Raw genomic sequence first — 288,358 nt, 5'->3', positions numbered from 1 at the left:
TTGGCAGAAAAAAACCATCAGAGTTTCATTGGTGATTTTCATGTATGATAACAATAAATAAATTACAGAATTTCTCTATCCATTCAAATCATAATCAAGGACAGCACACGGATTGCACGCAGATGGCAATGTGTGCTATCCATGATTTTCCTAGACCCATAGATTTCGGAATTTTTTTTTACAAACACACAGGCCACCAAAAAAAAAACCCCACGAAAATGTGAACAGCCGCATAGACTATAATGGGTACATCTTATCTGTGAAAACCACGGCGACAACATATATGTACATTAAAAATGATCATCTGATGAGACCATAGAGACTGTTATAGGAGTATCTCTAGATACCACATTGTTGGGTGGGCATCTGTGGATACCACATTTATGGGTTCATCAATTGTTGACACATTGTCATGGGGGGTACATGTGAAGGACACACTGTTGTTTTGACATCTGTAAATGTCACTAATGTTATGGGAGCAGAGCATTTGCGGAGGAACACTGTTTTGAGGCTTGTAACCTTTTGCAGGTCACCAATGGCTAGCACATTGCTATGAAGGTATTTGTGGCTTGTAAACTGTTACAGAGCAAGAGATGAGCACCTCTGTCTGGCACATTGTTATGGGCTATCCATACCTCCCAACCATTCCAAATCCAGAGACACAATCTGAACTTTGGGGAGCGGTGCCCCAAAGTTAAAATGAACCGCCGTCAAGCGCATCTGTCCTCAGAATAAAATTAATAACATGGTGGAGAGCGGAGCTGACAGATTGCTGCTTCACCACCCTATAGGCTATGTGCACATGCTGTGTTTTTTTGATGCTGCGTTTTTGGTGGCTAAAAACGCACAAAAACGCACCCGCGGGAAAAAAACAAGGCAAAAACGCATGCGTTTTTACCGCGTTTTAGTGCATTTTTGGCTGCGTTTTGCGGCGTTTTTGATCTTTGCATTTTTCTGCGTTTTTCCAATGCACTGTGTGATGCCCTGGACTAGCCAGGGGGTCACAGATAGGCCCCTGCACAACACCTAACCCCCCAAAAAGGTTACACCAGTCACTAAAAATCCTGAGTCACCCTTATCTGTTCCAGATGTCCACACCCGGGGGCGGGGTCAGGCGGTTGGCCACGCCCACCAAGGAGGATTGATGGGCAGGGGCGGAGAAAAACAAACAGATTGTGTTAGGGAAAGGAGAGGAGGTGAAAGTGTGAGTTGTGGAGTAAATCTGTCAGGGCCTAGGTGGGAGCCTAGGGACCTTTCGGCCAGGAGACAGACAGTGGTGGCCGTCCGCAGGAGGCCGGGAGTAGAACCGGCGGAACTGTCAAGGCTCCGGGACAGGGTAGTGGCCCGCCGGTACCGAATCGGGGAGTCAAACCGAAACCGGAGCACCAGGGTAGGGTACTCAGACCCCGTACGAGGCCCAGAAGCAACTGGACCCAGTCAAATAAACTGATTGCAGCTTGGACTTTAGGTCCACTCCCACCCAAAGTCCCAAAGAAGGCAACAGCTTTAGGATTTCACCAACCAGACCAGTGCACAGTCTAATAACCCCCCTCCCACCCACATACATACACACATCCTCTCATTACATACATGTTATCAGGCCCACATACTGCACAGTAATGAATACTGCCACCTGTCACCACAGTAACCCTTCCTCACTGTACACAATCTTAGTTGCTAAGTATTTGCATACTACCAGCAGCCCGGAGTTCCTCGTGCAGCAGAGGAAGAGGAAGGCGGAGTCAGCACTGAGGAAGACGGAGCCAGCACTGTGCACTGCAGGTCCTGGAGGAACAGATGGGAATCCACTGCAAATAGCTGCACTTTGTGATAGGACCTGACCACGCACAATGTGATGCGGCCCATTTAAAGGTGCAGTGTCACTGATATAGTTTGTACAATATTGTAGCTCCGGGTGGGCCCCCTCTAAGCACCAAGAGACCAAGGGGGAATGAGAGTATTTAAGACACAAAGGGAAGTGCTGATTAATAACAGCTGAAAAAGTGAGGAAATTTGCAGGATCCTGAAGAGAAAGGGTTTAAGCCCCAAGCAGGGAAAAAGGGATGTCAGAGAACAGCTTGTGTAACCAAATGCTGCGACCTTTTACAGCCGGACACTATAGGACTGTCTTGGGGACACGGGAAACCATGGGTGTATGCTGCTGCCACTAAAAGGCTGCCAATTAGAGGCCTGATAATATAGGTCTCGCTTGCCCTAGGCAGATATGAAGAGACCTGAATTATACTGTGTGTGGGGAATGACCTGTGGTGAATTATATTGTGTGTGGGGGTAATGTACTGTGGGGAAATCATACTGTGTGTGGGAAGTGTACTGTGGTGATGTCACCCTGTGTGTGGGGGATTAACTGTATGAGAATCATACTGTGCATGGGGAATGTACTTTGGGGACATCACACTGTAGGTGGTTGGGGGGCTTGTTGTGGCATCATACTTTTTTTGGGTGCTTTGTGAGGACCTTGAAAGTAATATGTCACTGTGAGTGGAACACTAATGGGCTTCAATAGGAGCAGTATTTCGGTGTAAAATACAAATTGCCATGGTGCACTCCGCAGTATGTGTCCCTCTTTACTCTCTTTCAGAGTTGGGAGATATGTGAAATCTGTTGTGTGAAACCATGGCTTCACACTGGATCAATGATTAGTGCTGGAGTCCTGCTCCTGTGCGCATATAAAGGTGTTGATGGGAATAGGGAAGTGCTTAAGCGTTAAAAAGAAATTGCCTGGAGGGAAAAAGGGAGCAGAAGAAAATAGAGGTTTATGTGACATCCCTATAGCTAAACATACAATAAGATACCTGGGAGTACAGATGGGGAGGGATCCAAAGTCGGTGTATTCGTTGAACTACTCTCCTCTGATTGAGAAAATTGAACGAGAACTAAAGGGCTGGGCTGACCTACCATTGAATCTTCTGGGAAGAAATCATCTAATAAAAATGATGAGTTTCTCCAAACTCCTCTATCCTATGCAGACAATCCCACTACTTCTCAAACACACAGATGTGAACAGATTGACTAAGGCATTCTCTAAATTTCTGTGGAGAGGACACAGACCAAGGATTAGAGCCAAAAAATGAATGCTGGCAGTGGAGCGCGGGGATATAAGACTTCCAAACATTAGAGGATATAATTTGGCATGTCTCATGAGGCATGTGATCGACTGTATTAGAAAATCTGGTAGATATTCTGATTGGACCTTAGAGGCCGAATTTTTCAAGCCATGGGCTTTGAGTTCAATTTTACACACTTCCATACCAAATTTACCGCCACACATCAGGCAGTCACTGATTTGTAGAGATACAGTGATGGCGTGGAAAGCGGTAAGGAAAAAGTTTAGACTGGCTTGGAATGTCTCGAAGTATCTGGATATTTGGGCCTTCCCAGACTTTCCACAGGGGAGGGAAAATAAACTATTTAAAGAGTGGAGGGAGAAAGGAATTTGTTCCATAAAAAACATGATGCATGATTCTGAACCGATATGGATGAGATGTGAAGAACTGAGAGCAAGGTATGGTCTACGCTCTTTTCAGACCATACAGTATGAGCAGATGAAACAAGGAATAATGAGGAAATTGCTGAACGTAAGGAAGGAGTATGTGAGAAATCAGATGGACGTGGTCATACTGAGTGATATTAACAACATAAATGTCTCAAATTTATATGGGAACTTGAGAGAGGTTTTAGTACCGATTATACCAGGAAAAATCTTGAAAGGGTGGACAAAGCAGTTGGGGGATCAGGAAGGGGAGGATAAGATCTTAAAAGGTTGGATGGTGATGAGAAAATAGGTGGTGAATGAGAATTTGAGAGACACAATTTAGACTAAGGCCTAAAACACACTTACGCAAAAAAAAACGTCCGTATGACACGGTCCGTTTTTCGGGTCCGTGTTCCATATTTTTGGGGCGTTTCTCCGGTACGTATGGCATCCGTGTGATGGCGTATGCGAGCCGTGTGTACGTGTGGAATGTCCATATTGACATAAAATACGTACGTGTGCCGTCCGTTTTTTCAGATACGTATTTTCACACAAATAACTTTGTTAGCCCATCCAAATGTGCTCCTGGTGTGTTAAATTGGTCAATTAACTACCCAATTTGTTTAGTTTGCTTAAAAAAAACAAAAAACTTAAAACACATGGCTTCAGAGCTCATTCTCACATTAGACACACTCCAAAATGTCTCTCTCCAATGAAGCAACCATGTATTTGCTCTGGTTGATATCTAGGAGATTTTGGGTTAGGCGACATATGATTGAAGAAGAGCCACCACTGGAGAAAAGGATGTGGATTCACCCCTTGTGAAGCTCAGGAAAACACATGGGCATTTTAATATTTTATATGGCGAAATGCGGAAATTTCCACCAAAATTCCAAGCCTACTGCCATCTCACCATGAATTCTTTTGACAACATCCTTGACCTTGTGTACCATCGTTTGAAGCATCAGGACACCTCTATGCGCCTCAGCATCTCCCCTGAGGAACGACTGTTCGTGACTTTACGGTAGGTGTTGTCATGTATACTCATGCTTTATCGGTTATATTAAAATACATGTTAAGTCGCTAAGGCAACATTTTTTAGACATTATGTCATTTAAAATTATGGTCTTTGTAGAAAACATATATTGATCACTTAACCACAGTGCAATTTAAAATTAAGATCAGAGAAGTCACATCTACCATTCTATCTCTACCAAAATTTAAGACACAAGAGGCTTAACTCAAACAAACTTGTTTATTAAACACAAAATTAAATATTTTTCCAATATGGAAAGTAAAGATCACATATGCTTTTCCCAACCAAAGATATTATAAAAAAAACATACACAGTATCTCGCCAGTCATTGGATGATACAAATATTTGGTGTGAAATATAAATTACATGAATAGTCAAAGTAATGTCATGTTTTTATTCTATTTCAGTTACCTAGCAACTGGGCAATCCATCAGCAGTCTACATTTCGAATTCTTATTGGGAAGGTCAACAATTGGCAAGATTATCCTGCATACCTGCACTGTGCTTTGAGAGACCCTAAAGCCCGCTACACACACTTCAATATATCTCACAATCCGTCGTTGGGGTCAAGTTGTAAGTGACGCACATCCGTCATAGTTTGTGAGGTATCTGCGTGTGACATCTACGTGCGATCAGGATTGAACGCCAAACCATTGATCGCAAACACATCGTATCTTTGTCTAGAATTGAGCGTTTTGTTGCACGAACCTAGTCAGTTATAACGTGTGACATCCCTCATACGATTTTGGTGTCTGATGCTATGTGCGCAGGTGTGCGCTCTGCACCGCAGCTTAAAAAAGGTCCGCTTCAGAGCGCAGCTGAAAAGCTGCGTTCTGAAGCGCCTCACAATGTCTGTCATTCACTAATCTCTGTCAGTCGGTCACTATCTCTGTCCCTCACTCTCTGTCCATGTCAGTCTATCCCCCTCTCTCATATACTCACCGATCCCCGGCGCTGCACGGCGTTCACACTGCTCCGGCGGCTTTTACTGTTTTGAAAAAGCCGGCTGCCAATTAAACAAACAATCTCGTATTCCCTGCTATCCCTGCCCACCGGCGCCTATGATTGGTTACAGTGAGACACGCCCCCACGCTAAGTGACAGGTGTCACACTGCACCCAATCACAGTAGCCGGTGGGCGTGTTTATACTGTGTAGTGAAATAAATAATTAAATAATTAAAAAAAACAGCGTGCGGTCCCCCCCAATTTTAAAACCAGCCAGATAAAGCCATACGGCTGAAGGCTGGTATTCTCAGGATGGGGAGCTCCACGTTATGGGGAGCCCCCCAGCCTAACAATATCAGCCAACAGCCGCCCAGAATTGCCGCATACATTAGATGCAACAGTTCTGGGACTGTACCCGGCTCTTCCCGTTTTGCCCTGGTGCGTTGGCAAATCGGGGTAATAAGGAGTTATTGGCAGCCCATAGCTGGGAGATAATCGCTGAGCATCGCAGGACCTGGAAACGAACTGCGGAATCCTGTAACATACCATGGAAGCCATCAGGCAAATGTCATTTGCGCTCCTCTGAAACAAATATGGATGAGAACCGTGAGAAGAGGTGACCACTTCTCCTGTGGAAGATCGTTCACAGGTTAGGAAGTCGGTGATTCTTATCTTGCTTCAAGGATATAAATTGCTGAAAATAACAGAAAACATTGTTCAGTCCCTGAGTCGATGCCTCAGCTGTGACCAAACTGAACAGGGTTCCACCTTGGTGAATGATAAGTGTTGCATCAATGTTGATTAGATGCAGAGAGCGGCTTGACAGAAGATCCAACCACAGGAGGAGAGGCAATGAATAGGCTCTGAGTTACAGATGAAGAAGGGAGAAAAGGATTACTGATCCAATCAGTGATCCTGAATAGTGGAAACTTCAATAATTTTCTCAAACTGAAGAGACTAGAATTCGTCATCACGATCTTCCAAGAATTTGGAAGGTTTCTTAGAGGAATGAGGGAAGAACACCGAGAGAAGACTCTTGCAAGTGTGGATCGAAACAGCATGCTCCATACAATTATACAATGGGTAAAAAATAGGGGATGACTTGGACCTGCTGAGATTGATCCTGGACAAGAAGTGTGCCCTAAGGGACTTGAAGACTGTCGCAGCACACTCAAAAAGAGACCCTTGAAACAAATTTGATCCGGGTAAGGAAATATTGAAATCCTTCCGTTGCATAGGATGACTATGCCGTTGACTTCAACCTCTTAAGGAGACTGGAGAGGTGTCTAAGCCGAAGGGTAATGGAGTGAGCTGACAGTAAGACTCTTGATGGTTCTGAAAAAGTAGGAGAGCAGAGGTAAGTTCAAGTGCACATATTGAAAGCATTCGCAGGTTCCCTGGAGGTTCTCGATAGCGGAGGCTCCATCCTAGAAGGCGACTAAGGACACACCAGTCTATGAGCTTGAGAACCAGAGTGGGACAGACGTCCTGAAACAGAGAAAGCAATAGATCTTCTGAATGTAGAGCTGGATACATGATCCTCAGCACGACAGATTACCGAGATGATGTAAAGGACTGTCATCAGCTGTAAGAAGAGAACAGACCTACTTCCTTATTTAGAAAATTAGCTCCTTGAGGTTCGACAACACGGGGAATGGACCCCAGAGGATGCCTGGCCCAGGAAACTGGACAAGCACAGACAGCTCCATCGACATGATCAGCAGAGAAAACGGGGGACGAGTTCTGAACCACAGAGGCAGACTTAGGTCAGAGGCGTATCTAGAGAGAGGCTGGCGGGGCATCTGCCTCAGGCGCAGTGTCAGGGGGGGCGCTGTCGGGCCGACTGATGCAGCACTCTGAGTCTCCCAGGCGGCCAGGGACGGCGTCAGCACCTTTCAGCAAGGGCGGTGATGTATGCTGCGGCCCCCGGGCTGAGTTCCGGAGTTCGTAGCGCTCATGCCGGCAGGCCGCACTTCCCTGGCTGATGGCTCTTATCCACACCTGAACACAGCCTTCTCTGCGATGTGCAGAGCCTAAGTTTATCTATGGGCGGAGCTAACACGCAGTGTGAACTACGTCCAATAGAAAAGGTAGATGCTAGAATGTACAGGTTCCTTCCAGGTATGACTTGTCATGAACCTGGTCACGCCCACTAACCTGGAAGGAGCCCATACATTCTGGGCTCAACCCACAGATGATGCTTCAGCTCCTGTCTGACAGTGTCTTCAACTTCACGCTGAGCTGTATGCCCTGTCCCCCCACCCAGTGCTATATACCCCAGAACTGTATTCACCCCACCCAGTGCTATATACCCCCATAACTGTCTGTTCACCCCACCCCAGTACTGTATACCCTCAGAACTGTCTATTATCCCTACCCAAGTGCTATATACCCCAGAACTCTATTCACCCCACCCCAGTGCTATATACCTCCCAGAGCTGTATCTCCCTCCACCCCAGTGCTGTATACTCCTCAGAACTGTCTGTCCCCTGATCCCAGTGCTGTATACCCACCAGAACTGTCTGCTCCCCCCCCTCCAGTGCAGTATACCACCCCAGAGCTGTATGTCCCCCACCCCAGTGCTATATACCCCCCAGAGCTGTATGTCCCCCACCCCAGTGCTATATACCCCCCCAGATCTGTACTTCCCCCACCCCAGTGCTATATACCCCCCAGATCTGTACTTCCCCCCACCCCAGTGCTATATACCACCTGAGATCTGAATGCCCCCCTCTAGAGCTGTATGTCCCCCCCCCATTGTTGTACGTCCCCAGCCTCTCCTGTGATATATATACAGCAGTGTCAGTCTGCTCTGTGTGTGGCCATGTCTGTTAGTCATGGCCACCAATCAGCACGGCACAGCCACATGCTGAGGAGGAGCTCGCAGAGACAAGCGGGGGGAGGTGAACATGCCGAGGAGGAACTGGACGGAGACAAGCGGGGGAGGTGAGTGAGGCTGCTGCTGACTTCCCCATATTAATAAAATCTGTAATGTGTCTGTGTGTGCATGTATCACAAGATCGGGTCACAGTCGCATGACACTCGGCTCACGCTCGCAGTAGAGCCTGAGCCGAGGGTCATTAGCATATCGCATCCGTTGCACTCGCATTGGATGCCATACGCTAATGTAACTCCAGCCTTTATTTGTGATACTGACTAATTCTCATCATTAGGCCTCAGTCCCACTTGCGCATTGCTTCCCATGTAAGAGCATCAGATGCGATATGCTAATGACCCTCGACTCAGGCTCTGCTGCGAGCATGAGCCGAGTGCAATGCGACTGTGATCCAATCTTGCGATCAGATCACAGCTTTGGACAAGAGGAACAGAGGGAGTAATTCTCCCCCCTCTCCACGGCCTGTCTCTGCGTACATCGTACTGCACTCTGATGACATCCAAGTGCAGTGCGATGTTTCACACGCTTCTGTAGACCTGTATGGTGTGTGAGCTGAGACTTTCAGACACTCACAGCATGCTGCAATTATTTTTTCATACCATTATATCATGAAAAATCAATTGCAGATGGACACTGCCCCATCATTTTACACTGGTGCAAGTGCAATTCGATGTTTTATTGGATTGCACTCGTCCGTGCAAAACGCAAGTGGAACCGAGGCCTTACTGTAGTTCCTGTATAGTCCTCAGTCTGATGATGACTGTTAACTCCCAAGTATCTCCTTACCATTGTTAAAAGGAATCTGTCACCAGGCTTTCGCTCCCCCATCTAAGAGCAGCATATTGTAGAGACAGACCCTGATTCCAGAGATGTGTCACTTACTGAGCTCTTTGCTATCATTTTGATAAAATCAAAGTTTTCTCTGCTGCAGATGTAGCAGTTATACAAAGCTCATGAATATGCTGGACTACGTGGCAGCATGCCAAGCAGTCCTGTAATGATAACCTCCTGCTGATTAAACAGTGATTTTATCAAAACTACATTAAGCAGCACAGTAAGTGACACACCGCTAGAATCAGGATCTCTGCCCCTACGTTATGCTGCTCTCAGATTAGGTGTTAAAATCCTGGTGACAAATTCCCTTTAAGGATGTACTGGAAGTTGTAGATTCCTGCAATACAAATGTCTATGTGTCTGACCTGACATTACAATTGATGTACCATTCTTGTGGTTTTGATGATGTATTTCTGTACCGATGAGGGTTTTGATGCTGTTTTTCTAAACTTATGGGGTTATATGATGTATTTCTGTACTGCTGGTGGTTCGCATGATTTTCTGTACTGCTGGTGGTTGTAATGCTGTGTTTCTGTATTGATGGGGGTTCTAATTATGTATTTCTGTACCTGGTGGTTCTGGTGCTGTTACTAGTTCTGATCCTGTACACAAGTAACAATACATAAATTGTAAGATTGGACAACCGCTTTACTTAGAATTGGGCTACACTGCTTAACTGTATTAGTAAAGTCTTGTCCAGGTTTGTGATGAAAGTTTCCAGTCATTCTAGGTGACTGCAGGCTTCTAAATTCTCACAGCGCTTGCACACTTTTAGGATTCTCCGATGCCAGTGGCGAGAGTGGACGGTCATATGAGCGCAAGTATGAGATTTTTATATTTCTGGCCACATTCTGACTAGCTGTATCTGACCTTACTCAATTCATTTTTATTGAGCGAGGCCATACATGTCTCGTCAGCACGTGACCACATGTATGTAAATCACATACTTGCAGTTTCGTGACCTCCCACTCACCGCCGGCACCACAGAATCCTGACAGTGTGCAGTGTGAGAATTCAGTAGTCAGTCACAGAGTGACACGTAGTGATTGCAGATTTTTTATCTCAAACCTGGAGAAGCCCTTTACTTGTAAAATTAAACAGTGTAGCCCAATCCTAACAGCATGTAATATACTCCCTGTCAGGATTCAGCTCTGCTTCTGATTCCAGCAGTCACCACCATATGTGATTTTCATACCTGCATGAGACAATTAGCTTTTCTTCCTATATTTCTCTTTGAACATTGAGAAAATTATTAAGAGCAGCTCGTCATCACGTGACTAAAGGGCCCGTTACACGCTATGATATATCAAACGATATGTCGTTGGGGGTCACGTCGTTAGTGACGCACATCCGGCATCGTTTGACATATTGTAGCGCGTGACAGCTACGAGCGACTGAACGAGCAAAAATACTCACCTTATCGTTGCTTGTTGACACGTCGCTCATTTTCAAAAAAAATCAAACGTTCTGCGCGCTGGTTGTTCATTGTTCCCAAGGCAGCACACATCGCTCTGTGTGACACCCCGGGAACGATGAAAACAGCTTACCTACGGCCGCCGGCAATGCGGAAGGAAGGAAGGAGGTGTGCGGGATGTTACGTCCCACTCATCTAAGCCCCTCCGCTTCTATTGGGCGGCCGCTGTGTGACGTCGCTGTGACGCCGAATGTCCCTCCCCTTTCAGGAAGAGTATGTTCGCCGCCCACAGCGAGGTCGTTTGGAAGGTAAGTACGTGTGATGGCGGTTACCGACTTTGTGCGACACGGGCAACAAATTGCCCGTGTCGCACAAACGATGGGGCGGATGTGATCGCACGATAAATCGCCGCGTGTAAAGCGGCCTTTAGTGTGCAAATCACATATAAATAATTGATCACATGAGGGGGGCGCCAAATTGAATTCTTGCCCCAAGTGCCGGAAAGCCTAAATACACCTCTGCTTAGGTAGTGATTTTGTATGCTGGTATGACTCGGTGAGACCAGCTATAAATATTGAAAGAGGATACAGTTCTTGCAGAAGAAGAGGGTCCGCTTTCCTGTTGCATCGAACCGGTTCCTGTGCTGAAGAAGCAGTCAATATCTTGTCTGTAGCCAGGGAAGGACATCATGTGATTCAATCTCTGTAAGAAGGAAGAGGTAAGTCCTGACTAACAGACAAGAGGGCTGAGACAATGACATTGCTCGAGACAACTTGGACAGTGCTGCTTTCAGCCATGTGTTTCATTGTAGATGATGGATTTAAGACACTGGGTAGTGAACAGAGCACTTGTACCGCTGGTGTGATCAACCATGTGGTTTGTTGTAGATTGTGAAACTGACTCACAGAATAGTTAACTGAACGATTTTACCCCTGCTGCGATTGGCCATGTGGTTCATGGTAGATGGAAGGTCTAACTCACTGGATAGTGGAGAGAGCACTTGGACCCCTGCTGCAATCGACCACGTGGTTCATGGAAGATGGTGGATCTGACTTAGCAAAGATTAACTATTACCCATCAGTTAAGCGCAGCAGAACAAAAATGGTATCAGACTTGGGGTACGTTGCACGCTGCGACATCGCAGGCCGATGCCGACCACGATAGTCCCCGCCCCCGTCGCAGCGGCGATATCCTTGCGATAACTGCCGTAGTGAAAATCGCTATGGCATCTTCACATGGACTCACCTGTCCTGCGACCGTCGCTCTGGCCGGCGACCTGCCTCCTTGTTAAGGGGGCGGGTCGTGCGGCGTCACACGGCAGCCGGCCAATAGGAGCGGAGGGGCGGAGATGAGCAGGATGTAAACATCCCACCCACCTCCTTCCGCATATCCTACGATGTGTGCTGCCACAGGAGCGTGGAACATCGGACTGTCGCGTCAGCGTAATTATGCCGACGCTGCAGCGATGATACGATTACGACGCTTTTGCGCTCGTTAAATCGTATCATCGTGCCTTTACACACTACGATGTCGCATGCGATGCCGGAAGTGCGTCACTTTTAATTTGACCCCACTGACATCGCAGCTGCGATGTCGTAGTGTGCAAAGTAACCCTTAGGCCTCATTCAGACATTAGTGCTTCAACACATACATGATAAATGTTACATATGTTATTGCCCATCTTTCAGCTCAAAAAACAGCCTTTGAATGGTTTTATATCAAACCATGTTTGTCATACCACTCCAGCTAAGAGTATAGCCTGGGATATTGAAGTTCAACCTAATGCAGCCACATCCATCTTGTACCTCCAGATTAGGTGGGAAGACTGGGGTTTAGCATACCACTATAGACGAATCAACCTGACTTGTAAGTGTTGAGTTCACACCCAACACTGGGTGCCCTATGTATGTTGGCCACTTGAATGACCATTTGAGTGTTTGGCCCAGTTAGCTGCTCAGTCTGAATGGTTCTCACTGGGGTTTAAAACATTTTTTTTTTCTTTGGCAGGAAAAGGATAAGGAAATTATTGACTTCATCTTATCCATCATAGAGGCCCACCCATGGAATGTGGCTTGCAACTGAGCCTACCAGGAGTAGGGCTAGGGCAGCCTTGAAAACCCAGTGCATCACAAGTAATGAGCAAGGTGGAACTGATAAGCTGCTGCACAAGACATGTGGGCTACCCAATTAGGTTAAGAACTGTAATACCTACTGAATAAACCTGGTGGCTTTAAAGTCATGGAAAAACACAAACAAATGCTGAGAACATATTTTTATAGATTTTGGCACAATAGTACAAGAGAAGGCAAAAAATTAAGCAGGTTACCAAGTACAAATTGTTATGCTGTGAACTATACCAAATCACAAAAGAATATGGCACATAATATCACCTTCAAGGTTAAAGTGCAGATATTGGGGGGCTGAAGGATCGCTTATTCAATCTTTTCAGGCATTTCTGGACGTTCAACCAGCTGAGGTGCAAAAGGGCCCACCAGCCATGTTAATGGAGTGTTTGCGACTACATAGCTTAAGAGCTCATTCACATGGTCTTGGACTTTTGAGGCTTGTTCACGGCTTTGAGTCAGAATTCCTGCTGAAATATCTTGGAGGGAATGAGCAGAGGAAAAGGAAGAGTGCAGGCCTTGAGCCGTTTGCCGGAGTTGCTGCATTCGGTCCTGTATGTTAGCTGGCAGGCCTTGTGCCCCGGATACCAGAGTAAAACAGGTAGTTTGGAGTTGCTTGGTCAGGGTACGGGTCATGGTTAGCACACGAGACTCCAGTGGCTGCAAGAGAAGTTGATTTATTAGCACTTATGCTCAGAATAAGTACATTTAATATAGGGTGCCAACACGAGCAAACATTGAATAGTTTAAATTCACATCAGCATCTTTGGCAAGTGATCACACCTACACAGACATGGGGAGAACATGTCTTGTTGGGATTGAACCCAAGGCTGCAAAGCAACCACACTTATACAGCAAGCCATTTCCTGCTCCATATAGGGGCAGTTTCAAACCAGAATAGGCTACCAAGTCTTCATAATCCAATGATCACTTTTAACCATTTACATAATTTCTGAAAGCATTTTATAACACACATAGTCACTTGAATGAGCAAACTAAGGAAAGTTCAATGTTGCAAGTCCTAGGGAGCCATAATGTAGCGAGGAGGTGTTATACATGCATGGTCATATTCATTTTTTTGTTAATCCTGATTTTAGACAGTCTCCCTCTCTCAACTGGGGTCATAACTAACGTAGGATAACCTAGAAGCTTGATTAATTGGAAGACTACTTACCTATATACAAGGGTGGAAGATTAAGCTATAGAGTAAGGCAGCTGGTTAGTTAGTCCAACATTTTAAGTCATGACCATTCAAGAGTATGTGGGATTACTTGCAGATCAGTGGAGAGAGAAGAATAATGACAATAGATCACCCCTTGTCCATGTCATTTATAGTTTTGTCAAATTATTTATATGTTCCTCATAAGGCAGTCACAAGGGACAGAAAATAATGTTCAGACAGTTTATATTTTATGGGAATACCACTTAATCTTTAAAAATGTTAGACTTCATTTTTTTATTTTATACAACCAAATTTAAAGTTATTTCCAGCTTTTGAACACTAGGGGGGCAGCTGCTGAGATGTGCCATGAAAAAAAAAAAATAAAGAGAATTTTGTTTATTTATCGTAAATTCTCTTATAGTTCCGTATTGGGAGACCCAGACATTGTGTGTCCTCTGGAGGACACACAAGCTATACACCCAAAGTACTACACTAAAAGTGTAGCTCCTCCCTCTGAGCTTATACACCCCCCTGGAGAACCAGATCTAGCCAGTTTAGTGCAAAAGCTGAAGGAGAATAGCCACCCACAAGTAAAAACAGAGCAAGAACCGGAACAACCGGAGCCTCTGTCTACGACAACAGCCAGTGATAACACACGGAACAAGAAACTGCCAACAGGCAACAGGGAGGGTGCTGGGTCTCCCAATACGGAACTATAAGAAAAAGAATTTACGGTAAGTAAACAAAATTCTCTTTTATCGTTCCTATGGGAGACCCAGACATTGGGACGTCTCAAAGCAGTCCATGGGTGGGAATAAACAGAAAAACTGAGAAGTAGGCGGAGCCTAACTTCACAAATGGGCGACAGCCGCCTGAAGGATGCGTCTGCCCAAGCTCGCATCTGCCGAAGCATGAGCATGCACTTGGTAGTGCTTTGAAAAGGTATGCAGGCTAGTCCAAGTGGCAGCCTGACAGACTTGCTGAGCCGTAGCCTGGTGCCTGAAAGCCCAAGAGGCACCGACAGCTCTAGTCGAGTGTGCCTTGATCCCTGGCGGGAGAGGCACCTGAGAACACTTGTAGGCATCCGAAATGGTCGACCTAATCCAACGGTCTAAGGTCGGCTTAGAAGCAGAGAGGCCCTTACGCCGACCTGTGGTTAGCACAAAAAGAGAGGTGCACCGCCTAAGAGCAGCGGTGCGAGACACAGATCCGGAGCGCCCGCACCAGATCCAGAGTATGCAACGCTTTTTCAAAGCAATGAACAGGAGCCGGACAAAAGGAAGGTAGGGTAATGTCCTGGTTAAGGTGGAAAGGAGAAAACACCTTAGGGAGAAAGTCCGGAAAACCACCTTGTCTTTATAAAAAAAACCAAAAAAGGTGACTCCGAAGAGAGCGCAGCTAAATCAGAGACTCTCCTGAGGGAAGTTATGGCCACTAGAAAGACCACCTTCTGTGAAAGACGAAACAAAGAAACCTCCCTAAGAGGCTCAAAGGGGGGGGTTTCTGCAAAACTGAGAACCAAATTGAGGTCCCAGGGATCCAAGGGCCGCCGATAAGGCAGGATGATGTGAGACGCACCTTGCATGAAGGTGCGGACCTGAGCCAGCCGGGCGATACGCCGCTGGAACAGTACTGACAGAGCTGAGACTTGTCCCTTGAGAGAGTTGAGGGACAGTCCTAGCTGCAGACCGAACTGTAGAAAAGACAGAAGGGTCGGCAAGGAAAAAAGGCCAAGGAGAATGGCCGGAAGAGTGACACCACGCCACGTAAACCGGAACCTCGTTGTTGTGACGGGATGCCATTAGGTCCACTTCCGGAGTGCCGCACTTGCAGCAGATTGACTGAAACACTGCCGGGTGCAGGGACCACTCGCCACTGTCCACGGTTTGACGGCTGAGATTATCTGCTTCCCAGTTCTCCACGCCTGGGATGTGGACTGCGGATATGGTGGACCCAGAGTCCTCCGTCCATTGAAGGATGCGTTGTACCTCCAACATTGCCAGGCGGCTGCGTGTCCCGCCTTGGTGATTGATGTAGGCAACCGCTGTCGCGTTGTCTGACTGGACTCGAATGTGCTTGCCTGCCAACAGGTGGTGAAAGGCTAGGAGAGCTAGAAGCACAGCTCTGGTTTCCAGCACATTGATTGAAAGGGCTGACTCGGACAGAGTCCAAGTGCCCTGCGCTCGGTGGTGGAGACATACCGCTCCCCAGCCGGATAGACTGGCATCTGTGGTGAGGATCACCCAGGACGGGGCCAGGAAGGAGCGCCCCTGAGACAGAGGGGCCGAAGCCACCACTGAAGAGAGCTCCTGGTTTGTGGCGACAGAGCCACTAGCCTGTGCAAGGAGGAAGGCCGCTTGTCCCAACAGCGGAGAATGTCCAGCTGCAGAGGACGCAGATGGAACTGAGCAAAGGGAACAGCCTCCATTGACGCCACCATCTGACCCAGCACCTGCATCAGGTGCCTGATGGAATAACGGCGGGGCCTCAGAGCACACCGCCAGTTGGAGGGACTGCTGTTTGACTAAGGGCAGCTTCACAAGTGCCGGCAGAGTCTCAAACTGCATCCCTAGGTACGTGAGCCTCTGGGTCGGAGTCAGAGTGGATTTCGGCAGATTGACCAGCCACCTGAATTGGGCTAGAGTGGCGAGAGTGAGCGAGACACTCCGCTGACAGTCTGCGCTGGATGAAGCCTTGACTAGAAGGTCGTCCAGGTAAGGAATCACTGCCAACCCCTGGAGGTGCAGAACTGCAACCACTGCTGCCATGACCTTGGTGAATACCCGAGGGGCTGTGGCTAACCCGAAGGGGAGAGCCACGAATTGGAAATGTTCCTCTCAGATTGCAAAATGTAGCCAACGCTGGTGTGAAACTGCAATTGGCACATGCAGATAGGCATCTCTGATGTCGATGGATGCCAGGAAATCCCCTTGGGTCATTGAGGCAATGACTGATCGCAGAGACTCCATGCGAAAATGCCGCACCTGAACATGCTTGTTGATAAGCTTGAGATCCAGGATGGGCCAGAAGGAACCGTCCTTTTTGGGGACTAAGAAGAGATTTGAGTAGAAACCTCTGAACCGTTCCCTGGCGGGAACCGGTACAATTACTCCGTTGGCCTGCAAGGATGCCACGGCCTGAGAGAAGGCGGCAGCCTTGGAGCAGGGGGGAGTTGACAGAAAAAAAATCTGTTTGGCGGGCTGGAAGAGAACTCTATCCTGTAGCCGTGGGAGATGATATCCCGCACCCACTGATCGGAGACGTGTTGAAACTACACGTCTCCAAAGTGGGAGAGCCTGCCACCGACTAAGGACGTTGCTGGAGCGGGCAGATAGTCACGAGGAGGCTGCCTTAGTGGCAGCAGCTCCTGCGGTCTTCTGTGGACGCGCTTGTGCACCAGCTGGATTTTTGGTCCTTGGCTGAGTTAGTGGACGAGGCCGAGGGCTTAGAGGACGACCAGTTGGAGGAACGAAAGCTCGACTGATTCCTACCCTGGACAGGTTTCCTGGTTTTGGTTTGTGGCATGGAAGTACTCTTCCTGCCAGTAGCCTCAACAATTTCATCCAGCTGTTCACTGAACAGCCTGGACCCAGCAAAAGGAAGTCCAGCAAGGTACTACTTTGAGGAAGCATCTGCCTTCCACTCTCGAAGCCACAGGATCCTGCGGCTAGCGAGGGAATTAGCCGAAGCCACCGCAGTGCGGTGAGAAGCCTCCAGCATGGCAGACATGGCATAGGATGAAAAAGCTGAAGCTTGGGAAGTTAAAGCAACCATTTCGGGCATAGATTCCCTGGTGAGGGAATGCATCTCCTCTAGAGAAGCAGAGATGGCTTTGAGAGCCCACATTGCTGCAAAAGTTGGGGAGAACGAGGCCCCTGCCGCCTCATACAGATTTGGCCAGAAGGTCGACCTGGCGGTCAGTGGAATCCTTAAGTGAGGTGCCATCAGCCACTGATGCAACGGTCCGGGCTGAGAGTCTAGACACCGGAGGGTCTACCTTTGGTGAATGAGCCCACTCCTTGACCACCTCAGGTGGAAATGGAAACCGGTCATCAGAACCACGCTTTGGAAAGCGTTTGTCAGGACAGGCCCTGGGCTTTGTCACAGCGGCCTGAAAACTGGAGTGGTTAAAGAACACTTTGTCCTCTTAGGCGAGGTAAACTGGTGCTTTTCTGCCAGAGATGGTTGCTCCTCTGATACTGGCGGATTGAGATCCAGTACAGAATTAATGGACGCAATCAAATCACTAACATCTGAGTCACTTTCGGACAGATCAATGGGGCACATGGAGTTAGCCTCCGAGCCCCCTGTAAAGGCATCCTCCTCAACCCGTGAGTCAGTGTCTGAAACAGAGCCGCGGGACGAGGAAGGAGAGGGAGCCCTGTGTCTCCTTTTAGGAGGACGGTGTCTGGGACCAGATGATGAATCCTCTGAGCTCTGCTGAGAGAGCCCTAGCAGCAGAGGCACCCTGTGAAGGGGGCTGATGCATGTTCAGCAAAGTCCTGGACAGCTGTCCCATGGAGTTAGCAAAAGACTGGGAGATAGACCTAGATAAGAATTCTACCCAAGCCGGGGCTTCAGCCACAGGGACCGGAGCAGCCTGAGAGACCACTGGGGGGGGGGGGGGGCCATTCCAGGCTGAGGCATCGTCAGGTTAGAGCAGGCATCACAATGTGGATAGGTGCTCGGTTCAGGCAGTAGGAGCTTACATGCAGTGCATACTGAATACAGCTTTGGAGCCTTGCTCCTCGTGTGAGACATGCTGCTGAAGTGGGGGCTCTGCCAGAATGACCCCCAGAGTATATACAGAAGGTCCACAACTGGAGGTTGTGGCTTACTAGACCGCCGGTTTGTGTGCCCTCCAGATCCCAAAGCCCGGACCCCCCCAAGCACCTCAGCAGGGATGCTGCAGCCAGTGCTGATCGCAGGGAAGAACGCTGAGAAAATGGCGCCGGAGCGAAGAGAGGGGGCGGGACTCACTCTGAGAGCAGGATCTGGAGGGCCATAGAGACCTACAGGGGAGGAGACAAACTCAGTGAGGAGTGTCTCCCCCCTGTGTAGAACGGCCGCTGGGCGGAGCCGCACTGTCCCTCTGCATGAATGACATGCGAGGGCAGTGAAACCGAAAGTAGGCCTCCGGCGAAACCGGGGCCTAAATTTGAGCGGTGTGGCCGGCGCGCAGGCACCATCGGCGCGGTTCTCAGGCGACAGCCAGAGAACCAGCCGGAAATGTCACAAAAGTCACTCAGCACACTCTCCCACAACAATAAAGTACAAGGGACCCCCATATATACACGTCTCAGGTACTTAGCTTGCTGAGACGCAGGGTTCCAAGTCCCTGGGGGCGAGTGCTCCGGTCCAGCAGGATCCTGAAGGGCTGCGGATGGAGACCGGTCTCTTGCCAAGCATGGAGAACCATGCTGGCTCCCACTTCAAGCCAGAGCCCAGGAGGGATGGTGAAGGAGCACGGCATGTAAGGCTCCAGCCTTGGAATCAACCTTAACAGCACCGCCGACAAAGTGGGGTGAGAAGGGACATGCCGGGGGTCCAGGCTTGGACCCGCTTTTCTTCAAACTTTCCAAAAATGAAAAATCTGATGAGAATGCATGTGTGGATGTATGCCTCCTGAACACAAAGCGATAAACGGCTAGATCTGGTTCTCCAGGGGGTGTATAAGCTCAGAGGGAGGAGCTACACTTTTGAGTGTAGTACTTTGTGTCCTCCGGAGGCAGAAGCTATACACCCAATGTCTGAGTCTCCCATAGGAACGATAAAGAAAGCTTCATTTACTGCTACGTTATGTCTGTAGTAAGAGGGGGCAGAATCTGCTGTGTCCAATGTCACTCCTTGGCCTCAGCACTGATCACTACATAGTTCAGAAGTCTGCATCTTACATATTAAGGTTCAGTGTAAGGAGAAAAAGGGGTTAAACCCGCATAATCCACCAAATAAGATGTAGAGATGTTGATAGATTAATCACTTTTATTCCATAAGTCTACGCGTTTGAAGGTACAGAGACCTTCCTCAGAACCAGAAAAATCAACATGTATGTTGATTTTCTGGTTCTGAGGAAGAGGTCTCCACCTTGAAACGTGTAGACTTATGGAATAAAAGTGATTAATCTATCAACATCTCTACAACTTATTTGGCGGATTGCGCGGGTTTAACCCCTTTTTCTCCTCTTACACTGAAGACTTCTGCACGTGTGGCCACGGAAGCCGCCATTATCCTATGCTATGGCTATGGTGGTTGTTACCCTTCACAACCATTTTGGGTGAGTATTAATTTATGTTACTAACCTGTAATTTATCGGGTAAAACCCCATTAGCGCTTCTTTCTTCTACCATGATTGTAAGGTTGGGCAAACATCTGGACACCATTATAGGGTTAAGAGGGGCAGCAAAACCTGCACTTTTGGCATACATTTGTTCTTTTCCACATCAAGAGGCAATAAGGAAGCTATGAACGTTAACTAACTGAACGAGACCATTTCATTCATAGTGATAGTAGTTCTTGACTCATTTTGATTTAATTTGTAGGCATTGTGCGTTGTTCATGCTTTCATTCTATAGGCCATCAATATTCACATTACCTGTTCAGCCTCGCCATCTACACCTTCAGATCCTGGCTGCTTGCGACTCCAGTCCAGCCACAGCTGGTGTAGTTTGTCTTGGCCACCATTTACACTCTGCTTGAACATCTCCATCTTAAATACAAGTGAAAGCACAAGAAACCCATTGTTATGTCAACTAAGAGTGTAGTAGAATCTTTTAATGGTTTACAAAGGCATACCAGGTCAATAGTTTGATGCAGCTGTGCCAGGGTCTCCACTGTGCTGATATGGGCACTCCTCACTTTGCCCAAAGAATGCTGGTATGCCCGCTGCCGGAGGCGAGAGGACAGAGAACCCAGGCGGACATAGTAACTTTGCTGTTCTCTTTGCTGCTGAAGTGAAGCAACTTCAAATCCCTCGACAGTTGAGGCCAGCTGAGCTATAGATGGAGAGAACCGTGAGGAAGAGTGACCATACAGTTCCATAGGAAGGTATGGCTAGCTGCATTTTAGAGTGCTTCTTCAATCTGATCAGATTCTTACTTACACAGCTCCTCATCTGTCATAGGAAGGTGGTGATCGACCCACTCCTCAGATTTTCCCAATACTGTATCTAGGCTGCTGGTCACAAACTGGCCCACTTGTGTGTCCATCACTGATGAGACTACGGACCGAGTGGCATCCACACTTCCCTGTACTGCACCAACTGCTAGGCCCATTATGCCGGACACAGCACTTGTGACAGTATCACATGCTCCAGTCACAGTGCCAGTCACAGCGCCAACCACTGCATCACGTGCTCCAGTCACCAGCCCTTTAGTGTCCGATACAACCTGTACAAAGACAGAATGCCAATACATAGAGCACAGCAATATTCAGAAGAGATTAGAGGAAAGTGTTAGTGCTAAAAGTAAATCACATAAGGTATTCTGCCATACATATCTTAATTGTGTTAAAGTACTGAACAATTCCCTACTTTTGATGTAAATTTCTATATTATACATGATTAAAGCCCTCAGATCACACAAGCCATTGCCAGAATTCCCATTCATTTGTATGAAAATTTAACCATCACTCCCTGAGAAGCAGCATGCAACAGTGCCCTTGTCTTGAGAATTCCGCCAGTGGGACCCCAAACTAATGGCAATATAGCTATGGCATAACCTTTGAATATAGCAAAATGTACAGAATGGAAGAATCTCCATTCAAGTATCTAAACTTGTCACCATCAGTCTGGGCAATAGCTTGGGGGTTTACAAATAATCCTTGAACGGTCAGATCTTACCTTCTCTGTTGGCTGCTGAAGAATAGGCAAAGTAGATTCCAGTTTGTCTAAACCTTTGCAGGCAAGTTCATTAGCGGTGGCAACTAAAAGGAATGGACAGTATATATCATTAAAGCTCTGAATTTTACCTACACTGGGAGGAATGGTAAGGGATTTAAGAGGATGTGAATGCCTACTGGGGAAGGGTGTTAATTAAAATTGCAGTGCAGGTATTTTGCTTCCTTAAAGGCATTAGGCCCCTTTACACACAGACTTTCTAGCGATCATGCTGCACAGCGAGAAACAAAGGACCAAAGAATGGTCCTGAACGATTTGTAGCGATCAGCAACTGCACAGCAGGGGCCAGGTCGCTGATGTGTTTCACATACTGCAATGTTGCTGGGGAGGTCGCTATTACGTCACAAAACCGGTGACGTTACAGCGATGTCGTTTGCGATGTTGCAGTGTGTAAAGCCACCTATTGTCTAGTCTAAAATGATAGATCTGCAGTGACTTACAGACATACCAGTGCGCCATGAGGATTTGCTGGTTTCTGAGCCAGAATGGCAGTCATGTACCCAGCCAGAAGCCGACTAGCGACTGGCCTCACTCCATACAAATGTAATAAGCAAGGCCATGCCCATTAGACAGCTGCACCGAGTCCATACACTTATGGAGTGAGGCCTCACATCTGGTTCTGGCCAGGTATATGCCTATTACTGTCATGAGCGTTCTGCTCATAAGCCAGCAAATCCTCAGCTCAGTGTGCACTAGGAGGATTCAGAAGTCAGAGTGCCTTCAAACTTCTTAAGCTGGACAACCCCTTTAAAGTGCAAGTGTCATTTTACTTCATTTTGCAACTCAATATTACAGAAAAATAAGCAAAATGTAGTGTCCTATTGATTTTATAAATTAAAATTTTAAATCTTAGTGTTGAGCGAGTAGCAAACTATTCACACTCGCCATACTGATAATGAGTACTGTCTAATACTGGCGGATGTTCCAGATAGCATGTGCAATGCAAGTCAATGGGGAAAACTCAAAGTAAGGAGTAACCCGAATTCCACACCATTTGCTATGACATTCAGGTTACTCATTACTTTGCGAGCTTTCACCATTGACTTGCATTGCACACGCTATTTGGAGTGAAAATACGTGTATTAGACAGTACTCGTTATGAGTATAGAGAGTGCGAGTAGTTAGGCCCTCGCTCAACTCTAGTTAAGCTTTAAACTTTTCTTTAGGTTGTCCTTTGACAGTTTTCCTGCACATAACTGGCTGCAGTTTTCAGAGCCCATCAGTGATCCCCATTCTTCTGGAGAAGCTACTAGCTGTTCTGTTTTAGACCCTCAGCTGATCCTTCATGTGGGCAGAAATCAGCAGTTAATCGTGGCACAAAATGGGCTGATGACATGGTCTCAATCCATTCTTACAGTATCAGTGTGCACAATGGGTACGAATTCATAAGACTGCTTGGCCCAGACCAGCTGACATGTCAGCCAAAGTGTTAGTCAGAGCTCTTTGATTTACCGATCTGCAGTATAACTATCCAAACGTTGTTCTGAGTTTGTAACAGCCACATTGCATGTTTCATGGCTAGCTCAGACTGACTTAAGAAACCAGTCATTAGATTACTACTGCCTACACCAAGGGCAGCATGAAGGAGAACCTGGGTGCACAGATGCTGCCTAAGGGTAGTCACTTTAGCGATGCTCCAGCGATCTGACCTGGTCAGGATCGCTGGTGCGTCACTACATGATCGCTGGTGAGCTCTCAATCCAAAAAAAAAAAAAATAAAAATGAACCAGAGCAGTGTGTAACTAGCAGCGACTTCACAGCAGGGGCCAGATCGCTGCTGAGTGTCACACACAGATCGCTGGTTAAGGTCACAAAAACAGTGACTCAGCAGCGATCTCGCTATGTGAGAAGTACCCCTAAGGGTGCGTGCCCACGATCAGTGTTTTGGATGCAGCATGCTTCAGCTGTGTCAAAGACACTGAATTGTACAGTACAAGCACAGTGGATGGGATTTGTAGACATGCCAGGCCCACTGTGCTTGATTCTTCCTCAGCAAACCCTGACCTGCGGTGCAGCTCTCCAGACGACAACATGTCAATTGTTTGCTGTAGATTTGCATGCGCCCTCCATAGGGAGACCACAGCAAGAAGACCAGAGCGCACTGAACCCTGATCGTGGGTACAAGCAGCAGTGGTCTCCTGCAGAGGCTACTCACAGCTTCGCAGGTCAGGACCCCATGAGTGAGTCCTGATCGTGGGCACATACCCTTAGGGTTTACTTTTGAAATGCTTCAAAGTTTAAAAAAAAAAAAAAAAAAAAGCCAGGAACTATAGGGAGGGGTGTGGCTAGCACCAGTTGATTGACAGGCATTTACACACATGGAAGAGACCCATCAGCTGAAGCTGGGCTAGTCAGGGCTCTCCCTATGATCCCAGCTGAATATTTCAGAGAACACACACCTGATTACAATAGCAGTGTGATTCCAGCCACCCACAGTCAGGCATCAGATTGCAGCCCTCTCCCTCACGGATCAGTGCAGGTACACATTACACTTACTCTGTGGCTCCAGTCTGCTTATAAGAGGCTTTGATCCAGTTACAGCCACATCCGTTAAGGTCTTGGCTCCTTTCTCAGCCACATCGCACACTTTACTGATGTATGGGTGGCTATCCTTGGTAGTGTTGTACACCGAGCTCACCACACTGCACGCAGAGCTGACCAGAGGCAGTTGTGTGACACGTTCCACCACATTCTGTGGGAGAGAGAATACACAATTCATCAGATGTACTTATCAAGGAACCAAAGATGTGCATTTTAGCAGAAGATGGCCTTCTACTTAGCAATGCAGTAATTGCACATGTTCCTGGGAAGACCCTGTAGCCCACAATGCTTCTTGTATTTCATTTTCACCAACACTAAAAATGTTTTCATTTTCCTTTGGAGCCTTTAGTGTTGGCTTTACCCCCCCCCCCCCCCCCCCCCACCCCTATAGATTGCATCCTTTGCATAAGTTTTTTTACATGCAGCCCGTCCGGTTTTTGCTGCTTGCGGCATGCTACTGAGCATGCGAGTGGCAAAAACCGCATGCAGCGGCCAGATGCGGTTTTTGCCGCATCCGGCATCCATAGGGATGCATGGAGAAAAGCGCCGCATCGCCCGGATGCGGCGCAATGCGGGTTTTTTTGCCGCACAAAACACACTGGAGCGGTGCTTTAAGTCTGAAGCAGGTCTACCAATTCTCTAGAGGCTGTGCCCTGGCAAGTCCCACTGGTTGATTGCTTTCTGTGCACACTGCATAGGCAAAAAGCACCAGTGGTAGGTCAAGTTATACAAAGCTCATGAATATGTAGAACATGGCAGTAGGTTTACTTGATATGCATGTTAATCACTGGGAATCAAAACTACAGCAAGCAACTCATCCACTGGAATCAAGATCTCTATTGTATTGCTCAGAATAGGTGGCATTCAGTGAGTACACGTCCAGTCAGTGTTGGCCACAGCATGTTTTGTGGTGTTGTCCAGTACAAGCACAATGGATGGGATTTATAGGAATCCCATATCCACTGGGGAGAGATCTATTTTATCTCCATAAACTGACATAGGGAACAGCTTCCAAGCAACAGCATATCAATGTATTCTTGTGGACACTAGTGTTTGCAGGACAATACAGCAAGAATAGGCCCATCCATAACCCTGATTGTGGGTATAGAAGGCACGTTCTCCCACACAGGACACTAGCATCTCTGCAAGGAAGCCTGATCGTGGGCACGTACCCCATATATCACTACCAGTGCTGTGATGGCTGGAAACCTCTTATGCCATACCCACATGCCCAGTGATCGCTCATCAGAAAGCAGGATAACGCCAATGTGTGCCGGTCCAGCAGGCACAGCCCGATCACTATGCAGGGTCCTCAGCCGATCAGAGCTTCAGGTCCTGGCTACTGTTTCCCACTGACACTCGTGCCCAGAAGCCCACAGCCCAGGTGTCACGTGTAATGTGGCCATGATAGACAGGGCATCTGGTGCCAGACATTCCTACTTTGTGACCGGGCACTTTAGCCGGAGCGTGGTTAGAAGGTGGCCTTGGATGAAGGGTACAAAGGGCAGCGGAGATCGCCACGTCTGAGCGCCCTGATGGCACCGATAGCGGGCGCCACTCACCTGCTGCTCCGGAGGCGCGCACACCTGGGCATCGGGATCCGCTCCGTTACTTGCCATGATGCCAAAGATTGGTAGCCGAGATTTCACCTGAGGGGAAAGTCACAAAGGGGAAGTGTCAGCCAAAGAAAGGCGTCCACAACACTGCACCACCATGCCGGCCACGCGTGTCCAGCCCACTCAGCACCGGCTCCAGTACTCGGGCCCGGGACCCTGCACTCACCGCTGGGCCGCTCCGACTCAGTGATCTGCTTTGCACACTTGGCCGCTATATAAAGGGGCGGTGACGTCCAGGGCGGGGCTTAGCTGACGGACGGGGAGGAGTCGGCAACTTTCACTAACAACTGTGAGGAGGAGCTGTAAAGTGCGGCGCTGGCGAGAGGTGGTCTGCCTGCCCCTCTGCTGCTGAGAGGTGGTCTGCCTGCCCCTCTGCTGCTGAGAGGTGGTCTGCCTGCCCCTCTGCTGCTGAGAGGTGGTCTGCCTGCCCCTCTGCTGGGGAGAGGTGGTCAGCCTGCCCCTCTGCTGCTGAGAGGTGGTCTGCCTGCCCCTCTGCTGCTGAGAGGTGGTCTGCCTGCCCCTCTGCTGGTGAGAGGTGGTCTGCCTGCCCCTCTGCTGGTGAGAGGTGGTCAGCCTGCCCCTCTGCTGCTGAGAGGTGGTCAGCCCGCCCCTCTGCTGCTGAGAGGTGGTCTGCCCGCCCCTCTGCTGCTGAGAGGTGGTCTGCCCGCCCCTCTGCTGCTGAGAGGTGGTCTGCCCGCCCCTCTGCTGCTGAGAGGTGGTCTGCCCGCCCCTCTGCTGCTGAGAGGTGGTCTGCCCGCCCCTCTGCTGCTGAGAGGTGGTCTGCCCGCCCCTCTGCTGCTGAGAGGTGGTCTGCCCGCCCCTCGGCTGGTGAGAGGTGGTCTGCCCGCCCCTCTGCTGGTGAGAGGTGGTCTGCCTGCCCCTCTGCTGCTGAGAGGTGGTCTGCCTGCCCCTCGGCTGGTGAGAGGTGGTCTGCCCGCCCCTCTGCTGGTGAGAGGTGGTCTACCCGCCCCTCTGCTGCTGAGAGGTGGTCTGCCCGCCCCTCTGCTGCTGAGAGGTGGTCTGCCCGCCCCTCTGCCGCTGAGAGGTGGTCTGCCTGCCCCTCTGCTGGTGAGAGGTGGTCAGCCTGCCCCTCTGCTGGTGAGAGGTGGTCAGCCTGCCCCTCTGCTGGTGAGAGGTGGTCTGCCTGCCCCTCTGCTGCTGAGAGGTGGTCTGCCTGCCCCTGTGCTGCTGAGAGGTGGTCTGCCTGCCCCTCTGCTGGTGAGAGGTGGTCTGCCTGCCCCTCTGCTGGTGACAGGTGGTCTGCCTGCCCCTCTGCTGAGAGCTGGTAGCCACTAGCAACAGCTGCACTGTACACACATTGTATACAACCGCCTGTCCTCTGGCTCTGTTCACATTGCTCTGAGAAATAGATAACGTGTGCTATCCGTTTTCAGACTACTGGCCTATAGCACTGACGCGCCCACGGGGTTTCTGGAGTGACTCGTCACCAGGCCGGTGTCGGTTCGGGATGTCACAGCGGCTAGGTCCAGTTCCGTGACTCCAGTGGTGTCAATAAAGATGGGGATGATGGAAGTAGTTATTCGTGACGCCACCTGCGGTACGCGGCCAGTATTAGCCGCTGCTGCGGAAAGTCTCTGCTGGGGCAGATGGTGACGCAGCTCCCCACAGGTAGAGTTAAGGGTGCTTTACACACTGCGACATTGCTAGTGATGTCGAGCGCGATAGCTCCCGCCTCCGTCGTATGTGCGACATTTGGTGCTCACTGCCATAGTGAACATTATCGCTACAGCAGCGTCACACGCACATTCCTTGTCAGCGACGTCGCTGTGACCGCCGAACAATCCCTCCCTCAAGGGGGAGGTGCGTTCGGCGTCATAGCGACGTCACTAAGCGGTCGGCCAGTAGAAGCGGAGGGGCGGAGATGAGCGGGACGTAACATCCCACCCACCTCCTTCCTTCCGCATTGCCGGTGGAGGTAGGTAAGGAGATGTTCGTCGTTCCTGCGGTGTCACACATAGCGATGTATGCTGCCGCAGGAACGACAAACAACATCGTATCTGCAGCAGTAATGATATTAAGGAAAGGAGCGACGTGTCAACGATCACTGTTTTTGGACGATTTTGCAATCGTTGATCATCGCTCCTTGGTGTCACACGCTGCGATGTCGCTACCGGCACCGGATGTGCGTCGCTAACGACGTGACCCCGACGACATATCGGTAGCGATGTCGCAGCGTGTAAAGCACCCTTTAGGCCCCAGAGAGGATGTTGGGAGCAGTAGTCGCTGATGGCGCAGGGGCGCGATGTTGGGAGCGCCAGCAATGATGGGACGACACAGAGGCTGCAATTCAAGTTCTTTATTTTCTTTTGTTATTTTCTACTTATACAAGCCTATGAGGAAATAAGGATGAATCACAGATAATCCCTTTAAAGGGAACCTGTCAGGTGTAATATGCCCCCGGAACATGAGCAGTTCTGGGTGCATATTGCTAATCCCTGCCTGACCATCCCTGTATACACTAGCATAGATAAAGAGATCTTTAGAAAGAGTATTTCTAAAGATTTTTTACCTTATGCTAATGAGCATGGTCTAGTCCCCTGGGCGTTAGTTCCCCTGGCTAGTCGGCTCCATTAGCATGTTAGTACGCTCCTGTGGGTGTGCTATCATGCTAACGCTAATGAATGCGCAGCATCAGAGGATGATCTCACTCACCTCTCCACTGCCATCGCGTCTAATGGGGGATTTCAGCTGAACCCGAACTTTCAGTCACGCGCACTACTTCAGTTTGAAGCCAGGACGTGTACACCCGGCTTCATAGTGCGCATGACAAAAACTCCGGGGTCATGCACACTGAGCCCCGAAATCCAGCGTCAGATGCTATGGCAGCGGAGAGGTGAGTGAGATCATCCTCTGACGCTGCACATTCATTAGCATGTTAGCACACCCACAGGATTGTACTAACATGCTGATGAGGTCGACTAGCCAGGGGAACTAACACCCAGGGGAACCAACGCCCAGTGGGCTACTACCCTCACTCATTAGCATACGGTAAAAGATCTTTGGAAATACTTTTTCTAAAGATCTCTTTATCTATGCTACTAGATACAGGGACAGTTAGGCTGGGATTAGCAATATGTACCCAGAACTGCTCGTGGTCCTTTGTGCGTATTACACCTGACAGGTTCCCATTAACAGGATAAAATGGGGTTACAGGCCAGATTCACACAAGCGTATTCCTCATATGTGTCTGTAAGATGGGGTGGAGGAGCTGTAAAGTGCCAGGGAGCGGCAGTCATGGGCGATGGTTGTTGTGGTCCTCAACCCACCCCGGCACAGTACAGACACGTGGTGGGGAAGTGGTGTGTGGAGGTTGTACCTGCTGACTGCTGCGCTTCTGAATCTTCAGCCGGTTTCTATGGCTCCCGTGCTCTTTCATGGGCCTTGTGCCCTGTGCGCTCTGAAAGGAGACGACTTGCAATGTGGTGCTTTGGTCAAAAGAAGCCTATGTCAAAGAGGCCAATAAACAGCTTAGGAATAAGGATTCATACACCACTCTCCCCTCCAACCCCACAAGTAAGTTTTTGACTGAGCTGCGGCTGATCCTGGAGAGGGCATTTGACTTAGGCATAATCCCGAGAAAGGTACTGGATGGCCTCCTACCAAAGTCGCCGGTGATACCCACCTTCTACCTACTTCCTAAAATTCACAAACATCCGACCAGTCCACCAGGACATCCGATTGTCTCTGGCATTGGAGGGCTAAGTGATTGCCATGCAAATTCATTGATTTCTATTTACATCCACTTGTGGAGACGCTGCCCTCCTATGTCAGAGACACTTCTGACGTCCTGAGAAGACTGGATGGATTATATGTAGAGGGTGGGATTTCGCAGGTGACTTTGGATGTTGAGGCCCTATATACCAGTATTTACCATCAACACGGCCTGCGGGCCGTTGAATACTTTCTCGGGATGAGCTGTTGGGATCCTTCCTTGCGCTCTCTGGTCTTTGAGCTGTTGGAGTTTGTGCTCACGCACAACTTCTTCGTTTTCGATGACCGGTACTTCCTCCAGCGACACGACACTGCGATGAGGGCGGCATGTGCCCCCTCCTACGCCCACCTCTTCCTTGGTTATTGGGAGAGGGAGGTGTTTGGGGGGGATTGTTGCTAGCTCCCATGCACAGTGCTGGCTTCGCTATATTGACGACGTGTTTGTCGTCTGGGGAGGTACTGGTCCCGAACTTGAGGATTTTGTGCGTCAGCTAAACTCCAACAGCTACAATATCCACCTCACTTGCCAGCACCATACTCGAACCATCGAGTTCCTGGACCTGAGAATATCGGTGATGGAAGATGGTGCTGTGGCAACGGATATTTTTAGGAAATCCATATCCGTGAATTCTCTCCTACATGCTACATCTAGTCATCCACCGTCAACCATACGATCAATTCCAGTCGGGTAGTTCCTACGTCTCAGACGGATCTGCTCGACTGATGAATGTGTTGACCAACAGGCAGTGGACATGCGGGAGAGATTTACGGAACGTGGGTACAGTCAGAGGTGGATTAAGAAAGGATACCAGAGGGCAAAGGCACTAATAGAAACAGTCTCCTGTCCCGTGCATATATCAGTCGCAGCTCGTCATCCTCCGGTGCCACTCGATTCATTTCCCCTTACAACAGCCAGTGGCAGGATATACAACAGATTTTTGTGAAGCATTGGGGGGTACTTAAGACAGATCCTGTCTTGAGGATGGTAGTCTCTGATTGCCCACTTATGACAGCTAGACGGGGCAGAAGCCTGAACGATTTATTAGCTCACAGCCACTACATTCCAAAATTGGGCCTGCCCTTTCATACAGGTCGTCCCAAATAGGGTTGTTTCCCCTGTGGCTCTTGCCTCGCCTGCCGCAATATCAGACGGACCACCACTTTTGAGGCAGCCAACTCCAGCAGACTATATGAGATTCGTCACTACATTACGTGTAGCACTGCTGGAGTTGTCTATCATGCCACATGTGGGTGTAGATTGATATACATCGGGTTAACCTCACGTGAACTCCGTAGGAGGACACGTGAACATATAAGCGATATTGTGGTGGCAGCTGAGGTTGAGTCTACTGAGTCCCTCAAGACATTACCACGCCACTTTAAGCTGAAGCATAATTGCGATCCATCTAGCTTAGTGGTTTGGGGTATCGATAAGATACATATGGGCATACGCGGGGGCGTCCTCATGAAGCGACTGTCACAACGAGAAGCCCAATGGATTTTTCGGCTTGGGACAGTTGCTCCTGAAGGGCTAAATGAGAGGCTCTCATTTTCACCCTTCCTATAATATATACTCCTCAGCTGGTTCTTAGCACCAACTCATACATTCTTCTGTTGTAGCTGAGTGATGGCTGTTTTAGACTCCCTTCTCCCCCTGGTTAGCTTGCAAATGGCCATCCCCCAACTGGGGTAGACGAGGGATCCCCCAGCATTAACATTATTTCCATTCTTTTGGATACATGGAGTTGTTTCCCTCTTCACCTATCTCATTATTATTAATTTATCAGTGTTATTTTTAATTTAGTATAAGTACCTCGTGCTTTAAGTCTTGGCATCGGCTTTTCCATATGCCTTAATTGTATATATTATTTTTAGCAGTGATCCATATTGACTCCTATTCTTTTATCTCTCTTATTTCTAGTTTATTTTTCATGCCTGTGGTGTATAATATACCATCTGTATAGGAAACGGACAATGTGAACTGAATATCCAGAAGTCCTGGAGGAGCGGCCATGAACATCTGCGTTCACTGTGAACTTTACTATCGAACCGTAACCATTGGGTGTGGTTCTCTGACTAAGATTGTCATGGTAACATGACTCATGCGCTGTGCCCTTATTTTTGCCAGGACTTAAGATGAGCGCTGTTGTGCAGCGCTTGTCTGGATTGCCCATGGTATAACTGACCTAATATAAGGAATTTCACATCCAAACAACATTTTGTGCCTGTTTACCAAGCACCAGACATTATTAACACTAATTATTGGCAACTTTTGCATGAAACTATCATAGTTATATCAATTGTGTTCCTTGCCCATACTGCTGCCAGGACTTAAGATGGATATCGCTGTTCAGCGCTGTCACAGACTCCTGAGCGTGCACTCCAACCCGGCCTTGGCGCTATGGCTTCTGGGTATGACGTCACTGGATTTCCTGGAACCCGGAAGTCATATCGAGTGCTGGCTCTCGGTGTGTTACGCGCGCTCAGCTGAGTCTGGATACAGCGGTGATTATCACAGCTAATCCCCACCCCTTATCCCTATTTATACACGCTGGTACACTGCTGGTCACGGTCTCCCGTTGAAGCACCTGCGAAAAACGTGTCGGGACCGAGTCCACATGTGAGGCTGACAGACTCCCCTCCTCGGGTGCTATACATACCACAGGTAGGTCCTTCAGGTGCCAATCTCCACCATTGTATGGTATGACTCTTTCCTTGTTCATGAACATGTTATGTACTTGCTGGTGGTGTTACATCTTGCTGTTTTCGGGCCCTGATTTGGACCTTGTCCTGTTGGTTACTGCTTAATGTATTAGCATCCTATTATTTCATCACCTTAGGGGATATACCTATGCTTTTCTGGTTATTTATATAGCCACTTGGGACATTATTAAACTATCCAGTTCCCCGTTTTGGTATTAAGGGGTAACCTGTCTCCCTCCCTGGGACCCCCCTTTTTCTCTGTCTCATCTAATTGGTTTTTAACTATGTATGTCTAACTACTAACTAACATCACATGTGAGTCCTAATATTTTGTATTTTTTGTAATAATAAAAACTGTTTACTTTTTTCACAACTGTGGTGTAGTAGCTTTACTTCAAACAAAACATGGTAAATACCCCTCCTTGTTCATTTGTTTTTGTATGTATCCTATGGGGTTCATGTATACTACCATCAACATGAGGTTCGCTGTACTTGGTCTCTGCTTTTCTAGTTTGAAGGTCTGCGACTAGTCAAAAGGTCAGCGGTTGGTCAGGAGATCCGTGGCCGGGAAGGAGGTCCACAGCTGATCAACAACTGGTCATTTGGTACCCGGCTAGTTGGGAGGTCTGCAGCTGGTCCATGCACTCTCCATACTCAGAACACCACACACATGAAACTGCAATGAAAAACGCAATTTGTTATTGTCCATGCATTTTGGTGCATTTTTTTTTACTAGACTCCGGGTCGGCGAGGATTGATCGCTGGTATTTGGCCAGATACTGCTCCCCATATAAAGTCTACGGGGACCAGAATCGGGTGCAAAGGGGTAGGAGCAAGCTCTCCATTCTCACCGATCACCGGGTGGCTGTCACACTGCAGCCGCGGCAACTCTTTCATCTTCCAGAGCTGGCCGCTCATTAGGCTCATTACATATTCACTCCTTCCCTGCTCACCAGTGGCTGGGATTGGTTGCAGGCAGACGCGCCCCCAAACTGAGTGACAGCTGTCTCACTGTAACCAATCACAGTCGCCGGTGGGTGGGTCTATATCGTGCTGTAAAATAAATAAATAATTTAAAAAAAAACGTGCCGTCCCCCCCAATTTTGATACCAGCCAAGGTAAAGCCACATGGCTGAGTGCTGGTATTCTTAGGATGAGGAGCCCCACGTTATTGGGAGCCCCCCAGCCTAAAAATATCAGCCAGCAGCCGCCCGGAATTGCCGCATCCATTAGATGCGACAGTCCAGAGACTCTACCCAGCTCATTCCGATTACCCTGGTGCGGTGGCAATCAGGGTAATAAGGAGTTAATGGCAGCAGCCCATAGCTGCCACTATGTCCTATCTTAGTAATGGCAGGCATCCATAAGACACCCCCTCATCACTAAGCTGTAAGTGAAAGTAAATAAACACAATCACCCAAAAAATCCTTTATTTGAAATAAAACACAAAAGAGCCCCCACTTTCACCACTTTATTAACCCACCAAACACCCCTCCAGGTCCGACGTAATCCACACGAGGTCCGACGACGCATTCAACTCTGCTACATATGACAATCACAGCGAGCAACCATAGAACATGACTGCTCGCTGTGAGGGTCATGCCGCAAGTAAAGTGAGCTGTCAGCGCACATCACCTGACTGAAGTCACCGCTGACCTCACGCTCACTTCAGTTGCGTCCGGATTTGCGGTAACAGATGGAGGACTCCAGCTATCATCGCACATCACCTGACTGAAGCCTTCACCTGTTACCGCAAATCCGGCCATGGCTGAAGTGAGCCGCGCGAGATCAGTGGTGACATCGGTCAGGTGATATGCGGTGACAGCTGGAGTCCTCCCCTGGTGACCGCACATCAGGCCACGGCTGAAGTGAGCCGCGAGATCAGCAGTGACTTCAGTCAGGTGATGTGCGGTGACAGCTGGAGTCCTTCACTTGTGACCGCATATCAGGGCGCAGCAGAAGTGAGCCGCGAGATCAGCGCTGACTTCATTCAGGTGATGTGCGGTGACACCACAAATCACATGAGTGACATCACCGCAGTTCTCGCAGCTCAGTTCAGCCGCGCCATGATATGCGGTTACAAGTGGAGGACTCCAACTATTTATCTAACTGAAATCTGTCACATCCACCAGAAAACTGATCTGCATAAGGCTGGGTTCACATCACGTTTTACCCTATCTTCATTGGTCTCGTCGAGGCTCAGGTTCAGTCTCTCGCAAAAATAGGATTCAGACATATGAGCTAACGGGGCCATTATTTTCTGTTGTATACGCCTAGTGGAGGTTGGCAGAAAAATACCATCAGTGTTTCATTGGTTATTTTCATGTATGACAACAATAAATAAATTACAGAATTTCTCTATCCATTCAAATCATAATCAAGGACAGCACACGGATTGCACGCAGATGGCAATGTGTGCTATCCATGATTTTCCTAGAGCCATTTTTTTTTACAAACACACAGGCCACCAAAAAAACCCCACGAAAATGTGAACAGCCGCATAGACTATAATGGGTACATCTTATCTGTGAAAACCACGGCGACAACATATATGTACATTAAAAATGATCATCTGATGAGACCATAGAGACTGTTATAGGAGTATCTCTAGATACCACATTGTTGGGTGGGCATCTGTGGATACCACATTTATGGGTTCATCAATTGTTGACACATTGTCATGGGGGGTACATGTGAAGGACACACTGTTGTTTTGACATCTGTAAATGTCACTAATGTTATGGCAGCAGAGCATTTGCGGAGGAACACTGTTTTGAGGCTTGTAACCTTTTGCAGGTCACCAATGGCTAGCACATTGTTATGAAGGTATTTGTGGCTTGTAAACTGTTACAGAGCAAGAGATGAGCACCTCTGTCTGGCACATTGTTATGGGCTATCCATACCTCCCAACCATTCCAAATCCAGAGACACAATCTGAACTTTGGGGAGTGGTGCCCCAAAGTTAAAATGAACCGCCGTCAAGCGCATCTCTGTCCTCAGAACAAAATAAATAACATGGTGGAGAGCGGAGCTGACAGATTGCTGCTTCACCATTCCCTATAGGCTATGTGCACATGCTGCGTTTTTTTGACGCTGCGTTTTTGTGCGTTTTTGGCAGCTAAAAACGCACAACGCACCCGCGGGAAAAAAACGAGGCAAAAACGCATGCGTTTTTACCGCGTTTTGGTGCATTTTTGGATGCGTTTTTCTGCGTTTTTCCAATGCATTGTGTGACACCCTGGACTAGCCAGGGGGTCACAGATAGGCCCCTGCACAACACCTACCCCCCCAAAAAGGTTACACCAGTCACTAAAAATCCTGAGTCACCCCTATCTGTTCCAGATGTCCACACCCGGGGGCGGGGTCAGGCGGTTGGCCACGCCCGCCGAGGAGGATTTATGGACAGGGGCGTGGAAAAACAAACAGATTGTGTTAGGGAGAGGAAAGGAGAGGAGGTGAAAGTGTGAGCTGTGGAGTAAATCTGTCAGGGCCTAGGTGGGAGCCTAGGGACCCTTCGGCCAGGAGACAGACGGTGGTGGCCGTCCGCAGGAGGCCAGGAGTAGAATCGGCGGAAGCATCAAGGCACCGGGACAGGGTAGTGGCCCGCCGGTACCGAATCGGGGAGTCAAACCGAAACTGGAGCACCAGGGAAGGGTACTCAGACCCCGTACGAGGCCCAGAAGCAACTGGACCCAGTCAAATCAACTGATTGCGGCTTGGACTTTAGGTCCACTCCCACCCAAAGTCCCGAAAGAAGGCAACAGCCCACCGAGGGGGATAGGAAGCCACTGCCCAGGCACCAAGATCCCACGGGCCAGCGTCTGCGGGCAAGAGGGCTCCTCCGGCATCTGCAAGTCGGGGAGCGGACTACCGGTGTTCAGGCATAAGTAGTCATACAGTCTAAGGAGGTGCAGGGAAAGACGACACCATCAACCCGAGTAGGGGGAACCACGCAGCCGGCTGCGGGCACCGACCACCATCCCGTTTTTAGTTTACCAGTGACTCAAGTGTGTTTCCTCTGAGTGAGTACACCAGTGCCCTCAGGCACAGCGCCGTGCTACGCCGCCCTGCCCTGCACCCCTATGGCAGCCTCAGCACCCGCACCCCACCAGCGGGCCCCAGGTTCCACATCCCCTACCCACGGAGGGGTCAACACCTAGCTGCGCCACTACACTGCACCCGGGAGCCACCACCATCACCAGCAGCGGTGGTGCCAACAATCACCACGACCCGTGGGTGGCGTCACAAACAATCTCCATAGCGGCTCCGGCCGCACACCCACCCGATCACCAAAACAAACCCCCTTTTCAGAGCGACGTGACCCCCATGTCCGGGGACGCTCGAGTTACCGACACACACCCGAGCCCGGACCCGAGCGGCTCGGCGGCAGCAGCCGAGCGCGGGGCGGTACAATTGCATGTGAGGAAAACGCAGAAAAACGCAGGAAAGAATTGACCATTTTTTTTAAGCTAAAAAACGCAGCTTAAAAAAAAGTTGTGTGCGGACAACAAAAATGAAAACTCGAAGACTTTGCTGGGGAAGCAAAGTCATGCAGTTTTGAGGCCAAAAACACACCCAAAAAACGCGCAAAAACGCCGAGAAAAACGCACTGTGTGCACATAGCCTTAAGGCCGCTTTACACACTACAATATATCTTACTATGTGTCGGCAGGGTCACGTCGTAAGTGATGCACATCCGGCATCGTAAGGTACATTGTAGTGTGTGACAGGTACGTGCGATTGCGATTGAACGTTAAAACGTTCATCACATGCACGTCGTTCATTTCTCATGAATTGAACGTCAGATTGTTCATCGTACCCGGGGTAGCACACACGGAGTGTGTGACACCCCGGGAATGATGAACAGATCTTACCTGCGTCCAGCGGCTCGCGGCCTGCAATGCGGAAGGAAGGAGGTGGGCAGGATGTTTAAGTCCCGCTCATCTCCGCCCCTCCGCTTCTATTGGCCGGCTGCCGCGTGACGTCGATGTGATGCCGAACGTCCCTCCCACTCCAGGAAGTGGACATTCGCCGCCCACATCGAGGTCGTATAGCAGGGTAAGTACGTGTGACGGGGGTTAATCGTTTGTGCAGCACATTCAACAAATTGAACGTGCCACACATACGATGGGGGCGGTTACGATCGCATACGATATCGTATGCTAAATGCAGGCTTTAGACTGGCAGCAGAGACCCATAAAACAGGATTAGTGAGCAAGGATGTGACAGGCAACAAGTGTGATGATTGTGTGAGAGCTTCATACTGTGGGGGAGACTGTAGGGCCATCATATTTTGTGAGAGTGACTGTGCAGGGGAACTGTTGGGGGCATAATATTTTCAGTGTGTGATTTTGGGAGCAGCACACTATGTTGTAGGCTATGTAGGTATAATACTGTGTGTGAGGACAGAGTCAGGGCATCTTACCGTGTGTGTGTGTGTGTGAGTGGGGACTTTTGGGGGAATCAAACTGTGTTGGGGAACTGTGGAATATCATACAGTGTGAGGGCTACTATGCGGCATCACACTTTCTGTGCGGGAGGAATGTACTATGGGGGAATCATACTATGTGTGGAGGAATGTACTGTGGGGACATCACACTGTGTGCAGTAATGTATAAACACACATAGCGAATAGTGGTGAGTTTACATGGTCGCACAGGCATCCTGGGATTGAATTTTAGCAGTTCGGGATGCTAAGGGTTAATGTTTTTAAATGTGGTGGCTAAACAGCTGGTAACGCGGACAGCTGGATTTATCCGGTTTTATCCAGCTGTTGCTCGCTCTTTTTATGGAAATTTGATTGGCTGAGGAGAAAAAGTGCGGGAACAGTTGTGTATTTAAGTAGGTGTTCGTGGTCAGCTGTGCAGTTCCAGCTGACTGAAGAAAGAAGCATGGATGAGCTGGTGCAGGAGCTGGTGCGGAGAGCGGGACAAGAAGGCGGCGAGGATTGGCTGCGGGCTTGCCTCTCTGTAGCGGCGCAAATAACCGAGCCAGAAAAGGATACGGCGGCGAGGAAGGAAGATGGGAGCGGTGAAGAAGACGTCGCGCTAATCGGAGAGGTCGCTTCAATCAAAAGCCTGCCGAGGAAGAGGAGTTAGCGGGAGGTTTACTCACCTCTGCTGCTGTCATCGCGGAAGAAGTCAAGCAGGAAGACGCCGCTGAGCCGGAAGGAGGAGGAGAAGTTATCGCGAGATCAGTGTCGTCAGCAGAAGGGGACAGACATCGCGTCAACAAGAGGAAGCGGCGCGTCATCAGTCCGCGCCGACCGGAAGATGATGGCGGTGACTGGTGAGCGCGGCCGTTGTAGAGATCGGAGTGGCCCGCCGCTGCCCATGCAAAAGAGTGGTAATGGGGCAGCGGCGGCGCTCAGGGTCTGGGCAGGCAATGTGCCTGCGGCAGCAGGATGCAGCGGCCCGCCAGAGATGGGGCATCGGAGGGATGAAAGTGAGGACGGCATCGCGATCCAGGAGGCGGCCCCCAACGCGGATCTGATTGGAGAAGACCAGGCTCGGCAGCAAGGCAGCAAGGGTGAGAGGACTAATTCATTGAGTAATTTATTTGATTATGGTAATTGTGAGTTTAGGGATTTACTTAGTGATACTGTAATGGCAGTGTTGCAGAGTAGGGATAAAGGAGTGGGTAAGGCACCCGGGGGGTCTGATTTGTGCAAAGACAGACCTTCAGGGGTGCCTGATAGTTGTTTTAAGGAGGCACTCACGTGTGAAATTTCTCCTCTAGGTTTTCATTTGAGTGCTTCCTTAAAAGAAAAAATTTGGAACAGGGAGTTCATTGATCTGTTCTCCTTGTTGCCCTTTAATAAAGAACAGCAGCATAGATTGGAAAAAAGGGATGAGAGGCAAGATTTGGAGGGTAGGAAGGTGTATAAATCATTCAACAATTGAGTTCAAGCATTTGCAATATATGCTGCGGTTCTTGGGGAAAAACTTCCAGAGCTATGTAGTGGGCCCTTTCAGCATTTAGACATAATATTGGAGGCATACCACAATTTTGGCGGTATGGCATGGTTAAGTTATGATGAATCGTTTCGCCAGAAGATGGCGGTTCATCATAATATGGTATGAGGTTTAAAAGATGTCGGTTTATGGCTCAATCTAATGCTTCCACAGAGGAATGCGGGACAGAGACAAACACCGAATCAAACAGTTAAGAAGGGAGTGTGCTTCGCTTTCAATGAGTCGGCGTGTCGATGGTTAAACAATTGTCGTTTTCGGCACGAGTGCTCATTTTGTGGCGGAGCGCACTCTATGGCGAAATGTTTTAAAAAGCAGAATCAAGCTAGCCAACAGTTACACAACACAAAGGAACATATTTCAAAAAGCGCAGACACCAGTGAAGTTGGTAAAAATGCAGCCATGGTTAGAAATATTTCCAGACAGGGAGAAGCGTAGTGTTGTTTGGAATGGGTTTAGGTTTGGTTTTCCGGTTCCAGAATGTAGAGGTTTGGGTTGTGTTATGTTTGATAATTTGTGTTCTGTTAATGAAAATAGGGAGATAGTGAGAGGAAAGATATTTAAGGAAGTTGAAGCAGGTAGGGTAGCGGGGCCGTTTGATACGGCGCCGTTTGTTAATTTTAGGGTATCGCCTTTGGGTTTGGTTCCAAAGAAAGAGTCTGGGAATTATAGGTTGATTCATCACCTGTCGTATCCTAAAGGTTTGTCCTTGAATGACGAGATAGAGGCAGACAGGGATTCAGTGAAGTACGCATCATTTGACATGGCGGTAGATTTACTGAGGCGTTTTGGTAAGGACGCTTTGTTTGCGAAATCGGACATTAAATCGGCATTTCGGTTGTTGCCAGTTGCCCCTTGCAGTTTTAATTCGCTTGGTTTTGCGTTTGAAGAAAAATTTTATTTTGACCGCTGTCTGCCCATGGGGTTTTCAATGTCTTGTTATTATTTTGAGGCATTCTCGTCATTTTTGCAATGGGTTGTGGAGTTTGAGTTACCAGCAGGTGGTATAGTTCATTATTTAGACGATTTCTTGTTTGTAGGTGAATGTGGTTCAGATGTTTGTCATGATCTGCTTTCTAAGTTCATTGAGGTGAGTGGACTGTTTGGTATCCCCTTAGCGGAGGAAAAAACAGTTTTCCCTTGTTGTAGTTTGGAGTTCCTTGGCATTTTGATTGATTCTAATAGAATGGAATGCAGGCTGCCAGTTGAAAAAATCTTGAAACTTAAAGAATTGTTAACGGAATTGCTTGGAAAGGAAAAAACTACGTTACGTAGATTACAGACATTGTTGGGGTTGTTAAATTTTAGTCTTAGAATCATCCCTATGGGACGAGTTTTTTCCAGAAGTCTGTATGAAGCAACAAAAGGGGTTAAGTCTCCCAGGTGTCATATCAGGGTAACAAAGTATATGAAAGATGATTTGGGTGTATGGTTAGAATTCTTGGATAAGTTCAACGGGATCACTTGTTGGCAGGAGGAGTTTTGTTCTTCTGATGCTTTGTCTCTTTTTTCGGATGCAGATGACAATGTTGGGTATGGGGTGATGTTAGGACAGTATTGGTCAGCAGAGTCATGGCATGAGTCTTGGGTTAGAAATGGGGTGACTAAGAATGGCGTAGTTTTAGAGTTGTTTCCGGTATTAGTGGCTCTGGTTCTTTGGGGTAGGCATTTAGCTAACAGAAGGATAAGGCTGTTTTCCGATAATCAAGGAGTGGTATTCTGCATTAACACACTCGGGTCTAAATGTAGGTGGACAGTCAGGATTTTGAGGCAGATTGTCTTATGTTGTCTCAATCTTAATATTTGGCTAAAAGCTACACATGTTATTTGTAAGTCTAACGTTACGGCTGACTCTCTTTCTCGTCAGCAGTGGGACAAGTTTCATCGGCTATGCCCAGAGGCGGAATTAGACAACACACTTTGCCCAGCACATTTGTGGGACATTTTATGGGCTTAATTCCTAGGCTTATTAAAGGGTCGTTGGCAAACAGCACATGGGCTGGCTATTCAAGGGCATGGGATAAGTGGTTAAAATTTTGTAATTATAACGGCTTTAATCCTTACACAACAAATGCTGTTGCAGCATTACAGTTTGTGAATGAACTGCTCGAGGACGGGGTCTCCTATTCTGCATTAGCCAGGTTGATCGCTGGCATTTCATTTTTCTTGAAACTTGGTGGTAGTCCGCCTCTCAGCAGTTTATTTCCAATTGCACAGGTTCTAAAAGGGTTAAAAAAAGCGAATTTCCAGCCGGACACAAGGAGACCCGTGTCTATCGAATTATTATATAAACTGTGGGAAGTGTTAAAGTCGGTATGCAGTAATGAGTTTGAAACCTGTTTGTTTCAAACTGCATTCACAGTAATGTTTTTTGCCGCACTACGGGTTGGTGAATTATTGAGCGTGAGTAAAGGCCCTGTCACACACAGAGATAAATCTGCGGCAGATCTGTGGTTGCAGTGAAATTGTGGACAATCAGTGCCAGGTTTGTGGCTGTGTACAAATGGAACAATATGTCCATGATTTCACTGCAACCACAGATCTGCCAAAGATTTATCTCTGTGTGTGACAGGGCCTTAAGAGTCAGCCGGCTGGTTTAAATGTAGAGGATGTGTTAATATCAGACAATAAACTGTTAATTAATATTAGAAGATCCAAGACTGATCAGTTAGGTAAAGGGTCATTAGTTCAATTGAATCCTTTGGGTAATGCAGCTATTTGTCCCGTCAACAATGTGCAAAATTGGCTTCAGGTACGGCCTATAGGTAAGGGGCCTTTGTTGGTACATGTGACAGGCGATCCTGCAACGAAGTTCCAGTTCTAACAGTATGCTGAAGAAATGCTTGTTCAAATTGAATATGGGTAAGTGTAACATTTCGTCGCATTCATTCAGACTAGGGGCAGCTACAGTAGCTGCAGGTTTAGATTTAAGCGAGGATAACATTAAAGCGTTAGGCCGTTGGGACTCTGGGAGATTTAAATCGTATATCAGACCTGATTTATTATGTTAATGGTTGTTCATTGTTTCAGGCCCAATAATCATCTGGATTTTGGGACATTCTTATATCCATTGAGCTCACAAGAGGGCAAGTCAGAGAACATATACGGAAAATCTGTCTTTTGATATGGACTTTATTCAACTTTTATGGTTTGGTTATAGGGGGATATCTTGGTCTCAGCTAGCTGGGAGGGTAAGAAAGTTATTGTTGTATTATCCTTCCCCTGAGTTGATGATTATTCATCTCGGCGGGAACGATATTGGCAAGCATAATATAGTTAAGTTGTTATGGGAAATGCATAGGGATCTCTTAGCTATTAAAAGTTATTTCCCTAATACATGTTTAGTGGTCTCGGAAATAATTCCACGGTTAATTTGGAATGCGGATGGATTACAATTCTTGTCTAAAATCCGGAAAAGGGTTAACAGGGACCTCGAAAAATTTGTAAAATTATTAGGTGGGTTCACATATAGGCATAGGGACCTTGAAGGATTTACTCCTGGTTTATTTAGGCAAGATTGGGTCCATTTGTCAGAGATAGGTACGGATATTTTTAATCTTGGTTTGCAATCAATAATTGAAAAATGGCTGTGTGGTTTTGTGGAGGGGGGGGGGGCATGCCTTGCTGGGCGTGTCCGGGTGGGGAAAATCACCCAGCTTGCTGGGTGGATTGGCTTAATTTGAGTAAAATGGACTTGTAGAATAGTTATAATTGGTTTAACGGAGTATAAGAGTTGATTATTTATATCTAAAGTTGAATATTTGGTTTGTTAATTTATGAAACTCTTAATAAACCATCACGGCTATTTTTCACCAGATTCATTCTCTTGTCGTTATTTATTTTGAATTGTTTAAGGTATGACTTGTGCTACCATGTACTGCCATCATAATATACAGTCATGGCCAAAACTGTTGGCAACCTTGACATTGTTCCAGAAAATTAAATATTTATCCCACAAAATTATTGCAATTACACATTTTGTCATACACATGTTTATTTCCTTTGTGTATTGGAACAACACACAAAAACAGGGGAAAAACAAATTGGACATAATTTCACACAAAACTCTAAAAATGGGCCGGACAAAATTATTGGCACCCTCAACTTAATATTTAGTTGCACACGCTTTGGAATAAATAACTGCAATCAATTGCTTCCTATAACCATCAACAAGCTTCTTGCATCTCTCATCTGGAATTTTGGACCACTCTTCTTTTGCAAACTGCTCCAGGTCTCTCATATTAGAATGGTGCCTTCTCCTAACAGACATTTTAAGATCTCTCCACAGGTGCTCAATTGGATTTAGATCCAGACACATTGCTGCCACTTCAGAACTCTCCAGCGCTTTGTTTCCATCCATTGCTTCTGGAAGTATGTTTGGGGTCATTGTCCTGGTGGAAGTGTGACACCCTTGCAAAACCAGGTAGTCACACAGTTAGGTCCCGGCACAACACCTTCCCACACAGGGTTAAACCTGCCGACCTGAAACCCTAGTCACCCCCCTTAGGGTAGGACAGACACACCAGTGGGCGGGACCAGGCGGATGGAGAACGCCCACCTAGGGGTCTGGAGAACCCGGGGCGGGAAAAGAGTTAGTTAAGTTTGGGAGTTGAAGTGTGAAGTTGACAGGTGCTGGGGTTGGAACCCTGGTGCCTTGGCTAGGTGGCAGACAGTAGTCAGAGTCAGCAGGAGACGGGAAGACGGCTGCCGGAGATCCGAGGTGGACCGGGACAGGGTTGTAGTAGCCCGCCGGTACCGGCACCGGAGTACCGACCCGGAAACCGTGCACAAGGGGGTACTTGAACTCTGAAGCCAGGACCGGCACCAATGGCCTAGCTAATTAACTAATTGAGGGCAGGATTTTAGGTCCTGTCCCAACCTAAGTCCCGAAAAGTGACAACCACCCACCGAGAGGGATAGGGCATCCGCCAGGGCCCGGTAGATCCCACGGGTCAGCGTCGACGGGCACGGCTCCCCACAAAAGGACCGGGAGCGGACTCCCGCGTTACACACCGGGAAGTCTATTGGAGAGAAACACACAGTGCAGAGGAGAGGGACACTGACTACTAGCCCGGGTGTGGGACCAGATATACCCGTCAGCGGAGGCCGGCCACCGTCACCTTGGTTTAACAAAGAACGTTGTGTTTATTGACTCCATACCTCAGTGCAACCTCATCCAGCACCAGGACAACTGAACTGTAAGTGTGTTGAAACCTGCAACCCTGCACAACACTGGGTCCCGGGGCATCCATCCCTACCCACTGAGGGGTTAACATCCAGCTCCCATCACATCTTCTCCGGGCATCCCATAACAGCAGCGGTGGTGCTCAAGCTCACCACACAGACATTTACAACCAATCCCGTACAATTACGTCCCCCTTTTTATTCGAAGTGTCCACGCGACCCCCGGGTCCGGAGCATCCCTCGAGCCGCACCGTAGGTCCGGATCCGAGCAGCACTGGCTGCTGGCGTGGGGGCGGCACAGAAGACCTATGATTAAGGAAGCAAACCCAGATTTCTGACACTTTACACTACATTGCGAAACAAAAAATCCTTTGGTAATCTTCAGATTTCATGATGACTTGCACACAGTCAATTCACCTAGTGCCAGATTGTCACGATAGTTTCGGCAAAAGGGAAGGGAAACCCTGTGTCTAGGGTAGAGGGAGTCACCACTTGACCAAACCTACCGCTGGCCCCTGGTTCCCTCACCACCCTAGATAGGTTTCGCATCTATGCGTCGAGCCTTGCTGACCCTGCAATAGGCCCTATGTAGGGAATGGATGGCTTGAGCGCTTAGTCAACCCCACTAAGCTCTAAAGAACTCAAAGGAAAAACACACAGGTGAAAAAAACAAATAACTTATCTCCAGATCACTCAGGGAGAGGAACTGCAATAACAAAGTTTCTCCAGATGAATACAAGCCGATGGCTTGGACTCAACACCTGTAAAAGGGTTTTTAAACCTTTCAGTAGCAGCAGAGGCATAGCTAAGGGTTCAGCTCAGGGAGGTGAAACAGCTGAATGGGCCCCTAACCAGGTAACCATGGTAACAACTATAGTCGTGCGCCTTAATAGTTGGTATACAGGAATCTCAGCAGATGACCGAACTGTTACTGAAAATAAATCTACACAAAGGCTAAAACCGATATTACTGCCATATGGTGACTATACAGTGGCAAATGCCAGTCTTGCAGTACATGTAAGAGATTACAGTGCAGTTATAGTGACTTACAGCTGACGTTCTTTCTGATGAAGTTGGTCACTTTTCTTGTCTTTTCCATGTGTCCCAGACCGACATGACAACTTCTCCAGCCACAAATCATCTGCAGAGATTACAGAAGATCCATCTGACTTCTCCCATCTCCAGCCCCGTCTTCATCTATCCTCGACCGACACAACCGCCTCATCCTGTTGATACCCCAATGCTAAGCCGCTACTGCCGTATGTGCCCCTATTACTGCACCTGCTTTGTGGCACAAAAACAGACTCCTCTCACTGCCCCACATAATAATAATGCCACCACTATGCCCCCCACATAATAATGCCACCACTGTGCCCCTTACATGGTAAAATGCCTCCTTTGGTAAAATTTCCCCCTGGAAAATATTATTGCCCTTGGCAAGTGCCCTAGAAGAATGCCCACATTTTGCCCCTAGAAAGTAATAATATCCCCAATGTGTCTGTGATGGTCACAATATCTTGAGTACCCCTATAACAATAATGCTTCTTGAGTGTCCACTTAACATTTAACAATGTCTCCTGAGTCTCCCAAGTACAGCTCCTCTGTACACAGTATTATGCCCCTACATCTTCCCTATACATAGAATGATGGGCCCACAGCTCCCCTATACATGGTATTATGCCCCTCCACAGCTCCCTATACACAGTATGATGTCCTCACAGCTCCCTATACACAGTATGATGCCCCCACAGCTCCCCTATACACAGTATAATACCCCCACAGCTCCCTATAGTATGATAGGCCCACAGTTCCCCTGTACACAGTATCATGCACCCACAGTTCCCCTATAAATAGTATGATGTCCCCACAGATCCCCTATACACATTATAATGCCGCCACAGCTCCCTATACACAATATGATAGGCCCACACCTTCCCTATACACACTATAATGGGCCCACATCTCCCCTATACATAGTATAATGCACCCACAGTTCCCCTATACATCTATACAGAGCAGGACAGTATGATGGGCCCACAGATCCCCTATACACAGGATCACTGTATGATGGGCCCACAGCTGTATTATACATAATATGATGTCCCCACTGCTCCCCTATACACAGTATAATGCATGTACAGCTACCCTATACATAGTATGATGTCTCCACAGCTCCTTATAGACAGTATGATGCCCCCCACAGCTCCACTATACACAGTATAATGCCCCCCACAGCTCCCCTATACACAGTATAATGCCCCCCAACAACTCCCCTATACATCTATACAGAGTATGACAGTATTATGGCCCACAGGAAACTGATGCTGGACCTCTGATTACAGGGGTGGACCAAAACCACATTTGTATTTCATATGTAATGTAGATTTATTTAATTGAATATTTAAATAACTTTTCTAAAAGTACTTTCATTAAAAATTCCCTCCCTAACAGTATAATACCCACCAGCACCACAGAGTAAAGGCCCTGTCACACACACAGATAAATATATGGCAGATCTGTGGTTGCAGTGAAATCATGGACATATTGTTCCATTTGTACACAGCCACAAACCTGGCACTGATTGTCCACAATTTCACTGCAACCACAGATCTACCACAGATCTACCACAGATCTACCACAGATCTACCACAGATCTACCACAGATCTACCACAGATCTACCACAGATCTACCACAGATCTACCACAGATCTGCCACAGATCTGCCACAGATCTAACACAGATCTGCCACAGATCTAACACAGATTTATCTGTGTGTGTGTGACAGGGCCTTAAGTATTCAGTGCAACACAGTGACAGAGTTCAGATAAGGCTACTTTCACACATCAGTTTTTTTGCCATCAGGCACAATCCGGTTTGTGCCTGATGCAACGGATCTGTCGCACATTGTGCTAAAACTGATGTGACAGATCCAGTAGAAAAATGGATTTCTTGTAGCAGTTTGTACCGAGAATCCAGCTGTGGCTGCGGGTAACCTGAGTGATGTCACCGCTAACAGCGCGACTCAGTTCAGTTGCTCCATGGAGCCTACAGCGAGCGGCGGTGCTCTACGGCCACTCCTGTCAGCTTCCTATGTAGCAGAGCTGAAAGCATCGTGTGGATTACGTCGGACCTGGAGGAGTATTTGGGGATTAATAAAGTGGAGAAAGAGGGTGTTTTTTGTCTTTTATTTCAAATAAAGGATTTTTCGGTGTTTGTGTTTATTTACTTTCACTACAGTTTAGTGATGGGGGTGTCTCATAGACACCTGCTATCACTAAGCTAAGACTTAGTGGCAGCTATGGGTTGCCATTAACTCCTTATTACCCTGAATGCCACTGCACCAGGGCAATCGGGATGAGCCGGGTGGAGTCCCGGAACTGTCGCATCTAATGGATGCGGCATTTCCAGGCGGCTGCTGGCTGATATTTTTAGGCTGGGAGGCTCCCCATAACGTGAGGCTACCCATCCTGAGACTACCAGCCCTCAGCCCAGTTGCTTTACCTTGGCTGGTATCAACATTGGGGGGAGGGGAACCACATACTGTTTTTTTTAAATTATTTATTTATTTATTTTACTGCAAGATTTAGACCCGCCCACCATAGGCGTCGGTGGGCGGGGGAAGCAGTGAATACGAGATGGAATAATGAGTGGCCGGCATTTTCAAAGCAGGAGAAGCCGCGGGAGCTTTGTGACAGCAGTGCAGTGCTGCGTCGGTGATCGGTGAGTATGAGAGAGGGGGTGAGAGGGAGAGACCGACCGACAGAGAGAGATAGAGACTGTCATCGACAGAGAGAGAGAAAGACCGACAGACAGAGAGACCGACCGATAGACAGAGAGAAAGAGACCGACCGACAGACAGAAACCGACAGACAGAAAGAGAGAGAGAGAGATTTTCGAACCAGAAAGGAATTTACACATCTGAGCATGTTCAGTTGAAAAAAAAAACGGATCCGTCAGTGGAATGTGTTTTTTGCCGCATTACGACAGATCCGGCACCCATAGGCTTTCATTTTACAACACGCCGCGCGGCGCCGGATCTGGCGCAGTGTGTTTTTTTGCCGGTGACAAAAAACGTTCCCTTGTGCGTCCTTTCCAGCAGCCGGACATAGAAATTTCGAAAGATCGGCGCACGCCGGATGAAACGTGATGCCATGCGGCACAATCCAATATATATAATAATATACTGCACTCTCTTCGACCCGCAACACACATCCATTTTTTTTGTACATGTGCGGTACGTATTTGCACGTACCGGAGACACGGAGACACGGAGACCCATGTTATTCAATGGTAAATGGCACACACACGTAAAATCACACGGAACATGTGTCCGTGTGGTAAGTACGTGTGTGCGCTTTTCTACACGGACGACATGTCCGTTTTTGACCGGCAGCACGCAGGCACGGACCCGCTTTAGTCTATGGGTCCGTGCCTGCACGGACCGCACACGGAGTATGTCCGTGTTCAGCACGTATCATCCGTGTCCGTTTTTAATCACAAAATCTGAAACACTTGTTACCAATCTATCAGGTCAATTGATTGCAAACAACAACACCAGGATCTCATGATGAATGATTAACAACGTTAATTGGGTAAGAATGCGGGCCTTTAAAAACGGACGGCACACAGACAGCACACGTACATATTTTATGTCAATACGGACATTCCATATGCACACACGGCTCGCATACGCCATCACACGGATGCCATACGTACCGGAGAAACGCCCCCTACAAAACGGAACACGGACCCGAAAAACGGACCGTGAGACACGTACGTTTTTTTTGCGGAAGTGTGTTTTAGGCCTAAGTTAGGAACCAAACAGACTAGTTTATTAAGTGGATGCTAATGTTTTTATTTTTTTATTGCTTGTTTAAGACAAAAAATACAGATTATTCCAACAAGAATCCGTGATTTGAAAACCAACTAGGTAACTACCTACAATTAGGAGAACCGATACAGCAGATCCCATGATATTTTAGATCAGTGCTACTGTCGCGGGCGGAGGGCGCGCTGCGCTCACCACGCTCGGGTCCGGCGCTGCTGATGCTGCTCGGTGGCTCGAGCTGTGGGCCGGATCCGGGGACTCGAGCGCCGCTCCTCGCCTGTGAGTGAAAGGGGAGGGTCGTTTGGGTTTGGGGAGTTGGTCTGTGACGCCACCCACGGTTTGTGGTGAGGTTGGGGCACCACCGCTGCTCTGGACGGGGATCCCGGGAGCGATGACAGGGAGCAGCCGAGATGGTTCTCTCCCCTCCGTGGGTAGGGGGTTGGTGGTCCCGGGGCCCCGTGAGGTGACAGGGAGGCAGGGTTGGCGAGGTGCAGGGTCGCGGGGGCATATACCCCCATAACTGTCTATTAACCCCACCCCAGTGCTATATACCCCCAGAACTGTCTATTCACCTCACCCCAGTACTGTATACCCTCAGAACTGTCTATTAACCCTACCCAAGTGCTATATACCCCAGAACTCTCTATTCACCACACGCCAGTGCTATATACTCCCAGAACTGTCTGTTCACCCCACCCCAGTGCTATATACCCCCAGAACTGTCTATTAACCCCACCCCAGTGCTATATAACTCCAGAACTGTCTATTCACCCCACCCAAGTGCTATATAACCCCAAAACTGTCTATTCACCTCACCCCAGTACTGTATACCCCCATAACTGTCTATTCACCCCACCCAGTGCTATATACCCCCAGAACTGTCTGTTCCCCCCACTCCAGTGCTATATACCTCCCAGAGCTGTATCTCCCTCCACCCCAGTGCTGTGTACCCCCAGAACTGTCTATCCCCTGACCCCAGTGTTGTATACTCCTCAGAACTGTCTGTCCCCTGATCCCAGTGCTGTATACCCACCAGAACTGTCTGTTCCCCCCACTCCAGTGCTATATACCTCCCAGAGCTGTATCTCCCCCCAGAGCTGTTTGTCCCCCACTCCAGTGCTGTATAACCTCAGAGCTGTTTGTCCACCATTCCAGTGCTGTATATCCCCATGAGCTGTTTGTCCTCCACTCCAGTGCTGTATAACCCCAGAGCTGTATGGCCCCCCCACTCCAGTGCAGTATACCACCCCAGAGCTGTATACCCCCACTCCAGTGCAGTATACCACCCTAGAGCTGTATACTCACTAGAGCTGTATGTCCCCCACGCCAAGGCTGTATACCCCCCAGAGCTGTATGTCCCCCACCCCAGTGCTATATACCCCCCAGAGCTGTACATCCCCCACCGCAGTGCTGTATACCACCTCAGATCTGAATGCCCCCCTCTAGAGCTGTATGTCCCCCCATTGCTGTACGTCCCCAGCCTCTCCTGTGATATATATACAGCAGTGTCAGTCTGCTCTGTGTGTGGCCATGTCTGTTAGTCATGGCCACCAATCAGCACGGCACAGCCACATGCTGAGGAGGAGCTCGCGGAGACAAGCGGGGGAGGTGAACATGCCGAGGAGGAGCTGGACAGAGACAAGCGGGGGAGGTGAGTGAGGCTGCTGCCGACTTCCCCATATTAATAAAATCTGTAATGTGTCTGTGTGTGCATGTATCACAAGATCGGGTCACAGTCGCATGACACTCGGCTCACGCTCGCAGTAGAGCCTGAGCCGAGGGTCATTAGCATATTGCATCCGTTGCACTCGCATTGGATGCCATACGCTAATGTGACTCCAGCCTTTATTTGTGATACTGACTAATTCTCATCATTAGGCCTCAGTCCCACTTGCACATTGCTTCCCATGCAAGAGTATCAGATGCGATATGCTAATGACCCTCGGCTCACGCTCTGCTGCGAGCATGAGCCGAGTGCAATGCGACTGTGATCCAATCTTGCAATCAGATCACAGCTTTGGACAAGAGGAACAGAGGGAGTAATTCTCCCCCCTCTCCACGGCCTGTCTCTGCGTACATCGTACTGCACTCTGATGACATCCAAGTGCAGTGCGATGTTTCACATGCTTCCGTAGACCTGTATGGGTGTGTGAGCTGAGACTTTCAGACACTCGCAGCATGCTGCAATTATTTTTTCATGCCATTATATCATGAAAAATCAATTGCAGATGGGCACTGCCCCATCATTTTACACTGGTGCAAGTGCAATTCGATGTTTTATTGGATTGCACTCGTCCGTGCAAAACGCAAGTGGAACCGAGGCCTTACTGTAGTTCCTGTATAGTCCTCAGTCTGATGATGACTGATAACTCCCAAGTATCTCCTTACCATTGTTAAAAGGAATCTGTCACCAGGCTTTCGCTCCCCCATCTAAGAGCAGCATATTGTAGAGACAGACCCTGATTCCAGCGATGTGTCACTTACTGAGCTCTTTGCTATCATTTTGATAAAATCAAAGTTTTCTCTGCTGCAGATCTAGCAGTTATACAAAGCTCATGAATATCCTGGACTACGTGGCAGCATGCCAAGCAGTCCTGTAATGATAACCTTCTGCTGATTAAACAGTGATTTTATCAAAACTACACTAAGCAGCACAGTAAGTGACACACCGCTAGAATCAGGATCTCTGTCCCTACGTTAGGCTGCTCTCAGATTAGGTGTTAAAATCCTGGTGACAAATTCCCTTTAAGGATGTACTGGAAGTTGTAGATTCCTGCAATACAACGGTCTATGGGTCTGACCTGACATTACAATTGATGTACCATGTACTGCTTGTGGTTTTGATGATGTATTTCTGTACCGATGAGGGTTTTGATGCTGTTTTTCTAAACTTATGGGGTTATATGTATTTCTGTACTGCTGGTGGTTCGGATGATGAATTTCTGTACTGCTGGTGGTTGTAATGCTGTGTTTCTGTATTGATGGGGGTTCTAATTATGTATTTCTGTACCTGGTGGTCCTGGTGCTGTTGCTAGTTCTGATCCTGTACACAAGTAACAATACATAAATTGTAAGATTGGACAACCGCTTTACTTAGAATTGGGCTACACTGCTTAACTGTATTAGTAAAGTCTTGTCCAGGTTTGTGATGAAAGTTTCCAGTCATTCTAGGTGACTGCAGGCTTCTAAATTCTCACAGCGCTTGCACACTTTTAGGATTCTCCAGTGCAAGTGGCGAGAGTGGACTCGCAAGTATGAGATTTTTATATTTCTGGCCACATTCTGACTAGCTGTATCTGACCTTACTCTTACTCAATTCATTTTTATTGAGCGAGGCCATACATGTCTAGTCAGCACGTGACCACATGTATGTAAATCACATACTTGCAGTTTCGTGACCTCCCACTCACTGCCGGCACCAGAGAATCCTGACAGTGTGCAGTGGGAGAATTCAGTAGTCAACAGTCACATAGAGTGACACGTAGTGATTGCAGATTTTTATCTCAAACCTGGAGAAGCCCTTTACTTGTAAAATTAAACAGTGTAGCCCAATCCTAACAGCATGTAATATACTCCCTGTCAGGATTCAGCTCTGCTTCTGATTCCAGCAGTCACCACCATATGTGATTTTCATACTTGCATGAGACAATTAGCTTTTCTTTCTATGTTTCTCTTTGAACGTTGAGAAAATTATTAAGAGCAGCTCGTCATCACGTGACTAAAGGGCCCGTTACACACTATGATATATCAAACGATATGTCGTTGGGGTCACGTCGTTAGTGACGCACATCCGGCATCGTTTGACATATTGTAGCGCGTGACAGCTACGAGCGACTGTGAACGAGCAAAAATACTCACCTTATCGTTGCTTGTTTACACGTCGCTCATTTTCAAAAAATCGAACGTCCTTCTGCGCGCCGGTTGTTCATTGTTCCCGAGGCAGCACACATCGCTCCGTGTGACACCCCGGGAAGGAAAGATGAACACAGCTTACCTGTGGCCGCCGGCAATGCGGAAGTGTCGCGGGCGGAGGAGGAGACGCTGCGCTCTCCCACTGCTCGGGTCCGGCTGCTGCTGCCGCTGCTCTGTGGTGGCTCGAGTGGTGGGCCGGATCCCGGGGACTCGAGCGGCGTTCCTCGCCCGTGAGTGAAAAGGGGTAGGGGCTTGGATGGTGGGGGTTTGATATTGTCCGTGACACCACCCACGGTTGTGGTGATTTTTGGGGACACCACCGCTGCTCTAGACGGGGATCCCGGGAGCGATGACAGGGAGCAGCTTTGTTGTTAGTTCTCCCCTCCGTGGGTAGGGGGTTGGTTGTCCCGGGGCCCGGTGATGGGGGTAGGGGTGGATGACAGGCGGGTTGCGGGACCTGCTGTGGTGCAGGGTCGCAGGGGCAGCGCTGTGCCGCACGGCACGGTGGTACTCACTCAGCCAATCATGAAGACACAGTTCTCGGTAAAATACACGGCTGGATGGACGGGTCCCACTGACGGCTGCGGTGGTTTCTGCTCCCGGCAGGTTGATGGTGACTGCCTTTCCCTGCACCCGTGTAGTGTTTAGTTCCGATGGGTCCCCACCGGTAACCCGCTCCCCAGCTTGGATATGGGCTGGAGGAGCCCCTTTTTGGAGCCCCAAAGGAGCCCCAAGGAGCCCCTAATTGCCCGTGTCGCACAAACGATGGGGGCGGATGTGATCGCACATGCGATCGCACGATAAATCGCCGCGTGTAAAGCGGCCTTTAGTGTGCAAATCACATATAAATAATTGATCACATGAGGGGGGCGCCAAATTGAATTCTTGCCCCGGGTGCCGGAAAGCCCAGATACACCTCTGCTTAGGTAGTGATTTTGTATGCTGGTATGACTCGGTGAGACCAGCTATAAATATTGAAAGAGGATACAGTTCTTGCAGAAGAAGAGGGTCCGCTTTCCTGTTGCATCGAACCGGTTCCTGTGCTGAAGAAGCTGTCAATATCTTGTCTGTAGCCAGGGAAGGACATCATGTGATTCAATCTCTGTCAGAAGGAAGAGGTAAGTACTGACTAACAGACAAGAGGGCTGAGACAATGACATTGCTCGAGACAACTTGGACAGTGCTGCTTTCAGCCATGTGTTTCATTGAAGAGATGATGGATTTAAGACACTGGGTAGTGAACAGAGCACTTGTACCGCTGGTGTGATCAACCATGTGGTTTGTTGTAGATTGTGAAACTGACTCACAGAATAGTTAACTGAACGATTTTACCCCTGCTGCGATTGGCCATGTGGTTCATGGTAGATGGAAGGTCTAACTCACTGGATAGTGGAGAGAGCACTTGGACCCCTGCTGCAATCGACCAGGTGGTTCATGGAAGATGGTGGATCTGACTTACTTGATAATGGGTAGAGCTCTTGGACCACTGCTGCGATCAACTATGTGGTTCAAGGTAAGTAATGGAACTGACTCACTAGATAGTGGACAAAGCACAAAAAACTTTTCTACAACTGACCATGTGGTTTGGTGGAGGGTGAAACTAACGCACTAGATGGAGGGCAAGGCCCTTGGACCTCTGCTATGAAAAACCATGTGGTTTGTGGAAGATGGTGGGACTAACTCACTGTAAGATGGACAGAGCACTTGGACCGCTACTGTGGTCAGTGAAGTGATTTGTGGTAGTAGGTGGTTCTGACTAAGTGTATTGAGGCCAGAGCACTTAGTCCACTGCTGTGATCAGACATGTGGTATGTGATAGATGGCGGGTTTGAATCACTCTATAGTGGGCAAAGCACTTGGACCGCTGCCGCGATCAATTATGTGGCACGAGGTAGATGGTGGGTCTGAATCACTGTATAGTGGACAGAGCACTTGGACCACTGCCGTGATCAGTCATGTGGTACGAGGTAGATGGTGGGTCTGAATCACTGTATGGTAGACAGAGCACTTGGACCGCTGCTGTGATTAGACATGTGGTTCATAGTAGATGGTAGGTCTGACTCACTGGATTGTGGACAGAACACTTGGACCACTACTGTGATCAGTCATGTTTCGTGGTAAATAGTGGATCTGACTCACTGGATAGTGACAGAGCACTAGAACTGCTGCTGCTAACATCCTTATTGCAAGTGGTAGATGGTGGATATGACTCACTGGATAGAGGATCTGGCGGTTATCGTCAAGAAAACGCTCCATGCGGAGGTCGGGGTCTGGATGCCATGGTTGGATCAGACCATGGCCGGCTTTAGGCATGTGCGACTTGTGCAGTCGCACAGGGCGCCGACGGCCATGCTTCAGGGGGGGGGCGGAGCAGAGAGGTAAGAAGTCGTAAATCTCCTGGCTCCTCTGGTCCCAGCACTGCGTTTTTACTGTAACCGCTGCTGGTTAATTACTTAGCTTTATGTAGCCCCTGGCCAGACAGGCCCACCATGTTCACCGAGCCCCAGTCACAGCTGCAGCAGAGGGGCCCGGCGGTGTCGCTCCAGCCACAACTGTAGTCTGCACATGACTAAGGTGTGTGCAAAGTCCTTCCAGGGCATCACATGCAAATTAGCCATGTGGTGGGGGAGGCACTGTGAATGGAGCAGAGCAGAAAGGTGGCGCGTCATCCTGCTGCCCAATGTGATGAGGTCATCACTCTTCAGCTCATAACAGTGCTGCGGGCAACGCGGGGCTGGCGAGCGCGCGGCATCCGGCAGGGAGAGGTAGGCGCTCTATGAGCTGAAGATTCCTGGGGGTGACCCGCTGACTCCAGCCACGGGGGGCCGCTGACTCCAGGGGCCGCTGACTCCAGGGGCGGGAGGGAGGGCGCTGACTCCAGCCGCGGGTGGTAGTGGGGACACTGACTCAAAGGGCTGGGGGTGCTGACTCAAGCCGCGGGGGGCGGGGGGCACTGACTCCAGCTGCGGGTGGTGGGGGGGCACTAACTGCAGCCCCTGCCTTGCTTTAGCTGGATGTGTGGAGGGCACACATCCAGCTGAAATGCATCACTGCTCAGAGAGGACGCTGCAGGACGTGGGAGCCAGGGAGGGTGAGTAAAATGTTTTTGTTTTTTTTTCTTTTTGCAGTAGACAAATATACAAGGAGAGACCCAGGAAAGACACATATACATAAGAAGTAGGAGATATATACCAGGAAGGGGACAAAAACCAGGATGGGGACATATATACCAGAATGTGCCCAGTAGGGGAATATATATACATCAGGAGGAGCCTAGGATTGGGATATATATGCTGGGAAAGGGACAAATAAACCATGATGGGAACATATATATCAGGAGGAGGACACATATACCAAGAAGGGGACAGAAACCAGGATGGGGACATATATACCAGAATGTGCCCAGGAGTGGGATATACATATCAGGTGCCCAGGATTGGACATATATACCAGGATAGGGACAAATAAACTGGGATGGGGACATGCATACCAGGAGGGTCCCTGGTTGGGGACATATATACCTGGAAGAGGACATTTATGCTAGGAAGGGAACAATAAACCAGGATGGGGACATGCATACCAGGTAGGGCCCAGGATGCAGACATATATACCAGGATTTGGACATATATACTAGGAGGATAGTATACAGGGAGACAATGTGTGTGGGGGATAGTATACAGAGGGGTAGTGTGTGTGGGGTGATATACAGAGGAGCATTTTGTGTGTGAGGATATATATAAAGAGGGGCAGCTGTGTGGGGGATAGTGTACAAAGCGACAGCGTACATGAGGGATATTACACAGAGGGTCATTGTGTGTGTGTATATTATACAGAGTTGCAGTGTGTGGGGGATATATAGAGGGGCAGTGTGTGGGATATTATACAAATGGGAAGTGTGTGTTGGTATTTACAAAGGAGCAGTGTACATGTGGGGACATTATACAGAGGAGCAGTCTGTGGGAGGATATTATACAGAGGAACAGTGTGTGTGGGGGATATTATACTGATAAATAGTGTGTGTGAGGGATACTAAACAGAGGAGCACAGTGTGGGGGGATATTATACAGAGGAGCAGTACTGTATGTATGTGGGGATATTATACAGAAGACCAGTGTTTGGGTGGGTATTATGCAGACGGGCATTGTGTGTGGGGGATATTATACAGAGAAGCAGTGTGTGAGGGGATATTATACTGAGGAGCAGTGTGTGGGGGATATACTGAGGAGCAGTGTATGTGAAGGGATAGTATACTAAGGTGCAGAGTGTGTGTGTGGGGGGGATAGTGTACTGAGGTGCAGTGTGTGGGGGGATATTATACAGAGGAGCAGTGTGGGGGGATATTATACAGAGGCGCAATGTGTGGGGGATATTACACTGAGGAGCAGTGTGTTTGGGGGGATATTATAAAGAGGAGCAGTGTGTGTGTGAATATTATACATAGGGGCATTGTGTTGGTATATTCTACTGAGGGGCAGTGTTTGTGTGGGATATTATACATGGGGCAGCGTGTGTGTGTATGTGGGATATCTTACAAAGGGGCAGTGTGTGGGGATATTATACACAGAGATATCGTGTGGGGGTACACTGAGGGGCAGTGTGTGGGGGAATATTATAAATAGGGGCAGTGCGGGAGAGAGATTATGGAAAGGGTCGGTGTAGAGAGTATATTATGAAGAGGGGAAGTGTAGGGGGTGTATTATTAATTTTCTAAGGGAAATGCTTTATTTTCTGGAACAACTTCAAAGGTGCTAACACTTTTGGCTATGACTGTGTGTGTGTATATATATATGCGGTATATATATATATATATATATATATATATATATATATATACACACATACGTTTTTCCAAGAATGGTGGTGAGTGTGGAGGGCTTGAGTGGTGGAGTTGGAGCTGGGGTGGGGTGCAATATCCATGGATACGTCATAAATGGTTGAAATTGGAAGACCTCTAAAAAAACGAGATCAGACGTGATGGATTTGAGGTGCAGATTCTCCAGCATAAATTTGTAATTTATTGTACATTTGAAAAGATCAATTTTCTTAGGATATAAAAAAATGGCCTCCTGTCCTCGTTTGTTTCCTGAGAAACTGGGTAAAAAATCAGTAGGGGGGGCACCAAAGGGCAGTTATGCACAGGGCACCATTCAAGCTAAGGCCGGCCCTGGATCAGACAGAACTGATCTGTATAGTGACCCATGAGGGAAAGTACGAACTGTAATGACTGGCTGCAATAGCTTCTGAGCTAGGAGGGAAGCAGTGTAGGAGCGCGGGACAATAGTAAGGCTCATGGGATATCCTATGTAAAGACACCATCTAGGAAACTGCCCTGGACAAACTAGCATGCAGTTATCCACCTAGGGAGGGAAAAATAGGGCGCACTCTTACTGCAGGCAGAGGGGCGCTCCTGGGGAGATTTTGTGATGGGTAACTGTACAAAGCTGATAGAGGGGCGAGGCAGGCTGTGGGGAAATGTCATATACAGAAAACATTAGCAGGTAAAAATGAAGTAGAGGGAAAGAGTGCGGCTGAGGGCGAATAACTAGTTACCCAGGTTGTTGAGGCTCTGAGGTCCTGCTGGAGGCTGCGCATGGACCCAGGGTGGTGAACCCGGAGACTGGGCTGTGCAGTGGAGCCGCCATCTATAGTAATGGCACCGAGAAGAGGGGCGAAGGTAGGGAGCGCACGCAAGTTCCTGCACGGCTGGAGGGAGAGTGATGCTACAGGCTGCTTTACATGTGTCGATTTCTCGTGCGATCGCACCCGCCCCCATCGTTTGTGCTGCACGGGCAATTTCTTGCCCGTGTCACACAATGCTGTAACCCCCCGTCACACGCACTTACCTTCCAAACGACCTCGCTGTGGGCGGCGAACATCCACTTCCTGAAGGGGGAGGGACGTTCGGCGTCACAGCGACATCACACAGCGGCCGGCCAATAGAAGGGGAGGGGCGGAGATGAACGGGACATAACATCCCGCCCACCTCCTTCCTTCTGCATTGCCGGCGGGACGCAGGTAAGCTGCAGTTAATTCTTCCCGGGTGTCACACGGAGCGACGTGTGCTGCCTCGAGAACATTGAACAACCAGACGCTCGATTTTTTGAAAATGAGCGACGTGTCAGCGATGATCGAGAAGGTGAGTATTTCTGCTCGTTCATAGCTGTCACACGCTACGATATCACTAACGATGCTGGATGTGCGTCACTAACGACGTGACCCCGCCGACATCTCGGTAGATATATCGTAGCGTGTAACGCCCGCTTAAGAGCGGTGGGCAACTCTCCCCCAGAAGAAGGGAAAGGCCCGTGTCTGCCTCCTACGGACACTAAGCTAAAGCTGACCAGCTCCGGTGAGTGCACCCTACTGAGGAGGAGTAGCGTCTTTTCTAGCATAGTGTCCGCCTTCTAGTAGCAGCAGCATACACCCATGGTCTTTTGTGCCCTCCAATGTGACGCCATAGAGAAATAAAAAGGGCGCAGTGATGATAATGTCTATAAAGCGATGCATACCATGGAGTTATGGAAGTAAACACATCGGGTGCTCACTCTATAATGGGCATGTGAGAGACAACCTGCAGAAGGAGGTGAGGGGCTGTATAACACGTTGTCATGACTACCGGAGGGGAATCAGGGAAGACACTCAATTTACGAAAGTTCAATCTCAATCCACAGGTAAGTACCGGCTCTGACCACCAGGGCGCGCTACAGCTCCTGCAGACTGCAGACATCGAGGCGGACGGTGTTGTCGTTCATTACTGACCTGGAAGCGGAAGTGCGTCATCTCCGCTGCTGTCCCCGGTGTTGGCGGCTGCGCTGGAAGCCTCGAGCGCTGGCTTTGGATTTCTCTTCAGGTTGTTCAGGTCCCCGGTGAGCAGCCATCATGTACGACGGCGATGAGGGTAAGACGCTGCTAGGGGAGAAGTATGGGCCGCCATGGGGGACATTGGGGCTGACTGCGGGATGCTCTCCATTACAGATATGCAGTATGATGAGGATGATGATGAGATCACGCCGGATTTATGGCAGGAGGCTTGTTGGATCGTTATAAGGTAAGCCAGGTGTGCAGTGCTGCCCCGGAGGGAGATCACCAGGACAGCGAGCATGGAATATTGTGCTGGTGTCAAGATCTCTGCTGCCAGTAAATGGAGACCTGGCCTAGACCAGAGGCTCATCATAGATCCACAGGCCGTGCAGAATCTGCGGCCATTCACTGACCACAGCAGAGATCCTGGAAATGGTCACACACTGACATCTTCTATAATCATAGATGGGGGTCTCCACAGGCTGTGCAGAATCTGCGGCCATTCACTGACCACAGCAGAGATCCTGGAAATGGTCGCACACTGACACTGACATCTTCTATAATCATAGATGGGGGTCTCCACAGGCTGTGCAGAATCTGCGGCCATTCACTGACCACAGCAGAGATCCTGGAAATGGTCGCACACTGACACTGCCATCTTCTATAATCATAGATGGGGGTCTCCACAGGCCGTGCAGAATCTGCGGCCATTCACTGACCACAGCAGAGATCCTGGAAATGGTCGCACACTGACACTGCCATCTTCTATAATCATAGATGGGGGTCTCCACAGGCTGTGCAGAATCTGCGGCCATTCACTGACCACAGCAGAGATCCTGGAAATGGTCGCACACTGACACTGCCATCTTCTATAATCATAGATGGGGGTCTCCACAGGCCGTGCAGAATCTGCGGCCATTCACTGACCACAGCAGAGATCCTGGAAATGGTCGCACACTGACACTGCCATCTTCTATAATCATAGATGGGGGTCTCCACAGGCCGTGCAGAATCTGCGGCCATTCACTGACCACAGCAGAGATCCTGGAAATGGTCGCACACTGACACTGCCATCTTCTATAATCATAGATGGGGGTCTCCACAGGCTGTGCAGAATCTGCGGCCATTCACTGACCACAGCAGAGATCCTGGAAATGGTCGCACACTGACACTGCCATCTTCTATAATCATAGATGGGGGTCTCCACAGGCCGTGCAGAATCTGCGGCCATTCACTGACCACAGCAGAGATCCTGGAAATGGTCACACACTGACACTGCCATCTTCTATAATCATAGATGGGGGTCTCCACAGGCTGTGCAGAATCTGCGGCCATTCACTGACCACAGCAGAGATCTGGAAATGGTCGCACACTTGCACTGCCATCTTCTCATATGTTTTGTGTATTTTTCTCTTGGTGAAGCCTTAAGCCCACTTTACACGTTGCAATTAGTTGTACAATCGCATTTGCGATGTGACACGCCCAGGTTGCATACGGGATCTTATGAGATTTCACGGTGGTCGTTCATTTGCTGTCACACGAGCGTTAGTAGTCTATGTTAAATTGATCAATTTTGTGTGCGATCCTTTAGATCATGTGTTCTGTGACGTATGCATTGAGCACCTTTTTTTTTTTTTTTTTTTATTTATTGACTTGCCAAGCGTGTGTAATGTGTAGGGATGCGTTTTTACTATGTCATCTGCCATTCAGCTCTGCTACATGGCCGCTGACAGCAGCCACAGACAGCCATGTAGCAGAGCTGAATGGCAGATGACAGCAGACACAGACAGAGCCGCACTGTCAGAATGAACTCGGGTGAACTTCACCCGACTTCATTGTCATGCTGCGGCTCTGTCTGTGTCGCGTCCTGATTGGCGGTCACCAGTGAAGACTCACCGGTGACCGCTAATCTCCTGAGTAACTGAAGTTAGCAGCCCTCTCTCATACTCACCAATCCCCGATCCCCGGCGCTGCACGGCTTTCTCACTGCTCCGGCGGCTTTTACTGTTTTGAAAAAGCCGGCCGCCCATTAAACAATTTCGTATTCCCTGCTTTCCCCGCCCACCAGCGCCTATGATTGGTTACAGTGAGACACGCCCCCACTCTGAGTGACAGGTGTCACACTGCACCCAATCACAGCAGCCGGTGGGCGTGTCTATACTGTGTAGTGAAATAAATAATTAATTAAAAAAAACGGCGTGCGGTTCCCCCCATTTTTAAAACCAGCCAGATAAAGCCATACGGCTGAAGGCTGGTATTCTCAGGATGGGGAGCTCCACGTTATGGGGAGCCCCCCACCCTAACAATATCAGCCAACAGCCGCCCAGAATTGCCGCATACATTATATGCGACAGTTCTGGGACTGTACCCGGCTCTTCCCGATTTACCCTGGTGCGTTGGCAAATCGGGGTAATAAGGAGTTATTGGCAGCCCATAGCTGCCAATAAGTCCTAGATTAATCATGTCAGGCGTCTATGAGACACCCTCCATGATTAATCTGTAAGTTACAGTAAATAAACACACACACCAGAAAAAATCCTTTATTAGAAATAAAAACACACACATATACCCTGGTTCACCACTTTAATCAGCCCCAAAAAGCCCTCCTTGTCCGGCGTAATCCAGGATGATCCAGCGTCGCTTCCACCGCAGCTGCATGGAGGTGACCAGAGCTGCAGCAGACACAGCCGCTCCGGTCACCTCCACACAGCAAATGAAGACAGCCGTGCGATCAGCTGCTGTCACTGAGGTTACCCGCGGCCACCGCTGGATCCAGCGGTGGCCGCGGGTAACCTCAGTGACAGCAGCTGATCGCACGGCTGTCTTCATTTGCTGTGTGGAGGTGACCGGAGCGGCTGTGTCTGCTGCAGCTCTGGTCACCTCCATGCAGCTGCGGTGGAAGCGACGCTGGATCATCCTGGATTACGCCGGACAAGGAGGGCTTTTTGGGGCTGATTAAAGTGGTGAACCAGGGTATATGTGTGTGTTTTTATTTCTAATAAAGGATTTTTTCTGGTGTGTGTGTTTATTTACTGTAACTTACAGATTAATCATGGAGGGTGTCTCATAGACGCCTGACATGATTAATCTAGGACTTATTGGCAGCTATGGGCTGCCAATAACTCCTTATTACCCCGATTTGCCAACGCACCAGGGTAAATCGGGAAGAGCCGGGTACAGTCCCAGAACTGTCGCATATAATGTATGCGGCAATTCTGGGCGGCTGTTGGCTGATATTGTTAGGGTGGGGGGCTCCCCATAACGTGGAGCTCCCCATCCTGAGAATACCAGCCTTCAGCCGTATGGCTTTATCTGGCTGGTTTTAAAAATGGGGGGAACCGCACGCCGTTTTTTTTAATTAATTATTTATTTCACTACACAGTATAGACACGCCCACCGGCTGCTGTGATTGGGTGCAGTGTGACACCTGTCACTCAGAGTGGGGGCGTGTCTCACTGTAACCAATCATAGGCGCTGGTGGGCGGGGAAAGCAGGGAATACGAAATTGTTTAATGGGCGGCCGGCTTTTTCAAAACAGTAAAAGCCGCCGGAGCAGCGTGAATGCCGTGCAGCGCCGGGGATCGGTGAGTATATGAGAGAGGGGGATAGACTGACATGGACTGAGAGTGAGGGACAGAGATAGTGACGGACTGACAGAGATTAGTGCATGACAGACATTGTGAGGCGCTTCAGAACGCAGCTTTTCAGCTGCGCTCTGAAGCAGACCTTTTTTAAGCTGCGGTGCAGAGCGCACACCTGCGCACATAGCATCAGACACCAAAATCGTATGAGGGATGTCACACGTTACAATTGACTAGGTTCGTGCAACAAAACGCTTAATTCTAGAGAATGATACGATGTGTTTGCGATCAACGGTTTTGCGTTCAATCCTGATCGCATGTAGCTGTCACACGCAGATACCTCACAAACGATGCCGGATGTGCGTCACTTACAACTTGACCCCAACGACGGATTGTGAGATATATTGAAGCGTGTGTAGCGGGCTTTAGTTAGTAAAGTTGTTGTCTCACAGATGCATATAGCAGGGTCTAGCACTAATGCCCAGCTGGCGAGGGCAATACAGATGAAATGAGCATTGTCTGGTTAGCCTTCCGGAGCCTGCATTGTGGGGGCTCCACCGATCTGAAGCCTAGCATATTTGGATGAATGGGTTCCTGCTCACTCCTTTTGAGTTTTTTTTTTTTTGTTTTTTTTTTTTTTACCAGGCTGTCCTGCAATAATATCCTATAAGCCACACCTTTTTGGTTAAAAAAAAAAATTGAATTTAAGTCAGATCTAAGGGGATAAACAGAAAAGCCTGAATACTTAGGAGAGCAGCAGGAAGAAAATAAGAGCTAAACCTGGTCACTTTAGATCTGTTTTCAGGTCCTTAATTCCTTTCCTGCCAAAAAAGTTAGAGACTGGACCAACCTGCACGTGATGCCGTAACGCATGGTCCTGGTCAGTGATGACTGAGCCCTCGTGGGCAGGGTCCTCTCCTCCTGTACCTGTCTGTGCCTTGTATTGTTCATGATTATTGTACTTGTCTCTATTGTGTATACCCCTTTTCATATATAAAGTGTCATGGAATAAATGGTGCTATAATAATTGATGCTTCTCTTCAGCTCCTATTTTGATGAGAAGGGTTTGGTGCGTCAACAACTTGATTCGTTTGATGAGTTCATTCAGATGTCTGTGCAGAGAATTGTGGAGGACGCCCCACCGATAGATCTACAAGCTGAAGCTCAGCACACCTCCGGAGAAGTAGAAGAACCGGTAGGTATCAGGCATGTAAAGCTGACCAGTACTGAAAATGAACTACTGTACTATTAACCAGGTGATTGTACACTAGACCCCCACAGTAGCAGCATATATAGACCAGGGGGATTGTACACTAGACCCCCACAGTGGCAGCATATATAGACCAGGTGATTGTACACTAGACCCCCACAGTAGCACCATATATAGACCAGGGGATTGTACACTAGACCCTCACAGTGGCAGCATGTATAGGACCAGGTGATTGTACACTAGACCCCCACAGTAGCAGCATGTATAGGACCAGGTGATTGTACACTAGACCCCCACAGTGGCAGCATGTATAGGACCAGGTGATTGTACACTAGACCCCCACAGTAGCACCATATATAGACCAGGTGATTGTACACTAGACCCCCACAGTAGCACCATATATAGACCAGGGGGATTGTACACTAGACCCCCATAGTGGCAGCATATATAGACCAGGTGATTGTACACTAGACCCCCACAGTAGCACCATATATAGACCAGGTGATTGTACACTAGACCCCCACAGTAGCACCATATATAGACCAGGGGATTGTACACTAGACCCTCACAGTGGCAGCATGTATAGGACCAGGTGATTGTACACTAGACCCCCACAGTAGCAGCATGTATAGGACCAGGTGATTGTACACTAGACCCCCACAGTAGCAGCATGTATAGGACCAGGTGATTGTACACTAGACCCCCACAGTGGCAGCATGTATAGGACCAGGTGATTGTACACTAGACCCCCACAGTGGCAGCATGTATAGGACCAGGTGATTGTACACTAGACCCCCACAGTGGCAGCATGTATAGGACCAGGTGATTGTACACTAGACCCCCACAGTGGCAGCATGTATAGGACCAGGTGATTGTACACTAGACCCCCACAGTGGCAGCATGTATAGGACCAGGTGATTGTACACTAGACCCCCACAGTGGCAGCATGTATAGGACCAGGTGATTGTACACTAGACCCCCACAGTGGCAGCATGTATAGGACCAGGTGATTGTACACTAGACCCCCCATAGTGGCAGCATGTATAGGACCAGGTGATTGTACACTAGACCCCCACAGTGGCAGCATGTATAGGACCAGGTGATTGTACACTAGACCCCCCATAGTGGCAGCATGTATAGGACCAGGTGATTGTACACTAGACCCCCCATAGTGGCAGCATGTATAGACCAGGTGATTTGTGTTTCACAGATAATATTCAGGACATATGTTTTGTTTGTGTAATTCTACGATGTAGTACTGCAGTAAGCATGATTTAAACGGTTTCTTTCTTGTCCGTTTCTTCTACCCCATTTATGTCTCGCATTTTGTAATTATTTTACAGCCAAGATTCCTACTAAAGTTTGAGCAAATCTACCTGTCTAAACCTACACACTGGGAAAGGGATGGCGCTCCGTCACCAATGATGCCAAATGAAGCAAGACTCCGAAATCTAACGTAAGAATGTTATTTTCATGGGTGATGGAAAGCTTCTTGTGGTCCCGTCGGGGCATCCGTTCGAACCTCGCGCCCACCCCCCCCACTCAAAACGTGTTATGGACGTATGTGCTGACGGGGCCCATTGACTATAATGGAGCAGACTCCGTTAGTGTGTGCTCTGTCTTGCACAATTTTCGGGCAAATACGTTTTCTGCAGGCGGACACCTGAATGTAGTAGACTGTTTTGGTGCCCACCTGTAGAAAAGGTATATGCCTGAAAATAGTGCAAGACAGAGTGCACGCTAACGGAGTCTGCTCCATTATAGTCAATGGGCCCCGTCAGCGCATGTGTCTGAAACACGTTTTTCAGGGGGGGGGGGGGTGGACAGGTGGAGAGAGGTTTGGACGGATGCCCAGATGGGACCACTGAACGTAGGTAAAAACGCAATGTAAAAGTAGTCTATGGGATTTCTCATATAGTGATTGAATGATGATCTCTGTACAGCCCTGCTGTAATGTTGTGTAGCCAACACAAAACAAAACTTACCATGTTTTACTGACTACTATAAAATCACATATGACGCTAATAAGTAAATGTTCACTCAGCATGAGATTCAGTCTGAGACAGAAGCCGATCGCTTGCTATTCCAAGTGCTGTATTCTCTCTGTGCACTATATAGGACACACATATGTACTTGTTTGGCCGGATGTTTACAAGGGCATAAATATAAGATGCCAAGCACATGGTTGATACCACAAAATATGTACTTGTGCTGTTTATGACCTTTGGTACAAACCTGCTAATGTAATCTGTATTGGGCATTCTTGTCACTGTTGGGGACAGTATGATGCACTTTATACTGTACACTTAACCACAGGTATGAATCCCTACGTCTATTAAAACATCACCCACCTGTTCTACTTTAGAGCCCCAAGGAACCGGGCATAACCTCACACCACCATCGTTCTGGACAGTGACTCCTCTAACCTGTACATTGACTCACTACTTTTCATTATGAAAAATGTATTTTCCACTGTCTAAATCTGGATACATCTTATTGCTGAAACACTGTTGTTACCTCTTGAGATTTTTATATATATATATATATATATATATATATATATATATATATATATATATATATATAATATATTATAGAGAGAGATATCTCTCTCTATATTATCTATCTCTATAATTAGTGTGTGTATGTATGTGTATGTGTGTGTGTGTGTAATAAATAAATATAGATATAGATATATATAGAGAGAGATAGTGAGATATCTTATGTTTTTTTCCATATTAGTCATGATTTTACCACCATAGCGATTCCGTTATATGTAAAAGATTTTGGAGAATCAAGCTTTTCAGATTGCATTAGCTTTGTATATTACACCATGTTTCTACTGCAGACTTGGCTATTCTTTTGGTGTCTTATTGCTGCTAACAAAATTCTTTTGTCCAGTATTGACCTTCTGAATGCTCAGATGTTTTCTGTAGTTAATGGGTTATGTGCAGAGACCAGGGAGCACACAACCCATTTTGAGGAGTGCTCCTAACTCTGTGCAGAGGGAAATCGGACCTTGGACCCTTTATATAAAGGAGACATACGGCAATGTAGGTGTTTGCCTGTACTATGACTGAGAGCGGATAGTGCATGCATCTTTTGTGACTCCTGGCTTGTAATATACTTGCCCCAGTTGGGCAGCTTTCTCTTATATGTTCGTCTGGTCGTACGGTACAAGCCGGGAGTCTGAGTCTCGGAAGAAGCCCTCACTATCTAACATTAAAATGCAAAAGAGGAATGTGCACCGCACTGCTTACCAATACTGGAGGTGGTGTAGTAATTCCATACCAAACACAGTTCAATGTGATGTTTCCTCGGTAATTTCCTTTGCTTATCCGATGTCACTTTAAGCCTTTTCCTCTGATCTTGATGGAACCGCAGATCCCTTATCGAGGTGCTATGGCCCAATTTTTACAAATATATCCATAGAACAAAAGGAGACAGGGCAGCACTCACCGATATTCTGGGACTATTTAATTTCATCATTGATGGACTCGTGAAAGCACCCCTAGAGGTGCGAAACGGTACCGTCGTCCTCGTGCTCCCCTCCCTGCATTCCCTCATGTCTGTTTCACCTGTCAGCATTGAAAATTAAATAGTCCCAGAATATCGGTTAGTGCTGCCCTGTCTCCTTTTGTTCTAAGCCCTCACTATCTGTTCTCGGCCATAGTGCTGGCGGACAGCTGTATAGTACCGCGGTCTGTCTCACTCATGTGAATATGCCAATATGCCCGCTATGTAGTTATAGGCACTACTCATAGTCGGTTGTGTGCTCCCTGGTCTCTGTGCACGTAACCCATTTACTAAACATGACTATATAGGTAAATCTGCCATAGAAAAATGGGTTTTTGAAAAGTTTGTTTCTTTGTCGCTCCATTGGGAGACCCAGACAATTGCGTGTATAGCTTCTGCCTCCGGAGGCCACACAAAGTATTACACTTTAAAAGTGTAACCCCTCCCCTCTGCCTATACACCCTCCCGTGCATCACGGGCTCCTCAGTTTTATGCTTTGTGTGGAAGGAGGCACACATCCACTCATGCATTCTCAGACTAGTTATATCGGTTGGAAGAAAAGAGGACCCCCACGGGGCCCCCGGCATGTTCCCTTCTCACCCCACTATGTCGGCGGTGCTGTTAAGGTTGAAGTACCCATTGCGGGTACAAAGGCCGGAGCCTCATGCCGTTTTCCTTCACCATCCCTTAGCGGCTCTGGGAGAAGTGGGATCCTGACCGGTCATCCATTCACTGGGACCGGGCTCCCTCCGCAGCCCCTGTGGGAATCTGCCGGACAGGAGTCTATTCATCCTCAGGGACCGGGCCCTGCATCTATAAGGTACACTGTGTCCCCATGGGGACTGTGCATGGAGCGCCTTCTTCCCGGACGCTGCAGCAGCTGCTGATTTGTGAAGACCGGCGGACTTCCGCGCCGACCGTGCCTGCTTGTCGGCCGCGGTCTTAAATTTAGTCCCCGGCTTCATCGCGGCCTAGTAGCAAAAATCCCGCCCCCGGGCCTGCCTGTCAGGGGTAAGGGCGGGACTGCCGACCTGACGTCGGATGTGAGGGCCGGAGCATCCTGTATGTTTCCTCCCCCCTCACTGATCACTGTGGGGACCCCAGATTCCGCACTTTTTCTAGCACCGCCGACGGCTCCACTCCTCCCCTGAGAGCTCCGGCAGCCATGTTTTTGGCATTCTGCCGGTGGAGGATTATCAGGAAAGAGCTCTGCAGCTCTGGGAGACCTAAGGCAGGGAATCTGGAGGACACACACTCCGCTTTTTAGCGGTCGGTAAGCCACACCGGTCACCCGGTGCTGGTCCCCCCTAGGGTGCCGGAATAGATACGTATTATATACATATTTCTGTTCAGTCGGGCTGTATACCCCTTCCCATATACCCTCAGTGATCACTCTCCTAGGAGACAACAGCATGTCGTCCACAAGGAGCAAAGGTGCTAAGGCACAGGGTTTTTTTTGCGACCTGTACCTCTTGTGGGGCTATGTTACTTGCGGGTTCCACCTACCCTCACTGTGAGCAATGCTCGACCCCTGTTTCGCTTGCTCAGCCGGAGCCTCGGTCACTAGTGGGCCCCTCGGCTCAGGTAGACCCCCCTGGTCCCCCTGTCCAGGCGGCAGGGACAGAGTTTGCTGCTTTTGCTGAGAAACTCTCTGAGTCACTTTCACAATCCATGGCTCAGTCTATGGACAAATGGTCTGCCAAGCTGCTAGAAGCTTTGCAGTCCAGACCGGTCCTTACACAGGCCCCGGTCCCTGTTGGATCGTCGCCTCCAGGCCCCTCTCGGTCCGCGCCGCAGCGCGCTCCCAGGTTGGGCCCTAGGTCCCACGCGGAGGACTCCTGCCCGGACCACAGTCCCAGACCGGCTAAGCGGGCTCGCTGGGAATCTTCCCCGACTTCTTCACGCTGCTCGGGTTCCCAGCTTGAGGACTCTCTGGAGGACGAGGCGGACGTCGCAGCTCAGGGCTCTGAGCCTGACGTTGCCCTCAATCTTGATACACCTGAAGGGGACGCCTTAGTAAATGATCTTATCTCGTCCATCAACCAGGTGTTAGATCTGTCTCCCCTACCTCCACCTGTAGAGGAGTCGACTTCTCAGCAGGAGAAACACCAGTTTCGGTTCCCCAAACGTACACGGAGTGCGTTTTTCGATCAATCTAACTTCAGAGATGCTGTCCAGAAGCCCAGAGCGGTTCCGGACAAGCGCTTTACTAAGCGCCTTACTGACACACGTTACCCCTTCCCCTCTGACGTAGTTAAGGGTTGGGCTCAGTGTCCCAAGGTGGATCCTCCAGTCTCTAGATTGGCGGCTAGATCTGTGGTATCGGTTGCAGATGGTTCATCGCTAAAAGATGCCACTGACAGGCAGATAGAGCTCTTGGTGAAATCCATCTATGAAGCCACGGGCGCGTCTTTTGCCCCGGCCTTTGCAGCCGTGTGGGCACTCCAAGCGATCTCAGCTTGTCTGGCTGAGATTAATGCAGTCACACGTAATTCTGCTCCGCAGGTTGCGTCTCTGATTTCTCAAGCGTCAGCTTTTTCTTCCTACGCCATGAACGCAGTCCTAGACTCTGCTAGCCGTACAGCGGTGGCATCCGCTAATTCTGTGGCAGTCCGCAGGGCCATGTGGCTGCGCGAATGGAAGGCAGACTCGGCCTCCAACAGGTTCTTAACCGGTTTGCCGTTTTCTGGCGACCGATTGTTTGGCGAACGATTGGATGAGATTATTAAGGAATCCAAGGGAAAGGACTCCTCCTTACCCCAGTCCAAACCTAAGAGACCTCAGCAACGGAAAATTCAATCGAGGTTTCGGTCCTTTTGTCCCTCCGCCAAGTCCCAATCCGCTTCGTCCAGCAGGCCAGAGAAAGGCCAGAGGAACTCCTATGCGTGGCGGTCTAAGTCACGCCCCCAAAAGGCCGCCGGAGGCACTGCCTCCAAGGCGGCCTCCTCATGACTCTCGGCATCCCCGAACCGCATCCTCGGTCGGTGGCAGGCTCTCCCGCTTTTGCGACGCCTGGTGGCCACATGTTCAAGACCGATGGGTGAGAGACATTCTGTCTCACGGTTACAGGATAGAGTTCAGCTCTCGTCCTCCGACTCGTTTCTTCAGGACCTCTCCGCCCCCCGCTCGGGCCGACGCACTTTTTCAGGCAGTGGACGCTCTGAAGACAGAAGGAGTTGTGATCCCTGTTCCCCCTCAGGAACATGGTCGCGGCTTTTACTCCAACTTGTTCGTGGTGCCAAAGAAGGACGGATCATTCCGTCCCGTTCTGGACCTCAAACTGCTCAACAGACATGTGAGCACCAGACGGTTTCGGATGGAATCTCTCCGCTCGGTCATCGCCTCAATGTCACAAGGAGACTTCCTAGCATCGATCGACATCAAAGATGCTTATCTCCATGTGCCGATCGCACCCGAACATCAACGCTTCTTGCGTTTCGCCATCGGGGACGAACACCTTCAGTTCGTGGCATTGCCTTTCGGCCTGGCGACAGCCCCAAGGGTGTTCACCAAAGTCATGGCATCCGTTGTGGCGGTCCTACACTCTCAGGGCCACTCGGTGATTCCCTACTTAGACGATCTCCTAGTCAGGGCACCTTCTCGGGTGGCGTGTCAACACAGCCTTACCGTCGCTCTGGCGACTCTCCAGCAGTTCGGGTGGATAATCAACTTCCCAAAATCCCAGTTGACACCGACCCAATCACTGACTTCCCTCGGGATGGAGTTTCATACACAGTCAGCGGTAGTCAAGCTGCCGCTGGACAAACAGCTCTCTCTGCAGGCAGGGGTGCAATCTCTTCTTCGGGGTCAGTCACACCCCTTGAGGCGCCTCATGCACTTCCTGGGGAAGATGGTGGCAGCGATGGAGGCAGTGCCGTTCGCGCAATTCCATCTGCGGCCACTCCAATGGGACATTCTCCGCAAATGGGACAGGAGGTCGACTTCCCTCGACAGGAATGTCTCTCTGTCCCTTGCAACCAAGACGTCTCTTCAGTGGTGGCTCCTTCCCAATTCTCTATCGCAAGGAAAATCCTTCCTACCCCCAACCTGGGCTGTGGTCACCACGGACGCGAGCCTGTCAGGGTGGGGAGCGGTTTTCCTCCACCACAGGGCTCAGGGAACCTGGACTCCGGTAGAGTCTTCCCTTCAGATCAATGTTCTGGAGATAAGGGCAGTGTATCTAGCCCTATTGGCTTTCCATCGGTGGCTGGAGGGCAGACAGATCCGTATACAGTCGGACAACGCCACTGCCGTCGCATACATCAACCACCAGGGCGGCACGCGCAGTCGTCAGGCCTTCCAGGAAGTCAGGCGGATTCTGCAGTGGGTGGAAGCCACAGCCTCCACGATCTCCGCAGTTCACATCCCGGGCGTAGAAAACTGGGAAGCAGATTTTCTCAGTCGTCAGGGCATGGACGCGGGGGAATGGTCTCTTCACCCAGACGTGTTTCGAGAGATCTGTCGCCGCTGGGGAACGCCGGACGTCGATCTCATGGCGTCACGACACAACAACAAAGTCCCGGCATTCATGGCCCGGTCCCAAGATCACAGAGCTCTGGCGGCGGACGCATTAGTTCAGGATTGGTCGCAGTTTCGACTGCCTTATGTATTTCCTCCTCTGGCGATGCTGCCCAGAGTGTTACGCAAGATCAGGTCCGACTGTCGCGCCATTCTCGTCGCTCCAGACTGTCCGAGGCGGGCGTGGTACCCGGATCTGTGGCATCTCACGGTGGGTCAACCGTGGGCGCTTCCAGACCGCCCAGACTTGCTGTCACAAGGGCCGTTTTTCCATCTGAAGTCTGTGGCCCTCAACCTGACTGTGTGGCCATTGAGTCCTGGCTCCTAGCGTCTTCAGGATTATCTCAGGATGTCATTGCCACTATGAGACAGGCCAGGAAACCAACGTCCGCCAAGATCTATTACAGATCTTGGCGGATCTTCTTATCCTGGTGCTCTGATAATGGTTTTTCTCCCTGGCCGTTTGCCTTACCCACTTTTCTTTCATTCCTTCAATCCGGAATGGACAAGGGTTTGTCACTCGGCTCTCTCAAGGGACAAGTATCGGCGCTCTCCTTTTTTTTTCAAAAGCACCTGGCCACGCTTCCGCAGGTCCGCACGTTCCTGCAGGGAGTTTGCCACATAGTCCCACCTTACAAGCATCCGCTGGAACCCTGGGACCTTAACAGGGTGCTAACGGCTCTTCAGAAACCACCTTTCGAGCCGCTGCGGGATGTCTCTTTATCACGTCTTTCGCAGAAGGTAGCATTTCTAGTGGCAGTTACATCACTCCGAAGAGTGTCGGAGCTTGCAGCGCTGTCATGCAAAGCCCCTTTCCTGGTTTTTCACCAGGATAAGGTGGTTCTGCGTCCTGTCCCGGAATTTCTCCCTAAGGTGGTATCCCCTTTTCATCTCAATCAGAATATCTCCTTGCCTTCATTTTGCCCTAATCCAATTCACCAATGCGAAAAGGATTTGCACTCATTAGATCTACTGAGGGCACTCCGGTTCTACGTGTCTCGCACGGCGCCCCTGCGCCGTTCAGATGCGCTCTTTTTCCTTGTCGCTGGCCAGCGTAAGGGTTCGCAGGCTTCCAAGTCAACCTTGGCTCGGTGGATCAAGGAACCGATTCTTGAAGCCTACCGTTCTTCTGGGCTTCCGCTTCCTTCAGGGCTGAAAGCCCATTCTACAGAGCCGTGGGTGCGTCCTGGGCATTGCGGCACCGGGCTACGGCTCAGCAGGTGTGTCAGGCAGCTACCTGGTCTAGTCTGCACACTTTCACGAAACACTATCAGGTGCATACCTATGCTTCGGCAGACGCCAGTCTAGGTAGGCGAGTCCTTCAGGCGGCGGTTGCCCACCTGTAAGAGGGGGCCGTTTCGGCTCTTTTTATCGAGGTATTATTTTACCCACCCAGGGACTGCTTTTGGACGTCCCAATTGTCTGGGTCTCCCAATGGAGCGACAAAGAAGAAGGGAATTTTGTTTACTTACCGTAAATTCCTTTTCTTCTAGCTCCTATTGGGAGACCCAGCACCCGCCCCTGTGCCCTTCGGGCTGGTTGTTCTTTTGTGTACACATGTTGTTCATGTTGAATTGTTCTTTTGGTTCATGGTTTTCAGTTCTCCGAACATCCTTCGGATTGAATTTACCTTAGACCAATTTATAAGTTTTCCACCTTCCTGCTTTTGCACCAAAACTGAGGAGCCCGTGATGCACGGGAGGGTGTATAGGCAGAGGGGAGGGGTTACACTTTTAAAGTGTAATACTTTGTGTGGCCTCCGGAGGCAGAAGCTATACACCCAATTGTCTGGGTCTCCCAATAGGAGCTAGAAGAAAAGGAATTTACGGTAAGTAAACAAAATTCCCTTCTTTTCCAAAATCTTTTACGGACTGTAATTTATTGAGGTAAAACCCCCTATAAGATCACTAACATGACCTTGCTTTGGGACTAGCCCTAGACCTTTCTCCCTGTGTTTGTGTGGGTTTTCTCCAGGATCTCCGGTTTCCTCCCACACTCCATACTGATAGGGACTCTAGATTTTGAGCCCCGATGGGGACAGTGTTGCCAATGTGTGTAAAGCGCTGTGGAATTAACAGCACAATATAAATGAATAAATATATTATTACCTGTAGTTTCTATTTACATCATAATTACTGTTTCTTGCTCTGTTTAAGGTATTCAGCCCCACTTTATGTTGACATTACAAAAACCGTTGTGAAAGAAGGGGAGGAACAGATCCAAACCCAACATCAAAAGACCTTTATTGGAAAGATCCCAATCATGTTGCGCTCCACCTACTGTCTTTTAAATGGCCTCACTGATCGTGATCTTTGTGAGTTAAATGAATGCCCACTGGATCCCGGAGGTTACTTTATTATTAATGGATCCGAAAAGGTAATTTTGGCATTGGTCTTGGCTGTGGTCATTCTTATTGTACACTGCGACTATATATGTAGGTGTGTGTGTGTGTGTGTGTATATGTGTGTATATATATATATATATATATATCAGTGGAACCTTTGATTAAGAGTAACTTGGTTTGAGAGCACAGTATACCTTTGTACAATACAGTATATACTATATAGCATGTCTATCAATTTTCATTTGTGGGTACAGTATTGTACTTTCTTTCTGCTATCCAGTACAGCACATTGCTTATACTGTACCTTATTGTAAGCTAAAGGGCAGTTTAATTTTTTTTCTGTATTGTATTTTGTATTCGTGTACGGTAAAAATGTTATACAAATACAGTAAATTAGTTTGTACTACTATAATAAGTTTGTATAAATCGCTTTGATATAAGAGTAACTTGGCTTAAGAGCTCACTCCCGGAACCAATTATGCTCGTAATCCAAGGTTTCACTGTATGTGTGTATATATATATATATATATATATATATATATATATATATATATATATATATATTTGTACCACTGAATACAGAGTTGGAACAGTGTCTATACTGACCTTTGTCTGCATGGGCTGCCTCTCGTTATTGTGTTTTGTATATCTTGTAAGCGTATTAATCAGGTTAAATATTTAATGCCTTGGACTAATACACTGAGGACCTGCCACTGATATATTGACATACTATTTAAAGGGAAAGGGGTTCTCCACTACTAGGGCACCTCCTTGTGATTCCATATTTCCCCAAGGTGAAAGAGTATACTCAACCCCCGTACCGGCAGTGCCCAGGATCACTGTGCCGGGGGCTCACATGGGACTGTGATGTCACGCGAGCCCTGCGTCCAGTCAATGCCGGCTTCCTTCTCCCTTCTGGGGTTAAATGAACAATCAACAGAAGGGGAGTGCAGCGGCTGCCCTCTCCTCCTGTTGATTAACTCGTTTGGTCCGAAGGTAGTGAGAAGGAAGCCAGCGCTGACTGGACGGATGGCTCGTGTGACGTCACAGCCCCATGTGAGCCCCCGGCACAGTGATCCTGGACTCTGCTAGTACGAAAGGGGAGTGTAGTTTTTTACCTGCTGGAAACGTGAATTCAAAAGGGGTTATCCTAGTAGTTGGTGGTCTTTACACAGTGGAAGGAGGTGGTTGCAGGGGGAAATGGAGTGAAGGGGTAATTCAAGGCTCAAGGGACTATCTGTGAGCAGCACTATATTTCAAGCTTGATCACTTCTTGGGCACTAAATGAAATCGGAGTGTGCAACCGCCTTTTCGGGTGAGATTTCACTATATAGAACTGATTAGTCAGTACAGAAGAGACAACCATTTCCATCATTGACAATTCCTTTCATTGGTCCATTGTCTGGTACTTGTGAGTATTGACTATCAGGAGGCAGCAGATCTCTGGAAGCCCCAACACTTGGCTCTGCCAGCCCCCTTTGACTGGAGCAGAGCACGTGAGGTGTGTTGTGCAAAGGTTCCCCCCTGCTACGTACATCTATGTCAAAGGTCTGGAAGGTGTCACGGCATAGTAACAAAATTGTGTCCATCAGCAATCGGTATAAGAAAGGCAAATTATCAAACACTGATGTGTTGGGCTGAATGCATAAGTTTTGAGAAGCACATTTGAACTTGTCAACCATTATAACTGCAGATCCTGGGCACTTGGCATTAATTCTACTGGATATTATTTCTTTACTATGTTAACTCAACTCATTCTTTCTTCCTAGGTCTTAATTGCACAAGAAAAAATGGCAACGAACACAGTATATGTGTTTGCAAAGAAAGATTCAAAGTATGCCTACACTGCAGAATGTAGGTCTTGCCTGGAAAACTCATCAAGGCCTACAAGCTCGATATGGGTCAGCATGCTGGCCAGAGGAGGCCAGGTATGGAAGACCTTTGCTTCTTTCTGTATTTGTCCAGCTTTATAGGGTTATTAAATACATTGTAGTCGTTTCTCATGGTGGCATTATTGCAATAGTGGGGTGTATGTCCTGTGTTTCTGCCCTTGAGAACACAACGTTACAAGGTAGACCTTCATTCCACCTGTTTGAGTTACAGGAATGGCAAATTGGTTATCCACATCCGCTGTGGAGCGTAACTTGTTCCTTTTCTATAAGCAAGTCACCTACCTGAATAGCTGCCCTGCAATGGCCATTGCACAAAAAAGAGCAGTTGGCCACATTATCACCACTGAGAATGATTTATTTATTTTTTCATTTGATCAGCTATGAAATTTATTTTTTAAACTCGTTTCAGAAATAAAAATCAAAAGCTAAATTAATTTTTCTATGACTTTCATCAGGGGGCAAAGAAAAGTGCCATTGGTCAACGTATTGTTGCAACATTGCCCTACATTAAACAAGAAGTGCCCATCATCATCGTCTTTCGAGCTTTGGGGTTTGTGTCTGATAGAGACATTCTGGAACATATCATATATGATTTTGAAGATCCTGAAATGATGGAAATGGTAAGAGATGTATATTTTACGATTTTTGTCTTTTCTTTGTCATTTCTCTGTTTTACGCTGATAGCTGTCCTATTGTACTGAAAGCTGCAATACATGCATGGTTCAAAATTTCCAGCTTTGAATTTTGGGTGTAATGCAAGAAATTGCAAAATCCCATTATATTCAATGAGTCTGTGCACATGTTCGTGTTTTGACATGGACCATGTGGAGCACATGGGTGTCCGCCACACAGCGACATGTTTTCTGCCAGCAGCATGGACCGCACACTGATGTGATCCATGTGACATCAGTGTGACACGTACATGAGAAAACACAGGTGACTTAAAAATAAAGAAATGTTATACTTGCCTGTCTCCGGTGCTGGTGTCTGTTGTTGCATCTGGGCCCGCTCATAGCATATTCACTGCACTGACTGCAGACCCGGAAGTAACAGCAGCGCTGGAGATGGCAGAGAGAAGTATGTATACCAGCTCATGTTGTTCGTGTGCTATCCGGATGTTACAGAACAGGGACAGACCACATAGATCACACACATGGACACACATACCGTATTTTTTGGACTATAAGACACATCGGATGCCATCAATGTATAAGGGAACTCTGGTACTGCATGACTGCTATATGAAAAAATGAGATTTATAGTTTATGAATTGGCCAATGCATGTAAGCCCGGAAACCAAACGGCAAGGTAAATCTCAATTTCTTTATCGTTCCTATGGGAGACCCAGACCATGGGTGTTTAGCTTCTACCTCTGGAGGACACACAAAGTACTACACTTAAAAGTGTAGCTCCTCCCTCTGAGTTTATACACCCCCTGGTGAGCAGACCCAGCCAGTTTATCGCTTTGTGCTCAGGAGGCATACATCCACACATGCATTCTCATGATTTTTTCCCTTTTGGAACGAGATGAAGAAGTGCGGGTCCACGTCTGGACCCCCGGCATGTCCCTTCTCACCCCACTGTGTCGGCGGTGTTGTAAGGTTGATTCTTAGGCTGGAGCCTTACATGCCGTGCTCCTTCACCATCCCTCCTGGGCTCTGGCTTGAAGTGGGAGCCAGCACGGTCTCCATGCTTGGCAGGAGACCGATCTCCATCCGCAGCCCTTCAGGACCCTGCTGGAACGGAGCGCTCATCCCCAGGGACCTGGCCCTCCGTCTCAGAAGCTAAGTACCTGAGACGTTTATATTTCGGGGTCCCTGTACTTTATTGTTGGGGGGGGAGAGTGTGCTTATTATGTTTACTGACATTTCCGGCGGGTTCTCTAGCTGTCGCCTGAGAACCGCGCCGATGGTGCCTGCGCGTCGGCCGCGCTGCTCAAATTTAGGCCCCGGCTTCGCCGGAGGCCTAGTTTCTGTTTCACTGCCCTCGCATGTCACTCATGCAGAGGGACAGGCTCGGCTCCTCCCGGCGGCCGTTCTGTACAGGGGAGGGACACTCCCCACTGCAGTGTGTGTCCCCTCCCCTGTAGGTCTCAATGGCCCTCCAGATCCCGCTCTCAAGCAAGTCCCGCCCCCTCTCTTCGCTCCGGCGGCCATTTTTTTCAGCGTTCTCTCTGTGGTCAGTCATTGCAGCGCTGGTCTGCAGCATCCCTGCTGAGGTGCTGTGCTTGGGGGTCCGGGCTTCGGGATCTGGAGGGCACACAACACCGCTCCAGCGGTCTGGTAAGCCACAACCGGTCTCCGGTTGTGGACCTCTGTATATACTCTCTGGGGGTCATTCTCTGGCAGAGCCCCCACTCCAGCAGCATGTCTCACACGAGGAGCAAGGCCCCAAAGCTTTATGCTGTATGCGCTGCATGTAAGCTCCTGCTGCCTGAACCGAGCACCTATCCACATTGTGATGCCTGCTCTGACTTGGTGGTGCCATGGCCTGGAGTCTCACCCCCAGTGGTCTCTCAGGCTGCTCCTGCTCCTGTGGCTGAACCCCCGGCTTGGTTAGAATCCTTTTCTAGGTCTATCTCCCAGTCCTTTGCTGAGTCCATGGGACTTCTGTCCAGGACTCTGAATATGCATCATCCCCCTTCACAGGGTGCCTCTGCTGCTAGGGGTCTCTCAGGACCGGAGCTCACAGAGGGCCCAGACCCCGTCCTCCTGAGAAGAGACGCAGGGTTCCCTCTCCCTCCTCCTCCCATGGCTCTGATTCCAGAGCTGACTCGCATGATGAGGAGGATGCCTTTACAGGGGGCTCGGAGGCTAACTCCATGTACCCCATTGATCTGTCCGAAAGTGACTCAGATCTTAGTGACTTGATTGCTTCTATTAATTCTGTGCTGGATCTCAATCCGCCAGTATCAGAGGAGCAACCCTCTCTGGCAGAAAAGCACCAGTTTACCTTGCCTAAGAAAGCAAAGAGTGTGTTCTTTAACCACTCCAGTTTTCAGGCAGCTGTGACCAAACCCAGGGCCTGTCCTGACAAACGCTTCCCAAAGCATGGTTCTGATGACCGTTTTCCCTTTCCACCTGAGGTGGTCAAGGAGTGGGCTCACTCCCCAAAGGTAGACCCTCCGGTGTCTAGGCTCGCAGCCCGGACCGTTGTCGGTGGCTGATGGCACCTCCCTTAAGGATTCCACTGACCGTCAGATTGACCTTCTGGCCAAATCCGTGTATGAAGCAGCGGGGGCCTCGTTTTCCCCGACGTTTGCAGCAGTGTGGGCTCTCAAAGCCATCTCTGCTTCTCTAGAGGAGATGCATTCACTCACCAGGGAATCTATGCCCGAAATGGATGCCTTAACTTCCCAAGCTTTGGCTTTTTCATCCTATGCCATGTCAGCCATGCTGGAGGCTTCTCACCGAACTGCGGTGGCTTCGGCTAATTCCCTCGCTATCCGCAGAATCTTGTGGCTTCGAGAGTGGAAGGCAGATGCTTCTTCAAAGAAGTAGCTTGCTGGGCTCCCTTTTGCTGGGTCCCGGCTGTTCGGAGAACAGCTGGATGAAATTATTAAGGAAGCAACTGGCGGGAAGAGTACTTCCATGCCACAAACCAAAGCCAGGAAACCTGCCCAGGGTAGGAATCAGTCGAGGTTTCGCTCCTTTCGTTCCTCCAACTGGTCGTCCTCTAAGCCCTCGGCCTCGTCCGCCAACTCAGCCAAGGACCAGAAATCCAACTGGCGCCCAAAAGCGCGTCCACAGAAGACCGCAGGAGCTGCTGCCACTAAGGCACTGTGACTGTCTGCCCGCTCCAGCAACGTCCTTAGTCGGTGGCAGGCTCTCCCACTTTGGCGACGCTTGGTTTCAACACGTCTCTGATCAGTGGGTGAGAGATATCATCTCCCACGGCTACAGGATAGAATTCTCTTCCAGTCCGCCAAACAGATTTTTTCTCTCAACTCCTCCCTGCTCCAAGGCCGCCGCCTTCTCACAGGCCGTGGCAGCCTTGCAGGCCAATGGAGTAATTGTACCGGTTCCCGCTCGGGAACGGTTCAGAGGTTTCTATTCAAATCTCTTCCTAGTTCCCAAAAAGGACGGTACCTTCCGGCCCATCCTGGATCTCAAGCTTCTCAACAAGCATGTTCAGGTGCGGCACTTTCGCATGGAGTCTCTGCGATCAGTCATTGCCTCAATGACCCAAGGGGATTTCCTGGCGTCCATCGACATCAGAGATGCCTATCTGCATGTGCCAATTGCAGTTTCACACCAGCGTTGGCTACGTTGTGCAATAGGAGAAGATCATTTCCAATTTGTGGCTTTCCCCTTCGGGTTGGCCACAGCCCCTCGGGTATTCACCAAGGTCATGGCAGCAGTGATTGCGGTTCTGCACCTACAGGGGTTGGCAGTGATTCCTTACCTGGACAACCTTCTAGTCAAGGCTTCATCCAGCGCAGACTGTCAGCGGAGTGTCTCGCTCACTCTCGCCACTCTAGCCCAATTCGGGTGGCTGGTCAATCTGCCCAAATCCACTCTGACTCCCACCCAGAGTCTCACGTACCTAGGGATGCAGTTCGAGACTTTGCCGGCACTTGTGAAGTTGCCCTTAATCAAACAGCAGTCCCTCCAACTGGCGGTGCGCTCTCTGCTGAGGCCCCGCCGTTATACCCTCAGGCGTCTGATGCAGGTGCTGGATCAAATGGTGGCGTCAATGGAGGCTGTTCCCTTTGCCCAGTTCCATCTGCGCTCCCTGCAGCTGGACATTCTCCGCTGTTGGGACAAGCGGCTTTCCTCCTTACACAGGTTAGTGGCTCTGTCGCCACAAACCAGGAGCTCTCTTCAATGGTGGCTTCGGCCTCTCTCCCTGTCCCAGGGACGCTCCTTCCTGGCCCCGTCCTGGGTGATTCTCACCACGGATGCCAGTCTATCCGGCTGGGGAGCGGTATATCTCCACCACAGAGCGCAGGGCACTTGGACTCCGTCCGAGTCAGCCCTTCCAATCAATGTGCTGGAAACCAGAGCTGTGCTTCTAGCTCTCCTAGCTTTTCACCACCTGTTGGCGGGCAGGCACATTCGAGTTCAGTCAGACAACGCGACAGCGGTTGCCTACATCAATCACCAAGGAGAGACACGCAGCCGCCTAGCAATGTTGGAGGTACAACGCATCCTTCAATGGGCGGAGGACTACAAGTCCACCATATCCGCAGTCCACATCCCAGGCGTGGAAAACTGGGAGGCAGATTATCTCAGCCGTCAAACCGTGGACGGTGGCGAGTGGTCCCTGCATCCGGCAGTGTTCCAGTCAATCTGCTGCAAGTGGGGCACCCCGGACGTGGACCTAATGGCATCCCGTCACAACAACAAGGTTCCCGTTTACGTGGCTCGCTCCCACGATCCTCAGGCATTCGCCGCGGACGCACTGGTTCAAGACTGGTCCCAGTTTCGTCTGTCCTACGTGTTTCCCCCTCTAGCTCTCTTGCCCAGAGTTCTGCGCAAGATCAGAATGGAGGGCTGTCGAGTCATCCTCATTGCACCGGACTGGCCCAGGCGAGCTTGGTATCCAGACCTGCTCCATCTGTCCGTAGAGATGCCGTGGCATCTCCCGGACCGTCCAGACATTCTCTCACAAGGTCCGTTTTTCCGCCTGAATTCTGCGGCTCTCAAATTGACGGCGTGGCTCTTGAGTCCTGGCTCTTGACGGCTTCTGGTATTCCTCCTGAAGTCATCTCCACTATGACTCGGGCCCGTAAGTCTTCCTCCGCTAAGATCTATCACTGGACTTGGAAAATTTTTCTGTCATGGTGTCGCTCTACCGACCATCCTCCTTGGCCGTTCTCCTTGCCGACCCTTCTGTCTTTTCTACAGTCCGGTCTGCAGCTAGGACTGTCCCTCAACTCTCTCAAGGGACAAGTCTCAGCTCTGTCAGTACTGTTCCAGCGGCGTCTCGCTCGGCTGGCTCAGGTCCGCACCTTCATGCAAGGCGCGTCTCGCATCATTCCGCCTTACCGGCGGCCCTTGGATCCCTGGGACCTTAAAGGGAACCAAACATCAGGATTTTCGTGTATAAGCTGCAGCCAGTGCAGTACTGGCACTATCATGCACAGTGTGTACATACCATTAGGGTGCAGCTCGGGTGTTTAGGCTGTGAAATACAACTTTATAAAGTTTGAAATTTCGTGCACTTTTTGATTGACGTGTGCACCTCTGCAGATAATGTCCGGGCGGGTTATGCAGGAGTTCCCCGCCCCCCCACCAGCCTGTTCCTCCCTCTCTCCTGATGTCCGCGCGGGTTATGCACGTGTTCCCCGCCCCCCCGCGCCGTCTGTTCCTCCCTCCCTCCCTCTGGCTGTATGTAAATATCTAATCTTCAGAAACATGGCGCCGGAGTGGGCCTCTGCGCATAGCGCTTACCTCCGGCGCCATGTTTCTGAAGCCCCCGCATTACACAACTTGGTGTCTGAGAGGGCGGCGCCACAGCGATGTCACACCGGCTGGTGTGTTGGCCCGGTGTCCTGGGGCGGCACGATACAGGAGCAGCAGGTAATCGCGTCCTCCGGTCAGCTGTTCTGTCCTGTTCTAATCGTGCGCGCTCCCGCGGTCACAACGGGCTGGGAAGAAACGAGGGCGCATGCGCCGCCCTCTCAGACACAAGTTGTGTACTGCGGGGGCTTCAGAAACATGGCGCAGGAGATAAGCGCTATGCGCAGAGGCCCACTCCGGCGCCATGTTTCTGAAGTTTAGATATTTACATACAGCCAGAGGGAGGGAGGGAGGAACAGGCGGCGCGGGGGGGCGGGGAACACGTGCATAACCCGCCCGGACATCAGGAGAGAGGGAGGAACAGGCTGGTGGGGGGGCGGGGAACTCCTGCATAACCCGCCCGGACATTATCTGCAGAGGTGCACACGTCAATCAAAAAGTGCACGAAATTTCAAACTTTATAAAGTTGTATTTCACTGCCTAAACACCCGAGCTTGCCCCCTGATGGTATGTACACACTGTGCATGATAGTGCCAGTACTGCACTGGCTGCAGCTTATACACGAAAATCCTGATGTTTGGTTCCCTTTAATTTGGTTCTCACGGTTTTGCAGAAACCCCCCTTTGAGCCTCTTAGGGAGGTCTCTTTGCATCGTCTTTCTCAGAAAGTGGCTTTTCTGGTGGCCATAACTTCCCTCAGGAGAGTCTCTGATTTGGCCGCGCTCTCTTCGGAGGCACCTTTTTTAGTGTTTCATCAAGACAAGCTGGTTCTCCGTCCGACTCCAGACTTTCTTCCTAAGGGGGTCTCTCCTTTCCACCTTAACCAGGACATTACCCTACCTTCCTTTTGTCCGGCTCCTGTTCATCGCTTTGAAAAAGCGCTGCATACTCTGGATCTGGTGCGGGCGCTCCGGATCTATGTGTCTCGCACCGCTTCTATTAGGCGGTGCACTTCTCTTTTTGTGCTAACCACAGGGCGGCGCAAGGGTCTCTCTGCTTCTAAGCCGACATTAGCCCGTTGGATCAGATCGACCATTTCGGACTCCTACCAGAGTTCTCAGGTGCCTCCCCCGCCGGGGATCAAGGCACATTCGACCAGAGCTGTTGGTGCCTCTTGGGCTTTCAGGCACCAGGCTACGGCTCAACAAGTCTGTCAGGCTGCCACTTGGACTAGCCTGCATACCTTTTCGAAGCACTACCAAGTGCATGCTCATGCTTCGGCAGATGCGAGCTTGGGCAGACGCATCCTTCAGGCGGCTGTCGCCCATTTGTGAAGTTAGGTTTTGCCTACTTCTTACTTTGTTCGGTTTATTTCCCACCCAGGGACTGCTTTGGAACGTCCCATGGTCTGGGTCTCCCATAGGAACGATAAAGAAAAAGAGAATTTTGTTTACTTACCGTAAATTCTTTTTCTTATAGTTCCGTAATGGGAGACCCAGCACTCTGCCTGTTGGCACTTTCTTGTTCCGTGTGTTATCACCGGCTGTTGTCGTGGACAGAGTTTCCGGTTGTTCCGGCTATTGCTCTGTTCTTCTTGTGGGTGGCTATTCTCCTTCAGCTTTTGCACTAAACTGGCTGGGTCTGCTCACCAGGGGGTGTATAAGCTCAGGGGGAGGAGCTACACTTAAGTGTAGTACTTTGTGTGTCCTCCAGAGGTAGAAGCTAAACACGCACCCATGGTCTGGGTCTCCCAATACGGAACTATAAGAAAAAGAATTTACGGTAAGTAAACAAAATTCTCTTTATTCCGGGTCCCTAACTAAAATGCCACTATCTAGGTTAAAAACATCCATGCCTGGGCAGCTAGACTAAAAATCTAACTTGAAATGCCACTATCTGGACTAACCTCCATGTCTGGGCAGCTAGGACTCCTGGTATAAGGGCCTTATACTGCCCCCCGCGCTGCTGCTGCTGATGATAATGCGTGGGGGGCAGTGAATACAGCCGCACATGATCACTCCATGCTGTAGTTGCCAGGGGTGATCACGAACGGCTGTTAATTATGCGTGCATCCCCAGCCCATCACCCCGCCCACCTGTCAGCGCCGGGTTCAGCGCTGAGAGATGGGCGGGAGGATGGGCGTGCATATTAAATGAGCTGGTCCACGTGGTCACCGCAGGCTGCTATAGCCTGCTCATGCCCCCGATGACCCGCTCCACCGCAGCACCCTCATTCCCCACATCACAAAAAACTGCCAAAACCCCATTGTTCATTAAGTCCAAAAGGTGAAATCGTTCTTAGGACCGTGATCCACTGACATTCTTTTTGTAATAATCGGGTCTTAATGTCCCCTCCTCTTGAACCCAAATGTATACGATCGATCCCTTGAACCTTTAGACCCTTCCATGTACCAGGATGTTTGTTCCGAAAATGTCTAGCTTCTTTATTGCCTCAAAATCATCAGATTTAATCTCATATGCAGACTTGATGTCCCTTATATGTTCTTGGGTCCGAATCCTCAATTCTCTCGAGGTCATCCCCATATAGGAGAGTCCACACGGGCACGTCGCAAGGTATATTGCTGCCTCCTTCCTAAAATTTATGTGATGGACGATTTTATACTCTCGTGTTCTTGTGGAGTTCCAAAAGGTCTTCTTCCTCAAAATCACGGGACACACAGAACAGCTGCCACACTTCCATGATCCCCATTTTGGACCTGAAGACTGAAAGAGTCTTTTGGAGTACTCGGCAGTTTGCTTGTAAGCAATCTGGTGATGTGGATATGTGTGGTTTAATTGAGATTGTGTTATGTTTGTGTGAATGTTAACCCGAGCGTAAAGCTATGTTGGTTCCATTACATTCTCCTGTCCCTATGTTTCAACACCCGTGCGATCATGTTATTTACCCCCATACTATGCGCCGCCTGTCTGCGTCATGTGGGTTGCTTGTAGACGTGGCTCCCTCCTCGCGTCACCACATGCCTGGTGCGCATGTGCAGTGACGCGCCTCTGGGCTTCCGGTCGAGGCGTTTTCAAGGCGTGCGATTATGTGACCCGTGCGATCATGTGACCTGCCTCGTACTGTGCGCCGCCTGTCTGCGTCCTGGGGGTTGCTAGATGTGTCTCCCTCGCTCGCGTTATCACATGCCTGATGTGCATGAGTGGTAACGTGACTGATGGTGACGCGTCTCTGGGCTTCCGGTCGGGGTGTGTTCATAGCGGCGCCTTGTAAAAAGGTACGAGGACTTTAATTAAGCAACACATGTACCGGGTGTATGTGTATATATGTGTGCGTGTGTGTATGTATGTATATGTGTATATATATATATATATATATATATATATATATATATATATATATATATATATATATATATATATATATATATATATTTGTACATATATATATATAATTTGTATATATATAATTTGTATATATATATAATTTGTATATATATATAATTTGTATATATATAATTTGTATATATATATATATAATTTGTATATATATAATTTGTATATATATATATATATAATTTGTATATATATAATTTGTATATATATATAATTTGTATATATATATAATTTGTATATATATAATTTGTATATATATATATACTAGAAGGTGGCCCGATTCTACGCATCGGGTATCCTAGAATTTACGTATTGTGTAGTTAATGTATGATTTTTGTTTTATAGATGTTGTTGTGTGTAGTTGCCAAGTGTTTGTGTAGGGCGCTGTAAATGTTCTGGGTGTTGTCTGGGTGGCGGTGTGTGAGAGAGCATTGTTGTTTGTGTGTTGCGTTGTTTGTGGAGCGCTGTGTGTCTGTAGCGTTTGTGTGTGGTGGTGTGTGTGTGTGTTGCACGGTTTGTGTGGGTGTGGCTGTGGGGCGAGTGTATGTTTTGTGCAATGTGTGTGTTGTGCGGTATGTGCATATATTTGTGTGTGCCGCGGTGTTTGGGTGTTGTGTGTGTGCGGCGTTGTCTGTGTGTGTGTGGGTGTCTGTGTAGGGCAGTGTTTGTCGTTCCCAGTGTGTGGAGGGTGTGTTGCGCGGTGCGTGTGTGGCGGTGTGTGTGTGTGTGTGTGTTTTGGGGGGAGGTGTGCACCCCCCATCGTGCTCCATCCCCCATGCTGTGCACCCCCATCGTGCTCCATCCCCCATGCTGCGCACCCCATCGTGCTCCATCCCCCATGCTGCGCACCCCCCATCGTGCTCCATCCCCTATGCTGCGCACCCCCCATCGTGCTCCATCCCCCATGCTGCGCACCCCCCATCCCCCTCCATCCCCCATGCTGCGCACCCCCCATCCCCCTCCATCCCCCATGCTGCGCGCACCCCCCATCCCGCTCCATCCCCCATGCTGCGCACCCCCCATCCCGCTCCATCCCCCATGCTGCGCACCCCCCATCCCGCTCCATCCCCCATGCTGCGCGCACCCCCCATCCCGCTCCATCCCCCATGCTGCGCGCACCCCCCATTGTGTTTCATCCCCCCCCATGCTGCACCGCCCATTGTGCTCCTTCCCCCATGCTGCACACCCCCATCGTGTTTCATCCTCCCATTCTGAATGGGCATCGTGTGAAGGGGGCGTGGCCTAGCGGGCATCGTGTGAGGGGGCGTGGCCTAGCGGGCATCGCGTGCGGGGGTCGGGCCTGGCCAAACTGTTAATACATGTGGGGGGCGCGGCCAATCCGTGGGGGGGTGACGGTTGTCACTGTAAGGACACAATTTTGGAGCAAGACACACAGACAGAATAAGGCAAATATATACATACTAGAAGGTGGCCCGATTCTACGCATCGGGTATTCTAGAATTTACATATTGTGTAGTTCATGTATGATTTTTGTTATATATATGTGTGTATATGTATATGTTGTTGTGTGTAGTTACCAAGTGTTTGTGTAGGGCGCTGTACATGTTCTGGGTGTTGTCTGGGTGTGATGGGGGGTGAGAGCGGTGTTTGTGTGTTGCGTTGTTTGTGGAGCGCTGTGTGTCTGTAGCGTTGTGTGTGTGTTGCGCGGTTTGTGTGTGTGTGGTGTGTTTTGGGGGGAGGTATGTTTTGTGCAATGTGTGTGTTGTGCGGTATGTGCGTATATTTGTGTGTGCAGCGTTGTCTGTGTGTGTGGGTGTCTGTGTAGGGCAGTTGTTTGTGGTTCCCAGTGTGTGTGTGTGGTGTGTTGTGCAGTGCGCGCGCGCGTGTGTGTGTGTTGGGGGGAGGTGTGCACTTCCCATCGTGCTCCATCCCCCATGCAGCGCACTCCCCATTGTGCTCCATCCCCCATGCAGCGCACTCCCCATTGTGCTCCATCCCCCATGCAGCGCACTCCCCATCGTGCTCCATCTCCCATCCTGCGCACTCCCAAACGTGCTCCATCCGCCATGCTGCGCACTCCCAAACGTGCTCCATCCCCTATGCTGCGCACCCCCCATCGTGGTCCATCTCCCATGCTGCGCACTCCCAAACGTGCTCCATCCGCCATGCTGCGCACTCCCAAACGTGCTCCATCCGCCATGCTGCGCACTCTTAAATGTGCTCCATCCGCCATACTCCGCACTCCCCATCGTGCTGCATCCCCCATGCTGCGCACTCCCAAACGTGCTCCATTCGCCATGCTGCGCACTCCCAAACGTGCTCCATCCCCTATGCTGCGCACTCCCAAACGTGCTCCATCCCCTATGCTGCGCACTCCCAAACGTGATCCATCCGCCATGCTGCGCACTCCCCATCGTGCTCCATCTCCCATGCTGCGCACTCCCAAACGTACTCCATCCGCCATGCTGCGCACTCCCCATCGTGGTCCATCCGCCATGCTGCGCACTCCCCATCGTGCTGCATACCCCATGCTGCGCACTCCCAAACGTGCTCCATCCGCCATGCTGCGCACTCCCAAACGTGCTCCATCCGCCATGCTGCGCACTCCCAAACGTGCTCCATCCGCCATGCTGCGCACTCCCAAACATGCTCCATCCGCCATGCTGCACACTCCCAAACGTGCTCCATCCGCCATGCTGCGCACTCCCCATCGTGGTCCATCCGCCATGCTGCGCACTCCCCATCGTGCTGCATACCCCATGCTGCGCACTCCCAAACGTGCTCCATCCGCCATGCTGCGCACTCCCAAACGTGCTCCATCCGCCATGCTGCGCACTCCCAAACGTGCTCCATCCGCCATGCTGCGCACTCCCAAACGTGCTCCATCCGCCATGCTGCGCACTCCCAAACATGCTCCATCCGCCATGCTGCACACTCCCAAACGTGCTCCATCCGCCATGCTGCGCCAGCATCAGCCTCTCTGTCCCCAGCATCAGCCTCTCTGTCCCCAGCATCAGCCTCTCTGTCCCCAGCATCAGCCTCTCTGTCCCCAGCATCAGCCTCTCTGTCCCCAGCATCAGCCTCTCTGTCCCCAGCATCAGCCTCTCTGTCCCCAGCATCAGCCTCTCTGTCCCCAGCATCAGCCTCTCTGTCCCCAGCATCAGCCTCTCTGTCCCCAGCATCAGCCTCTCTGTCCCCAGCATCAGCCTCTCTGTCCCCAGCATCAGCCTCTCTGTCCCCAGCATCAGCCTCTCTGTCCCCAGCATCAGCCTCTCTGTCCCCAGCATCAGCCTCTCTGTCCCCAGCATCAGCCTCTCTGTCCCCAGCATCAGCCTCTCTGTCCCCAGCATCAGCCTCTCTGTCCCCAGCATCAGCCTCTCTGTCCCCAGCATCAGCCTCTCTGTCCCCAGCATCAGCCTCTCTGTCCCCAGCATCAGCCTCTCTGTCCCCAGCATCAGCCTCTCTGTCCCCAGCATCAGCCTCTCTGTCCCCAGCATCAGCCTCTCTGTCCCCAGCATCAGCCTCTCTGTCCCCAGCATCAGCCTCTCTGTCCCCAGCATCAGCCTCTCTGTCCCCAGCATCAGCCTCTCTGTCCCCAGCATCAGCCTCTCTGTCCCCAGCATCAGCCTCTCTGTCCCCAGCATCAGCCTCTCTGTCCCCAGCATCAGCCTCTCTGTCCCCAGCATCAGCCTCTCTGTCCCCAGCATCAGCCTCTCTGTCCCCAGCATCAGCCTCTCTGTCCCCAGCATCAGCCTCTCTGTCCCCAGCATCAGCCTCTCTGTCCCCAGCATCAGCCTCTCTGTCCCCAGCATCAGCCTCTCTGTCCCCAGCATCAGCCTCTCTGTCCCCAGCATCAGCCTCTCTGTCCCCAGCATCAGCCTCTCTGTCCCCAGCATCAGCCTCTCTGTCCCCAGCATCAGCCTCTCTGTCCCCAGCATCAGCCTCTCTGTCCCCAGCATCAGCCTCTCTGTCCCCAGCATCAGCCTCTCTGTCCCCAGCATCAGCCTCTCTGTCCCCAGCATCAGCCTCTCTGTCCCCAGCATCAGCCTCTCTGTCCCCAGCATCAGCCTCTCTGTCCCCAGCATCAGCCTCTCTGTCCCCAGCATCTGCCTCTCTGTCCCCAGCATCTGCCTCTCTGTCCCCAGCATCTGCCTCCCCATCCCAGCCTTCCCCAGGGTCAGCCTCTCTCCTGCCAGCCTCCTCCAGCACGCCGTGCTCCTCTGCCGACACTCACAGATCCGATCGCATACACTCACACACACACACCCGATCGCATACACTCACACACACACACCCGATCGCATACACTCACACACACACACCCGATCGCATACACACACACACCCGATCGCATACACACACACACCCGATCGCATACACTCACGCACACACCCACTGACGATATCGCACATCCACGCTCATACTCACAACATCCGGAGATATCACATGCTTCTGGCCATGTGATCCTCCGGCAGGTCCTGGAAGCTCACAACAGCACAGTATCGAGGCCGAGAAGCAAGCGATATCGCCGGATGCTGTGAGTATGTGGATGCGATGTGATGTATGTGTGATGTGTGTGAGAGTGAGTGTGAGCCGGTGTACACTGGTAACTATGATACAGATCGGGTAACTAAGGGACCTTAGTTACCCGATGTGTATAATGGTTACCAGCGTTCACGGGCTCCGTCAAGATCCCAGCATCGCAAGGTTATGTCTGGCGCTGCTGGGATCCTGACGGAGCCGGTGTAGAAGCAAGCGATATCCCAGGATGTTGTGAGTGTGTGGATGTGATGTGTGAGGTGTGTGTGAGAGTGAGTGTGATATGATGTGTGTGTGTGTGTGCACTCACCTGGGAATCGGAGCTCCGTGTCAGTTAAGCCAGAGCGAACGTGCATTGCGTGAGGGGGGCGGGGCCTGCAGAGAGCCGGGGCGAGAGGCCAATCCGTGTGGGGGGGCGGGGCCATGGCGAGCCCAGCAGCCAATCAGCTTTGTGTCACCGTAAGGACACAATGTCACCGGAAGGACACAATTTTGAAGCATGACAGACAGACAGAATAAGGCAATTATATATATAGATATCAATCTATGGAGAAAAAGACATGGATCGCACATCCCAAAAATACATTGATCTAAAAGCCGCTAGGCAAAAATTTAAATAGAACATGAGGTTCTTAGTTACCATTCTGATCAGACTGTATTAAGCCCACTGCCACGTCACGGCGAACCTCTTGAGTGGGTCCCTAATCTAAAGCCTTTGTGGTGCGGCACTGTGCACCAACCACTGCTGCAGCGACAAAGCACCAGCAGGGCAGGCGACCCGGTGCCTCACAGCACCCATGCTGCAAGGCAAAGCCCCCAAGGCTCCAGGCCGCACCGCCCCACTGTCACGACACCACCACAACAGCGGCCACTGCACAGCACCAACACACAGTGAGAGAAGCTGCGCACTCACCTCCCACCGGCTCCCATGTGTGAACTGGGAGCAAAAAAGGCTGACCCCTCTTGCAGTCTCATGCTGATTAAAAACACCTGTGCCAAATGGGGGGAGTGCAGATCCAAGCAAAAAACAGAGGGGGATAGAATGTTATATAACAATCTATGGAGAAAAAGACATGGATCGCACATCCCAAAAATACATTGATCTAAAAGCCGCTAGGCAAAAATTTAAATAGAACATGAGGTTCTTAGTTACCATTCTGATCAGACTGTATTAAGCCCACTGCCACGTCACGGCAAACCTCTTGTATTTTTGGGATGTGCGATCCATGTCTTTTTCTTCATAGTGTGTTATACAACATTCTATCCCCCTCTTTTTTTTGCTTGGATCTGCACTCTCCCCATTTGGCACAGGTGATTTTAATCAGCAGGAAACTGCAAGAGGGGTCAGCCTTCTTTTTGCTCCCAGTTCACATATGGGAGCCAGTGGGAGGTGAGTGCACAGCTCCTCTCACTGTGTGCTGGTGCTGTGTGGTGGCTGCTGTTGTGGTGGTGTGGTGTCGGTGGGGCGGCGCGGCCTGGAGCCTTGGGGGCTTTGCCTTGCAGCATGGGTGCTGTGAGGCGCCAGGTCGCCCGCCCTGCTGGCGCTTTGTCGCTACGGCGGTGGTCGGTGCACGGTGCCACACAAAAAGGTCAGGTTAGGGACCCACTCAAGAGGTTTGCCGTGACGTGGCAGTGGGCTTAATACAATCTGATCAGAATGGTAACAAAAGAACCTCATGTTCTATTTAATACTTTGCCTAGCGGCTTTTAGATCAATGTATTTTTGGGATGTGCGATCCATGTCTTTTTCTTCATAGTGTGATATATATAGATATATATATATTATATATATATATAATTTATATATATATATATATATATATATATATATATATATATATATATATATATATATATATATATATATATATATATATATATATATATATATATATATATATATATTTTATATATATTTTATATATATTTTATATATATTTTATATATATTTTATATATATTTTATATATATATATTTTATATATATATATATTTTATATATATATATATTTTATATATATATATATTTTATATATATTTTATATATATATATATATATATATATTTTTTAGGTGCTCACTACTCACCTCCACGTCACTCCCTGAGGAGGCGGTGTGAAACGCGTTAAAGTGGTTGGCGGGGGAGCGGTGCCACACCATTATTATGGCAGCAGGTCTGGTATAGTTATGTGAGCAGATTAATAAAGTGGGGCATCCCTTGATGCGGTTATATTAGGTATTTCACCACTATGAAGATATTGTAACCTGCATCATTGTTGTAATGTCCGTATTTGTTAGAATATACAACATTGTTATCTGCAGCTACTGTGTATAAGTGCCAGAATATAATAATCTAACGTGTAGTAATTTTTTATGGCATATGTTTTATCATCCATGGTGCATGACCTGCTTTCCTTGCCTTCAGGTTCTATAGTTTAATTTTTATCATTCTGTGTCCTATTTGTCTTTTCTGTATTTTAAATTGCCATCAATAAACTTTTTTAATTCTTTTATAGTTGTTATTGGGATAACTTGGTAATAATTGTATTGGTATATCCCGATAGGATATGGTTTGCTAATTTAAGGTCAATCTTCTAATTTTGGGTTCATAGCTTCCAATGGCCCTGAGTCACTAGTGTTTATCCTCTTCACAACACATGACTTACTGGGTACATCATGGATTGTGTCAGGTTAATCCCTGCCTGTCGCCGCGGGCAGCTGGCAGCAATCACTGCACATGTCAGCTGAATTGAACTGCTATGTGCAGCTATTAGGCATGAGTGGGTCTAGGACTTACTTGTGCCTGTTAACCCCTTGCATCTCGCTGTCAAAATGTGACAGATGAAACAGCACACCACGGTAAGCATTCACTTACCCGGTGCCATCGTAAATCACGTGATGTGATCACGTGGATCCGATGGTTGCCATGGTAGCATAGGGTCATATGATGACTCCTGTAGCTACCATGAGTCACTTCTTTCACTCGTCCGGCTGCTGCAACTGACAAGAGGTGAGCTTTTCTGCTGGTCTCAGCTGTGTAGCTGTGATCAATAGAAAATAATGAATGACCAGACTGCTGATAGTTATAGTCCCCTAGGGAGCCTAGTAAAATAAAGTTTTTTAAAAAATAATGTCAAATCACCTTCCATTCGCACCATTGAAAATTAAAGGGTTAAAAAATAAAATAAAAAATGTACACATTTGGTATCCCTGCGTTCAGAAATGCCTGATTTATCAAAATATAAAATCAATTAATATGATCGGTAAACGGCGTAGCGGCAAAAAAATCCAAATGCCAAAATTTTGTTTTTGGTCGCCACATATTCTAAAAATGTAGCATCTGCCCAAAAATTGTGCCATTAAAAATGGCAGCTCGAGACGCATTAAATAAGCCATCACTCAGCGATAGATCCCGAAAAATGAGAACGCTACGAATCGTGGGAAAATGGCACAAAAAGTGTGCCATTTTTTCTTTTTGGACCAACTTGTATTTTTTTTAACCCCCTTAGATAAAAGTAAACCTATTCATGTTTGGTATCTACAAACTCGCACCGACCTCAGGCATCACAATGACACATCAGTTTTACCATATAGTGAACACCGTGAATAAAATATCCCCAAAACAATCGAGCAGTCATACTTTTTTTGCAATTTTTTTGCACTTAGAATTTTTTTTTGCTGTTTTCCAGTACATTATATGGTAAAACTAATGGTTTGATTCAAAAGTACATTGGCAGCGGGGAGAAGGAGCCGCCACCTATCCGACTATTCTCCCCCGCGACTCGGTCCCTGGCGGCTCTTTGAATTGCCGCAGCGTTTCACAGTATATTGCTGAAATCGTACAGCCAACGTCTGATGCATACTGTCCGTAGGCATTGTACAGTAGGTATACTCTGTCAGGTTCCCTTTAGATAGTTTTTACAAATTTAGTTAATTAAAAGCAGGATAACTGGGAAGAATCTCTTTCCATCATGTGATAGATGAGTGTTTTCAATCCTGGTTTCTTGCTGTTCTACCATGGTATGTGTGCGCCTTCATGGACATCATGAGGTATATTTGTGAATGCCCAAACTTTTCTGTGCCTAGGATAAGTTTCCATTCCTTCACACTTCCCATAATTGAAGAAGCCTAAATAATGTCCGGCAAATACTTGTACAATTCTAATACAACAATCAGTAATGCGCTAATGTAGTACTTGGGTCTAGAACAGTTTGGGGGTTTTTTTGAGATTTTTTTTTGTCAATTTATACGACCTACTGTTTTGCTTTTAACAGGTGAAGCCTTCCCTCGATGAAGCGTTCGTCATCCAAGAACAGAATGTTGCTCTGAATTTCATTGGTTCCAGAGGCGCTAAGCCTGGTGTCACCAAGGAGAAAAGAATCAAATACGCCAAGGAGGTTCTTCAGAAAGAGATGCTTCCACATGTTGGTGTCAGCGACTTCTGCGAGACTAAGAAAGCTTACTTTTTAGGGTGAGATTTGCCTGAGATTTTTTTTTTATATATATATATCATTATTACATACCACCTTATATTTGAGTTTTTAGTTTTTTAAGCTTGTTTTAATTTGCGCCTCTCTGTATGTTCTCCAGGTTCTTCTGTGTTCACTGTTGGGGCTGTGTTTATTTTCCAGGTGTTTATGACCGATTTCAATTTTTAAAAACACTTTTTTTCTTTAAATTTTACACAAGTACTCTAATACCGGCGTCACACGGGACGATATATCGTGCGATCGTGTGAGTGATAGCACCTGCCCCGTCGTTTGTGCGTCACGTGCAATTCATTGCCCATGGCGCACAAAGTCGGTAACTGCCGTCACACGTACTTTCCTCCCGCACGACCTCTCTGTGGGCGGCGAACATCCTCTTCCTCGTCACAGCAACGTCACACAGCGGCCGGCCAATAGAAGCAGAGGGGCGGAGATGAGCGGGACGCAGGTAAGCTGTGTTCGTCATTCCCATGGTGTCACACGGATCGATGTGTGCTGTCTCGGGAACGATGAACAACCGGAGCACAGAAGTAGGACCGCCATTTTGAAAATGAACGACGTGTCAACGAGCAACGATAAGGTGAGTATTTTTGCTCGTTCAGTCGGTCGGAGGTGTCACACTGTACGATATGTCACACGATGCCGGATGTGCGTCACGAACGACGTGACCCCCGATGACTTATCGCCTGATATATCGTACCGTGTGACGCCGGCATAAGTAAGTAGGCTGATTTGATATTTTCTTCGGCGCTCTATTGGGAGACCCAGACGATTGGGTGTATAGCACTGCCTCCGGAGGCCACACAAAGCAATTACACTAAAAAGTGTAAGGCCCCTCCCCTTCTGGCTATACACCCCCAGTGGGATCACTGGCTCACCAGTTTTCGGCTTTGTGCGAAGGAGGTCAGACATCCACGCATAGCTCCACTGTTTGTAGTCAGCAGTAGCTGCTGGCTATATCGGATGGAAGAAAAGAGGGCCCATATGGGGCCCCCAGCATGCTCCCTTCTCACCCGCGGTTGGTGCTTGTAAGGTTGAGGTACCTATTGCTGGTACAGAGGCTGGAGCCCACATGCTGTTTTCCTTCCACATCCCCTGGAGGGCTCTGTGGAAGTGGGATCTTGCCGGCCCCCAAGCCCTGGGGCCGGGCTCCATCCACAGACCCATAGAACCTGCTGGATTGGGAGCGGGAGTGCCGTTCAGGGACAAGGCCCTGCAACTTTCAGGTACTCTGTGTCCCCGGCAGGCACGGACACTCTCAGGGCTTGCTGAGCGTTGTAGTGCGCCGGGGACAGTGGCGCTGTACGCTGGGGGTTAGGTCACTGCAGCTTTGCTGAGTGACGTTGTGCGTTGGGAACTACTGCGCCGACCGCTCCTGGAGCGGCGGCGCAGCTGCGACTTGTGGTGCGCCGGGGGCTTTGCGCCGACCGCGCTTTTACGGCGGCGCTTTTAACTTTAGCCCCCGGCTTCTGCGGCCTAGCGCCGCTTCGTTCCCGCCCCCACCCTGTCAATCAGGGTAGGGGAGAGACGCTGCTCAATGGCAGCGCCGAGGGCTGGAGCCTTATTTACATGCTCCAGCCCTCTCACTAGGCACAAGGGGAAGCAGACTTCCCGCTCTTCGTCGGTGTACGCCCAGGGCCCGCCCCCCCTCTCCACAAGGACGCCGGCAGCCATTACACATGCGGTCTGGCTGGGGAGAGGCAGCAGGCTCTGGGAGACCCAGACTAAAGGGATTTCGGCGACCACACACCCGCTCCTAAGCGGGCGGTAAGCTGCACAGTAGTGCTGGCCCCACTAGTGCCTCAGTGATATATTAGTGTACTTTTTTCTTGGTACCATATATATATATATAGTTGCACTGTAAGGTCGCTTCTTGGCTGGACACCCTGTACTGCTCTGAGGAGGCAGCAACATGTCATCCGCAAAACGCAAGGCTGCCAAGGCACGGGCTGTGTGCACTGTTTGTACTGCATGTGGGGCTGATCTACCGGCAGGCTCCAATGATCCACATTGTGTGCAATGTTCAGTCCCAGTGGCACTTCGTCAGCCAGAGCCTATGGTGGTGGTAGCCCAGGCAGAGACGCCTGTGAACCCTGCCCCGGTGACGGGGACAGACTTTGCAGTGTTTGCTGATAAAATGCCTGAGGCTATGACAAAAATCCTGGAGACCTTGCAGGCCAGGCCAGTTCCTCAGACCATGGACACTGCTGTGGCTATGCTCTCTGGTCCCCCTCAGTTGGAACTAGTCCGTACTTCAAGGGGGTCTCAAGCATCACAAGCTGAAGTCTCTGACTCAGATGACAGTCCCAGGCAGCCTAAGCGAGCTCGCTGGGAAAGACCCTCGACGTCATCACACTGCTCAGGGTCTCAGCGAGAAGAATCTCTCTGTGATGAGACTGAGGACGGTGATCAGGATTCTAATCCTGAGGCCCCTCTCAATCTGGATGCCCCTGATGGTGACGCCATGGTTAATGACCTTATATCGGCGATTAATAGGCTGTTGGATATTTCTTCAGCGCTCTATTGGGAGACCCAGACGATTGGGGTATAGCTACTGCCCTCCGGAGGCCACACAAAGCACTACACTAAAAAGTGCAAGGCCCCTCCCCTTCTGGCTATACCCCCCCGTGGTATCACGGGTACTCCAGTTTTCAAGCTTTGTGCGAAGGAGGTCAGACATTCCATGCATAGCTCCACAGATTTTAGTCAGCAGTAGCTGCTGACTATTTCGGATGGAAGAAAAGAGGGCCCATATAGGGCCCCCAGCATGCTCCCTTCTCACCCGTTGATGGTGTTGTAAGGTTGAGGTACCTTTCTTCAGCGCTCTATTGGGAGACCCAGACGATTGGGGTATAGCTACTGCCCTCTGGAGGCCACACAAAGCACTACATTAAAAGTGCAAGGCCCCTCCCCCTCTGGCTATACCCCCCCGTGGTATCACGGGTTCTCCAGTTTTAGCTTTGTGTGCGAAGGAGGTCAGACATTCCATGCATAGCTCCACAGATTTTAGTCAGCAGTAGCTGCTGACTGTTTCGGATGGAAGAAAAGAGGACACATATAGTGTCCCCAGCATGCTCCCTTCTCACCCCTGGATGGTGTTGTAAGGTTGAGGTACCTATTGCTGGTACAGGGCTGGAGCCTGACATGCTGTTTTCCTTCCACATCCCCTGGAGGGCTCTGTGGAAGTGGGATCCTGCCGGCCTCTCAGCTCTGATGCCGGGCTCCATCCACAGACCCATTAGAACCTGATGGAGACGGAGCAGGAGTACGATCAGGGACAGGCCCTGCATCATACAGGTACTCTGTGTCCCCGGCAGGCACAGACACACTCCGGGCTGGCTGGGTGTTGTAGTGCGCCGGGGACCGCAACGTGGAGTTGGTGTCCCTACAGATTACTGGGGGATTGTTTGTGTTTGGGAACGCAGCGCCGACCCCCTCTGGACCGGGCGGCGCTGCTGTGACTTGTGGTGCACCGGAGATCCGCCGTCCGCGCTTTTACGGCGGCGGCGGTTATAAATTGAGTCCCCGGCTTTTTGGGCCTAGGACGCCGGCAGCTCCGTTTCGTTCCCGCCCCCACCCTGTCATTCAGGGTAGGGGAGAGACGCTGTTCGCTAGCAGCGACGAGGGCTGGAGCCTGTTTTACATGCTCCAGCCCTCTCACTTGGCACAGAGGGAAGCAGGCTTCCCGCTCTTGGCCAGGAACGCCCAGGGCCCGCCCCCCTTCCTCTCTCGAGACGCCGGCAGCCATTACATGCATGCCTGGCTGGAGGAAGGACGCAAGGCTCTGGGAGACCTGGACTAGGGGCTATCTGGCGACCACACACCCGCTTTTTAAGCGGGCGGTAAGCGATTTTTCTGTGCTGGTCCCTCTAGTGCCTCACTGTGTATCAGTGTACTGGGTACAGATATATAGATATTGTATTTCTTGCACTGTGAGGTGCGCTTCTGGCTGCATATCCCAGATCGCTCTGTGGAAGCAGCAACATGTCATCCTCAAAACGCAAGGCGGCCAAGGCAAAAAGGGCTGTGTATACTGCGTGTGCTGCATGTGGGGCTAATCTACCAGCAGGCTCCGATGACCCCCATTGTGTGCAATGCTCCGACCCGGTGCTGCTTCGCCAGCCGGAGTCGGGAGAGGTAGCGACCCAGGCTGAGACGCTTGTAAGTTCTGCCCCGGTGACAGGGACGGACTTTGCAGTATTTGCAGATAACATGTCTGTATCTATGGCAAAAATCCTTGAAACCTTGCAATCTATGCATGGGGCTCAGTCCCTGGGCACGGCGAGGCCTCTGTCCTCAGGTCCCCCTTACTTGGAATGTATCCAGCCCACAGGGGGGTCCCCGGCTTCACAGGCCGAGGATTATGACTCAGATGATGGCCCCAGCCACCCTAAGCGAGCTCGCTGGGAAAGACCCTCGACGTCTTCACACTGCTCAGGGTCTCAGCGCAATCAGTCTCCCTGTGATGTGTCTGATGAGAGTGATCAGGAATCCACTCCTGGAACCCCTCTCAACCTGGATACCCCGGATGGGGATGCCATGGTAAACGACCTTATCTCAGCCATCAATAGGCTGTTGGATATTTCTCCCCCAGCCCCTTCAGCAGAAGAGGCGGCTGCGGAGCAGGAAAAGTTTCGTTTCCTTTATCCCAAGCGTAAATTGAGTGCTTTGTTAGATCACTCTGACTTCAGAGAATCAATCCAGAAGCACGACGCTCACCCAGAAAGGCGTTTCTCTAAACGATCTAAAGATACGCGTTTCCCTTTCCCCCCTGAGGTGGTCAAGCGCTGGACACAGTGTCCAAAGGTAGACCCCCCGATTTCCAAACTTGCAGCTAGATCCATAGTTGCAGTGGAGGATGGCGCTTCACTTAAAGATGCCAATGACAGACAGATGGACCTTTGGTTAAAATCTGTCTATGAAGCTATCGGCGCGTCGTTTGCTCCGGCATTCGCAGCCGTATGGGCACTCCAGGCTATTTCAGCTGGCTTAGCAAAAGTGGATGCTATCATGCATCCAGCAGTGCCGCAAGTGGCGCACCTTACCACGCAGATGTCGGCGTTTGCGTCTTACGCTATCAATGCGGTCCTAGAATCTACCAGTCGCACCTCAATGGCGTCCGCCAATTCGGTAGTTTTGCGCAGAGCCTTGTGGTTAAAGGACTGGAAAGCAGATGCTGGTTCCAAAAAATGTTTAACCAGTTTGCCTTTGTCTAGAGATAGACTGTTTGGCGAGCCATTGGCTGACATCATTAAGCAGTCCAAGGGTAAAGACTCCTCTTTACCACAACCCAGAACATCCAAACCTCAGCAGAAAAAGTGGCAGCAGAGGTTTCAGTCCTTTCGAGGTTCGGGCAAGACACCATTTACCTCGTCCAAAGGGACTCAGAGGACGCAAAGAAACTCAGATTCGTGGCGGACTCACACACGCCCCAAGAAAGCAAATGGAGGTACCACTTCCAAAGCGGCTACCTCATGACTTCCAGCCCCCCCCCTCCGCATCGCCGGTCGGGGGCAGGCTCTCCCGCTTTTCCGGCATTTGGATGTCACAGGTCAAAGACCGGTGGGTGACGGACATTTTGTCTCGCGGGTACAGAATCGAGTTCAATTCTCGTCCTCCAGCTCGGTTCTTCAGAACCTCCCCACGTCCAGACCGAGCAGATGCTCTGCTGCAGGCGGTGGATTCCCTAAAAGCGGAAGGAGTGGTTATCCCAGTCCCTCCTCAGGAACAAGGGCAAGGGTTTTACTCCAATCTCTTTGTGGTTCCAAAAAAGGACGGCTCGTTCCGTCCTGTTCTGGACCTAAAACGGCTCAACAAACATGTGCACGCCAGGAGGTTCCGGATGGAAACCCTCCGCTCTGTCATTGCCTCAATGTCCAGAGGAGACTTCCTTGCCTCAATAGACATCAAAGATGCTTATCTCCACGTGCCAATTGCTACAGAACATCAACGTTTTCTACGTTTTGTGATAGGAGACGACCATTTTCAGTTCGTAGCTCTTCCATTTGGTCTGGCGACAGCCCCACGGGTCTTCACCAAGGTCATGGCGGCGGTGGTAGCAGTCTTGCACTCTCAGGGACACTCGGTGATCCCTTACCTAGACGACTTATTGGTCAAAGCTCCCTCTCAGGAGGCATGTCAGCACAGCCTGAATGCTACGCTGGAGACTCTACAGTCTTTCGGATGGATCATCAACTTTCCAAAGTCGATCCTATCACCGACTCAGTCACTAACGTATCTTGGCATGGAGTTTCATACTCTAGCAGCGATAGTGAAGCTTCCGCTGGACAAGCAGCGGTCACTACAGACAGGGGTGCAATCTCTTCTGCAGGGCCAGTTGCATCCCTTGCGGCGCCTCATGCATTTCCTAGGGAAGATGGTGGCAGCCATGGAAGCAGTTCCCTTTGCGCAGTTTCATCTGCGTCCACTTCAATGGGACATTCTCCGCCAATGGGACGGGAAGTCAACGTCCCTGGACAGGAAAGTCTCGCTTTCCCAGACGGCCAAAGACTCTCTACAATGGTGGCTCCTTCCCACCTCATTGTCTCAGGGAAGATCCTTCCTGCCCCCATCCTGGGCAGTAGTCACGACAGATGCGAGTCTGTCAGGGTGGGGAGCAGTATTTCTCCACCACAGGGCTCAGGGGACGTGGACTCCGCAGGAGTCCACCCTTCAGATCAATGTTCTGGAGATCAGAGCAGTGTATCTTGCTCTACTGGCCTTCCAACAGTGGCTGGAAGGAAAGCAGATCCGAATCCAATCGGACAACTCCACAGCGGTGGCATACATCAACCACCAAGGAGGGACGCGCAGTCGGCAAGCCTTCCAAGAAGTCCGGCGCATTCTAATGTGGGTGGAGGACAGAGCATCCACCATATCCGCGGTTCACATCCCAGGCGTAGAAAACTGGGAAGCAGACTTCCTCAGTCGCCAGGGCATGGACGCAGGGGAATGGTCCCTTCACCCGGACGTGTTTCAGGAAATCTGTCGCCGCTGGGGAGTGCCGGACGTCGACCTAATGGCATCCCGGCACAACAACAAGGTCCCGGCATTCATGGCGAGGTCGCGCGATCAAAGAGCTCTGGCGGCAGACGCCTTGGTTCAAGATTGGTCGCAGTTTCAGCTCCCATACGTGTTTCCGCCTCTGGCGCTCTTGCCCAGAGTGCTACGCAAGATCAGATCCGAGTGCAGCCGCGTCATACTCGTCGCTCCAGACTGGCCGAGGAGGTCGTGGTATCCGGATCTGTGGCATCTCACGATCGGTCGACCGTGGTCACTGCCAGACCGACCAGACTTACTGTCCCAAGGGCCGTTTTTCCATCAGAATTCTGCGGCCCTGAACCTGACTGTGTGGCCATTGAGTCCTGGATCCTAGCATCTGCTGGATTATCTCAGGGAGTCGTTGCCACAATGAGACAAGCTAGAAAGTCGAATTCGGCTAAGATCTACCACAGAACGTGGAAGATTTTCTTGTCCTGGTGCTCTGCTCAGGGAGTGTCTCCCTGGCCATTTGCATTGCCCAAGTTTCTTTCCTTCCTGCAATCGGGGTTAGAAAAGGGCTTGTCGCTCAGCTCCCTTAAAGGGCAAGTTTCGGCACTATCCGTGTTTTTTCAGAAGCGTCTAGCACGTCTTCCTAAGGTGCGCACGTTCCTGCAGGGGGTCTGTCATATTGTGCCCCCGTACAAGCGACCGTTAGATCCATGGGATCTGAACAGGGTACTAGTTGCTCTCCAGAAGCCGCCCTTCGAGCCTCTGAAGGAAGTTTCCTTTTCTCGGCTGTCGCAGAAAGTGGCGTTTCTTGTTGCGATCACATCGCTTCGGCGAGTGTCTGAGCTGGCAGCTCTGTCATCTAAGGCTCCCTTCCTGGTGTTCCACCAGGACAAGGTTGTGCTGCGCCCCATTCCGGAGTTTCTTCCTAAGGTCGTATCCTCTTTTCATCTTAATCAGGATATTTCCTTGCCTTCTTTTTGCCCTCATCCGGTTCACCGGTATGAAAAGGCCTTACGTTTGCTAGATCTGGTGAGAGCACTCAGAATCTACATTTCCCGCACGGCGCCCATACGCCGTGCCGATGCACTTTTCGTCCTTGTCGCTGGTCCGCGCAAGGGGTTGCAGGCTTCTAAAGCCACCCTGGCTCGATGGATCAAAGAACCAATTCTAGAGGCCTACCGTTCTGCGGGGCTTCCGGTTCCTTCAGGGCTAAAAGCCCACTCAACCAGAGCCGTGGGTGCGTCCTGGGCATTACGTCACCAGGCTTCGGCTCAACAGGTGTGCCAGGCGGCTACCTGGTCCAGTCTGCACACTTTCACCAAGCATTATCAGGTGCATACCTATGCTTCGGCGGATGCCAGCTTAGGTAGAAGAGTCCTGCAGGCGGCAGTGACACCCCCGTAGGGGAGGGCTGTTTTGCAGCTCTAACATGAGGTATTTATTTACCCACCCAGGGACAGCTTTTGGACGTCCCAATCGTCTGGGTCTCCCAATAGAGCGCTGAAGAAGAAGGGAATTTTGTTACTTACCGTAAATTCCTTTTCTTCTAGCTCTTATTGGGAGACCCAGCACCCGCCCTGTTGTCCTTCGGGATGTTTTTTTGTTGTTTGCGGGTACACATGTTGTTCATGTTGAACGGTTTTTCAGTTCTCCGATGTTATTCGGAGTTAATTTGTTTAAACCAGTTATTGGCTTCCTCCTTCTTGCTCTGGCACTAAAACTGGAGAACCCGTGATACCACGGGGGGGTATAGCCAGAGGGGGAGGGGCCTTGCACTTTTAATGTAGTGCTTTGTGTGGCCTCCAGAGGGCAGTAGCTATACCCCAATCGTCTGGGTCTCCCAATAAGAGCTAGAAGAAAAGGAATTTACGGTAAGTAACAAAATTCCCTTCATTGCTGGTACAGAGGCTGGAGCCCCACATGCTGTTTTCCTTCCACATCCCCTTGTAGGGCTCTGTGGAAGTGGGATCCTGCCGGCCTCAAAGCTCTGACGCCGGGCTCCATCCACAGACCCATAGAACCTGGTGGATGCCGAGCAGGAGTACCATCAGGGACAAGGCCCTGCATCATACAGGTACTCTGTGTCCCCGGCAGGCACAGACACACTCCGGGCTGGCTGGGTGTTGTAGTGCGCCGGGGACCGTAACGCTAGAGCTAGTGTTCCTACAGTTTAACTGGGGGACTTTTTTCTGTGTTGTGGGAACGCAGCGCCGACCCCCGCTGGACCGGCGGCGCTGCTGTGACTTTTAGTTCGCCGGGGACACGCCGACCGCGCTTTTACGGCGGTGGCGTTTATAAATCTAGTCCCCGGCTTTTGCGGCCTAGGACGCCGGCAGCTCCGATTCGTTCCCGCCCCCACCCTGTCAATCAGGGTAGGGGAGAGACGCTGTTTCGCAGCAGCGACGAGGGCTGGAGCCTGATTTACATGCTCCAGCCCTCTCACTAGACACAGAGGGAAGCAGGCTTCCCGCTCTTAGTCAGGAACGCCCAGGGCCCGCCCCCCCTCCTCTCTCAGGACGCCGGCAGCCATTACATGCATGTCTGGCTGGAGGAAGGACGCAAGGCTCTGGGAGACCTGGACTAGGGGGCTTTGGGAGATCACACACCCGCTCTTAAGCGGGCGGTAAGCGGCTTTTCAGCTGGCCCCTCTAGTGCCTCAGTGTGTATTAGTGTACTGTGTCACTGGACATATATATATTTCCTTATTACTTGCACTGTGAGGTCGCTTCCTGGCTGTATACCCAGATCGCTCTGAGGAGGCAGCAACATGTCATCCACAAAACGCAAGGCTGCCAAGGCTAGGGCTGTGTACACTGCGTGTGCTGCATGTGGGGCTGCTCTACCAGCAGGCTCCAAGGACCCCCATTGTGTGCAATGCTCAGATCCGGTGCTGCTTCGCCAGCCGGAGTCAGGAGAGATAGTGACCCAGGCTGAGACGCCTGTAAGTCCTGCCCCGGTGTCAGGGACAGACTTTGCAGTTTTTGCTGATAATATGTCTGTGACTATGGCAAAAATCCTTGAAACTTTGCAATCCATGCCTGGGGCTCAGTCTATGGACACGGCGAGGTCTCTGTCCTCTAATCCCCCTCAGTTGGATTTAATCCAGACTGCAAGGGGGTCCCCGGCTTCACAGGCTGAGTATTATGACTCAGATGATAGCCCCAGCCACCCTAAGCGAGCTCGCTGGGAAAGACCCTCAACGTCATCACACTGCTCAGGGTCTCAGCGCAATCAGTCTCCCTGTGATGCGTCTGATGAGAGTGATCAGGAGTCTTATCCTGGAACCCCTCTCAATCTGGATACCCCGGATGGGGACGCCATGGTAAACGATCTTATCTCAGCCATCAATAGACTGTTAGATATTTCTCCCCCAGCCCCTTCAGCAGAGGAGGCAGCTGCAGAGCAGGAGAAGTTTCGTTTCCTCTATCCCAAGCGTAAATTAAGTGCTTTCTTGGATCACTCTGACTTCAGAGAGTCAATCCAGAAACACGACGCTCATCCAGAAAGGCGTTTCTCTAAACGTTCTAAGGATACACGTTTTCCTTTCCCCCCTGATGTGGTCAAGCGCTGGACCCAGTGTCCAAAAGTTGACCCCCCGATTTCCAAACTTGCAGCTAGATGCATAGTTGCAGTGGAGGATGGCGCTTCACTTAAGGATGCCAATGACAGACAGATGGACCTCTGGTTAAAATCTGTCTATGAAGCTATCGGCGCGTCGTTTGCTCCAGCATTCGCAGCCGTATGGGCACTCCAAGCTATTTCAGCTGGTTTAGCAAAAGTGGATGCTATCTTACATCCAGCGGTGCCGCAAGTGGCGTCCCTTACCTCGCAGATGTCCGCGTTTGCGTCTTACGCTATCAATGCGGTCCTAGAATCTACCAGCCGCACCTCAATGGCGTCCGCCAATTCGGTAGTTTTGCGCAGAGCCTTGTGGTTAAAGGACTGGAAAGCAGATGCTGGTTCCAAAAAATGTTTAACCAGCTTGCCTTTGTCTAGAGATAGACTGTTTGGCGAACCATTGGCTGACATCATTAAACAGTCCAAGGGTAAAGACTCTTCTTTACCCCAGCCCAGAACAAGCAAACCTCAGCAGAAAAAGTGGCAGCAGAGGTTTCAGTCCTTTCGAGGTTCGGGCAAGACACAATTCTCCTCGTCCAAAGGGACTCAGAGGACGCAAAGAAGCTCAGATTCCTGGCGGGCTCACGCGCGCCCCAAGAAAGCAAATGGAGGAACCGCTTCCAAAGCGGCTACCTCATGACTTCCAGCTCCCCCCCTCCGCATCTCCGGTCGGGGGCAGGCTCTCCCGCTTTTCCGTCATTTGGATGTCACAGGTCAAAGACCGGTGGGTGACAGACCTTTTGTCTCGCGGGTACAGAATCGAGTTCAGTTCTCGTCCTCCAGCTCGGTTCTTCAGAACCTCCCCACATCCAGACCGAGCAGATGCCCTGCTGCAGGCGGTGGACTCCCTAAGAGCGGAAGGAGTAGTGGTTCCTGTACCGCCTCAGGAACAAGGGCGAGGGTTTTACTCCAATCTCTTTGTGGTTCCAAAAAAGGACGGCTCGTTCCGTCCTGTTCTGGATCTAAAGCTGCTCAACAAACATGTGCACGCCAGGCGGTTCCGGATGGAAACCCTCCGCTCTGTCGTGGCCTCAATGTCTCAAGGAGACTTCCTTGCCTCAATAGACATCAAAGATGCTTATCTCCACGTGCCAATTGCTACAGAACATCAACGTTTTCTACGTTTTGTGATAGGAAACGAACATCTTCAGTTCGTAGCTCTGCCATTCGGTCTGGCGACAGCCCCACGGGTTTTCACCAAGGTCATGGCGGCAGTGGTAGCAGTCTTGCACTCTCAGGGACACTCGGTGATCCCTTACCTAGACGATCTACTTGTCAAGGCACCCTCTCAAGAGGCATGCCAACTCAGTCTACATGCTACACTGGAGACTCTACAGACGTTCGGATGGATCATCAACTTTCCAAAGTCGAATCTGTCTCCGACACAGTCACTAATGTATCTTGGCATGGAGTTCCATACTCGAGCAGCGAGAGTGAAGCTTCCGCTGAACAAGCAGCGGTCACTACAGACAGGGGTGCAATCCCTCCTTCAGGGCCAGTCGCACCCCTTACGGCGCCTCATGCACTTCCTCGGGAAGATGGTGGCAGCCATGGAAGCAGTTCCCTTTGCGCAGTTTCATCTGCGCCCACTTCAATGGGACATTCTCCGCCAATGGGACGGGAAGTCAACGTCCCTGGACAGGAAAGTCTCTCTTTCCCAGACGGCCAAGGACTCTCTACAATGGTGGCTCCTTCCCACCTCATTGTCTCAGGGAAGATCCTTCCTGCCCCCATCCTGGGCAGTGGTCACGACAGATGCGAGTCTGTCAGGGTGGGGAGCAGTGTTTCTCCACCACAGGGCTCAGGGGACGTGGACTCCGCAGGAGTCCACCCTTCAGATCAATGTTCTGGAAATCAGAGCAGTGTATCTTGCCCTACTAGCCTTCCAGCAGTGGCTGGAAGGAAGGCAGATCCGAATTCAGTCGGACAACTCCACAGCGGTGGCATACATCAACCACCAAGGGGGGACACGCAGTCGGCAAGCCTTCCAGGAAGTCCGGCGGATTCTGATGTGGGTGGAAGCCACGGCCTCCACCATATCCGCAGTTCACATCCCCGGCGTAGAAAACTGGGAAGCAGACTTCCTCAGTCGCCAGGGCATGGACGCAGGGGAATGGTCCCTTCACCCGGACGTGTTTCAGGAAATCTGTCGCCGATGGGGAGTGCCGGACGTCGACCTAATGGCGTCCCGGCACAACAACAAGGTCCCGGCATTCATGGCAAGGTCGCGCGATCAAAGAGCTCTGGCGGCAGACGCATTGGTTCAAGATTGGTCGCAGTTCCGGCTCCCATACGTCTTTCCACCTCTGGCACTCTTGCCCAGAGTGTTACGCAAGATCAGATCCGATTGCAGCCGCGTCATACTCGTCGCCCCAGACTGGCCGAGGAGATCGTGGTATCCGGATCTGTGGCATCTCACGGTCGGTCGACCGTGGTCACTGCCAGACCGACCAGACTTACTGTCCCAAGGGCCGTTTTTCCATCAGAATTCTGCGGCCCTGAACCTGACTGTGTGGCCATTGAGTCCTGGATCCTAGCGTCTGCAGGATTATCTCAAGGAGTCGTAGCCACAATGAGACAAGCTAGGAAGTCAACGTCTGCTAAGATCTACCACAGGACGTGGAAGATTTTCTTATCTTGGTGCTCTGCACAGAGAGTATCCCCTTGGCCATTTGCATTGCCCACCTTTCTTTCCTTCCTGCAATCGGGGTTGGAAAAGGGCTTGTCGCTCAGTTCCCTTAAAGGGCAAGTCTCGGCACTGTCTGTGTTTTTTCAGAAGCGTCTAGCACGTCTTCCTAAGGTGCGCACGTTCCTACAGGGGGTCTGTCATATTGTGCCCCCGTACAAGCGGCCGTTAGATCCATGGGATCTGAACAGAGTACTTGTTGCTCTGCAAAAGCCGCCCTTCGAGCCTCTAAAGGACGTTTCCTTTTCTCGCCTGTCACAGAAAGTGGCGTTTCTTGTCGCGATCACATCGCTTCGGCGAGTGTCTGAGCTGGCAGCTTTGTCATCCAAGGCTCCTTTCCTGGTGTTCCACCAGGACAAGGTAGTGCTGCGCCCCATTCCGGAGTTTCTCCCTAAGGTCGTATCCTCGTTTCATCTTAATCAGGATATATCCTTGCCTTCCTTTTACCCTCATCCGGTTCACCGGTATGAAAAGGACTTACGTTTGCTAGATCTGGTGAGAGCACTCAGAATCTACATTTCCCGAACGGCGCCCATACGCCGTTCCGATGCACTTTTTGTCCTTGTCGCTGGTCCGCGCAAGGGATTGCAGGCTTCTAAAGCCACCCTGGCTCGATGGATCAAAGAACCAATTCTAGAGGCCTACCGCTCTGCGGGGCTTCCGGTTCCTTCAGGGCTAAAAGCCCACTCAACCAGAGCCGTGGGTGCGTCCTGGGCATTACGACACCAGGCTTCGGCTCAACAGGTGTGCCAGGCAGCAACCTGGTCCAGTCTGCACACTTTCACCAAGCATTATCAGGTGCATACCTATGCTTCGGCGGATGCCAGCTTAGGTAGAAGAGTCCTGCAGGCGGCAGTGACATCCCCGTAGGGGAGGGCTGTTTTTGCAGCTCTAACATGAGGTATTTCTTTACCCACCCAGGGACAGCTTTTGGACGTCCCAATCGTCTGGGTCTCCCAATAGAGCGCTGAAGAAGAAGGGAATTTTGTTACTTACCGTAAATTCCTTTTCTTCTAGCTCTTATTGGGAGACCCAGCACCCGCCCTGTTGTCCTTCGGGATTTTTTTGTTGTTTGCGGGTACACATGTTGTTCATGTTGAACGGTTTTTCAGTTCTCCGATGTTTCTCGGAGTTAATTTGTTTAAACCAGTTATTGGCTTCCTCCTTCTTGCTTTGGCACTAAAACTGGAGTACCCGTGATACCACGGGGGGGTATAGCCAGAAGGGGAGGGGCCTTGCACTTTTTAGTGTAGTGCTTTGTGTGGCCTCCGGAGGGCAGTAGCTATACCCCAATCGTCTGGGTCTCCCAATAAGAGCTAGAAGAAAAGGAATTTACGGTAAGTAACAAAATTCCCTTCTTCTCCCCCAGCCCCTTCTGCAGAGGAGGCAGCTGCACAGCAGGAGAAGTTCCATTTCCTGTATCCCAAGCGTAAATTAAGTGCTTTTTTGGACCACTCTGACTTCAGAGAATCAATCCAGAAGCACGACGCTCATCCAGACAAGCGTTTCTCTAAGCGTTCTAAGGATACCCGTTATCCTTTTCCCGCTGAAGTGGCCAAACGCTGGACCCAGTGCCCAAAGGTGGATCCCCCAATTTCCAAGCTTGCGGCTAGATCCATAGTCGCAGTAGAGGATGGCGCTTCACTTAAAGATGCCAACGACAGACAGATGGACCTTTGGTTGAAATCTGTCTACGAAGCAATCGGCGCGTCGTTTGCTCCAGCATTCGCGGCCGTGTGGGCACTACAAGCTATTTCAGCTGGTTTAGCACAGGTGGATGCTATCATGCATCCAGCAGTGCCGCAGGTGGCGTCCCTAACCTCGCAAATGTCTGCGTTTGCGACCTATGCTATCAATGCTGTCCTAGAATCTACGAGCCGTACCTCTATGGCGGCCGCCAATTCTGTGGTTTTGCGCAGAGCCTTATGGTTAAAGGACTGGAAAGCAGATGCTGGTTCCAAAAAATGCTTAACCAGCTTGCCGTTATCTAGGGACAGACTGTTTGGTGAGCCATTGGCTGAAATCATAAAACAGTCCAAGGGTAAGGACTCTTCCTTGCCACAGCCCAGAGCAAGTAAACCTCAACAGAAAAAGTGGCAGTCGAGGTTTCGGTCCTTTCGAGGCTCGGGCAAGCCCCAATTCTCCTCGTCCAAAGGGACTCAGAAAGGACAAGGGAGCTCAGATTCCTGGCGGGCTCACTCACGCCCCAGGAAAGCAAATGGAGGAACCGCTTCCAAGGCGGCTACCTCATGACTTTCGGCCTCCTCCCTCCGCATCCTCGGTCGGTGGCAGGCTCTCCTGCTTTTGCGACATTTGGCTGTCACAGGTCAAAGACCGGTGGGTAACAGACATTTTGTCTCGCGGGTACAGAATCGAGTTCAGTTCTCGGCCTCCACTTCGGTTCTTCAGAACCTCCCCACACCCCAACCGAGCAGATGCCCTGCTGCAGGCGGTGGACTCTCTAAGAGCAGAAGGAGTCGTGATCCCTGTTCCCCCTCTGGAACGGGGGCGAGGATTTTACTCCAATCTCTTTGTGGTTCCAAAAAAGGACGGCTCCTTCCGTCCTGTTCTGGACCTAAAACTGCTCAACAAGCATGTGAACGCCAGGCGGTTGCGGATGGAATCCCTCCGCTCAGTCATTGCCTCAATGTCCCAAGGAGATTTCCTAGCATCAATAGACATCAAAGATGCTTATCTCCACGTGCCGATTGCTACGGAGCACCAACGCTTTCTGCGCTTCGTGATAGGAGACGAACATCTTCAGTTCGTGGCTCTGCCATTTGGTCTGGCGACAGCCCCCCGGGTGTTCACCAAGATCATGGCAGCAGTGGTAGCAGTCTTGCACTCTCACGGACACTCTGTGATCCCTTACTTGGACGATCTACTGGTCAAGGCACCCTCTCAGGAGGCATGCCAACTCAGCCTGAATTTTGCACTGGAGACTCTCCAGGCGTTCGGGTGGATCATCAACTTCCCAAAGTCAAATCTGTCACCGACCCAATCACTAACGTATCTTGGCATGGAGTTTCATACTCTCTCAGCGATAGTGAAGCTTCCGCTGAGCAAGCAGCGGTCACTACAGACAGGGGTGCAGGCTCTCCTTCAAGGTCAGTCGCACTCCTTAAGACGCCTCATGCACTTCCTCGGGAAGATGGTGGCGGCAATAGAGGCGGTTCCGTTTGCGCAGTTTCATCTGCGTCCACTTCAATGGGACATTCTCCGCCAATGGGACGGGAAGTCGACATCCCTGGACAGGAAAGTCTCCCTTTCCCAGACGGCCAAGGACTCTCTGCAGTGGTGGCTCCTTTCCACCTCATTATCACAGGGAAGATCCTTCCTACCACCGTCCTGGGCGGTGGTCACGACAGACGCGAGTCTGTCAGGGTGGGGAGCAGTGTTTCTCCACCACAGGGCTCAGGGTACGTGGACTCAGCAGGAGTCCAGCCTTCAGATCAATGTTCTGGAAATCAGAGCAGTGTTTCTTGCCCTACTAGCCTTCCAGCAGTGGCTGGAAGGGAAGCAGATCCGAATTCAATCGGACAACTCCACAGCGGTGGCATACATCAATCACCAAGGAGGGACTCGCAGTCGGCAAGCCTTCCAGGAAGTCCGGCGCATTATGATGTGGGTGGAAGCCACGGCCTCCACCATATCCGCAGTTCACATCCCCGGCGTAGAAAACTGGGAAGCAGACTTCCTCAGTCGCCAGGGCATGGACGCAGGGGAATGGTCCCTTCACCCGGACGTGTTTCAGGAAATCTGTCGCCGATGGGGAAGGCCGGACGTCGATCTAATGGCGTCCCGGCACAACAACAAGGTCCCAACATTCATGGCACGGTCTCGCGATCAAAGAGCGCTGGCGGCAGACGCCCTAGTGCAAGATTGGTCGCAGTTCCGGCTCCCTTATGTGTTTCCACCTCTGGCACTCTTGCCCAGAGTGCTACGCAAGATCAGATCCGACTGCAGCCGCGTCATACTCGTCGCTCCAGACTGGCCGAGGAGGGCGTGGTATCCGGATCTGTGGCATCTCACGGTCGGCCAACCGTGGGCACTACCAGACCGACCAGACTTACTGTCCCAAGGGCCGTTTTTCCATCGGAATTCTGCGGCCCTCAACCTGACTGCGTGGCCATTGAGTCCTGGATCCTAGCGTCTTCAGGCTTATCCCAAGGGGTCGTTGCCACCATGAGACAGGCTAGGAAGCCCACGTCTGCTAAGATCTACCACAGAACGTGGAGGATATTCTTATCCTGGTGCTCTGCTCAGAGAGTGTCTCCCTGGCCATTTGCATTACCTACCCTTCTTTCTTTCCTCCAATCTGGGTTAGAAAAAGGTTTGTCGCTCGGCTCCCTTAAAGGGCAAGTCTCGGCGCTATCCGTCTTTTTTCAGAAGCGTCTAGCACGACTTTCTAAGGTGCGCACGTTCCTACAGGGGGTTTGCCATATAGTTCCCCCGTACAAGCGGCCGTTAGATCCATGGGATCTGAACAGGGTACTAGTTGCCCTCCAGAAGCCGCCCTTCGAGCCTCTGAAGGAGGTTTCACTTTCTAGACTATCACAGAAAGTGGCTTTTCTGGTAGCGATCACATCTCTTCGGAGAGTGTCTGAGCTAGCAGCGTTGTCTTCCAAGGCTCCCTTCCTGGTCTTCCACCAGGACAAGGTAGTGCTGCGCCCCATTCAGGAGTTTCTCCCGAAGGTGGTATCCTCTTTTCAAGTCCTCATGCAGTTCATCGGTATGAGAAGGATTTACATTTGTTAGATCTGGTGAGAGCACTCAGAATCTACATTTCCCGCACAGCGCCCCTGCGCCGTTCGGATGCACTCTTTGTCCTTGTCGCTGGTAAGCGCAAGGGGTCGCAGGCTTCTAAGGCCACCCTGGCTCGATGGATCAAAGAACCAATTCTTGAAGCCTACCGTTCTGCGGGGCTTCAGGTTCCATCAGGGCTAAAGGCCCATTCTACCAGAGCCGTGGGTGCGTCCTGGGCATTGCGACACCAGGCTACGGCTCAACAGGTGTGCCAGGCAGCTACCTGGTCGAGTCTGCACACTTTCACCAAACATTATCAGGTGCATACCTATGCTTCGGCGGACGCCAGCCTAGGTAGAAGAGTCCTGCAGGCGGCAGTTGCCTCCCCGTAGGGGAGGGCTGTCTTGCAGCTCTAACATGAGGTATTTCTTTACCCACCCTGGGACAGCTTTTGGACGTCCCAATCGTCTGGGTCTCCCAATAGAGCGCCGAAGAAGAAGGGAATTTTGTTACTTACCGTAAATTCCTTTTCTTCTAGCTCTTATTGGGAGACCCAGCACCCGCCCTGTTGTCCTTCGGGATTTTTGGTTTGTTTGCGGGTACACATGTTGTTCATGTTGAACGGTTTTCAGTTCTCCGATGTTACTCGGAGTGAATTTGTTTAAACCAGTTATTGGCTTTCCTCCTTCTTGCTTTTGCACTAAAACTGGTGAGCCAGTGATCCCACTGGGGGTGTATAGCCAGAAGGGGAGGGGCCTTACACTTTTTAGTGTAATTGCTTTGTGTGGCCTCCGGAGGCAGTGCTATACACCCAATCGTCTGGGTCTCCCAATAAGAGCTAGAAGAAAAGGAATTTACGGTAAGTAACAAAATTCCCTTCTTTTTTAAGACATGTGAACGTTTTTTGGGGTTTTTTTTTGCAAATTTTTCAACATTTTAATGGATCATATGCAACTTTTTGCACTAAAAAGGTAAAAAATAAAAAATGGTGACTTGGCACCAATGGATCTCTTTAGCAGGCATCCGGCTGCGATGGAAACCCACCAGGGGGCCCGGTGGGAGCTGGTGCAGGTGATCACTGGTGGGCATGTATTTAAATACCGCTGTCTAAATTTGACAGCATTATTTGAATGTCTAACAGCAGGGATCGGTGTTCAGATCTGGCTTCTGCTATTAGGTACATATGCCAGCTATGTGGTATAGCCAGCATCTACTGTGTGTGGAGAGAGTTCAGCTCCTGAGTCCTCTCCACAAGTGATCACACTCACAATGCCAAATCTATACAAAGGGCTACATGAGAGCCTGTGACTGAGAGCCACACCAACCGGCTGAACTTACTTCTACTCATTATTCTTGTTTTATATACATTTTTCTCACTTAATATTGAACAGAATGAAGTCTGTTAACTCGCTGCTACTGTTAATACATGTTATGATGGGGCTTAAGTACTTACCTGAAGCAGCTGAATCATACTATTCAGTCGTTGTACCTTGTGTGAGGCAAATCCCGGGATATGAAGATGAATTATGACTTCCAGTCATAATCGCTCATCACTCCCTGGCAGTGCCCCCCTCCCTTCTTGTCCTCAATGTCCAGCATCTGTGAAGGTGTCACATCCCATGGCCATCTCCTATGATATGGAAATTAGGTGATGTGGGAACAATGGACACAGGATGACTCCCTGCCGTGACCCTGTGGTAGGAGCTGCTATCTAATTAGCAAGCTTGGAAGTATCCAGACAGAACGACTCCAGTAAAAAATGGTTCATATCTCGCAAGCCATATTTCCGATAAATATGGCAACCATAAAAATGGTGTCTCCGCATGCGGACGATGCTGGCACACCCTTTTTATGGGAGCGGGAGCTTGGGAAATACCCCAGGCGTGATATCAGCCAATGTGGAACTAGTAGACGAGTCATGAGTCCTCTCATTCTGTAGCTAAATTCATAACTGTCACAATGAGAGCATTGGCGTCCGCCTACGACGCTCCCAGGCCAAGTTATGGCCATATCCATGTTGTGGATTTTGTCCATAACTCCAGCCAGGGGTGGAGCAGTGCTCCCTCTGAGGTCACTAAGGTAGGAGGGGACCTGGATTTGCCCAGGTTGATAACCCTACTTCGGCCATTTTCCAGGGTTCTTTCGCTGGGGGTCACGTGTAGGAAACATCTGTGGGAAGGATCCTAGAAACCTGGCCTACAGCGCCCCCCTGTGGCCAGACGCACAAGGTAACTGCTGGAACTGTGTATGCCTGTTTGTAACCCATGCTTTGCTTGTAACTGTACTCTGACATATGTATATTCTGTAGATTCCCTATTGTATATATTGTAGTTTCTAGTGTGCTTTAGGCTGATTAAATTATATAATTAATCTTGGGCTGTTCTGTTATCTCGATCTTGAATCCCACGTCTGTGTGTTCGGCTAATAGTTACCGTGAAGCGGTTGGTGGCAGCGAGTTGTGCCAAGGATTATTGTGGGGAGGCCAGTGAGATTCGGGGAGGTTTTATATATTCCGCCCGCGGAGGTCGGGGGAATATATACCCTACTCTCACCGGGGACCCTTCAATAATCGGCATAAGTAGTATAGCGGCCTCCTTGCTTATTGTCGGGCAATTCCATAATTAGCCTGACTATAAGAGGGGCGCTAGAGAGCGCGTCACGTGCTCTGTCTGTCGGTCGGGAGGTATAAAGGAGGGGTGACACCCACTTGTTACCCCCCGATTGTGACGTACTGGTAGCCAGCGCGGGGGATTTCCGAGTGACCCCCCCCGGTGGTTTGTGACATATTGGTGGCATAGCGGTGGGATCGAGATAATAGTGTGTGTGAGTGTGAGACCCATACTCCCAGACACTAAAGACTGCCTGCAGCAGCTGTGGCTGCTGGGGTCTTCAGACTAGCTCAACACTAGAGTGTCAGAGTGCAGATACTGTAAGGTGTGTGGAGGCATCAGGTGTCAGTTCTGTGTCAGTGACCAAAAGTCTGCAAGAATGGCTGATGGCACCAGGAGCAGAGCTATGCAACTGGCCAATGCTAAAGCAGGAGCCGAAGAGAGGGAGGACGGTGCTGTGGACAGTAATGAGGAGGTTGCCCACGAGTCCTCCAGGAGCTCGACGCCAGAAAACAGCTCTGCAGAGGACATTGCACAACCTGGCACTGCTGGACAAGATGAGGAGCAGCTCACCCAAGGGTCCTCAACGAGCCAGATGCCAGCCCTCCGCTCTGCAATGGACAGTGAATCACCAGGCTCTGCAGCGTGCCGCAGATCACCACTTGCCAATCCCTCCGGCCTGAGAGGTGCAGAGGCCCTCCTTCAAGCTGCCTTGGCCAGGCTTATGGCTGGAGACCGGGATACCTACGAGATACTCATGGCCGAGCGTGGGCGACAGGCAGCGCGTGACGCTGAGGCTGCGGAGCGGCAAGCAGCGCGTGACGCTGAGGCTGCGGAACGGCAAGCAGCGCGTGAGGCTGCGGAGCGGCAGGCAGCGCGTGAAGAGCGAGAGCGACAGGCAGACCGTGACTACCAGCTGCAGCTAGCTCAGCTCCGGCCCTCATCAGCCACATGTGACCTTCAAAACACCAAACTTCCAAAGGTCCGTGTTGAGGACTTCCCAGTGCTGGAGAAGGATGGAGACTTGGACTCTTTCCTGACTGCTTTTGAACGGACTTGCTTGCAGCACCATCTGGACAAGGATCAGTGGGCCAAATACCTGACCCCCCGTCTAAGGGGTAAGGCCCTGGATATCCTTGGGGACTTGCCTGCTGAGGCAGATCAGGGCTACGACACCATCAAGCGGGCCCTGATCCAACAGTACAACCTCACTCCAGAGTCCTACCGCAAGAAGTTCCGGAGCCTACAGAAGGGACCAAAGGACTCCTGGGCTGACCACAGGCGGGCACTTGCCCGAGCTGCCGACCACTGGACCCAAGGCCTGCAGCTTTCCACCGGACCGGAGATCCTGGACTTGTTCATCACGGAGCAACTCTTGTGGAACTGCCCTGAGGATCTCCGCCAGTTCATCCGAGACCAGAAGCCAAAGGGGTCCACGGCTACAGCTGCCCTGGCCGATGACTACACCAACAATCGGGCTCCTGAGGCCAGGAGAGCAGCCACCAGCAGCACCTGGAGAGGGGGTAAGATGAACTCTGCGACTGCCCCACCTGCCCCTAGACTGCAGGGGGTGTCCCCCTCAACTCCCCTCTCCAGGCCCGTGGCAGAACCAAGACGGTGCCACCAGTGCAACCTACCTGGACACTTCAAGGCCATGTGCCCTCAGCGTCCCAAGGCCCCGGCTCCGTCCCCGTCCCAAGGGCCGCCCAAGGTGTATTGTGTGGGTGGGGGTGGTGGTAGGTCCCTGGACAGCTTCCAACCTGTCACCGTCGGCCGGTCTGTGACCATAGGACTGCGAGACAGCGCCTCGGAGGTGACTCTGGTGCGGCCTGAGATGGTGTCCCCCCAAGACTTGATCCCTGGAAAAACCCTCGCTGTCTCCGGGATTGGAGGCATTGACCCGGCGCTGCCTGTTGCTGACATTTATGTGGACTGGGGCGCAGGGCGAGGGGTGAGGGAGGTGGGGGTAACTGATCGGATCCCTGCAAACGTGCTACTTGGGACAGATTTGGGGCAGATAACCTCCCAGTTTGGGCCCCCCCCAAGGGCTTAACCTTCAGCCCGTACTGACATGACTCCTAACAATGTTAATGTGTTATCTATGAATGATGTAAGGGAGGAGGGAGTGAACTCTGATATTTCTGCTTGCATAGACACCATAGGCACACACTCAGCTGCAGCTGTGACAGGAGGGGAGGGGGTCAGAGAAAGGTGTGACAATGCCTCTACAAGTAACCAGCCAGTGAGCTGGGATCTGTTGCCCTCTGCAGGGATAAGCAGAGAGCAGGGTGCTGCAGGGGGAGGACCAGTGTGTGGGGTGGGGGCTACCACAGCAAATGTGGGGTCCCCAGAGATTTCACAGCGGGGTTCTGTTGCTGCAGGAGGGGAACAGGCAGGTGAGATTGGGGCCGGTCCAGGAGCGGAAGTGCTCCCAGGTAAGATCTCGGTGCATGGTTCCCCCACAACCGGGGTGTCAGGAAGCCAGGTAGGTCTGCCTGAACCGGCGACTTGGTCAGGAACGGAGGAGGAGCAGGCACGACCCACGGTCGCAGCGGCTGTGGCCGCTGTCACCCGCAGTGGGAGTGCTGGAAGCCAAGGGGCCTCCCGGAGGTCCGATAGCTCTTCCCCTTCTGACCAAGTGGCAGCCGAGTCAGGTGGAGGCCAGGACACAGGTCCCGGGGTACTGACTGAAGATGTGACAGTCTCGTCGATTCTGGCCACATCTAGTCAGGGGTTTCAGGCAGCGTTAGAAGCTGACGACAGCCTGAAAGCTCTTAAGGAGCAGGCGGCACAGCCTCCCTCGGACTCGGACCCGGAGCGAGTGGTCTGGGACCAAGGACGGCTGTACCGGGCCACGGTCCAGCAGGGTTCACCGGAGGCGTGGCCCAGGGACCGACAGTTGGTGGTACCCTATCCGTTCCGGACGGAGTTGTTGCGGATCGCACATGAGATTCCGATGGCCGGACACCTAGGGATCGCTAAGACCAAGGCCAGGTTAAACCAGCATTTCTACTGGCCAAAAATGGGGGCCGATGTGGCTGCCTACTGCCGTTCGTGTGAAACCTGTCAGAGAGTGGGGAAGGCGGGGCCACACCCCAAAGCCCCACTAGTATCTCTGCCAATCATCGATGAGCCTTTCAGGAGGGTGGCTGTGGATCTGGTCGGCCCGCTGGCCATCCCCAGCAGCTCCGGGAAACGCTTCATACTGACGGTAGTGGACTATGCCACCCGGTACCCAGAAGCAGTGGCCTTGTCGTCCATTCGGGCTGACAAGGTGGCCACCGCATTGCTGGAGATTTTCTCCCGAGTGGGTTTTCCCCAGGAAATGCTCACTGACCGGGGGACCCAATTCATGTCCCAGCTGATGGAGGCCCTCTGTAAGCAAGTCCAGGTGCGACATCTGGTGGCCAGCCCGTACCATCCACAGACTAATGGCCTGTGCGAGCGGTTCAATGGCACCTTAAAGCAGATGCTTAAGATGTTGGTCGACTCCCATGGGCGTGACTGGGAGCGGTATCTCCCACACCTGTTATTTGCTTACCGGGAGGTTCCACAGGCCTCAACAGGATTCTCACCGTTTGAGCTCCTGTACGGGCGACGTGTGCGGGGCCCCCTGGCTCTGGTGAAAGAGGCTTGGGAAGGGGATTTGGCCACCCCTGGAGTGTCGGTTATCGAGTATGTCGTGCGCTTCCGGGACAAAATGCAGGCCTTGACGCAACTGGTACACGACAATATGGCTCAAGCCCAGGCCGATCAGAAGCGTTGGTACGACCAGAACGCTTGTGAGAGGACCTACCAAGTGGGTCAAAAGGTGTGGGTACTGGTCCCCGTACCACAGGACAAGCTTCAGGCAGCCTGGGAGGGCCCATACCTCGTGTACCAGCAGCTCAACCCTGTGACGTACCTGGTCACCCTGGACCCTGCCCGTGGAAGGCGGAAGCCCTTCCATGTGAACATGATGAAGGCACATCATGAGCGGGAGGCATGTGCGCTCCCCGTGTGCAACCTGCCCGAGGAGGGAGAAGCGGAAACCCTCTTGGATATGCTAGCCCAGGTTAGGGCAGGCGGATCCATTGAGGATGTGGAGGTTGGCCACCAGCTCTTGGAGGACCAACGGTCCCAGCTGTGGGCCACCCTACACCCCTTCCGGGGGTTGTTTACCAACCAGCCCGGAAGGACTGACTTGGCTGTCCATCACGTGGACACTGGGGATCATCCCCCGATCCGGCGTTCAGCATATCGGGTCTCCCTGGAGGTGCAGCAACACATGCGCCAGGAGATTGACGAGATGCTGAAGCTGGGGGTGATCCAGGCATCCAACAGCGCTTGGGCCTCGCCTGTAGTCCTCGTCCCTAAGAAGGACCGAACCACTCGGTTCTGCGTGGACTACAGGGGGCTCAATGCTGTCACGGTCGCCGATGCGTACCCAATGCCACGCATCGATGACCTGCTCGATCAGTTGGCCGGGGCTCAGTACCTGACCATCATGGATCTGAGCCGGGGATATTGGCAGATCCCCCTGACTCGCAAGGCCAGGGAACGCTCTGCCTTTATCACCCCATTTGGACTGTACGGGTCCACGGTGATGCCATTCGGGATGAGGAATGCCCCTGCCACCTTCCAGCGGATGGTCAACACCCTGCTCAAGGGACTTGAAGGGTACGCGGCCGCGTACCTGGATGACATTGCCGTCTTCAGTCCCACCTGGGAGGACCACCTAGAGCATCTAGCACAGGTGCTCAGGCGGATCCACCGGGCAGGTTTGACCATCAAGCCGGGAAAGTGTCAGCTGGCCATGAGCGAGGTCCAGTACCTCGGTCACCGGGTAGGTGGGAGAACACTGAAGCCCGAGCCTGAGAAAGTGGAGGCCATCGCATCCTGGCCCACCCCCAGGACCAAGAAGCAGGTGATGTCCTTCTTAGGGACCGCCGGGTACTATAGGAGGTTTGTTCCACGCTATAGTAGCCTGGCAAAGCCCTTGACGGACCTCACCAAGAAGAAGCTGCCCTCTGCAGTCGATTGGACAATGGACTGCGAGACAGCCTTCCAGGCCCTAAAGGACGCCCTGTCCAGCCCGCCCGTGCTACAGGCAGCCGACTTCACGCGGCCGTTTGTAGTACAGACCGACGCCAGTGACTTCGGCCTCGGTGCGGTGCTCAGCCAGGTGGACTCTGCGAGCCAAGAGCACCCAGTCTTGTACCTGAGCAGGAAGCTGTTACCAAGGGAAGTGGCCTATTCCACGATGGAGAAGGAGTGCCTGGCCATAGTGTGGGCCCTGCAGCGTCTGCAACCCTATCTATACGGGCGCCACTTCATCGTGGAGACGGACCACAATCCCCTCAGCTGGTTGCACACCGTCTCTGGGACGAATGGGCGATTGTTGCGATGGAGCCTTGCGCTCCAGCAATACAACTTCACCATTCGCCACAAAAGGGGCCGTGACCACGGTAACGCAGACGGGCTGTCCCGACAAGGAGAGGTCGCGGACGGGCGCACGGGGGAACACCGGAGTGTGCTGCCCCCTAGCGCCCTCAAAAGGGGGGAGGTGTGAGGCAAATCCCGGGATATGAAGATGAATTATGACTTCCAGTCATAATCGCTCATCACTCCCTGGCAGTGCCCCCCTCCCTTCTTGTCCTCAATGTCCAGCATCTGTGAAGGTGTCACATCCCATGGCCATCTCCTATGATATGGAAATTAGGTGATGTGGGAACAATGGACACAGGATGACTCCCTGCCGTGACCCTGTGGTAGGAGCTGCTATCTAATTAGCAAGCTTGGAAGTATCCAGACAGAACGACTCCAGTAAAAAATGGTTCATATCTCGCAAGCCATATTTCCGATAAATATGGCAACCATAAAAATGGTGTCTCCGCATGCGGACGATGCTGGCACACCCTTTTTATGGGAGCGGGAGCTTGGGAAATACCCCAGGCGTGATATCAGCCAATGTGGAACTAGTAGACGAGTCATGAGTCCTCTCATTCTGTAGCTAAATTCATAACTGTCACAATGAGAGCATTGGCGTCCGCCTACGACGCTCCCAGGCCAAGTTATGGCCATATCCATGTTGTGGATTTTGTCCATAACTCCAGCCAGGGGTGGAGCAGTGCTCCCTCTGAGGTCACTAAGGTAGGAGGGGACCTGGATTTGCCCAGGTTGATAACCCTACTTCGGCCATTTTCCAGGGTTCTTTCGCTGGGGGTCACGTGTAGGAAACATCTGTGGGAAGGATCCTAGAAACCTGGCCTACAGCGCCCCCCTGTGGCCAGACGCACAAGGTAACTGCTGGAACTGTGTATGCCTGTTTGTAACCCATGCTTTGCTTGTAACTGTACTCTGACATATGTATATTCTGTAGATTCCCTATTGTATATATTGTAGTTTCTAGTGTGCTTTAGGCTGATTAAATTATATAATTAATCTTGGGCTGTTCTGTTATCTCGATCTTGAATCCCACGTCTGTGTGTTCGGCTAATAGTTACCGTGAAGCGGTTGGTGGCAGCGAGTTGTGCCAAGGATTATTGTGGGGAGGCCAGTGAGATTCGGGGAGGTTTTATATATTCCGCCCGCGGAGGTCGGGGGAATATATACCCTACTCTCACCGGGGACCCTTCAATAATCGGCATAAGTAGTATAGCGGCCTCCTTGCTTATTGTCGGGCAATTCCATAATTGGCCTGACTATAAGAGGGGCGCTAGAGAGCGCGTCACGTGCTCTGTCTGTCGGTCGGGAGGTATAAAGGAGGGGTGACCCCCACTTGTTACCCCCCGATTGTGACGTACTGGTAGCCAGCGCGGGGGATTTCCGAGTGACCCCCCCGGTGGTTTGTGACACCTTGATTAACCGCCCCAAACCCAATATGGTGCCCCCTCAGTCCCCACACACAGTATGATGTCCCCACATAGTATGATGATACCACACAGCCCTTCAAACAGTAAGATGTCCCATCAAACAGTATGATCTCCGCACCAAGCTCCATACACAGTATGATGTTCCCACACAGCAAATATGCATCCGCAGGATGGTAACCCCCCACTCAGAATAAAGTCATCACTCAGAATGATATCTCCACAATCCCGTCCCCCCCCACCCCCCCCTTCCACCACTCAATGTCACTACACAGCCACCATGCACAGTATGATGTGTACAAAAAACTACTCGCCTCACCCAGTTTCTCCATTGTTCCAGCCTGGGCTGTGTACTGAGGCGCGATGTAGTGACGTCACCACTCTCAGACTCTCAGATGCACAATCTACATCATTGTTTTCATATGTATCCACATCCCAAGGATTCAAATACCAGTGAAAGTAAGATGTCAGGCTGCGGGATGGCTGCGTGTTGTGAAATGCCACTGCATAAAGTCCTTTTGCTGTCCCAGTCACCAGTTTACACCAAAACAGCCAAAGGGCAGCATATGCGGCCCACGGGCCACATTTTGCCCATGTTTGCTATACGTCATTATTAGTGATGGGTGGACCGAGACTGGAAAACTCTGGATCCGCGCAGTTTCAAACGTACCACAGTGCCGGGCCTGGAATTCTCAGTGAATTCCAGGTACTGATCTGGATCCGGCAACTCTGTAAACAAACAAAAAAAAAGAATTAATCAAGCACTTTATATTTACCGAGGCTCCAGTGTGGCAGTACACTGCTCCTGTGGCCGTTCATTCACTTCCAGGGTCGCTCATTATCCTTCATTGCATACATGCTGCTTTCCCCGCCTACCGGCGTCTGTGATTTGTTGTTGTCCGATGCGCCCTGGGCCTGTGACAGCGTCTGATGCTTCCAATCACTATATCGTACGGTAAAAATAAAATTGGCGTACGGTTCCCCCCCATATTATACCCAGCACAGATAAAGCCTACAGCTACAGACTGCAGCCCTCAGCTGTGCTCTTATCTTGGCTGTGTATCAAAATAAGAGGAACTGCATGCAGCTTTTTTTTCTTTTTTTTTTTTTTTTTTTTTTAAATTATTAAACTAATTTATAAAACTGGCGCACAATTTCCCCCCCTCCCTTCCCCCTCCCAATTTTGATACCCAGCCATGATAAAGCCAAACAGCTTGGCAGCTGGTATTCTCAAGCTAGGGAGATGTGGTTATTGGCCCCCGTCCCCCAGCCTAAAAATAGCAGCCTGCAGCCGCTCGGAATTACCGCGTCCATTAGATGCGACAATCCCAGCATTTCACCTGACTCTGCCCGATTTTCCCAAGTGCGGTGGCTATTGGGGTAATAAGAGGTTAATGTCAGCTCACAGCTGCCACTAAGCCCTAGATTAATTACTAATCTGTAAGTGAAAGTAAATAAACACCAAAAAAATCCCTTATTAGAAATAAAATACAAAAAAACACCCTCTTTCACCCCTTTATTAACCCCCCAAACACCCCTGCCGGTCCAACGTAATCCACACAAGTTCCCACAACGATACGAGCTCTGCAATATCTGAAGCTCCCAGCGAGTGCCATAGAACCTGACCGCCCACTGTGAGCTTCAGGCAGAGACTGAGTGCGCAGCTCAATCAGCGTTGACGTCACTTGGGTGATTGGCGGTCACAGCTGGAGGTTCCCACGGCTCTCCACCTGTTTTTGCAGGTAACCTGACCTCGTAACCTGAAAGTTTGATTCCATGTAAAGCTGAGCCCACTTGAGCTGTTCTTGCTTTTTCTTTTTGTCTGTGGTTTATGCTTTATTTTTATCTCTTTAGTCTAATTTGCTTTTTTTTTGTGTTTTAGGTACATGGTTCATAGGCTGCTTCTTGCTGCTCTTGGAAGGAGAGAGTTAGATGACAGAGATCATTATGGAAATAAAAGGCTGGATCTTGCAGGCCCGCTACTTGCATTTCTCTTCAGGGGGTAATAATTTAGTAGTTGTTTGTGGGGTTTTGTGTGTGCTTTCAGGATTGTCCATAAAAACACCTTTTTTCATTTCATTTTTTTCCTTGTAGAATGTTTAAGAACTTATTGAAAGAAGTAAGGATATATGCCCAGAAATTCATTGACCGAGGAAAAGATTTCAACTTGGAGCTGGCGATTAAGACTCGTATAATTTCAGATGGTTTAAAATACTCTCTAGCTACGGGTAATTGGGGTGACCAGAAGAAAGCTCATCAGGCTAGAGCTGGCGTGTCTCAGGTACGTCGGCGTGGGATTGCTTTAGTGTTAATAAGGCCTTAACTAAATCAAAATAAACCACACTTTTACATTAAATGTAACAGATTAAACAAGGAAGAGGCACAGACCAAAAATGTGTTATCTTGTGCTTCTTATTCTGCATACATCACATTGTAGGAATACCTCGACATACATCTCAGATAAGCCACCCAAAAATATAACTACTACACATGAATGAAAGTGAGGTCTTAATACAGCAATGGTGTCCTTGTGCTTTTTAAATTCTATGGCTTTTATTAAATTCTAATTTATGCTTCCATTTTAAAGGTGTTGAATCGGCTGACTTTTGCATCAACGCTTTCTCATTTGCGGAGATTGAATTCGCCTATTGGCAGAGATGGTAAACTTGCCAAACCCAGGCAACTGCATAATACTCTATGGGGTATGGTGTGTCCTGCAGAGACCCCCGAGGTAAGTTAAAGGCATTATCCTCTGTCAGAAAACATTGTCATAGGCTGTGGTGGCTATATAAGACTTCAAATCTCCAGGCTCAGCGGCTCTGGTCATGTAGCATTTCATATTTTGGTAGACTAGGCTTTTTTTGTATGTGACAATACTAAGATTTTTTATTTTTTTTTACAAATAGTATTTTAAGGCGTTGAATTTTTTTTACCCACTTTTATTTTATATTCTTTGTAAACCCATAGGTTTTTTGAACTTCTTTCATCTGATACCTTGATACAGCTAGGTGTGTGTGTGTGTGTGTGTGTGTGTGTGTGTGTGTGTGTGTGTGTGTGTGTGTGTGTGTGTGTGTGTGTGTGTGTGTACGTCCTCGATACACACTTTGTAATTTGTGCCCACAAAGGTTTAAGATGGGAGCAGATCCATGGTAGAGGTCAGTCGCAGCTATTTTACACTTAGGATTACCTACTGTCCGATCTGGTTTCATTGGCATTTTAGGGAGGTGAAATGTATATATTGCTGCTTGCATTATTTTGAACTGGGATTCCCGCCATTGCTCATTTAATGTTGCTTTGCGAAGAGCAGCCCACCGATCTCTAATCTTTGTTCCCATGATTGGATACTCCAGCTGTTTATCCCATGATTTAAAAAAAAACAAAAAAAAAAACGCTCCGTCTGGTATCCCGTACGTAGATCTCGCATTGCACCATACAGGAAGGAAATAGATGACAATTTGCTTGAGTTTTTGACCAAGCAGACAAATGTATTACGAGTCACCTCTTGAGATACGTCGTTGGAGGATCGGTGATGATCTCGGGATGCTTCAACAAGGCTGGAATTGGGCAGAATATATATATTCCTCAAGCTGGCTTCCACAATAGACCCCGGCTATCATGTTTATCCATTGAACTCCCTCCTTCATGATCACATTATAAAGGAACAATGGCAGCTGCTGCCCATGCCAGAGATCGTGCTGTTTCTCTGCCGCTGTCGGGATTGACAGCTGCATTTAAATGGTTAAACAGCAGTGATCAGAGCAAGCTCCAGTGTCAGCTGAGTTTGACAGTCCACATCTTATTTATTTGATGCCGGCTCAGCTCCTGATCCCAGTCCATACACGGGAAACTGACTTACAAGACGTGATACCACTACATCACATGCTGGGAAGGGTTTAAAAGGTATTTGCATTTGTACATATAATAATCGTCCTATTTGTGATTTGACAGGGCCATGCTGTAGGACTTGTGAAGAATTTGGCTTTAATGGCCTACATTTCTGTTGGATCCCAACCTTCTCCAATTTTGGAGTTCTTGGAAGAATGGAGTATGGAAAATCTTGAAGAAATCTCCCCAGCAGCAATTGCAGAGTAAGCCGCCTAACCCCCCCTCCCCCTCCAAACTTGCATCAGATGCCTGCAGTTCCTCTTCTGTATGTTCGCTGTAATGTGCTGCATGTGACCCAAGGGGCTGTAAAATCACTAATTGAACTGTCAATTACAACATAATACACAGTCACTGTTTCGCTGTCTTAAAGAACCCGCTTTTAGTGCAATATTTCTTTCTGGGATATAGAGTTGCAGAGATCTATCTTAGAAATATTTTACAGGAATTAACAGTTTATATCACATTTTTTAATCAAATGTAGTGCAACGAAAATATTTGTGAATGGGTGCTGGGTTGGCATACATAAGGATCCAGAACAGTTGATGAATACTCTTCGAAAACTGCGTCGTCAAATGGACATCATTGTCTCTGAGGTATGTAACTGTTTTGTGCTCTTAAAAGGGTTATCTTGGACTTTAACATTGATGTCCTATTTTTGGGATAGGTTATCAGTGTCTCATCGGTGGGGGTGCAACGTTCGACACCCCTGCTGTTCACCGGTAGTGACAGTAGCCGGACTACTCAATTGTGGAGCTGCACACAGCACCGTCAACAGACTGGTGGCCTCTGCCAGATACTGCACATCCACCATTTAGTGATTCTAATAGGGGGTGGATATTCGGTACACAGCTCCGGCCACTATGTGTCTGAGAGATGGAACCTTATAATCTTCAGGTGTCTATGATCAGAGATATAAGGGAGCGAGAGATCAGAATCTACACGGATGCTGGCAGGATCTGCAGGCCATTGCTGATAGTGGAAAAGCAGAAGCTGCTGCTGAAGAGGAGACACATTGACCAGCTAAAGGAGAGGGAATACAATAATTACAGGTAAGAATGCATTCCTCCTCCATAGTTGATAATAAATCTCTCTGGTATAACTTTTTTGATTTTTTTTTTGCTATTTATTTTATATATTGTTTTATGATATAATATGTTTATTATTTCTTCATTGTTCCTTATGGGAGACCCAGACCATGGGTGTATAGCTTCTGCCTCCGGAGGACACACAAAGTACTACACTAAAAGTGTAGCTCCTCCCTCCGAGCATATACACTCCCCGGATGACAAATCCAACCAGTTCAATGCTTTGTGTTCAGGAGGTCACACACACACATGCATCCTCTGATTTTTGATTTCAAAGATTTGGAAGAAAAGCGGGTCCAATCTGGACTCCCGGCATGTCCCTTCTCACCCCACTGTGTCGGCGGTGCTGTTAAGGTTGATTTTACAAGGCTGGAGCCTTCACATGCCGCGCTCCTTCACCATCCCCTCGGGCTCTGGCTTGAAGTGGGAGCCATCACGGTTCTCACTGCTTTGCAGGAGACCAGTCTCCATCCGCAGCCCTTTTCAGTATCCTGCCGGACGGAGCGCTCACCTCCCAGGGACCTGGCCCTGCGTCTCACAAGCTAAGTACTGAGACGTTATTACCACAGACAGTGGTCTTTCCAGGGGTCCCTTGTACTTTATATGTTGGGGAGAGTGTGTTATATGACTGTTAACATTTCCGGCCGGTTCTCCAGTTTTCACTGGAGAACTGCGCCGATGGTGCCTGCACGCTGGCCGCATGTTTAAATCTAGGCCCCGGCTTCGCCTGAGGCCTAGTTTCGATTCTCTACCCCTGCATGTCAGTCAGTGCAGAGGGACAGTGTGGCTCCGCCCACCGGCTGTTCAGCACAGGGAACGGACACTCCTCACTGAGGAAGGATTCCCTCCCCTGTATACCTCATTTGCCCTCCAGATCCTGCTCTGAGTAGGCCCCGCCCCCTCTCCTCGCTCCGGCGCCATTTTCTCAGCGTTCTCAATGTCTGCATAACCACATTGTGACAAATGGAGGCCTGGGCTGGGGGATCTGGAGGGCACAGAGGTGTCCCTATGTTAAACGGTCTGGCAAGCCACAACCTCCGGTTGTGCAGCTGCTTATATACTCTGTTTATATACTCTGCTGGGGGGGTCATTCTGGACAGAGCCCCCACTTCTGCAGCATGTCTCACATCAGAGCAAGGCTGCAAGGCTGTTCTTATTATACACTGCATGTAGACTCGTACTGCCTGTACCGAGCACATAACCACATTGTGATGCTTGCTCTAACATAGTGGTCCCTCAGCCTGGAAGCTCATCAGTGGTCCCTCCAGCTGCTCCGGCGGCTGATCCCCCGGTTTGGGCAGAATCCCTCTCTCCAGGGGACAGCTGTCCCGGACACTGCTGAGCATGCATCAGCCCCCTTCTCAGGGCGCTTCTGCTGCTACGGCTCGCTCAGCAAAGCTCACAGAGGATTCCTCATCTGGTCTCAGTCCCCGTCCTCCTAAAATGGAGTCGCAGGGTCCCCTTTCCTTCCTCGTCCCGCAGCTCTGATTCACGAGCCGACTCGCAGGACGAGGAGGATGCTTTTACTAGGGGCTCGGACGCTACGTCATGTACATTGATCTGTCCGAAGGTGACGCAGATGCTAATGATTTGATTGCGTCCATTATATTTGTACTGGACCTCAATCAGCCTGTATCAGGGGTGCATTCCACTCTGGCAGGAAGGCATTAGTATACCTTAAGAGAACAAGGAGTGTGTTCCTTAACCACTCCAGTTTGTAAGCCCACTGTGTCCAAGCCCAGAGCCTGTCCTGACAGACGCTTCCCAAAGCGTGGTTCTGATGACTGTTTCCCCTTCCCACCAGTGGTGATCAAGGAGTGGGCTCATTCACCAAGGATGGACCCTCCGGTGTCTAGGCTTTCAGCCCGGACAGTTGTATTAGTGGCTGACGGCTCCTCTCTAAGGATCCCACTGTCTGCCAGGTTGTCCTTCTGGCCAAATCTATATATGAGGCGGCAGGGGCCTCGTTCTCCCCATCTTTGGCAGCAGTGCGGGCTCTCAAAGCCATCTCTGCTTCTCTGGAGGAGATGCATCCCCTCACCTAGGGACTTTATACCCGAAGTGGTTGCCTTAACTTCCAGGCTTCAGTCTTTTCATCCTAGGCCATGTCTGCCATGCTGGAGACTGTCACCGCACTGCGGTGGCCTCGGCTACTTCCCTCGCTATCCGCAGGCTCCTGTGGCTTCGAGAGTGGAAGGCAGATACTTTTTATGAAGTTCCTTGCTGGGTTCCCTTTGCTGGGACCAGTCTATTCGGTGAACAACTGGATGAAATTATTACGGTAGTTTTTTGGCAGGAAGAGTACTTCCATGCCACAAACCCAGGAAACCTGTCCAGGGCAGGAACCAGTCGAGGTTTCGTTCCTTTCGTTCCTCTAACTGGTCGTCCTCTAAGCCCTCGGCCTCGTCCACTAACTCAGCCAAGGTCCGTAAACCAACTGGCGCTTGAAGCCGCGTCCTCAGAAGTCCGCAGGAGCTGCGGTCACCAGGCAGCCTCCTCTTGATTATCTGGCCGCGCCAGCAACGTCCTTGGTCGGTGGCAGGCTCTCCCTCTTGGGCGACGTGTGGTTTCAACACGTCTTCGATCAGTGGGTGTGGGTTACCATCTCCCATGGCTACAGAATAGAATTCTATTCAGCCCGCCAAACAGATTTTTTCTGTCAACTCCCCACTGCTCCAAGGCCGCCGCCTTCTCACAGGCCGTGGCATTCTTGCAGGCCAATGGAGTAATTGTACCAGTTCCCGACTGGGAACGGTTCTGAGATTTCTACTCAAATCTCTTCCTAGTCCCCGAAAAGGACGGTGCTTTCCGACCTGGATCTCAAGCTTCTCAACAAGCATGTCAGGTGCGGCTTTTTTGCATGGAATCTCTGCGATCAGTCAATGACCCAAGGAGATTTCTTAGCATCCATCGACATCAGAGATGTCTTTCTGCTTGTGCCAACCGCAGTTTCTGAGAGGAACACACCAGCATTGGCTACGTTTTTTAATCGGAGAGGAACATTTCCAATTCGTGGCTCTTCCCTTCGGGTTCGCCACGGCCCCTCGTGTATTCACAAGGTCATGGCAGCAGTGGTTGCGGTTCTGCACCTCCAGGGGTTGGTAGTGATTCCTCTCCTGGACGACCTTCTAGCAAGGCTTCATCCAGTGCAGACTGTCAGTGGAGTGTCTCGCTCACTCTCGCCACGCTTGCAAGTCCACTCTGACTCTGACCCAGGACCTTGCGTCCCTAGGGATGCAATTCGAGACTCTGCTGGCACTTGTGAAGCTGCCCTTAGTCAAACAGCAGTCCCTTCATCTGGCGGTTCGCTCTCTGCTGAGGCTCCGCCGTCATTCCATCAGGTGCTGGGTCAGATGGTGGCGTCAATGGACTCCGCTGTTGGGACAAGCGGACCTCTTCCTTGCACAGGCTGGTGGCTCTGTCGCCACAGACCAGGAGCTCTCTTTAGTGGTGGCTTCGGCCCCTCTCTCTGTCCCAGGGACGCTCCTTTCTGGCCCCGTCCTGGGTGATTCTCACCACGGATGCCAGTCTATCCGGCTGGGGAGCAGTGTTTCTCCACCACCGAGCACAGGGCACTTGGACTCTGTCCGAATCAGCCCTCTCAATCAATGTGCTGGAAATCAGGGCTGTACTCCTAGCTCTCGTAGTTTTTCACCACCTATCGGTGGGCAAGCACATTCGAGTCCAGTCAGACAACGCGATAGCAGTTGCCTACTTCAATCACCAAGGCGGGACTCGCAGCCGCCTAGCAATGTTGGAAGTTCAACGTATTCCTTCAGTGGACGGAGGACTCCAAGTCCACCATATCCGCAGTCCACATCCCAGGCGTTGAAAACTGGGAGGCAGATTATCTCAGCCGTCAAACCGTGGACAGCGGCGAGTGGGCCCTGCATCCGGCACTGTTCCAGTCAATCTGTCGCAAGTGGGGCACTCCGGAAGTGGATCTAATGGCATCCCGGCACGACAACAAGGTCCCGGTTTACGTGGCTCGCTCCCACTATACTCAGGCCTTGGCGGCGGACGTGCTGGTTCAGGATTGGTCCCAGTTCCGTCCGGCCTACGTGTTTCCCCCTCTAGCTCTCTTGCCCAGAGTCCTGCGCAAGATCAGAATGGAGGGCCGTCGGGTCGTACTCATCGTCCCAGACTGGCCCAGGCGAGCTTGGTTCCCAGACCTGCTCCGTCTGTCCGTAGAGGTGCCGTGGAATCTCCCGGACCGCCCATACCTTCTCTCACAGGGTCCGTTTTCCGCCAGAATTCTGCGGCTCAGATTGACGGCGTGGCTCTTGAGCCCTGAATCCTTACGGCTTCAGGCTTTCCTTCCGAGGTCATCTTCACTATGACTCAGGCTCGGAAGTCTTCCTCGGCCAGGATTTACCACAGGATTTGGAGACTTTTCCTGTCCTGGTGTCGTTCTTCCGGCCATGCCCCTTGGCCGTTTTTCCTTGCCGACCATCCTGTCCTTTCTACAGTCCGGTCTGCAGCTAGGACTGTCCTTCAATTCCCTCAAGGGACAGGTCTCGGCTCTGTCAGCGTTGCTCCAGCGGCGTATCGCCCGGCTGGCCCAGGTGCGCACCTTCATGCAGGGCACATCTCACATCATTCCGCCTTACCGGCGGCCTCTGGATCCCTGAGACCTTAATCTGGTCCTCACGGCCTTACAGAAACCCCCCTTTGAGCCTCTTAGGGAGGTTTCGTTGTTTCGTCTTTCACAGAAAAGTGGTTTTTCTGGTGGCCATAATTTCTCTCAGGAGAGTCTCTGATTTGACTGTGCTCTCTTCGGAGTCACCCTTTGTTTTTTTTTCACCAAGATAAGGTGGTTCTCCGTCCGACTCCGGGCCTTCTCCCTAAGGTGGTGTCTCCTTTCCACCTTAACCAGGACATTTCATTGTCTTCCCTTTGTTCGGCCCCTGTGCATCGCTTTGAGAAAGCGTTGCATGCTTTAGATTTGGTGCGGACGCTCCGGATCTATGTGTCACGCACCGCTGTTCTTAGGCGGTGCACCTCTCTTTTGTGCTGACCACAGGTCAGCGCAAGGGTCTCTCGGCTTCTAAACCGACCCTAGCTCGTTGGATTAGGTCGGCCATATCCGATGCCTACCAATGTTCTCAGGGGCCTCCCCCGCCGGGGATTAAGGCGCACTCGACCAGAGCTGTCGGTGCCTCTTGGGCTACGGCTCAGCAGGTCTGTCAGGCTGCCACTTGGTCTAGTCTGCACACCCTTTCGAAGCACTACCAAGTGCATGCTCATGCTTCGGCAAATGCGAGCTTGGGCAGACTCATCCTTCGGACGGCTGTCGCCCATTTGTGAAGTTAGGTTTGCCTACTTCTCAGTTTCTGTTTATTCCCACCCATGGACTGCTTTGAGACGTCCCATGGTCTGGGTCTCCCATAAGGAACGATGAAGAAAAAGAGAATTTTGTTTACTTACCGTAAATTCTTTTTCTTATAGTTCCGACATGGGAGACCCAGCACCCTCCCTGTTGCCTGTTGGCAGCTTTCTTGTTCCTTGTGGTTTCACCGGCTGTTGTTGTAGACAGAGGTTCCGGTTGTTCCGGGTTTTACTCTCTCTACTTATGGGTGGATGTCCTCCTTCAGCTTTTGCACTAAACTGGTTGGATTTGTCATCCGGGGAGTGTGTATGCTCGGAGGGAGGAGCTACACTTTTAGTGTAGTACTTTGTGCGTCCTCCGGAGGCAGAAGCTATACACCCATGGTCTGGGTCTCCCATGTCGGAACTATAAGAAAAAGAATTTACGGTAAGTAAACAAAATTCTCTTTTTTATTCTATTATTTCTATAGCTGTATTGAAATGGGTTCTCCACCCATTAGGAAATATTCTAGAAGCTCTGCAGCTTGCCAAACCTGAGTGGCGTGTAATGTACACACGATTAGGATTCAGCTACCCTTGCCTAATCCAGCCGACAGCATATAACCGCAATTGTGTAATGTGCATGGTTATGGTTAAGGCACCTTTCACACATCAGGGGTTTTTTTGCATCAGTCGCAATCTGTCAAAAATGTGAAAAAAAAAAACGGATTTAGCACTGGATCCTTCTTTTTTTTTTTTTTTCTCTCATTGACTTGTATTAGTGACGGATGACCTCACGTTTCATCCGTCAAAAATTGTCTGTGCGGCCGACGGAAGCAACGTTCAAAGCAACTGTTTTTGTGAACACCGAAAAAACGGACATCGACGGAGTTGTCGCCATCCGTCTTTTTTTTTTTTTTTTTATAGAATGAAAGCCTATGTGCGCAGGATCCGTCGCAATCCATCAAATGACGGACTCCGTTTTTTGTAACTGAGCATGCCCAGAACGGGTAAAAAACACTATTAGGCTGGTACAACGGATCTGTTTTGTTTTTTTTTTTTATTTATACAGGATCCGTCGCATCAGTTTTACCACAATTTGCGATGGATCCGTCGCATCAGTCACAAAACGGATTGTGACTGATGGAAAAGACTGATGTGTGAAAGAGGCCTAAGTGCCAACTAGAGTTCCAGCCACTTTCTTAAAGGGAACCTGTCACCGGATGCTCATAATACTTACCTAATGGTCAGTGCGGAGCACACTGGTCGAATGGGCGTCTCTGTTCTCCGGGTCCTGCGCCTCCTCTTTCGTCCATCTTTGTCCTCCTTCTGAAGCTAGTGTGGATGACGCGTTCTGCGATCTAGCTTCAGAAGGAGGACAAATATGGCCGACAGAGGATATATGGGACCCGAAGAATGGAGACGCCCATCTGACCAGTGTGCTCCGCACTAACCGTTAAGTATTATAGACCTCCGGTGACAGGTTCCCTTTAAGGTTTTATTGAGGATTCTATTGAGAGTGGTGGCTGAGACTTAAGTTGGCACTTAACGGAATCTATTTCAAGCTTGCGGTCACGCAAGCAGAGTTGCATCCTTACAGTGTCTACATTACACGCGGTTATGAGTTAGTAGGCTGCAGGGCCTGCTGAAACGTCCACAGGGGTGAACAACCCTTTTAACCATTTTATTTCCCTCCTCTGTGTAGTTGGCAGGACCTTGTAGCAAGTGGTGTCGTGGAATATATCGATACCCTCGAAGAGGAGACAGTTATGCTTGCAATGACACCAGATGACTTGCAAGAAAAGGGTGTGGCCTATTGTTCGACTTACACACACTGTGAAATTCACCCTTCTATGATCCTGGGTGTCTGCGCATCTATTATACCATTCCCTGATCATAACCAGGTATGTGATTGCTTTAAATCTATGTTTGTGTAGTGAGGTTCTTGCTGTATCAGGCTCCCCGACACCTCCTCACCAGTCAAGTGACCTCCAGTAGCCAAATCTGTGCATGCAGACCTACAAACCATCCTTCTTTTCAGCAGTGCTGTCGTAGCAGCAGGGATCTGCAGAGAATCCAACTATAAGGAACAGCCGAGAAGTCTGTTAGCAACATTTATTTACTTATTTATTTTACCTGCTTAATTCCAAAGGAAACGTAATTTAAATTCTATATTGATATATCTTTGGAGTGTGGGAGGAAACCTGAATTACCCCGAGGAAACCCACACGAGAAGAATATACAAGTTCCTTGGTGGGATTTGAACCCAGGGCCCCTGTTACAGGGCAAAACCCCTGAGCCACTGTGCTACCCAACATAGTTGATTGTGCTCATTTCCTCAACAAATGCCGACACCTGTCAGATCTTCTGTGTAGCCTTAAGTTTGTATTTTCTATTTGGGTAGATGGCAAACCTTTACACAATGTATTGTCTGTATTTGCAGTCTCCCAGGAACACGTATCAATCTGCTATGGGTAAACAAGCCATGGGAGTCTACATTACAAATTTCCATGTTAGAATGGATACATTGGCTCATGTACTGTATTATCCTCAAAAACCACTAGTAACTACCCGATCAATGGAGTACTTGCGATTCAGAGAATTACCTGCTGGTAAGTTTTTAGATGCTACTTAAATGGGTGTTCCATCACTCCTTCATTACTTGCTTACGGCTTGGGTGCTTCATGATATAAAGAAGTGTTACTTACCAATTGATTCCCACCATGGCCTGTGACTCAGTGATGAGGTTAAAGGGAACTCAACAGCAAATTTGGAGCCTATAAGCTGCGGCCACCACCAGTGGGCTCTTATATACAGCATTCTAACATGCTGTATATAAGAGCCCAGGCCGCTGTGTAGAACGTAAAAATCACTTTGTAATACTTACCTAATGGTCGCTGCGGTGGAGTTAGTCATATGGTGTCTCCGGTGCTGGTGCCTCCTCTTTCGGCCATCTTCATCCTCCTTGTGAAGCCTGTGTGCATGACGCGTCATACACACTCGTCGGTCCTGCACAGGCACACTACAATGCTTTGATCTGCCCTGCTCAGGGCAGATCAAAGTGCGCCTGCGCAGGACCTCAATCTGTGGATGACGTAGGACGTGTCATGCACCCCGGCTTCAGAAGAAGGACGACATAGATGGCCGAAAGAGGAAGCGCCATCACCGGAGAACCGAGACGCCCATATGACCCAACTCCACCGCAGCGACTATTAGGTGAGTATTATAAAGTAATTTTTACGTTCTACACAGCGGCCTGGGGTCTTATAGACAGCATTTTAGAATGCTTGTATGGGTCACTCCATGTCAAGTGGACCAGTGGTCCCCACTCGACCTTCTCCGATTTTGCTGAGTATTTATAAGGATGTACATGTATGTTTGAAAAGAGGTTCTGTATATTTCTTTGTCGCTCCATTGGGAGACCCAGACAATTGGGTGTATAGCTTCTGCCTCCGGAGGCCACACAAAGTATTACACTTAAAGTGTAAAGCCCCTCCCCTACTGCCTATACACCCCCCGTGCATCACGGGCTCCTCAGTTTTTATGCTTTGTGCGAAGGAGGCACACATCCACGCATAGCTCCACAAATTAGTCAGCAGCAGCTGCTGACTATATCGGATGGAAGAAAAGAGGGCCCATAACAGGGCCCCCAGCATGCTCCCTTCTCACCCCACTCTGGTCGGCGGTGCTGTTAAGGTTGAGGTACCCATTGCGGGTACATAGGCAGGAGCCACATGCTGTTTTCCTTCCCCATCCCTTAAGGGCTCTGGGTGAAGTGGGATCCTAATCGGTCTCCAGGCACTGGGACCGTGCTCCCTCCGCAGCCCCTGGGGAATCTGCTGGACAGGAGCCAGGTATCGTCAGGGACAAGGCCCTGCTACTGTGAGGTACTCTGTGTCCCCTTGGGGACCGCGCATAGAGCGCTTGTGTCATACACGCTGCAGCAGCTGCTGGGTGTGTTAGTGCGCCGGGGACTACCGCGCTGGCCGCGCTTATTTGCCGGCCGCGCTTATAACTTTAGTCCCCGGCTTTTGCGGCCTAGTACCGCATATTCCCGCCCCCGGACCTGCCAGTCAGGGTAAGGGCGGGACGCTGCACAGGACGTCAGCGCTGAGGGCTGGAGCATACTTTGAATCCTCCTCCCCCCTCACTGAGCACCGTGGGGCACCAGATTCCCGCACTTTCTAGGGCACGCCCACGGCCCCCTCCTCACAGAACGCCGGCAGCCATTCCTGTCAGCACATCTGAAGCTGGAGAGGAGAGACAACACGGCTCTGGGAGGCCCAGGCAGGGAATCTGGTGATCACACAACCGCTTTTGGCGGTCGGTAAGCAGCACCTGTTTCTAGGTGCTGGCCCCACTGAGTGCCGAAGTGTATATATATATTTATGCTTATATGCTATACATTTACACTGTAGATCGCACTGTTGATTTTTGGCTATATACCCTCCTGGATTGTACTCAGAGGAGACAACAGCATGTCGTCCGCAAAAAGCAAGGGTGCCAAAGCACAGGCTTACTTTGCAACCTGTACCTCATGTGTTGCTATACTACCGGCAGGTTCCACCGACCCTCATTGTGTGCAATGCTCGGCCCCTGTGGCACTTACTCAGCCGGAGCCTCTGCTACTGGTGGCCCAAGTGGAACTACCTGCTTCCACTGTCCAGGTGACAGGGACGGAGTTTGCAGTATTTGCTGACAAACTTTCTGAGAGTATGGATAAATGGTCTGCTAAGATACTAGAAGCCTTGCAGTCCAGACCGGTAACACAGGCCCCGGGCACTGTTGAATCATTGACCCCAGGCCCCCCTCGGTTGGAGCAGCAAAGTGCTCCTGGGGTGACTCATATGTCCCAGGGTGAGGTCTCTGACACGGACCACAGTCCCAGACCGCCTAAGCGGGCTCGCTGGGAAATTCCCTCGACTTCATCACACTGCTCAGGGTCTCAGCAGGAGGACTCTTTGGAGGATGAAGCGGAGGTGGCAGATCAGGATTCTGATCCTGAGGCCGCTCTCAACCTAGATACACCTGAAGGAGACGCCATAGTGAATGACCTTATAGCGACCATCAATCAGGTGTTGGATCTTTCTCCCCCAGCTCCTCCAATTGAGGAGTCAGCTTCTCAGCAGGAGAAATTCCGTTTCAGATTTCCCAAGCGTACAATGAGTACGTTTCTGGATCACTCTGACTTCAGAGAGGCAGTCCAGAAACACCGAGCTTGTCCAGATAAGCGCTTTTCTAAGCGCCTTAAGGACACACGTTATCCCTTTCCCCCTGATGTTGTCAAGGGTTGGGCTCAGTGTCCCAAGGTGGATCCTCCAGTCTCCAGGCTGGCGGCTAGATCCATAGTTGCCGTGGAAGATGGGGCTTCACTCAAAGATGCCACTGACAGACAGATGGAGCTCTGGTTGAAATCCATCTATGAAGCTATCGGCGCGTCCTTTGCTCCGGCATTCGCAGCCGTATGGGCACTCCAAGCTATCTCAGCGTGTCACTCGCAGATTAATGCAGTCACACGTGCCTCTGCTCCGCAGGTGGTGTCCTTAACCTCTCAGGCGTCGGCGTTTGCGTCCTACGCCATTAATGCTGTCCTGGACTCTGCGAGCCGTACGGCGGTAGCGTCCGCCAATTCGGTAGCAGTCCGCAGGGCCATGTGGCTACGAGAATGGAAGGCAGACTCTGCTTCCAAAAAGTTCTTAACCGGTCTGCCATTTTCTGGCGACCGCCTGTTTGGTGAGCGATTGGATGAAATCATTAAACAATCCAAGGGAAAGGACTCTTCCTTACCCCAGTCCAAACCAAACAGACCTCAACAACGAAAGGTACAATCGAGGTTTCGGTCCTTTCGGCCCGCGGGCAGGTCTCAATTCGCCTCGATCAACAGGCCACAGAAGGGTCAGAAGGTCTCCGATTCATGGCGGTCTAAGTCACGTCCTAAAAAGACCGCCGGAGGAACCGCTCCCAAAGCGGCCTCCTCATGACTTTCGGCCTCTCCACACCGCATCCTCGGTCGGTGGCAGGCTCTCCCGCTTTTGCGACGCCTGGCTACCACAGGTACAGGACCGTTGGGTGAGAGACATTCTGTCTCACGGTTACAGGATAGAGTTCAGCTCTCGTCCTCCGACTCGATTCTTCAGAACATCTCCGCCCCCCGAGCGAGCCGATGCTCTTCTTCAGGCGGTGAGCACTCTGAAGGCAGAAGGAGTGGTGATCCCTGTTCCTCTTCAGCAGCAGGGTCACGGTTTTTACTCCAACTTGTTCGTGGTGCCAAAAAAGGACGGATGTTTCCGTCCTGTTCTGGACCTAAAACTGCTCAACAAACACTTAAAAACCAGGCGGTTCCGGATGGAATCGCTCCGCTCCGTCATCGCCTCAATGTCCCAAGGAGATTTCCTAGCATCAATCGACATCAAAGATGCTTATCTCCACGTACCGATTGCTCCAGAGCATCAGTGCTTCCTGCGTTTCGCCATAGGGGACGAACACCTTCAGTTCGTGGCACTGCCTTTCGGCCTGGCAACAGCCCCACGGGTCTTCACCAAGGTCATGGCAACAGTAGTAGCAATCCTACACTCTCAGGGACACTCGGTGATCCCTTACTTAGACGATCTGCTTGTCAAGGCACCCTCTCGGGGGGCATGCCAACACAGCCTGAACATTGCTCTGGAGACTCTCCAGAGATTCGGGTGGATCATCAATTTCCCAAAGTCAAATTTGACACCGGCCCAATCACTGACATATCTTGGCATGGAGTTTCATACTCTCTCAGCGATAGTGAAGCTTCCGCTGGACAAACAGCGTTCACTACAGACAGGGGTGCAATCTCTCCTTCAAGGTCAGTCACACCCCTTGAGGCGCCTCATGCACTTCCTAGGGAAGATGGTAGCAGCAATGGAGGCAGTTCCTTTTGCGCAGTTTCATCTGCGTCCACTTCAATGGGACATTCTCCGCAAATGGGACAGGAAGTCGGCGTCCCTCGACAGGAACGTCTCCCTTTCTCAGGCAGCCAAAACCTCCCTTCGGTGGTGGCTTCTTCCCACTTCATTGTCGAAGGGGAAATCCTTCCTACCCCCATCCTGGGCGGTGGTCACGACGGACGCGAGTCTTTCAGGGTGGGGAGCGGTCTTTCTCCACCACAGGGCTCAGGGTACCTGGACTCAGCCAGAGTCCTCCCTTCAGATCAATGTTCTGGAGATAAGGGCAGTGTATCTTGCCCTAAAGGCGTTTCAGACGTGGCTGGAAGGCAAGCAGATCCGAATTCAGTCGGACAACTCCACAGCGGTGGCATACATCAACCACCAAGGCGGAACACGCAGTCGGCAAGCCTTCCAGGAAGTCCGGCGGATTCTGCTATGGGTGGAAGCCACAGCCTCCACCATATCCGCAGTTCACATCCCGGGCGTAGAAAACTGGGAAGCAGACTTTCTCAGTCGCCAGGGCATAAACGCAGGGGAATGGTCCCTTCACCCGGACGTGTTTCAAGAGATCTGTTGCCGCTGGGGGAGGCCGGATGTCGACCTAATGGCGTCCCGGCACAACAACAAGGTCCCGGCATTCATGGCACGGTCTCAAGATCACAGAGCTCTGGCGGCAGACGCCTTAGTTCAGGATTGGTCGCAGTTTCAACTCCCTTATGTGTTTCCACCTCTGGCACTGTTGCCCAGAGTGTTACGCAAGATCAGGTCCGACTGCCGCCGCGCCATCCTCGTCGCTCCAGACTGGCCGAGGAGGTCGTGGTACCCGGATCTGTGGCATCTCATGGTGGGCCAACCGTGGGCACTACCAGATCGACCAGACTTGCTGTCTCAAGGGCCGTTTTTCCATCTGAATTCTGCGGCCCTCAACCTGACTGTGTGGCCATTGAGTCCTGGATCCTAGCGTCTTCAGGGTTATCTCAAGAGGTCATTGCCACTATGAGACAGGCTAGGAAACCAACGTCCGCCAAGATCTACCACAGGACGTGGAGGATATTCTTATCCTGGTGCTCTGATCAGGGTTTTACTCCCTGGCCATTTGCCTTGCCCACTTTCCTTTCCTTCCTTCAATCCGGATTGGAAAAGGGTTTGTCGCTCGGCTCCCTTAAGGGACAAGTCTCAGCGCTCTCTGTGTTTTTTCAGAGGCGCCTAGCCAGACTTCCACAGGTACGCACGTTCCTGCAGGGGGTTTGTCACATAGTCCCTCCTTACAAGCGTCCGTTAGAACCCTGGGATCTGAACAGGGTGCTGATGGCTCTTCAGAAACCACCTTTCGAGCCAATGAAGGATATTTCTCTTTCACGCCTTTCGCAGAAAGTGGTCTTCCTAGTAGCAGTCACATCACTTCGAAGAGTGTCTGAGCTAGCAGCGCTGTCATGCAAAGCCCCTTTCCTGGTGTTTCACCAGGACAAGGTGGTTCTGCGTCTGGTTCCGGAATTTCTCCCTAAGGTGGTATCCCCCTTTCATCTCAATCAGGATATCTCCTTACCCTCTTTTTGTCCTCATCCAGTTCACCAATGTGAAAAGGATTTGCACTTGTTAGATCTGGTGAGAGCACTCAGACTCTACATTTCTCGTACGGCGCCCCTGCGCCGCTCGGATGCACTCTTTGTCCTTGTCGCTGGCCAGCGTAAAGGGTCACAGGCTTCCAAATCAACCCTGGCTCGGTGGATCAAGGAACCAATTCTCGAAGCTTACCGATCTTCTGGGCTTCCGGTTCCCTCAGGGCTGAAGGCCCATTCTACCAGAGCTGTGGGTGCGTCCTGGGCTTTGCGGCACCAGGCTACGGCTCAGCAGGTGTGTCAGGCGGCTACCTGGTCGAGCCTGCACACTTTCACGAAACACTATCAGGTGCATACCTATGCTTCGGCAGATGCCAGCCTAGGTAGGCGAGTCCTTCAGGCGGCGGTTGCCCACCTGTAGGTAGGGGCCGTTTTATGGCTCTATTACGAGGTATTTTTTTACCCACCCAGGGACTGCTTTTGGACGTCCCAATTGTCTGGGTCTCCCAATGGAGCGACAAAGAAGAAGGGAATTTTGTTTACTTACTGTAAATTCCTTTTCTTCTAGCTCCAATTGGGAGACCCAGCACCCGCCCCTGTTCCCTTCGGGCTGTTGTTATTTGTGTACACATGTTGTTCATGTTGAATGGTTTTAAGTTTTCCGAACTTCCTTCGGATTGAATTTACTTTAGACCAATTTATAAGTTTGCTCCTTCTTGCTTTTGCACCAAAACTGAGGAGCCCGTGATGCACGGGGGGTGTATAGGCAGTAGGGGAGGGGCTTTACACTTTTAAGTGTAATACTTTGTGTGGCCTCCGGAGGCAGAAGCTATACACCCAATTGTCTGGGTCTCCCAATTGGAGCTAGAAGAAAAGGAATTTACGGTAAGTAAACAAAATTCCCTTCTTTTAGGACCAGATCTCAAATACATTGGGCACTGTTGACCTTTCACTGGAGGCCCCCCCAAGCCTGCGGCTTCAGCTAAGAGGATTTTGCAAACTTTGGCACATAGCCATTAGAGTTCTAGACTGGCTATGATGCTGAAATTTGGCATACTAGCTCAAAGTTTGCTGCTAAACACGATAAAATGATTACCGACTATGACAAAACAATATTTCGGCCGCAATTTTGTGTCAAAGTAGATTGTAAAACACCTCGCATAAAATTTATGCCTAACTTTGCCCATATATAACTCAAGACCAAAAACCAATAGTAACTGGTGCTTTGCCCTGTACACCAAACATATACATGACTTTGCATTGCTGCAATATCACGGTCAAAGCATAAGTATTTGTGGAAATATTCACACACACATATGATGAAAAACTTAAAAAAAACGAATTTTACCTATTTTTAGGTCAAATTTCTCAGAGGGTACCCCTAAAATATATTAATGCTGATATCATTAGAAAGAGCACATTTTTCTCTACAAGGATCATTGTTTTGGTTTTTTTTTGTTTGTTTTTTTTTGGAGTCTCTCAGTTTAAGAAAAGAAAAATGCCACTGAACATGGTGTTATTTATGCGCGCAATGCATTGGTTTTGTGTTTGATTTTCAGATTCTTATTACATGTTACAGAGTTGTATTGTTGCTAGCAATGTCTATTATAATCAAAAACCTATAAACCTTTTTAGTTATGAAAAGTTATTGACTAATAATAATAACTAATAATAACTAATCAGTGATTGCTCACGACATGACACAGTTGCAGTCCACACTTTCTTAACAGTAATTGTGGAGTATCTCAAGACTCTCATCTATGGGATTCGTCATATCCACCAGTTCAGCGATGGATCTGCAGCCCAGTACAAAACTTTCAAAAATTTTCTCAACTTGTGCCACCACAATGCTGATTTCAATATCAGCGCTGAATGGAATTTTTCTTTATCGTTCCTTTGGGAGACCCAGACCATGGTGTTTAGCTTCTGCCTCCGGAGGACACACAAAGTACTACACTTAAAAGTGTAGCTCCTCCCTCTGAGCTTATACACCCCCTGGTGAGCAGACCCAGCCAGTTTATCGCTTTGTGTTCAGGAGGCATACATCCACACATGCATTCTCATATGATTTTTTTCCTTTTGGAATGAGTTTGAAGAATTGAGGGTCCACGTCTGGACCCCCGGCATGTCCCTTCTCACCCCACTGTGTCGGCGGTGTTGTAAGGTTGATTTCCTAGGCTGGAGCCTTACATGCCGTGCTCCTTCACCATCCCTCCTGGGCTCTGGCTTGAAGTGGGAGCCAGCACGGTCTCCATGCCTGGCAGGAGACCGGTCTCCATCCGCAGCCCTTCAGGACCCTGCTGGACCGGAGCACTCATCCCCAGGGACCTGGCCCTGCGTCTCAGCAGCTAAGTACCTGAGGCATTTATATATGGGGGTCCCTGTGCTGTATTGTTTGGGGAGAGTGTGCTTGTTGTATTTACTGACATTTCCGGCGGGTTCTCTAGTTATCGACCGAGAACCGCGCCGATGGTGCCTGCTCGTCTGCCTCGCCGCTCAAATCTAGGCCCCGGCTTCGCCGGAGGCCTAGTTTTGTTTTTCACTGCCCTCACATGTCAGGTGGCCGTTCTGCACAAGGGAGGGACACTCCCCACTGCTGTGCATGTCTCCTCCCCTGTAGGTCTCTATGGCCCTCCAGATCCCGCTCTTCATGCAAGTCCCGCCCCCTCTCTTCGCTCCGGCGGCCATTTTCTCAGCGTTCACTCAGCGCTGGTCTCTGCATCCCTTCTGAGGTGCTGTGTTTGGGGTCCGGGTTTCGGGATCTGGAGGGCACACAACACCGCTCTGCACAGCACAGCGGTCTGGTAAGCCACAACCGATTTTGGTTGTGGACCTCTGATATACTCTCTGGGGTTCATTCTCTGGCAGAGCCCCCACTTCAGCAGCATGTCTCACACGAGGAGCAAGGCTCCAAAGCTTTACTCTGTATGCGCTGCATGTAAGCTCCTGCTGCCTGAACAGAGCACCTATCCACATTGTGATGCCTGCTCTACCTTGGCGGTGCCACAGCCTGGAGTCTCACCCCCAGTGGTCTCTCAGGCTGCTCCTGCTCCTGTGGCTGAACCCCCGGCTTGGGTAGAATCCTTTTCTAGGTCTATCTCCCAGTCTTTTGCTGAGTCCATGGGGCTTCTGTCCAGGACTTTGCTGAATCTGCATCAGCCCCCTTCACAGGGTGCCTCTGCTGCTAGGTCTCTCTCAGGACCGGAGCTCACAGAGGATTCATCATCAGGTCCCAGACCCCGTCCTCCTAAGAAGAGATGTAGGGCTCCCTCTCCCTCCTCCTCCCGCGGCTCTGAGTCAAGAGCGGACTCGCAGGATGAGGAGGATGCCTTTACAGGGGGTTCGGAGGGTAACTCCATGTACCCCATTGATCTGTCTGAAAGTGACTCAGATCTTAGTGACTTGATTGCTTCCATTAACTCTGTACTGGATCTCAATCCGCCAGTATCAGAGGAGCAACCCTCTCTGGCAGAAAAGCACCAGTTTACCTCGCCTAAGAGAGTAAAGAGTGTGTTCTTTAACCACTCCAGTTTTCAGGCCGCTGTGTCCAAACCCAGGGCCTGTCCTGACAAACGCTTCCCAAAGCGTGGTTCTGATGACCGTTTTCCCTTTCCACCTGAGGTGGTCAAGGAGTGGGCTCAGTCCCCAAAGGTAGACCCCCCCGGTGTCTAGGCTCTCAGCCCGGACCGTTGTGTCGGTGGCTGATGGCACCTCCCTTAAGGATTCCACTGACCGCCAGATTGACCTTCTGGCCAAATCCGTATATGAAGCGGCGGGGGCCTCCTTTTCCCCGACTTTTGCAGCAGTGTGGGCTCTCAAAGCCATCTCTGCTTCTCTGGAGGAGATGCATTCCCTCACCAGGGAATCTATGCCCGAAATGGTTGCCTTGACTTCCCAAGCTTCAGCTTTTTCATCCTATGCCATGTCTGCCATGCTGGAGGCTTCTCACCGCACTGCGGTGGCTTCGGCTAATTCCCTCGCTATCCGCAGGATCTTGTGGCTTCGAGAGTGGAAGGCAGATGCTTCTTCAAAGAAGTACCTTGCTGGGCTCCCTTTTGCTGGGTCCCGGCTGTTCGGAGAACAGCTGGATGAAATTATTAAGGAAGCTACTGGCGGGAAGAGTACTTCCATGCCACAAACCAAAGCCAGGAAACCTGCCCAGGGTAGGAATCAGTCGAGGTTTCGCTCCTCTCGTTCCTCCAACTGGTCGTCCTCTAAGCCCTCGGCCTAGTCCACTAACTCAACCAAGGACCAGAAATCCAACTGGCGCCCAAAAGCGCGTCCACAGAAGACCGCAGGAGGTGCTGCCACTAAGGCAGCCTCCTCGTGACTATCTGCCCGCCCCAGCAACGTCCTTAGTCGGTGGCAGGCTCTCCCACTTTGGCGACGCTTGGTTTCAACACGTTTCCGATCAGTGGGTGAGAGATATCATCTCCCACGGCTACAGGATAGAATTCTCTTCCAGACCGCCAAACAGATTCTTTTCTCTCAACCCCCCCCTGCTCCAAGGCCGCCGCCTTCTCACAGGCCGTGGCATCCTTGCAGGCCAACGGAGTAATTGTACCAGTTCCCGCCCGGGAACGGTTCAGAGGTTTCAACTCAAATCTCTTCCTAGTCCCCAAAAAGGACGGTACATTCCGACCTATCCTGGATCTCAAGCTTCTCAACAAGCATGTTCAGGTGCGGCACTTTCGCATGGAGTCTCTGCGATCAGTCATTGCCTCAATGACCCAAGGGGATTTCCTAGCGTCCATCGACATCAGAGATGCCTATCTGCATGTGCCAATTGAAGTTTCACACCAGCGTTGGCTACGTTTTGCAATCGGAGAAGATCATTTCCAGTTTGTGGCTCTCCCCTTCGGGTTGGCCACAGCCCCTCGGGTATTCACCAAGGTCATGGCAGCAGTGATTGCGGTTCTGCACCTACAGGGGTTGGCAGTGATTCCTTACCTGGACGACTTTCTAGTCAAGGCTTCATCCAGCGCAGACTGTCAGTGGAGTGTCTCGCTCACTCTCGCCACTCTAGCCCAATTCGGGTGGCTGGTCAATCTGCCCAAATCCACTCTGACTCCGACCCAGAGTCTCACGTACCTAGGGATGCAGTTCGAGACTTTGCCGCCACTTGTGAAGTTGCCCTTAGTCAAACAGCATTCCCTCCAACTGGCAGTGCGCTCTCTGCTGAGGCCCCGCCGTTCTTCCCTCAGGCGTCTGATGCAGGTGCTGGGTCAAATGGTGGCGTCAATGGAAGCTGTCCCTTTTGCCCAGTTCCATTTGCGCCCCCTGCAGCTGGACATTCTCCGCTGTTGGGACAAGCGGCCTTCCTTCTTACACAGGTTAGTGGCTCTGTCGCCACAGACCAGGAGCTCTTCAGTGGTGGCTTCGGCCCCTCTCTCTGTCCCAGGGGCGCTCCTTCCTGGCCCCGTCCTGGGTGATCCTCACCACGGATGCCGGTCTATCCGGCTGGGGAGCGGTATGTCTCCACCACAGAGCGCAGGGCACTTGGACTCCGTCCGAGTCAGCCCTTTCAATCAATGTGCTGGAAACCCGAGCTGTGCTTCTAGCTCTCCTAGCTTTTCACCACCTGTTGGCGGGCAGGCACATTCGAGTCCAGTCAGACAACGCGACAGCGGTTGCCTACATCAATCACCAAGGCGGGACACGCAGCCGCCTGGCAATGTTGGAGGTACAACGCATCCTTCAATGGGTGGAGGACTCTGGGTCCACCATATCCGCAGTCCACATCCCAGGCGTGGAAAACTGGGAAGCAGATTATCTCAGCCGTCAAACCGTGGACGGTGGCGAGTGGTCCCTGCACCCGGCAGTGTTCCAGTCAATCTGCCACAAATGGGGCACTCCGGACGTGGACCTAATGGCATCCCGTCACAACAATAAGGTTCCTGTTTACGTGGCTCCCTCCCACGATCCTCAGGCATTCGCCGCGGACGCTCTGGTTCAAGACTGGTCCCAGTTTCGTCTGTCCTACATGTTTCCCCCTCTAGCGCTCTTGCCCAGAGTCCTGCGCAAGATCAGAATGGAGGGCCGTCGAGTCATCCTCATTGCACCAGACTGGCCCAGGCGAGCTTGGTATCCAGACCTGCTCCATCTGTCCGTAGAGATGCCGTGGCGTCTCCCGGACCGTCCAGACCTTCTCTCGCAAGGTCCGTTTTTCCGTCTGAATTCTGCGGCTCTCAAATTGACGGCGTGGCTCTTGAGTCCTGGATTTTGACGGCTTCTGGTATTCCTCCTGAAGTCATCTCCACTATGACTCGGGCCCGTAAGTCTTCCTCCGCTAAGATCTATCACAGGACTTGGAGAATTTTCCTGTCCTGGTGTCGCTCTACCGACCATCCTCCTTGGCCTTTCTCCTTGCCGACCCTTCTGTCTTTTCTACAGTCCGGTCTGCAACTAGGACTGTCCCTCAACTCTCTCAAGGGACAAGTCTCAGCTCTGTCAGTCCTGTTCCAGCGACGTCTCGCTCGGCTGCCTCAGGTGCGCACCTTCATGCAGGGCGCGTCTCTCATCATTCCGCCTTACCGGCGGCCCTTGTATCCCTGGGACTTTAATTTGGTTCTCACGGTTTTGCAGAAACCCCCCTTTGAGCCTCTTAGGGAGGTTTCCTTGTATCGTCTTTCACAGAAAGTGGCCTTTCTGGTGGCCATAACTTCCCTCAGAAGAGTCTCTGATTTGGCTGCGCTCTCTTCGGAGTCACCTTTTTTGGTTTTTCATCAAGACAAGGTGGTTCTCCGTCCGACTCCGGACTTTCTTCCTAAGGTGGTCTCTCCTTTCCACCTTAACCAGGACATTACCCTACCTTCCTTTTGTCCGGCTCCTGTTCATCGCTTTGAAAAAGCGCTGCATACTCTGGATTTGGTGCGTTCTCTCCGGATCTATGTGTCTCGCACCGCTGCACTTAGGCGGTGCGCTTCTCTTTTTGTGCTCACCACAGGTCGGCGCAAGGGCCTCTCTGCTTCTAAGCCGACCTTAGCCCGTTGGATTAGATCGACCATTTCGGACGCCTACCAGAGTACTCAGGTGCCTCCCCCGCCGGGGATCAAGGCACATTCGACCAGAGCTGTCGGTGCCTCTTGGGCTTTTAGGCACCAGGCTACGGCTCAGCAAGTCTGTCAGGCTGCCACTTGGACTAGCCTGCATACCTTTTCAAAGCACTACCAAGTGCATGCTCATGCTTCGGCAGATGCGAGCTTGGGCAGACGCATCCTTCAGGCGGCTGTCGCCCATTTGTGAAGTTAGGTTCTGCCTACTTCTTAGTTTATACTGTTTCTTTCCCACCCAGGGACTGCTTTGGAACGTCCCATGGTCTGGGTCTCCTAAAGGAACGATAAAGAAAAAGAGAATTTTGTTTACTTACCGTAAATTCTTTTTCTTATAGTTCCGTATTGGGAGACCCAGCACCCTCCCTGTTGCCTGTTGGCAATTTTCTTGTTCCGCGTGTTCTCACCGGCTGTTGTCATGGACAGAGTCTCCGGTTGTTCCGGCTCTTGCTCTGTTCTACTTGTGGGTGGCTATTCTCCTTCAGCTTTTGCACTAAACTGGCTGGGTCTGCTCACCAGGGGGTGTATAAGCTCAGAGGGAGGAGCTACACTTTTAAGTGTAGTACTTTGTGTGTCCTCCGGAGGCAGAAGCTAAACACCATGGTCTGGGTCTCCCAATACGGAACTATAAGAAAAAGAATTTACGGTAAGTAAACAAAATTCTCTTTTTTTTGGTACCAGTCATGGAAATTCGCCCTGTGATGGGATTGGAGGGACAGCAAAGAGGTTGGCAGCTCGTGCCAGTCTTCAACGCCCAACTGAAAACCAAATACTGCCCCCAGTGGATTTATTCAACTTTTGCAACGAGCAACTGCATGGAATCAAGGTGTTTTTTTTGTTCCAAAAGAAAAAATTGACGAAATAGGGGTAGTTCAAGAGGAAAGGTTCAAAGATGAACATACAATTGCTGGAACAAGAGAAAATCACCAGTCTGTGCCAATTGATGACAAAAAGATTCGCATTTCAAGGGTGTCATTGACCCATCATCTTTCATTGTCCATGTAGATAGATCTGTCAGATCAGAAATGCCTTTTGTGCCAATTGCAAACCTCCAGCCAGGGCAATACATTGCCTGCATTTACGATAGGAACTGGTGGATTGGAAATATTTCTGAAATTTCAGTCGATGACCATGATGCATTAATAAATTTTATGCATCCTCATGGACCAGCTAGCTTCTTTCACTGGCCTGTGAGAAATGATACATGCTGGATTCCCGAGCAGTCAATCATTGCAATAATTCCAGCAACAGCAGTGGGCCGACAATACAGCTTCTCTGAACCGATTATGTTGCAAATTCAGCAACAATTCCAGACCACTTACTTAGACTGAACATTATGGCTTGGGAACCAACAAAAGATACCCAATATTAGGCTTGGGATCCTAGGCAAAGACACCCACCCTCAGGCTTTGGAACCTGCGATAAAGAGACCGCCCGCGGCTGGCCTTGCACGGCTGTCGGCCATGGCTCCTAGGCGATAGGGCTGCCAATTCTCGAAAGACAGCATTATTACAATTCTTAATAAGATTATAAGACCAATTCTTAGGGAATTGGTTGTGGTATAACCACCATGGACCAACGCAAGGGTTTGAATAGTGCAGTTACCATTCATTGCGTATTAATAAATAACACCAAGTTCAGTGGCATTTTTCTTTTCTTAAACTGAGACTCCAAAAAAACCCAATGATCCTTGTAGAGAAAAATGTGCTCTTTCTAATGATATCAGAATTAATATATTTTAGGGGTACCCTTTTTGAGAAATTTGACCTAAAAATAGGTAAAATTCGTTTTTTTTTAAGTTTGTCATCATATGTGGGTGTGAATATTTCCACAAATACATATGCTTTGACCGTGATATTGCAGCAATGCTAAGTCATGTAGATGTTTGGTGTACAGGGCAAAGCACCAGCTACTATTGGTTTTTGGTCTTGAGTTATATATGGGCAAAGTTTGGCATAAATTTTATGCGAGGCGTTTTACAAGCTACTTTGACACAAAATTGCGGCCAATATATTGTTTCTTCATCGTTCCTTATGGGAGACCCAGACCATGGGTGTATAGCTTCTGCCTCCGGAGGACACACAAAGTACTACACTAAAAAGTGTAGCTCCTCCCTCCTAGCATATACACCCCCTGGATAACCAAATATAGCCAGTTCAATGCTTTGTGTTCAGGAGGCACACATCCACATTCATGCATTCTCATCTGATTTTCATTTTAAAGAGTGGAAGAAAAGCGGGTCCAAGCTGGACTCCCGGCATGTCCCTTCTCACCCCACTGTGTCGGCGGTGTTGTTAAGGTTGATTTCAAGGCTGGAGCCTTACATGCCGCGCTCCTTCACCATCCCTCGGGCTCTGGCTTGAAGTGGGAGCCAGCACGGTTCTCACTGCTTTGCAGGAGACCGGTCTCCATCCGCAGCCCTTTCAGGACCCTGCCGGACGGAGCACTCATCCCTCAGGGACCTGGCCCTGCGTCTCACAAGCTAAGTATTGAGACGTTATTGTCAGGGGGGTCCCTTGTACTTTAATGTTGGGGAGAGTGTGTTTTGTACTATTTGTGACATTTCCGGCCGGTTCTCCGGTTTTCACCAGAGAACCGCGCCGAGGGTGCCTGAGCGCCGGCCGCATTCTAAAATTTAGGCCCCGGCTTCGGCTGCGGCCTAGTTTCGTTTTCACTGCCCCTGCATGTCAGTCATGCAGAGGGACAGTGCGGCGCCGCCCACCGGCCGTTCAGCTCAGGGGAGGACACTCCTCTCTGAGGAGATGTTTCCCTCCCCTGTATATCCCCTTGGCCCTCCGGTTCCCGCTCTTGGGCTAGGTCCCGCCCCCCCTCCTCACTCCGGCGCCATTTTATCAGCGTTCTCACACTGATCGGCGCTGGCTGCTGCATCTCTGCAATCTGTCTGGGGGTCCGAGCTGTGGAATCCGGAGGGCACACAAAACGGTCTGGTAAGCCACAACCTCTGGTTGTGGACTTTCTTATACACTCTCTGGGGGTCATTCTGAAGGAGTGTATTCTTTACTGCAGAGCCTCCACCTCAGCAGCATGTCTCACACTAGGAGCAAGGCTGCAAGGCTGTACTCAATATGCACTGCATGTAAGCTCGTACTGCCTGAACCGAGCACATATCCTCATTGTGATGCCTGCTCTAACATGGTGGTGCCTCAGCCTGGAGTCTCCCCAGTGGTCCCTCCGGCTGCTCCGGCCCAGGTGGCTGAACCCCCGGCTTGGGTAGAAGTGTTTTCTAAATCTATCTCCCAGTCCTTTGCTGACTCCATGGGACAGCTGTCCCGGACTCTGCTGAGCATGCATCAGCCCCCTTCTCAGGGTGCCTCTGCTGCTTCGGCTCGCTCTGCAGAGCTCACAGAGGATTCTTCATCTGCTCCCAGACCCCGTCGTCCTAAGAGGAGACGCAGGGACCCCTCTCCTTCCTCGTCCCGCGACTCCGATTCACGAGTCGACCCGCAGGACGAGGAGGATATCTTTACTGGGGGCTCGGACGCTACCTCCATGTGCCCCATTGATCTGACCGAGGGTGACGCAGATGTGAGTGACTTGATTGCGTCCATTAATTCTCTACTGGACCTCAATCCGCCAGCATCAGAGGAGCAACCCTCTCTGGCAGAAAAGCACCAGTTTACCTTGCCTAAGAGAACAAGGAGTGTGTTCTTTAACCACTCCAGTTTTCAAGCCACTGTGTCCAAGCCCAGAGCCTGTCCTGACAAACGCTTTCCAAAGCGTGGTTCTGACGACCGTTATCCTTTTCCACCAGAGGTGGTCAAGGAGTGGGCTCACTCACCAAAGGTAGACCCTCCGGTGTCTAGACTCTCAGCCCGGACAGTTGTATCTGTGGCTGATGGCACCTCACTTAAGGATCCCACTGACCGCCAGGTTGACCTCCTGGCCAAGTCTGTCTATGAGGCAGCAGGGGCCTCGTTCTCCCCATCCTTTGCAGCAGTGTGGGCTCTCAAAGCCATCTCTGCTTCCCTAGAGGAGATGCATTCCCTCACTAGGGACTCTATGCCTGAATTGGTTGCCTTAACTTCCCAGGCGTCAGCCTTTTCAGCCTACGCCATGTCTGCCATGCTGGAGGCCTCTCACCGCACTGCGGTGGCGTCCGCTAATTCCCTCGTGTCACGAACCACCGGGGGGGTCACTCAGAAATCCCCCGCGCTGGCTACCAGTACGTCACAATCGGGGGGTAACAAGTGGGGGTCACCCCTCCTTTATACCTCCCGACCGACAGACAGAGCACGTGACGCGCTCTCTAGCGCCCCTCTTATAGTCAGGCCAATTATGGAATTGCCCGACAATAAGCAAGGAGGCCGCTATACTACTTATGCCGATTATTGAAGGGTCCCCGGTGAGAGTAGGGTATATATTCCCCCGACCTCCGCGGGCGGAATATATAAAACCTCCCCGAATCTCACTGGCCTCCCCACAATAATCCTTGGCACAACTCGCTGCCACCAACCGCTTCACGGTAACTATTAGCCGAACACACAGACGTGGGATTCAAGATCGAGATAACAGAACAGCCCAAGATTAATTATATAATTTAATCAGCCTAAAGCACACTAGAAACTACAATATATACAATAGGGAATCTACAGAATATACATATGTCAGAGTACAGTTACAGATAAAGCATGGTTTACAAACAGGCATACACAGTTCCAGCAGTTACCTTGTGCGTCTGGCCACAGGGGGGCGCTGTAGACCAGGTTTCTAGGATCCTTCCCACAGATGTTTCCTACACGTGACCCCCAGCGAAAGAACACTGGAAAATGGCCGAAGTAGGGTTATCAACCTGGGCAAATCCAGGTCCCCTCCTACCTTAGTGACCTCAGAGGGAGCACTGCTCCACCCCTGGCTGGAGTTATGGACAATATCCACAACAGGGGATATGGCCATAACTTGGCCTGGGAGCGTCGTAGGCAGACGCCAACGCTCTCATTGTGACAGTTATGAATTTAGCTACAGAACGAGAGGACTCATGACTTGTCTACTAGTTCCCCATTGGCTGATATCACGCCTGGGGTATTTCCCCAGGTCCTGCTCCCATAAAAAGGGTGTGCCAGCATCGTCCGCATGCGGAGACACCATTTTTATGGTTGCCATATTTATCGGAAATATGGCTTGCGAGATATGAACCATATTTTACTGGAGTCGTTCTGTCTGGATACTTCCAAGCTTGCTAAGTAGATAGCAGCCCCTACCACAGGGTCACGGCAGGGAGTCATCCTGTGTCCATTGTTCCCACATCATCTAATCTCCATATCACAGGAGATGGCCATGGAGGTGTAAGTGGAACACAGACCAGTTCCTTTGACACCTATCTGCTAAACAAACCGTTTATCCCTGTGGTAAATTTTCTGATTGAAGGAGTTGTGTGAAGGAAAGGGGGGGTGACACCAGGAGAGGGCTTCCTGACATAACTTGAATATCATGATTTATCGTCATATCTCCGGATTTACCTCACACCTCGCTATCCGCAGGATCTTGTGGCTTCGACAGTGGAGGGCAGATGCTTCCTCAAAGAAGTACCTTGTTGGGCTCCCATTTGCTGGGTCCAGGCTGTTCGGCGAACAACTGGATGAAATAATTAAGGAGGCTACTGGCGGGAAGAGTACTTCCTTGCCGCAGACTAAAACCAGGAAACCTGTCCAGGGCAGGAACCAGTCGAGGTTTCGTTCCTTTCGTTCCTCTAACTGGTCGTCCTCTAAGCCCTCGGCCTCGTCCACTAACTCAGCCAAGGACCAGAAGCCCTCCTGGCGCAAGAAGCCGCGTCCACATAAGTCCGCAGGAGCTGCTGCCACCACGGCAGCCTCCTCTTGACTATCTGGCCGAGCCAGCAACGTCCTTGGTCGGAGGCAGGCTCTCCCACTTTGGCGACGTGTGGTTTCAACACGTCTCCGATCAGTGGGTGCGGGATATCATCTCCCACGGCTACAGGATAGAGTTCTCTTCCAGCCCGCCAAACAGATTTTTTCTGTCAACTCCCCCCTGCTCCAAGGCCGCCGCCTTTTCGCAGGCCGTGGCGTCCTTGCAGGCAAACGGAGTGATTGTCCCAGTTCCCGCTCATGCAGGTGCTGGGTCAGATGGTGGCGTCAATGGAAGCGGTTCCCTTTGCCCAGTTCCATCTGCGTCCTCTGCAGCTGGACATTCTCCGCTGTTGGGACAAGCGGACTTCTTCCTTGCACAGGTTGGTGGCTCTGTCGCCACAGACCAGGAGCTCTCTTCAGTGGTGGCTTCGGCCCCTCTCTCTGTCTCAGGGACGCTCCTTCCTGGCCCCGTCCTGGGTGATCCTCACCACGGATGCCAGTCTATCCGGCTGGGGAGCAGTATTTCTCCACCACCGAGCACAGGGCACTTGGACTCCGTCCGAATCAGCCCTCTCGATCAATGTGCTGGAAATCAGAGCTGTGCTCTTAGCTCTCGTAGCCTTTCACCACCTGTTGGCGGGCAAGCACATTCGAGTCCAGTCAGACAACGCGACAGCAGTTGCCTACATCAATCACCAGGGCGGGACTCGCAGCCGCCTGGCAATGTTGGAGGTTCAACGCATCCTTCAGTGGACGGAGGACTCCAAGTCCACCATATCCGCAGTCCACATCCCAGGCGTCGAAAACTGGGAGGCAGATTATCTCCGCCGTCAAACCGTGGACAACGGCGAGTGGGCTCTGCATCCGGCAGTGTTCCGGTCGATCTGCCGCAAGTGGGGAACTCCGGAAGTGGATCTAATGGCATCCCGGCACAACAACAAGGTCCCGGTTTACGTGGCTCGCTCCCACGATCCTCAGGCCTTTGCAGCGGACGCGCTGATTCAGGATTGGTCCCAGTTCCGTCTGTCTTACATGTTTCCCCCTCTAGTTCTCTTGCCCAGAGTCCTGCGCAAGATCAGAATGGAGGGCCGTCGGGTCATACTCATTGCTCCAGACTGGCCCAGGCGAGCTTGGTACCCAGACCTGCTCCGTCTGTCCGTAGAGGTGCCGTGGCATCTCCCGGACCGTCTAGACCTTCTCTCACAAGGTCCGTTTTTCCGCCAGAATTCTGCGGCTCTCAGATTGACGGCGTGGCTCTTGAGTTCTTGATCCTGACGGCTTCCGGCATTCCTCCCGAAGTCATCTTCACTATGACTCAGGCTCGGAAGTCTTCCTCGGCAAAAATTTACCACAGGACTTGGAGAATTTTCCTGTCCTGGTGTCGTTCTTCCGGCCACGCCCCTTGGCCTTTTGCCCTGCCGACCCTTCTGTCCTTCCTGCAGTCTGGTCTGCAGCTAGGACTATCCCTCAATTCCCTCAAGGGACAGGTCTCGGCTCTGTCAGTGTTGTTCCAGCGGCGTATCGCCCCGGCTGGCTCAGGTGCGCACCTTCATGCAGGGCGCATCTCACATCATTCCGCCTTACCGGCGACCTCTGGATCCCTGGGACCTTAATCTGGTCCTCACGGCCTTGCAGAAACCCCCTTTTGAGCCACTTAGGGAGGTTTCTTTGTCTCGTCTTTCACAGAAAGTGGTCTTTCTAGTGGCCATAACTTCCCTCAGGAGAGTCTCTGATTTGGCTGCGCTCTCCTCTGAGTCACCTTTTTTGGTTTTTCACCAAGACAAGGTGGTTCTTCGTCCGTCTCCGGACTTTCTTCCTAAGGTGGTATCTCCTTTCCACTTTAATCAGGATATTTCCCTGCCTTCCTTTTGTCCGGCTCCTGTTCATCGCTTTGAAAAAGCGTTGCATACTCTGGATCTGGTGCGGGCGCTCCGGATCTATGTGTCTCGCACCGCTGCTCTTAGGCGGTGCACCTCTCTCTTTGTGCTGACCACTGGTCAGCGTAAGGGCCTCTCGGCTTCTAAGCCGACCCTAGCTCGCTGGATTAGGTCGGCCATTTCCGATGCCTACCAGTGTTCTCAAGTGCCTCCCCCGCCGGGGATCAAGGCACACTCGACCAGAGCTGTCGGTGCCTCTTGGGCTTTCAGGCACCAGGCTACGGCTCAGCAGGTCTGTCAGGCTGCCACTTGGTCCAGTCTGCATACCTTTTCGAAGCACTACAAAGTGCATGCTCATGCTTCGGCAGATGCGAGCTTGGGCAGGCGCATCCTTCAGGCGGCTGTCGCCCATTTGTGAAGTTAGGTTTCGCCTACTTCTCAGTTTGCCTTTTATTCCCACCCATGGACTGCTTTGGAACGTCCCATGGTCTGGGTCTCCCATAAGGAACGATGAAGAAAAAGAGAATTTTGTTTACTTACCGTAAATTCTTTTTCTTATAGTTCCGACATGGGAGACCCAGCACCCTCCCTGTTGCCTGTTGGCAGTTTTCTTGTTCCGTGTGTTTTCACCGGCTGTTGTTGTAGACAGAGGTTCCGGTTGTTCCGGGTTTTGCTCTCTCTACTTGTGGGTGGATGTCCTCCTTCAGCTTTTGCACTAAACTGGCTATATTTGGTTATCCAGGGGGTGTATATGCTAGGAGGGAGGAGCTACACTTTTTAGTGTAGTACTTTGTGTGTCCTCCGGAGGCAGAAGCTATACACCCATGGTCTGGGTCTCCCATGTCGGAACTATAAGAAAAAGAATTTAAGGTAAGTAAACAAAATTCTCTTTTTTGGCATAGCCGGTAATAATTTTTATCGTGTTTTAGCAGCAAAAGTTGAGCTAGTATGTCAGTATAGAACTCTAATGGCTATGTGCCAAAGTTTGCAAAATCCTCTTAGCTGAAGCCGCAGGCTTGGTGGGACCTCCAGTGAAAGGTCAACAGTGCCCAATGTATTTGAGATCTGGCCCTAACAATTTACAGAACCTCTTTTCAAACATACATGTACATCCTTATAAATTTTCAACAAAATCGGAGAACGTCGAGCGGGGACAATTTTTAAAACTGGTCCACTTGATGTGGAATGACCCGTATGTAAGAGCCTACTGGTGGTGGCCGCAGCTTATAGTCACCAAATCTGGTGACAGGTTCCCTTTAAAGGTTGCAGCCTGACATGATAGTGCCCATAATCGGGTGACTGAACAGCTCGCCCCTTTTAGTTATGATATAAGAAATATTGGATACAAGCTGATGACCCAGTCTACAGGGAGGCTGAAGTGCTTTACTTTATGAACGGTTTCCTTTTGCTCCCATCCTGTCCTTTTCTTCGTTGCTTTTATCAATAATGTATTTATTGAGCATTTTCTGTTCTACACTTCAGGCATTAATTCTATTGTGGCGATTGCCTCGTACACTGGATACAACCAGGAAGATTCTGTCATTATGAACCGCTCTGCTGTGGACCGAGGCTTTTTTAGGTAAGGTTGGAAATGTGGAGAGAACGGTTAAACTGTTTGGCAATTTTTTCTACAACTCAAAGTTGGGCAAAAATTTGTCAACATTCGTTAAGTTTTTGTTGTTTTTTTTTTAGTTTTTTTTTCTCATGCCAGTCCAGAAGAACTCATCAGGGAATGGCCATGCATACTCAACAAATTAATTGTAATATACACCACAAACCTGCCATAAAAAGAAATGTCCCCCTTGCTGGCATAATTTCTGGGGGTGACAGTAGTAGATAAAGCTTTCCTGCCATTACCTCAAGCAGCAGCTGAGTATTCATCTCAATCATGTGCTGTGTTTAACCCAACTTTCCAGCGTGTATCAATGGCATTCATCTTACTGTTTGTTCCCTGTTGCTGTAAGGTCATCTCACCTTTTCAAAGATTTTATGCTCCATGTGGACCTGCAAACTGTTTGTATTTGCTTCTTATTGCCTCCTGGTGTTTTAAAGGGAACCTGTTAGGTGGAATATGCATCCAGAACCACGAGCAGTTCTGGGTGCATATTGCTAATCCCTGCCTAACCTTGCCTGTATATACTAGCATAGATAGATCTTTAGAAAAAGTATTTCTAAAGATCCTATATTATATGCTAATGAGGCCGGGAACTAGTTACAAGGACATTTGTTCCCTTAGCTAGTTGGCCCACATTGTATTGGTAGCATGCCCCTGTGGTTGTACTAACATGCTAATGAATACGCAGCAACGCCGCACATACCTCACTTGTTCATGGCGGCCGCCGGAGGATGGATGTGCACTGGGCATGATCCGGAGTACCCCGGACTTCCGATCATGCGCACTAAACTGATGCCGGGTGTAAGCTTCCTGGCTTCGATGAGGTATAGTGCGCATGACTGGAAGTGCTGACGACTCCGGATCATGCCCAGTGCGCATGCATCCTACAGCGGCTGCCATGAACAGTGAGGTATGTGCGCGTCGCTGCGTATTCATTAGCATGTTAGTACGCCCACAGGGCTATGTGGGCCGACTAGCTAAGGGAAGTAATGCTCTCGGGACTAGTCCCCTCGCTCACTAGCATACGATAAAAGATCTTTAGAATACTTTTTCTAAAGATCTCTTTATCTATGCTAGTGTATACATGGACAGTTAGGCAGGGATTAGCAATAGGCACCCAGAACTGCTCGTTGCTCTGGGTGCATATTGCACCTGACAGTTCCCTTTAAGTTAAGATTTATGAGTTAACAAGTTATATTAGACTTGGATCTAAGACATGCAAGACAATCAAACAATCTTGTTCCTAGTTTGTGTTATAAAATATACTCACCATATGTATTTGTATCATTTATGTGCTAACTGCTTCAATCCCTTATACCTACCGCCCTTTAACACACTCTATGCAGTCCCTCTCTCCTCCTTTCTCTTTTGTACGGCTCTCATGCTCTTTTCACATTCTTATACCACAAAAATCCATTCACTCCCACCAAACACAAGAGACACTCTCAGAAATGACTTAACCATCTGTTCACTCTCTATTCTTCTTCTCTTAGTTGCAGGAGATATGTCCCCTAACCTAGGCCCTTTTTGTAATAGTACATAAAACTCCTTCCCTGCTACATTCAGAAGCCCATCCAATCTCATCAATATTCTTTCCTGATACCAGGAAGCAACATTATTTTTCTGTTGGCTGAGACCTCACCTCTTCTGGTCACATTGATATGACGTCAGCAATGTCCTACTAGCCACTTTGATTTAGCCACAACCATTAGTAAAATGCTTCATAAGTAAGACAGGTGGAGGAACAACAGGCGGGGGGGTTGGTTGATAATCACTATCAAAACGCACCCCAGCTATTAGCAAAAACTATAGGTGACAACTACAGGTATGTAGAGAATCAGCATAATAGCGAAAGTATAGCACTGCCTTTAGGTTATATAGGAAAATCCTGGGGATTGGTTCCCTTTAACATCCCCATTGATGATCCAGTCTCCCCTCTGTCGCTCATCTTTTATCTGTAACCTCCTCTCTTGGTCTTTTACAACCTATTATCCTACAGATGAAGACTGGAATACGCTGGACCTGATCTTCTCTTGATCCTGCTCACTGCATGATTTTACGAACTCACTTCTCCTGCTCCCTGACCACAACTTTGTTTCATTTTCTGTCAAGCACTTAGGCTACTTTCACACTTGCGTTGAACAGTATCCATTGCGTTGTGTGACGGATGCAACGGATGTGTTGCATGTAATGGCACAACGGATCGTACAAAATGGAATCAGCTTTTTTCTTTTTTTTTTTTTCAGTGTCACGGCGGCAGACTATTGTGAACGATCAGCTGATCGCTCCCAGCAGCCGGTTGCCGGGTGATCAGCTGATCGCTCCCAGCAGCCGGTTGCCGGGTGATCAGCTGATCGCTCCCAGCAGCCGGTTGCCGGGTGATCAGCTGATCGCTCCCAGCAGCCGGTTGCCGGGTGATCAGCTGATCGCTCCCAGCAGCCGGTTGCCGGGTGATCAGCTGATCGCTCCCAGCAGCCGTTCGCCGGGTGATCAGCTGATCGCTTCCAGCAGCCGTTCGCCGGGTGATCAGCTGATCGCTCCCAGCAGCCGTTCGCCGGGTGATCAGCTGATCGCTCCCAGCAGCCGTTCGCCGGGTGATCAGCTGATCGCTCCCAGCAGCCGTTCGCCGGGTGATCAGCTGATCGCTCCCAGCAGCCGTTCGCCGGGTGATCAGCTGATCGCTCCCAGCAGCCGGTCGCCGGGTGATCAGCTGATCGCTCCCAGCAGCCGGTCGCCGGGTGATCAGCTGATCGCTCCCAGCAGCCGGTCGCCGGGTGATCAGCTGATCGCTCCCAGCAGCCGGTCGCCGGGTGATCAGCTGATCGCTCCCAGCAGCCGGTCGCCGGGTGATCAGCTGATCGCTCCCAGCAGCCGGTCGCCGGGTGATCAGCTGATCGCTCCCAGCAGCCGGTCGCCGGGTGATCAGCTGATCGCTCCCAGCAGCCGGTCGCCGGGTGATCAGCTGATCGCTCCCAGCAGCCGGTCGCCGGGTGATCAGCTGATCGCTCCCAGCAGCCGGTCGCCGGGTGATCAGCTGATCGCTCCCAGCAGCCGGTCGCCGGGTGATCAGCTGATCGCTCCCAGCAGCCGGTCGCCGGGTGATCAGCTGATCGCTCCCAGCAGCCGGTCGCCGGGTGATCAGCTGATCGCTCCCAGCAGCCGGTCGCTGGGTGATCAGCTGATCGCTCGGCCGCCGAGAATGTGTGCAGGGGGAGGAGTTCGGGGTGGGTGGAGCCGAGCGGGGCCATGACGCTGAGGACGTGTGTGTGTGTGTGTGTGTACGTACATGCGGAGTGGAGTGCAGGAGGGGGCGGAGCCAAGCGGGGAAGTGTCGGACTCCCTGCACACGTAGCCAGGGTAAATATCTGGTAACTAGGTAAAGCACTTTGCTTGGTTACCCGATATTTACCTTGGTTACGGGTGCAGGGAGCCAGAGAGCATGCGCAGTGAAATCGTAAGGATTCCGCTGCTCAAAAAAAGTTACATGCTGCGTTCCTCCCGCTGGGCGGAAGCAACGCAGCGTCGCCCAGCAGAAGCAACGCAGGTCATTTTGGCACAATCCGTCATCCATACAAGTCTATGGGAAACGGCGGAATCAGTTAACGGATTCCGCTGGTTTCCAAAAGGGTGGATTGTGACGGAAGGAAAAAAACGCAAGTGTGAAAGTACCCTTACACACTTCTAGAAATATACGTACCATTAATATCCAGAAACTTATGAAAAATTTCCAGTCATCATTGGCCCCTGTCACAAACCACCGGGGGGGTCACTCAGAAATCCCCCGCGCTGGCTACCAGTACGTCACAATCGGGGGGTAGCAAGGGGGCGTCCCCCTCCTTTATACCTCCCGACCGACAGACAGAGCACGTGACGCGCTCTCTAGCGCCCCTCTTATAGTCAGGCCAATTATGGAATTGCCCGACCATAAGCAAGGAGGCCGCTATACTACTTATGCCGATTATTGAAGGGTCCCCGGTGAGAGGAGGGTATATATTCCCCCGACCTCCGCGGGCGGAATATATAATATCTTCCCGGATCTCACTGGCCTCCCCACAATAATCCTTGGCACAACTCGCTGCCACCAACCGATTTACGGTAACTATTAGCCGAACACACAGACGTGGGATTCGAGATCGAGATAACAGAACAGCCCAAGATTAATTATATAATTTAATCAGCTTAAAGCACACTAGAAACTACAATATATACAATAGGGAATCTACAGAATATACATATGTCAGAGTACAGTTACAGATAAAGCATGGGTTACAAACAGGCATACACAGTTCCAGCAGTTACCTTGTGCGTCTGGCCACAGGGGGGCGCTGTAGACCAGGTTTCCAGGAACTCTCTCACAGGTCTGTCCCAACCAGGCCCCCGAGCAGAAGAACGCTGGAAAATGGCCGAAGTAGGGTTATCAACCTGGGCAAATCCAGGTCTCCTCCTACCTTAGTGACCTCACAGGGAAGCACTGCCACTCCCCCTGCATGGATCAGAATTATCCAGAAAAGGGGATTTTGGCCATAACTTTGCCTGGGAGCGTCGTAGGCGGACGCCAATGCTCTCATTGTGACAGTTATGAATTTAGCTGCAGAACGAGGGGACTCATGACCTGTCTACGAGTTCCCATATGGCTGATATCACGTTTGGTGTGTTTCCCAATGTCCTACTTCCATAAAAAGGGTGTGCCAGCATCGTCCACATGCGGAGACACCATTGTTATGGTTGCCATATTTATCGGAGATATGGCTTGCGAGATATGAACCATTTTTTACTGGAGTCGTTCTGTCTGGCTATTTCCATAGCCTTGCTAACTAGCTAGCAGCTCCTACTACAGGGTGACGGCAGGGAGTCATCCTGTATCCATTGTCCTAAAGCCACCTAATTTCCATATCACAGGACATGGCCATGGATTTGTTGCTAAACCAGTTGTGTGAAGGGAAGGGGGTAGTGACACCAGGAGAGGGCTTCCTGACATGACTTGAATGTCATGATTTATCGTCATATCTCCGGATTTACCTCACACCTCCCCCCTTTTGAGGGCGCTAGGGGGCAGCACACTCCGGTGTTCCCCCGTGCGCCCGTCCGCGACCTCTCCTTGTCGGGACAGCCCGTCTGCGTTACCGTGGTCACGGCCCCTTTTGTGGCGAATGGTGAAGTTGTATTGCTGGAGCGCAAGGCTCCATCGCAACAATCGCCCATTCGTCCCAGAGACGGTGTGCAACCAGCTGAGGGGATTGTGGTCCGTCTCCACGATGAAGTGGCGCCCGTATAGATAGGGTTGCAGACGCTGCAGGGCCCACACTATGGCCAGGCACTCCTTCTCCATCGTGGAATAGGCAACTTCCCTTGGTAACAGCTTCCTGCTCAGGTACAAGACTGGGTGCTCTTGGCTCGCAGAGTCCACCTGGCTGAGCACCGCACCGAGGCCGAAGTCACTGGCGTCGGTCTGTACTACAAACGGCCGCGTGAAGTCGGCTGCCTGTAGCACGGGCGGGCTGGACAGGGCGTCCTTTAGGGCCCGGAAGGCTGTCTCGCAGTCCATTGTCCAATCGACTGCAGAGGGCAGCTTCTTCTTGGTGAGGTCCGTCAAGGGCTTTGCCAGGCTACTATAGCATGGAACAAACCTCCTATAGTACCCAGCGGTCCCCAAGAAGGACATCACCTGCTTCTTGGTCCTGGGGGTGGGCCAGGATGCGATGGCCTCCACTTTCTCAGGCTCGGGCTTCAGCGTTCCCCCACCTACCCGGTGACCGAGGTACTGGACCTCGCTCATGGCCAGCTGACACTTTCCCGGCTTGATGGTCAAACCTGCCCGGTGGATCCGCCTGAGCACCTGTGCTAGATGCTCTAGGTGATCTTCCCAGGTGGGACTGAAGACGGCAATGTCATCCAGGTACGCGGCCGCGTACCCTTCAAGTCCCTTGAGCAGGGTGTTGACCATCCGCTGGAAAGTGGCAGGGGCATTCCTCATCCCGAATGGCATCACCGTGGACTCGTACAGTCCAAATGGGGTAATAAAGGCAGAGCGTTCCCTGGCCTTGCGAGTCAGGGGGATCTGCCAATATCCCCGGCTCAGGTCCATGATGGTCAGGTACTGAGCCCCGGCCAACTGATCGAGCAGGTCATCGATGCGTGGCATTGGGTACGCATCGGCGACCGTGACCGCATTGAGCCCCCTGTAGTCCACGCAGAACCGAGTGGTTCGGTCCTTCTTAGGGACGAGGACTACAGGCGAGGCCCAAGCGCTGTTGGATGCCTGGATCACCCCCAGCTCCAGCATCTCGTCAATCTCCTGGCGCATGTGTTGCTGCACCTCCAGGGAGACCCGATATGCTGAACGCCGGATCGGGGGATGATCCCCAGTGTCCACGTGATGGACAGCCAAGTCAGTCCTTCCGGGCTGGTTGGTAAACAACCCCCGGAAGGGGTGTAGGGTGGCCCACAGCTGGGACCGTTGGTCCTCCAAGAGCTGGTGGCCAACCTCCACATCCTCAATGGATCCGCCTGCCCTAACCTGGGCTAGCATATCCAAGAGGGTTTCCGCTTCTCCCTCCTCGGGCAGGTTGCACACGGGGAGCGCACATGCCTCCCGCTCATGATGTGCCTTCATCATGTTCACATGGAAGGGCTTCCGCCTTCCACGGGCAGGGTCCAGGGTGACCAGGTACGTCACAGGGTTGAGCTGCTGGTACACGAGGTATGGGCCTTCCCAGGCTGCCTGAAGCTTGTCCTGTGGTACGGGGACCAGTACCCACACCTCTTGACCCACTTGGTAGGTCCTCTCACAAGCGTTCTGGTCGTACCAACGCTTCTGATCGGCCTGGGCTTGAGCCATATTGTCGTGTACCAGTTGCGTCAAGGCCTGCATTTTGTCCCGGAAGCGCATGACATACTCGATAACCGACACTCCAGGGGTGGCCAAATCCCCTTCCCAAGCCTCTTTCACCAGAGCCAGGGGGCCCCGCACACGTCGCCCGTACAGGAGCTCAAACGGTGAGAATCCTGTTGAGGCCTGTGGAACCTCCCGGTAAGCAAATAACAGGTGTGGGAGATACCGCTCCCAGTCACGCCCATGGGAGTCGACCAACATCTTAAGCATCTGCTTTAAGGTGCCATTGAACCGCTCGCACAGGCCATTAGTCTGTGGATGGTACGGGCTGGCCACCAGATGTCGCACCTGGACTTGCTTACAGAGGGTCTCCATCAGCTGGGACATGAATTGGGTCCCCCGGTCAGTGAGCATTTCCTGGGGAAAACCCACTCGGGAGAAAATCTCCAGCAATGCGGTGGCCACCTTGTCAGCCCGAATGGACGACAAGGCCACTGCTTCTGGGTACCGGGTGGCATAGTCCACTACCGTCAGTATGAAGCGTTTCCCGGAGCTGCTGGGGATGGCCAGCGGGCCGACCAGATCCACAGCCACCCTCCTGAAAGGCTCATCGATGATTGGCAGAGATACTAGTGGGGCTTTGGGGTGTGGCCCCGCCTTCCCCACTCTCTGACAGGTTTCACACGAACGGCAGTAGGCAGCCACATCGGCCCCCATTTTTGGCCAGTAGAAATGCTGGTTTAACCTGGCCTTGGTCTTAGCGATCCCTAGGTGTCCGGCCATCGGAATCTCATGTGCGATCCGCAACAACTCCGTCCGGAACGGATAGGGTACCACCAACTGTCGGTCCCTGGGCCACGCCTCCGGTGAACCCTGCTGGACCGTGGCCCGGTACAGCCGTCCTTGGTCCCAGACCACTCGCTCCGGGTCCGAGTCCGAGGGAGGCTGTGCCGCCTGCTCCTTTAGAGCTTTCAGGCTGTCGTCAGCTTCTAACGCTGCCTGAAACCCCTGACCAGATGTGGCCAGAATCGACGAGACTGTCACATCTTCGGTCAGTACCCCGGGACCTGTGTCCTGGCCTCCACCTGACTCGGCTGCCACTTGGTCAGAAGGGGAAGAGCTATCGGACCTCCGGGAGGCCCCTTGGCTTCCAGCACTCCCACTGCGGGTGACAGCGGCCACAGCCGCTGCGACCGTGGGTCGTGCCTGCTCCTCCTCCGTTCCTGACCAAGTCGCCGGTTCAGGCAGACCTACCTGGCTTCCTGACACCCCGGTTGTGGGGGAACCATGCACCGAGATCTTACCTGGGAGCACTTCCGCTCCTGGACCGGCCCCAATCTCACCTGCCTGTTCCCCTCCTGCAGCAACAGAACCCCGCTGTGAAATCTCTGGGGACCCCACATTTGCTGTGGTAGCCCCCACCCCACACACTGGTCCTCCCCCTGCAGCACCCTGCTCTCTGCTTATCCCTGCAGAGGGCAACAGATCCCAGCTCACAGGCTGGTTACTTGTAGAGGCATTGTCACACCTTTCTCTGACCCCCTCCCCTGTCACAGCTGCAGCTGAGTGTGTGTCTATGGTGTCTATGCAAGCAGAAATATCAGAGTTCACTCCCTCCTCCCTTACATCATTCATAGATAACACATTAACATTGTTAGGAGTCATGTCAATACTGGCTGAAGGTTCAGCCCTTGGTTGGGGCCCAAACTGGGAGGTTATCTGCCCCAAATCTGTCCCAAGTAGCACGTTTGCAGGGATCCGATCAGTTACCCCCACCTCCCTCACCCCTCGCCCTGCGCCCCAGTCCACATATATGTCAGCAACAGGCAGCGCCGGGTCAATGCCTCCAATCCCGGAGACAGCGAGGGTTTTTCCAGGGATCAAGTCTTGGGGGGACACCATCTCAGGCCGCACCAGAGTCACTTCCGAGGCGCTGTCTCGCAGTCCTATGGTCACAGACTGGCCGACGGTGACAGGTTGGAAGCTGTCCAGGGACCTACCACCACCCCCACCCACACAATACACCTTGGGCGGCCCTTGGGACGGGGACGGAGCCGGGGCCTTGGGACGCTGAGGGCACATGGCCTTGAAGTGTCCAGGTAGGTTGCACTGGTGGCACCGTCTTGGTTCCGCCACGGGCCTGGAGAGGGGAGTTGAGGGGGACACCCCCTGCAGTCTAGGGGCAGGTGGGGCAGTCGCAGAATTCATCTTACCCCCTCTCCAGGTGCTGCTGGTGGCCGCTCTCCTGGCCTCAGGGGCCCGGTTGTTGGTGTAGTCATCGGCAAGGGCAGCTGTAGCCGTGGATCCCTTTGGCTTCTGGTCTCGGATGAACTGGCGGAGATCCTCAGGGCAGTTCCACAAGAGTTGCTCCGTGATGAACAAGTCCAGGATCTCCGGTCCGGTGGAAAGCTGCAGGCCTTGGGTCCAGTGGTCGGCAGCTCGGGCAAGTGCCCGCCGGTGGTCAGCCCAGGAGTCCTTTGGTCCCTTCTGTAGGCTCCGGAACTTCTTGCGGTAGGACTCCGGGGTGAGGTTGTACTGTTGGATCAGGGCCCGCTTGATGGTGTCGTAGCCCTGATCTGCCTCAGCAGGCAAGTCCCCAAGGATATCCAGGGCCTTACCCCTTAAACGGGGGGTCAGGTATTTGGCCCACTGGTCCTTGTTCAGATGGTGCTGCAAGCAAGTCCGCTCAAAAGCAGTCAAGAAAGAGTCCAAGTCTCCATCCTTCTCCAGCACTGGGAAGTCCTCAACACGGACCTTTGGAAGTTTGGTGTCTTGAAGGTCACGTGTGGCTGATGAGGGCCGGAGCTGAGCTAGCTGCAGCTGGTAGTCACGCTCTGCCTGGCGCTCTTCACGCGCTGCCTGCCGCTCTGCCCTGCGCTCTGCCATGAGTATCTCGTAGGTATCCCGGTCTCCAGCCTGGAGAAGGGCCATAGCCATTTGAAGAAGGCTATCCGAGCCTCCCAGGCTCGGTGGAATGGCACGTGGTGATCTGCGGCCCGCTGCGGAGCCTGGTGCTTCACTGTCCATTGCAGAGCGGAGGGCTGGCATCTGGCTCGTTGAGGAACCTTGGGCGAGCTCCTCCTCATCTTGTCCAGCAGTCCCAGGTTGTGCGATGTCCTCTGCAGAGCTGTTCTCTGGCGTCGGGCTCCTGGAGGGCTCGTGGACAACCTCCTCATCGTCTCTGGCCTGAGCATCGGCCATTCCTTTGGCTTTGCTCCTGGTGCTATCAGCCATTGTTGCAGACTTTGGTCACTGACACAGAACTGACACCTGATGCCTCCACACACCTTACAGTATCTGCACTCTGACACTCTAGTGTTGAGCTGGTCTGAAGACCCCAGCAGCCACAGCTGCTGCAGGCAGTCTTTAGTGTCTGGGAGTATGGGTCTCACACTCACACACACTATTATCTCGATCCCACCGCTTGCCACCAATATGTCACAAACCACCGGGGGGGTCACTCAGAAATCCCCCGCGCTGGCTACCAGTACGTCACAATCGGGGGGTAGCAAGGGGGCGTCCCCCTCCTTTATACCTCCCGACCGACAGACAGAGCACGTGACGCGCTCTCTAGCGCCCCTCTTATAGTCAGGCCAATTATGGAATTGCCCGACCATAAGCAAGGAGGCCGCTATACTACTTATGCCGATTATTGAAGGGTCCCCGGTGAGAGGAGGGTATATATTCCCCCGACCTCCGCGGGCGGAATATATAATATCTTCCCGGATCTCACTGGCCTCCCCACAATAATCCTTGGCACAACTCGCTGCCACCAACCGATTTACGGTAACTATTAGCCGAACACACAGACGTGGGATTCGAGATCGAGATAACAGAACAGCCCAAGATTAATTATATAATTTAATCAGCTTAAAGCACACTAGAAACTACAATATATACAATAGGGAATCTACAGAATATACATATGTCAGAGTACAGTTACAGATAAAGCATGGGTTACAAACAGGCATACACAGTTCCAGCAGTTACCTTGTGCGTCTGGCCACAGGGGGGCGCTGTAGACCAGGTTTCCAGGAACTCTCTCACAGGTCTGTCCCAACCAGGCCCCCGAGCAGAAGAACGCTGGAAAATGGCCGAAGTAGGGTTATCAACCTGGGCAAATCCAGGTCTCCTCCTACCTTAGTGACCTCACAGGGAAGCACTGCCACTCCCCCTGCATGGATCAGAATTATCCAGAAAAGGGGATTTTGGCCATAACTTTGCCTGGGAGCGTCGTAGGCGGACGCCAATGCTCTCATTGTGACAGTTATGAATTTAGCTGCAGAACGAGGGGACTCATGACCTGTCTACGAGTTCCCATATGGCTGATATCACGTTTGGTGTGTTTCCCAATGTCCTACTTCCATAAAAAGGGTGTGCCAGCATCGTCCACATGCGGAGACACCATTGTTATGGTTGCCATATTTATCGGAGATATGGCTTGCGAGATATGAACCATTTTTTACTGGAGTCGTTCTGTCTGGCTATTTCCATAGCCTTGCTAACTAGCTAGCAGCTCCTACTACAGGGTGACGGCAGGGAGTCATCCTGTATCCATTGTCCTAAAGCCACCTAATTTCCATATCACAGGACATGGCCATGGATTTGTTGCTAAACCAGTTGTGTGAAGGGAAGGGGGTAGTGACACCAGGAGAGGGCTTCCTGACATGACTTGAATGTCATGATTTATCGTCATATCTCCGGATTTACCTCACAGCCCCAATCTCCTCCCATTCATGTCCTGACTGCTATGAAACATTATAATGAAACAGTGCAAAATGCCCTGGATGAAGCTGCACCTCCTACACACAGAGCAATGCGGCACTGAAAGCAGCAACCCTGGCTCACACTACAAATACATTTTCTTCAGCGGTGCTCCAGGTACGCTGATCGTCTATTTAGAAAATCTAATCTGGCTGAAGATTTCATCGATTATATGTTTATGCTTAAAGGGAACCTGTCAGGTCAAAAAAGCGTTCTAACCTGCAAGCAGGAGCCTGTGTGAGCTAGTAACCCCTTCTTACCCATCCCTGTGTTGTAATAATGTGTGATGTGAATGTATAAAAATGTTTTATTACTTACGTGTACCCTATGTAAATGAGCAGGTCTCTAGCCCCATGGACGTCGCATCGCCCTGTGGGCATTTTCATGTTTTCCGTGGCATCACACCCCCATAGGCGTGATACCATGGATTTACACGTGCGACATCACGTCTGGTCCTTGAGATCCCGCGTGTGCGCACATACCATTTTCGCCGCCTTCTCATCCTGGTGTTTACTTGCCACTTGCTCAGAAGACTCCTGCGTTGCCGGTCATGCGCAGACCCACAGGGGCATGATACCATGGAAAGCATGCAAACGCCAACAGGGCGATGCGACGCCCATGGGCCAGAGACCTATGCTATTTACATAGGGAATATGTAAGTAATAAAACGTATTTTATTACTTTCATATTACACATTATTACAACACCGGGATGGGTAGGAAGGCTTTAGCAGCTCACATAGGCTCCTGCTTTTAGGTTAGAACACTTTTGTGACCTGACAGGTTCCCTTTAAAACATACAACTCTTCCCTTCACCTCTCCAAACAAGCTTACTTCAACACCCTCATCTCCTCGCTATCTAAAAATCCTAAACGACACTGACAATTTTTATTCCCTCCTCGATCCAAGAGCCACAACCTCCAACCTCAGTGCGGATGATCTGGCCAATATTTTAAAGAAAAAAAGGACATTATCTGACAAGGAATTTTCTCCCAGTCTCCTAATGTCATACATTATCTGCACTTCATCTAGCTCATTTTCTGTTTTTGAACCGGTCATGTCAAGGGAGAAATTTTGGGTAAAGATAGCTAATGGTATAGTCATACAGGGTATCCAGAGACCGGTGCCGTATTAGCTGTATATCAGTTCCGATATTAATGAATCAGACAATGAACACATGAGACATGTTCTCTCTTGAGCCAGCGTCACCAACTGAACTCGTGTGTGTGTGTATTGGGTAGATTCAATTATACGGTATGCATTTAACCTTGATGCTAGAACACAGAGTCTAGGGAGGATTCCACGACCCAATTTCTCCAAGCATGTTATGAAATACATCTCTTGTTCGTTATACATTCTTTCTGTGTGAAAACTACTGATAAGACTTCTGCTCATCATTATAAAACTTCTATGTTTGTACATCTGTTCACTTATCCTTGGTAACCCCTTCATGACTAGAATCATATTACAGGTCTGTGCAATTACTACATAAACACAGATAATTATGCAACTACATCTATATTTTGATTATTTACATACACAGATATTCTTATTACGTTTGAACAAACAAGCTATAGCTCAGGCCACCTCCACAGTCACAGAAGAAGTTATCAGACTCCTTGCATCTTCTTGCCCTACTACCTGCACCAATTATTCCCTCACATCTCCTTCACTCCCTTTCCCTGGCTGTCACCATTCACCTAACTAAAATATTTAACCTCTCTCTCTCATCTGGTACCTTTTCCTCCACCTTCAAACAAGCTAAATAGGAAAGGGTTCTTTACAGTTAGAGTAGTCGGATTGTGGAGTGCCCTACTGCAAGAGGTAATAATGGCAGACACTATAACAATGCTGGATGATTTCCACAGTACACACAACATTGTTGTAAATGATTTAGTGACAAAATGTATACTGGGTAGAGGAAGGTGGAACTAGCTGGACCTAGGTCTTTTTTCAAGCTTTGTAGCACCTAGCACCCCTGCCAATCAGCTTTTCATAGTGCTAACAGCAGCCAGATGTGATTATTTTCGGAGCTGACCAGCACAATTTAATCAACTGTATAGTGGCCTCAGTGAGTTACTGTAGGACCATCCCGATTCATGCAAATAGATGTGAATGTGTGGTACTTGGCCCCAGCCACTATATACCGTATTTTTCGGATTATAAGACGCACTTTTCCTCCCAAAAATTTGGGAAGAAAATGAGGAGTTCATCTTAAAATCCGAATACAGTTTACCGGAAGGTGAATTGGCGGGTGGCTGTCTCTGCGGCTCTGTGTGCGGGTGGACAGTTGCGTGCGGGTGGCCGGCAGGGTGCCTGTCGGTGCCGATGGCTGGCTTGCCTCTCTGTGCTGATGGGCAGGCGGCCTGCTGGCTGCCACTCTGTGCGGCCGGGTGGTTATGCAGACTGCGGTGGCTGTGCGGTGGGTGTCCTAGTTTGTCCGCGGTCTTGACTTCAAATGATGGCACCGGGAGTCAGTGCATGCGCAGATGGAGCTCTTGGATGAGATCTCCATCTGCGCATGCGTTGCTCCGGGCACCATTTCTTTGAAGCCCTGACCGTGGACACACTGGGACACTCGCTGCAGCTTCCGCTGACCCGCTGCTGCCACCACTGACCCGCCTCCTGTGACCCCGCTCCACCACCGCTGCCCCCCCTTCCCCTCTGGTAAGACAACACTGGCATATAAGACGGACCCCATTTTTTTTTTTATCTCTAAATTTGGGGTGCTTCTTGTAAAACGAAAAATACGGTAGTTGCCGGAGCTGTGCTGGGCACCTCCTACAACTGATTACATCAGGCTGGTAACAGCTGATCGATGGGTCTGCCGGGTGTTGCACCCCTATTCGATCTGATATTGATAACCAATCCTAAGGTATAAAATACTTCTTGCTCCAGTACTCCCTTCATTAAGACTTCTGTACAGAATGCCATTCTCAAGGCCTAGGCGTCTATAGTAGTGTCTCATGGATGTCATACTCTGCGCTCATAGAAACTGGTGGGAAAAGCATCCTGTTCTCTGCCAGGTTTATTGTTATGCCTGAGATTTTACTGCTATGCCTTGGAGTGTGACAGACTGCATTTAGTACTAGCAACTCACTATAGGGGTTGCAGAGATGGCATTGCAGCAGTGATCTTGTGGCCTATGGGCCCTTTGCCGCATACAAAGATACCAGTAATAAATGGGCAATATGTGGGTGGCAAATATTATGTGACATATTTTGCATTGTGGAGCAGGGGCTAAGCTTGAACATCTCGAATACGCCGTTGACAAGTGTCTTCCAGATAATTTGTGATCAGGCTCTGAAAAGCCTCAGTTTTCTTGCTAAATCTTGTTTCTAAAATGCTCCTCTAATGAGGGTGAGGGGGGGGGGGGGGGGGGGGGGAGTTTAGCTATGTCTTTTAGCATTTCTCCTGTACCACTCACTAACACATGATAGTATAATATACCATTACCATAGAAAAATAGATATTGTTTTGTTTTATTTTTTTGCAGATCTGTTTTTTATCGCTCTTACAAAGAACAAGAGTCTAAAAAAGGATTTGATCAAGAAGAGGTTTTTGAGAAACCTACTCGAGAGACATGTCAGGGTAAGAAAAAAAAATATAAAACATGGGCTTCATAACCTTCATGTTTCCTGGATTTACTGAACTTATCATTAGAACTACTTTCATTGTAAAGGAGAATTAAAAAAAAAATTAAACATAAGAAAATTGTCACTTAAATCCACTTTTTATGTTAAAATGTAACTTATTTTATTATAGCACACGTAAAAAATATATCATTCTGCTCACTGGAGGCATTTGAGGCTTATACCTACTGTTCTTGAACATATTTTAGAAGTCTCATCATTGCAGGTAGGATTATAGTGATGGGTGCTACAGAATAAAGGAAAGAAAAAAAGGAGAGAACAACGGGGCGCCAAATCTAAGTGTAGATGTGTGTAAACACAGATTGTGTGATCATACGAATTTTACACTCACCGTGCAGATTTCTTCTGTTTTCGCTAGTATGATCCGTGTAGTGGATCAACCCTCTTATTAATCCTCCAGTATGCAGCACGAATCCTCGGGAAAAACAATGAGAGTACTGAACAGGTGCTCCCACGTGGGTATTGGAGTAAGTTTGCAAAACTTCAAGAACAAGGGTTTATTAAGGGTTCAATAAAAAACGGACAATTACGGACTGTCCGTTTTTTATTGAACCCTTTAATAAACCCTTGTTCTTGAAGTTTTGCAAACTTGCACTGATAATCCATTTATCCTCCGGAAGCGCCGAAAGGGATTTTGTCTTTACTCCAGTGATGGGTGCTAGTAATGCAGAAACCACCATTCACAATAGGTAATGTCAGTCACCTCCTTCCTATGACCCTGTGACTTTTGCACACACTCATTAGATGCTTCAGTACAAAAGCAAGGGTTTGAGTCAGTCTATTGCTGCTGATCTATATGTGGTTTTCTTTAAATTTTAAGTAGAATAGAATAGAATATCCTGAGAGGCCAGATGGAAAATTATAACGTTCCTGGTGGGATTTTCATTAATTAATACAGATTTTGATTTCTTCGGCGCTCCATTGGGAGACCCAGACGATTGGGTGTATAGCTACTGCCTCCGGAGGCCACACAAAGCATTACACTAAAAAGTGTAAGGCCCCTCCCCTTCTGGCTATACACCCCCAGTGGGATCACTGGCTCACCAGTTTTCTGCTTTGTGCGAAGGAGGTCAGACATCCACGCATAGCTCCACTGTTTAGTCAGCAGTAGCTGCTGACTATGTCGGATGGAAGAAAAGAGGGCCCATACTAGGGCCCCCAGCATGCTCCCTTCTTACCCCACTTGTGGTTTGTAAGGTTGAGGTACCCATTGCGGGTACAGAGGCTGGAGCCCACATGCTGTTTTCCTTCCCCATCCCCCTGAGGGGCTCTGAGGAAGTGGGATCTTACCGGCCCCCAAGCCCTGAGGCCGGGCTCCATCCACAGACCCAGTGAACCTGCTGGATACGGAGCTGGGTACCGTTCAGGGACAAGGCCCTGCAACTTTCAGGTACTCTGTGTCCCCGTACAGACAGGCACGCACACGCCAGACTTGCTGGGTGTGTTAGTGCGCCGGGGACAGTAGCGCTGCACGCTGGGGTTTGAGTCACAGCAGCTTAGCTGTGTGACTTCATGTGCTGGGAACTACCGCGCCGGCCACTCTCGGAGCGGCGGCGCGGCTGGGACTTGTAGTGCGCCGGGGACTTAGCGCCGACCGCGCTTTTACGGCGGCGGCGCTTATAAATCTAGTCCCCGGCTTTTGCGGCCTAGCTCTGCTTCGTTCCCGCCCCCTCCCTGTCAATCAGGGAAAGGGACAGACGCTGTGCAATCGTCAGCGCCGAGGGCTGGAGCCTTATTTACATGCTCCAGCCCTCTCACTAGGCACAGTGGGACGCAGGTTTCCCGCTTTTGGTCTGAGCACGCCCAGGGCCCGCCCCCCCTCCACAGGACGCCGGCAGCCATTCCTGCATGCAGTCTGGCTGGAGGACGGACACAGGCTCTGGGAGACCCAGACTAGGGATTTCTGGCGACCACACACCCGCGTTTAGCGGGCGGTAAGCAGCACATTAGTGCTGGCCCCACTAGTGCCACAGTGTTGTATTGGTGTACTTTTTCCTGTACCAGATATATATATATATATATATACTGCACTGTACGGTCGCTTCTTGGCTGTATACCCTATATTGCTCTGAGGAGACAGCAACATGTCATCCACAAAACGCAAGGGTGCCAAGGCACGGGCTGTATACACTGCTTGTACAGCATGTGGGGCTAATCTACCAGCAGGCTCCAACGACTCTCATTGTGTGCAATGTTCAGTCCCAGTGGCACTTCGTCAGCCAGAGCCTATGGTGGTGGTAGCCCAGGCAGAGACGCCTGTGAACCCTGCCCCGGTGACGGGGACAGAATTTGCAGTCTTTGCTGATAAAATGTCTGTGACTATGACAAAAATCCTGGAGACCTTGCAGTCCAGGCCAGTTGCTCAGACCATGGACACTGCTGTGTCTATGTTCCCCGGTCCCCCTCAGTTGGAACTAATCCGTACTTCAAGGGGGTCCCAGGCATCACAGGCTGAGGGCTCTGACTCCGATGACAGTCCCAGGCCGCCTAAGCGAGCTCGCTGGGAGAGACCCTCCACGTCATCACGCGGGTCAGGGTCTCAGCGAGAAGGGTCTCTATATGATGAGACAGAGGTGGGTGATCAGGAGTCTAGTCCTGACACCGCACTCAATTTGGATACGCCAGATGGTGACGCCATGGTAAATGACCTTATAGCGGCCATCAATAGGCTGTTGGATATTTCTCCCCCAGCCCCTTCAGCAGAGGAGGCAGCTGCCCAGCAGGAGAAATTCCATTTCCTGTATCCCAAGCGTAAATTGAGTACTTTTCTGGACCACTCTGACTTCAGAGAATCAATCCAGAAACACCATGCTTATCCGGACAAGCGTTTTTCCAAACGTCTTAAGGATACACGTTATCCCTTTCCCCCTGACGTGGTCAAACGCTGGACCCAGTGTCCAAAAGTGGACCCTCCAATATCCAGGCTTGCAGCTAGATCCATAGTTGCAGTGGAGGATGGGGCTTCACTTAAAGATGCCAATGACAGACAGATGGACCTTTGGTTGAAATCTGTCTATGAAGCTATTGGCGCGTCGTTTGCTCCAGCATTCGCGGCCGTGTGGGCGCTCCAAGCTATTTCAGCTGGTCTGGCACAGGTGGACTCTTTCATACGTCCAGCAGTGCCGCAAGTGGCGTCCTTAACTACGCAAATGACTGCGTTTGCGACCTACGCTATCAATGCGGTACTGGACTCTACGAGCCGTACCGCAATGGCATCCGCCAACTCTGTAGTTTTGCGCAGAGCCTTGTGGTTAAAAGAATGGAAAGCAGATTCTGCTTCTAAAAAATGTTTAACCAGCTTGCCATTATCTGGAGACAGACTGTTTGGTGAGCAATTGGCGGAAATCATTAAACAGTCCAAAGGTAAGGACTCTTCCTTACCCCAGCCCAGATCAAGCAAACCTCAACAGAGGAAGTGGCAGTCAAAGTTTCGGTCCTTTCGAGGCTCGGGCAAGCCCCAATTCTCCTCGTCCAAAGGGACTCAGAAAGAGCAAAGGAGCTCTGATTCCTGGCGGGCTCACTCACGCCCCAAGAAAGCAACCGGAGGTACCGCTTCCAAGGCGGCTGCCTCATGACTTTCGGCCGCCTCCCTCCGCATCCTCGGTCGGTGGCAGGCTCTCCCGCTTTTGCGACATTTGGCTGCCACAGGTCAAAGACCGGTGGGTAACAGACATTTTGTCTCACGGGTACAGGATAGAGTTCAGTTCTCGTCCTCCGCCTCGGTTCTTCAGAACTTCCCCACATCCCGACCGAGCAGTTGCCCTTCTGCAGGCGGTGAATTCTCTAAAGGTCCAGTCACACTAAGCAACTTACCAGCAATCCCAACAACGATAGGGATCGCTGGTAAGTTGCTAGGAGGTTGCTGGTGAGCTGTCACACTGCGACGCTCCAGCGATCCCACCAGCAACCTGACCTGGCAGGGATCGCTGGAGCGTGGCTACACGAGTTGCTGGTGAGCTCACCAGCAACCAGTGACCAGCCCCCAGTCTCCTAGTTACAGCACACATCAGGTTAATTAACCCGATGTGTGCTGCAGCTAAATGTGCACAGAGCAGGGAGCAGCGCACAATGCTTAGCGCTGGCTCCTTGCTCTCCTAGTTACAGCACACATCGGGTTAATTGCCTGATGTGTGCTGCAGCTACATGTGCACAGAGCTGGAGCCGGCAGCACAGGCAGTGAGAGCGGAGGAGGCTGGTATCAAAGGTAAATATCGGGTAACCAAGGACAGGGCTTCTTGGTTACCCGATGTTTACATTAGTTACCAGCCTCAGCAGAAGCTGGCTCCCTGCTCACTGCACATTAGTTGTTGCTGTCTCGCTGTCACACACAGCGATCTGTGCTTCACAGCAGGACAGCAACAACTAAAAAATGGCCCAGGACATTCAGCAACAACCAACGACCTCACAGCAGGGGCCAGGTTGTTGCTGGATGTCACACACAGCAACATCGCTAGCAACGTCACAAAAGTTGTTCGTTACCAGCGATGTTGCTAGCGATGTTGCTTAGTGTGACGGGGCCTTAAGAGCAGAAGGAGTGGTGATCCCTGTTCCTCTTCGGGAACAAGGACAAGGTTTTTACTCCAATCTCTGTGGTGCCAAAAAAGGACGGCTCATTCCGTCCTGTTCTGGACCTAAAACTGCTCAACAAGCATGTGAACGCCAGGCGGTTCCGGATGGAATCCCTCCGCTCAGTCATTGCCTCAATGTCTCAAGGAGATTTCCTAGCATCAATAGACATCAAAGATGCTTATCTCCACGTGCCGATTGCTACAGAGCACCAACGCTTTCTACGCTTCGTGATAGGAGACGACCATCTTCAGTTCGTAGCTCTGCCATTTGGTCTGGCGACAGCCCCACGGGTGTTCACCAAGGTCATGGCGGCAGTGGTAGCAGTCTTGCACTCTCAGGGACACTCTGTGATCCCTTACTTGGACGATCTACTTGTCAAGGCACCCTCTCAAGAGGCATGCCAACTCAGCCTGAATGTTGCACTGGAGACTCTCCAGACGTTCGGGTGGATCATCAACTTCTCAAAGTCAAATCTGTCACCGACCCAATCACTAACGTATCTTGGCATGGAGTTTCATACTCTCTCAGCGACAGTGAAGCTTCCGCTGGACAAGCAGCGGTCACTACAGACTGGGGTGCAGGCTCTCCTTCAAAGTCAGTCGTATTCCTTAAGACGCCTCATGCACTTCCTCGGGAAGATGGTGGCGGCAATGGAGGCGGTTCCGTTTGCGCAGTTTCATCTGCGCCCACTTCAATGGGACATTCTCCGCCAATGGGACGGGAAGTCAACATCCCTGGACAGGAAAGTCTCCCTTTCCCAGACGGCCAAAGACTCTCTGCAGTGGTGGCTTCGTCCCACCTCATTATCACAGGGAAGATCCTTCCTACCACCGTCCTGGGCGGTGGTCACGACAGACGCGAGTCTGTCAGGGTGGGGAGCAGTTTTTCTCCACCACAGGGCTCAGGGTACGTGGACTCAGCAGGAGTCCACCCTTCAGATCAATGTTCTGGAAATCAGAGCAGTGTATCTTGCCCTACTAGCCTTCCAGCAGTGGCTGGAAGGAAGGCAGATCCGAATTCAGTCGGACAACTCCACAGCGGTGGCATACATCAACCACCAAGGGGGGACACGCAGTCGGCAAGCCTTCCAGGAAGTCCGGCGGATTCTGATGTGGGTGGAAGCCACGGCCTCCACCATATCCGCAGTTCACATCCCCGGCGTAGAAAACTGGGAAGCAGACTTCCTCAGTCGCCAGGGCATGGACGCAGGGGAATGGTCCCTTCACCCGGACGTGTTTCAGGAAATCTGTCGCCGCTGGGGAAGCCCGGACGTCGACCTAATGGCGTCCCGGCACAACAACAAGGTCCCAACCTTCATGGCACGGTCTCGCGATCACAGAGCTCTGACGGCAGACGCCTTAGTGCAAGATTGGTCGCAGTTCCGGCTCCCTTATGTGTTTCCACCTCTGGCACTCTTGCCCAGAGTGCTACGCAAGATCAGATCCGACTGCAGCCGCGTCATACTCGTCGCCCCAGACTGGCCAAGGAGGGCGTGGTATCCGGATCTGTGGCATCTCACGGTCGGCCAACCGTGGGCACTACCAGACCGACCAGACTTACTGTCCCAAGGGCCGTTTTTCCATCGGAATTCTGCGGCCCTGAACCTGACTGTGTGGCCATTGAGTCCTGGATCCTAGCGTCTTCAGGATTATCCCAAGGGGTCGTTGCCACCATGAGACAGGCTAGGAAGCCCACGTCCGCTAAGATCTACCACAGAACGTGGAGGATATTCTTATCCTGGTGCTCTGCTCAGGGAGTGTCTCCCTGGCCATTTGCATTGCCTACCTTTCTTTCTTTCCTGCAATCTGGGTTAGAAAAAGGTTTGTCGCTCGGCTCCCTTAAAGGGCAAGTATCGGCGCTATCCGTCTTTTTTCAGAAGCGTCTAGCACGACTTCCTAAGGTGCGCACGTTCCTGCAGGGGGTTTGTCATATCGTACCCCCGTACAAGCGGCCGTTAGATCCATGGGATCTGAACAGGGTACTAGTTGCCCTCCAGAAGCCGCCCTTCGAGCCTCTGAGGGAGGTTTCACTTTCTAGACTATCACAGAAAGTGGCTTTTCTGGTAGCGATCACATCTCTTCGGAGAGTGTCTGAGCTAGCAGCGCTGTCATCCAAGGCTCCTTTCCTGGTCTTCCACCAGGACAAGGTAGTGCTGCGCCCCATTCAGGAGTTTCTCCCGAAGGTGGTATCCTCTTTTCATCTTAATCAGGATATCTCTTTGCCTTCTTTTTGTCCTCATGCAGTTCATCGGTATGAGAAGGATTTACATTTGTTAGATCTGGTGAGAGCACTCAGAATCTACATTTCCCGCACGGCGCCCCTGCGCCGCTCCGATGCACTCTTTGTCCTTGTCGCTGGTAAGCGCAAAGGGTCGCAGGCTTCCAAAGCCACCCTGGCTCGATGGATCAAAGAACCAATTCTTGAAGCCTACCGTTCTGCTGGGCTTCCGGTTCCTTCAGGGCTAAAGGCCCACTCAACCAGAGCCGTGGGTGCTTCCTGGGCATTACGACACCAGGCTACGGCTCAACAGGTGTGCCAGGCAGCTACCTGGTCGAGTCTGCACACTTTCACCAAACATTATCAGGTGCATACCTACGCTTCGGCGGATGCCAGCCTAGGTAGAAGAGTCCTGCAGGCGGCAGTTGCCTCCCCGTAGGGGAGGGCTGTCTTCGCAGCTCTAACATGAGGTATTTCTTTACCCACCCAGGGACAGCTTTTGGACGTCCCAATCGTCTGGGTCTCCCAATGGAGCGCCGAAGAAGAAGGGAATTTTGTTACTTACCGTAAATTCCTTTTCTTCTAGCTCCTATTGGGAGACCCAGCACCCGCCCTGTTGTCCTTCGGGATTTTTGGTTTTTTCGGGTACCCATGTTGTTCATGTTGAACGGTTTTTCAGTTCTCCGATGTTACTCGGAGTGAATTTGTTTAAACCAGTTATTGGCTTTCCTCCTTCTTGCTTTTGCACTAAAACTGGTGAGCCAGTGATCCCACTGGGGGTGTATAGCCAGAAGGGGAGGGGCCTTACACTTTTTAGTGTAATGCTTTGTGTGGCCTCCGGAGGCAGTAGCTATACACCCAATCGTCTGGGTCTCCCAATAGGAGCTAGAAGAAAAGGAATTTACGGTAAGTAACAAAATTCCCTTCTTTAAAAGGAAAAAAAAAATTGCCAACATTTTTTAAACATCTTTTTTTTTTTTTTTATTAAACTTTTAAACATAACAGAAAGGGAAGCAATAACTTGTTCAAAGAATTAGACAGTGTACATGACATTGATATGCTCAACATTCGAGCAGTGTACCTTGCAGATTACTATAGTGGTAGTTACAACCTTTTTAATTTAAGCTATATGAAAAAAAAGGAAAAGAAGACATGTACACAAAGAGACAATGAACAATGAGTGAGAATGTGAACCACTCCACAATTATGCCTCTGTGATGGTATCAGCCACCAATTCCATATAATGCACATTAAGTAATTGCTGATGTCCCTAAAGCCCCCAATGTCCCCCCCAGGTCTTCCAGACAGTACCATTCCGTATGGCGAAAAGGACTGACTATTTTCAGAATTTCCTGAGGACTATAGTGGAACCCTATAAACTGTTTCCACAGCGGAAAAACTTTCCCTGCTGATTTTTCTTTGCTCCTTTCAGCTTCTAGCAATTCCAGCCCTAATAATTGTTTCATTTGAGATATTATTGATCCCATTGATGGAATATTTGGTTTAAGCCACTCGCTAAAAAGATTTCGTAAAGCCACAATTAAAAATGTGTGAATATTTCTAGGGATCTTCACTTTGTCTATCCCAAGTTGACATTCAGATTCAGGGGGACGAAGCTGATGGAAAAGCAAAGCCTGTGGCGATTGTGGAAGTTTTGTTCCCCAACATGCCTGGATCTGGTCTCTTATTAGCTTCCAGTAAGTTACTACTTCTGTGCATTCCCACACCCCATGCCAAAGGTTTGTATAGGGCACCTTACATTTAGGACATGCTGTAATTCTGTCAGGGCAGCTATGGGAAGGCGGGATGTTAAATCCATACAGCGCTGTGTGCATGAGTTTAAAATAAGTCTCCCTCCATCTCTCACACAAGATGGATTTTCTCACCCGTTCCCACCCTTGCAGTATTGTCTCAGCTATATCCAGATCTCCGGTCCACCTCTCCCATGTCCTGAACAGTTTACTGTGTCTTGCTTTCAAAAATTTGTGTCTTATGTTACCATACAGTGAGGAAATGCTCACCATCTGGGTGCATTGGCCAATAATTTCATCTAGGGCATGAGAGGTAGCTTCCTTTTCTAACTGTCTGAGTCTGGATTGACAGAAAGACCGGAGCTGCAGGACCTGCATGAAATGCTTACTATGTATCTGAAATTTGAGCATGATTTCTTGTGGAGACATCCATTTTTTATCCTCTAAACTCATAATACTCCCCGCTTTCCGTAAATGGTCACTTGTCTGTCCAATTACCGCCCTGACCTCTGCTCCCTGGGGGAATTCGGGGTGGCCAAATATTGGCATATGTTTAGAGATCAAGAAGGGCAGTTGGAAAGCTTTCCTTACTATTTTCCAGCACATTATAGTGTCCCTTAGTAGAAAGGAGGATTTTACCGACTGTGGCAGTTTGGCTTGTTCAGTGTGGATAAGAGCGGTTAGGTCCCAGGGGGCGGCTAACTGTCGTTCTAGATGTGTGTTTGAGTAACAACTCGTGTCGTGCATCCAATCCACCACATGCCTGAACAAAGAGGCGATATTGTAAGCCCGTATGTTTGGGAAATTAACCCCTCCTTCATTTCTTGATAGCATCAATTTTTCTACAGCGATTCTGGGTCTTTTACCTGTCCAAATAAAGTGTGTAAAGGCCTTCTTCAATTTGTTTATGTCTGAGTGTTTTAAAATCAGGGGTAGGGTTTGCAAGGGGTATAGGAGTCTGGCAAAGCTAATCATTTTGATCAAATGACATCTACCCAGAAGGGATATTGGTAAGTGATGCCACCTTTGCAATTCCTCCAATATTTTACCTATCAGGGGGGTATAGTTTAGTGAGTATAATTGATCTGGTCGCCTCCCTATCTTTATACCCAAATACGATATATGTGACTTTGAGACACGGAGCTCCAAACCCAGCTTCCTCCAGTGCTCCAGGGGTGTTTTTTCTCCTAGTTCTAAAAGTTCGCTTTTGTTAATATTGATCTTGTAGCCCGAGTATTCCCCAAATTTCTGAATAAAATCAAAAATATCTCTTAACTGTGCTAGTGGTCGTGACAGGAACAATATGACATCATCTGCAAAAAGAGCAATTTTGACTATATCCTTGCCTACTTTAATTCCGTCAAATAGATCAGTCTCCTCCACATATCTAGCAAAGGGTTCCATGGCCAGGTTAAATAGCAATGGTGACATTGGACAGCCCTGTCTGGTCCCTTTGTGTAGGTGAAAAGGAGCAGAGAGGAATCCAGGAGTATGTATTCTGGCTGTAGGGCTGTTGTATACCCCGTCCAAGTATGTTCTAAATTTGCCTTTTAAATTGAAAGTGTCCAGTGTCGCCCCCAACCATTCCCAACTGACATTATCAAATGCTTTCTCTGCATCTAGAGTTAGGAGAGCTGGTCTGTCACCTGAGTGTTGCTGTCGTCCCACCACATCCAACACTGTCAAAACCTTCCTTATGTTCTTAACTGCAGCCCTCCCTTTAACAAACCCCACCTGAGCCGGTTTCACCAACTGAGGAAGCACCCCTGCCAAACGCTCAGCCATTATTTTAGACATAATTTTTTGGTCTAGGTCAATTAGTGAAATAGGTCTGTAGGAGCCTGCCTCTAGGGGGTCCTTTCCTTGTTTCGGTATTACTTTGATGTACGTCTCTTTGGATCTGACTGGAATGTCCCCTGTTGTCAAAATAGTGTTGTAATAAGTGGTCAATGTCGGGGAAATCTGTTCTTTAAGTGCCTTATAAAACTGCCCACTATATCCATCAGGACCGGGTGCCTTCCCATTCTGAAGATGACTAATAGTTTGCTTTACCTCCTCTTCCTTAATATCCGCATTAATTACATCCAACTGCTCCTGTGTAAGTTTTGGGAGAGATAAATGTTGGAGGAAGGATCTGCCCTCTGTTATGTTGGTGTGTGAGGATTTATATAGGTCTTTATAAAAGTCTTGTAGTATGGCATTTATGTTTTTGGGATCGGAAGTTACCTTTCCTTGTCTATCTTTCATTCTGACTATGGGAGATACTTTAGAGTGCCCCTTCGCTAATCTCGCCAATAATTTACCCGCCTTGTTACCATATCTGAGTAATTCAACTTCTTGTCTAGTTCGATGCATCTGCTCCCTTCTGTCTAACCACATCTCAAACTCTTGTTTGACCAGTTTCCAATGTTCTCTATTTTGAGCTGAGGGATTCTGCAAGAACTCCGTGTAAGCTTGTCTGAGTTTTGCACTCGATTCGGAATACCCCTCCTTCACCTTTTTCTTGAGGGAAGAGACATACATTAAAATTCTGCCTCTCAGCACAGTCTGCCGTATTCCAAAACAGAGCAGTTTGATCTATGTGTTCTCTGTTGTCAAATATAAACTCCTCCCACCAGCAGCGCAATTTGTCATTAAATCCCTCATCCTTCGTAAGGAAGGCTGGAAACCTCCATATAAAGTCTGTCCCCCTAACCACCTTGTCCGTCAGTTCCATACCCACTGGGGCATGGTCTGATATGACCAAATCATATATTTCAACCGATTTCAGTCTATTCAATAAACTCTGAGGTCAAAAGATAATCGATCCTTGACCAGGATTGGTGGACATGGGAAAAATGAGTAAACTCTCTAGCGTCAGGATGTAGCCAGCGCCAGACATCCCTCAACCCAGTCTGGTTAAGAAGAGAAGGGAGTGCATTTTCTTCTCTATGAGGGGCCCTGCTCTGGCTCCTTCTGTCCTCATCTATTTTATGTACTGTGTTAAAGTCACCACCGGTGATTATCAGAGGTGAATTGTCAAGAATCATCTTCCTTTCTATATCTTCAAAGAAGGATTTATTTGAACTATTAGGACCATAGATGTTTTGTATAGAATAGGTTTCTCCCCCATGATCTATAGTGACCCGAACCCACCTCCCCTGGTCGTCACACTCCTGGGACAATAGCTGAAAAGCAAAATTCCGGTGGAATAAGATCACTACCCCTGCATGTCTCCCCTGTGCTGCCGAACCCACTACAGTCCCAACCCAGAATCTTTTAAGTCTGAAAAAATCTTCTTTTCCCAAATGAGTTTCCTGAAGAAGAACGATATCTGGGGAGAATCGTTTGAGGTGTCTCAATACCTTAGATCTTTTATTCGGGGACCTCAGGCCTTTTACATTCCAGGAAATGATAATCATAAGGGTCCCTGTGGAATCTATTTACTGCTTTTTACTGGTCGCTTGTGGAGGTGTTGCACAGCACTCTGAGTCTCTCAGTGACTCTTAAAAGAAAGAAGAAGATGTTAGAAGAAGAAACAAAAAACTAGAAAAACACAGTAAAGCAATCAACACTTAGTCAACAGTAACTTTAAATTCGTAGTGCACTGTAGTGTGTTCCCAACTCTACACACCACCAAAAGTGCTCTGGACTTCACTTTTTTCTGAAGATGAGTGTGCTTGGTTACACAATCATAATAAAGAAGCTCATCTTGCACCATAGGAAATAGATACAAAAGAATACCAGGGTGCCGTCCATATCTCTTACTTACACCCACCCAATTTGACCAAGTCGGTTATTTCGTTACTTCCCTCGCCGAACCACAGGATACATCCCCAAGGAAGGAGGGTATAGATTGTGTGGACAAGCATCCCCCGGCTCGGCGAGTCACCCATGTCCCAAGGCAGCCCATAATCCTCCCCCACTAGATCCCTGCCAACCTTTGCTCACAAAGATAGTTTGTTCAATAACTTGATATCCCCACCAAGACATTGCGGCATAACTCCAGTCTATTAAAAGGAAAAGTAGGTAAGAGGATGAATCAAGGCGTTAGACAGACTGTCACTGAGGTTTTTCATCTTCTGTGGTCCGTAGATCTCTGAGATTTCGGTGACTGTTGCCGTTCATCCCCCTTCCGATCTCTTCTTCTCTCTGCAATTTTTGCCGATTGTAATATTTTTTCCATGTCTCTTTCTGCATCCTTTGCCGAGTTGTAAACAATACTGTTGCCATCCTTTTGAAAAATCCTCAGCAGGGCCGGATACTGAAGCGTAAAACTTCTTTTGGCTTGAAATAGGGAGACACAAATCTTGCTAAAGGCTCTTCTTCGCTTGGCCACGTCTGCAGAGTAATCCTCGAATAAGAGGAGCCTCATACCTCTTATGATCAGTGGTTGAGTTTGCTGTCTATAAGCCCTTATGATGTCAAATTTATCGTTATAGTCTAGAAATTTCATAATCACTTGGCGTGGTCTTAGTGCCTGATCTCCGGATTCTCGATTATGGGAACGCAGGTCTGGGCCCACCCTGTGAGCTCTTTCAACTCTACATCCTCTGTTGATTCCCAAGGCTGTCGGCAGATCCCTTTCACACAAGCGTTGCAGTTCGGCAGTCGGGACCGCTTCAGATAGCCCCACTAATCTTAGATTGCTGCGTCTGGATCTATTTTCGAGATCTTCAACTTTGTCTGTTAGTCGTTTTGTCTCTGCAACAGTTTCTTCCAGCTGTGAGGACATTTGTTTATTTTCCTCCTCCAGAGATGACACCCTCTGCTGCAGCTCCTCTATCTGTCCTTTATGTTTGTTTAGTTCTCCCCGGAAGTTATGGAGGGCATTCTGGATAGCTTGCTCCAAGGTTTTCTGAATCCCTGGCATGATGTTGGCTGTGACCTCCGCCGCCATATTTTTGTAGTCTATCGTTTGCGGTTGCTGGGCATCCTCCCTGCTGCCATCATTAGGATTGTTTATTGAGTCATCACTGAAGGCACTGTGGAGCGATTGAGATACATCCGCAAGGACTTGTTCCTCCAAAGGGCTCGATGCCATGTCTCCCTCCCTTTTGCTGCCTGCTCTGACCTCTGCTTGGCGATAATGGTCTGATTTTTGCGCGCTACGTAGAAGGTAGCGATCCATAGGTCGCTGGTCCGCTGGCTGGGAGAAAAGTTCCTCTTTATCAGGAGGGGAATACCCAGTTGAAAATTGAGGATCCTGTTTTAGGATTTATTTATTTACTTCCAGTCCTCTTAGAAGCCAGCAACCATTACATTGGGTGCAGTTCTTTATGTTGGCCACTGGGGGAGAGTGTTATTTGAGATTTTTTTTTTTTTTTTTTCTTCAAAGTGAGGTGCTATGACTGCCTCAGTCCACCAGATGTCGCTCTTTTCCCCAAACAGCAATTCACTGAGTAATGGCTGAAGCAGAATTGTTTCCCGCCCAAATATGGTCGAGGTGATCAAAGGAGCCTGGAGCAGTCTAGCAGCCACCTGCTCCACTCCTCTGCTGCCTCTTTTCTGCCAGTCTGTCCTCTGAGAGTCCCTGGTCTCTCCCTGCCTCAGATCTTCCTCCCTGCTACAGGTGGCAGGCTTTCCTCCTCAGCCCAGGTGAGAGCACTGTCTGGCTTGCCCCCAGGGAATGAGATCACCAGTGGGGGGTCACTCCAGTGCCTCAGTATCACGGGCCTGTCCCAGAGGGGGGGGGTAGGGGTATATGCAGGGCTCAGGTCTCCAGCTTCCCTCACTGCACGATCTATAGTGGCACACTGCTGCAGAACTTCCCTCCTACCTCCTCCACGTTGCTTCAGACAGAGGTGATTGCAGTGTCTGCTCCCCCGCTCTCCTCCTCGGTCACAAAGTTCTCCGGTCTCCGATCTAGCAGATGCTCGAGTGGTGGGGGTTATATGCAGGGATGGCTTATACCCGGTGGCAGGTCTGCCTTAGGACGCTGGATGGGGACGGATCTTGCCCTGGCTTTCAGTTTGATCTCTGGCTGATGCTGGAGCTCTTCACTGCACGTCTTACATCCTCCGCGCAGGAGCCGGAAGTCGCCAACATTTTTTAATTACATTTAAAGGGAAGGTGCCACATATTTTTTATTTTTGTATTAATAATAGTGATTATGAAATAAAGTATTTTAATGCAAAATTAAATTCACTTTATTTAGTTTTTATTTAATTCTATTTTTACTGAAACACTGGGCGCTGCCATCTTGGATTTGCTGTGTGTAAAAACAGTTACTCTCCTCAAATACGGCAGCACCTAGGGCATAGACAGTTGTCGGCCTCCGACCCTATACTTAACACAGAGTCCGCTTCTGCTGTGAGCTGGGCACGCCCCCTGGCTTGTCCAGATCACAACAGAGGGAGGAGACTGCCGTCATCTTTGCTCACAGCTGCGCTTTTCCCTTGTCACCCGCTCGAGAGTACCGGTGCCAAACCGCCACCACTCCCCCTGCTCTTGTGTGCTCACCTCGGACGTCTGCTCCTAGCATCTCACTGGGGCGCGGTATACATTGAGGTGTAGTATAAAATGGCGCTCTATGCCAGCGGCCCTCAGTGATACTTTAGACATTAGGATCACAGTGTGGAGACATTTTTTTGGTGACCGCAAAGTGATCCTAAACTTCATCTTCCCTTATCCTGTTGTTAAAAACACCTAGATTAGGAGGGGGAGGGGACATCACACACAGGAGAGCAGATTCCGTCAACTTTTACTGCAGTTGTAATGTGAGCTAGTTCTACAGTAGTTCTTCAGTAGGATTTCAGCAGCTTCTCCCCCTAGTGTTTAAGAGTGGAAAATATCAAACTTTTAAAAAAAAAAATATATATATAAATTTTGCTCAATTAAAAACAATATTTAAATATAACATTAATACTTTACATTTTTCAGTTGTTTTTTTTTTAATTTTGATGACACCTTCCCTTTTAAGCAAGAAAAAAGTGGTTGTTATTTGCAATCATATTGGTTATCTGCAAGTAAATACGATTTAAAATGTGTGGCTTTCTAATTAGAAGTACAGCTGCAGGGAGAAAATGAAGGTCTGTCCTCCTTGCAGCCACTTGATTCCAGTCAAGTAGGTGACCTTTATGAAGTATCAAGTATGAATACTACCTGCTGAAATACACACACTTGGCATGCTGTCAATGAGGCTAAATATGAAATATCTGGCTTCCATGCTACAGCGGTATGTCATTCTGATGTGATTGCTTTTAGGTATGAGGCATGCCATCTATGACAAGTTGGATGAGGATGGTCTGATCGCACCTGGTGTCAGAGTTTCAGGAGATGACGTAATCATTGGTAAAACAGTGACTCTGCCCGAAAATGAAGATGAACTAGATAGTACCAATCGACGTTATACAAAGCGAGACTGTAGCACTTTTCTGCGCACAAGCGAAACCGGCATTGTGGATCAAGTCATGGTTACACTTAATCAGGAAGGATACAAGTTTTGCAAAATCAGGGTAAGAGCAATTCTATGAACATGTATTTCTAGTTTTTCTTTAGCATAGTGATGAGGAGATGACTTGAAGCCATTTATAAAGATGCTTTATTGAAAGACCACATTCTAGACTTTCAAGTGAACATATTACCACTTTTGGAGCATGTTAAACTTAAATATAATTTGTGGAGTAACTTGCCACTTTTGGTGGTCGGTAAGATAAACCTAATTAAAATGGTATTGACCCCCAATCTTAGTTATACACAGTGCCGTACTACTGCCCAGATCTTCCTTCTCAATGCTCAACTCGCTCACTTCCTCTTTTATATGGGGGAAATCAAGGCCCAAACTTCGGCTGTCCACTTCGTAGAGATCTAAGGTGTTAGGGGAGATGGCCTTGCCGGAATTTTTCTTGTACTATCTGATGGGACAACGTAGGACACTAGGCTCCTGGATGCCAGACTGTAAGATGCCTAACTCAGAGGATCATTTGGCACATGTAGTCAGGCCAGACTGTAGGGCTTTATGGAATTGGCAGACCGGGTGTACCGAGGCTGTTGCCTATCCTTAAGTTGGCATAGTCAGTATGGCGACAAGCTAAGAAAGTAGTGTGCTTTAAAGGAGCTGTGGCGAAGCTCCCGCTGCGGAGAAACTTTTACTTCCCTACTAATCATCCCTCAGCATAGTTTTGGGTCACCCACAATGTCCTTGTGCTGGGAGATCTCTTTACCTTGGGAACTAATACCTTCAAATCTCTTGGGCAGGTTCAAACGGAGTATAACACAAACCCAAGGTCCCAGTTTTCTAGGTACCGTCAAATTCGCACAGGGATCCAATCTCTGCTACATAAAATGGGGGCAGAGGAATTAATATCATCATTCCCAATGATAGGCATCCAGAAATCGCAGAGACCCTGGGGTTTAATATCGGCTATATAGACTTATCTGTGGGAGTGGAGTCTGATTCCTTGTCAGTTCAGGAAAAATGGAAACTTTTGATTCCTTCCATACAGGGAGAGGAGTGGGAAGAGGTACTGGATTGCCCAACTATGGTTTCCCTATCCGCAAATAATAGGTTGATCCAATGCTACATCATTTATCAGGCATACCTCACACCCACTCGCCTGTTTTACCATAGGCCGCTCTCGTACATCGGAGTGTCCACGGTGTCATCTTTCAGGGGCAAATTTTACGCAATTAATATGTAGCTGTCCAAATATATCCTCCTTTTAGCAGGAGGTGACTTCTTTATTTTCGTATATCGTGTTGATACCTGTTCCGTGTGACCCGTTGCTGTGCTTGTTTGACAGATTCTTCAGCGTTATAATTTGGAGCACTTTCCAGCGCTAAATTGAGATAATGTGTAGTTGTTGATGATTTTTTTAGTTCAGACCATATTGAATAAGTTGTCTGTGTGTTCAGTATAGAAATCCATTGAATGCATAAATGTATAGACTAAACAACTCTTCAGGTATAGCTGTTATAGATGGTTTATTACTATGTTTAAGGTTGATGTAGTTCCTCTTGCATCGGGTCTGTATAATATGCACAATTCATGCTGTACCATGTCTGGTTTGATTATGTTCATAAAACAAAGCTAAAAAAAGATGCTTTATTTTCAGAATTAACATTAGATCAGTGCTGTAATAAACCTGCAAACAGTCCCCATTTGTTCCATCTAACCACTGTACTTTGTGAAGTAGATGGAGTTATAACCATGTTTTTCCCTCGGCCTAGGTACGGTCAGTTCGTATTCCTCAAATTGGAGACAAGTTTGCCAGTCGGCATGGGCAGAAAGGAACCTGTGGGATTCAATACAGACAAGAGGTAGTTTTACTACATAAGTACAGCAGATTGTACAATAGTATGTTAGTATATCGTCTCCAGTTTTAGATTTGTATTATCCTGACGACTGTACCATCTCTGCTTCATTGTTGTTTTTTGCTGGCAGTACGGAAATCAGTCGTCTTTGTTAGCAGTGTCTATACGTTGATGTCATTTTTGTTACTCTGAGGACTGAAATTTTTAATCTTTTCGCGCTTTTTCCTTTTTAAATTAAATGCCATTTTATATAACTAGTAAAAGTGGACCGTGTGTGTGTGTGTGTGTGTGTGTATAGATATATAGATATAGATAGATATAGACAGATATAGATATATACACATACATATACATACTCTGGTTACCTCCTCCAATTCTTACGGATTCTGAAACAGTTATTCTTTTGTACCTCTCCATTCCAGTTCAACCAACTGGGCATATCCCACAGAACTAGGGGCATTTTCTTTGTCTCCTCTGATGCAGTTCAATCAAAAATCAGCCAGCCATACCCACAGAAAGGTATATGCCCAGTTTGATGAAGTGAAAAAAATTGCATCATTATTACTGGTGGTATAACTTTCCAGAAGCAATTGCAGGAGGTACGGAGTATGTTAAAAACAAAACCGTAATGGGTCCTCTTTTATAGCTGGGGAATGTGGTCCATGTTTGTGATTTTGCAGGACTGATAACAGCAGCTCTGGGATTAGGAGGGTTCTCAGGAATTAACGGTTAGATCCCAGTTTTGAATGTAGCTACTGTGCAAGGTCACTCCTCTTGGCAACAAACTATAAATTACGTAAGACTAACACTTTCATAGCAAGGGAACTATAGCCGAAAAATAAGCACATTTGTAACTGATTTGCTTTTTCTATCTATCTACACCAGTATTTATAACATGAGAATCCTTTAAAACATAAGATTTGTCTTAGCCGTATTAATGTATGGTTTAATCTTAGGACATGCCCTTTACATGTGAAGGCATTACACCAGATATCATCATCAATCCTCATGCCATTCCTTCCCGTATGACCATTGGTCACTTGATTGAATGTCTCCAAGGGAAGGTAAGGGGAAAAAATTGCCTTTTCGTCATATGTAGCATTATACTTGGATATCTTTAGGTTTATTTTATACTGCATTCAACTTTAATTATAGGTATCGGCAAACAAAGGAGAAATTGGTGATGCAACTCCATTTAATGATGCAGTCAACGTGCAAAAGATTTCCAATTTGCTTTCAGATTATGGCTATCATCTTAGAGGGAATGAGGTAAACAATTTTAGTTGTGAAATGACCTATTGTGATTGGTGGATGCTATGTAATTGTGACGCCCTGGACTAGCCAGGTAGGCACAGGTAGGCCCCTGCACAAACACCTGTCCCCTAAAAAGGGTAACAGCAGCTATCCTTAAAACCCTAGTCACCTCCCTCAGGGTTTGATGATCACACCAGGGGGCGGAGCCAGGCAGTTGGCCACGCCCACCAAGGAGTTCACAGGCCCTGAGGCAGGAAAAACAGTTTAGATTAGTTTGAGGAGAGGAGTCTAGTTTGAGGCGTGAAGTGGAGTGGAGTTCAAGTGCAGACCTGTGCCCAGGTCTGCCATAGTCTAACACTAGGTGTCTGGGTTGGAGCCCAGTCACCTCTGGCTAGGAGGCATACGGTGGCCTCAGCCTGCAGGAGACGGGGAGACAGCCAGGTGGAACCGTAAGGGACCGGGACAGGTTTTTTTTGTGTGGATTATATGGGACATTTAGGTTTATTCACCAATGCATGGTTGTGGGGGGGTTTTGCAGCCTGATTGCACTGTCATTGCTTTCTAAAGGTGAAAAGATGCAAAAAGAATTAACATGCTGCAGTTTTTAAAAAAAAAAAAAACGCATCCGTTTTCTAGTTGTCAAGAAAAAAAAAGCCTGTGCATGAGATTTCTAAAAACTCATAGGAAATGTTTGTCCCTGGCTGCAGTTTCTTATGTAAAACCAATCCGCTCTTTACTCACCCTCCCTGGGTCCAGCTCTGAGCCTCTGGCACTGCTTCCAATATCCACGATTGGCTGCAGTGTTACATCATATCGACGTCACTGCAGCCAATCGGTGAGCTCAGGGGCTCTGTATAAATGGAACCCCGTCCCCTGCCTACCCCCACCCCTATTCAGAGCTGCTGAATTCAGTAATTGGTTGTCGATGTGAGTTCAGTGCCACAGCCAATACCAGACACCAGTAGGAGTGCCAGAAACTCACCGTTGGACCTGGGGACGGTGAGTAAAGAATGTTCTAAAATAACATACCAATCTGCAGCCAGGGGTGTAGGTTTTCTGAAAGGAGACAACCTCCTTTAACACGAAAACCTGATTTATTAATAGGATTATTTTGTGATTACATTAACCCTTTATATTGTTTACGTTCTTGTATATAGGTTCTTTATAATGGATTCACAGGACGTAAAATCACATCTCAGATTTTCATTGGACCTACTTATTATCAAAGATTGAAACACATGGTCGATGATAAAATTCATTCTCGGGCAAGAGGTCCAATTCAGATTCTGAACAGGCAGCCTATGGAGGGTAGATCACGGTAAGTGAGTGAATGAACCCAGATTAAGATGGCCAGTTATTGAATTACAAGTGAATGTCAACATGTACTGCATGGCGTGTAGAACGCTGAACAGCTACGCAGAGATGTTAATCATTACGTATTGAGTCATGCTCAGGACTGTCCAGAACTAACCTCTCCATAATGTTTAACAGTCGCCTCCATTCACCTACACGATTGTCCAGTTGAATGCGTTATACTAACAAAATATCTCTTTATAGTGATGGAGGTCTTCGATTTGGAGAAATGGAGCGGGATTGTCAGATTGCCCACGGTGCTGCCCAGTTTCTTCGGGAGAGATTGTTTGAAGCATCTGATCCCTACCAAGTGCATGTCTGCAATCTCTGCGGTCTGATGGCAATTGCAAATACCAGGACTCACACATATGAATGCAGAGGATGTAGAAACAAAACACAAGTAAGTAACGTTTGGCATATCTAGACTGTTCTGTAAGCTGTCACTCCCAGTTTTTTTACGGTGTTTGGACCGGAAATGCCAAAGGATATTTCTTTGTCGCTCCACTGGGAGACCCAGACAATTGGGTGTATAGCTTCTGCCTCCGGAGGCCACACAAAGTATTACACTCAAAAGTGTAAACCCCTCCCCTCTGCCTATACACCCTCCCGTGGATCACGGGCTCCTCAGTTAGTTTTATGCTTTGTGTGGAAGGAGGCACACATCCACTCATGCATTCTCATACTTAGTTATGTCGGTTGGAAGAAAAGAGGGCCCCCACGGGGCCCCCGGCATGTTCCCTTCTCACCCCACTACGTCGGCGGTGTTGTTAAGGTTGAAGTACCCATTGCGGGTACAGAGGCTGGAGCCACATGCCGTCTCCTTCACCATCCCTTAGCGGCTCTGGGAGAAGTGGGATCCTAAGCGGTCATCCATTTACTGGGACCGTGCTCCCTCCGCAGCCCCTGTGGGAACCTGCCGGACCGGAGCCTCTTCAACCTCAGGGACCGGGCCCTGCAACTCAAAGGTACTCTGTGTCCCCATTGGGGGCTGTGCAGGGAGCGCACCTTCTTCCCGGAAGCCGCGGCAGCTGCTGAATTGAGAAGGCCGGTGGACTTCCGCGCCGACCGTGCCTGCTTGTCGGGCGCGGTCTCAAATTTAGTCCCCGGCTTCATCGCGGCCTAGTTGCAAAAATCCCGCCCCCGGGCCTGCCTGTCAGGGGTAAGGGCGGGATTACCGACCTGACGTCGGATGTGAGGGCTGGAGCATCCTGCATGTTTTCCTCCCCCCTCACTGATCACTGTGGGGACCCCAGATTCCCGCACTTTCCTGGCGTCGCCCACGGCTCCACTCCTCCCCTGAGAGCTCCGGCGGCCATTTTTTGGCATTCTGCCGGTGGAGGATTCTCAGTGATCAGCTCTGCAGCTCCGGGGAATCTAAGGCAGGGAATCTGGAGGACACACTCCGCTTGTTAGCGGTCGGTAAGCCACACCGGTCACCCGGTCCCGGTCCCCCTAGGGTGCCGGAATAGATACGTACATATATATATATATCTATCTGTTCGGGCGGGCTGTATACCCCTTTTTCCCATATACCCTCAGTGATCACTCTCCTAGGAGACAACAGCATGTCGTCCACAAGGAGCAAAGCTGCTAAGGCACATGGTTTTTTTGCGGCCTGTACCTCTTGTGGGGCTATGTTACCTGCGGGTTCCACCTACCCTCACTGTGAGCAATGCTCGACCCCTGTTTCGCTTGCTCAGCCGGAGCCTCGGTCACTAGTGGGCCCCTCGGCTCATGTAGACCCCCCTGCTCCCCCTGTCCAGGCGGCAGGGACAGAGTTCGCCTCTTTTGCTGAGAAACTCTGAGTCACTTTCACAATCCATGGCTCAGTCTATGGACAAATGGTCTTCCAAGCTGCTAGAAGCTTTGCAGTCCAGACCGGTCCTTTCACAGGCCCCGGCCCCTGTTGGCTCGTCGCCTCCAGGCCCCTCTCGGTCCGCGCCGCAGTGCGCTCCCAGGTTGGCCCCTAGGTCTCAGGCGGAGGACTCCTGCCCGGACCACAGTCCTAGACCGGCTAAGCGGGCTCGCTGGGAATCTTCCCCGACTTCTTCACGCTGCTCGGGTTCCCAGCTTGAGGACTCTCTGGAGGACGGAGGCGGACGTCGCAGCTCAGGGCTCTGACCCTGACGTCGCCCTTAACCTTGATACACCTGAAGGGGACGCCTTAGTAAATGATCTTATCTCGTCCATCAACCAGGTGTTGGATCTCTCTCCCCCGCCTCCTCCTGTAGAGGAGTCGGCGTCTCAGCAGGAGAAACACCAGTTTCGGTTCCCCAAACGTACACGCAATGCGTTTTTTGATCACTCTAACTTCAGAGACGCTATCCAGAAGCCCAGAGCGGTCCCGGACAAGCGCTTTACTAAGCGCCTCACTGACACGCGTTACCCCTTCCCATCTGAAATCGTTAAGGGTTGGGCTCACTGTCCCAAGGTGGATCCTCCAGTCTCAAGATTGGCGGCTAGATCCGTGGTATCGGTTGCAGATGGCTCATCGCTAAAGGATGCCACTGACAGACAGAGAGCTCCTGGTGAAGTCCATCTATGAGGCCACGGGCGCGTCTTTTGCCCCGGCCTTTGCAGCCGTGTGGGCACTCCAAGCTATCTCGGCTTGTCTGACTGAGATTAATGCTGTCACACGTAATTCTGCTCCGCAAGTTGCGTCTTTGACCTCTCAGGCGTCAGCCTTTTCATCCTACGCCATGAACGCCGTCCTGGACTCTGCTAGCCGTACAGCTGTAGCATCCGCTAACTCTGTGGCAGTCCGCAGGGCCATGTGGCTGCGCGAATGGAAGGCAGACTCTGCCTCCAAGAGGTTCTTAACCGGTTTGCCGTTTTCTGGCGACCGTTTGTTTGGCGAACGATTGGATGAGATTATTAAGGAATCCAAAGGAAAGGATTCCTCCTTACCCCAGGCCAAACCTAAGAGACCTCAACAGAGAAAGGTTCAATCGAGATTTCGGTCCTTTCGTCCCTCCACCAAGTCCCAATCCTCTTCGTCCAACAGGCCGGGGAAAGGCCAGAGGAACTCCTATGCGTGGCGATCCAAGTCTCGCCCACAAAAGGCCGCAGGAGGCACTGCCTCCAAGACGGCTTCCTCATGACTCTCGGCCTCCCCTGACCGCATCCTCGGTCGGTGGCAGGCTCTCCCGCTTTGGCGACACCTGGTGGCCACATGTTCAAGACCGATGGGTGAGAGACATTCTGTCTCATGGTTACAGGATAGAGTTCAGCTCTCGTCCTGCGGCTCGCTTCTTCAGAACCTCTCCGCCCCCCACTCAGGCCGACGCACTTTTTCAGGCAGTAGCCGCTCTAAAGATGGAAGGAGTTGTGATCCCCGTTCCCCTTCAGGAACGTGGTCGCGGATTTTACTCCAACTTGTTCGTGGTGCCAAAAAGGACGGGTCATTCCGTCCCGTTCTGGACCTCAAGCTACTCAACAGTCATGTGAGAACCAGACTGTTCCGGATGGAATCTCTCCGCTCGGCCATCGCCTCAATGTCACAAGGAGACTTCCTAGCATCGATCGACATCAAGGATGCTTATCTCCATATACCGATCGCACCCGAGCATCAACGTTTCCTGCGTTTCGCCATCGGGGACGAACACCTCCAGTTCGTGGCATTGCCTTTCGGCTTGGCGACAGCACCACGGGTTTTCACCAAAGTCATGGCATCCGTTGTGGCGGTCCTGCATTCTCAGGGCCACTCGGTGATTCCCTACTTGGACGATCTCCTAGTCAGGGACCCGTCTCGGGTGGCGTGTCAACAAAGTCTATCTGTCGCTCTGGCGACTCTCCAGTGGTTCGGGTGGATCATCAACTTCCCGAAATCCAAGTTGACACCGACCCAATCACTGACGTACCTTGGAATGGAGTTTCATACCCAGCAAGCGTTAGTCAAGCTTCCGAGCGACAAACAGCTTTCTCTGCAGGCAGGGGTGCAATCCGTTCTTCGGAGTCAGTCACACCCCTTAAGGCGCCTCATGCACTTCCTGGGGAAGATGGTGGCAGCTATAGAGGCTCTCCCGTTCGCGCAATTCCATCTTCGGCCACTCCAATGGGACATTCTCCGCAAATGGGACAGGAGTTCGGCTTCCCTCGACAGGAACGTCGCTCTTTCCCTTGCAACCAAGACGTCACTTCAGTGGTGGCTCCTTCCCAATTCTCTATCGCAGGGAAAATCCTTCCTACCCCCAACCTGGGCTGTGGTCACCACGGACGCGAGTCTGTCAGGGTGGGGAGCGGTTTTTCTCCACCACAGGGCTCAGGGAACCTGGACTCCGATAGTCATCCCTTCAGATCAATATTCTGGAGATAAGGGCAGTGTATCTAGCCCTATTGGCTTTTCATCGGTGGCTGGAGGGCAGGCAGATCCGTATCCAGTCGGACAACGCCACTGCCGTCGCATACATCAACCACCAAGGCGGCACTCGCAGTCGTCAAGCCTTCCAGGAAGTCCGACGGATTCTGCAGTGGGTGGAAGCCACAGCCTCCACCATCTCCGCAGTTCACATCCCGGCCGTAGAAAACTGGGAAGCAGATTTTCTCAGTCGTCAGGGCATGGATGCGGGGGAATGGTCTCTGCACCCAGACGTGTTTCGAGAGATCTGTCGCTGCTGGCGAACGCCGGACGTCGATCTCATGGCGTCACGGCACAACAACAAAGTCCCGGCATTCATGGCACGATCTCAGGATCACAGAGCTCTGGCGGCGGACGCGTTAGTTCAGGATTGGTCGCAGTTTCGACTGCCTTATGTGTTTCCTCCTCTGGCGATGCTGCCCAGAGTGTTACGCAAGATCAGGTCCGACTGCCGTCGCGCCATTCTCGTCGCTCCAGACTGGCCGAGGCGGTCGTGGTACCCGGATCTGTGGCATCTCACGGTGGGTCAACCGTGGGCGCTTCCAGACCGCCCAGACTTGCTGTCACAAGGCCCGTTTTTCCATCTGAATTCTGTGGCCTTCAACCTGACTGTGTGGCCATTGAGTCCTGGCTCCTAGCGTCTTCAGGGTTATCTCAGGATGTCATTGCCACCATGAGACAGGCCAGGAAGCCTACGTCCGCCAAGATCTATTATAGGTCTTGGCAAATCTTCCTATCCTGGTGCGCTAATAACGGTTTTACTCCATGGCCGTTTGCCTTACCCACTTTTCTTTCATTCCTTCAATCCGGAATGGAGAAGGGTTTGTCACTTGGCTCTCTCAAGGGCCAAGTATCGGCGCTCTCCGTATTTTTTCAAAAGCGCCTAGCCAGGCTTCCGCAGGTCCGCACGTTCCTGCAGGGAGTTTGCCACATAGTCCCACCTTACAAGCGTCCGCTGGAACCCTGGGATCTTAACAGGGTGCTAATGGCTCTTAAGAAACCACCTTTCGAGCCGCTGCGGGATGTCTCTCTATCACGTCTTTCGCAGAAGGTGGCCTTTCTAGTGGCAGTCACATCACTTCGGAGAGTGTCTGAGCTTGCATGACAGCGCTGCTAAGCCCCCTTCCTGGTGTTTCCCCAGGATAAGGTGGTTCTGCGTCCGGTCCCGGAATTTCTCCCTAAGGTGGTATCCCCTTTTCATCTCAATCAGGATATCTCCTTGCCTTCATTTTGCCCTAATCCAATTCACCAGTGTGAAAAGGATTTGCACTCTTTGGATCTTGTGAGAGCACTCCGGCTCTACGTGTCTCGCACGGCGCCCCTGCGTCGTTCAGATGCGCTCTTTGTCCTTGTCGCTGGCCAGCGTAAGGGTTCGCAGGCTTCCAAGTCAACCTTGGCTCGGTGGATCAAGGAACCGATTTTCGAAGCCTACCGTTCTTCTGGGCTTCCGCTTCCTTCAGGGCTGAAAGCCCATTCTACCAGAGCCGTGGGTGCGTCCTGGGCATTGCGGCACCGGGCTACGGCTCAGCAGGTGTGTCAGGCAGCTACGTGGTCTAGTCTGCACACTTTCACGAAACACTATCAAGTGCATACCTATGCTTCGGCAGACGCCAGTCTAGGTAGGCGAGTCCTTCAGGCGGCAGTTGCCCACCTGTAAGAGGGGGCCGTTTTTTCGGCTCTTTTTTATTGAGGTATTCTTTTACCCACCCAGGGACTGCTCTTGGACGTCCCAATTGTGTGGGTCTCCCAATGGAGCGACAAAGAAGGGAATTTTGTTTACTTACCGTAAATTCCTTTTCTTCGGCGCTCCATTGGGAGATCCAGACGATTGGGTGTATAGCACTGCCTCCGGAGGCCACACAAAGCATTACACTAAAAAGTGTAAGGCCCCTCCCCTTCTGGCTATACACCCCCCGTGGGATCACGGGCTGCTCAGTTTTCAAGCTTTGTGCGAAGGAGGTCAGACATCCACGCATAGCTCCACTGTTTAGTCAGCAGTAGCTGCTGACTATATCGGATGGAAGAAAAGAGGGCCCATATGGGGCCCCCAGCATGCTCCCTTCTCACCCCATTCCTATTGGTGGTGTTTGTTAAGGTTGAGGTACCCATGGTGGGTACGGAGGCTGGAGCCCACATGCTGCTTTCCTTCCCCATCCCCCTGAGGGGCTCTGAGGAAGTGGGATCTTACCGGCCCCCAAGCCCTGAGGCCGGGCTCCATCCACAGACCCATAGAACCTGCTGGATACGGAGCGGGGTACCGTTTCAGGGACAAGGCCCTGCAGCATTCAGGTACTCTGTGTCCCCGTATGGACAGGCACACTCCAGACTTGCTGGGTGTGCTAGTGCGCCGGGGACAGTAGCGCTGCGCGCTGGGGTTACAGTCACTACAGTTTCTCTGAGGGACTTTGTGTTGGGGACTGCCGCGCCGGCCGCACCTGGAGCGGCGGCGCGGCTGAGACTTGTGGTGCGCCGGGGACTTAGCGCCGACCGTGCTTTTACGACGGCGGCGCTTATAAATCTAGTCCCCGGCTTTTGCGGCCTAGCTCCGCTTCGTTCCCGCCCCCACCCTGTCAGTCAGGGAAGGGGAGAGACGCTGTACGTTAGTCAGCGCCGAGGGCTGGAGTCTTATTTACATACTCCAGCCCTCTCACTGAGCACAGTGGGACGCAGGTTTCCCGCACTTTGTCTGTATACGCCCAGGGCCCGCCCCTCTCCACAGGACGCCGGCAGCCATTCCTACATGCAGTCTGGCTGGAGAACGGACACAGGCTCTGGGAGACCCAGACAGGGATTTCTGGCGACCACACACCCGCGTTAAGCGGGCGGTAAGCAGCACATTAGTGCTGGCCCCACTAGTGCCACAGTGTTATATTGGTGTACTTTTTTCCTCTATACCATATATATATATATATATATTGCACTGTACGGTCGCTTCTTGGCTGTATACCCTATATTGCTCTGAGGAGACAACAACATGTCATCCGCAAAACGCAAGGGTGCCAAGACACAGGCTGTATGCGCTGCTTGTGCCGCTTGTGGGGCTGATCTACCGGCAGGTTCCACTGACCCCCATTGTGTGCAATGTTCGCTCCCTGTGCCGCTTCGTCAGCCGGAGTCTATGGTGGTAGTGGCCCAGGCAGAGTCACCGGTGAACCCTGTCCCGGTGACGGGGACAGAGTTTGCAGTTTTTGCCGACAAGATGTCTGTCACTATGACAAAAATCCTAGAGACCTTGCAGGCCAGGCCAGTTTCTCAGACCATGGACACTGCTGCGTCAATGTTCCCCGGTCCCCCTCAGTTGGAGTTAATCCGTACTTCAAGGGGGTCCCAGGCATCTCAGGCTGAAGGCTCTGATTCGGATGACAGTCCCAGGCGGCCTAAGCGAGCTCGCTTGGAGAGACCCTCCACGTCATCACGCGGGTCAGGGTCTCAGCGAGAAGAGTCTCTGTATGATGAGACAGAGGAGGATGATCAGGAGTCTAATCCTGAAACCGCTCTCAATCTGGATACCCCTGATGGTGACGCCATGGTAAATGACCTTATAGCGGCCATCAATAAGCTGTTGGATATTTCTCCCCCAGCCCCTTCTGCAGAGGAGGCAGCTGCACAGCAGGAGAAGTTCCATTTCAGGTATCCCAAGCGTAAACTGAGTACTTTTCTGGACCACGCTGACTTCAGAGAATCAGTCCAGAAACACCATGCTTATCCAGACAAGCGTTTCTCCAAACGTCTTAAGGATACACGTTATCCCTTTCCCCCTGACGTGGTCAAACGTTGGACCCAGTGTCCAAAGGTGGACCCCCCAATCTCCAGGCTGGCGGCTAGATCCATAGTTGCAGTGGAGGATGGGGCTTCACTTAAAGATGCCAATGACAGACAGATGGACCTTTGGTTGAAATCCGTCTATGAAGCTATCGGCGCGTCGTTTGCTCCAGCATTCGCGGCCGTGTGGGCACTCCAAGCTATCTCAGCTGGTCTGGCACAGGTGGACTCTATTATACGTCCAGCAGTGCCGCGAGTGGAGTCCTTAACTTCGCAAATGTCTGCGTTTGCGACCTACGCTATCAACGCTGTCCTGGACTCTACGAGCCGTACCTCAATGGCGGCTGCCAACTCTGTGGTTTTGCGCAGAGCCTTGTGGTTAAAGGAATGGAAAGCGGATTCTGCTTCCAAAAAGTGTTTAACCAGCTTGCCACTATCTGTAGACAGACTATTTGGTGAGCAATTGGCTGAAATCATTAAACAGTCCAAGGGTAAAGACTCCTCCTTACCCCAGCCCAGATCAAACAAACCTCAACAGAGGAAGTGGCAGTCGAGGTTTCGGTCCTTTCGAGGCTCAGGCAAGGCCCAATTCTCCTCGTCCAAAGGGACTCAGAAGGAGCAAAGGGGCTCAGACTCCTGGCGGGCTCACTCACGCCCCAAGAAAGCAACCGGAGGAACCGCTTCCAAGGCGGCTGCCTCATGACTTTCGGCCTCCTCCCTCCGCATCCTCGGTCGGTGGCAGGCTCTCCCGCTTTTGCGACATCTGGCTGCCACAGGTCAAAGACCGGTGGGTAACAGACATTTTGTCTCACGGGTACAGGATAGAGTTCACTTCTCGTCCTCCGCCTCGGTTCTTCAGAACTTCCCCACATCCCGACCGAGCAGATGCCCTTCTGCAGGCGGTGGGCTCACTAAGGGCAGAAGGAGTGGTGATCCCTGTTCCTCGTCAGGAACAAGGGCAAGGTTTTTACTCCAATCTCTTTGTGGTTCCAAAAAAGGACGGCTCGTTCCGTCCTGTTCTGGACCTAAAGCTGCTCAACAAGCATGTGAACGCCAGGCGGTTCCGGATGGAATCCCTCCGCTCCGTCATTGCCTCAATGTCTCAAGGAGATTTCCTAGCATCAATAGACATCAAAGATGCGTATCTCCACGTGCCGATTGCTACAGAGCACCAACGTTTTCTACGTTTCGTGATAGGAGACGACCATCTCCAGTTCGTAGCTCTGCCATTTGGTCTGGCGACAGCCCCACGGGTTTTCACCAAGGTCATGGCGGCAGTGGTAGCAGTCTTGCACTCTCAGGGACACTCGGTGATCCCTTACTTGGACGATCTACTTGTCAAAGCACCCTCTCAAGAGGCATGCCAACACAGCCTGAATGTTGCGCTGGAGACTCTCCAGACTTTCGGGTGGATCATCAACTTTTCAAAGTCAAATCTGTCACCGACCCAATCACTAACGTATCTTGGCATGGAGTTTCATACTCTCTCAGCGATAGTGAAGCTTCCGCTGGACAAGCAGCGGTCACTACAGACAGGGGTGCGGTCTCTCCTTCAGGATCAGTCGCACCCCTTAAGGCGCCTCATGCACTTCCTCGGGAAGATGGTGGCGGCAATGGAGGCAGTCCCGTTTGCGCAGTTTCATCTGCGTCCACTTCAATGGGACATTCTCCGCCAATGGGACGGGAAGTCAACTTCCCTGGACAGGAAAGTCTCCCTTTCCCAGACGGCCAAGGACTCTCTGCAATGGTGGCTTCTTCCCACCTCATTATCACAGGGAAGATCCTTCCTACCCCCATCCTGGGCAGTGGTCACGACAGACGCGAGTCTGTCAGGGTGGGGAGCAGTGTTTCTCCACCACAGGGCTCAAGGGACGTGGACTCAGCAGGAGTCCACCCTTCAGATCAATGTTCTGGAAATCAGGGCAGTGTATCTTGCCCTACTAGCCTTTCAGCAGTGGCTGGAAGGAAAGCAGATCCGAATTCAGTCGGACAACTCCACAGCGGTGGCATACATCAACCACCAAGGAGGGACACGCAGTCGGCAAGCCTTCCAGGAAGTCCGGCGGATTCTCATGTGGGTGGAGGACAGAGCATCCACCATATCAGCAGTTCACATCCCGGGCGTAGAAAACTGGGAAGCAGACTTCCTCAGTCGCCAGGGCATGGACGCAGGGGAATGGTCCCTTCACCCGGACGTGTTTCAGGAACTCTGTTGCTGCTGGGGGGTGCCGGACGTCGACCTAATGGCGTCTCGGCACAACAACAAGGTCCCGGCCTTCATGGCGCGGTCTCGCGATCAAAGAGCTCTGGCGGCAGACGCCTTAGTGCAAGATTGGTCGCAGTTCCGGCTCCCTTATGTGTTTCCACCTCTGGCACTCTTGCCCAGAGTGCTACGCAAGATCAGATCCGATTGCAGCCACGTCATACTCGTCGCTCCAGACTGGCCGAGGAGGTCGTGGTACCCGGATCTGTGGCATCTCACGGTCGGCCAACCGTGGGCACTACCAAACCGACCAGACTTACTGTCCCAAGGGCCGTTTTTCCATCGGAATTCTGCGGCCCTGAACCTGACTGTGTGGCCATTGAATCCTGGATCCTAGCGTCTTCAGGCTTATCCCAAGGGGTCGTTGCCACCATGAGACAGGCTAGGAAGTCCACTTCTGCGAAGATCTACCACAGAACGTGGAGGATTTTCTTATCCTGGTGCTCTGCACAAGGAGTATCCCCCTGGCCATTCGCGTTACCTATTTTTCTTTCCTTCCTGCAATCTGGGTTGGAAAAGGGCTTGTCGCTCGGCTCCCTTAAAGGGCAAGTCTCGGCACTGTCCGTGTTTTTTCAGAAGCGCCTAGCGCGACTTTCTCAGGTGCGCACTTTCCTGCAGGGGGTTTGTCATATCGTCCCTCCGTACAGGCGGCCGTTAGATCCATGGGATCTAAACAGGGTACTAGTTGCTCTCCAGAAGCCGCCCTTCGAGCCTCTGAGGGATGTTTCACTTTCTCGACTCTCACAGAAAGTGGCCTTTCTGGTAGCGGTCACGTCTCTTCGAAGAGTGTCTGAGCTAGCAGCGCTGTCATCCAAGGCTCCCTTCCTGGTGTTCCACCAGGACAAGGTAGTGCTGCGCCCCATTCAGGAGTTTCTCCCTAAGGTGGTATCCTCTTTTCATCTTAATCAGGATATCTCCTTGCCTTCCTTTTGTCCTCATCCAGTTCATCGGTATGAGAAGGATTTACATTTGTTAGATCTGGTGAGAGCACTCAGAATCTACATTTCCCGCACGGCGCCCCTCCGCCGCTCGGATGCACTCTTTGTCCTTGTCGCTGGTAAGCGCAAAGGGTCGCAGGCTTCCAAAGCCACCCTGGCTCGATGGATCAAAGAACCAATTCTTGAAGCCTACCGTTCTGCTGGGCTTCCGGTTCCATCAGGGCTGAAGGCCCACTCAACCAGAGCCGTGGGTGCGTCCTGGGCATTACGGCACCAGGCTACGGCTCAACAGGTGTGCCAGGCAGCTACCTGGTCGAGTCTGCACACTTTCACCAAACATTATCAGGTGCATACCTATGCTTCGGCGGACGCCAGCCTAGGTAGAAGAGTCCTGCAGGCGGCAGTTGCCTCCCCGTAGGGGAGGGCTGTCTTTGCAGCTCTAACATGAGGTATTTCTTTACCCACCCAGGGACTGCTTTTGGACGTCCCAATCGTCTGGGTCTCCCAATGGAGCGCCGAAGAAGAAGGGAATTTTGTTACTTACCGTAAATTCCTTTTCTTCTAGCTCCTATTGGGAGACCCAGCACCCGCCCTGTTGTCCTTCGGGATTTTTGGTTTTTTTCGGGTACACATGTTGTTCATGTTGGACGGTTTTCAGTTCTCCGATGTTATTTCGGAGTGAATTTGTTTAAACCAGTTATTGGCTTTCCTCCTTCTTGCTTTAGCACTAAAACTGAGCAGCCCGTGATCCCACGGGGGGTGTATAGCCAGAAGGGGAGGGGCCTTACACTTTTTAGTGTAATGCTTTGTGTGGCCTCCGGAGGCAGTGCTATACACCCAATCGTCTGGGTCTCCCAATAGGAGCTAGAAGAAAAGGAATTTACGGTAAGTAACAAAATTCCCTTCTTCTTCTAGCTCCTATTGGGAGACCCAGCACCCGCCCCTGTTCCCTTCGGGCTGGTTGTTCTTTTGTGTACACATGTGTTGTTCATGTTGAATTGTTCTTTTGGTTCATGGTTTTCAGTTCTCCGAACATCCTTCGGATTGAATTTACCCTAGACCAATTTATAAGTTTTCTCCTTCCTGCTTTTGCACCAAAACTGAGGAGCCCGTGATCCACGGGAGGGTGTATAGGCAGAGGGGAGGGGTTACACTTTTTAAAGTGTAATACTTTGTGTGGCCTCCGGAGGCAGAAGCTATACACCCAATTGTCTGGGTCTCCCAATAGGAGCTAGAAGAAAAGGGATTTACGGTAAGTAAACAAAATTCCCTTCTTCTGCATATGGAAATATCTGCTATTTTTTCCGGTCTGTATGACACTGTCACGAACAGGGGGGAAGGAGTGGAAGGTACACCTCTCCTTTCCACCCGACAGAGCATGTGACTTGCTCTCTAGCGCCCATTTTATAGTCAGGCCAATTATGGAATTACCCGACAATAAGCAAGGAGACCGCTATTCTACTATGCCGATGATTGAAGGGTTCCCGGTGAGAGTAAGGTATATATTCCCCCGACTCCTGCGGCGGAATATATCTAATCCGTCCCTGATCTCACGGGTCGCCCCACAATGATCCTTGGCATAAACTCGCTGCCACCAATCGACTACGATAACTATTACGCCAAGCACACAGACGTGGAATTCAGTATCGATATAACAGAACAACCCAAGATTAAATTATATATGTTTTAATAGCCGTAAGGGCACACTAGAGACTACAATATATTCAATAAGGAATTTACAGAATATATAGATATGTCAGAATACATTTACAAATAAGACGTGGTCACAAACAGGCATACAGATGTATCAATTACCTTATTCCCTAGCGGGCACAGGGGGGCGCTGTGTGGCCTTGCGGTTCTTGGATCTTCCCCAACGTGCACCACATGAGACCACCCGAAGAAGAACTAAACACGAACCTCTGCCCTTAGCTTTTATCTGTTCTGTACTGGGCTCACCCGGCCCACCCTTGTGACATCATCCTGACTGGAAATTCCCTCCCCCTGCTGTTAGTTGAAAATAACCTAATGTTATATTTCCCAGCATAACTCTGCCCCTGAACTTCTCACACGGAAGATATGACCCTCGTTTTGATGGTCGTGAATTGATCTCCGTTTTGATAGGAAATATGAGGGTTCTGCGGGCTTCCTGTGGCCAGTTATTAATTATTGAGGGCTACGCACATCATACAGGTTTGCCGAAATATGTGTTCCGTGCGTCTGGCCCTCAGGAATATGAAAATGTGCCTGTCTTGTCTGTGGGGACGATGTACCCCCCAATATCGAAACTCTACTGACGGTCCCGAAATTTCTGGAGGAGACCTTTTGAAGTTAGGTTATAAACCTGACTGTTCCGAATTGTCTGGAGGAGACCTTTTGAAGTTAGGTTATAAACCTGACTGTTCCGAATTGTCTGGAGGAGACCTTTGAAGTTAGGTTATAAACCTGGAGATTCCCTCCCACCTCCTGTGTAGGACAATTCACTCTGCAGGGGGTGTGCTGGATCAAGGGCTGTCTTAATTGGATTTTGACACCTTGAGTTTTAAATTTGCTGGCTAACAGACAATTTCCTCAAGTTAATTAGCATACTGATTGAAGCCTCCTTAGGCCTCAAGGCCCAGTCACACACAACGAGATACCATGGTCATACCTTGACAAGATGGTGACTAAAGGAATATGGCTTAATAGATCAGAATATATCCCTATTTCCTCACAGACACTTTAGCAAAATCTCTCATTTATTACACCTTCCTGATCCCCAAAAATCAGCTTTAGGCTATGTGCCCACGTGTGCGTATTGCATGCAGTTACGCTGCGATCTGCACCGCAGCGTAACTGCATGCGTCCTGCGTCCCCTACACAATCTATGGAGATTGTGCAGGGGCCGTGCCCACGTGGCATATTAGAGCGCAGCGCTTCGGCTGCTGCCCAAAGCGCGCGTTCTAAGAAGTGACATGTCACTTCTTCCGTGTGGTTTGCATGCTGTCTATAGGGAGACGCAGCATGCAGAGCGCACGTTTTCTGCCGGCACCATGCGCTTCAGAACGCAGCTGTTCAGCTGCGCTCTGAAGCGCACCTTTTAGCTGCGGTGCAGAGCGCACACGTGGGCACATAGCCTTACAGTTTATTGGGTTTACTTTTTCATTTAAATCGCCAGCATCTCCCTCTAAGATTTAACACTTAATGCCATTAACTATTGACAACCTAGACATTTTCATAAAGGCCTAATCCTAAATCATTTTTTTTTTAATGTGGAGTTGACGAACAGATTAAATTGAATCTTTATTAATAAAATGACTCAAAAATAGATTGCTGTTAACTTTTTCTTTCCTCCTCCACAGATTTCCTTGGTACGAATGCCGTACGCCTGTAAACTTCTCTTTCAAGAATTGATGTCAATGAGCATTGCTCCACGGATGATGACAACGTAATGTCCGTGTTTGGGAATCTTGTGAAGTGTAAAAAAAATGTAATAAAGACAATTGTTCATTTTAATAAATATTAACGTTAAATGGCGTTAAACTGTTAAAGCCATTTGCTTTCATTGTACTGGATAAGGCTTTACACCTAAGCAAAATGTGTGTTTAGTTTTCTAGTTACTTTTTAGTATTTTGTTTTTGGAGGAAGTTTTATTACGTATGATTATTACATATGACGATCTTCCTCTTTAAGGTGAAATAGTAGGTTTGTCTTTGCGTTAAATAAATGTCATTTTTTGAATAAAGGTCTAAATATATTTTATTGGATTCATTGCCTTTGGTGGTTTAAACAAAAGTTGATTTGCTAAATATTTACTGTACTTTGGGCATATGCTTATTAAGGTTTCTGTAAAAAAAAAAAAAACCCACCTTGTATTGCAGGAAAATTAGGAGCTCACAGGAGGCAGGAGAAAATTAATATTCACTGCTCCCTATGTCCTTAATCCCGCCCTATTCTCGGCACTGATGCCAGGGACGAGAGGTGGATGTGATTTTTGGTGTGGGGAGCAGTGAATCTTCATTTTTTTTTTTTTAATAGCAGGCACATGTGATTACCCAGCCTCCTGCTTCATGCATCAGCTGGTCAAAGACATGTATCCACTATTAAAGAAAATTAATTTCTTCGGCGCTCCATTGGGAGACCCAGACGATTGGTGTATAGCTACTGCCTCCGGAGGCCACACAAAGCATTACACTAAAAAGTGTAAGGCCCCTCCCCTTCTGGCTATACACCCCCTGTGGGATCACGGGCTGCTCAGTTTTCAATCTTTGTGCGAAGGAGGTCAGACATCCACGCATAGCTCCACTGTTTAGTCAGCAGCAGCTGCTGACTATATCGGATGGAAGAAAAGAGGGCCCATACTAGGGCCCCCAGCATGCTCCCTTCTCACCCCACTCCTATTGGCGGTGTTTGTTAAGGTTGAGGTACCCATTGCGGGTACGGAGGCTGGAGCCCACATGCTGCTTTCCTTCCACATCCCCCTGAAGGGCTCTGAGGAAGTGGGATCTTACCGGCCCCCAAACCCTGAGGCCGGGCTCCATCCACAGACCCATAGAACCTGCTGGATACGGAGCTGGGTACCGTTCAGGGACAAGGCCCTGCAACTTTCAGGTACTCTGTGTCCCAGTACAGACAGGCCGCGCACACTCCAGACTTGCTGGGTGTGATAGTGCGCCGGGGACAGTAGCGCTGCGCGCTGGGGTTAGAGTCACTGCAGCTTAGCTGAGTGACTTTATGTGTTGGGAACTACCGCGCCGGCCGCCCCGGGAGCGGCGGCGCGGCTGGGACTTGTAGTGCGCCGGGGACTTCGCGCCGACCGTGCTTTTACGACGGCGGCGCTTATAAATCTAGTCCCCGGCTTTTGCGGCCTAGCTCCGCTTCGTTCCCGCCCCCACCCTGTCAATCAGGGAAAGGGAGAGACGCTGTACGATAGTCAGCGCCGAGGGCTGGAGTCTTATTTACATACTCCAGCCCTCTCACTGGGCACAGTGGGACGCAAGTTTCCCGCACTTTGTCTGAACACACCCAGGGCCCGCCCCTCTCCACAGGACGCCGGCAGCCATTCCTGCATGCAGTCTGGCTGGAGAACGGACACAGGCTCTGGGAGACCCAGACAAGGGATTTCTGGCGACCACACACCCGCTTTAAGCGGGCGGTAAGCGGCACATAAGTGCTGGCCCCACTAGTGCCACAGTGTTATATTGGTGTACTTTTTTCTCTGTACCATATATATATATATATATATATATATATTGCACTGTACGGTCGCTTCTTGGCTTTATACCCTATATTGCTCTGAGGAGACAACAACATGTCATCCGCAAAACGCAAGGGTGCCAAGGCACAGGCTGTATACGCTGCCTGTACCGCATGTGGGGCTGATCTACCGGCAGGTTCCAATGACCCCCAGTGTGTGCAATGTTCGGTCCCTGTGCCACTTCGTCAGCCGGAGTCTATGGTGATAGTGACCCAGGCAGAGTCACCGGCGAACCCTGTCCCGGTGACGGGGACAGAGTTTGCAGTTTTTGCTGATAAGATGTCTGTGACGATGACAAAAATCCTAGAGACCTTGCAGTCCAGACCAGTTACTCAGACCATGGACACTGCTGTGTCAATGCTCCCCGGTCCTCCTCAGTTGGAACTAATCCGTGCTCCAAGGGGGTCCCAGGCATCACAGGCTGAAGGCTCTGACTCGGATGACAGTCCCAGGCAGCCTAAGCGAGCTCGCTGGGAAAGACCCTCCACGTCATCACGCTGGTCAGGGTCTCAGCGAGAAGAGTCTCTGTATGATGACACAGAGGAGGGTGATCAGGAGTCTAATCCTGAGACCCCTCTCAATCTGGATACTCCTGATGGTGACGCCATGGTAAATGACCTTATAGCGGCCATCAATAGACTGTTGGATATTTCTCCCCCAGCCCCTTCAGCAGAGGAGGCAGCTGCACAGCAGGAGAAGTTCCATTTCAGGTATCCCAAGCGTAAACTGAGTACTTTTCTGGACCACGCTGACTTCAGAGAATCAGTCCAGAAACACCATGCTTATCCAGACAAGTGTTTCTCCAAACGTCTTAAGGATACACGTTATCCTTTTCCCCCTGACGTGGTCAAACGCTGGACCCAGTGTCCAAAGGTGGATCCCCCAATCTCCAGGCTTGCGGCTAGATCCATAGTGGCAGTGGAAGATGGGGCTTCACTTAAAGATGCCAATGACAGACAGATGGACCTTTGGTTGAAATCTGTCTATGAAGCTATCGGCGCGTCGTTTGCTCCAGCATTCGCGGCCGTGTGGGCACTCCAAGCTATTTCAGCTGGTCTGACACAAGTGGACTCTATCATACGTCCAGCGGTGCCGCAAGTGGCGTCCTTAACTTCGCAAATGTCTGCGTTTGCGACCTACGCTATCAATGCTGTCCTGGACTCTACGAGCCGTACCTCAATGGCGTCCGCCAACTCGGTGGTTTTGCGCAGAGCCTTGTGGTTAAAGGAATGGAAAGCAGATTCTGCTTCCAAAAAATGTTTAACCAGCTTGCCTTTATCTGGAGACAGACTGTTTGGTGAGCAATTGGCTGAAATCATTAAACAGTCCAAGGGTAAGGACTCTTCCTTACCCCAGCCCAGATCAAGCAAACCTCAACAGAGGAGGGGACAGTCGAGGTTTCGGTCCTTTCGAGGCTCGGGCAAGGCCCAATTTTCCTCGTCCAAAGGGACTCAAAAGGAGCAAAGGAGCTCAGATTCCTGGCGGGCTCACTCACGCCCAAAGAAAGCAACCGGAGGAACCGCTTCCAAGGCGGCTGCCTCATGACTTTCGGCCTCCTCTCTCTCCATCCTCGGTCGGTGGCAGGCTCTCCCGCTTTTGCGACATTTGGCTGCCACAGGTCAAGGACCGGTGGGTAACAGACGTTTTGTCACACGGGTACAGGATAGAGTTCAGTTCTCGTCCTCCGCCTCGGTTCTTCAGAACTTCCCCACATTCCGACCGAGCCGATGCTCTTCTGCAGGCGGTGTGCTCGCTAAGGGCAGAAGGAGTGGTGATCCCTGTTCCTCTTCAGGAACAAGGTCAAGGTTTTTACTCCAATCTGTTTGTGGTGCCAAAAAAGGACGGCTCATTCCGTCCTGTTCTGGACCTAAAACTGCTCAACAAGCATGTGAAAACCCGGCGGTTCCGGATGGAATCCCTTCGCTCCGTCATTGCCTCAATGTCTCAGGGAGATTTCCTAGCATCAATAGACATCAAAGATGCTTATCTCCACGTGCCGATTGCTCCAGAGCACCAGCGTTTTCTACGCTTCGTGATAGAAGACGACCACCTTCAGTTCGTGGCTCTGCCATTTGGTCTGGCGACAGCCCCACGGGTTTTCACCAAGGTCATGGCAGCAGTGGTAGCAGTCTTGCACTCTCAGGGACATTCCGTGATCCCTTACTTGGACGATCTACTTGTCAAGGCACCCTCTCAAGAGGCATGCCAACACAGCCTGAACGTTGCGCTGGAGACTCTCCAGACTTTCGGGTGGATCATCAACTTTTCAATGTCAAATCTGTCACCGACCCAATCACTGACATATCTTGGCATGGAGTTTCATACTCGCTCAGCGATAGTGAAGCTTCCGCTGGACAAACAGCGTTCATTACGGACAGGGGTGCAGTCTCTCCTTCAAGGCCAGTCGCACCCCTTAAGACGCCTCATGCACTTCCTGGGGAAGATGGTGGCAGCAATGGAGGCAGTCCCGTTTGCGCAGTTTCATCTGCGCTCACTTCAATGGGACATTCTCCGCCAATGGGACGGGAAGTCGACATCCCTGGACAGGAAAGTCTCCCTTTCCCAGACGGCCAAGGACTCCCTTCAGTGGTGGCTTCTTCCCACCTCATTATCACAGGGAAGGTCCTTCCTACCCCCATCCTGGGCGGTGGTCACGACAGACGCGAGTCTGTCAGGGTGGGGAGCAGTTTTTCTCCACCACAGGGCTCAGGGTACGTGGACTCAGCAGGAGTCCATCCTTCAGATCAATGTTCTGGAAATCAGGGCAGTGTATCTTGCCCTTCTAGCCTTCCAGCAGTGGCTGAAAGGAAAGCAGATCCGAATTCAGTCGGACAACTCCACAGCGGTGGCATACATCAACCACCAAGGCGGGACACGCAGTCGGCAAGCCTTCCAGGAAGTCCGGCGGATTCTGCTGTGGGTGGAAGCCACGGCCTCCACCATATCCGCAGTTCACATCCCGGGCGTAGAAAACTGGGAAGCAGACTTCCTCAGTCGCCAGGGTATGGACGCAGGAGAATGGTCCCTTCACCCGGACGTGTTTCAGGAGATCTGTCGCCGCTGGGGAATGCCGGACGTCGACCTAATGGCGTCTCGGCACAACAACAAGGTCCCGACCTTCATGGCGCGGTCTCGCGATCACAGAGCTCTGGCGGCAGACGCCTTAGTGCAAGATTGGTCGCAGTTCCAGCTACCCTATGTGTTTCCCCCTCTGGCACTCTTGCCCAGAGTGTTACGCAAGATCAGGTCCGATTGCCGCCGCGTCATACTCGTTGCCCCAGACTGGCCGAGGAGGGCGTGGTACCCGGATCTGTGGCATCTCACGGTCGGCCAACCGTGGGCGCTACCAGACCGGCCAGACTTACTGTCACAAGGGCCGTTTTTCCATCGGAATTCTGCGGCCCTGAACCTGACTGTTTGGCCATTGAGTCCTGGATCCTAGCGTCTTCAGGATTATCTCAAGGGGTCGTTGCCACCATGAGACAGGCTAGAAAGCCCACGTCTGCTAAGATCTACCACAGAACGTGGAAGATTTTCTTATCCTGGTGCTCTGCACAAGGAGCGTCTCCCTGGCCATTTGCATTGCCTACTTTTCTTTCCTTCCTGCAATCTGGGTTGGAAAAGGGCTTATCGCTGGGTTCCCTTAAAGGGCAAGTCTCAGCTCTATCGGTGTTTTTTCAGAAACGTCTAGCACGACTTCCTCAGGTACGCACGTTCCTGCAGGGGGTTTGTCACATCGTCCCTCCGTACAAACGGCCGTTAGACCCATGGGATCTAAACAGGGTACTAGTTGCTCTACAGAAGCCGCCCTTCGAGCCTCTGAGGGATGTTTCACTTTCTCGACTCTCACAGAAAGTGGCCTTTCTGGTAGCGGTCACGTCTCTTCGGAGGGTGTCCGAGCTGGCAGCGCTGTCATCCAAAGCTCCCTTCCTGGTGTTTCACCAGGACAAGGTAGTGCTGCGCCCGATTCAGGAGTTTCTCCCTAAGGTGGTATCCTCTTTTCATCTCAATCAGGATATCTCCTTACCTTCTTTTTGTCCTCATCCAGTTCATCGGTATGAAAAGGACTTGCATTTGTTAGATCTGGTGAGAGCACTCAGAATCTACATTTCCCGCACGGCGCCCCTGCGCCGCTCGGATGCACTCTTTGTCCTTGTCGCTGGTAAGCGCAAAGGGTCGCAGGCTTCCAAATCCACCCTGGCTCGATGGATCAAAGAACCAATTTATGAAGCCTACCGTTCTGCCGGGCTTCCGGTTCCAGCAGGGCTAAAGGCCCATTCTACCAGAGCCGTGGGTGCGTCCTGGGCATTACGACACCAGGCTACGGCTCAACAGGTGTGCCAGGCAGCTACCTGGTCGAGTCTGCACACTTTCACCAAACATTATCAGGTGCATACCTACGCTTCGGCGGATGCCAGCCTAGGTAGAAGAGTCCTGCAGGCGGCAGTTGCCTCCTCGTAAGGGAGGGCTGTTTTGCAGCTCTAACTTGAGGTATTAATTACCCACCCAGGGACTGCTTTTGGACGTCCCAATCGTCTGGGTCTCCCAATGGAGCGCCGAAGAAGAAGGGAATTTTGTTACTTACCGTAAATTCCTTTTCTTCTAGCTCCTATTGGGAGACCCAGCACCCGCCCTGTTTCCTTCGGGATTTTTGGTTTTTCGGGTACACATGTTGTTCATGTTGAACGGTTTTCAGTTCTCCGAGGTTACTTCGGAGTGAATTTGTTTAAACCAGTTATTGGCTTTCCTCCTTCTTGCTTTAGCACTAAAACTGAGCAGCCCGTGATCCCACGGGGGGTGTATAGCCAGAAGGGGAGGGGCCTTACACTTTTTAGTGTAATGCTTTGTGTGGCCTCCGGAGGCAGTAGCTATACACCAATCGTCTGGGTCTCCCAATAGGAGCTAGAAGAAAAGGAATTTACGGTAAGTAACAAAATTCCCTTCATTCACTCCTACCCACTCCTATAATCCCGGGTATGGGGAGCAGTGAATAATCTGGCAGCTGACATGGGTACGTAACCCTGAATTCAGTTGCTGGCATCAAGAGAGGACACCATGCATCGGGAGTGGAGGGATGAGGAGTATAATCATTTATTTTTTGTGTGTGTGGCATGATTGGAGGCATATACCTCAGGATTAGCCCATCATGGGGGACATATTGTTAAGCTTAATGACAGATTAAACAAAAGGAGCGCATGTGAAGGGTCTGGGAGATAGCGGTGAGGACGGTGTTTAGAAACTGCTCACCTCATGTGGTTGTGCAGCCCTCGCACAACCACGGTGTAAGACAGGAGTATGGTATTAGCGCTCATCCAGAACGTTAGCCCACGGTGTCCATCTGGGGGGAGGTGAGTTCCTAGAAAGCTGGTCATGTGACAAGTCGCTGGGCGTTCCTGGTGAGCTGGTCTCCATGCCAAGCAGCTCTTGCCGTGAACCCACAGAGGGGAAATAAGCAGTGTTGAATGAAAACACGGTCTGATAGCGCGCTAAGGAGGCCACAATAATAAATTATTTTTGTAAAATTTATATTATGTCAGCCACAACGCGTTTCGATATGCACAATATCTTCATCAGGTGGATATAAAACGGAATGTGGGGAGTATTATTTAAAGGGGCAGGTGTGATTCAATTGGTAAACACCAAATTAAAAATGTTAACCCTTAATGTATCACAAACCATCCCTTCAGCATACAAAACAATTTTATAAAAGATTTGTTTAAAAGAGGTTTTTCAAAAAACACTTTCCATTAAAAGCAATATTAAAAATAACGTAATCATATGATCGTATATGAACTCCTAAAACCGATTACATAGTCGTGTATTAGCTCCTAAAACCAAATACGTAAAATACATCAAATCATAGGAACTTATAGAAGGTAAACTGAATGTGCATGTAATATTAATATTATTATTATTATAATATATTGTAGTATGTCAGTTTAAGTGAATCGGAGATTGGTTTATAAATATAGGGGAAAAAAACCTTAATTTAAAGACGTGGTGAATATCTATCAAATCTCAACCATTGTATACATATGCTAGCACAATAGGTCTTGTGACTCCCTTTTTCAGAACCCGAGCATTGGAATAAGTAAAAGTCCGAGTATTGGGATTAATTAAATCAATGTTTGGCCACATTCTCAATAGTCAGATTGGGTACCTTACATCCTGAGGGTCTCAATCTGAATATCCAGTAACTCTCTCGTTTGAGTCTCTCAAACCGATCAGATCCGGAGCTATCTATGTAGTCAATGATTAACAATCTCCATTGTTTGGGATCCTTCTGATGTGCAATATGAAAATATCGGGAAAGGCTGTGCTGTTGGAAGCCATTTTTGATATTAGACCTATGTTTGTTTAACCTGGCGTGCATTGTTTTGTACTGTGCGGCCCACATACTGTAGACCACACATGCACTCGAGCAGATAAGTAACATAGGTACTCTGACAGTCTAAATAAAATTGGATAGGAAAGAGAGCATTAGTGGTCTGGGATGTGAAGCAAGTGATCTTATCTCCAATAACTTCACAGCATTTACACCTAGGGGTGTTACACCGGAAGTTTACGTTATTACTGGAAACAATGGTAGTTTTGGAAATATTTTTAAGATTCGGATTATTAGGCGCTACCAAATTTTTCAAATTTATATTCCTCCGATAGATAATAGAGGGTTTAGAGGGGATCTGGTCTCGAAATAGTGGGTTACCCTGTAATATAAACCAGTATTTCTCTAGAAGTTTGTGAATTTGGATCCTGGATTTGCAAAAGGTGGTTATTAACACCTTCATGACCGCGGGCAGTAAAATCACGTCCTATTTTAACGTGACTTAATGACCAGGGACGTAAGTTTACTGCCTAAACTTCATTTGATTGCCGTGGCCATAGCAACAGCTTTCAAATGATGTCCCCTGCTGTGTCTTACAGCAGGGGACCTTTGCTTGACCCCAGTGGGGGTGGCATCGCCACCCCCTATCGACGATCGATGTGATTGGCTGTTCAAATCTGAACCGCCAACCACATCATTCGCACTAATTTCGGCAAAAATAATGCCAGAATTACTGCGATACTGTGAGATCCGGCTATGATCTGCTCTAGCAGCTTCAACAAATCATAGCCGGAGCTCTAAAATGTCGCCCCCAGCCCCTGCAGCACTGATTGGAGCGATCGTGCTATGACGCGCATTCGCTCCAATCAGTGTGCAGTGGGGCGGTCTGATCTGCCGGTGGCCGCCCTCCCCAGGCCTGTGCTGGCCTGCGAGCCCTCCCCCAACATGTCTGCAGCGTGCAGTGGCTGGTACTTGTGGTACCACGCCACCGCTGCTGCTGCCGCCGCCGTAGCTGAGGTCACCACTCCTGCTGCACGTGAGAACTGTGCTCACCTTGCAGCCCGTGCCCCCCTGCGATCTGCCCCTCCACGCCCCGATCTGCCCCCCCCGACATCCCAATCTGCTCCCCCCGCGATCTGACTGCCTCCCCTATTATCTCTATTCCGCTTCTGCAGCTCCCTCTCCGATCTCCCCCTCTACTCTACCCCCCTCCACCTCTGCTCTACCCCCCTCCCCCTCTGCTCTCCCACCCTCTCCCCCTCTGCTCTCCCACCCTCTCCCCCTCTGCTCTCCCTCGACGTCCTCTTACCTGTCTTCACCGGGTCGTCCGAGGTCTTAACTGGCCCGATCACATCTGCCTCCATCGCTGGGTCCTTCCTGGGCATTCTGCTGATCTGCCCAACTGTCCTGCCTGCTGCTCCTGTAAAGCCGTCCATCTCTCTGCCATCTGTTCCTCCTGCAGCTCTTCTGGTCAGTGATCCTCTGGGTACTGTGAGTATAACTTTTTTTTTTTCTGTATTCCCTGTCCATTTTTACACCTCATCCGTCCATGCGTCCCGCCGAGCGCTGATCAGGGATGCAGATAACGTATCTGCATCCCTGCTCAATTTTTGGCGTGACTTTTTTTTTTTTTCCGTATCTGCGACGCTTTTTGTTTCGCATCCGTCCGTGCGTCCCGCCAAGTGCTGATCAGGGATGCACATAACGTATCTGCATCCCAGCTCAATTTTTGGCGTGACTTTTTTTTTCCGTATCCCCAATGCTTTTTGTATCTCATCCGACCGTGCGTCCTGCAGCGGCCGATCAGTGCACCGCGTCTGTGCGTTTGAAAAGTCAAATGGCGTTCCTTCTCTTCTGAGCCCTGCCATGCGCCCAAAGAATTACTTTTCACCACATATGAGGTATCTGCGTACTCAGGAAAAATTGCACAATACGTTTTATGGCGCAGTTTTTCCTGATACCGTTGTAAAAAAAAAAAAAAAAACTACCTGATTGATGCAAAAAAATTGTGGTTAAAAAAAAAAATTAATTTTCACGGTTCAATGTTATCAACTTCTGTGGAGCACCTGGGGGTACAAGGGGCTCACCAAATATCTAGATAAATTCCTTGAGGGGGTCTAGTTCCAAAATTGGGTAATTTGTGGGGGAGCTCCACTGTTTAGGCACCATAGGGAGTCTCCAAACGTGACATGGCGTCCACTAATGATTCCTACCAATTTTGCTGTCAAATGGCGTTCCTTCTCTTCTGAGCCCCGCCATGCGCCCAAACAATTACTTTCCACCACATATGAGGTATCTGGGTACTCAGGAGAAATTGCACAATACGTTTTATGGTGCATTTTTTTCCTGATACCCTTGTGGGAAAAAAAAGCTACCTGGTTCAAGTGACAGGAAGTAGTATAAAATACATATTTAAGAAAAATAGTAAACATTGATCAGGCTAAGGCAGAATCACAGATGATAACAGATCACCAGACCATATGGGAAGTGCAGTATATCCATATCCTCACGGTTGGAGGGCCTAACAGAGTTGTTAAGAGGACCAATATAACCTATTAATACATTTACACAAATCATATGCAAAGTTAGAAGCATAAGAACACTATCTAAAGTGATAGGTATAATAACACTTGGTCACTCATCACTCCGAGGGGCCAAAAAACACCCAATGTAAGGGAGGAAGCCAGCCCAGAGGAGGAGTACATATAGGCTGAAAACAACCCCCTCAGAGCACTCACCCATAGGTAGCCGGGACCGAGGAAAACGTGCCCCGACGCGCACGTTTCGATAACTTCTTCGGGGGGCCGTGACGTGGTGTGGTTCAGGCACACTTCTGTCTTTAAATATCCCACTGCCCGGGCCGCTAAGCAGCCATTGGACGCGCGTAGGGCGGGACTCCGGCCAGAGACCGCGTCATCGGGCACTCCCGGAAGTGACGCGCGCACTTCCCGTGTCGTCACACAGGATGCGCGCGTCACGCCGTATGGAGGCCGGCCGACGCTGGCATGGTGGGAGTGACGCCGCACGCGCGTACCACTGCAGCGGCCATGGATATGAAGGGCAAGAAAGAGGGCAGATCTCCTTTCGAGGAGAGAAGGTCTGTGCCATGAGCGGATTCGATAGGAGAAAGCAGGGGAAGCATGCTAATGAGCAAACCCGTCCATCCCTATACATAGCGGCTGTCTTTGTAATACAACACATGGCATCTACTAGAAATACCCATACAGTTACCAATAGTATAGATAGAGTGGTCAAATGGGGGAAGACGGAACCATCATCCCTCCATACATAGAGCACCTGCATTTGAGATATAACATATAACATCTAACATATAGCACGCATCATGCAGCTGCCAACACTGCAGGTGATCAGCATAGTGGGAGAAAAAAACCTTTTTTTTTAGAACACAGCAAAGAGCAAAGGACTCCCCCCACCCCCCTTAAGTCCATGATCCGCAATTAAGGCACAAAATGTTGTTTCTTCCCTCCAAAACATAGCAAAGTAATGCTATATTAAGATGCCAATTGTACACTGGCAAAGTCCTCCATATGTCCGGAGTTCCATCAGCCAGAATCAAAAGTCCGGCCACGATCACTTTCTCCAAAATAGGGACTATCTTCTCCATCTTGGACAGTCCTAACCATTAAGGCAAGGACAGGGCGACGGGTGTGAAACCGTCACTTATAACTCCAAAGAGGTGTGTCCAGGAGGGATCCCAAGAAGACAGGAGAACAGAAATACATGTGGAACCTCCAGACAAAGACATCCATGGGGCGGGGAATATATAGAGTGCCAAGATCAAAGCCTGTGAATAAATCAACACAGAAAGACAAAAAACAACACACCAACATTAATAAAATGTTTTAAAAAGGACACCGAGGCATACTACTAAAATCCAAATCCTGATGAAGCATGCTCAATAGAAGACCAGATCAAACAGAACTCATAGATCATAAAAAAGGGGCAAATGATAATTTCTCGTTCAGTCCCCCAGGTGCCATTGTCCCAAGGGTGACAATCCATCTGCACTCAAGGCGCGACAATGCTTGTTGATAATTGCCGCCCCTTGAGCCCAGTTGAAGCCTATCTATGGCCCGTACTCTAAGGGATGCAGGATTGCAATCATGATGCAACTTGTAATGTCGAGGAATAGTCCTCAGAGACTGCAAGTCATCAACTTCTCTTGCCGCAATTATGGCCCTAACGTGCTCACGTGTACGTACACGGAATTGGCGAGTGGTTAAGCCTACGTATAGTAGATTACAGCCACATCTGGCAAGGTAGATAACATGATCAGTATTGCAAGAGATGTAATGTCTGATAGTAAATTCCCTTGTCCCATCCACCGATGAGAAAGAGAAAGCCCTTTCAATATTGTCGCATGAGATACATGAGCCACACGGGAAACAACCCCATTTCGGTTTCCCAATGTTAAAGGGTAGGGTGTCCCGATGTACAAAGTGGCTATGTACCAGAATATCACGCAAGTTTTTGCCTCTCCTTGCTGTCATGAGAGGATAGTCAGGAAGGGCTTTGGCTAATGTTGGTTCGGTTTTGAGTATTGGCCAGTGCTTCTCTAAAACCTGTCTTATCCCCCCCCACTGGTTACTGAAGGTAGAAATAAACCGAATTGGTCCAGAGCTTGATTTGGTTTTATACGAGGTGGATAGCAACTTATGTCTGGAGGCGGCCTTGGCTCTGGAATACCCCTGTTTGATACTACGTGCACTATACCCCCTATTCCTGAAACGCTGGGAGAGATCTCTAGCCTGTGCATCAAATAGTTGGTCGGAGGAACATATCCTCTTGATCCTCAGAAATTGTCCAACAGGGATCGCCCTGATTGTTGAGGATAGATGTGAAGAGGATGCGTGTAATAGGCTATTCACCGATGTTTCCTTCCGGAAAACATCAGTGTGAATAGACCTATCAAGTTGGACAAAAATTTTGATGTCCAAGAAATCCATGGTCTCTTTGTCGCTCCTAAAGGTCATCCTGACATTACGATTATTAGAATTCAGAACAGAAAAAAAGGAATTTAGTTCAAGGTCGGTTCCCCCCCAGATCAACAGAACATCATCTATGTAACGTAACCAGCACTGCAAATGGGAAGCGGCGTAGGCACCGTCGACGAAAATCTCCCTCTCCCAATAGCCAAGAAAGAGATTTGCGTACGACGGCGCGCACGCCGCGCCCATTGCAGTGCCGCGTTTCTGGAGGAAGAACCGATCCTTGAACAAAAAGAAATTACGTGTCAGGATGAACTCAAGGAGCTCCAAAACCAGGTCCTGGATAGGTATCTCCCAGCGGCTCATTCGTAGGAAAAATTTCGTTGCCACTAACCCATCACTATGTTGGATACAGGAGTATAAAGACTCCACATCTGCTGCCACCAAGATAGAGCCCTGATCAAGATACAATCCGTCAATCCGCCTCAGGACGTCTGAGGTGTCTCTGACATAGGAGGGGAGCGTCTCGACTAGTGGATGTAAATAATATTCGATGAATTTGCATATCGGATCGCAAAGCCCTCCTATGCCAGAGACAATAGGACGCCCTGGGGGACAGCGGGGGTTCTTATGTATCTTGGGCAGCAGATAAAAAGTGGGTGTGACAGGAAATTTGGTGTATAGGCCATCGTAGATCTTTTTGGTTATAATTCCCTTGCACAAAGCCGCGTCCAAGATGCCACCCAATTCAATCAAAAAGTTACCAGTGGGGTTATGGGACAGGGGGGTATAAGCCTCCCGGACCCGCAGTTGTTTGAAGGCCTCCCGTTCATACATTTGCACTGGCCAGATAACCACGTTCCCGCCTTTGTCCGCAGGTTTAATCTCAATCCCCTCCATAGCTTTTAATTCTTTCAGAGCATTTCTCTGTTTGATGGAGAGATTGTGATGGTGACCCACTCTCTGTAACCTTTTTAAATCCTCCATCACAAGTTTATTGAAGATTTCGACCTGAGGACAAAGGGAGAATGGAGGGAACGTGGTTGATTTGGGGTATGTCTTAGGTGGAAATTTACCTGTAGAAATGCCCAATGATTCCTCCTCCAACTCTTTCAAGGTAGCAATAGCTTCCAATTCTTGTGATGTAAACTGTTGTGAATCAGCATTCCCTCGTGCGTGCAGCTTATGAAGGATTAGTTTTCTCGAAAACAAGTGAAGATCTTTAATCACTGTAAAGAAATCATAATTAGAGTCGGGAGAGAAAGTAAGCCCCAATTCCAGCACCTCCACCTGTTCTTTACTCAATACTATATTGGATAGGTTAATCACCTGCAGATCATTTTTGCTTTTTTTATCAAGTGACTGTGGAGGGGTCAGCTTCCGCTTCTGGTTGGGGCCCTTTCCCCCCCGAAACTCTGTTCTCACTGGTAATTGAAATCTTTCGAGAAATTTATTGGATTTGTTTCCAACCGGCTGCATATCTTCACAAGAGGATGCTGAGGACAAAGAGTTGGATCGGGAGCGTGTGCCATGTTTATTAAAACGTCGGTTCTGTCTCCACCTATAGACATAGCCATTACTGTAGTCAGATGCATCCCTCTGATATTTTTTAGTCTTGACCGTAATAATATCTTTCTCCCATCTGGCAAAATCTTTCTCCAGATCTGTATTAAGCGCAGACAGCCCCTCGTCAGACAGGGTCGTTGTGAGTTTTTCATAGCTCAAGTTAATTTCAGATTCCAACTGGCTAAGCGTATTGGTGTTATGTTCAATGAGTAATTTCATATACGTAGCAGAGCATTCGTTGGAAGCCGTTTCCCATCTTTTTTTGAAGGAAGCATCTTCAACCTCAAAAGGAGGGACATAACTGAATGCGAAGGCCACGTGGAACAAGACCTTTTTCCACATATCTTTCCATAAAGGTTTTTGATATTTTTGCAAAGGTTGGTATATTGATTATTGACTCGACCTATGACTGCGTTACCCCTGTTTCTCTTTGTGTGTGCTCATGTATTTTGGGTGCAGTCCTTATAATATGATAAGATTGGTTACACATCTTGTCCCTATCCGTTTGATTTACTGGTTCAAGTGACAGTTTTGTGGTGAAAAAAAAAAAATTGTATTCCTGGCTCAACATTATCAACTTCTGTGGAGCCCCTTGGGGCTCGCTAAACATCTAGATAAACTCCTTTAGGGGTCTAGTTTCCAAAATGGGGTCACTTGTGGGGGAGCTCCACTGTTTAGGCACCAAAGGGGGTCTCCAAACGTGACATGGCGTCCGCTAATGATTCCAACCAATTTTGCTGTCAAATGGCGTTCCTTCTCTTCTGAGCCCCGCCATGCACCCAAACAATTACTTTCCACCACATATGAGGTATCGCCGTACTCAGGAAAAAATGCACTATAAATTTCATGGTGAATTTTTTCCTGATACCCTTGTGAAAAAAAAAGCTACCTAGTTGAAGCAACCGTTTTGTGGTAAAAAAAAAAAATAATTTTTCTTTTCACGGCTCAACGATATAAAGTTCTGTGAAGCCCCCAGGTGTTCAAAGTGCTCACCAAACATCTAGAAAAATTATTTGAGGGCTCTAGTTTCCAAAATGGGGTCACTTGTGGGGGAGCTTAAGCCGCCGTATTTTTTGCACAGTTGTTCTTCGCCGCGCTGATGATCATGGATCGGTAAGTATGAGACAGGGGGACATACAGACCAACCAACAAAGGGATATTGACTGACAATCACAGAAGAAAAGGGAGATTGACAAAAAAAAAACATAGATTGACTGACCGCTCACTAAAAAACGCACACGGACGGTACGTGTAGCACACGGACATGCTACGTGTGCCGTCCGTGCAGGCACCGACCCATAGACTTTAACGGGTTTGTGCCTGCGTGCTGCCAGCGAAAAACTGACATGTCGAGCGTGTGGAAAAACGCACACACGTACAAACGACAGACACCCGTTCCGTGTGGTTTTACGTGTGTGTGCCTGCTACCATAGGATAGCATTGGTCTGTGTGTCTCCATGCCGCCGGTACGTGCAAAAACGTACCAAACATGTACCGGCGGCACAGATGTGTGTCGGAGGCCTTAAAAAGTAAATACAAATACACTGGAAACTGAAAGAAAGCAAATTTCAATACATTCTTACATAAACTGTTGGTCGTCCTGATCCCATTCCTCAATGTTTTAATGGTATTTAAGATGGTCTCTTCTCTTGTCTGCCCCAGTTATGGGGTCACCAGGTCAGGTGAATTTTCAAAGCCATCAGTTAGGGTACACAATACAGATGGAAGGCAATGGCACAGCGGGCAAGACTTGTTGGACGTCACGTTGATCATTGAGCACCAGGACAGCCGGGAGTACATCTGGTAAGGACCTTGGGTAATGAGCAATCAGATGTCAGCACTTGGTGAGACAGGAAGAGGATTGGACATACTGATGTCAGCAGCTGCTCCACAAATAATGGGGATCCAAAATGTTGTCAAAACAGAGAAGCCACCAAGTCAGAAGACTCAAATCTAACTAGTATGATCAACATCAGCATCTACTGTTAGCTAATATACAGCCTGTAGTTATATCAAAAGATGTCTCTGAGGAGGAAGAGCATTGGGGATTGATAGTAAAGCTCAAGTGCTAGGGACTATGAAAAAAGCTCAACAAATATTTAAGAGGGTGGTCCGGCCTCTAATTTTTCATTTCTTTGTCGCTCCATTGGGAGACCCAGACAATTGGGTGTATAGCTACTGCCTCCGGAGGCCACACCAAGTATTACACTCAAAAGTGTAAACCCCTCCCCTCTGCTATACACCCTCCCGTGCATCACGGGCTCCTCAGTTTTTATGCTTTGTGCGAAGGAGGCTGACATCCACGCGTAGCTCCACATCTTAGTCAGCAGCAGCTGCTGACTAGGTCGGATGGAAGAAAAGAGGGCCCATATCAGGGCCCCCAGCATGCTCCCTTCTCACCCCACTCTTGTCGGCGGTGTTGTTAAGGTTGAGGTACCCATTGCGGGTACATAGGCAGGAGCCACATGCTGTTTCCTTCCCCATCCCTTTAGGGCTCTGGGTGAAGTGGGATCCTAATCGGTCTCCAGGCACTGGGACCGTGCTCCCTCCGCAGCCCCTGGGGAATCTGCTGGACAGGAGCCGGGTATCGTCAGGGACAAGGCCCTGCTACTGTGAGGTACTCTGTGTCCCCGTGGGGACCGCGCATGGAGCGCTTGTGCCATACACACTGCAGCACTGCTGGGTGTGTTAGTGCGCCGGGGACTACCGCGCCGGCCGTGCTTATTTGCCGGCCGCGCTTATAACTTTAGTCCCCGGCTTTTGCGGCCTAGTTTCGCTTATTCCCGCCCACAGGCCTGCCAGTCAGGGGAAGGGCGGGACGCTGCACAGGACGGCAGCACTGAGGGCTGGAGCATACTCTGTATCCTCCTCCCCCCTCACTCAGCACAGTGGGGCACTAGATTCCCGCACTTTCTAGGGCACGCCCACGGCCCCCTCCTCCCCACAGAACGCCGGCAGCCATTACTGCCAGCACTTCTGACGCTGGAGAGGAGAGACAACAGGGGGGCCCGGGCACGGATTCTGGTGATCACACAACCGCTGTGAGCGGTCGGTAAGCAGCACCTGAGGTGCTGGCCCCACTGAGTGCCGAAGTGTACATATATTTATATATATATGCTTGTTGTATGGTCACACTGTTGATTTTTGGCTACTCCTAGAGAAGCCTTACAGTCCAGCCCCGGGCACTGTTCAATCATTATACCACCCCCGGACCTGCCAGTCAGGAGGAAGGGCGGGACAGTCGGGCTGACGCCGACAGTGAGGGCCGGAGCACACTTCGCTGTCCTCCGCCCCCCTCACTAATCATGCTACGGAACTGATCCCCTCAAGGACTCAGTGTCCCCTTGGGGACGGTGCAGAGAGCAGCTTCGCCTCAGACCTGGCGACTACCGCGCCTGCTTGCCGGCCGCGGTCGGTAACTTTAGTTCCCGGCTTTTGCGGCCTAGCGCCTTAAACTCCCGTCCCTGGCCCTGCCAGTCAGGGGGAAGGGCGGGACGGTCAGTCGGAGGCTAGCAGTGACGGCTGGAGCACACTTGGCTGTCCTCCGCCTTCCTCACGTTTCGCTCAGGGCACCAGATTCCCGCACTTTTGGGGTTACGCCCACGGCTCCCCCCTCCACTGTACACGCCGACAGCCATGTTTTCAGCAGCACATACTGCTTCAGGGTCAGTACACCAGGGGGCTTCTTCTCGATGCTGGGCCCCCTAGAGTGATGAACTGTATATGTGATACACTGTATATATGGCTATATAATGTTTGAATGCAGTTTCACTGGTTGAGCTTCGCCTGCGTTCCCTGTCCAGGCGGCAGGGACAGAGTTACAGCTTTGCTGAGAAACTCTCTGGGTCATTTTCACTATCCATGTCTCAGGCTATGGACAAATGGTCGGCTAAGAGACTAGGAGTTTTCAGTCCAGACCGGCCCCTTACACAGGCTGCGGGATCGCCCCAGGCCTCCCTCGGTCTGCGACGAAGCGTGTTCCTGGGGTGGCCTCTAGTGATTACGTGGTAAACTCCAGCATGAACCGCAGTCCCAGTCCGGCTAAGCAGCCTTGCTTGGAATCTTCCCCGACTTCTAGGGTCTCAGGGACCCTCTAGAGGATGGGGCAGAGGTCGCAACCCAGGACTCTGTCCGGACGTGGCTCTCAAGGCTTCACAGATTCTGTCCAGAAGCACACCTTCCCGGACAAGCGTTTTACTGAACGCCTTATAACACACGTTGTCCCTTCCCCTCTGACGTTGTTAAGGTTTCGGCTCAGTGTCATAAGGTGCCCGCCAGTCTCGGACTGGCAGCTAGATCAGTAGTAGCAGTGGCTGGCGGGTCCACGCTCAAGAATGCCACGGACAGACAGATAGAACTCCTAATGGGATCCATCTATGAAGCCATAGGCGCGTCCGTTGCCCCAGGCTTTGCAGGGGTGGGCACTCCAGGCTATCTCAGCTGCTCTGTCTCAGATCAATGCGGTCATCCTGTGCTCCGCAATTAGCGTCTTTGACGTCTCAGGCGGTGGTATTTTCATCCTCCGCCGTGCACAGAGAACCTTTTCTGCATGGCGGTCCAGGTCAGGGGAGTGGTCCCCACATGTCCAAGACCGATGTAGGAGACATTCTGTCTTACGGTCACAGGATAGAGCTCAGTTCTCGTCCTCCGACTCGTTGCTTCACAGCATCTCCGTCCCCCGAGCGAGCCGATGCACGTTTCCAGTCGGTGAACACTCCGAAGGCAGGAGGAGTTGCGATCCTCGTTCCCCTTCAAGAACGTAGTTGCGGCTTTTTACTCCAGCTTGTTCGTGGTACCAGATATGACGGATCACTCCGCCCCGTTCTGGACTTCACACGGCTCAACGGACTGAGAACCTGACGGTTCCGGATGGAATCTCTCCACTTGTCATCACCTTTGATGGCCCAAGGAGGTTTCCTAGCATCAATCGACATCAGGGATGCTTATTTCCACGTGCCGATTGTACCAGAATATCAGCGCTTCCTGCGCTTCGCCATAGGGAACGAACACCTTCACTTCGTGGCACTAACTTTCGGCCTGGTGACAGCCCTACGGGCCTGCACCAAGGTCATGACAACGGTGGTAGCGGTCCTACTCTCTCAGGCAATCTGCTGGTCAAGGCCCCCTCTCGGATGGCATGCCAACACAGACTGAACATGGCTCTAGAGACTCTCCAGAGATTCGGGTGGTTCATCAATTTCTCCTAAAGTCAAAATTGACACCGGCCCAATCACTGACATATCTCGGCATGGAGTTTCATACTCTCTCAGCGATAGTGAAGCTTCCGCTAGACAAACAGCGTTCACTACAGACAGGGGTGCAATCGTTCCTTCGAGCCCAGTCACACCCTTGAGGCGCCTCATGCACTTCCTAGAGAAGTTGGTGGCAGCAATAGAGGCAGCTCCGTTTGCGCAGATTCATCTGCGCCCACTTTAATGGGACTTTCTCCGCAAATGGGACAGCAAATCGACGTCCCTCGACAAGAACGTTGCTCCTTCTCGGGCAGCCATGGCCTCCCTTCAGTGGTGGCTTCTTCCCACTCTTGTCGAAGGAAAAATCCTTCCTGCCCACATCCTAGGCTGTGGTCACGGCGGACGCGAGTCTGTCAGGGAGTCTTCCTCCACCACAGGGCTCAGGGTACATGGACTCAGCAGAGTCCTCCCTCCAGATCAATGTTCTGGAGATAAGGGCAGTGTTCTAGCCCTAATAGCGTTCCAGCCATGGCTGGAAGGCAGGCAGATCCGAATTCAGTCGGACAACGCCACGGCGGTGGCATACATCAACCACCAAGGCGGCACAAGCAGTCGGCAAGCCTTCCAGCAAGTCCGGCGGATTCTGCTGTGGGTGGAGGCCACAGCCTCCACCATCTCCGCAGTTCACATCCCGGGCGTAGAAAACTGGGAAGCAGACTTTCTGAGTCGCCAGGGCATGGACGCAGGGGAATGGTCTCTTCGACCGGACGTGTTTCAAGAGATTGTTGCCGCTGGGGGAAGCCGGACGTCGACCTATTGGCGTCCCGGCACAACAACAAGGTCCCGGCATTCATGGCACGTTCTCAAGATCACGGAGCTCTGGCGGCAGACGCATTCTGAATTCTGCGGCCCTCAACCTGACTGCGTAGCCATTGAGTACTGGATCCTAGCGTCTTCAGGGTTATCTCAAGAGGTCATTGCCACTATGAGACAGGCCAAGAAATCAACGTCCGCCAAGATCTACCACAGGACGTGGAAGATCTTCTTATCCTGGTGCTCTGATCAGAGTTTTACTCTCTGGCCATTCGCCTTGCCCACTTTCTGTCCTTCCTTCAATCCGGAATGGAAAAGGGGTTGTCTCTCGGTTCCCTTAAGGGACAAGTTTCGGCGCTTTCTGTGTTTGTGTTTCAAAAGCGTCTAGCCAAACTCCCTCAGGTACGCACGTTCCTGCAGGGGGTTTGCCACATAGTCCCTCCTTACAAGCGTCGGCTAGAACCCTGGGATCGGAACAGGGTGATACCGGCTCTTCAGAATCCACCCTTCGAGCCAATGAGGGATATTCTCTTTCACGCCTTTCGCAGAGGGTGGTCTTCCTAGTGGCAGTCACGTCACTCCGCAGAGTGTCTGACATAGCAGCGCTGTCATGTAAAGTCCCCCTTCCTGGGGTTTCACCAGGACAAGCTGGTTCTGCGTTCGGTTCTGGAATTTCTCCCGAAGGTGGTATCCTCTGTTCATCTCAATCAGGATATCTTCTTACCTTCTTTTTGTCTCATCCGGTTCACCAACGTGAAAAGGATTTGCACTTGTTAGGTCTGGTGAGAGCACTCAGACTCTACATTCCTTGTACGGCGCCCCTGCGCCAATCGGATGCGCTCTTGCCCTTGTCGCTGACCAGCGTAAAGGGTCGCAAGCTCCCAAGTCAACTTGGCTCGGTGGATCAAGGAAACAATTCTTGAAGCCTACCGTTCTGCTGGGCTTCCGGTTCCTTCAAGGCTGAAGGCCCATTCTCCCAGAGCCGTGGGTGCGTCCTGGGCGTTGCTGCACCAGGCTACGGCTCAGCAGGTGTGTCAGGCGACTACCTGGTTGAGTCTGCACGCTTTCACGGAGCACTATCTAGTGCATACCTACGCTCGGCAGATGCCAGCTTAGGTAGGCGAGTCCTTCAGGCGGCGGTTGCCCACCTGTAGGAAGGGGCCGTTTTACGGCTCTATTACGAGGTATTCTTTTACCCACCCAGGGACTGCTTCTGGACGTCCCAATTGTCTGGGTCTCCCAATGGAGCGACAAAGAAGAAGGGAATTTTGTTTACTTACCGTAAATTCCTTTTCTTCTAGCTCCAATTGGGAGACCCAGCACCCGCCCCTGTTCCCTTCGGGCTGTTATTCTTTGTGTACACATGTTGTTTAGATTGAATTGTTCTTGGTCATGGTTTCAGTTCTCCGAACATCCTTCGGATTGAATTTACCTTAGACCAATTATAAGTTTCCTCCTTCCTGCTTTTGCACCAAAACTGAGGAGCCCGTGATGCACGGGAGGGTGTATAGCAGAGGGGAGGGGTTTACACTTTTGAGTGTAATACTTTGTGTGGCCTCCGGAGGCAGTAGCTATACACCCAATTGTCTGGGTCTCCCAATTGGAGCTAGAAGAAAAGGAATTTACGGTAAGTAAACAAAATTCCCTTCTTTACCCTAAATGTTGGAGGAGTATTCCTGACGACTAAGAGGGAGTCTTATATGTAATGTGTAAATGGGGATAAATAGAGTCGCCCACTAATGAAAGTTGTTTTTGCAGGTTCGGTTGATGTTAGGTTAGGTGATGGCACAGGAAGTGGCCATTATGTGCGGGGATGACAGATGGGAGTAGAGACATTGGAGCTGTGGACACAATAAACATTGTAGCTTCAACCAGAGAGCTTCATACATTGGGGGACAGGTTCAGAAAACTGATCTATTCTGTTTTCAATAGGAGGAGGACTGGACTATAAGTGCGTTCATCACTGGTCACACTGCCTACCATGCCATAAAATTCTTACGGTTGGCATGTCTAGTACAGGCATGTTGCACCCATCCTACACGCAGGCAGTAGAGAAGGACAGGGAAGTTGGATACTAACATGCAGAAAATGACATATTGTAGCAGTGTCATCAACCTAACAGCATCACTATAAGGCTACTTTCACACATCCGGTTTTTGCTCTGCGGCACAATACGGCGCTCTGCAGAAAAACCGCAACTTTTTTTTCCGCCGGTTGCGTTTTCTTTTGCATAGACTTACATTAGTGCCGCATGGGCTTGCGTTCGGTCCGGTTTTTGCCGCATGCGGCAGATGTAGCCGATGCCGCGGCCGGATGGAACATTCGGCTACTTTCACACATCCGGTTCGAGCACTGCGGCTCAATCCGGCTGTGAAACCTATGCAACGGATGCGGCGAAAACACCGCATCCTTTGCATAAGTTTTTACATGCGGCCCGTCCGTTTTTTTCCGGTTGCGGCACGCAACTTAGCATGCGCAGTGGAAGAAACCGCATGCGGCGGCCGGATGCGTTTTTTCTGCATCGCGCCGCATCCGGCGTCCATAGGCATGCATTGAAAAATGCACCGCAGCGGCCGGATGCGGCGCGATGCGGTTTTTTTGCCGGAGCAAAAAAACGTGCCAGGGAACGTTCCATCCAGCCGCAGCATCGGCTAAATCTGCCGCATGCGGCAAAAACCGGACCGAACGCAAGCCCATGCGGCACAATACGGCACTAATGTAAGTCTATGCAAAAAACCCGCAACCGGCAAAAAAAAAATCGGTTGCAGTTTTTCTGCAGAGCGCCGTATTGTGCCGCAGAGCAAAAACCGGATGTTTGAAAGTAGCCTTCCCTGGCACGTTTTTTGCTCCGGCAAAAAAAACCGCATCGCGCCGCATCCGGCCGCTGCGGCACATTTTTCAATGCATGCCTATGGACGCCGGATGAAGCGATACGGAAAAAACGCATCCGCCGCATGCGGTTTCTTCCACTGTGCATGCTCAGTAGCGTGCCGCAACCGGAAAAAAACGGACGGGCTGCATGTAAAAACATATGCAAAGGATGCGGTGTTTTCGCCGCATCCGTTGCATAGGTTTCACAGCCGGATTGAGCCGCACTGCTCAAACCGGATGTGTGAAAGTAGCCTTAGCAGTATTAAACTTACAGCAGCTGAATGGTTAAACACAGATTTGATCCAGGAGGTACATGTAGATAGCTGGTCAACAAGGAGAAGTTCACTGATGAGATAATGAGCCAGTCAGTGAAATGGATGATGCAGCAATACTTGTGCAATACTTGTAGTAAATGAATGCAAAGCTACTCAATACTGGAACTGCGATGCCCCTGGACTATCAGGTCATCACAGGGTACTGCACAAGCTGCCCTTCCGTGCAGTATTCCACCTCCCTCATGGTTCTGTGTCCCTATCTAACTGGTGTTGTCTCCAACAGCAAATTAAATCCTAGATACATCCTGCACCACACCCACCAGACACACCAGTGGACGGCTTGAGTGGAATAGAGTCGCCCACCTGGGGGGTCAGGGAGGGGAGGTGAGGAGTGTAGTCAGTGAAGAGAGTGTGGAGTTGAGAGAGGGTTGTGAAGGAGCCCTTGAGCTGTGAGGAGCTCAGAGGAAGTCGGGAGGGTGCTTCCTGAAGGAACTGTCTTGGTTGCAGACAGTGGTCTGGGCCTAGAGGAGTTGTACCCCCGGTCGCAGAGGATTGTGGCGAGGTGCCTAGATCTGTCTAGGAGGACAGCCGGCAGCCTAGCACTGTCACCGGTCCGGGTCTGAAGGCACAACGGGGTACACGGACCCTAAGTCGGGGAGAAGCTTCAGGCAACCTGATAATTTACCTGAGGAGAACGGAGCCTTTATGATCTGTTCCCACCCGCTCCAGAAACAGGGCATTGGCGCAACAAGGGGGATAGGACTTTCCAATCCAAAATGGTCCAGAAAATCCCAAGCGTGAGCCCTGAGAGCAAGCTCCCATACTTAGCCATAGTAGGGAGCGGGGCCGGGCTAGTTCCATGCTACCGAGCCACCAAGTTGAAGTCAAACTTAGTGCCAGGAGGCATGTCACGGGTCACCAGGCAGCACCATTGGGGACGGGACCTGGACGAGCTCCCCTCAGCGGCAGCGGTACCCAGAGACTTGGTGTACCCGGTTGTCAGAGTCTGCTTACGAAGTGAGTGAGTACGAGAGTGACCCCTGCACCCCACGGTACCCCTTCACCGAGTCCAGGGGCATCCCCCTACCCGAGGAGGGCTACGACACCTTGCTGCCCCACTTCATCACCCTGGGTACTCCCACCGGCAGCGGCGGTACTCCCCAAATTACCGTACACCACGAGTGTCGTCACAAACTACATATCAACTCCCCTGTAAATATCCCCTTTCATTTGAGTGGCCGCACGACCCCCGGGTCCAGAGACCCTCGAGCCACAGTGAACCCGGATCCGAGCAGCTCGGCTGCTTCCACGGGGCGGCACAGAACCACACATAGTGTGATGATTTAAAAAGGAGCTCACCAGCTTGCTTAAAAAACACATCTACAAATACAGTGGAGAGAGGAGGTCATATGAGATGGAGCCAGGACCCGGAACTAAAGCCGGGACAGATGACTATGGTTACATTCACACAACCGTCCCGTTTTTGCGGTCCGCAAAAAAACGGTCCTGTTTTTTCACGGATGCATCCGTGTGACATCCATTCCGTTCCGTATACTGGCCGTGTGTCATCCGTGTGCCTTCCGTTTTTTTTTGCGGCCCCCAAAACACAGAAACAGCTAGATAGATAAATAGATGGATAGATAGATACAGTGCTGGCCAAAAGTATTGGCACCCCTGCAATTTTGTCTGATAATACTCAGTTTTTTCTTGAAAATGATTGTGTGACGCCCTGGACCCCAGGGGTCACAGAATAACACCACATACACACACACACCCTCCCCTGGTAGGAAATATCCGTCAAACAAAAACCCTTGTTGCCTCCCTCCAGGGGCTGATGTCCACATCAGGTGGGGAGGAGCCAGGCAGTTGGCCCCACCCACTGAGGAGTTCACAGGCCTGGAGGCGGGAAAAAGTGAGAAAAAAGTTAAGTTCAGGAGTGGAGGAGTTGAGTTTAGGAGGTTGAAGTGGAGAGACTGTGTTTGTCTGGGTCGGAGCCCAGGCACAATCAGCAAGGTCGGCAGATGGTGGTGGCCGTCTGCAGGAGTTAGTGGAGGTCTGCGGAACCATAGGACCGGGGTCGGGTGGTGGCCCGCCGGTACCGAACCGGGGAGCGGAGTGAAGCTAAGCACCAAGGCAGGGTACTCAGACCCCGACTAGGCTCGGAAGCCGCCGTAACGGTTAAATTCTCTGATTGCGGTCTGGACCTCAGGGGTTCATTCCCACCCAAGTCCCGTCAGAAGGCAACAGCCCAACCCGTCTGGATAAGAGCCACCGCCAACGGCCAGAGATCCAAGGGCCAGCGCCTGCGGGCAAAACGGGCTTTCCCGATACGTACAAGCCCGGGAGTGGACCACCCGTGGGAATCCATAGAGGTCAAATACTTACACACTGGTGCAGGGAAAGACAGCCGCCATCAACCCGTCCGGGAAGAGTGAAGACGCCGCAGCCTACTGCGGGCCCTGTCCATCCAGCCGTTTGGTTTACCAGAGACTCTGTTATTGACTACCTGAGTGAGTACACCAATGCCATCCGGCACAGCGCTGCACCGTAACGCTGACCCCGCATCCGCGCTGCCTCCCTGCATCGGCACCTGCACCTATCCCCTACCCACCGACATCTACTCTCCCAACCGGGGCCCCGGGACCAACAGCCCCCACCCACGGAGTGGCCAACACCTCTGCTGCTCCCCGCCATCGCTGCCGGGAACCCCCGTCACCAGCAGCGGTGGTGCCCATCATCACCACAACCCCATGGGTGGCGTCACAACCAACATCCCACCACCAAATCTTCCCTTTTCACTCGTGGGCGAGGAGGCGCTGCTCGAGTCCCCGGGTCCGGCCCCGGGCTCGAGCCAACGAGGAGCAGAAGCACCCACCCAAGCGCCAGCGATTTCCCAAGGCGAGCGGCGTTCCCAAAAAGCCCTCTCCGCCCGCGACAACTGCAATCACAAATTCTTTGGTATTATTATCTTCATTTAATTTGTCTTCAATGAAAAAAACAAAAAATTGTCATAAAGCCAAATTGGATATAATTCCACACCAAACATAACAAAAGGGGTGGACAAAAGTATTGGCACTGTTTGAAATATCATGTGATGCTTCTCTAATTTGTGTAATTAACAGCACCTGTAACTTACCTGTGGCACCTAACAGGAGTTGGCATTAACTAAATCACACTTGCAGCCAGTTGACATGGATTAAAGTTGACTCAACCTCTGTTCTGTGTCCTTGTGTGTACCACATTGAGCATGGAGAAAAGAAAGAAGACCAAAGAACTGTCTGAGGACTTGAGAATCCAAATTGTGAGGAAGCATGAGCAATCTCAACGCTACAAGTCCATCTCCAAAGACCTGAAAGTTACTGTGTCTACGTTGTGCAGTGTCATCAAGAAGTTTAAAGCCCATGGCACTGTGGCTAACCTCCCTAGATGTAGAAGGAAAAGAAAAAATGACGAGAGATTTCAACGCAAGATTGTGCGTATGGTGGATAAAGAACCTCGACTAACATCCAAACAAGTTCAAGCTGCTCTGCAGTCCAAGGGTACAACAGTGTCATCCCGTACTATCCGTCGGCGTCTGAATGAAAAGGGACTGTATGGTAGGATACCCAGGAAGACCCCACTTCTTACCCTGAGACATAAAAAAGCCAGGCTGGAGTTTGCAAAAACTTAACAGAGAAAACCTAAAACGTTTTGGAAGAATGTTCTCTGGTCAGATGAGACAAAAGTAGAGCTTTTTGGGAAAAGCCATCAACATAGAGTTTACAGGAAAAACAAGAGGCATTCAAAGAAAAGAACACGGTCCCTACAGTCAAACATGGTGGAGGTTCCCTGATGTTTTGGGGTTGCTTTGCTGACTTTGGCACTGGACTGCTTGACCGTGTACATGGCATTATGAAGTCTGAAGACTACCAACAAATTTTGCAGCATAATGTAGGGCACAGTGTGAGAAAGCTGGGTCTCCCTCAGAGGTCATAGGTCTTCCAGCAGGACAATGACCCAAAACACACTTCAAAAAGCACTAAAAAATGGTTTGAGAGAAAGTACTGGAGTCTACTAAAGTGGCCAGCAATGAGTCCAGACCTGAATCCCATAGAACACCTGTGGAGAGATCTCAAAATGGCAGTTTGGAGAAGGCACCCTTCAAATCTCAGGGACGTGGAGCAGTTTGCCAAAGAAGAATGGTCTAAAATTCCAGCAGAGCATTGTAAGAAACTCATTGATGGTTACCGGAAGCGGTTTGTTCGCAGTTATTTTGGCTAAAGGTTGTGCAACCAAGTATTAGGCTAAGGGTGCCAATACTTTTGTCTGGCCCATTTTTGGAGTTTTATGTGAAATGATCAATGATTTAATTTTTGTTTCATTCTCTTTTGTGTTTTTTCATTGCAAGCAAAATAAATGAAGATAATACCAAAGAATTTGTGATTGCAATCATTTTCAAGAAGAAACTGAGTATTATCTGACAGAATTGCAGGGGTGCCAATACTTTTGGCCAGCACTGTATATAGAGATAGATAGATAGATAATAGATGAGAAAGACATATATAATGTCCCATTCCCCAGCATTTTGTAATCTGGCACCCTTTAGTGCCTTTCATGTGGCACTAAAGGTTGCTTAGCCTTGTATTTAGCCAAAAAAGAAGTAAATAATTAAAAAAACGAAGTGGGGCCCCCCTATTTTTTGTAGCCAGCTCGGGTAAAGCAGACGGCTGCAACCAGCAGACCACAGCTGGCAGCTTCACCTTGGCTGGTAATCCAAACCAGAGGGCACCCCACGCTTTTATTTTAAATTAAATAAATAATTTAAAACAAAAAACGTGGGGTCTCCCCCAAATTGGATCACCAGCCAAGGTAAAGCGGACAGCTGTGATCTGGTATTCTCAGACTAAGGAGGTCCGCGGTTCTTGGCCCCTCCACAGCCTAAGAATAGCAGGCCGCAGCCGTCCCAGAAGTGGCGCATCCATTAGATGCGTCAATGTTGGTGCTTTTTCCCAGCTCATCCCGTTGCCCTGGTGCGGTGGCAAACGGGTTAATATATGGGGTTGATACCAGATGTGTAATGTCACCTGGCATCAAGACCTGGGGTTTGTGATGTCACGGCAGTTAACAGATACCCGACAACACTAACCCAGTCAGTAATTAAAAAAAAAAATAGACGACAAATTTTTATTTGAAAAAAAAAAATCCCCAACACATTCCGTCTTTCACAAATTTATTGAAAAGAAAAAACAAACCTGGGTCCGGCAAAATCCATTAAGGGGGTCCCATGACCATCCATACTCACTGTCCCAGTCAATGAAGAACATAACGTTCCCCATTGGCGGAGAGAGCAGTGCAGTGACCTGAGCTAACATCAATAGGTCAGCCCAGGTCACTGCAGGGCATGACCAGCGCTGACTTCAGGAGGTTAGCTAGGTACATTACCTGCGGTGATGGAATCCGCTGCAATCCTGATCTCAGCGCTGGTCACTGAGTTCTATGGTCGCTGCATTCTCAGATCACCTCTTACGAGCGGCCTGGAACGTCACCACTAGTCACAATTTCGGGCCGCCGGCGGGAGGTGATGTGAGAACGTGGCGGTCAGTCACGAGCACTGACGTCAGGAGTGCAGGACTTCTTCACCGCAGGTAATGAACTTTACTAACCTCCTGGCGGCAATGCTTATCATTCCCGCAGCTGCTTGCACACTGCAGTGTGGGCAGCTGCTGACATTGCAGTGCGGGCATATGCTGATATTGCAGTGCGGGCATATGCTGACACGCTGCAGTGCGAGTAGCCACGGGGATGGTGGGGAGCGGGACACAGACTGCAGAGGCACCCGATGGAAGTCACACGGAAGTGCTTACGTGTGGCTTCCGGGGATTTTGCGGACCCATTGACTTGTATTGAGTCACGGTCTGTTATTACGGACCAGAATAGGACAAGTTCCATAATAATGGAACAGACATACGGCATCCAATGTGTTTTTTTGTAGGATCGGATGCACACGGAAGTGCTTCTATGTGCCATCCGATCCTACACAAAAGACATTAAAAAGATGGTCCTGTCCGTGGGTCCACAAAAAAACAGGAACTGACCAGGACAAACGGAACGGTCATGTGAATGAGCCCTAACAGTGTTCTGATTTTCACTATCTTTAGTTGTAAAATGGCATTTTGAGGATTCATTAGACGGAATACTTTAAAGCAAAGTTATTTTTATTGAAGAATTTTAAACAATAACTGGGAAGGGGGGGAGGTCTGGAAACATGAGAAAATAAAAAGGAAAAAAAAAAACAATTCACATACCATCAGCTACCGAAAAGGAACAAAGGGAAGGTCTAGAATTAGAAGCAATTTTTACGATATAGGGGGCAACTAGGGCTCGAGTGCAGCCAAGTTAAGATGCAGCCCTGGTGGAATCTGTGTTTGTGTGTCGCCCTGGGCAAGCCAGGGGACACAGATAACAACACACACGCACCCCACATTCCCTGCAGGTACACCAGCTAACCTACAAATCCTTGTTGCCTTCCTCCAGAGGTTGGTGATGCACACCAGGGGGTGGGCCAGGCGGTTGGCTCCGCCCACCGAGGAGCTCACAACTCTGGAGGCAGGAAGTAACCTGGCAGATAGCCCAGGGAGGGCAAGTGAGAGGAGCTAAGTGGAGGAGTTAAGAAAGTGGAAGTGAAAGTAGAGAAGGAGACAAGCAAGAAAAGTGACAGAAAGCCTGAAGTTGGTCTGTGGCTGTGTGCCCGGACGGAGTCAGCAAGGTCAGCAGACAGCGGTGAAGATCTGCAGTGGGACTGTCTGGAGGTTGCTGGAAGGGCCGCGGAGGCTGTGTGTATCCAGGGCCTGGAGCAGTATACAAAGGGCAGTCAGCACCAGAGCAGGGGCTTTCGGATCCCAGCAAGGCTAGGAGTCGCTGTAAATTGCTAAATCCGTTAGTGAAGGGGACGTAGATCTCCCAACAACAAAGTCCTGATTGACGGCAACAGCCCGACCATTACCGGGGAGACACCGCCACCGCCAAGGCACCAGTTTCCCCAGGGCCAGCGCCTGCGGGCAAAGTGTAGAGCTCCTCCGGCACAGATTGAAGTCGGGGAGCGGGTAACCGGAGGGAATCCACCGATACCACAAAAACATTTCAAAGGTGCAGGGAAGAGACCGTCACCGCTAACTGCAGGGAACCGCAGCACCGTAAACCGTCCGAGGGACCCGTCCAACCAGCCGTTTGTTTACCGAGAACTGTGTCGTGTTTACTGGCTGAGTGAGTACCTCAGTGCCGCAAGGCACAGCGCTGCCCCTGCGTCCCTGCACCCCACTGGGCCCCGGGATCACCAACCCCTACCCACGGAGGGGCAACACAACACCTGGCTGCTCCCATCACCATCCCCGGGACCCCCATCCCAAGCAGCGGTGGTGCAATCACCACAACCGTGGGTGGCGTCACGAACTATAACCCCAACATCACCCCCCCTTTCACTCACGGGCGAGGAGTGTCGCTCGAGACACCCCGGGATCCGGCCCACGGCTCGAGCCACCAGGAGCGACTGCCGGACCCGAGCAGAAGGGGTGAGCGCGGTGTGCTGACACCCTCCTCCCCGCCCGCGACAACTTGGCGTCACGAACAGGATCTTACCGCTCTGCCGTCAAGTAGAGGTGCGCCTTGTTACCGCCGGAGATATCCGGCAGAAAAATTTCAGAAGCCGCCATCTTTGGCGCGAAAAGTTCCCGCTCGAGCGTCTTCTCGAGCAGTAGAAGCGCGAAGGCCAAAACCCCGCCCCGAGAGAGGAGGGGCCGAAAAGAGCTAAGGGGGACGGAAACAAGATGTCTGCGCCCGACGGAGCCGCTGGAGGAGCGGTGGTCGCAGCCGCAGCGGCACCCGCGGATGGGAATGGGCCTGCCCAGGTCCCGGCCGTACTGGCGGGAGGTGCCGCGGCCCCCGCGCTTGCTCAGGTCATGCCGTTTTCCTTGCCCTATGCGCCCGGAGCTGCCTGGCTACCGCAGTATGACGGGAAACCGGATGCCTTGCAGGCCTTCCGGAAAAAGCTTAACCCGTTGCTAGAGCTGTACCCCCTGACTGATAAGCAACGTGCAGCGATAGTGCTAGGCCAGTTAACCGGTGCGGCGGAGCAGGAAGCGGAGACCTGGGCCGAGGGGGACCGGCTCTCTGTAGCCACCATTTTCGAGAAGCTACAGACTGCCTTCGAGACCCGGACCGAAGCTGAGCTGAGGATGCAGTTTTATCAGTGCCGGCAGCGAGCTGGGGATAGCATTCGGGACTATGCTCTACGTCTGCAGACCGCCCTCCGCACGCTGAAGCGGGTGAACTCTATTAATGAGGCGGATAGCAACAAGATGTTAGTGGAGCAATTTGCGCAGGGGATGAGGTCCCCTGAGGATCGTAAACAACTCCGGCTGTGGGCCCTGGAGCACCCTGATGTGGACTTTGCTGTATTAAAGGAGCGGGCTATCAAAGCACTACAGCCCCCAGCTGTTGAAATTCTGGAACCCGTCCCGTGGCCCGTCGAGACAGCTCCCGTTGTGGCGGCCCCAGCCAAACCAACCTCCTTACTACCTGCAGCCTCGAGCAGTACAGTGGAAGACCTGGCAGCCCAGGTCCGTCGCCTGGACGGAGACCTTGCCAAAATCCTTGCTGCACTACAACCTCTGACCAGATCTCAACCCCCAGCACAGATACAGCTAGCTGACAGTCCCGAAGATGTTCCCTGGATGCAGCGGAGAAGCACTAACAACCCGCGGAGCAGACCTCCAATCTGCTACAAGTGCCGTAAGCCGGGCCATGTTTACCGACAGTGCCCGTTAAACGAGCAACCCCTGGGGCCCCGGGCCAATCCTCAGGAGTAGAACACCGTGGCCCCCCGGACTGGCGAGACCGATATGTCGGGGCCCGCCCTATCATCCCCGTGGCTGTGGACGGCATACCCGTGATGGCTCTCCTGGACACTGGATCACAGGTAACTACCATACCGTATACCTTGTACCAGCAGTATTGGGCCACAGACGAGCTGGCGCCTCCAGACCCTAGTATAAATTTGATTGCTGCTAATGGACTTCCATTGACCCAGGTGGGGTATAAAGAAGTGGCTATAACAGTGGGACAAGCTGAACTGCAACATCAGGGCATGATTGTGATCATGAATGAACCCAGTGATCATAACCCGAAAATAGTGCTGGGAACTAATGTGATGGAACACTGCATGGCTGATGTGTTGAACCTTTTGCAACGGCTAGCCGCCACGGCGGCGGGGAGCCGGCAGAGGGCTGTGCAGCGTGAGATCCGCGCCCTGATGTACCGCCAGCATGTAAGCTCAACCGGAGGGGAGATTGGTGGAGTGCGAGTGATGGATGTTGCTCCATTGACTGTGCCCCCTAGGAGTGAGATGATGATCTGGTGTAGGGCAGCAGTAGGGCCTCAGGGGCGTGACTACCCTGCGATGATGGAGCCCATGCCTTCCGAGCACTGGCCCACTGTAGTGGCCGCCCGAGGGGTGGTAGATGTGAAGAAAGGGAGAGTGCCTGTGAGAGTGTTGAACTGTGGGGAGGAAGGAGTCAGGCTCCCCCGGTATGCCACCATTGCCAAACTGCTCACCCTGGACCCTCACACTATCCAGGAAGCCCGTCCATCCACACTCCCACCTACCACCAGCACTTCCCCACCCCAGGGGGACACCAAGGAGTGGCACCAACAGCTACATGTGGGCACTGATGATACCCCTACACATCACAGGGCAGGGGTACACAGGGTAGTGCAGGAGTACGAACAGGTTTTCAGTAAGCACCCCCTAGACTTTGGGCAGATCAAGGGGGTCCAACACCACATTCCCACGGGTGAACATCCCCCTATCAAAGAGAGGTATAGACCTATTCCCCCTGCACATTACCAGTGTGCCAAAGATATGTTGAAGAATATGAAGGAGGCAGGGGTTATTCGGGACAGTTGTAGTCCCTGGGCCGCTCCGTTGGTACTGGTCAAGAAGAAGGATGGTACCATGCGGATGTGTGTGGATTACCGGAAGATCAACCAGATAACCCATAAAGATGCCTATCCATTGCCTCGTATTGAAGAATCTTTGGCTGCACTGAGAACTGCAAACTACTTCTCGACCCTTGACCTCACCAGCGGATACTGGCAAGTGGCCGTGGCCCCCGAGGACCGGGAGAAGACCGCCTTCACCACCCCGATGGGGCTCTGCGAATTCAATAGCATGCCGTTTGGGCTGTGCAATGCCCCCGGGACCTTTCAACGGTTGATGGAGTGCTGTTTGGGACATTTAAACTTCAAGACCGTCCTGCTGTATTTGGATGATGTGATTGTTTATTCCCAGACGTATGAAGCCCATCTGGAGCACCTGGCCGAGGTGTTCGCGTCCCTTGCCAAGTTCGGGATGAAGTTGAAGCCCTCGAAGTGCCATCTGCTGAAACCCAGGGTGCAGTATCTGGGACATGTGGTGAGTGCGGATGGTGTTGCCCCCGACCCTGAGAAGATCACTGCCATCCAGAGCTGGCCGAGACCGACCACAGTGAGGGAAGTACGGCAGTTCCTGGGTCTGGTAGGGTACTATCGGCGTTTTATAAAGGGGTACACGAAGATGGCTGCCCCCATGCAAGATCTCCTCGTGGGACAGACCAAAGGTGGTAGACCCGTTGGAGCCCCACTGTTGTGGGAGGACCAGCATGAGGAGTCCTTTGGCCAGCTGAAGGCGGCCTTGACCGGAGAAGAGGTCCTGGCGTACCCAGACTATGGGAGCCCGTTCATCCTTCACACAGACGCCAGTAATGTGGGGCTAGGAGCGGTCTTGTCCCAGGTCCAGGATGGAAAGGAGAAGGTGATTGCCTACGCCAGCCGAAAACTCCGGCCGACCGAAAGGAACCCTGAGAACTATAGCTCCTTCAAGCTCGAGCTATTGGCGTTGGTGTGGGCTATCACAGAGCGGTTCCGCCACTACCTGGCGGCAGCAAAATTCACCGCGTTCACGGACAACAATCCGTTAACTCACCTGAACACGGCCAAGTTGGGCGCGCTGGAGCAGCGGTGGGTAGCCCGGTTAGCCAACTATGATTTCACCATAAAGTACCGAGCTGGTCGTGTCAACATCAATGCAGATGCACTCTCCCGGATGCCCCATTTGTCAGAAGAGGGGTGTGAGGACGACGACCTCGAGGAGATTAAGTTGCCTGCGTTTCACCAGCCGCCTACTGAGAGGGTACAGGTATGTCAGCAAAGGGTGGATCTGGACCCGCGGCCCAGTCAAGAGTGGCAGGACGCCCAGGACCAAGCGCCGGCTGTCCGCCTTGTCAAGACTCTGGTGGAACAAGGCGCCATGGGAATGGACCCCAGCGCTCCAGCCGAAGCCCAACGCTTGTGGAAGGAACGGAAACGGCTTTACCTACACCAAGGGAGGCTGTACCGTGAGCTGATCAACCCGAAGACCCATGAGAAAATATGCCAGTTAATCGTTCCTCAGGCTGATGTCGCTACTGTACTGCGGGCATACCATGACGGTGCTGGCCACTTCGGGTGGAAGAAGCTGGAGATGCTGTTGAGGGAGCGGTTCTATTGGAGTGGGATGCGTGAATCGGTGGAAGCCTGGTGCCGAGAGTGCGGTCCTTGTACGCTGAGGAGAAAGGACGAGACTAGCCAGAGGGCACCGTTACATCCCATCGTCACCCACCAGCCGCTGGAACTGGTCGCCCTAGACCATGTTAAGCTCACCCCTAGCCGAAGTGGGTACACCTACGCATTGACCATGGTAGACCACTACTCAAGATTTATGGTGGTAGTCCCCGTCAAGGACCTGACTGGTCGAACTGCTGCTCGTGCGTTCCAGGCTTACTTCTGCCGACCTCATGGGTATCCCGAGAAGGTGCTGACTGACCAAGGCCCGGCTTTTGAAGCAGAGGTGTTTCACGAATTCTGCCAGTTGTACGGCTGCAAGAAGATCCGGACCACTCCGTACCACGCCCAAACCAACGGCATGTGCGAGAAAATGAATCACCTGGTCCTGGGGCTCCTCAAGACGCTACCGCTGGAAGAACGGAACATGTGGCCGGAAAAGTTACCCGACTTGGTCGACATGTACAATAATATCCCGACCAGCTCGACGAAGTGCACCCCAGCGTATCTGATGAGGGCTCGGCCTGGCCGTCTGCCGGTGGATCTAGAGATGGGGTTGGAAGCTCCGGAAGCACTCCCTTCAACGGCAGAGTGGGAGAGTCGGAGGAGGGCCCAGTACCGGCAAATCCAGGAGTATGTAGAGAAAAACCTCAGTCGAAGTCGAGAACAGCAAGAGCACCGGTTCAACCAGAAGGCGCCTGCAGGTCCTTTCCAGCCAGGAGATGTGGTGCTGAAACGGAAGAGAAAAGCCCACAAACTGGATGACCAGTGGGAGCAAGTCCCTTACGTCGTACAACCCACCGAGTGGGACAATGGGAAAACCTACCAGATCAGTCGTGACCAAGGGGGCACCCTAGCCACAGTTTCCCGGGACCATCTAAAGAAATGCCCCCCAGCGCTGAAGGCAGAGGCCGATGTACCGGTTCCTCCACCAGTGGAAAAGGCAGCAGAGGTAATCCACACTGTGATGGGTGACTTCCCAGCAAACTGGCCTACACAGAACGGCGCGGTGATACTTCCAGTGATACTGTTCCCACAACCCGTGGATGAAGAAGTAGTGGAAGCGGTCAACCGTGAGCCAGAACTAGTGCCAGTGCCCAGGGATGAACCTGTACCCAGCTCCCCTGCACCTCCGCCTGCCCCACACTGTAGCAGGGAGGAGGAACCGATTGTTCCCTCTACCCCACTGTCCAGTACCACTGACACCGGGCCCCGAAGGTCCACCCGTTCCAACCTAGGTAAACCCCCACTTAGGTACAGGGAGACCGTTCTATGATGAAAGGGGTCCGCAAATGTAAAAGAGTGGTGTGTGATTGTTTGGTGTTTGAAAAGTTTGAAATAATGGAAAATGATTATACCGAAGAAGTTACCTGATTTGCTTGTGATTGCAACCGGCTGGAGCCGGCACCGTTGTCCCCGTGGGGACCGTTTAAGTTTATTGCATGGGAACTACCATGGACAAGCCCGTGAACTCTGCAGGGCAACCACAAACGTTAGTGGCTTGTAAATATGTTGGGTACCGTTACCGTTTCCGCAATGCCGCCTCCGGAGAGGCAGGTTGGAGGGAGGGCCCTGAGCAGAGCAGGCCAGGGCCCAGCCACCAAAGGGACCGGTGGCCACCCTCTGGAGGGCAAGGACAGATCCCGCTCGGGTGACTTGTGCTGGACTGTGGGTCAAGGGGTGCTGCCTGGGTTTTAGGGGCAGCATCAGGGCCAGGTTGCTTGGGTGGGAGAGAGCGGAAACCGTGACCGTACACCGTTGAAACGTTTAAGTGAAATGTGCCTCCCGTTTGGGAAGAGTCTTTGATTAAAAATGTATATTCTTTACTGTTGATAATGTTATACCGTTTACATTTTCAGAAAAACAAAAAGGAAAATAAAACCGGTGTTGGACGGGCAGCCCGAGGACGGTCTGCGTTTTGCTAAGGGGGAATGTGTCGCCCTGGGCAAGCCAGGGGACACAGATAACAACACACACGCACCCCACATTCCCTGCAGGTACACCAGCTAACCTACAAATCCTTGTTGCCTTCCTCCAGAGGTTGGTGATGCACACCAGGGGGTGGGCCAGGCGGTTGGCTCCGCCCACCGAGGAGCTCACAACTCTGGAGGCAGGAAGTAACCTGGCAGATAGCCCAGGGAGGGCAAGTGAGAGGAGCTAAGTGGAGGAGTTAAGAAAGTGGAAGTGAAAGTAGAGAAGGAGACAAGCAAGAAAAGTGACAGAAAGCCTGAAGTTGGTCTGTGGCTGTGTGCCCGGACGGAGTCAGCAAGGTCAGCAGACAGCGGTGAAGATCTGCAGTGGGACTGTCTGGAGGTTGCTGGAAGGGCCGCGGAGGCTGTGTGTATCCAGGGCCTGGAGCAGTATACAAAGGGCAGTCAGCACCAGAGCAGGGGCTTTCGGATCCCAGCAAGGCTAGGAGTCGCTGTAAATTGCTAAATCCGTTAGTGAAGGGGACGTAGATCTCCCAACAACAAAGTCCTGATTGACGGCAACAGCCCGACCATTACCGGGGAGACACCGCCACCGCCAAGGCACCAGTTTCCCCAGGGCCAGCGCCTGCGGGCAAAGTGTAGAGCTCCTCCGGCACAGATTGAAGTCGGGGAGCGGGTAACCGGAGGGAATCCACCGATACCACAAAAACATTTCAAAGGTGCAGGGAAGAGACCGTCACCGCTAACTGCAGGGAACCGCAGCACCGTAAACCGTCCGAGGGACCCGTCCAACCAGCCGTTTGTTTACCGAGAACTGTGTCGTGTTTACTGGCTGAGTGAGTACCTCAGTGCCGCAAGGCACAGCGCTGCCCCTGCGTCCCTGCACCCCACTGGGCCCCGGGATCACCAACCCCTACCCACGGAGGGGCAACACAACACCTGGCTGCTCCCATCACCATCCCCGGGACCCCCATCCCAAGCAGCGGTGGTGCAATCACCACAACCGTGGGTGGCGTCACGAACTATAACCCCAACATCACCCCCCCTTTCACTCACGGGCGAGGAGTGTCGCTCGAGACACCCCGGGATCCGGCCCACGGCTCGAGCCACCAGGAGCGACTGCCGGACCCGAGCAGAAGGGGTGAGCGCGGTGTGCTGACACCCTCCTCCCCGCCCGCGACATTTGCATGGGAGGACTGCAATATTCTCTCCCATCTTGTACTGGGTCATACAAATTACACAAGATTCAGCCTCCTCCTGCGCTGGTGTAAACTTTGCAGGGAAAGTTTCAATTTGTAGCGTTCTGCTGGCCTGGGAATGCAATCTTTCCTCCATAGGTGGATTTTGTGGCGCTGGTGCTGGTGACTGCTCCTGTGGCATCATCACTCCCATTTCCTGCAGCGGAATGAGGTTGTTCCATAGACTGTTTTCAGGATGAGGATATGCAGGGAATCTATCACCTGCAATCTCCCTGAATCTGTGGCTAGCTGGGAATGGATCTGGTGGTCGGAATGTAAATTCTGTGATGGTGGCTACAGATCCAATTCCTTGATAGCCATCATCACTATCATCACTATCTTGAACTAGAAACCGCATGAGTCTGTGACTGGTTATAATGAAATTTGGTGGTCGAAATTCAAATACAGTAGTGCCTGCAGATCCACTTGATTGATAGTCATCATCCCTACTGGTTTCTCCTGTTGTTATGCTGGGAGATGGCACCCCCATGGTTCTGTAGCTCTGTGGGGTGGGATTTGGGGGCCCGAAATGAAAATTCAGGAATGGCTGCTGTAGATCCACTTGCCAGAAGGCCATCATCCCTGCTGCTGTCTTCCGCTATTCTGGAGGGTTCGACAGGAACAAGCCTTAGTGGAGATCTGCTTCTATCATTGCGTTCTTGTCCCATGTGCCGACTAGGAGCTCTGGCCCGTCTCTCTCTCCTAGCAGTGACAGCATTGGTAGAAGGTCTACTCTGAGCTCTCTGAGAAGACCTCAGTCTATGGGCAATTATTGGCTGGCCTGTAAAGACATAATTTAGTTAAAACAATACTTTTAGGATAGTGGGCTGAACCATGCTGCTAATATGAGCTTTACAGGTTCAGAAACTCTAGCAAACATTGTGTCAATTTTGTCCTGAGTAAAACTGTTCAGTATATCACTTTCTCTATCGCTCCATTGGGGGACACAGGAAACCATGGGTGTATGCTGCTGGCACTAGGAGGCTGGCACTATGCAAATAAAAAAAGTTGGCTCCTCCCAAATGGTAAAACTGCCCCTAGCCTTTCTTGTCCCCAATGCTGCAGAGGAGCTTTGGCCCATGTCCCCTTTTCAGCAAAGATAGCATTGCTATATACTTGATGTCCATTGCTAGAAAAAGGTCTTCCCTAATATTTTCATGGAAACCTCAGTCTATGGATAATTTTTGCCTGAGTTATCAACAAAATTCAAAAAAATCTTTTTGAACATTGAGGTGACCCTGCTGTTACTACAGGGTTTACAGTGAGGGGAACGCTAGCAACGATTCAATGATTACAGTAAATTTGATCAGTGCATCCTGTTGACATCACAAGGCAGGGTTGGGACCAGACAGATGATATAACTACCCCCAAGAAATAGAGATAGAAAGTGGAGAATGACCTGAACAATTACCCAGCAAGCCCCTGCCAGTAAGGCTCAGATACTATGGGAATATTACTTTTTCTTCCCCAAATACTGTATGTCACTTACCTTGATTCTCTGGTCTGGCCTGCCATGCTTCTTTATCAGCGATAAGCTGTCGCAACTCCCGGGAACTCATTGCTTCGTTCCTGGAGCCTGGGATGATGGTTTGTAGGAAAACTGTTCTCTAGTGGCACCGGGGTTATTATGCCGATAAAAAATCAAAAGGAATTAATGTATCAGGCTTCCACAATGGGGTGCAGAAGCAGAATGGAACTTGAACTCCAAAGACCAGTGAGACTAAAGCCCACAAGTAGGCGCATGCACCAGTGAAAGGGTAGTCATCAAGCCTAAATCTAACCAGGAAGTCACGTCTGAACAGGGGAGTGAGCAAGCCGTAAACAGGTGGAAGCACGAGGGTCAGGAACCCAGAGGTCACGTCAAAATCCAAAAAGGGGAAGCAGAGCCGTGGTCAGGAAACGTTACCGTGGTCAGAGGCCAGGAGAGCAAGTAAGTACAAAGGAGGGAGAGGGGGCCAAGACACAGACCGGGGTCAGGGAGAGAGGGCAGACAAATGGTACAAGGGAAACGGAGGTCAGGGAGGGGTAAGCTGGGTAGCGTGATGGATTAGAGCTAGCGCACAATGGAAGTTAAACACTAGCTATAAAAAAAAACTAGTTTTCTCTTCCAGAGCCAAAATCAAGTCTCAATGTAGACATCAACTCACAAAACGGCGCTGATTTCACTGTGCTCAGTGATTATATATCCGTAAGACATTCTAGAATGCCATTACGTCATCACTTATGAGTGTGTGCACACACTCTCATAATAAGTGATCCCCCCAGCCATGATCGTTGCTTTGTGACATCATGGCAGTTAGGTTTCCATGCTGCTTGCTGGCAACTGTATCTGAAAAGGGAGGAGATGTCTTCTTAACTGCAACATGTTTAGTATGTACTACATAAACTACTACAACATATACATCACATGACGATCTCCCTTAGAACATCACATAGGTAGTTGTTTTATGCAGATCTTGTTATTTCTGAGGTGTCTAGGTTTGATTGATCCTCGACCACAGCGTCTTCTTGGGATTAATCCTTCAGTTTTTCCTCGTTTTTATGACTGACCTCCGAGTGTAATAATCTTGGATATTCTCCTCTCATTTGTTCTTTTTATTCATTTGTTTTTACTTTCTTTTCATATTATCTTAACTTTTCTTTTAGGGTGTTCCGGCTGTATTGATGTGCACCTTCCCCCTTATTGTGACCTCATGAAAAAAACTTTTTCCTCTTCGTCCTTTGACGTGCGTCGTGTTCATCTGAATGATTATCCTTATGAAAAGGAACAAAATATCTTCTATTGATGAATGTTTTTTAGGAACTATGACAGCGAACCAGCATGACTGTTGTATTTTTTGTATGATGTTGTTTTATATGTATGCACATATTACCTATATTGTAATTATAGCATATATATTTATATCATTATTATTTTGTAGTTACTTTTTGAGGAATGTGTGCCTCTATTGAGATTGATTCTGTATATTTCTGTGTTCATTTCGCTGTGATAAAGTATTAAGCATTTTCTGTCCCTGTGATATCATTCTGATCGCTTTCCTCCTTGAGGCTACCCCCCTGTGTGCGGAGGTGACAAGTCCCCCTGCCTTTCCTCAGAGGCAATCTCGGTGATGTGTAATCAGAGTGATAGTAAACCGAATTTTTGTATAAATCTCCCTATGACTCTCATGTGATTTAGGCTAGTTTCACACTTGCGGTGAACGGCATCCGTTGCATTGCGTTGTATGACGGATGCAACGGATGTGTTGCATATAGTGTCACAAAGGATGCAACGGATCGTATAAATCAAATCTGCTTTTTTTTTTCTTTTCTTTTCTACAGTTTTACTGGCTGCAGACTATTGTGAACGATCAGCTGATCACCCGGCCGCCGGGTGATCAGCTGATCGTTCGCAATAGTCTGCCACCGGGTGATCAGCTGATCGCTCAAAGCAGCCGGTCGCTGGGTGGTCAGCTGATCGCTCACAGCAGCTGGCCGCCGTGTGTGCTCACAGCAACCGGCCACCGGGTGATCAGCTGATCGTTCGGCCGCTGAGAATGTGTGCGGGGGGCGAAATGCAGGGAGGGTGGAGCCAAGCAGGGCCATGGCGCTGAGGACGTCAGTGCAGCGAGGAATGCATGGCTAGGGGACAGGTGAGTGTGAGTGTGTGTGAGTGTGTGAGTGTGTGTGTGAACATGCGGAGTGGAGTGCATGAGGGGGCGGAGCCAAGCGGGGAAGTATCGGCCTCCCTGCACACGTAGCTAGGGTAAATATCGGGTAACTAAGCAAAGCATTTTGCTTGGTTACCCGATATTAACCTTTGTTACCAGCGTATGCCGCTTAGCGCTGGCTCCTTGCACACGTAGCCAGGGTAAATATCGGGTTTCTAAGCAAAGCGCTTTGCTTAGAAACCCAATGTGTACCCTGGTTACGTGTGCAGGGAGCCCGAGAGAGCATGCGCAGTGAAAGCCTAAGGATTACGCTGCACAAAAAAGTTACATGCTGCGTTCCTTCCACCCAGCGGAAGCAACGCAGCGTCAGCCAGCGGAAGCAACGCAGGTACTTCTGTCACAATCCGTTATCCATACAAGTCTATGGGAAGCAGCGGAATCTGTTAACGGATTCCGCTGTTTTCCAAAACGGCGGATTGCGACTGAAGAAAAACAACGCAAGTGTGAAACTAGCCTTAGGCTGCTTTCACACTTTTGTCTTTTTCTATCAGTCACAATCCGTCGCTTACAGAAACAACTGAATCCTACAAAATAATTTGCAGGATTCAGTTTTTTCACATAGACGTGTATTAATGACAGATTGCGACTAATGGCCCTGCGTTGCATTCGCTATGCGACTGATCAGTCATGGAATGACTGACCCCCGGGCAGAAGCAGCGCAGAATGTAACTTTTTTTGTAGCGTTGAAAAATGCAGTGCGCAGGATTCCGTTGGCGTCTGTTGTTGGTTATAATGGAAGCCTATGGGCACCTGAATCCATCCAATCCGTGAAATGATGGATTCCGGCAACGGTTCCGTCTTTTAGCAACAGAGCATGTTCAGATGTGTAAATTCCTTTCTGGTTAGAAAATCTCTCTCTCTCTCTGTTGATGTCGGTGACAGGAGCAGCCGTAGAACACCACCGCTCGCTGTGAGCTCCACGGGGCAACTGAAGTGAGTCGCACTGTCAGCGGTCACGTGACTCTTGTTACCTGCGGCCACAGCTGGATTCTCTTTGCCAGGTACAAACTGCTACAACGGAGCAGTTTTTTAACGGATCCCTCCCATCAGTTGTACCATAATCTCCAATGCATCTGTCACAGCAGTCACAAAACAGATTGTGACTGATGGAAAAAGATGGAAGCGTGAAAGTAGCCTTACAGTGCTATGACGCTAACAATGCAAAGCCACGCCTCTGCAAACTGCATCCTCTGAGATCGCTATTAGAATGGTGCGTGCATGCATGGTGATGCAACTGATCACGTGATCACTCACTCAGAGGTCCTTTTATAAGGTCCTGCAAGACCATGGAGACAATTACACGCCTCTGAGAAGAAGCGGACATTCAGGCTCTTCATTCTGGTCCACGTGCCCTGCTTATTTCCCTGAGATTCATTGGGTAAGACAATCTTGCTGCAGACATTTCATAACTATGAGAGCTAGTTATCAGAATAGTCTCCACATGAACGCTACCCTAAGGTTTACTTTGCACTTTGCACGGTGCGATAGCCCCCACCTTCGTCACACATGCGATATGTAGTGTGAGCTGCTGTAGCGAACATTATCGCTATGGCAGCTTCACCCGCACATACCTGGTCGGCGACGTCGCTGTGACTGCCGAAGAATCCCTCCATCAAGGAGGCGGTGCGTTCGGCGTCACAGCGACGTCACCGCGACATCACTAAGCGGCCGGCCAATAGAAGCGAAGGGGCGGAGATGAGCGGGATGTAAACATCCCGCCCACCTTCTCCCTTCCGCATTGCCGGTGGACGGCGGGCGCAGGTAAGGAGATGTTTGTCGTTCCTGCGGATTCACACACAGCGATGTGTGGAGCTGCAGGAATGACAAACAACATCGTACCTGTGGACGCACCGACATTATGAAAATGAACGTCATGACACAGATCAGCGATTTTTGACTGTTTCACGCTCGTTCATCTTCTTTCCTAGGCTTTACACGTTGTGACGTCGTTACCAGCGCCGGATGTGCATCACTTTTGATTTGACCCCGACGATATCGCAGTAGTGATGTCGCAACGTGCAAAGTACCCCTTATGCTTAGTAATTGTGAACAGATATTGGTATACAGGTGACCACTTTTGGGAATTCAATGTAATCGCACCTTATATGCACAACTGCACCTTATGTCTTTATCCAATTGCGCTGATGATTGTATTCACTTTATATAATTTTCTGTGGGTCTAGCGGTGGCACGGTGTCTATTTTCCGTTCTATATCAAATCTTGTATTATTTAACATACTTTTTTGTAATTGTTTAATAAAGATTCTTTAATTATACATGTTAACTCTCTGTTGCGTTTTGCTTTGTGTCTCAATTAGGAGAGTGTATTTCCCTGGGTGTTCACATTATTATGTTTTGCAACATGATTACCCGAGGGTGTAAATTTAAAACCATGGTTATTTTGGTATACATATTCATTAGATGCGACAGTCCCGGGAATTTACCCGCCTCTTTCCGATTACCATGGTGCGGTGGCAGTTGGGGTAATAAGGAGTTAATGGCAGCCCATAGCTGCCACTAAGTCCTAGATTAGTCATGGCAGGCATCTATGAGGCAACCCCATTAGTAATCTGTAAGTGAAAGTATGAGGTCTACGCAGCAACTGAAGTGAGTCGCGCTATCAGTGGGGACGTCACTCGGGTTAGCCAGAGGTGTATCTAGGCTTTCTGGCATCCGGGGCAAGAATCCGCAATGGCGGCAGAGAGGTGAGTGAGATCATCCTCTGACGCTGCACAGTCATTACCATGTTAGAACGCCCACAGGGCCGTACTAACATGCTAATGGAGCCGACAAACAAAGGAACTAACACCCAGGGGCTAGTCGCCATGCTCATTAGCATACGATATAAGATCTTTAGAAATATTTTTTCTAAAGATCTCTTTATCTATGCTAGTGTATACAGGGACGATTAGGCAGGGATTAGCAATATGCACCCAGATCTGCTCGTGGCTCTGGGTGCATATTAAACTTGACAGGTTCCCTTTAAGAACATAGCCAATTTTGTACTGAATGCCCAGGCCATTTTTTGCAATTCTGTCCAATGTTACTTTCACAGGTTATAACTCTAGAACACTTCAATGGATCCTGGTGATTCTGAGATTGTTTTTTTCATGACATATGATAGTTATAAATTTAGGACGATATTTTTTGCTTTTATTTGTGAAAAAAATCAGAAACTTGATGAAAATGTTTCTATTTTCAAACTTTTAATTTTTATGCCCCTAAACCAGAGAATTATATCACACAAAATAGTTAATAAATTACATTTCCCACATGTCTACTTCACATTAGCGCAATTTTTGAAACAAAATTTTTGGGGGTTAGGAAGTTAGAAAGGATCAAAGTTCATCAGCAATTTCCCATTTTTCAACAAGATTCACAAAAACCATTTTTTTAAAGACACATTTGAAGTGATTTTGAGCAGCTTAGGTGAAAATACCCAAAAGTGACACCATTCTAAAACCTACACCCTTCAAAGTACCAAAACTACATCCAAGAAGTTTATTAACCCTTCAGGTACTTCACAGGAACTAAAGAAATGTGAAATAAAAAAAATGATAATTTTACCTAAAAATATTGCTCTAGCCCAAATGTATTCATTTTTAGAAGAAATAAAACAACAATATGGACCCCAGAATGTGTTACTCAGTTTCCTATGAGCGCGCGGATACCCCACATGTGGTCAGAAACCTCTGTTTGGACAAATGGGAGGGCCTGGAACAGAAGGAGCAATAATTGAATTTTGGAACACAAATGTGGCTGAAATAAGGAACCTAAACAACAGAAACCTCCCACAAGTAACCCCATTTTGGAAACTAGACCCCTCATTTTATCTAGGGGTGTAGTGACAATTTTGAACCCACAGATACTTCCAGAATTTGATAGTCTTAGGCCGTCATATTGAAAATTTTCATTTTCAAGAGGTAACACCCAAAAGTGGACCCCACGGTTTGTTACCCACTTTCTTATGAGTGCATTGATACCCCATATGTAGTCAGAAACCTCTTTTTGGACAAATGGGAGGGCTCGGAACGGCAGGAGTAATATTTGAATCTTGGAAAGCAAATTTGGCTGAATAGGATTGCTGGTACCATGTTGCATTTGTTGGGCCCCTAAGGTACCTAAAGAGTAGAAGCCCCCCACAAGTGACCCCATTTTAGAAAATAAGACCCCTTAATGAACTTATCTAGATGTTTGATGAGAATTTTGAACCCCTAGGGCAGTCATGGCGAACCTTTTACAGGCCGAGTGCCCAAACTGTAGCCCTAAACCCATTATTTTTCCCGAAGTGCCAACCAATCCTAATATGTAAATAGTTGATTTTAACCTTACCTTTGCCGTCTTCCCTTCTCTTCAGCAGGGGGAATCACGCTCATGCGTGCTTACCACACATTGAACCTGAGCCCCTGCCCTTTCCAGACACAGCAGTTGGATTGATCTTTCTGGAAAAAATTGCAGCATATTAGACAGCGATTTTAGCATGGAATGCAATCATATTTCACCCTGTAATCCACATCTACATTTCAAAGTCTGAACATCTTGAAATCCCATAAAGACGTACGAGTTGCTCCCCTCCCCTTTCATTGTGTAGTTCTGTCCCCCTTCCTGGTAAACATGTCCCCCATCCTGATATCTATTTCCAACATTCTGGTATATTTGTCCACATCATGGCCCCATCCTGGTAAATGTACCCCATTCCTGGTAAATGTCCTCCACTCTGGTAAATGTACCCCATCCTGGTAAATGTACCCCATCCCAGCATATTCCCCATTCCTGGTAAATGTACCCCATCCTGGTAAATGTACCCCATCATTGTAAATGTATCCCATCATTGTAAATGTATCCCATCCTGGCATGTTCCCCCATGCTGTTAAATGACCCCATCCTGGTAAATGTACCTCATCCAGGCATGTTCCCTTATCCTGGTAAATGTCCCCTTTCCTGGTAAATGTACCCCATCCTGATAAATGTCACCCTTCCTGCTAAATGTTCCCCATCCTGGCATTTTTCCTCATCCTGGCATGTTCATGTACCCCCATCCTGGCATGTTTCCCCCCATTCTGGTAAATGTATCCCCTCCTCCTGGTAAATGTATCCCCCATACTGGTAAATGTACCCTTTCCTGGCATGTTTCCCTTCCTGCTAAATGTACCCCATCCTGGCATGTTTCCCCCATCCTTGCAGTCATGTTTCCCCCCATCCTTGCAGTCATGTTTCCCCCCATCCTTGCAGTCATGTTTACCCCCATCCTTGTAGTCATGTTTACCCCCATCCTTGCAGTCATGTTTACCCCCATCCTTGCAGTCATGTTTACCCCCATCCTTGCAGCCCTGTTTCCCCCATTCTTGCAGTCATGTTTACCCCCATCCTTGCAGCCATGTTTCCCCTATCCTTGCAGCCATGTTTCCCCCATCTTTGCATGTTTCTCTCCCTCTTTGCACGTTTCCCCCATTCTTTCAGCCATGTTTGCCCCGTGCTCTCCATGTTTTCCCCGTGCTCTGTATGCCCCGTGTTCTCCATGTTTGCCCCGTGCTCTGTATGCCCCGTGCTCTGTATGCCCCATGCTCTGTATGCCCCGTGATTTGTATGCCCCGTGCTCTCCATGTTTGCCCCGTGCTCTCCATGTTTGCCCCGTGCTCTCCATGTTTGCCCCGTGCTCTGTTTGTATATGCCCCGCGCTGGCTCTGTCCCTCACACCTTGGCACAGCTGCGCACACAGCTTAAAAATAAGAAAAACTCACCTTCTAGCCCCCACTCCTCCGCTGCTGCGTCCTCAGTCACTTCAGTTCCCGCGCGGCCACAAGACGCCGGCGCCGCCTACTGACGCTCCTCCGTCTCCTAGGCAACAGGCCTGCAGCCCAGGAGAGGAGGCGTGTCAGAGCGAGGAGAAATGTTTCCTCTGCTAAACACCACTTTGAACTGCTGGCGCGATTACTCCGACAGTACAAAGTGGCTCAGTGTGGCGACAGTGCGCATGCCAGCACAAAGGGCTCTGCGTGCCCAGTCTGGTACGCGTGCCATAGGTTCGCCATCACTGCCCTAGGGGGTTCACAGTCTTTTATTACGTTGAGCCATGAAAATATATTTTTCTTTACCACAATATTGTTACTTCAACCAAATATGTTTTTTTTCACAAGGGTAAGAGGAAAAATGCTCCTAAAATTTATTGTGCAAATTCTCCTGACTTTGCCGATACCTCATATGTGGTGAAAATCAACTGTTTCGGCACACGGCAGGGCTCAGAAGGTAAGGAGCACCATGTGACTGTAAAATTGACTGGAATCATTAGCAAACGTCATGTCGTGTTTGGAGAGCTCCTGAGGTGCTTAAACAGTGGAGCTCCCCCACAAGTCACCTCATTCGGGAAACTAGGCCCGTCAAGGATTTTATCCAGGGGTATAGTGAGCATTTTTAATCCACAGGTAATTCACAGAATTTGATAATCTTAGGTCGTCATATTGAAAAGTTTCATTATTTTCATCAAATGTTTCACTTTTTCAAGAGGAAACACCAATAAGTGGACCCCACAGTTTGTTATCCAATTTCCTATGAGTACAGTGATACCCCACATGTGGCCAAAAACCTTTGTTTGGACAAATGGGAGGGCTTGGAATGAAAAGAGCACCATTTGAATTTTGGAAAATTTGAAATAAATTGCGGGCATCATGTCGCATTTGCAGGGCCCCTAGGGTACCTATACAGCAGAAATCCCCACAAGTGACCAATTTGCAAAATAGACCCCTCAAAGATTTTATTCAGGGGTATAGTGAGAATTTTGAATCCACAGGTACTTCACAAAACTGTTGCTGTAGTGCAGGATACTACTTTTGTGCCAACTATCCGACGACACTGCATCTACAACACAGTGGCAGCCCTCCTGCGGAGATGCGAGTGTTGTTCTTGAGAGAATGCAGCTGGCCGTGCCCACGATCCAGGTTCAGGCTGCTGTGGACTTTAGCTTTATTCTCCCCTCAGAGAACATTCTCATCTCCACAGCATAAATTGACAAGCAGAGGCTCAGGAAGCCACGGCGCAGGTCAGTTTATGCTGCGGTGAAAAGAAGCACAGTAGGCAGGAGATTTCTAAAAATCTTTCCACTGAGCTTGTACTGCACAATGCAGTGTTGTGGAAGCAGCGAAAACATTCTGTGTCCAAAGCGCTGCAAACCCTAGTCATGGGCATGCAGCCAAAAAAAGCTACGATGGATGGATGAATAGATGTATGGATAGGTAGATGTATGGATAGATAGATGTATGTCAAACACATATATAATGTCCCACCCCCCTACATATTCTGAGCTGGCACCTTTTAGTGACTTTCATGTGGAAAAAATAAATAACTAATATAAAAAAAACAACATAGGGTCCCCCCTATTTTTGATAGACAGCTAAGGTAAAGCAGACAGCTTTAGCCTGCAGACTGCAGCTGGAAGCTTTACCTTGGCTGGTAATCCAAAACGGAGGGCACCCCATGCTGTTTTTTCTTTTTTTTTAATATTTACAAATAAATAATTTAAAAAAAACATGGGGTCCCTCCCAAATTGGATTACCAGCCACGGTAAAGCGGACAGCTGTAATCTGGTATTCTCCGGGTGGGAAGGGCCATGGTTATTTAGCCCTTCCAAGCCTAAAAATAGCAGGCTGCAGCTGCCCCAGAAGTGGCCCATCCATTAGATGCACCAATCCTGGCACTTCGCCCCAGCTCATCCCATTGCCCTGATGCGGTGGCAAATGGGGTAATATATGGGGTTGATACCAGCTGTAATGTCACCTGACATCAAGCCCAACAATTAGTAATGTTGCGACATCTATCAGATACCAGACATTACTGTCAGTAATAAAAAAAAATACAGACAAAAATAGTTTATTTGAAAAAAAACAAAAAACAACTCCCCAACACATTCCCTCTTTTACAAATTTATTGAAAAGAAAAAAAATCCTGTACGCTGTATTCCATTTTGGAGGTCCCACGTTGACTCTGTTTCCAGGATATGGGGGGCATGCTCAGGGAACATATCCCTTATTTTCTGGAAGTGCAGGCACACCTATGTGAGGAGTGTGGGTGCAGTGGCCTTAGTGAGAATACCGCACTCACTCCCCAGGTCCAAATGAGGGCAATGTGACCTAAGAATACTGCAGCCACACTCCCTGGTCCACACCACGGCAGTGTGAGCTGAGAATACTACAGTATGAACTGCAGTAACCTCAGTATCACTGCGTCATTCATGCAGCCGCCATTTTAGATGATTAGGAGAGGAGGAGGGGGCTGGGGGGACTTTGGCTATACCAGGGGAGGATATTTATCTCCCATGTTTGATCATGTCAGGTGAGAGATAAATCATTTGTTACTAGCGCTGCAATTTACTGCAACGTCATCACGGTTATGCAGTGTATAATGGCGATCACGTGATAGGAGACAGGAGAAAAATGGCCCAAATCGTGATCTCCAGGGTCTCAGCTACTCCTGTTAGCTGAAACCCTGGGGATGTTCCGACGCTGGGAGGCACTATACCCTTTTTTCTTGCCGCCATTTTAAAATGGCGGCTCAAGATAAGTACCTTTTTTTGCCGCCATTTTACCCCTTAACGACCATGGGCAGTAAAGTTACGTCCTAGTGGTCATAGTGCTAATCCCCCCTGACTGTCGCAGGCAGTCAGGGGTGATCCACGCACATGTTAGCTGATTTATACAGCCAACATGTGTGCCTACCAGGTATGAGCAGAGCCGCGATCCGCCCATACCTGTTAACCACTTAAATGCCGCTGTGAAACCTATCACAGTGGAATTATAATAGTGGTAGCGGTATTCCGTTACTCACTGCCCGACACTGGAAGTCACATGGCATGGTAGCACAGGGTCATGTGAAGACCCCTTGTAGCTCACATGACTTACTTCCTATCTCACACAGCCGAGAGCTCTGTGAGATAGCAGATGACCATATCTGATGTTCACAGCTGTGTAGCTGTGATCAGCAGATATGAATGAGCGATCATACTACTGATTCTTATAGTCCCATAGGGGACCTAGTAAAATAAAAAAAAAGGAAAAAAAAAACGTTTTGAAAAAAAATAAATAAATAAAAGTTCAAATCACCCCCCGTTCGCCCCATTGAAAATTAAAGGATTAAAAAAAAAAATAAAAAAATAAAAAAATATATATATATATATATATATATATATACACATTTGGTATTGCCACGTTCAGAAATGCCCGATCTATCAAAATATAAAATCAAATAATCTGATCGGTAAACGGCATAGTGACAAAAAAAATCCAAACGCCAAAATTACGTTTTTGGTTGCCATAAATTTTGCACAAAATGCAATAACAGGTGATCAAAACGTAGCATCTGTGCCAAAAAGGGTAACGTTAAAAACGTCAGCTTGAGACACAAAACATAAGCCATCACTGAGCCAATTATCCTGAAAAATGAGAACGCTACGGGTTTTGGAAAATAGCACAATACGTACGCCACTTTTTTTGGACAAACTTCTGATTTTTTTTTAACCCCTTAGATAAAAGTAAACCTATTCATGTTTGGTGTCTTTGAACTTGTACCAACCTGAGGCATCACACCAACATATCAATTTTACCATATAGGGAACACAGTGAATAAAATATCTCAAAAACAATTGTCCAATCGCACTTTTGCTATTTTTCTGCATTTGGAATTTTTTGCCATTTTCCAGTACACTAAATACTACATTTTCCAGTACTCATGATTTCATTTAAAAGTAAAACTCATTCTGCAAAAAATGAGCCCTCACATGCCTTTATTGACGGAAAAATAAAAATGTTACGGCTCTCGGAAAAAGGGTGTCGGAAGAAAAAACGGAAAGCGCAAAATCGGCCGGTCGTGAAGGGGTTAATCCATAAGGCAGCCGAAAAGAGGTTAAAAAGGAGTTGTCCAAGTAGTTGACAACCTCTTTAAAAGACTCTATGTACTGTAAACTGTTTAGTTATTCTTTTTCTGCATTTAAAAGAGAGTTTTTGCTATGATGAGGTTGTAGACCCATCACATGGACAGTTACACATGGATACAATATGTCAATGTATGTGAGACTTCTTCAGTCCTTTTCTCTTGGAGAAAAAGCGAAGGACATCCTTCTCTGTGACCTGATATAAAATACTCTTGAGGTTCCTTCAATCTATCCTGAACTTTGTCGCCTAGATAACCTATCTGCCCCCTCTGCCAATCACTGGCTTCCCGTTGCCCAGAGAATTCAGTTTGAATTATTAACACTTGACATACAAGGTTATCCATAATCTGTCCCCTTCATACATCTTTGACAAAATTTGCTGTAATCTCCCTACTTGTAATCTCAGGTCCTCATAAAACCTCTTTTGCTCTCTTTTTGTCTGCTTATAGACACAGTCAACTCCAAGAATTTCCTGTGCTTCCTACATACTCTGTAAATAAGATTGTTCTCAACATTTAAAGGAAACTAGTCAGCAGATTTGGTGACTATAACCTGCGGCCACCACCACTGGGTTCTTATATACAACATTCTAACATGCTGTATTTAAGAGCCAAAACCTCTGTGTAGAATGTAAAAATGACTTTATAATATTTACCTAAACGGATGGTGTGGTGCAGGTGGGTCAGATGGTTGTCTCCGTTCTCCGGGTGCGGCGCCTCCTCTTTTGGCCATCTTTGTCCTCCTTCTTCTGAAGCCTGGGTGCATGAGCGTCCTACATCATGCACACAGGCCGGTCCTGAGGTCCTGCGCAGGCGTACTTTGATCTGACTTGAGCAGGGCAGATCAAAGTATTATAGTGCACATGAGTGGGACCTCAATGCCGGCCTGTGTACATGACGTAGGACATGTCATGCACCCAGGAAGGGGGTCATCTACCGGTTCACAGACAACACCTGCACACACCAATTGTTATATATACTGTAGACACTGCACTCTCTACTCAAAAAGAGTATAAAAAGACCAACAAATTTGTTTTTTCAAAAAAATTTTTTGTATTTTTATTTTTTGTCAATACTATAAGTAGAAGAAAAAAATATATAATACATATGGTGGGACGTTTCGGCCTTAACATCGGCCTTCTTCACGCCGTATTACACTGCAGAAAAGGCAAAATAAGGTAGAATCAACACATGAAAACACGCTATTTACATATATTTACATTTATACATTAGAAAAAAGAGTAGAATTTCTATCTCAGAGAAGAGAATTTCATGAAGGAATTTTTCCATGTCAACATTAAATCACTGGACATATGAGGTGCAACATTACATAATGGGTTACCATAGAAAAAACATGTAAAAACCAGGCAAAAAGCGACAGTAGTAGAGTTAAAAATAGAAATGAGAGATAAATATATATGTCACCTACCTCCATAGGGAAGAGGGAACTAGTTTCCAACAGGTGAAAGGAGTGAATGCAAGAAGGAATAGAATAGAGGGAACACTCTGGATATTGTTTTTTTCTATTGGTCACAGAAAGCAATTCCTGTAAATAAAAGTAAAGGATTGAGTGGGTAGCAGACCAACATATAGGGTAATAAGGACCCCTGATGGGGATATGTACATCTGGATTGGATTACCTGATAGGAAAAGTATCTCAGGGTGCGTCTGCTTTGGCGAGATCTAATAAGTATGCCCGTGGAATATTTGGGATTGTGGTCCCTATAGTATAAAATGAAGAGTCATCATGGGTATTTTTTCAGAAACGGTTTAAAAGAGTGTCTATGGGGCATGTTGTGGATAAATTAACTACCTCGTAGTACTGTATATCCTTATTTCAATAATATTGAGAATAATGCAGAACCTTGTTCCGGATATGCTATTCTTAAATACAACACCACGCTGTTTGTCCTATAGAGAAAGGGACGTATATAATCAACCAGTCACTGGAGCCATGATACGGGTTATCTAGCAGTACAAATACCTTTTTGGATTCCACAAATAAGTTGTAGTTACTTGTTTGCCCTGTGTTGATCCTTACAGAATGTGGCTCCTTGAAAGAGATATGAGTTGAGCATACTTAGGAATATTGTACATATGTGCGGTTATCAGTGTACAATGTAAAGCAATGGTACCTCGGAGCAGTCTAGATTATTGGTCACCACTTGTTGCAGGGAATAGTTAATCAGCAGAAGCTTGCTGTAATCTAGGAGAGGTAATATGTGTCAGGGTTTGAGAACAAGTGTCAGGTCATGTAATGAAGCTGCTCAGCATAGTAAGCGTTACCTGTGTTATCCTTATACAGAAGGTATGTAAGGGGGAATGTTGAGTGTCCCTCTATGAGATAAAAAGACGAGGTTAAATCATTATATACAGGGTGCTCCCGGGTGGAGGGGTGTGGGATCGCATCATACCTTATGGACGCCGTCTTCCCAGACTGTGGCTGCTGCAATGAGGGACTGCGCTCCCCGGCTATTTACTTCCGAAATCCGGAAGTAACGTCAGACGCCGGCGCATGCGCAGTAGCGCTATGCGTTCGTATTAGTGTGAATAAGGTACCGTTAGGTATGTAATAGAGACACAGGCGCCTGCGCAGTTGTTGATTTTTGATACTTAGGGGAATGACTGTACTGGGAAGACGTTTTCATAGTATGTAGATGTTTGTAACAGAAGACAGAGAGGATGAAAGATAGGTAGAGGATGAGAATGGAGAAATAATTGACCTTGTGCAAAACGGTGTGTGGGAATCCCACTGTAGATGGTACATATATACAATAAATAATAAGTGGACATGAGTATATATATGTATAAACATTATGAACAGAGGCACAGTATAACCCTATTATAGCATAAGTAGTATATCACAGTGGTTAAAAGCCATATAACGTTAGTCGTTTGACCTAAAGGAGAAAAATGTTAATGCATATAGTATAAGGGTCCCAATATACTACTTGGTGCGTAACAGTATAGCGTACAAAATACTATGTGGTGGTGCCAATATATACTTTACCATCTAACAGTGGGTGCGTAGTGGAAGCAGAAATGGTGGTAGAGATTTTTCTTAATTTTTCTGTAAAGAATTACAAGAAGATTAGTCCTCAGATATCCTACAGTTAAGAGAGTAGATAAACATATGAAAAGTTATTTTGTAGGCCAATCAATTTCTCTATTAAGTCCTTTGGGTGTAAGGGTTTGGAGTTTATATATCCAAAAGCTTTCACGCTTTTTCAAGAGTTCTATGTGGTTACCACCACGTCGGGGCCTGTATACTTTGTCTATGACTTGAAACCGCAGCTGTGCCACACTATGTCTGGCTTCATGAAAGTGGTGAGGGATGGGAAGCCATAATTTACCACATCTAATGGTCGATTTGTGACTAGCAATTCTGTCACCCACATGTAGGGGAAACGATCCAACATGCGTGAAAGCTTTTGGATATATAAACTCCAAACCCTTACACCCAAAGGACTTAATAGAGAAATTGATTAAGAAATTAAATTAAGAAAAATCTCTACCACCATTTCTGCTTCCACTACGCACCCACTGTTAGATGGTAAAGTATATATTGGCACCACCACATAGTATTTTGTACGCTATACTGTTACGCACCAAGTAGTATATTGGGACCCTTATACTATATGCATTAACATTTTTCTCCTTTAGGTCAAACGACTAACGTTATATGGCTTTTAACCACTGTGATATACTACTTATGCTATAATAGGGTTATACTGTGCCTCTGTTCATAATGTTTATACATATATATACTCATGTCCACTTATTATTTATTGTATATATGTACCATCTACAGTGGGATTCCCACACACCGTTTTGCACAAGGTCAATTATTTCTCCATTCTCATCCTCTACCTATCTTTCATCCTCTCTGTCTTCTGTTACAAACATCTACATACTATGAAAACGTCTTCCCAGTACAGTCATTCCCCTAAGTATCAAAAATCAACAACTGCGCAGGCGCCTGTGTCTCTATTACATACCTAACGGTACCTTATTCACACTAATACGAACGCATAGCGCTACTGCGCATGCGCCGGCGTCTGACGTTACTTCCGGATTTCGGAAGTAAATAGCCGGGGAGCGCAGTCCCTCATTGCAGCAGCCACAGTCTGGGAAGACGGCGTCCATAAGGTATGATGCGATCCCACACCCCTCCACCCGGGAGCACCCTGTATATAATGATTTAACCTCGTCTTTTTATCTCATAGAGGGACACTCAACATTCCCCCTTACATACCTTCTGTATAAGGATAACACAGGTAACGCTTACTATGCTGAGCAGCTTCATTACATGACCTGACACTTGTTCTCAAACCCTGACACATATTACCTCTCCTAGATTACAGCAAGCTTCTGCTGATTAACTATTCCCTGCAACAAGTGGTGACCAATAATCTAGACTGCTCCGAGGTACCATTGCTTTACATTGTACACTGATAACCGCACATATGTACAATATTCCTAAGTATGCTCAACTCATATCTCTTTCAAGGAGCCACATTCTGTAAGGATCAACACAGGGCAAACAAGTAACTACAACTTATTTGTGGAATCCAAAAAGGTATTTGTACTGCTAGATAACCCGTATCATGGCTCCAGTGACTGGTTGATTATATACGTCCCTTTCTCTATAGGACAAACAGCGTGGTGTTGTATTTAAGAATAGCATATCCGGAACAAGGTTCTGCATTATTCTCAATATTATTGAAATAAGGATATACAGTACTACGAGGTAGTTAATTTATCCACAACATGCCCCATAGACACTCTTTTAAACCGTTTCTGAAAAAATACCCATGATGACTCTTCATTTTATACTATAGGGACCACAATCCCAAATATTCCACGGGCATACTTATTAGATCTCGCCAAAGCAGACGCACCCTGAGATACTTTTCCTATCAGGTAATCCAATCCAGATGTACATATCCCCATCAGGGGTCCTTATTACCCTATATGTTGGTCTGCTACCCACTCAATCCTTTACTTTTATTTACAGGAATTGCTTTCTGTGACCAATAGAAAAAAACAATATCCAGAGTGTTCCCTCTATTCTATTCCTTCTTGCATTCACTCCTTTCACCTGTTGGAAACTAGTTCCCTCTTCCCTATGGAGGTAGGTGACATATATATTTATCTCTCATTTCTATTTTTAACTCTACTACTGTCGCTTTTTGCCTGGTTTTTACATGTTTTTTCTATGGTAACCCATTATGTAATGTTGCACCTCATATGTCCAGTGATTTAATGTTGACATGGAAAAATTCCTTCATGAAATTCTCTTCTCTGAGATAGAAATTCTACTCTTTTTTCTAATGTATAAATGTAAATATATGTAAATAGCGTGTTTTCATGTGTTGATTCTACCTTATTTTGCCTTTTCTGCAGTGTAATACGGCGTGAAGAAGGCCGATGTTAAGGCCGAAACGTCCCACCATATGTATTATATATTTTTTTCTTCTACTTATAGTATTGACAAAAAATAAAAATACAAAAAATTTTTTTGAAAAAACAAATTTGTTGGTCTTTTTATACTCTTTTTGAGTAGAGAGTGCAGTGTCTACAGTATATATGATAGTCTGGACCTTGGTCCACTCACTAGCACCTCCAAATTCACTTGTAGCTGAGTGCACACCATATAGTCTTATAGTACACACCAATTGTTAGGTCACACACTGGGTCAGGGTTTAAGGCAGGTACCCCATTAATGCTGGGAGTAGCGACCAGTATATCTGGTTATGGAGCCTTAAGTCCCATTCACTGTCCTAGAGGGGTGGAGCCTGGCAAGGGGGAGTGTAGGAGGAGTCAGTGAGTCAGTTAGGAAAACCGGTGAGAACCAGTGAGTGCTAGTCTGAGCAGTGTGAGGCAGTCTGTGAGGAGAGTTCAGTGAGGAAAGAACTCGAGTAGTGTGGTGTGTGAGCTGGGAGCTGAGCCGGATCGCTCAGCCCAGGAAAACACAGTCCACAGCGAGGCAAAGAGGATAAGGACACCGGGGAGTGGAGCGCAGCCAGCTCACCCCGACGTCATCGCTGAAGAACCGAATACCGGAGTTCGGGGCCAATCGAGTACTCGAGTATCGGTGGTCGTATCCGGAGGACGAGAGGACTTCAGGTCTCTGTCCGCCCCACACCCGGAGGCACAACTGTAGAGCCAGGACTTGGAGCCAGGACTGGAAGAGTGGCACCTGTGACAGTCCACACAGCCTGCCATACGGGGGAGGTAATAGATTACCTCAGAGAACGACAGAACGGGTCTCAGGATTGCTGAAGCAGCGGGGCCCCGCTTACACGGACAAAGCGTAGGGATCAGGTCTCATTACTCACCTGGCCAATGTGGGTTCCCTGACTGCTTCCAGGCTACAAGATCGTCGCTACCATCTGTAACAGGCTCCCTGGAGGTTACCGGTTGAGGACAAGTAAAGGAAAAAGTAAAAGAAATCATAGTCTGTGTCCGTTCCTTTACATTGCTCTGTCAGCCCTGCACCTCATCAACATCCACCATAGACTTTACTAACGGTTGCCCCGGGGTACCCGCTCCACCTGTGGGGAGTAAGAAACACCTCAGCTGCCATAACACCAGCCCCGGAGGTCCCGGTCAGCAGCAGCGGCTCCAAAGCTGCCATCCACAGGTGGCGTCACGAATCCTATACAAACTTTATTACCATCTCCCCCATACCGCCATATTTTAATTGACTCCGCCAGGGTCACGGAGTCGGGCCCCTCCACTGCTGACTACCCCGGACTACTCCGGCCTGACACCGAGTCACCTAAGGCCCTGGGGCGAGCGAGTCATATACAGCATGTTAGAATGCTGTATACAAGAGTTCACTGGTGGTGGCCACAGCTTATAGGCCCCAAATGTACTGACAGGTTCCCTTTAAGGAGAACCTGACAGCTGATACATGCTGCCCAATCCACAATCAGCATATATCCGGCACTTGGTATATGAAGTCGGCCAGATGTGTTTGACTCTAAGGCTATGTGCCCACGCTGCGGAAAATGCGCGGATTTTGCCGAGGATTTCTCGCGGAAAAGCCACGGATTTCCCGAAAATCTGCAGCACAGGTACTTCCCAACCATTTCTATGGCATTTTGGAAATGCTGTGCCCACGCTGCGGATTTTTCCGCAGCGGATTTCGTGCGGATTTTGGTTCGGAAAAATCTGCAACATGTCAATTATTGTTGCAGATTTTCATCCGGATTTTGGATTTAAAATTGGGAGAAAAAAATAATCCGCACCAAAATCCGCATCAAATCCGCGGCAATTCCGCGGTAAATCCGCACCTTTGAAAAGGCTTTTGCGGGAAAATTTCTTGAGAAAATTTCTTGAGAAAATGAGCATGTCAATTCTTTTCCGCAGGTACCCTGCGGATTTCGGCAGTACAGCCTGCAAAATCCGCAGGGAACAACCTGCGGGAAAATCACGGCAAATCCGCGGCTAATCCGCGGCTAATCCATGCGCATGTGGATTTGCCACGGATTTGGTGCGGATTTTTTCCGGAGGTCCGGAAATCTTCCACTCCCAGAAGTTTCTCAAGAAATTTTCTTGAGAAACTTCACAATTCTAGTGCGCACAAAGCCTAACAGTGCTGATCTGTACACTAGTCAGACAGGTGAGTTCTTCCACTCGCTGTCAATGACTAACAGGTCTCCGACGTTACACGCACATAGGCAGAGACCTGTCAATCCAGGGCAGTGGGTGGGGAGTAGCCGCCAACCACCTGAGTGTTCGAATAGTTTACAGTGCGGCTTTTAAAGTTATATTTTTCTTTGAAAAGTCCACGATTGAAGAGTCATCTCCTCTCACTACCAATATAGAATTTGCTTTATAAACCATATACAGAATCCTGGAATTAATAGTGTTTTAAATTAAATTATAAATAATTCATTTTTACATGATTTTCTTAGTTTTTTTTTCTGCATCTATAGAACTGGTTGCAGAGTGGATCTTAAGCCTGCTTTACACGTTGCAATTAGTTGTACAATCGCATTTGCGACGTGACACGCCCAGGTTGCATACGGGATCTTATGAGATTGCACGTAGGTCGTTCATTTGCTGTCACACGTGCGTTAGTAGTCTATGTTAAATTGATCAATTTTATGTGCGATCCTTTAGATCATGTGCTCTGTGACGTATGCATTGGGCACCTTTTTTTTTTTTTTTTTATTTATTGACTTGACAAGCGTGTGTAATGTGTAGGGATGCGTTTTTACTATGTCATCTGCCATTCAGCTCTGCTACATGGCCGCTAACAGCAGACACAGACAGCCATGTAGCAGAGCTGAATGGCAGATGACAGCAGACACAGAAAGAGCCGCACTGTCAGAATGAACTCGGGTGAACCTCACCCGACTTCATTGTCATGCTGCGGCTCTGTCTGTGTCGCGTCCTGATTAGCGGTCACCATTGAAGACTCACCGGTGACCGCTAAACTCTTGAGTTTAGCAGCCCTCTCTCATATACTCACCGATCCCCGATCACCGGCGCGGCGCTGCACGGCATTCACACTGCTCCGGCGGCTTTTACTGTTTTGAAAAAGCCGGCCGCCCATTAAACAATCTCGTATTCCCTGCTTTCCCCGCCCACCGGCGCCTATGATTCGTTACAGTGAGACACGCCCCCACGCTGAGTGACAGGTGTCACACTGCACCCAATCACAGCAGCCGGTGGGCGTGTCTATACTGTGTAGTGAAATAAATAATTAAATAATTAAAAAAAACGGCGTGCGGTCCCCCCCAATTTTAAAACCAGCCAGATAAAGCCATACGGCTGAAGGCTGGTATTCTCAAGATGGGGAGCTCCACGTTATGGGGAGCCCCCCAGCCTAACAATATCAGCCAACAGCCGCCCAGAATTGCCGCATACATTAGATGCGACAGTTCTGGGACTGTACCCGGCTCTTCCCGATTTGCCCTGGTGCGTTGGCAAATCGGGGTAATAAGGAGTTAATGGCAGCCCATAGCTGCCAATAAGTCCTAGATTAATCATGTCAGGCGTCTATGAGACACCTTCCATGATTAATCTGTAAATTACAGTAAATAAACACACACACCCGAAAAAATCCTTTATTAGAAATAAAAAACACAAACATATACCCTGGTTAACCACTTTAATCAGCCCAAAAAAGCCCTCCATGTCCGGCGTAATCCAGGATGCTCCAGTGTCGCTTCCAGCGCTGCTGCATGGAGGTGACCGGAGCAGCAGAAGACACATCCGCTCCTGTCACCTCCACGCAGCTAATGAAGACAGACGCGCGATCGGCTGAGCTGTCACTGAGGTTACCCGCTGTCACTGGATCCAGCGGTGGATGCAGCGGTGGCCGCGGGTAACCTCAGTGACTGCTCAGCTGATCGCGCTACTCACCGCCGCTCCTCTCACCTCCACGCAGCAACTGAGGTGAGTAGCGCGATCAGCTGAGCAGTCACTGAGGTTACCCGCGGCCACCGCTGGATCCAGTGACAGCGAGTAACCTCAGTGACAGCTCAGCTGATCACGCTACTCACCTCATTAGCTGCGTGGAGGTGACAGGAGCGGCGGTGTATTCTGCAGCTCCGGTCACCTCCATGCAGCTGCGCTGGAAGCGACGCTGGAGCATCCTGGATTACGCCGGACATGGAGGGCTTTTTTGGGCTGATTAAAGTGGTTAACCAGGGTATATGTTTGTGTTTTTTATTTCTAATAAAGGATTTTTTCGGGTGTGTGTGTTTACTTACTGTAATTTACAGATTAATCATGGAGGGTGTCTCATAGACGCCTGACATGATTAATCTAGGATTTAGTGGCAGCTATGGGCTGCCAATAACTCCTTATTACCCCGATTTGCCAACGCACCAGGGCAAATCGGGAAGAGCCGGGTACAGTCCCAGAACTGTCGCATCTAATGTATGCGGAAATTCTGGGCGGCTGCTGGCTGATATTGTTAGGCTGGGGGGCTCCCCATAACGTGGAGCTCCCCATCCTGAGAATACCAGCATTCAGCCGTATGGCTTTATCTGGCTGGTTTTAAAATTGGGGGGGGACCGCACGCCGTTTTTTTTAATTATTTAATTATTTATTTCACTACACAGTATAGACACGCCCACCGGCTGCTGTGATTGGGTGCAGTGTAACACCTGTCACTCAGCGTGGGGGCGTGTCTCACTGTAACCAATCATAGGCGCCGGTGGGCGGGGATAGCAGGGAATACGAGATTGTTTAATGGGCGGCCGGCTTTTTCAAAACAGTAAAAGCCGCCGGAGCAGTGTGAATGCCGTGCAGCGCCGGGGATCGGGGATCGGTGAGTATATGAGAGAGGGGGATAGACTGACATGGACAGAGAGTGAGGGACAGAGATAGTGACGGACTGACAGAGATTAGTGAATGACAGACATTGTGAGGCGCTTCAGAACGCAGCTTTTCAGCTGCGCTCTGAAGCGGACCTTTTTTAAGCTGCGGTGCAGAGCGCACACCTGCGCACATAGCATCAGACACCAAAATCGTATGAGGGATGTCACACGTTACAATTGACTAGGTTCGTGCAACAAAACGCTCAATTCTAGACAAAGATACGATGTGTTTGCGAACAACGTTTTTGCGTTCAATCCTGATCGCACGTAGCTGTCACACGCAGATACCTCACAAACGATGCCGGATGTGCGTCACTTACAACTTGACCCCAACGACGGATTGTGAGATATATTGAAGCGTGTAAAGCGGGCTTTACATATGAGTGTATAGGGCTGAATTTCCACATTGCTTATAACAATGGCTGTATGACCTATATCTATAATACTGCCTCCTATCATTAGATGGTAGGCTCAGCAGATTGAGATATGTTGTTAATAAAAAATATTATTTGTGAGTTCAGCCCATAGAACCACCAAAAAGTACCATGTGTATTGATATTGATTTCTGATATGATTGACTCCACTACATAAATTTAATTTTGCCTCTATAGAATATTGATCTGGGTAGTTTCTTTAATCAATAATGAAGATGCCTTTATTTGTATATACTGAAATAAATGTATTAGCACTGTTCATTAGCGCTCCTTCAGTGGGGCCCACCAGGGAATTCACCTGCTCCCGTTACCAACCCCAATTTCCAGTTGTGGCCTGTCCTCTGCTCCTAGGCAGTGCCTGATGAATTTAAAGGTATCTGTCACTGGTTTTTCACCCCACAAACTACTTATATGTGCAAGTTGCTCTTCCACGAACAAATCCAGTAAACTTTATATGGAATCTATTACTGGGAAATCAGTGTTTGAATGTCTACACAAATGAGGTTGATGTGCTTTCAGCATGTGTGGAAGTTCTTCCCAAGCCTCTGTCACTCCAGCTCTATTTCCCACCCAGCGCCGCTTCCTCCTGCTTGACTGACAGCCTTTATTCTGTGTGACTTCATGTATATCCTCCATGATGAGGAGGTGGCTCTAACAAGGGAATAGAGCTGGATCGACAGAGGTTGGAGAACAGCTTCTATGTACTGAAAATGTGACGCCCTGGACTAGTCAGGTCGTCCCAGGTAGTCCCATGCACACACACCCCCTCCCTGAAAAGGTGACAGCAGCCAACCAAGAAACCCTTGTCACCACCCTCCAGGTTTGATGTCCACACCAGGGGGTTCACAGGCCTGGAGGCGGGAAAGACACAAGTTCTAGTTCTAGTGCACAAGTAGATGAATCTTGACAGTGAAGGAGAGAGGTTGAGTTTAAGGGCAGACCTGTGACCAGGCCTGCCAATAGTCTACTTAGGTGGCTGGGTCGGAGCCCGGTCACCTCTGGCAAGGAGGCAGACGGTGGTGGCCGCCTGCAGGAGCCGGTGGAACCGTAGAGACCGGGGTCGGGCGGTGGCCCGCCGGTACCGAACCGGGGAACCGATTGGAAACCGGAGCACCAGGAGGGGTACTCAGACCCAGTACAAAGCCCCGAACCGACAGGGCCGAGTCAAATCAACTGATTGAGGACTGGACTTAAGGACCTATCCCACACAAGACCCGTTAGAAGACAACAGCCCAACCATACAGGGTAAAGCCACCGCCAAGGCATAGAGACCCAAAGGGCCAGCATCTGCGGGCAAACAGAGCTCTTCCAACAACCAGCAAGCCGGGGAGCGGACTACCGTTGCTTAGGCATAGGAGTCAAACATTCACACAAAGAGGTGCAGGAGAAAGGCGGAAACCACCAACCTGTTAAGGGAGAAGCTGCAGCTGGTTGCGGGCCCCGTTCATCATCCCGTTTTGTTTACCAGAGACTCCAGTGTATTGTGTCATAGTGAGTACACCAGTGCCTTCGGGCCACGAATCGCACCGCACCAGCATCCAGCATGCACCTGTCCCCACGCCTCCGCACCTCCCTCGGGCCCCCGAGACCATCACTCCCCTATCCACGGAGGGGTCAACACCAAGCTGCGCAACACCATCCCCGGGAGGCCTAGTTAACGGCAGCGGTGGTGTCCATCTATTCACCACAACCCGTGGGTGCGTCACGAACTTATACCCCTACCAAACCACCGCGGCCCCGGTTGTGGAACTTCGAACACCGAAGTCCCTGCGTGTAGCGCCAACACGCGCCCCCTTGCAGAGCGACGTGACCCCTGTGTCCGTGAGTAGCTCGAGCCACCACCCACCGTACGAGCACGGATCTGAGCGGCTCGGCGGTCTCAGCCGAGCCCGCGGGGCGGTACAAAATCACTTCAGCCTTTTTTGCATATCCAAAAAGTAACAGCGGAATGGACTGGGTAGGTAAGGATATGGGCGGTATTGGTATTTGTAAGAGCTACATACACATAAAAAGAGTTTGGAGGTGAAATCCTGATTACAGATTCCCATAATGCCCTCACGGTGGCACATACATAGCTGTTGCATGCACTGTTATGTAAGGTATTGTGGCTTTATATGCAATTGCTCTGCACGTTGTACATGGTGGGCACCATTTTTAATCATCTGAACCATCTATCCTCGGAATTCGATTCAGATGGTGTACTGTTTGATCAGCTTCCTTATCCGCTGAGCCACAGCAGGTTCTGTCCCTGTCCAAGTGCTGATTATCTTTTACTTTTGCTTCAGTCTTCTTTGGTCACCAGGAGTTTTCATTTGTTCATTTAATCTGCCCTAACACATTGCAGGTGCGACTATTCTACCTTCCCCTTAGGGTACTTTCACACTTGCGTTGTTTTCCTTCCGTTACAATCCGCCCTTTTGGAAAACAGCGGAATCCGTTAACGGATTCCGCTGTTTCCCATAGACTTGTATGGATGATGGATTGTGCCAAAAGGACCTGCGTTGCTTCCACTGGGCGACGCTCCGTTGCTTCTGCCCAGCGGGAGGAACGCAGCATGTAACTTTTTTTGAGCAGCGGAATCCTCAGGATTTCGCTGCGCATGCTCTTTTTTTTTTTTTAAATCACAAACTTTATTTTGTCTCGCAGTGGCCGAACGTTCAGCTGAGCGCCCGCCCGCCGGCATGCCCGGCCGCCGGCAAGTGACAGTGCTCAACTGAGCGCCCGCCCGCCGGCATGCCCGGCCGCCGGCAAGTGACAGTGCTCAACTGAGCGCCCGCCCGCCGGCATGCCCGGCCGCCGGCAAGTGACAGCGCTCAGCTGAGCGCCCGGCCGCCGGCTATTGAGAGCAATCAGCTGATCGTTCACAATAGTCTGCTGCCGGTAAAACTGTAAAGAAGAAAAAAAAAATAAATAAAAAGCTTTCCGTTATTTTGTACGATCTGTAGCATCCGTTGTGCCACTATATGCAACGCATCCATTGCATCCGTCACACAACGCAATGCTACGGAAGCCGTCCAATGCAAGTGTGAAACTAGCCTAACTGGTCTTCAGTGCTGGTTATATTTCCAAGGGGGTTCTGCTTGGCATTCCAGCCACGCTGCCAAATGTTTATGCCATCCAGATAGAAACGAGTTAGATTTTTTTTTTTTCAGTAAATAATTTTTATTGAATTTAAAGGCATAGTGAACAAGATATTGCATATAACACACGCAAGAGAGTAATAATAATGATGTTGAAACTTATCTAAATATTCGGTTCATTCAGAAAATGCTGTATCAAAAGAATACTTTCACAAGAATGTGACATAGTCTGTTAAGAAAATAAAGCAGATAAAACATATTAACTTAAAATAGACCTTACTATGGAATGTAATCTTATAGAAACATTATGGATATCAATATTAAATGTAAAGACTAAATGTGAGTCAGAAAAAAGAAATAAAGAAGGGAAAGATAGAAAACTGGAAGTGAAAGGGGAAACCAGTTAGATTTAATCTCTTTGCTATCACATCTATCTCTACTACTCCTTTCTCCTGCCAATAGTTAGGTAGTAGAAGGCTATTCTTTCTTGCAGTAGGTACTTCTCCTTGCCATTCTGTATTTGTATCTTCTCTTCCATTACCTTGTGTTCTCTTCTATTTCGACACGCTTTTCCTATTCTGGGTTTTCGTTCTCTGCATCTCCCTGTGGTTCCATAGGAGATACGAGGAACAGGCAGCCAGGCATAAGCTGTTATCTCATAGATTTGCGGTCAGGGTTATCACAGCTCACTGAGGTGCCCCTAGGACCTTCCGTCTGTAAAGGAACCGGTTGGGTCAGGTGCAGTAGTTTAGAGATGTGTCTTCCCTTGTGGGAAACCACATGTGCATAACACCATCTAACCTGCTAAAGTGTTAATCTGGCACCTGTTGGACACTTTGGGAGTGGATTTTTATCTCTCAAACTGTTGGGAACATACGTGTGAGTCCATGAGTATGTAGGGGTCAACAGGGCCGCCATCAGGGCATTACTACTGTGCCTGGTGTACCGGGCCCGGGGGCCGGCTGAGCCGGGGACAATTGTTTAGTTTTATTAAGCACCGGGCCAGCCGCTGCTTTTGCCGCTATACAGGTGGCTAATTTGCATCGCATGCAAATTAGCGACGTGTGCTGGAGATGCAGCTGCACTGGGCCCTGAGGTTCAGGGGGACTTTTCCTGACCTGTCAGGAATGAGGGCGATCTGACCTGTAGCTACTCAAGGCTCTGGGGGCTCCTGGCCAGATTGCCCTAATCGCATGCAGCGTGCTGGGCAGGGAGCGATCCGCAGCTCTGTACAGTGTAGAGAGCGGAACTCAGGAGTCCGTCCTTTGCTCCCTGCACTGCACTTTTCTGTGTGACACAGGTGTGCACTCCTTGATGACGTCATCCCGCTGCGTGCGCCTGTGTCATTTGAAAAGTACCCGAGAGCTGAAGAGACGGCGCGGTCCGTACAGCCGGTACAGGAGAGGTAAGGGTTAACTTCGCTTTTTTTTTTTTTTTTTTTTTTTGTTGCCTTCCCTTAATGACCCATGACGTACTGGGTACGTCATGGATCGTGTATGGTTAAGCCGTGGGCAGGTCGCGGCGATCAACAGCTGACATGTGTGCCTGCTAGTCGCGGGTGGAATTGCTTCCACCCGCGATTATTAACCCCTTACATCTCGCTGCCAAAATCTAGCAGCGAGATATATATGCGCGCCGCAATTACAGTGACTTACCCCGCCCCCACCGGAAGGCACGTGACATGATCACGTGACTTCCGGTGGTTGCCATAGAAGCACAGTGTCATGTGATGATTCCTGTAGCTAACATGAGGGTTGTGGCTAAAAAATTCCAGTGGGTAGAAGGACCTGTGGGCGTGACCGGCTTCGTTAGTGGCCGTGATGGCTTGTTTAGTGGGCGTGGTGATGTTTCCACAAGTCGGCGTCACCGCTAGCTCCTGGAAATTTTGTGCATACGCACCGCTGTGTTCACTCACCCACATGTCCCGGCTACAGAGAGGCGCACTGAGCATGGTCAGAGGTGCAGAAGCTGTTCCTCCGATCATGTACAGTGCGCCTCTCTGAAGCCGGGACGTTTGCACCCAACTTCAGATTAGGCTCAATGCGAGAGAACACAGCGGCGCATGCGCAAAATTTCCAGGGGCTGACGATGACGTCGGCTTGTGGAAATCATTTTATTATGTCCACAGGGGTGTGATAGCATGGAAAGAGGGCCAACTAGTCTAAGGAAACAATGCCCCTGTGACTAGTCATAGACCTAATTAGCATAGAAACAGCTCAGTTTATAAATCCTCTTTTTTAAACATTCATTTTAGTGAATAGCATTACACAGGGCTGGTGAGGCCGTGAATTTTAACATACAGACGTGAATGCTGCTGGAGGGCATAGAGGACCTGACAGCGGGTTTCCTTTCAAATGAGTTGGCTGGTGGGTGAGGATGCCAAGTTCCTCATAGCTTCCGCTCCAAAATTTATTATATGGCCCTGATAACCTCCTACCCAAACTAAAATTCATTATATAGCCCTGGTTGTGTCTTGTCCTCCCCACAATTCATTGTGAAGCTATTATGGACGTATGATAAATTGTGGGGAGAGGTCACATGACAGGGACTAAGGCTTTGTGCACACATTCAGTATTTGCAGCATAAAATTGTGCTGATGTGTTGACAGGAAGAACACTGCATAAAATATGCGTTTTGCTTGCAACTGTAAATTGCTGCATATTTTCCGCTACAAAATCGCAATGTGTGCACATAGCCTTATAATTAATTCGGGGAGTCACAGAGACTGATTAGTTTATATTTATTAGGCGACAGACTATAGCTAATGGGGGGCACAGTGCAGCTTATTTATCACCTTAAGCGGGCTTTACACGCTACGATATTGCTAGCAATTGCTAGCGATATCGTACGCAATAGCTCCCGCCCCCGTCGTGCATGCGATTTCGTGTGATCGCTGCCGCAGCGAACATTATCGCTATGGCAGCGTCACACGCACTTACCTGGTCGTCGTCGTTGCTGTGACTGCCGAACAATCCCTCCCTCAAGGGGGAGGGACGTTCAGCATCACAGCGACGTCACTAAGCGGCCGGCCAATCAAAGCGGAGGGGCGGAGATGAGCGGGACGTAACATCCCGCCCACCTCCTTCCTTCCGCATTCCGGCCGGCGGCAGGTAAGGAGACGTTCCTCGCCCCTGCGGTGTCACACACAGCGATGTGTGCTGCAGCAGGAGCGACGAACAACATCGATAATCAACCATTACCGATTTTTGGTTTTGGGACGACCTCTCCATGGTGAACGATTTTCACCATTTTTGAGGTCGCTTAAGGTCGCTGGTCAGTGTCACACGCTGCGATATCGTTAATGACGCCGGATGTGCGTCACTAACAACGTGACCCCGACGATAAAACATTAACGATATCGTAGCGTGCAAAGCCCCCTTTATATTCTGAATGGTGTGTGGCTCATTGTATAATGTATAGTCTGGTACAAATTTATATTCAGGGGCACAGTGTGGGGTAAATGTACAGTTAGGTCCAGAAATATTTGGACAGTGACACAAGTTTTGTTATTTTAGCTGTTTACAAAAACATGTTCAGAAATACAATTATATATATAATATGGGCTGAAAGTGCACACTCCCAGCTGCAATATGAGAGTTTTCACATCCAAATCGGAGAAAGGGTTTAGGAATCATAGCTCTGTAATGCATAGCCTCCTCTTTTTCAAGGGACCAAAAGTAATTGGACAAGGGACTCTAAGGGCTGCAATTAACTCTGAAGGCGTCTCCCTCATTAACCTGTAATCAATGAAGTAGTTAAAAGGTCTGGGGTGTGTGGTTTTGCATTTGGAAGCTGTTGCTGTGACCAGACAGCATGCGGTCTAAGGAACTCTCAATTGAGGTGAAGCAGAACATCCTGAGGCTGAAAAAAAAGAAAAAATCCATCAGAGAGATAGCAGACATGCTTGGAGTAGCAAAATCAACAGTCGGGTACATTCTGAGAAAAAAGGAATTGACTGGTGAGCTTGGGAACTCAAAAAGGCCTGGGCGTCCACGGATGACAACAGTGGTGGATGATCGCCGCATACTTTCTTTGCTGAAGAAGAACCCGTTCACAACATCAACTGAAGTCCAGAACACTCTCAGTGAAGTAGGTGTATCTGTCTCTAAGTCAACAGTAAAGAGAAGACTCCATGAAAGTAAATACAAAGGGTTCACATCTAGATGCAAACAATTCCAAAAATAGACAGGCCAGAGTTAAATTTGCTGAAAAACACCTCATGAAGCCAGCTCAGTTCTGGAAAAGTATTCTATGGACAGATGAGACCAAGATCAACCTGTACCAGAATGATGGGAAGAAAAAAGTTTGGAGAAGAAAGGGAACGGCACATGATCCAAGGAACACCACATCCTCTGTAAAACATGGTGGAGGCAACGTGATGGCATGGGCATGCATGGCTTTCAATGGCACTGGGTCACTTGTGTTTATTGATAACATAACAGCAGACAAGAGTAGCCGGATGAATTCTGAAGTGTACAGGGATATACTTTCAGCCCAGATTCAGCCAAATGCCGCAAAGTTGATCGGACGGCGCTTCATAATACAGATGGACAATGACCCCAAGCATACAGCCAAAGCTACCCAGGAGTTCATGAGTGCAAAAAAAGTGGAACATTCTGCAATGGCCAAGTCAATCACCAGATCTTAACCCAATTGAGCATGCATTTCACTTGCTCAAATCCAGACTTAAGATGGAAAGATCCACAAACAAGCAAGACCTGAAGGCTGCGGCTGTAAAGGCCTGGCGAAGCATTAAGAAGGAGGAAACCCAGCATTTGGTGATGTCCATGGGTTCCAGACTTAAGGCAGTGATTGCCTCCAAAGGATTCGCAACAAAATATTGAAAACAAAATTTTTTTTTGGGGTTTGGTTTATTTGTCCAATTACTTTTGACCTCCTAAAATGTGGAGTGTTTGTAAAGAAATGTGTACAATTCCTACAATTTCTATCAGATATTTTTATTCAAACCTTCAAATTAAACGTTACAATCTGCACTTGAATTCTGTTGTAGAGGTTTCATTTCAAATCTAATGTGGTGGCATGCAGAGCCCAACTCGCGAAAATTGTGTCACTGTCCAAATATTTCTGGACCTAACTGTATGTATACAATATATGACCTTTTTATTTTCAGGGCTGCGGTGATCAATGTGACAAGAAGAGTAGTGGCTGTAAGATGGCGACATGAAGGTCTGACCAGATGGAGAAGAGACAACAGAAAATAACTTACCAGATGAGACGTCAGCGGTAAGTAACTTTCTGAAAACATTTATTCTGTACTGTATGACTTGGAGTATTGCTGTTATTTGTTAAATCCGGTAGGCCACATTATCACATTTGTGTAACATTTCCATGTGTTGCCAGACTTTTTTTTATCAGACGGCACGCGGACCCCTACAGTTTCATAGATGCATTCACATATCTGTGAAAATCACAGCTCTGAGAATGAGGTCTGCGAGACTCAGAGCATGTGCTGTTCTGATCTGATTATGAGGAATAGGACAAACTCCATGGGTCTGTGCGCTGTCCGAGAAAAAAAAGTCAGGCAGCACACCGACACTGCACACGGATGCAGGATGCAACCTCATTATTTAGTGTACTCACTATGTAAAGCGCCGTCCTTAAGTACATACAGTAGTTTCTCCTTTTATTATGTATAACACTGTCCCTTATTAGTATCCTCGCTAGTTATGTATGGTGCTGTCCTTTTGTTATATAGTGTCCTCTCTTTTTCTGTATAGCACCGTCTCCTATATAGCATATTCTCGTTATTTTTGTTATTCACAGATCCCTCTCTTTATTATATAATCCTCTCTTGTTAGATATAAAATGACTTCTGATGGAGCAGCATCTGACCAGAAGATCAGTCCATCAGAAAAGAAGCTTTACCATGTTCCATCAGCAGTCATGTCATTTCATATCTAACAAGAGAAGACGCTATGAAATAAAGACAGAGCTCTATAAATAACAAAAATGACAAGAGAATCCTATATGTAAGTAATTGTGCTGTACATAACAAAAGAGGGCACTATGTAATATATACAGTTAGGTCCAGAAATATTTGGACAGTGACACAATTTTCGCGAGTTGGGCTCTGCATGCCACCACATTGGATTTGAAATGAAACCTCTACAACAGAATTCAAGTGCAGATTGTAACGTTTAATTTGAAGGTTTGAACAAAAATATCTGATAGAAATTGTAGGAATTGTACACATTTCTTTACAAACACTCCACATTTTAGGAGGTCAAAAGTAATTGGACAAATAAACCAAACCCAAACAAAATATTTTTATTTTCAATATTTTGTTGCGAATCCTTTGGAGGCAATCACTGCCTTAATTCTGGAACCCATGGACATCACCAAACGCTAGGTTTCCTCCTTCTTAATGCTTTGCCAGGCCTTTGCAGCCGCAGCCTTCAGGTCTTGCTTGTTTGTGGGTCTTTCCGTCTTAAGTCTGGATTTGAGCAAGTGAAATGCATGCTCAATTGGGTTAAGATCTGGTGATTGACTTGGCCATTGGAAAATGTTCCACTTTTTTGCACTCATGAACTCCTGGGTAGCTTTGGCTGTATGCTTGGGGTCATTGTCCATCTGTACTATGAAGCGCCGTCCGATCAACTTTGCGGCATTTGGCTGAATCTGGGCTGAAAGTATATCCCTGTACACTTCAGAATTCATCCGGCTACTCTTGTCTGCTGTTATGTCATCAATAAACACAAGTGACCCAGTGCCATTGAAAGCCATACATGCCCATGCCATCACGTTGCCTCCACCATGTTTTACAGAGGATGTGGTGTGCCTTGGATCATGTGCTGTTCCCTTTCTTCTCCAAACTTTTTTCTTCCCATCATTCTGGTACAGGTTGATCTTGGTCTCATCTGTCCATAGAATACTTTTCCAGAACTGAGCTGGCTTCATGAGGTGTTTTTCAGCAAATTTAACTCTGGCCTGTCTATTTTTGGAATTGATGAATGGTTTGCATCTAGATGTGAACCCTTTGTATTTACTTTCATGGAGTCTTCTCTTTACTGTTGACTTAGAGACAGATACACCTACTTCATTGAGAGTGTTCTGGACTTGAGTTGATGTTGTGAACGGGTTCTTCTTCACCAAAGAAAGTATGCGGCGATCATCCACCACTGTTGTCATCCGTGAACGCCCAGGCCTTTTTGAGTTCCCAAGCTCACCAGTCAATTCCTTTTTTCTCAGAATGTACCCGACTGTTGATTTTGCTACTCCAAGCATGTCTGCTATCTCTCTGATGGATTTTTTCTTTTTTTTCAGCCTCAGGATGTTCTGCTTCACCTCAATTGAGAGTTCCTTAGACCGCATGTTGTCTGGTCACAGCAACAGCTTCCAAATGCAAAACCACACACCTGTAATCAACCCCAGACCTTTTAACTACTTCATTTATTACAGGTTAACGAGGGAGACGCCTTCAGAGTTAATTGCAGCCCTTAGAGTCCCTTGTCCAATTACTTTTGGTCCCTTGAAAAAGAGGAGGCTATGCATTACAGAGCTATGATTCCTAAACCCTTTCTCCGATTTGGATGTGAAAACTCTCATATTGCAGCTGGGAGTGTGCACTTTCAGCCCATATTATATATATAATTGTATTTCTGAACATGTTTTTGCAAACAGCTAAAATAACAAAACTTGTGTCACTGTCCAAATATTTCTGGCCCTGACTGTATGTATAGACATATAAATCTGCAGCTTTGTCACCATAAAAAAGGGAGGCCAAGGCACAATTTCTTGCACAGCTTTCAGTGTCCGCTCCTGTGCTGGAGGCAGGGGCAGAGCAGGGCTTAGCGTGCAGCAGTGTGATGAGGTTATCACACTGCTGCAGGAAAGCAGAGCCGTGGAGGTAGCGAGGACTTGGCAACCGGCGGAGACAGGTATTCGCTCTGTGAGCCGAAGACAGGTGCAGGACAATCACTGGGGGTGTTGGAGGGGCCCGCCGATCCCGGTCCCCACCTTGCTTCAGCTGGATGTGTGTTCGAGGGCGCATATCCAGCTGAAATGCATCGTGGCTCAGAGAGGACGCCGCGCGACTTGGGAGGCGGGGAGGGCGAGTAAAATATATATTATATATATATATCTAATATATAAAGCTGAATGTGTGTGTGTGTGTGTGTGTGTGTGTGTGTCCGAAATTGGCATCTGCACCATCGCAGCTACAGCCACAAAATTTTGCACACTCACACTTCTGGACCCCGAGAGCGTCATAGGCTATGTTGTGAGGCGAAATTTTAACCCTGCGCGTTCCAATTTACCAATAAATTTTGCCCCTATTTACATAATGGGGAAAAAGTGAAACGAAAAGTGCATCCGCACCGTCGCATTTACAATCACGAAATTTTGCATAGACACCTCATGTGACCCAGGGAATATCATAGACTATGTTTTGACAGGAAAATGTAACCCCGCGCTTTACAGTTACTCTCCAAAAAATATGCCTCCATTAAAGTAAATGGAGCCTGGAACTACAGGTTATTAGTTGGAGCTGTGAGTGGTTGCTGTAGGAACAAAAGACATTCATAGTATAAGAAGCTTATATGTGAGGTAATAAGATGTCGGTGGGGAGACGGATAGAAAGAGACAGACAGAGAGACATACAGACAGACAGAGAGACAGACAGGGAAAGAGACAGAGAGATAGAGACAGACAGGGAAAGAGACAGACAGAGACAGACAGTGAAAGAGACAGACAGAAATAGAAGGGGAAAGAGACAGACCTGGAAAGAGACTGACCTGGAAAGAGACAGACAGAGACAGACCTGGAAAGAGACAGACCTGGAAAGAGACAGACGGGGAAAGAGACAGACAGGGAAAGAGACAGACGGGGAAAGAGACAGACGGGGAAAGAGACAGACGGGGAAAGAGACAGACGGGGAAAGAGACAGACGGGGAAAGAGACAAACGGGGAAAGAGACAGACCTGGAAAGAGACAGACTGAGCACATTACTTGGCCAATTTAGTTAAATCTGTGTGAAATATCTGTGGTGTTGAAATATATATTGTGAAATGCTTCTATTAGCTTAGTTTTTGCCTTTTAACAATTACACTTCTATCTATTTGTTTTGTGGTTTTTGTGTGCAGAATAAATTTTTGTTAATACATTCTATTTTGTTAACAACAGTTATTGTTGTTACCCGAAGCCGGGTAGTACAGCTAGTATATATATATATATATATATATATATATATATATATATAAAATGTTTTTCCAAGAGTAGTGGCAGACTGTGGAAAGTTTGCGGGGTGGAGGCGGAGCAGGGTTGGAGCCTAGGCGGAGTCTCAAGGGGGCCCCATAATTTTACCAGTATGGGGCCCCTGAAATTCCTAATGGCGGCCCTGGGGGTCAGGAGGAAATCAATTAGCAGTTTCTTTTTAAGGGTTACTACGTAGGAGATTTAGGTAGTGTAACTAAGGAGGACTGTCTGCCAAGAGTCGGGATGGGGGGGCACCAAAAAGCCACTTTGCTTTGGTAAGGATATTTATATACCTGACCCCCATAGTTTCCAATTGTCCACAATCATCAGAGCTGTCCCAATTTGAGAGCTCAGCCATGTTGTCCCAGTACATCAAAGCTATGTACCAACTTCCTCTCATTTCTCCAGCTTCATAGCAAATCCTGCCCTGAGACTCAAACTTGTGAACTACAGGTTCACAGGCAGCAGCCCTAGCAATGAACCACAACTCATACTGAAGAAGATGGGAGCAGTGCATCTCCATGTTCCTGTATTCTAGAGGAATTGTGTTCCTATAAAAGTACTAAAAAATAAATAAACAGACAATTGAAAAAATATAAATTTTTTTCTAATTGCAAAAATGTAATTTTCTCCTTAGGTGTCCAAGGAACTTGATCCCACAACTGCAGGCAGCAGCTGAACCTTTGAGCCACAGGCTCTGCTGATGTCACATGAGAGAATTTTGAAATATTGAAGCTGCAGTGCGGCCTCTGACCCCACAGGCAGATTATACTAGTATACAGAAATGCATTGTATATAACAGTATATGTCTATGCACCTATGCTGTATAGGGAGAATAAGATTTTTTTTCTTCCTATACAATTACAAAAAAAGAAAAAAAACTATTATAATTAGATTTTAATGTACTTTAAGAAAAATAAAAAAATGATAGTAAACATCACAAATCACCAACATATTCGTGTCTCTGTAATTGTAATGAAACAAACAACACAGCAATCAGATTATTTATGAGGATCGGTAAATGGCATTTAAACAAGTTGTAATTATTTTTCTCTATTAAATTATTAAAAATGTAATGGAAATGCTGTGGTTTCTTGTTATGCTTTTTTTCTGCACATTTTTCTCAGGTGTATACATCACTTAACACAATAATTATGTGATTGATTATTGTGTGCTTGCTGCTCTTCTTTTGTGTTTTTTCCCTATTTGATTTGTTTTTGGTGCAGATGTGAATCCGCATTTTTAATGCTAACAGAAAAGGTTTTATTTGCCGCTTAAAAATTGTGTTTGTTTTTTTACCTGTGTTTTATCAGGCTCCACATACACGCTTATAGAGAAAACAGGTAAGAGAGCACATGGCTAAACTGGTGAGCTCCTGACAAAAAGAGTCACACTCCCTCCTCAAAATCCAATAATTAGAAAAACGACAAGAAAATGTATACACACTATGCAGATAATACAATATGGAAGATTCTATAAACAGAATAGTACAACAGACGATTACTGTTGTAATGAGCAGTCAAATATAAAGCAGTAGTCCATTACAGAAAGATTGTATAACATGTACACTTGTGCTAATATTAGCATAAGGCTATGTGCGCACTTTGCTTGTTACCTGCTTTTTTGCTGCTTTTTCAACTGCAGCGTTTAATGCCAAAATGGATGTGTTCTGCTTTTCAAGCAAAGTCTATGGGAATTTGGGTTTCTTGTCCGCACTATGCTGTTCAAACTGCAGCCTTTTTGTGGCAGAAATTTGGGCAAAAACTCAGCTTTGCAGTGCAAAACCCAAATGGCAAAAACAATTGACATGTTGCTTCTTTGAAAAGCTGAGTTTTTGACCAAAGTTCTGCCACAAAAAGGCTGCAGTTTGAACTGCATAGTGCGGACAAGAAAACCAAATTCCCATAGACTATGCTTGAAAAGCAGAACACAACCATTTTGGCATTAAACGCTGCAGTTGAAAAAGCAGGTAAAAAGCAGGTAAACAGCAAAGTGCAGACCTCAGGTTGCATAGGTGAAAAGTGCAGCATATAAGCCTACGCTAGTAACAACCACTGCAAGGTACAGAAGATACATATAAACCTGAAGCGAATGCAGAAGATTGCATGAATATAGGAACACACAGCGAATAAGGCTGGGCTTACACGTTCTGTAATTATCCTGCAGAGATCCGGTGGGAAAAAAGATCTGCAAAGGCAACTGTTTTATCTGCTGTTAACTAACTGATGTCTACCGGATCTGTTTTTTCACATTGGAGTCTATAGAGAATGGATCCATTAACTGATCGCTATTTAGCCATCCGTTTTTCTTGCATTTGTAATGGATCAGGGTTTTTTTTATTACTGAATCCGTTTTAAATGGAAGATAAATAGTAATCAGTTAACAGATTCATTCTTCATTGACTCCCGTGTTAAAAAGATAGATCTGGCAGAAATTAGTCTGCCAATGGATCTCTGCAGGATCCCTTCTAACGGATGATTACAGGGCATGTGAATTCAGCATAAGCCTATATTAGTGACGACCACGTAAAAAAGAAAAACGTATATATGAACCTGAGACATATATACGAAAACAGATATATAAGACCTGGTGGATCCTTGGGGGAAGGATTAGAGAATGTGGGGAGGGGGTTTAGAATCCCCAAGGGTATCGCCCCGCAAGAGTGGTGTATACATGTGTGTGTGCTATACGCAGGGCCGCCACTAGGAATTTCAGGGCCCCATACTGGCAAAATTTTTGGGCCCCCTTGGACTCCGCCCAGGCTCCACCCCAGCTCCGCCTCCACCCCTCAAACCTCCTACAGTCTCACTGCCACTCTTGGAAAAGCATGCGTGTACATATATATATATATATATATATATATATATATATATATATACACCAATGTCATGGCCAAATGTGTTAGCACCCTTGAAATTGTTCCAGAAAATGAGAAAATAGAAAATCAGAAAATTAATAATACACCCCTTACACTTACCCCCTCCATAATATCTCTCCCACACTGCCTCTATGTATATCCCGACACACACTGGCCCTTTGTATAATACCCCCCTCCCCCTCACACACACTGCTACTTGCAACACTTTTCTAAGAAAGAAGTAGTGGGCACCACAATGTAATAAATATAAATAAAGGGAGGGGTGCTAACAAAAACTATGCAAAAAAGTGAATTATAAGGCCGCTTTTACACTTGCGTTGAATGGCATCAGTCACAATGCGCTGTGTGACGCATGTGACAAATGCGTTGTAAATAGTGTGATATAAAGGCAACGGATTCCAGTGAAATAACGCGTTGCGTTAAGCCGAGAGAGAGCCATCACTGCACACACCCCGGCACTACCGCACTCATCATCACTGCACATACACCGGCACTACCGCACTCATCATCATCATCATCATCATCATCAGTGGCCCCCTCTCCCCCGGGCAGAGATCAGCGGCCTGGGATCAGCGGGCCCCTCTCCCCCGGGCAGAGATCAGCGGCCTGGGATCAGCGGCCCCCTCTCCCCCGGGCAGAGATCAGCGGCCTGGGATCAGCGGGCCCCTCTCCCCCGGGCAGAGATCAGCAGCCCCCTCTCCCCTGGGCAGAGATCAGCGGCCTGGGATAAGCGGGCACCCTTTCCTCCGGGCAGAGATTAGCGGCCGGGGATCAGCGGACCCCTCTCCCCCGGGCAGAGATCAGCGGCCTGGGATCAGCGGGCCCCTTCCCCCCGGGCAGAGATTAGCAGCATGGGATCAGCGGGCCCCTTCCCCCCGGGCAGAGATCAGCGGCCTGGGATCAGCGGGCCCCTCCCCCCGGGCAGAGATCAGCGGCCTGGGATCAGCGGGCCCCTTTCCCCCGGGCAGAGAACAGCGGCCTGGGATCAGTGGGCCCCTTCCCCCCGGGCAGAGATCAGCGGCCTGGGATCAGCGGGCCCCTCCCCCCGGGCAGAGATCAGTGGCCTGGGATCAGCGGGCTCCTTCCCCACGGGCAGAGATCAGCCAGCGGGCGGGCCACCACCTCACCCTCCCCGATCGTCTACGGCTTACAGCGCTTACCTGTCCAGCTGTCCCCGCCACCTCCGCGTTGCCCACTGCACTGTGATGAGGCGCAGAGTGATGACCTCATCACATTGGACTGCGGGATGACGCGCTACCTCCCTGCTCCACTCGCTTCCGGCCACATTGCTAATTTGCATGCGATGCCCTAGAAGGGC

The 288,358-nt window shown here is 49.7% G+C and overlaps 2 protein-coding genes across 2 annotated transcripts; one reads left to right on the top strand and one right to left on the bottom strand.

The window, feature by feature from the left end:
- Positions 1 to 12,875: 12,875 nt before the first annotated feature.
- On the bottom strand, positions 12,876 to 26,225 carry LOC142292917 (perilipin-3-like). The gene is made up of 8 exons (XM_075337800.1): positions 26,121 to 26,225; positions 25,901 to 25,987; positions 24,294 to 24,489; positions 21,741 to 21,823; positions 21,003 to 21,288; positions 20,696 to 20,895; positions 20,496 to 20,609; positions 12,876 to 13,401 (listed from the first exon to the last, which is right to left on the bottom strand). The coding sequence occupies exons 2-8, from the start codon at positions 25,955 to 25,957 to the stop codon at positions 13,051 to 13,053; spliced, it is 1,287 nt and encodes a 428-aa protein (XP_075193915.1). The 5' UTR covers positions 25,958 to 25,987; positions 26,121 to 26,225; the 3' UTR covers positions 12,876 to 13,050.
- Positions 26,226 to 60,045: 33,820 nt separating this feature from the next.
- Positions 60,046 to 209,201, top strand: POLR2B (RNA polymerase II subunit B). Its single transcript, XM_075352456.1, has 25 exons — positions 60,046 to 60,182; positions 60,260 to 60,332; positions 64,711 to 64,861; positions 66,220 to 66,332; positions 75,067 to 75,286; positions 77,024 to 77,182; positions 77,602 to 77,766; positions 95,675 to 95,871; positions 125,270 to 125,389; positions 125,482 to 125,668; positions 125,975 to 126,118; positions 127,336 to 127,475; positions 127,754 to 127,865; positions 128,167 to 128,321; positions 135,370 to 135,568; positions 136,108 to 136,276; positions 158,377 to 158,473; positions 173,601 to 173,695; positions 189,480 to 189,730; positions 191,445 to 191,534; positions 192,485 to 192,592; positions 192,684 to 192,797; positions 193,940 to 194,100; positions 194,340 to 194,535; positions 208,797 to 209,201. The coding sequence occupies exons 1-25, from the start codon at positions 60,164 to 60,166 to the stop codon at positions 208,884 to 208,886; spliced, it is 3,525 nt and encodes a 1,174-aa protein (XP_075208571.1). The 5' UTR covers positions 60,046 to 60,163; the 3' UTR covers positions 208,887 to 209,201.
- The last annotated feature ends 79,157 nt before the right edge of the window (positions 209,202 to 288,358 follow it).

The sequence above is a fragment of the Anomaloglossus baeobatrachus genome, chromosome 1 (assembly GCF_048569485.1).
Source record: "Anomaloglossus baeobatrachus isolate aAnoBae1 chromosome 1, aAnoBae1.hap1, whole genome shotgun sequence".
Lineage (NCBI taxonomy): Eukaryota > Metazoa > Chordata > Amphibia > Anura > Aromobatidae > Anomaloglossus > Anomaloglossus baeobatrachus.
Note: the sequence above shows the minus strand (reverse complement) of the source record. Positions and strands in the feature narration are given on the sequence as shown.

Coding starts and splice junctions, on each gene's coding strand:
- LOC142292917 (XM_075337800.1), bottom strand. CDS start 25,957: ATGGCAAGTAACGGAGCGGATCCCGATGCCCAGGTGTGCGCGCCTCCG. Junction 24,490..25,900: donor GCGCGCCTCCGGAGCAGCAG/GTGAGTGGCGCC, acceptor TCTCTCCCACAG/AATGTGGTGGAACGTGTCAC. Junction 21,289..21,740: donor TTCAGCAGCCAACAGAGAAG/GTAAGATCTGAC, acceptor GTCTTTGTACAG/GTTGTATCGGACACTAAAGG.
- POLR2B (XM_075352456.1), top strand. Junction 194,101..194,339: donor CCTATGGAGGGTAGATCACG/GTAAGTGAGTGA, acceptor ATCTCTTTATAG/TGATGGAGGTCTTCGATTTG. Junction 194,536..208,796: donor GATGTAGAAACAAAACACAA/GTAAGTAACGTT, acceptor CCTCCTCCACAG/ATTTCCTTGGTACGAATGCC.